Genomic DNA, 231,825 nt, shown 5'->3' on the forward strand with positions numbered 1-231,825 from the left:
TTGAAATTGATAAATCGTTTCGAAATAATAACAGTAATGAACTATTTTAAGAGTATATAATAATTGTTAGTGAATTATCAATTTACTCAGTATAAACTATTAAAAATAATTAATTAATATTAAAAAAGGAAACTAAACTATTTATTAACTATATAAATTCTTGTGTCTTGTAAAAGTCGTGATAGTGGTGAAAAGTGATCATTGTTTTGTGCGTGTAGTGTTTGTGTTATGATCCAGTGTGATCATTGAACTTGTACTGCTGATCAGATAAAATCATCATGAATTTCTACATGGCGTTGGAGCATTTTGATGACCAGGGTGGGAAGATGAATATCTACTAAAAAGGTAAGATTTTTTTAAAATTAATAATTGTCGTGATGTAATTGCATTTATGATGTTGTTTAAAACTCCATGATGTGATACTTTGTAATATGTTCTTCAGGTCATTCTGCTTTGTTTTTATTTTGATTTATATATTATGTGATAATTTAGGTTGTATGATATTGATTAGATGACGCTTATCGTTATCGTTATCATGTACATCAGTGTCTATAAAAACACCAAGTAGTTTATTATTAAATCCATTGAAATTTGCTGCTTTAAGCGCAACACCATATTTTATTGTATACGTTATGTGTAAATATTTTATTTTTTATTATTTATATTATAATAGTTTTATGACGTTATATTTTTGAAACTTGAATATTATTATTAATTTTTTTTTTTTTGTTTTATTATTGCAATTAAGTATGTTTTTTCAAGATTTCCCACAGATTTAAGGAAGATTTTAATTGTCATTGCGCAGTGTCATCGACGCAAATAATTTTTAACTTATTATAGTACAAAGTTAAACCACAAAAATAATTATTAAAGCTAAATTAAAGTTAGTCAAAAAAAAAAGGTATTAATTATTTAAAATCAATTATCAATGTAATATATTATTTTTATAAATTGAATTAGAATTGTCCCTAAATGACAATTCCAAGTTTTCTAGGGACAATTGAACGAACAAAGTTTGATCTTCAAAAATTACTAAAACCCCGTGATCAATTCTCAAGTACCGGAGTCTATAGTACCGGAGTCTACACAACCGCGTGATAGCTCGTGACTTGTATCGATTTTCTCGGCTTTGTCGTAGTGTTTTTTAACATTATGACGACAATCCTATAAACGACAGTTAGCTACACCTTATCTTAATTTTTTGAGGTGGCACAAAAAAGAGTAAAGTTGGAATAAATATTTTTAATAACTAAACATAGTTCAAGGTTTTTCATAAACAAAGTAAAAACAAATAAATTTATATAATTTTTTTACCATTTATGGAATTTGGACTTGGACCAGGAAATAATATAATCATTACAAATTTCTAGGTTTTGTGAATCATCAAAAAAAAAAAATGGGCTCACTTTTTCGCAGTGAGGAGATGACCTTGTGTCAATTATTTCTTCAAAGTGAAGCAGCCTATGCTTGTGTTTCTGAACTTGGAGAACTTGGACTTGTACAATTTAGAGATGTGAGTTTAATTTTTTTTTTTTTTTAAGGAATAAAAAGAAAAAGTAGTGTCTTTAATTTAATGGGTGTAGAAAATATATGTTGACATATTTGTTTGTATTTTTAGTTAAATCCTGATGTTAATGCATTTCAACGTAAATTTGTTAATGAAGTACGTCGTTGTGATGAGATGGAACGTAAATTACGTTATTTGGAAAAAGAAATTAAAAAAGATGAAATTCCAATGCTTGATACAGGAGAAAATCCTGAAGCACCACAACCTCGTGAAATGATTGATCTTGAAGCAACTTTTGAGAAACTTGAAAATGAATTACGTGAAGTTAATCAAAATGCTGAAGCTCTTAAACGAAATTTTTTAGAGCTAACTGAGCTTAAACATATTTTAAGAAAAACCCAAGTTTTCTTCGACGAGGTAAGATGACTTAAAAAATTATTTTTTAAATAATTTAATTAATACTAATGTTGTTGAATTTTTACTTTAAATAATGACAGCAATAATAATAGTTATAGCTCAATTATTACTTTAACAGTAATTAATTGGCTGTAATTGAGTTTTTTTTTTTTTTTTTTTTTGTTATATTGAAAAGTGTGTGTTTTATCAGTAAGTTGAAATTAAAGAATATAATCGAATATTCATGGAAGCTGATTTATTCTTTAATTACTTCTTGAATTAATTTTTTTTTATCAATTTAAAATAGTTTTATGAAAATGAAAATAATTGCTTTCAATAATAACCAGTACAATTGACGAAAGAAATTTTTTTTTTTTAAAGAGTATGTTTGAAGTAAAACAATATATTTTGATAAATTTCAATATACTTTTAACGAGTAACTCAATTTAAAAATACCAAGTTAAATTATATTTCTTTATAGAATTAACGTCAAATTGTTTTTGTTTTATGCTGAGTGTTTTTACAACTATATAAATATAACAATTAAGTGATTTTAGGAGTACTTAATGCGTTATTTTTGCCAGCTAACAAATCAGTTGTAATATTGCAACGAACATACGTCACTTGATTATTCCCTGTCTCTTAAAATATTTTTTTAAATTATTTTTACGTTATCATATCGACTTATAAATGTAAGTAAAATGGATTTATCAGCTTCAGTCAGAAAATAATAACAGATTTTTTTTAATTATTTAATGTAGATTTGTTTAAATATTTTTGAGATGCTCAGAAGGCATGTTTTTTCTTTCTCAATAATCATGTATTTATTTTCATTTTTCTTATCTCTTTTTCTTTAAAATATTTGCACAGATGTTGGTCTTTAAAATTGACAATACTCGTTTAATCTTGAAGCTTAAAAAAGAAATTTTCTAATTTTTTTTTTACTATCCTGTAGTTTTGGAAAACTTTTCTAGTCTTTTGTTATAATATTATTTAAAACTTTATAAATGCTTGACAATGTTGATGGCATAGTTATTGATATAATAAATATTAATTTTATATTTCCTATACAGGATAATATTACAGTCATATGATTTTTATTTTTCGTTAACTTCAAGGTGTGCCAGTCTCGTGATCTGTCGTCATACATTCTCATTCTCGTCTATAACAGTTTTACGTGTACACACACACACTATAAACTACACTTAAATTTTATTCAGTAACGTGACAAAAAAATTGGGCATAGCAACTTACATTTATTTTTCACGTTATGGAAATGGGACTTGTATAAATCCTTAAGGTATCTCCACCAACTCAACCATATTGATACCATTGTCTTATAACTTGCATCATAGTTATTTTATTTATTGTCATTGCCTTGGAAATGCTTGACTCTTTAATTTTTTTAAAAAAGAATCATTGTTGATAGTTGCTAATTGACAACACACATCTTGCATATTTATAAATTTTTTATCTTCAATTTAGAGGACACTTAATATTCAAGTAGCTATTTTTACTAGTGTTTACACAATAGTGTTAAATAAAAATTGACTTTAGCGTTTTATTTAAAAATATGTATTCAATTAATACGAACAATTTCCGACTCATTCACGGTTTGTCTGCTGGTGAGTCGTATTAGTATCTTCGTGCGGAAATTATCTACTTTGCACACTTGCATTCATTGCATGACACTGAAAGCTATTTTCAATATACTAAGAATATATTTAATTTTATGCATTTATATTTTTAAATGTTCTATCTATTTTTGCTTGTCTGTTATTGATTTTTTTTTATGTAGTTTTATCAATTAAACCTATTCTATAAATATTTCAAACTGAAGCTGTGTCAAACGTTATTCTCTCAATATGAATTTTATAATGCGTTTTTCACAATATTTATAATGAAAATATAAATAAATTTATAAAAAAAGAGACAGGGAAATAGAGAAGTGACATGTGTTTGTTGTCAGACTGAGCATGGAGGTGTCGTGTCGCAGATGGCAGACCCAAATCGCGAGGAAGAGCAAGTAACTTTATTGGGTGAAGAGGGCCTCCGCGCTGGCGGCCAGGCTCTTAAACTCGGGTAATTAATTGTGGCGTTTTTTTTTTTTTTACTAAATAGAGCACAGAAAATTTAATTGTTTAAAAAAAATTTACTGTGCTCTTCAGTGAAATTAGATTAAGCTGACCGAGTAACGCATGTGTATACTATGTATACATTATATTTCAAAGTATAATTTTTTAAGTTACCTATACAGAATCAAAAAAAAAAAAAAAAAAGAAAGTAATTCTTTCTATGCTTTTATAACCTATTAAATCCTTTGCTTATATGCTCCATTACCGGCTTATATATTGAAATATATACATTTAAAATTTTCATCGTAACAATGTTGCATTTATATAGAAAATATAGTAGCTTCGTGCTAGACTATTTAAAGTTTACTAATCATTTGACAATTTGCACTAATATTTTGGTTAAATTATGGTGGTGGTAGTGGTTTTTTTTCTGTTGTTGTTATCGTTTATTGTTATACTTTGTTAAAGTAAGTTGCATGTTCATCTACAAGATGTTTTTTGCATGCGGGTGCATGAACAATAATTATTTTTTCATTCACTTTGGCATGTGACTGTGAGTCTGAGATGATCTTGGAATTATTTTTTCATACACATATGAAAATAACTATTAATTTTTGCGATATTATATTATATAAAATTAAGCACAATTGCTTAAGCGTTCATCATATATATATTTTGTTTTTTTTTCTCAATCGAATTTTACATTTTTAAATCAATCGTGCAATCATGCATCGCACAATTATGAAAACCTACCGTTGCACTTCAAGTTGTTTCATTTATATCGCATTTTTTTGAAAGGATTTACATTTTTTTTCATGACGTTATTGATGGGTGACGAAAGGTGAAGTATTGCAAATCATGATGAGACAAATAAGTCGTCCTGTAGCCAAATGGTTAAGGCGATATGCCTGGAAAACAACGATCACGGTTTCGATTCCCATCTTTGGCTTACTAAACTTACATAATCCGCATACTAATATATCGATTTTTTTTTAAATTTAAAATCTGCATCATATTTAAGTCATTTACGTTAGCTTTCTAGAATTTGCATTTTCAGTGAATCTGCAATAAATACATCAGCTGAAAAAAAAATAATACTGAAGTCCTGATCAAATTTAGCAGATGATACGAACCGGGCTTATTTTTTGACTAGCTTCAGCGCTACATTTGCAAAGCATCTATTGCCTTGCCTCAATTCTAGAACATAAATTATGCTAAAAAAAAAAATAACGCTCAATGCTAAAATTGCATAATTATATAGTCTCGTCGTAGTGAAACTCAAGTAGAAATAGTATAGTGAACTCAATCGTCGCGTCAATGGCTTATATATTTGTGTTTATTTTTCGGTATTATATATCAATTGAATAATGTTGCAAAAATAATATAAAAATTTTGTCACAATTTCGAAGTGCAATGAAGGTAAAATTGTATACATATCAAAGTTTTTTTTACATAGGCTCAATTGGCTGATTTTTTTTTTTTTGAGCGGAATGAAATATTTCATAAATACAATATTTTAAAATGCACATAAAAATCATTAGTATTTTAATGATTACAGCACATGTATTCTGAAGAAGACATAGCTGTTGTAGGAGCGCAATATCGGAGTCCCCTCAGGCAAGCTGTTATCAATCGTTTTTAGAATTTGCTTTTATTTATTTGTATTTTCTAATTAGCTATTGTTATTGATTTCCTTTGCTCGGTATTCCTGTTTTTTTTTATCCTACCTATGCTCACATTGAAGTAATTTGAACAACATTGAAAGACATGAAACGTTAATTAAGTTTTATTTATAACGTTAAAATAATAATAATTATTAAACTTGATTATTAATGCTTCAACAATTAAATCATTTAAGTAAAATGATAATTCCGTTAATAACACACAAATACCATTACACGCCATACGTTTTACGCGAACGGGTTAAAATAAAATCGACACCGACTAAACGATTCACGTCAAAATTATTAATAATAACTTAATTTTTGTACAATTTTAGATCAATTTGAACGTTAGTTTTTTATCATAGCATAAAAATCAAAGTCTTGGGTTCGATTCACACCAGAGTCAAGTTTTTATTTTCTTAATTTTTTTCCAACTTCAAATGGCTTGATTGTCAATTTGAAAATTCATATCTTAAAATTATTTTTTCGTGAATCGTTATGTCGTGTAATGACTTATAAAATATGTACGTATATAATAATTACAGTTCGAAAAATAATAATTAAGAAATGTTCCAGAAGTTAGAACCGATAAACTATACATAGTGAAAATAAAAAAGAATCCCTAAGAGAAAGTTTCCCTGTACACTTAGTTCATTGATGACCTTGAAATATATTTATATAGAAATAGACATTAAATGAAACGAAACATTGATAATTTTCATTAAATCTTAGATACTTACTAGTTTTTTTTTCTGATTTTGGGTAAGTTTTGGTGAAATTATAAATTTTTAAATTGTCAGTTTCATTTTGTTTTTTGTTTAATTCACAAGAATTTAATGAATTCCAATAGATTTACATTATATACATACTTGTATGTTTTAAATTATTTTTTCACTATTTTCAGTGCGATAATTTATCGCTACATAGTTGTTTAAGCGAAAATAAATTATTTCGCTAAAGTTTTAAGGGTGTGAAAATCAAGTTACACACTGTCATTTGTGCAAGATTGTTGTGATTTCAATGATATATATTTTGCTACATGTGTGTCTAATATAAAGTCAAAACTTGCATAGTTTCAAAAAGACAATTAAAACTAGAATAATTACGAATGTGTCAATTGAGATAAGCGTAGAAATGAAAGTTACAAGTGAATTTCGGGTTCGAATTTCGTCAAGGAACAAGTATTTTTGTTTCTCACATTTTCATGTAAAAACGTCTTGATGATTTTTCAATATCCTTATTCTAATATTTCTTGATTCATAAATGTTCAACTCAATTCTCATTAAAATTGATTAGAAAATAAACGAAAGGATTTTTTTTGGTCCTTATAATTTGAATATATATAACTATACAAGCAGCTGACTACATATATTATACACACTTGTATCAAAATATACTAATATTATTTGTTGGAAAATTTATTTAATACATTGTATATTGTAAAAAAAATAAGTATATATTACTATGGAGTCTTAAAACTAACGTAGAACTACCTGTATCCATATTTATTGTTTTTTTTTTTTATTTTACAAATAATACATGTCATATTTTTTATTTTTTGAGCATTGTGGTGTCCGAATATAGAGTGTTAATGTTATTGTGTCTTGTCTGTTGTGTCGTCAGCAAGAGCACGCAGGCTTGAATCCTACCGAGTCCATGACACGCGCGTTGATTAGTGATGACAATATCGCTCGCCAGTCTACCCTTGGTCCTGTCCAGTTGGGGTATGTACCTAAAGTCACTTCCTTCACTTAAATAGCATCATAAATCCTATCAATATACTATCCATTATTAATTCTTCCATTAACTAAAAATCAATTTTCTCATTAATCATTTCAATAATCCGAAATAAAACAAAAAATGTGTGTATGCGTTTATATGAAAAATTATAAAAAGAAAACAAGTCAGAGTAATGAACCAAGATGAAGGGAAAAAGAAAAAAAAAAACATTGGATTTATTTGATAAAGAATCAATATATGAATTTTGATTTTATCTTCAATAATATTTTCATCTGTGTCTGGATGGTAAATTAATGTTATGACAGTAGAATTTCTAAATAGACACATAATAGTTTTTTGTTTTAAATGTTATTTGAAAAAATTAAATTTGTAATTTAAGTACAATGAATTTACTCAAATAACATTTATAACGAGATCTATTTTTTTATTTATTACAAAGTTATGATAAAAGTAATTTTTTATCAAAACTAAGTAATTTAATTAATAACAATTATTGGGTTCTAATGTCTTGTCGTTGAATAAGTGTATAAATAATTATTTTTCATTATTATGTTTATGATTGTTGATATATTTTTTTGTAAAAATTTAGTACAAGCACATCGACGTTATGCACCATTATTTCTTATTTCTTAATATAATATTTAAAAAAAAGTAAACAAGTAGATTCTTACGCATTGTAAAATGTAGTTCTAAACGACGCTCTATATTATTGAAATATGTATAAGCTGGTATATATAAGGAACAATTACCCTACACAGCTCTTAACTCAATTTATTAATAATTGTATTCCTTTATTTTTTATTTTTTTTTCCTGTTTTTTCTCTTTTACAATGGACTTTTTTTTTTTTTATTTTCTTTCTCGTAATTTTGTGTTAATTTATTATAAATTTTACGCTTGGTAATTATTCAAATATATATTTTTACTAAATAATTTTTTTACTTATAGTTTGTGTTTGTTTGTTTGTTTTGTTTTTTTTTTACTTATAATTTATGTTTTTTATTTTTCGATTTATTATTGATTTTTAAAAAATTCTTTAATTAAATTTTTAACTTAAATTAATTATAAAATCAAATCAAAGTAGGATCAAGTACAATGAGTGAACGTAATATATATATTTTTTTTAATATTTTTTTTTCTATTGTTATGCCAATTTTCATGTTAAATGTGTTACGTAAATGCTAGATCCATTTAATAATAAATATTAGACTCGCGTTAATTTAATTGAAATGATATATTTCAATGATTATTTATTTAATTTTTATATTTTAAATTAGTTTCGTTGCTGGTGTTATTCTACGAGAGAGAATTCCAGCATTTGAGCGAATGTTATGGCGAGCATGCAGAGGAAATGTTTATCAAAGCTAAATGGCATCATAAGTATCATAAATTTATTTTAAATTTCAGGGTGATAATGTATTTAAATCTGTCTTCATAATATTTTTCCAAGGAGATCAATTAAAAACACGTGTTAAAAAAATATGTGAAGGTTTTCGTGCAACTTTATATCCATGTCCTGAGGCACCTGCTGATAGACGTGAAATGGCTATGGGTGTAATGACTCGTATTGAAGATTTAAATACTGTAAATTTTATTTATTACTTTAAAAAAAATTTATTAAATATTAAACTGTAAAATATAAAACTAATGATTTAATAATTTATTAGGTTTTGGGACAAACTCAAGATCATCGTCATCGTGTTTTAGTTGCTGCAGCAAAAAATATTAAAAATTGGTTTATTAAAGTTCGCAAAATAAAAGCAATTTATCATACATTAAATCTTTTTAATTTGGATGTTACACAAAAGTGTCTAATTGCTGAATGCTGGGTACCAGTACTTGATATTGAAACTATTCAACTTGCTCTACGTCGTGGAACAGTAAGAAAATATATATTTTTTTAGAAAATTAATTTAAAAAATAAATTCATTGAAAATAAATGGTTTTTTTTTTTTTGTATTTTTTGTTTTTTTAGGAACGAAGTGGAAGTTCAGTACCTCCAATATTAAATAGAATGGAAACTTTTGAAGATCCTCCAACGTACAATCGAACAAATAAATTTACAAAAGGTTTTCAAACATTGATTGATGCTTATGGTGTTGCTTCATATCGTGAAATGAATCCAGCACCATACACAATAATAACATTTCCATTTTTATTTGCTGTTATGTTTGGTGACACAGGACATGGTTTGTTAATGTTTATATTTGGTGCTTGGATGGTATTAAAAGAAAAACCACTTGCTGCAAAAAAATCTGATAATGAAATATGGAATATTTTCTTTGGAGGACGTTATATTATATTTTTAATGGGTTTATTTTCAATGTACACGGGTCTTATTTACAATGACATATTCTCAAAGTCATTGAATATATTTGGCTCAAAATGGCATAATAATTATCCTTTGAAGAACCTTACAGAATCACATTTTTTGGCTCTAGATCCAGTTTATGCTTATGATAAATCACCATATGCAATTGGTGTGGATCCAGTATGGCAAATATCACAAAATAAAATTATATTTCTTAATTCTTATAAAATGAAAATATCCATTATTTTTGGAGTTGTTCATATGTTATTTGGTATTTTTGTTGGTCTATGGAATCATCTTTACTTCAAAAAACGAATCAATATTATTTGTGAATTTATACCTCAAGTAATATTCTTAACATTTTTATTTGTCTACATGACATTACTTATGTTGATTAAATGGATTAAATATGGACCTGGTAATCCAGAAAAATCAGGACCATATTGTGCACCATCTGTTCTTATTACATTTATCAATATGATTTTATGTAAAGATGGAACATATCCAGCAGTTTGTGGTAGTGAATTTATGTTTCCTGGACAATATTATCTTCAAAAATTATTACTTGTATTGGCTCTTTTGACTATTCCATGGATGCTTTTTGCTAAACCTGTTATGCTTATCAAGGAAAGAAAAAGCAAACATATGCAATTAAATAATCATGGTACTGAAAATGGAGATGCTGAAGTAGGAGCTGGAACAATTATTCAAAATCCTTTGGCACCAAAAGAAGAAGAAGAAGAAGAAGAATTAAGTGATTTATTTATTAATCAAGCAATTCATACTATTGAATATGTTCTTGGAAGTGTATCACATACTGCTTCATATTTACGTCTTTGGGCTTTATCTCTTGCTCATGCTCGTAAGTTTCGTTTTTTTTTTCTCTTAATTAAAATATATAAATTTTAATAAATATATATTAACATTTTTCTAAAAATTATATTTCAGAATTATCTGAAGTTTTGTGGAACATGGTGATGAGACAAGGCTTTGGTCGTGAAGGATCCTCCGGTGGAATAATGCTCTTTTTCACATTTGGATTTTGGGCAACTCTTACAGTTGGTATTCTCGTTCTTATGGAGGGACTTTCAGCATTTCTTCATACTTTACGTCTTCACTGGTAAATCAATAAATTATTTATTATTATTATTATTATTAGTATTATTATTATAAAAAAATTTGTTATTATAATTATTCATATTGATGCTATTTTTTATTTTAGGGTTGAATTTCAAAGTAAATTTTATTCTGGTACGGGGTATAGTTTTACTCCTTTCTCCTTTGAAATAATTTTGGAAACAGCTCAAACAACTCCTGAGGAATAAATTTCAACAACTACTTATGACAAATATATCATATTAAATGGAACTTAAATAAATTAATAAATAAATAATAATTTTGCTTCTCTAGTTGTTAGCTTACTCAATTGTTAATGAGTAAAAAAAAAATATAAAATAAAATTAACTATTTGTGATTCTGATAATAACGAGTTCTGATAATTAATGTTTTTTTTTTCTAAATTCATTTGCTTTTAGAATCAATTTTTGAAAACACTAATATATTATTATGTATCGACTTGTATTTGTGTTAATATATAATATATATACTCTCTTGTAAAAGCCGTACTCCTGTAAAAGATTACATAAATGGTTTTAGATCTGTTATTGTTGTTGCTCTCGGTGTACATGTATATCCGTAAAATATACTATTATGACACTATTGACATTATTGACGATTCAAAACTTAATAATACAAAATTTATGAATCATGAATAAAAATTAAATTAAATGTAAAACTATATAATTTGTATTTAACTGTTATTTTCATTATGTTTATACTCTTGAATCAACTTTGTCTTCATAGAGTTATAATATAAAAATTGTAATAATGTAATATTGTGACATTGTATTTATGATTTATAGTTTTTTAACGACATTATGTAATGCATTTTTATTAACAGTTTTTCGAGGATTCTCCAGAAATGATCCATGCTGAGAAATAGCAGTTTTCTCCAAGCACTCTCCAAATTATCTTGATTCAATATTTTCAAAGTGAATAGTTTTACCTTGGAGAAACTTTCCTGAATATTTCCGGAGCAAAGAAACCTGAAAAAATTGCGGAGAAATGTATAGATAAGTATTTCTACGTATTATTTTAATATTCAATTATTATTGCATTTGATTGCATTATTATTGCGACATTATACGCATGCTTAACAATTGTTTTTCAGGGATTTTTTATATTTGATCTTGCTGAAAGACAATTTTATTACCAGAACTCCAGAAGCACTTGTAAGCGCCCTCACCGGTAAAACTTTTCGCTCATCCAACTCGAAAATCGAACCCCACCTGAGCATGTACGTCACAATCGGAAAATACACACAGTAAGTTGTTTCCAAGATCCTAAAGAAATGTCACAACATAAAGTGAATATAAAAAAATACTCAAAATAATACGTATTTTTTTTTTGTTATCTACAATGACATTAGCAATTAATTACTCATTAAAATTCAATGCAGTTAATCCAATATACATTCAGTATTAAGCTCTATGATTTTACAAAAATACACAATATTATTGGCAATCGTCGTATAAATGACATATCTCATAACTCATTAACAAATATATTTTTTTTTTCATATGTGTCATATATATCAAAACAGTCAAAAATAAATACTAAAAAAAGTGCCGGTGAATCAGCAATGTAATGCGATAAAAAATATAAAATTACTTTTATGTTATCAAGTTGTTTTAATGACTATTCTTTTTATATTATTATCATTCGTTTAAATAATATTTTTTAAAAGTTGTCTATACCTATGTAGTGTCAATTTTATTATTTATTTTTATTTTTTGGAGTAATCAGTGTGAATTTCTTGCTGATGGTTTTAAAAGGGTCAGTGATCTTTTGACATTAATATTATTATTTCTATTATGATTATTAAATTTTTTGAATTAATTTGTTTCAATTATAATAAATTAACGATAACGTTATTGTTATTATTGTGAAAAGTTGTATAAAAAATAAGACGATAAAAGGTGATCGTCTTGAAAATAGTTATGGGGCTAAATTCAACATTTTTTTGGCTATTTTCGGCCTGGTCAATAATTTTTATGGGATTTTTCCCCTTTGGATATACTTTTGCTGATGCCAATGGTCTTCCTGTCACATGTGAGTTGATAAAATACTTGTGTGTTATTTTCCTTACAATTATTTTATTATATTTTTTGATAAGTATGTGTATGCATGTTGTATCATTTTATGTTTCAGGTTTTTGTTGTTTTTTTTCCATTCAATTTTGCTGTATTTATAAAGAATACAAAATAATTTCTGATAAACTATTATTAAAAACAATATTATTGTCTTGAAATACAGATGTATTATATTTTTTTAAATACAAAAAAAAAAAAACATAATCACAAAAAGGTACACATTACAAATCATAATGTAGCTGAGGAATATATTGAAAAAAAAAAAGAAGAAATTTTTTGCAATTATTTCTAATTGCTCAGTTATATTTAGATCACTCTTAATTTGATTTAATTTAAAAAGCATTTTGGTACTTTTTGTCTTGATCAAGTCATCGAAGATAATACTAATATATTTCAAAAATTTTCATAGTAATAAAAAGTGTACATATATTTTTACTTAACTTATTAATAATGAGTTATTATGTACATTAAGTTTTATAGTTGGCTATAAAACATCTATAAAACTTTAATGAACTTAGCACCCCCATGGCCAAAATAAAAAGCTAGATAGTGTTTATTGGCTAGAGCAAAAAAAAAAGCTTTTACTAAAAGCATTTTTACAGAGATTTTATTTGAACTTTGATGTGAAATTCTTCATATGATTTGCTTTTTTTTAAAAAAAGTTTTTTATCTAATAGAAAACATGAACTTAACATTAAACGAAAAATTTAAAACTCAGCTAAGAAATTTTTTAAATTCCATAAATATAATTTATTTTGCAAGAATAATAATATTCTAATTGTCAAAAAATTTTATTAGTGTTATGTAAAAAGTTATTTGATTATAAATAATCTTTTTTATTTTTATTTTTTTCAGCACATTCAGTTTGTCCATTACGACAATTTCGATGTGACAATGGACACTGTCTTCCGATGACCTGGGTTTGTGATGGAACAGACGATTGCAAAGACAACTCAGACGAAAATTCTACGACATGTAAACGTGAGTTTTGTTTTTCATTATTAAAATTAAATTTGTTTTTCTATTACGTATATTAAATTTGTTTACAAAAAATTAGTATCATAAATTAATAGACGAAAATTTTATTCGTATTATATTATGAAGCTTCCTTTCCAATATAAATTAATTTTTTTATTTACATTATTATTTGTAAACAAGTTAAAGATAGAATAAATTTGTGTATTAATTTTATATATTATGCTGAACGTCAAAACACATAAGCATTCATTTTAGATTTTTAATATGAAATTTTAATTTATTTTGAAAAAAAAACATGAAAATAAAACTGAAATGAGAATAGAAAAATTGGTTTAACATAAAATATAATTAAGACATTTAAAAATAAAAAAAGAATCAAGTGTTTTGCGAATATGGAATAAAAAATTCAAAAAGAAAGTTGTCAATTCAGTTTGAAGACATGACGAAATACGCGTCTAACTTGATTCGAAATGATCCATATATTCAACTGATTATAAGAGAATGTACGCATTATCTATACACTCGTCGTATATTAATAGAGTTAGTTTGCGACAGTTGCTTGATGTTTTTGTGACTTTCAACAGACAACTGTTCTATTGAAAAAAAAAAAAAAATTTCATTCTATAATGTTGATTTGTCTATAAATAAAATTTTTAAACAATTACAAATTTTTTTAAACTAAAGATTATATATACATTACTAAAAAAATTAAATTCTAAATGAATATAAAAAAATGACACAAATAAATAAATTTATTTTAAATAATTATTTTTATTTTTACATGATATTTATTGTGAATTTTATTGCGGTTGATTTAACATTTGAATTTAATAATTCTTCTTCAGCTGAATCCTGCAAAGATACAGAATTCAAGTGTAAAAATGGCAAATGTATACCTGGAAATTGGCGATGTGATGGAGAACAAGATTGCTTTGATTTTTCTGATGAAGATCCAGCTATTTGCCGTGAGTTTTTTTTTAAATATTTATTTCTATTTAATATTTTTTTAAATGACAATTGCTCAGTGTGATCAGACTATCGCGTGTTAAATAAAGGCGCCGTGCTAAATAAGCTCAATGAGCCAGTCAAAACAACAATAATTCTATTGAAGCTATTTAACGAAAAAAAAAAATAAAAACATGATAAAATAATCTATAGAGTTTTAAAGAGTTTTTTGCTATCTAGCAATACATTAAAATTTTAAAATATTAGAATTATAATTTTTCAAAACAGTCTCTCTCGTTGTTGTTTTGTATTTTTTTTTATTTTATTTTAAACATCATTCTAAATTGTTTATGCTAAGTTGAGTATCAGTATAACATACTGCTTCTTTACTGAGTGGACTTTATCTCTTCGAGTTCATTAATATAAATACGCAATTAAACTTGGCCGACATTGACGATCGTCTGATTGATCAAAGTATGAGTCGCTATGACTATGTGAAATTGAGTAGTGGTTATACTCATACTTGTATAAAAATCAATTAATCAAAATGTCTAACTGTATATAAGAATATTTAATTAAAAATTGAAAGTTTCACATTAACAAATTATGTAAGGGTGATCAAGGGTGATCAAGGGTGATTTTGTCTGAGGGATTTCTCTTGTCTCTTTGTTTTTTCTCTATACTGAAATAAATATTTTCTAAATTTAGATTAAAATTGTAAATAACATTACGTAAAAAAAAGTATCTCTATTACTGTTTTTGACATTATAAGAAAAATATCAAGATTCAAGAAGTTTTTTTTTTTTTTAATTATTTTCTCTCTCTCTCTCGTCACTTGTAGTTTTTACGTAATTTGTGAATGTTCTTAAACGATCAGTTAACTGTCGAATAACTTTCGATAAATTTATAAGACTATAATCAATGACTATCATTTTTTATTATCAATTAATTTTTTCATTGATCCATGACCAAAGTATCAACTACATGATATTTAATTTTATCATTATTATATATGTTATTTCCGTTTATGGAACAACATCGTATTGAATAATGTCACAACTTTTTCCTGGTTTATCTTAAACCACCTACCGTTAATTTAATTGACATTTTTCTTTTTTTTTAAATTTAAAATAAGCTACTGGAATTTTAATTGAAAAGTGTTTAAAATAGATGCTGAGAAAATTTCACAAAACTTGAAGAAGAAAAATTGATCCAGTACATCAAAATTTAGAAGCTAAAATATTAATAGCCCAAATCAATAAAAAATAAAATATACTTGGAGTATATAAATATATAAATAGATTAGAATATTAATACTTTGATAATATATAACAATTATTTAACTTGTAGGAATCAGAAATTGTACGACAGATCAATTTACGTGTCGTTCAGGAAATGGTGAATGCGTGGCATTGGCTTGGATGTGTGATGATAGTCCCGACTGTTCAGATGGTTCAGATGAGACTGATTGCAGTAAGCTGCTTACAATGCATCAGCATGAATTATTTGACAATCAATGTGTTTATGTTTTTTATTCATAATGTCATTCATTTGTTTGACAATCAATGTGTTCTTTAGTCCTACAAAAATTATAGAAAAAACATTTAGGTATTGTACAGCTTGTTATATTTTTTATTCTTGTTTTTTTTTTTATAAGTTACAATATTCGTGTTGGACTAACGAACACACTTATTCATATCTATTCATCTTATTGAGATGTGACTAAAAAGAAACAGAGTGATGACATCAAATGTCACTTGATTTAATTCCCAATTTTTTTTTTTAACGGAAATAGGAAAATTAAATTGAGTTAATGAATTATTTTTAAGTTACCCAAGTTTAATTTGACCGAATTTCGAGTAGTCTATATCTGGATCACATGGTACCCACAAGTCACATCTTGATATTGCTTTGAGCTTTCGATTGCGAATACAATCTATAATGCATGTGACAAAAAAATATATATTTCCGTGATATCGTCTCTGAATGATTATAAAATAATTGCATGAAATGATTATACAAAAATTGTTTATCATCATGTTTATTTTTTCTATCATTTTAGCATCAAATATTTAATTTTTTATCCATACCAATTTATCCCACGAGCAAATTGAATAAAAATTACATTTTGATGCAAATAATTAATTAGCTAGAAATAAAAAAAATATAAAAGTTTATAAAAAATATATATATACCTATATATAAATATTTATAAATGAAAATTTTTATTTAGATGACACATGTCGAACGGATCAGTTTACCTGTTCAAATAAAAAATGTATTCAAAGTAAATGGGAATGTGATCAAGATGCAGATTGTGATGATGGAAGTGATGAAAAAGATTGTGCTCCATTAACTTGTCGTCCAGATATAGAATTTAGTTGTTCACAAGGTTATTGTATAACATCTAAATGGCGTTGTGATGGTGATTATGATTGTCCTGATCATTCAGATGAACTTGGCTGTAAAAATACATTAACTGATGGACAAATTAATCATTGTGCTGAGCATGAATTTCCATGTGGTGATCATTTAACATGTATTCATTGGAGTTGGGTTTGTGATAATGAAAAAGATTGTCCAAATGGTGCTGATGAGGCACCAGATAGATGTCGAAATATGACATGTAGAGCAGATCAATTTCGATGTGGTGATCATACATGTATTTTAGGTATAAATATTTTTTTTAATAATTTTTTATTTTTTGTGTATTTTCAAGTTGTTTTAAAAATATATTATTATTATATTATTTTAATCAGGACATTCGTATTGTGATGGAAAACAAGATTGTAAAGATGGTAGTGATGAGAAAAATTGTACATCAAAAGTAGCACAATGTGATCCTGAGACTCAATTTGAATGTAGCAAAGGTTCATGTATACCTTTAGATCAAGTTTGTAATAAAAAACCAGATTGTCTTGGTTGGGAAGATGAGAGTCAAGAACTTTGTGGTACAAATGAATGTCTACAAAATAATGGTGGATGTAGTCAAATATGTATTGATATGCCAATTGGTTATCGTTGTGCATGTAGAGAAGGTTATAGATTGATTGATAATCATACCTGTGATGATATAGATGAATGTTTAGAACCAGGAAGTTGTTCACAATATTGTTTAAATGAAAAAGGAACATATAAATGTAGTTGTGCATCTGGTTATTTAAGAGATCCAAAAAATTTAACAAGATGTAAAGCATCAGAAGGACATGCTAGTTTATTATTTACAAGACGTCATGATATTAGAAAAGTTGCTCTTGATCGTAAAGAAATGACGGAAATTGTTAATGATACTAAAATGGCAACAGCTTTAGATTTTGTATTTAGAACTGGTATGATTTTTTGGAGTGATGTTAATGAAAAAAAAATTTATAAAGCACCAATTGATGAAGGTCATGATAGAACAGTTGTTGTTGATAAAGATTTAACAACAACTGATGGTTTAGCTGTTGATTGGATTTATAATCATATTTATTGGACAGATGCACAAAAAAATACTATTGAATTAGCAAATTTTGAAGGTAATATGCGTAAAACATTAATTAGAGATCAAATACAAGAACCAAGAGCAATCGCACTTAATCCTCTTGAAGGATGGATGTTTTGGACTGATTGGGGAGATGAAGCAAGAATTGAACGTGCTGGTATGGATGGATCTCATCGTTCGGTAATTGATTATTATTATTAAAAATACTATTAAAAAATATGTGATGGTTTTTTAATTTAATTATTATTTATCAGGTTATTGTTGGTAATGATGTTTCTTGGCCAAATGGTTTAACACTGGATTTAATTGGTAAACGAGTTTATTGGGTTGATGCAAAATTACACATTGTTGCTTCATCAAATTATGATGGTACTGGTAGACGAACAATTCTTTACTCTTTGGATAGTTTACGACATCCATTTAGTATAACGACATTTGAAGATTATATTTATTGGTCAGATTGGGATAAACAAACAATTTTTAAAGCTAATAAATTTACTGGAAAAGATATTGAAGCTGTTACACCACTGAGATCACTTCAACATCCAATGGTTGTTCATGTTTATCATCCTTACAGACAATCTGATGGAATGAATCAGTGTCAAGCTGTTAATGGACATTGTAGTCATCTTTGTTTACCTGCTCCAAAAATTAATTCACAATCACCATTATTGAGTTGTGCATGTCCTGATGGACTTGAATTATTATCTGATGGTCTTATGTGTGTTGAAAATGGTAAGTTATATAATATTTTATTCATTATATATATATCTATATAGTAATATTTATTTTAGAAATTATTTATAATATTGTGGTATTTATTCTTCAAGTAAAATTGTTGAAATTTTTTTAGTTTTTATTTAAAAAAGGTGTTCGGTGGGGCATGTTTATATTGTTTGTGTTAATGTTGTAAATTTTCTATATTTTATAAATAATAAATTTCCAATTCAGCTAGTAGGGTAAATTTTAATGTAATAAACTTTAAGTATTCGAGAAACTAATTGCATGGCATAATAATTATGTACTCTGTATAATTATTATAATGGTCTAATTGATTCGTAGAAAATTAATTTCTTTATAGTCACTGTCAAAGTTTAAATTCCATCTAGTAAATTTGAATCATTTAGCTCTGACAGTAGTTAATTAATTTCAAATCAATTTGATAATTTTATTTGTTCCATTGCATAAAATCATCTTTAGAAAAAAAATTTATTACTTATTGCATGGTTAGATTTATAACAATTTTTCATTAATGATTTATTCAAAAAACAATAGACTAAAATGATGGCCTGGATTTACGTATTGCATGTTTCTTTTCTTATCTTTTTCGATTAAAAAAAAATTTGTTTTTTTTACGGAACATTTCCTGTGTAATCTCCGGATTTATCTTTCTAATTTATCCAGATTTTTTTTTAGTATAAAAAAAATAAAAGATAGTAATAGTTTATCGTATATCAGAAAAAATTCCTTTATCATTTTCTTATTATTTTAATAAAATTTTATTATCTATTTTAATTTTATTATAATTTGCATTAATGATGCATGAACATACAAACCTTGGGACACTTCAGTAACAGCTAGTGTGGCACCAACAACACAAGAACCTTTGAGGACTTTCAAGAGACTTGAGACTATAATTTCTTCTACTCCTGGTAAGATCTTAATGTTTTATTTATATATGCAAAGTTTTTTTTTTTTTTAAAAAAACATAATCAAGTTAGTGTAGATTATATTGATTGCATAAAGTGTATGATTCTCGAGTAAGCATGAAGATGCATCGCAAGTTTTATCTGAATAATTGATAAGAAGTTATAATTGAATCAATGATATGAGGAATTATTTTTTTGTCATTGAAATATAACATGTGAATTGTTGTTTTACAGGTGATATGGATGCTAAAAATAGTAACGAAAGTCACAGCTTTAGTAATGAACCGACTAAGCCTGGTTTAATTGCAGGAATAGTAATTGGCATAGTAACTCTTAGCCTTTTATTACTTGCTGCAATTTCTGTACTTTGCTATAGACATTACTTGCATAGAAATGTGACGAGTATGAACTTTGATAATCCTGTATACAAAAAGACAACTGAAGATCAATTTAGCTTGGAAAAAAATAGATTTCCTCTAGCAAGTGCACCTGTTGGGGAAGAGGTAAATATCTAGATATATAATTTTTACAATAAAATTAAGATATTTTAACTAAAGATCTTTTTTTTGTTTTATTCACAGGCACAAGAACCACTTACAAGTCCTGGTACCAATGACTACGTTTAAGCTCAATGATTAAATAGTATATATTTTGGAACAAGTTGCTAAAGAGGTGATGTGCACATCTTCATGTACTAACAGACGTATGATTCAAGAAACCAAAAGCGATAGTTATTAACAGAGTGCTCACGTTTATTGTTCAAAAAGAAGGAAGAGTGCGTCCGACAATACCGGAGTAATGAGCAGACCACCTCTTTAGCATCATGTATCTAATTATATTCTTCTTCATGAAAGCACTCAACATGTTTGAGAGCATCGCTGCTCAAACGCAAAATGTTTGATTGTCCATATATTACCAACGACAAATAAAAACTTATTCATCGTTTTTTTTTAACGCTTACTAAAAGTTTTGTTTTATCGTTCAACAGGTTTATGAGATACTAAACATTTTACATATTGAATAGCGATGCAAAAAACAAACATTTTGAGTTTTAAAATGTATAAAAATAACAGTTATCAAAAGCCAAAAACAAGTGGTGTAATATCATGACAATTAATATGATTTTCAATATTGTGAAAAAAAAAGAAAAATGACAATTACTAAAATAATGATGAAGGATTAATCTTCTTGCTATATGAGTCAACTGATTATGCCAATCAAGCTGTGATTATGTTTATTTTTTGTTGTTTTGATTTTTCTTAATATTTTATTTGTAATTATGTTTTTATTAACTTGATTATTGAAAATTACTATAATTGTTTGTATATAGTAGTCTTACATAGCGCAAAAATATACAGTAAAAAAAAGAAAAAAAATAAATAATATAACAATGTACTAAAAAAAAAATATTCCAATTAAGATTTTCTAGCGAGACCACCAAATTAGTTTGACGAAATTTGTTTGAAAAAATAAGTGTTTATGTTAGACAATTAATTTTTTGTTGTGCATCATTTGGTGGCATTTATATTTTTTTAAATAGCTCAAAGTAAAAAATAATTCTAATGCATACGTGTGTGTTTCACCATGGAAGTTTTGTTAAATATTTTATTTTTTTTTCTTTCTAAATTGTGTTCTACGGCTTTTTTACATTCTAGCAATATTAAATAATCATAATCAATAAGGATTTTTGGTTGTTAATATGTTCCTGATGAATTTTTGATAACACTTAAATTATAATCACAATAAAATAACAGTTGACAAAATCAATTGTATTTATTGTTTTTTGAAAGTATAAAGACAAAGTAATTAACGTGAAAAAAAGCCTGCATTAATATTGCAGATTTAGTTTTTCACTGATGAATTTTTTTTATCATAGTGATTCTATATTTAACACTGACTAGAAAACTTGAGAAATAAATGTAAAAAAGCTGTAAAACTAATTTATAAAACCCGTGTGGAAAATTGGAAGCAATCCATACTGAGAAATAGATATGCTGTTGATATTTTCACATAAACATAATCATTCAAGAATGTATGTCAATTGGTATTTATGCCAAATACTATGTATTATAAGTGAAGGTGATGAATCATTTGATCTATAAATAATAATATTATCAATATAGATGGGTAAAAAAAAAATATGTTAATTTTTTTGTTTTTTGATTGTAACAATACTCAAATTATATCGTCAGAAATGTGAGGTAAAATATTTGGATAATTTTTTGAATGAAATGTCAGGAGATAAATAATCATTTTATGAATAAATAAATTAATATTTAAGAAACTAAAATTAATCTGAATGATATTTTTGAGATCATAAATTAAACTGATATTTTTTTTTATGAATGAAACTTGGGTAACTTTAAAGTAATCAAGAAAAAATAAGAATACAAAATTAATATTTATTTGTGTAATTGAAATTATAATTATTATTGTTATCAAATATTTGTGAGTATTCCAAAGTTAATAATGGTGATGATGATGTTTTTTTTTTTTTTTACAATTCTTCATCAAGAGCATAATCTTCTTCAGGAAAATCACCTTGTTTGATGAATCCTGGTTTAACGAAGCTACCATATTTCGGTAGACAAGTAAAATATTGTTTTCCATTTACCCTAATAAATAAAATTAATAAAATTAAATAATATTAAACATTGTAATAATTTGTATTACAGAATATTCAAATACATACGATCCATCATTTTTACCAAGTGGCTCATCATACTTGACGCCAACCCACCAGCCCTCTTTGAATGCTGGCTTACCTAGAAGTAACACATTCATTTTGAATGAAGTTTATTTTTAATTGTTAGGTAAGTATGTTTACAATAATTTACTTACCAACATACATTATAGTAGCTCGTCGTTTTGGTTGCCCAGGAACATCAACTTCACATCTATTACCACAAACTAAAGATTTTGCCAAATTTTCTTCTATTTCATCTTCTTTTTGTTTTTCCTCATTTTTTTTCTTCATTTCTTCCTCATTGTATTTTCCCAATTTATTTTTAGCAAGAAATGCTTTTACAGTATCTGTAAAATTATGTATTTTTTTTTATAAATATTTTGTATATAATTTCTTTTTTTTTTTTTTTTTGTAGAATAATAATTACCAGGTCGTTTTGAATATTCATCTTCAGATATTTCAAACTTTTCCACTTTGGACAAGTCATCTTCTTGACGTGGAAATGAATCAACAACCTGTAATGATTTTATTTATTAAAATTACTCCTAAATTAAAAAAGAGCAGAATGAAATTGATATGATAAAAATATTCTTACATGTAATCTCATACCATCATCAATGGGATAATATCCAAGAAGTTGTGAACCTTCATTTGGAGAACATACAAGTTTATTATTTTTATCATAAACTTCTAATTTCATGGAAAATTGATTTCCACCAGTAAGAAGCTCCAATTTTCCCTGTAGAAAAATATTATTAATCAAGTGTTATTAATATGAATTTTATTATTTTAAATATTACCTTAAATTCATCAATGGTAATGGATTTTTGAAATCTTCTTTCAATGAATGCTGATTGAGGACCAGAAGTTGTAATATTTAAATTAATAAAATCTGATGTCACCACAGTGTATGTTGCCATTTTAATAATTATAAATGTATAATAATTATATTGTAAAGTGTCACAAATCAATCAAATTTGTAAATAGTATAATGAAGAAATGCAATGACAATGACACATGACATGTGTACAATAAAGAGAGGTGTGTTAATTCATTCAGCTGTTTTAAACGTTGGTGAAATCAGCTGAGGAAAAAAGAAAGAAAAAAAAAAAAAAACATCGCTTTTACCGTGTGATTAGCTAGAGAGCTAAGTTCACACATGGATGATGATAAAATATTACCGGTAAAATACTTATTAAAAAATTTAATAATAATTTAATTTATTATTTCAATCAACAATCCTAACAACTCTGAACAACTCCAATGTAATCAACTAAAGATGAGCCATCATGAATTATAATTTTCCTTTAACAATTAATAACTGATGACAAGAAAGAACACAAGAACAAATGAACACAAGACCGCAATTACCTATAAATATTCAATCATCAAACAAAACGATAAGTATTAGTCTGGTATAATTACAACAACAAATAGTATTTATATTTTTATTGAAAAATTGATTAAAGAATGAAATAAACTTATAATCAATTAATCAATCAATTTATTACAAGTATCAGATATAAATTACAATGCATATTATTATTCAAAAATAACAACTCATGACTTGAATTGAAAAAAAAAAAAAAAACATAAAAATAAAAGAAATTCTGTACTAGAGTTTTTACATACCCATAACAAAGTTGTTAAGAGACATTTAGCTATTATTATGACAAAATAAAATTAAAGTAATTTGTTATCGTTTAGCGGCTCCATCAGCATCTAGAGCTATAAAGAAAAAACAGACATTTTCATCAATAACATTTACTGATTATAAGTTAGAGTTTAAATGGAACATTGAACTTACTTTTTCCATCACATGCAACAATTTTGACTTTTCCAACATTTGCTACTTCTTGAACTTCTCTAAATTCAACATCATTCAACATAAAAGTCCACACATTATCACAAAATCTGTAAGTGTTCAACTTTCCTGCCTAAAATCATATCAACATAACAATAATTATTATAATGCCAAAAATAATTAATGATTTTTTGATAAAAAATTAATTAAAATTTAAATAATTACCTTGAATGTTAACCTGGATTTGATTCTTGTTGCCAAAGCTGTGTTGATTGCTTTGTCAAATTGTAACAAAACTTTTGATGCAAGATGAGGTGTAATTTGACCATACTGATAAAACAAAAAAAAATAATTTGAATAATGTACATATGATAATTGTTGTTAAACAAAAGAAAAATTGAAGGAAAAAATTAGATAAATAATATTAAAATAATACCTGAATCAATTCATCTAGGCTTTCCTGCAAAGTATTACCCAGTGTAGTATTTCTGTACAATTGATAAGACATTTGATATTTGTTAGTATTTAATTATAACAATTAATGTATTTATCTAAGGTTTTTATTTTTTCTATAATTTTATGTTGATAGAAGAATAAGGCTACAACATTGAATAGATACACTTGAGCACACTTGAGCAAACTGGCAAACTCTGAGTTTAAGGGAGGTGTACACTATACAAGCCTTGCATGGTGGAGTTGGACAGAGATGGGTAAATATATAGTGATTTCTAGAGCTTATTGATTTAAATAGTTATAAAACTAAAAGCTAGTTTAAACAATTCATATTAATAGTTTAAAGATGTGTCTATTATAATGAAGCTTTTCATTAAAAAACAACTGATTTTTGCAATTTTTTACAGGGAATTTTGCATAAAAGTTTTGCACAGTGGACATTGTATTTAATACATGCCCATCTCTTTCTCTCTTCGTGGTCACCTGGTGGAAGAATGGTGCTTTAAAATTACAATCTTCAAGCATATTGTTATTATGCGTATATTGTTATTATTCGATTCATTCAATTGATCAATTCAATTGCTACAGCTGACTTGCTAAATAAATCTTATAAATTAAAATATATATATAAATTATGACTGCGGTTAATAATGATGATATATGGGAGGATTTTTTAGGAATTTCATTAGATCCTCCAAAAATGAGAGACAAGTGTTCTCAATGCAAGTAAGCAAATTGATAATAAACAAAACAAATCAAAAGCTACTAAAATAAACATCACTAATGAAAATACTGTGTTATGTTTTTCTTTTTAAAGAAGACCAATTGACGTTTGTTGGTGTCCAGGTTTACCAGATCCACGACTTCATGTAGAATCAAAAGTAATAATTCTTCAGCATCCTGCAGAAGTTAAAAGAGCTCTTAGAACAGCACCAATGTTATCACTTGGTCTTGAATCAGATAAGTGTCTTATTTTTAGAGGAAAAAAATTTCCTAAAATTCATCAGAAGGGTCTATATGATATTTTGAATGATGAAAATACAATATTACTTTATCCATCACCTAATGCCATTAACATTCACAATTTAAGGTATGAAAATTTATATTTATTTAGTGTTTGTTTAAATTTGTGATATTATAAAATAATATATCATTTTATAGAAAAGTTGGAGTTGATGGACAGAAACCATACAATTTAGTCTTGCTTGATGGAACTTGGCCTCAAGCTAAGGTTTGTCATTGTTATTATATTGACATCGATTGAAATTTAATAACAAATTAATATTTTATTTTTATCTCTTTCCTGCTAGACAATGTATCATGCTAGTCCAACACTTGGTACTCTTAAAACGTGTAAATTAGTCGATGTTCCTATAAGTGAATATGTCATCAGAACTCAACCTACTGATGGATGTCTATCAACATTAGAAAGTGGTGCATTATCACTTTCAATTTTAGAAGGAAAAGATTGTCTCAAAGATGCATTATTGGGTCCATTACATTATCTCTGCAAGTTAGTTAATTTTCTATGGATTTAATGTCATATGTTGAATTTAATTCATTAATGGAACCTTTTTTTTTTTTATTTAATTTAATATAGATTTCAACTTGAACGTGGCGCAATTACTCATCACAGTAAAGAGCTTTTAATAAAACAAAAAACTTATCCAAAATTAGTTGGTAAAAGATTATCAAGACAATTAAAAATTAATTCAGATAATTCTTCTGATGTGTAGATTTTTTAAGTGCTATTTTAATTGTGTATAAATATTTGATGTGAAATTTTTCTCAAAGAGAACAAAGAAGACAATAGTGTTAAATAAATTTCAAAAGAATCTTTCATCATAGTTGAGTGGTTGGTGAAAAAATTAAATTTATATCAAACAATAATTTACTATTTATATAAATGCTATAATTATTTAAATTTATTTTTTCTCAAATTAGTGAGTGCATAATTTCAAATACGACATATTAAAATCAATTATTAAAAAATAGAAATATTTATAATAAACCTTCCATCTCTTGCATAAATTGCATATATGCATCGTCTTTTGTTTTTGGTTGTGCCGGTCTAATTGGTTGCATATCTAAATAACGTATTGTAGAAGGTAATTTTTTTTTATCTTCACGTTTAACACGTAATGAAGTAGGTAAAAATCTTGTAACATCAGCAGCTAAATTTCTAATTTGTGGTTTAGCTTCAATTGTTGTTGTTGATGTTGTTTTATTATTATCATCTTTACGATTAATAAGTTGTGGTGCTGCTGATAATACATTTGGTGTTTTAGTTTGTAAATTTGATCCACCTGAATTTTGAATTTGTGAATTTTGTATATTTTGCATGCCAGATAAATTAGTTATTGGCATTTGTGATGGTGGTGGCATTCTTGGCATACTTGGTGGACCTGGTCTAAGCATACGTGGCATACCAGGAGGAGGTCCTATGAAAAATTAATTTAATGTCAAATTAAAACAAGAATATTCCAATAATATTTAAAGAATATTGAATAAAAATATATATGATCAATACCTGGTGGAAGTCTAAGACCTATTCTAGGTGGTGGAGGTGGTGGTGGTGGCATTCTCATATGCATTGGTGGTGATGGTCTAAAAAGTAATGATGGTGGTGGTGGCATATTCATTGATGGCATTCCATGATGTTGCTGCATCATATGCATTGATGATTGTTGTTGACGAATAGATGATAATGAAGAACGATCCATTGTATCAGGTAATTCTGTATTATCATTATCAGATGTATTTTTAAAATCTGAATGTGAATCAACATTTGTTTTACCATCAATTAATGATAATCTTGTATTTAAATCTTGAGCTTTTTCATTTATTTTTTTCTTATGTGCTGATTCCATGTCTCTCATAAATTCATCAATATCTTGTCCTGCCATTGCCAACATTTTTTGTTGTACAGATGTTGGTTTAACTGTTTCTATATCACGTTCATCATCTTTATTTTTATTTTTTTCATTATTTTCATTGTCAATATTTTTATCATTTTTATCATCAGAAAAACGAATTGTTCGAAGTTTTTGTTGTGAATTATCAGTTATCTAAAATATAAATTAAAAAAATTTATGATATACTACTTTGATATTAAATTAAAATTAAATTTAAATATATTTTTAATATAATTTTACCTTTTCCAGTAATATGGAACTTTCATTTGCAAAATTTGGTGGAACAAATGGTGGAACTCCTGGTGGTTCTTTATTTGTAGCCAATGTTGAATCAGTTGAACGACCGGTATATGAACTTTTCTTTTTTAAGATACTTGGTGGAACTGGTATAGTCATGAGTGGATGAAATTGAGGCATATAATGATTTTGTAAAGGATATGGATGAGAAGGCTGTGTGACTTCTGGTAATGGAATTTGAGATGGTAATCCTGTAATCAAAGAAAAATACATAAGACTTTTCAATGAAGAATGCATAATGGACTTAGTTGGTATATAGGTCTATATAGGTATATATAAAAAGGTAATTAATAAATTTATTACCTGGATAATTACGAATCATATCTGTATTTGTTGCAGGAAGTGGAATTTCATCAACATGAACTTGTTGAGCATGTCTAACAGCTTCAAAATAAGATACTAAATCAATTTTACGTCTTTCATATTGTAAAAGTTGATCTTTTAATTCAACATATTTTTCATGATCATCTTTAACCTGTTATTTAATCATTTAAACAATTTAAATTAATTTTAATGTTTATTATTTGATATATATATAGGCTTACCATACAAATGAAATAGTACAAAGTTGATTTAATGTCAATGATTTACTTACATACATTTTTAAAACACGATCCAAGGTTTCCTTAAGTTTTTTTCTTTTATCTTTGAGAACTTTTTCATTTAGTGGTGGTGGCTGCATGACATTATATTCTAAAATTATATTAAAAAGAGAATTACTTTAAAACAAAAATATTGTACAGAACAATTGTAAAAGAAATTTTGATTAATGTTTAATTCAACATCAAAGCTTGTGCTTCAATGTATTTTCAACTGGTCAATTAGTCATTGAAAGGGTATACTTCTTACCCATTTGATCAATTTTTTCCATTTCTTCAATTATTTGAGAAGGATCTTTTCCTTTAAGAACAGCAGCTCTAACAAGTTGACGTTGTTTTTTGTTTTTTTTTAATTCTTTTTTACGTGCTTCTTTACCTAAAAACAAAAAACAAAGTGTCATATGTATAATTATTGAGACGTTCAGTATTAACAAATATTTTAAAAAGATAATAGAAAATTTGATAAGAAATTTAATGAATATGTATAAGTTAGGTTATGTTTATTATTAACTTACGAGCTTGATCTGTAGGATTCATGTATTTTCCACTTTTAGTGGTGTTTATTGAACGTCGACCCATTGTTATTTTATTTAATGTTATAAAATAAGTGATATTTAATTAATTTATATAAATAATTAATGTACAATCTGCTCCAAAATTTATTTATATACTTTAATTTATCAAATTTAATAGTCACTTGTAATTAAGTTAATTATAAAAATAAGTAAAATGCAGATAAGTTATAATTAAGTGAAAATACTGTGTAACACACTTTGAAGTTTAAATAATGTCGTCACTTATTATTAGACATATAAAATTTATAAATATGTTTGACGCTAGTAAAAACATATCAATAATTGTCGATATGAATACAAATGACACCAAACACACACAATTGAAAACATGGAGAGACCAGGAGAGACCAGGAGAGACTGAGAGAAGAGCAGACAAGAGTATGATCAGTGTAATCGGGCTTTTATACAATAAGTGCGATACGTAAGTTACACAAAAAAAAAAATAGTACAATAACTTAGATTATAAATTAAATATGTTTATTTTTAACTTATATAAAGTAGTCTAGTCTTTGTGATGCATTGTGATGCATTCAAGAATTAAAATAGATAAATTTTTATACACAAAGTTTAATTACTAATTAAGTTTAAAAAAATAGTAATTGTCAAAAAATTAACAGCGCCATCAGTTGGCTGGCACATTGTTTATATATATTTGTTGACTGCATCTCTCTAAACTTTTTGTAGTTTATGCTCATTAATTATTATACAACAATTGTAATATTTATATTATTTTTATTTTTTATATGTGGTTATTGAAGGCAAGAAAATGGTAGCTTGGAGTGGTTTGTTCCGATCGAGCGGACAAGCTCTTATTCGTAATAGTAAATCACTCATATCAAATACAATAAAAAATGGTAATTTAATTTTTATAATATTATTATAAATACTTAAATCAATAATTATTATATTTTTTGTAATGTCATAGTGTATTGAGTTGTCAAAACGTGTTATGCAACTGAAAATTTTACATTTTGTATTTATGTTACTAAATTTTTATTAATTAAATTATAAATTTTTATTTTTTACAGATATTCTTAAACGTTCTATGTCAGAACATCGTGTTATGCAAATTGTACCTTCACGCTGGCACTGGGATAAAACCAAGGATCTTGTTCATCTCTACTTTTTTGTAGGTGCAATACCACTTGGAATTCTTATCATGTGGTCAAATATATTTATTGGACATGCACAGCTTTCACCAATTCCTGAAGGATATGTACCAAAAGAATGGGAATATTGCAGGGTAAATAAATTTATCTACAGTTTTATTTTTAATGTGTATGTTGTTGTAAATTAATATTTTTTAAATTTGCACAAGTATTAAGACTTTATTTAAACACATTAAATTAACCTCTATTATTGTCATTGAATTTATAATAATATTTTCTTTTCTTTTCTGTTATCAGAGTCCAATTACAAGATTTTTCGTTAAATATATATACACAAGTGAACAACAAGAGTATGAAAAATACTGTCACTTTCTCTGGACTGAAAAAGAAATCATGAAAGTACGAGAGCTTGAAAAAAGAGTTAAAGAATTGATGTCTGAAAGAAATGATTATCAAGCTTGGTATTATGTACCATTTATAAGTGCAAATTATGTTCGTCGTCAAGCACAGAAAGAAAAAGATGTTAGTGATATTTATGCTTCTGCTTAAAATTAAAGTATATATTTGATTAATTAAAAAGAAATAAATAGAAGTATAAAATACTTAATTCTTCTGTATTTTTTTCATCGTTATTAATAAAATAATTGATAAACAATATATAAAGAATCGTATAATGAACAAGAAAACAATAAAAAATGAATAAATAAATAAAGATTGATAAATGGTAAATATGTGTTATGTACTTTTATTATTAATTTTAGTTACCTTCTCCTTTTGTTTATTATTTAAAAAAAAAAAATTGTGAATACCTCCTTGCTCATTCTATGTTCCTAATACAAATCTATGATTTTTCAATAAATTTTCGAAATATTTCAAAAAAAAAAATTTTCGAGTATCAGGAACATAGAATAAGCAAAGAGGTATTTCATATTTTTAAAAATACCTCCTTGCTCATTCTATGTTCCTGATACTCGAAAATTTTTTTTTTTGAAATATTTCGAAAATTTATTGAAAAATCATAGATTTGTATTAGGAACATAGAATGAGCAAAGAGGTATTTTTTAAAATATCAAATACCTCTTTGCTCATTCTATGTTCCTGATACTCGAATTTTTTTTTCTATAAATTTTTTGAAATTTGATAGAAAAAAAAATTTATAGAAAAAAAAATTTTCGAGTATCAGGAACATAGAATGTGCAAGGAGGTATTTTCAAAAAAAAAATTTTTTTTTTAAATTTCAAAAAAAATTTTCAAGTATTAGGAACATAAAATGAGCAAAGAGGTATTCGATATTTTTGAGAAATCAGCGCCATCTATTGGTTTTATTGGGAACTATAATAGGTAAACACATTGAAATATCATAGATAGAAGAGGGCTGTTTTATCAGGAGTATAGAGCAAGAAAAGAGGTATTTTTTGCGCCACACTACGGAGCGCCATCTATTGTTTTTCTTTAGAACTATATGGTAAAAACATTGAAATATCATAGATAGAAGAAGGCTGTTTTATTAGGATAATATAACAGGAAAAGAAGTATTTTTTGAGTTAACAAGTTCAGTGCCATCTATTGTTTTTCTTTAGAACTATATGGTAAAAACATTGAAATATCATAGATAGAAGAAGGCTGTTTTATTAGGATAATATAACAGGAAAAGAGGTATTTTTTGAGTTAACAAGTTCAGCGCCATCTATTATTTTTCTTGGGAACTATATGGTAAACACATTTAAATATCATAGATAGAAAAAGGCTGTTTTATCAGGGTTGTAGAACAGAAAAAGAGGTATTTTTTTAGTCAACTAGTTTAGCGCCATCTGGTGTTTTTCATAGGAACTATAGAGGTAACACATTTAAATTTAATAGATAGAAGAGGGCTGTTTTATCAGGGTTGTAGAACAAAGAAAGAGGTATTTTTTAAGTTAACAAGTTCAGCGCCACCTATTATTTTTCTTAGGAACTATAGGATAAACACATTAAAATATCATAGATAGAAGATGGCTGTTTTATCAGGGTTATAGAACAGGCAAAGAGGTATTTTTTAAGTCAACTAGTTCAGCGCCATCTATTATTTTTTTTGAGAACCATGAGGTAAACACATTCAAATATCGTAGATAGGAGATGGCTGTTTTATCAGGGTTATAGAACAGGCAAAGAGGTATTTTTTGAGTTAACAAGTTCAGCGCCATCTATTGTTTTTTTTAGAACTATATGGTAAAAACATTGAAATATCATAGATAGACGAAGGCTGTTTTATCAGGGTTGTAGAACAAGAAAAAAGGTATTTTTTGAGTTAACAAGTTCAGCGCCATCTATTATTTTTCTTCGGAACTATGAGGTAAACACATTGAAATATCATAGATAGAAGATGGCTGTTTTATCAGGGTTATAGATCAGGCAAAGAGGTATTTGTTGAGTAAATAAGTGCAGCGCCATCTATTATTTTTTTTAGAAACTATAGGGTAAACACATTTAAATATCATAGATAGAAGAAGGCTGTTTTATCAGGGTTATAGAACAGGAGAAGAGGTATTTTTTGAGTTAACAAGTTTAGCGCCATCTGGTGTTTTTCATAGGAACTATAGGGGTAACACATTTAAATTTAATAGATAGAAGAGGGCTGTTTTATCAGGGTTGTAAAGCATGAATAGAGGTATTTTTTGAGTTAACAAGTTTGCCGCCATCCGGTGTTTTGTTTGGGAACTATAGCAGTAAAACATTTAAATTCAATAGAAAAAAATAAAGTATTGTATCAGGGTTATAGAACAGGAAAAGAGGTATTTCTTTAACAATTTTAGCGCCATTTATTTCTTTTTCTCAAGAATTATCATATAAAAACACTTAAATTTTACAAAGATAATTAAACTGTTGTATCAGGAATATAGAACAGGCAAAGAGGTATTCGAGGAGGAAAAAAAAAAAACCAGAAACTCAGAAAAAATAACGAAGTTCCCCCGCCGGGAATATAGAAGGGGCTTTTTATCAGGGCAAACGCCTTGACCACTAGCCCACAGGGCTTCTTATTTTTTCTAAGTTTCATCAAGTTAACTCCGACGTCCTTCTATGCGTCAATTCATTTTTTGAAAAAAAAAAAACCAGAAACTCAGAAAAAATAACGAAGTTCCCCCGCCGGGAATCGAACCCGGGTCTTTTGCTTTCCGGGCAAACGCCTTGTCCACTAGACCACAGGGCTTCTTATTTTTTCTAAGTTTCATCAAGTTAACTCCGACGTCCTTCTATGCGTCAATTCATTTTTCAACTCGAAAAGTTCAGCGCTATATAGTGTTTTTTTCTGGAACTACTTCATGAGAACATTCAAAGTTTATAGAAAAAATTTAACTGTTGTATTAAGACATAGAATGACCAAAGAGGTATTTAGTATTTTTGAATAAAATAAGAATTCTTAACAGGAATACATAGTGAGCGAAGAGGTATCTCGTGTTTTCAAAATAAAGCGCCATCTGTTGCACGTTTCTTTAAGTATTTTTGATAAATAAATTTTTGAAAAAATAAAGTGTTTTAACAGGAATACATAATGGGCGAGGAGGTATTTCGTGTTTAACTTTTTGATTTCCTGTTTTTTTATTTTTATCGTAATTTTTTTCGTTTTGTATCAGGGACACAGAATGACCGAGGAGGTATTTTCGTTGTGGTATTTAAAGCTTAATAAATAATGCTAATGATGTAATATATACTATCTAGAACCAAAGCTCTTTTCATTATAGTTTAAAAATTATTTTAAATCAAATTCTATATCACAAAAATTAATGGAATTGGGCCTGGGTGAGTGTAAGTGAAGGTATATGCATATGAACATGTAAATCAAGTGAGAAATAAATTATACCAAAGCCTTTCCAAAATAAAAAATAAAGAAAATAGCTTGGGGGCTTTTTTTTAACTAATCAAGTAGAACGACTTTATCCCTCAGGGAGATTATAAAAATTTTTTTTTCAGACAGGTCTAACATCTATATATGTATATACATTTATTATCGTGATAACAGTTAAAAATACCAATCAAGCTCTATATAGAAAAAAAAATAAATTAATAAAATACAAGCAAGTGTATTCGAAAAAAAGATTAAAAAACATAACAGACGGAAATAATAATATTTCGGATTATCAGTTATTGGTTTCATTAAGGATAAATAAACACTGTTCATGAAATTAAAATAGAAATAGAAAAAAAAATAAAAATAAATAAATAATAAAATGATAACATTTGAAATAGTCAAGGAAAAGCTGTTATCACAATTATTATACTGATAGTTTTATGATTTTTTTTTTTTTTTAATTTATTCTTTCAATTCTGTGCATTAAAAAATAAATTAAAAAAATGACATTTAAAATATATAAGTTAAAATGTTAAATGTGTATGCATGAATACACAAAATTATTAATTGATAATCAGCAAAAAAAAAAATAAATAAATAAATAAAATAAAATAAATAATCCAAAGTTAATATAAAACGATGAAAATACAGCAAGAGTATCGGGCATGATTGCTACGTTGGAACAGGTTTCCAATGCAGAACAGGGAATCGAGTTAAATAAAAGTAGATAGGTGGGAGAGGTTACAAGCGATACGATGCCACGAAGCTGATCCGCGGAATGAACAGCGGGGCATAAGCAACAGCGGGGTTTAAATTGAGGAAAACGGGCGACAAGTAGTCGTTTACAGTTATAGTTAGATAGTCCGGATCGGGCGCTCGTTCAGCCGGGATGACTTTTTGTGTATAAAACCTTTTTATTTATATTTATATTTATTATTTTTATTTTTTTCTTATCCAGAGTTTAATTCAAAGTGAACATTCTTTTCCTGAGAACCTAAGTTCCATCATCGAAACGACTTTCACAATTGTTCAGAGAAATCAGTGCTTGATTATATTTCTTAAGTAGTTTTTTTTTAAAAAATGTGTATATGTGGCAGTATTTGTTATTAATGTGCTTTTATTTTTGTTATTTATTTTAATATTTATTATCATTTTTTAAATATATATGTATATTTATATTTATAAATATATTTTAAACTTTAAAAAAGTTAGTCTCAATCAAGGTATTATTTTAAATAGAATTATTAAATTTTACAAAATATTAATAATAAAAATATATTTATAATATTAAAATATACAATTTTTATATATTATTTGTTTTCACGCTCTATTTAATTGTATCTTTTATGATCGTTTACGATAATTTTAAGTTAGGAATTTCAAAAAGTATATGACGAGCTAGCGGTTGTTTGTCAGACTGGTTGAGCAATTTTATTTTATTTTTTTTTTTTGTCCACGTGAATCCACGTGTTGTCACTGTTAAGGTCGAAGTTCATATAATAAAATTATGAAATAATCTTTATAAATTTTTATCACTTACAAAAAAAAAATAATATAAATTTAAAAAATATTTTTAAAAACTATTTATTATATAGATTAATTAGTCACGTATATATATTTTTAGTAGCTCTTTTTTCATTTTATTTTTTTTATAATCGTGAATCTGTGTGACTGATAATAATTCTTTGATATATATATATATATTTTTTTTTCTACGAAAATTTCGTTTAAAATATTATAAATCATATCGAAAATGTCCTTGAGATATTATATTGTTTACAATTATAATTTATATTTCAATGTAGTTAAAATTATAGTTAAATAATTTATAAGATTTAGGTCCGTTATTTTATTTACATATCATTTTTTATCTTGACGTATTTTTCATTTTCAGTATAAACGTATATTTAAGTGTGAGGAAACAATAAAAAAAGAAAACAAGATATATTTTATGTTTAAAATATTTTTGTAATATTTATATATATAACTAAAGAAAAACAAAAATAGACAATCATATCTACGATAAAATTGTGTTTCAGGTGTTTCATGAAAATTTTTTAATGGATTGGTAAATACAAATAACTCGAAAGAAAAAAAAAACAATGCTGACAAGTGTGGACGACATGCGGAGGATAAAACGTCAACGAGCTGACGGACGACTTAGGCAATCCACCAAGAATTACGTGTGATAATAAAAAAATAAATAAAAAAAAAAAAACAATGAAATAATAAAAGTAGACTGAAAACATAACAAAAAAAAAAATTATTTAAGTATTAGAAACTAATTATTTCGACTTTTTTTTTATTTTTTGGACACTATCATTTCATAAATATATTTATTGTGATACGATAAGGAAAAAAAAAAAATAAAAGCGAATTATTGAGAGTGAAGTGCATTGTTTTATAATAGAGAAATTTATTTGCTCAAGTGCAACATTCTTGCATTAAGATAATTAGTTCCTGCAAAGGGCCAAATAGGTAAGCAAATAATTTAAATTTTTTTGTATATTATAATGATTGCAATATTCGAATTTAATAATTATATTACTTTGAAAAAAAATTAATCAACTGGTAATTAAAAAAGAGCTTAATTATTATTAATTCTCATATATAAATAAAATTTTATTTACTCAAGTTTTGGCTGAATAAATTCGATTAATTTAGTATATGTTTTTATAAAAAAAATATTTGTGCACTGAAGAAATTTGACATTATACCCAACGCAGCTTTCTAGATCGCGTGAACATATTTTAATTTTTACGTAGGTGAAAGAGAATTCAGGATTAAATTTTTTTATGTGGTAAAATAATAAATTGCCAAGTTTCAATGAGTTAATTCATATAGAAATTATTAATTTTATTAATTTTATTATAATTTTATATATTGAAAGCAAAAAAAGTGTCGTTATTATTTTAAATATTTACACAGACTTTTAAATTAATTTAAAAAAAAATTATTTATATGAGTAAAAAAAAAAAATTAAAATTGCCTTTTTTCTGGTGATTGTCTGAAGTGAATATAACTTTTAAATTATTAACTCTTGAAACTTTCACCCAACATGCCTGTGCTATAAATAGTTCATTTTCATACTTTTAAAGTGATACCAATTGGAAAAAACCTATAACTTAACAATGCAGCCATACTTGGAATACGTGGCAATGCTTTAAATTTTAAAAATTAATTATTCAGCTTTGATCTATGTATAAAATTTGTGTTTATATAATTTTATCATATTAAAAAGGTAATAAAAAATTAAAAATAGTCTTAATAATATATTCAGTAGAGGGGATAAATAAAAAACGAAAATATTTTGAGCTCCAGTTATTAACAAGTCATGTAGAAAAATATCCCACGAATGAATATTTCATTGAATTTATTAATTTAAAAACATGGTGGAGAAATGCTTTTTAATTTGTCTGTCGTCAGGCTCGAACTGGCTACCTTGAACATGAAAATACAGTCACATTACCATCTCAGCCCGTCAGTTATATATATTACGAGTCAATTAAAAGTTGGTCTCCTTGAACAGTATATATGATTGTGTGAGATGTATTTTACAATTTTTATCTTTTAAAAAGTAAAGAAAAAATTTAATTAAATACACTGGAAGAGTGTGAGAGAGAAAGGTATCAAATTATCGAAAGTCAATAATCAAAATAACATATTTCTAAATCATAATCGAATAAATTCAATTATTTTCCCTTAAAGTTGTATAATTTCTAATAATATATTTTCTTAAAATTTGGTGCTATTGTTCAAGACATAGTAACTATTTAATAAATTAATTTCAAATTTTTTAACGGTATTTTAAAATATAATTTATATTATAAAATTGTTAAGCATACACAAACATAATGACATTTTAATTTATAGTAATTAAATACTCTAGTAAAAAAAAAATAAATTTACCATGGATTTGTAGTACTTGGTAAAATAAATGATATAGAAAAAAAAAAAAAAAAAATACTTTGCGGTGTACTTTACGAGATAATGTAATTATATATCTTTCTTGAGTTTTCACAGTAAAATTTTTTATAGATTAATCATGAAAGAAATATAATTAAATAAGTTCTCAAGTTTCTGTAGCGTTATGACTATAAAATATATATCAATTAAGCTGCAAGTTTTGAGTTCAAATCCAGTCAAAGACCAAAAATTTAATTTCGATGTCAATGAAATGTTTAAAATAATTAAATGTTTTGAATTTCAGACTTATTTTGTGGATAATTGTGCTGAGGAAATGCGAAGCTTAGAAAGATCTTCAGCTAGTGATCAGGATTGTGGTGATCATGAAATGTACACCGACCTTGATGACGCCTCCGTTGACTCAATTACGGGAAAACGAGGGCGTCATCACATCGCTGGAACAGAGGTATGTGATATGATCACTAGTTTTAGAATTTAAAATTATTTTCTATTAATAATTTTTGTTATTTTATTTTAATTAATTTTTATTTTTGTTATTAGGCAGGTGAAGAAAGTGATAGCAGTAGCTGTGATCACAGTCCAAAACAAACAAAAAGAAGAAGTCGAGTTAACGGAACACCAACAGCAAGAAGAAGAAAAGGAGGAATATCAGCAAGAGAAAGAAATCTCAGAAGATTAGAGAGTAATGAACGTGAAAGAATGAGAATGCATTCACTAAATGATGCATTTGAGGTAAGCTATTCTGGCAAATGATTCAAATAATTTCTTATCAAGTCATTGACTTAAAATATTCACCTTATCATTTATAAATATTCTTTGTGTTTAAATATAATGAGGAAAAGTATTTGCTATTTATATATAAATTATTTATAGTTAATTTAAATTTAAAATGATAATTTCAGCAATTAAGAGAAGTCATACCACATGTAAAAATGGAAAGAAAACTAAGCAAAATTGAAACACTAACACTTGCCAAGAATTATATTATGGCACTTACAAATGTCATTTGTGAAATGCGAGGAGAAGAACAACCTTACACGTAATTTTAAAAGTTCCAACATTTTAAATTTTTGTTTTAAATAATTTTCTTTATGTATAAGTAATTGATTATTTATTTTTTCTTTTAGATTTGTTGATGGAGAATGTGGTTCCAACAGTGGTGATAGTACAGGACAACTAGAAATGAGTAGTGGTGAACAAGCTGAACAACCATCACCGGATTTAATACATGAAACGAATAATAATAATCTTCTACATGAGAATCTCGAGCGAAGGATAGCTTAGCTTTGAGAATTGATTTTTAACATTAAAATTCAAATGAAAATTTGGACTAATTATTTGTTAAATAATACAAAGACAAAAATTATTAATTTAATTTGGCTGCAAATGAAAAATTGACCATAACGTGCTAGTATATAAGAATTATATTTAAATTTTCTTGTAATTTAATAATCATAAAAAAGTTCTAGCGAAAAATTGAACTTGAAAACGAATAGGAAAAACAAAATTATCGTATTTGACAAAATGATTGATTAAAATTACATCTAATATTGAGTCATGAAAATCCAAGAAAAAAATTGACAACTTTTAAAGATTTTTCATGGAAAACTATTAGAGATTTTACTACTATCAGAGCTATTGTCAAAGATAGCGTAACATCCAGGAAAATTAGTTTAGTTGATTTCGAAAAGAGTAGAAAATAAAAAATGATGACACCGAACTCGACTTGAACCCGGGAACTCATGATCCGTAACTGATGTGCATTGACCCACTTGATAAATATTCACAATTATCAGCACAAACGTTATACATAAATTTTTAATTAAATTTATCCATTTTTATGACGATTTTTTTTACTATCAAAATTAGTTGCATTGAATATTAACAAAGATATTTAAGTGAGGTCAAAGTTAATTAGAACTTAATAAAAATGATTATGCCAATAGCTGTGCATACATTTCCAGGTTCAAATCTTATTCGATGCAGAATTTTTTTAAGCAATCTTTAAGGTTTTCCTTTGATGATCATTGATAATTGTCAAATTTGTTTCAATTAATTTCATACTGTGCTAATGAAATTACCGAGTTAAGCACAGTGCTTTTTTATAACAATCTTTATACACTTTTAATTATAACGATAGAAAATTTCAAACTAATATCTAGCAAATACAAAATTCGACATGTTGAATATTGTATTAATGATATAGGTAAACCGTCCAAAATATATATGTATTTATATATATTAATTATTATCAGCCTTTGACATTTTGCCTACTAGGATAGATCCTTGACACAGATCGACTGATATACTGGGTCAATGGTCAAGAACTTGGACAGTGATCAATATTGATCCATCCAAGTACTAACCACTCGAATGTGCTGTTAAATACTTTGGTAATGATCATTATAACCAGTACATCTCAGGCCGAAGCTCAATTTTAATTTTAAAATATCTGGCCTACTGTATCTGTACGTGAGATACAATTTAGCATCGAGGTCCAGGTTCAAATGCGATACTGTGATATAAAATTTTGTATCCAAACTTTCATCGGTTTTATTTAGCCTAAAATCCGTCAATTTTCGCTTCCGCGTTTTTCATATAAATAAAGATTTTTATTTTTTTGTTATTTAAAAAAAAAAAAAATTGTTATATATCTTTTTATCAGAAAAATACATAGATAATAAAATTTATTTTTGTGCAATTTAAATTAGAATTTAAATATTTTATGTCTTGTTATAAAATACTTGACTATTTCACGTAAAATAAAAAAACAAAAATTAGTTAATTTAAAAAAGAAAAAAAATTTGTATTTATATCATTATTATTAATTATATATTTTTAAAAAAATTATTTCAAATTTTGCAATTATTTTTTATGAAATATTATATTTATATTTTTAAAAAGAAAATTTATTAATTTCCGTTTATTAAGAAATCTTAAACATTCCAGATGTTTTTCGCGCAAGATTTACTGATGATATGGTTGTGATTTTAATTATAGTAATAATTGTTTATACATAAACTTTATTTGATTGTTATTTTAAATGTAAAAAATAGCAAAATGTATTTGTTTGTATCGAAATTTGTTTGAAATATTTTATTAATATAATAGAATTTTTTTTTATTACGTGCGCATATTAATTGTTTATTGTTTTCGTGGTGAAAAAAATCATCAAGTCAATCTAGTAAAATAATGCGTTTGAGAATACGTTAAACATTCGGAGTGTAATAAGAATTCATGCATGGCTTTAAAAAACCTATTTTTAAAATTTTCATTTTAGACAATAAACTTGAATCAAAAACAATAAGATTCTTGTTTTTTTTTCGTCATTATATCACATTGTGTAAGCTTAAAGCATTGTGAAATGTAAAAACATTTTACTGTTTATCTGTTTATATTAATTGTTTAAATAATTATGAAACAAAAAAAAAAAAAAAAATGTTTTTTATTTAATGAACACATCTACTCCATTGTTATGTCAAAAAAATCGTAGCAGACATTTTTGGGATTCAGTTTAATCAGGACTTTAAAGTTTGTTTGTTTTTTTTTTACTTGGTAATTGTTTTTATTGTCACTCAGGCATTCTTGACATAATTCCAACGATATTATCAAAAAAAAAAATATATACGTTTATCAATAAATTATTAATTATTTAATCAATAGTTAAATTAATTATTAATAAATAAAATATTTGGTGTTATTGCTTGTCGAAACAATAGTAAATATTTGGAATGTATTTAACAGATTATCGCCATTATTTTTTTTGATCTTTATAAATTATAATATTACAATTGTGTAACAAGACAAAATAGTACATGCAGTTTGACGATTAACTTATGCATTTTTATTTAAATAGAAATCATACAGGTTCGTTAAAAATAATGTGAATATACTATAAATAATTTTTTTTCTTTTTTTGTGAATATTGAATACCGATCATAATATTCCGAATTATAAATTTATGATCGATACTTTGAATTATTTTACTGCTATGTACATATAAAATTTTTGTTACGACATCAAGATCTCAATAAAAAAATTTATCAAGTATTAAGAAACTTAAAGTTTGGGCCAAGCATAAGTCAATGGTAACGCACTTGTATAACTTGTATCGTAAAGTTGAGCTTTAATAAAAGCTTCGTAGTCTTTTGGCTCCGGATAAAAAGTTGCCAAAGCTAAAACAGTCGAATAATTTGTAAGTAAAAAAAAAAACAAACAGTAATTAATTTAATTTGATAATACATACATTCTTCATAAGCGTATTTCATGACCTTAACAGCAATCTCAACAGAACATTTTTGAATATCTTTAAGTGGTGGATAAAGATTACCAGACTCAAGGTCACCATTTGTGACAATATTTGCAAGTGCATTTGCAGCAATGAGGAATGTTTCTTCAGGAATAATACGCATACCAGCACAGATTGCACTTAAAGCAATGCCTGGAAAAATATAGCTGTTATTACCCTGTCCTGGATTGTATGTTTTTCCATTCAATGTTACTGGATCAAAAGGTGAGCCACTTGCAAATATACAACGTCCCTAAAATGAAAAAAAAAATGTATTATTTATCATTTATATTTAAGAATCATCCACTTGATATTTTAATATTTATAATTAATTAATTACATTTGTTGCAGTATAAGCTTCTTCAGCAGTACATTCAGCTTTACTTGTTGGATTACTAAGAGCAAATATAACAGGTCTTTCATTAAAATCACCCATTGCTTTTAAAATTTCTTTTGTAAATGCTCCACCAATTGCAGCAGCTCCAATAAGAACAGTTGGTTTTGCTGTATTAACAACTTCAACAAGAGTATCAATTGGCTCATGTTCTTTTGCAAAACGAAGTTTATGTTCTGTTATTCCTCCAGCAGGACGATTTTTAACAATTAAACCTTTTGAATCAACAAGCCAAATTTTATTAATTGCATCTGTTTCACTTGTTCCTTCTTTCATCATTGCCATAACACAAAGACCAGCAATTCCAAGTGCAGCCTAATAATAATTTAATTCATAAAAATCAAGTTGTAGTTTTGATTAATTAGAAATGCTTTATTAAATTATACTTACTTCACCAGCTCCTTGAAATACAATTGTATTAGCTGACAATTTTGTATTGGTTAATCTTAAAGAAGCCAATAGTCCAGCAACTGCTACTGATGCAGTACCCTGAATATCATCATTGAATGTACAGTAATCATTTCTATATTTTTGAAGAAGTTTAAATGCATTTGCATTACCAAAATCTTCAAATTGTATGAGTGTACTTCTTCCATAACGTTGAACAATTGCTGTCATAAATTCTTCCAAAAATTCATAATATTGTGGGCCTGATACTCGTTTGTGTTTATGTCCAATATAAAGTGGATCATCCAAAAATGACTGTAAAGTTCGACAGTCAATATATCAGTATAAAAAAAGAAAAATAGTAGTAATTGTAATAATTTTAATGAAATATTTAAATACCTGATTATTAGTTCCAACATCAAGTGTAATTGGAAGACACTGATGTGGTTTAATTCCTGCAAGAGCAGTATAAAGCGATAATTTTCCAATTGGAATTCCCATACCATGAGCACCAAGATCTCCCACAGCACAACAATTCTTTTTTACACACGTTCAGGTTACAATAAACATGTTAATGATACATACATGGCATCTATGTCCAATTTTTGACATTATAATCATATTATCCTGTTAAAATTATTAAATATTTTAATAATTTATGTATGATGTGTAAGTTTATCTTAAATTAATATTAAACTTACTAGTAAACTTGTAAGATAAATATATTTTGAAAGACTATCAGTATATCTGTCCAAGTTGAGTCTACAAAGTTCCAATTGTTCCTCTTGGGTTTTAACAGCAGCTGGAAGTAATCCATGAATTCCCAAAGTTTGACGTTCTTCAATACTGAAAGCCATACCCTGAAAAGTAGTAAAAATATATTTTTCATTAATTCTGCATGAGTTAACAGCAATTAATTTTTTTAAATCAAGAAAAAGATGAATCTACACTGTGTTGCTGTTAATTTATAAAATAAGCCCAAGTAAAATTAAAAGTTTACAATACCCTTCCATCAACTGAAAGTAAAGCTTCAGGAATAACAATCCAAAAATGATTCTGGGGAACAAGTGTCCACCAATCTTTTTCCATAGCATTAATTGAAGAAAACAACCGTCAACTAGCTTTGCAATTATCAAAAGATTTTTTGATGTAATATAAAAACTGGGTGAACTAAATTCGTCACTAAGAAAATATCAAATTGCCTAATAACAAACTACCCTGGTTACGGTTACTGTGAACATAATATTTTTTTTTTTTTTTTTGTTTGCCAATAGAGCTTTAAAGATATGATGAAACATCTCGAATTATTGACAACTATATTTGTTCAAGACTCAACCAGTTCATTATATTCAATACCAAAAATACAACTTGTAGAACGTTATGACGTCATTTTATTAATTAAATAATTTAAAAACAATTCAAATAACTATGATAAAAATATTTCTAAGGTTTCATTAATGAAAAAAAATATTGAAGCATTTATATTAAAAATTTAAAGAAATTACTGGAAAATTTTCATAGAAATTAATCAGAAAAAAAAATGCAAAGAATGATGTAAGGCAAAAACTCGCATGATCATTCTCGTACGTTAAAAAAATAAGGTCAAATGTTGAACGGAAAAATCAATATATAATAAAAATTGTTGGTATTAAATATTCATAAAAATATTTTATTAATTTTATTTTTGACCATGACAGTGGATTTTTTACTACGATGGTAAACATGATTAAAAAAAAAAAAATACTTATCAGATGTAATTAAAATCATACGATATTTCATATTAATAAATAAAAAAAAAAAAAAACAAACAATGATACAAAAATTTGACCGTTGGACATAAACACAAATGTGACCTTTGTTCGTCTACTAATTAATCAAGAACTTGCAGGTTTTAAATGTTATTTTGAATTTAAAATATTTTAATGATTTATTCAAAATGCAAAGTACGATAATATTATCATTTCCATCTTACTTAGTCATAGTCAGCATAATGGATTTATTTTATTTTTTAATTTTTAAAACTTTCCTTAATTATATAACAAAAAACTAAAGCTATCAATATTATTTTTTTGTCTACTCAAACAAGATTTTAATAAAAACATTTAAACTTTTTTTTTTTTTCTCGAGATAACTGTAATCATCAGTAATTTTATAATTACCAATTGCTTGTAAGACGATTATAAAAACAGACAATAAAAGTCAAAGGTTGCAATTAATAATTAAACATTAATACTAAGTATATATTTTTTAAAAAAATGAACTAACTTATGCCGACTATTTATAGTTTGTTTACAAATTTTTAAAATAATTTCTGGAAAATTTATTTGCTTTAATATTGCCATTGAGACTCAGTTAGTTTATCATCAACAATATCAATTGAATTCAAAAATTAACTTTGTTATTTATCAATTGAAAGAGTAAATAAAAAATTATTTAGACTAATTTGGCTGTTTAAATGTTAAATGTAAATATCTCAAGTATGTGTTAATTGTGGTTGACCAAACTCAACCTGAAAAAAAAAAAAAAATGGAAAAGTCATAAAGTGACACTAGCTTTATCACTCTATCAACGCAGACAACGTGAAACTTCAAAAATAAAAAATACCTGCTTATTTAATATTGTATAAATAAATATTTAATTACTTACCTTGTTAAGCTGAGGATTTCTTAAATGGTCGAGTCCAGTGACATGACCTGCAGACATTGTATCACCAAGTCCAGGCATTCCCAATCGATCACTTTTTTGACATGACATTTTTAAATAATTTTTTTTATTGAATTCTATCGAAACTTCTTGAAAATTATAAATTACGTTGATTTGCTTAGTGGTCAAGCATATAATTTATATTGAATTGTTAATTTTATGATTAATTTGTAAATTTGCAAGTAATCATTCGTAATGCTTTATGACTATTAAAAATTGTTATAACTTAGTGGAATGTTTGGACTAGTCACAACGGAGCTCTGAATCACTCTGAATCACTCAGAAAGTTTCAGCCAATTTTTGTTTGACACCGCTAACACTAACAGAGTTATACGTACTCTGTCGGTCACCTTCGCAATTTATATAAAAACGTAGAAGTGCAATGTTGGTATAGGTCAAGATATCAATATATGTGTACTAACTTGATATCAAACAATCAAACTAAACTCCGAAACATAAAAAAAAAATTCTAGTTGTAATATAAATTAATTACAAAATAGTTTTTGTTTTATTTTTTTCATATAACAAAAACATTTTAACATCATTCAAGATAATAATCTGTATTTCAAAATAAACTTAATGATTTTGCAAATTGTAATTTCATGTTGTTATTATCAAGTCATGCATTTTTCTTTGTTTTATTGGCCTCTAGATTTTTTTTTAATGATTGTAATTTACTGTAGCCCTTAAATTACCTCAGGTAAATTATTGCACATGCGCATAAGTTAATTTTTCTTTTAGGGACAATGTTACCTGGTTATATTTTTCCTAAAAAGGGTATGCGCAGTAGATCTAAGATTGTGGAAAAGTCTATGAAATTAGTTAAAAGTCTGCTGATTTAATTGTTATTGTAAAATAAATTATCAACATAATAACTTGAGGTTCAACGTATAGTCTGACCTTAATTGAATAAAATTATTTGTGTATTCTATTTGAAAATAAATGAATCAACAAAAATTGCTGCTTCAAAACGTATCAAATAAAATGAAGAATTTTTGTATTTTGATTTTATCAAAAACTCAAAGGGTTTGCTTGAGATAAATTGGATAATAAACATTACGCATTCATTAGTAATTGATATAACTATAATATGGGGGTTAAATTTCTAATTTCTAATAATAATATTCTAATCACTGTTGCGAAATTTCAACACTACGAACACTGCCTGTTTTGTCTCAGTCAGTGACTACTCGGTTTCTCTATTATTACTCAAAAAAATTAAATATTAATATTAATAAGTAATTAACAAATGAATTTTTTTTTAATATACATGAGAGAATTAACATTGTTTGATTGATGCAATCTCTAAAGTCGTTATGGTTTGACCTGAATTGAAATCATACAATACTTGAAATAATTGTAATTATGAAATTATTTTTATTTTTTTTTTTTTTGCAACATTTGATTTAAATTTAGCACAGCTGTCAGAATAATAAGCTTGATTCATTTTTTAAAAAATTATTTATGAATTTTTTATGTACTTGGGTTATTATATTTGACCGCCTAAGATTAATATAAAATTTATTTATGTATAGTTGCAATTATCGTCATGGTCAATGGCCTATTTTCGAGAGATACGTGAATGTTAAGAGCGCATGCATTCTATCGTTATATGAAGGTAATCTCCGATAATTGTAGACGATAATAAAACGCCTTGGCTGACGTTATTGTTTTTAAAATATAATTTGCAATTATATCAGTTAATTAACAGTTGATTTTATAAAACTGACGTGTATTTTGCAATTTGCACAAAAATAGCGAACGCTAAATGATGCTACAAAAATTTTACACGATTTTTTTTAATAAAAAAAATTTAAATTCATATCAGTCGTATTAATCTGTTTATTTATATACAATTTATATACGAAAATAAGACGAAGGCTTGTCAGTAAGAAAAAAAAAAAAAAAAAAAGAATAAGCAAATGTCAAAAAATAATTATAAAATCTGACCTAGCAATGTAGTTATTCTCTGCTACTATACACTTTTGTTGAGATACTGGACAAACAGTTGAGGTATTTGATTGATTTCAATTTGATGCATTTTGCTGTACGTCAAAAATTGACGACGTAATCGAGTAAGTTGAACAGTATTTAATCCTCTATTAACTGTCAAATTAAAACCTGGTAGTTGAATGTCATCTGTAACTCCCATTTGATGAGCTGCAATGATTAGCTAAAAATTCAATAAGAGAAAAATCAATAATAAATACAATATAGAACTACCTAACGTTGTTTTAAACAAATTTATCACACTTACATCAACAATTTTTTGAGATATTTTGTCAAGCTCATATAGATAATTTGTCGACGACACAGGAGCCTGAAAACATCGTTGAAAAATATTACTTTTTAACACACTCTCTCGAGTTCCCACACCGTTTTTAGTGCGCAGAGCGCCATGCTTATTAAAGATTTCTTGAATATTTATTATTTACTCATTAGCGATAGGACAATGACTCATCAATTGTGAATGATAATTCACGCATGGCGTTCGATATCTTGTGGCGGACTATACAGATCAAAACTACGACATGATGATTAAGGTTTACAAAAAGTTAAGTAAATAATGCGTTCACAAAAGATAAGCCATTCAAGGTAGTGGTTAGACAAGCAAAACTGCTTTGTGCAAACTTAAAGAATAAAAGGGAAAGTCTATATAGTTAAGCAGCCTAAGGCAATCAGACTCTCAGGGTCATTTCAGACTCGCCTCTGGCTCTTTTTCTGATTCCCCTTTTGACTTGACACTCATCATTTATCTGCGTGTTAACAAAGTGCTTCTACGCTAGTACGAGAATCATTAACTATTCGCACTAGATACATAATATTCGGCTTTATGTGAGCTAAAAAATTATCGTACCAAGCTACAGTGTAAAGTATAGACAGAGTTTGAAAGACAAACATAAAATTGTCACAATAAAAAACCGTAAACGATACTCGCTACAAAGATATAATGCATCAACTGTCTCGACTATACTACCAACTGATTGTCAACAATATTTATTATGTTAGCACTAAGCATATCTTTTCCTCAGCATTAAATTAAAAGTATTGTTACAATAACTCACTGTTTGTGTACTCAAGTTGGGCTTCAATGCTTTAGCCATAAACAACGACTCGTATATATCCTTCAGAGGAATAGTATCTTCTGGAGTTACAGAAAACAGCGGACTATCCCAACGACACCTACTATCTGGAGGCTCGTACCTAGATATTTTTACAATTAATCATTTTATTCTCTAGATGTTATTTCATTTAACTGTGTGAGTTTTAGACATACATACCTCATTACCAATGCATCAAATGTTTGTCTTGTGTATCTTTCATCTGGTAATTTTGACTCATTCAATAACCAAGCAGCTTCAACTGGCAAATCACAATAAACTGTACACTGAGTTGTCTTATAAAGTTTTGACAAACAATGAAACTCATATCTAGAACCTTTGATGTAATTACCACCGTCAACAATTAAAACTTCATTTGGATTTAATAATCGTTGAACACATGATCTAATATCTCCTCGGATAAGCTTTTCATTTTTTGAAGCTGAAAAATGTAGAAAAAAATTAATGTTTATAATCAAGATAGTTTTTTATTACTAATTTTTTTAAGTCATGATTTACTTAAGATGATATTTACCTGCGTACAAGGAATTACGATCAAATCCAGCTTTGACAGCTATCTCAATTTCATCAACAACTTTAACCTCAAGTCCATGTTCTTTTTCAAAAAACTCTTTTAATTCATTAGTTCTTTTAGTTTTTCCACTTGAAGGAATTCCAGTTAAAATTATGAGTGGCATATTGTGTGTTTATTTGTTTTGATTTAATACACTTGATAATTATGAAAAGTCCAACAATTCAGGGTTAAACTAACACTCAAATAATAATAGTTCACTTTGTATAATTAGATTCAATAATTTAATTGTTTATTGTATATTATTTATAAATAATATTTAATAATTACTTGGTTTTTTCTATTGATATAAACATTGTTAAACACGTGAGACGTAGTCTATTTTTTCAGTCATGAAAACATAAATAGAACTTAGAAATTTAGGGCAATAAAAAATATTAAGGCTTCTTTACACTTTGATTAAGCCTCTCACGAGATGTCGCTTGTTTACATTTTAGAATTGTTTAGAATTTCCAAAGTGATATAAATATATAATCAATAGCAAATTTAAACAAATCAATAATTAATAATAGAGTTTAGTAAATTCTATAAACAGTTTTAATCAATTATAATATATTTTTCAATAAATCATTTAAAATTTAATTCATCCATATGCGCACTGAGTTTTGCGCAGTGAAACCTTGTACGCGAACTATAGAGGTCTCTAGTTTTCATGCCGAACCGTATATAAATTATAAACTGATATAAACAATAAACATTAACCATAACCTTAGAAAAAAAGTATGTTTATTAATTTTTTCATATTGTATGATATTGTGAGTGCATATCTTTTTGTATAATTTATATTTGAATGCACCAAGTCTAAACGATTCAATAGGACTACAAAAATTAGTAATTATGGCAAATGAAAAAATTGGATCACTTGAAGAGGAAGCACTTAAACGAAAGGAGAGACTAGCAGCATTGAAACAGAAAACTCAAGAAAGCAATCAAAATAATCAACAACAAAATGACACATTGCCCAAGTACGTAACATCTTTCTGACACCAAAAAATTTTTGTATTTTTAATTTTATCTCCGACAATCTAATTACAATTATTTGTTGTTTATTTACAGACCAAAGTTTAGAAGTTATAAGCCACAAGATGAAAGCTTAAAAGAGAATATTTTGGATGAAGCAAAACCAGGTGATATTATATCAGAAGTTCAAGAACAACTTGATGCATCAAAAACAAAATTTACTGTAGAAGAATTAGTAAGAAATTATTTTTAGTAATATTAAATATTAAGTAATTAATTTAAATAATAATGCTTTGTTATTGTTAAATCAACAGGAAATTGGTAATTTAGCACCTCGTAAACCAGACTGGGATTTAAAACGTAATGTTGCAAAAAAATTGGAAAAATTAGAAAGACGAACACAAAAATCAATTGCAGAACTTATCAGAAAAAGGCTAGAGCCAAATCAAGATGATCTTCCACAAATAACAGAATAAATCATTGTTAATTTAAAGAAAAATTTATATAATAATAATAAACAATAAAAAATATTTAATAACGCTAATCAACATCACAATTTTTTAATATATATTTAAAAATTATTAACAATTTTATTTTTTACATAATAACAACTTATTATTTATTATCACAAGGTGGCGTAAGTTAAAGATTTAATAATAAAAATAAAAAAAAAAAACAAATGTGTATTTGTTAAAAATGCAAATGAAAAAAATAATAATTTTAGCTTTGGCCCTTAGCAGCCCTTAGCAACCATATACCGATCAAATATATTGATTGAATATACTCGAGAATTTAGGTTTAATAATTCTTTTAATTTAGTTATTTGATAGTGAATCCAGTAAAATGATTAATACATCAGAAAATAGACAAATGCAAGAAGAAACTACTGACAAATCCGAAGACATATCTGATATGTCACAAGATGCTCAACAACGAAAACTAGCAAGATGTATTCGTATTCAAAAAAGATTATATGTTGAAAATGAGTAAGAACAAATAGATTTAAATAATAAATTTTTATAGGAATTATATTTATTGTTAGCAATTAATTTAAAATTAATTTTAATGAATAGACACAATGACATGGAAGATGAAGAAATTATTGTTGTTACTGAAACAGAAAAACAAATTAATGAAAGTGATGAATTGTTAGAAAAATTAATCATCGAAGGTGAAGAAATTGTAAGTATTATTATTAAATTAAATTAAATTAAATATTTATTAATTTTAATAGTGATACTTTAAATTGTCAGGTTTCAAATATTCGAGTTGCTAATGATGCACGTGAAAATCAAAGACGTGAAGATTTTATTGCTGTACGTAGTAATTTACTTGAACGATTGAAAAAAGAAGCTGAAATTTCAACAAAAAAATATCAAGAAATTGAAAAACAATGGTCATCAATACTTGAATTAAATGATCCACTTGACATTTATAATGAAATTGAATTGCAAAAAAATGAAAGATGCACAAAACTATTGGCCCAAAAAGATGTTATTATTGATGAATTAAAAAAAGAAATTAAAAATGCTGATGAAATTTTTCAACAAGATCAAAAACAACAGAGTGATGAAATTAATTTGTTGATTGAAAGAATTGATACTCAGGTAACAAATATATTTATTTTTAATGAGGATACTTATTATCAACTATAAAAAGGAATAATTATATTTTTTTTTTTTTTAGATCAACACAATTTCTAAAGCATATCGTCAAGAACTAATATTTATTGAGGATACATTAAAAAATGAACGAACTAATATTTTAAAAAATATCACCAAAGAGTGGAATGATTTATTTGAAAAAGGTCGTAATGAAGAAATGAAAGGAGTTGAAAAACGTCGTGAAATAATGAGTGATTATGAAAAACAAATGGATAATGTATTAACAGAAAATCAAGAACAATATAAATCTAGAAAAAAATATCTTGAAATTGAATGTCAAAATCTTCAACAAGAAGTACAAAATATGAAAGTATTATGTATGATGAATATTGAAAAATTAGATTACAGTTATGCTGTATTAAAACATCGTGAAGATGAAAATATAATTGTTAAAAATCAACAAAAAAAAAGAATAAATAAATTATATGATACAATGAATAGTTTAAAAAAATTACATTCAGATATGAAAATTAAAACAGATATTAAAATTGAAAAAATTCAAGAACAAGTATTAAAATCACAAAAAAATATACAACAATTAAAAGCTAAATCAAATTATTTTATAATTAATAATGATAAACAATTTATGCAAATTTGGGAAATGAATAAAAATATTGCAAATGATTTAGTAGAAGAAATATTAAATGCAGATAAAATAATACATGAAAAAATATTAGCTATTAATCCAGAACCTTGTGAAGAAGATATTTTTAAAAATGATTATTTTCCATTAAATCATGAGCCAATAAAATCTGAAGAAAAAAATACAGATAATTTAGAAAAGTTATCCAATTTAAAAATAATATCATCACAAGAAACAAAAGATCAAGATAAAAAATTATTGAATGATATGATTAAAAAAATATCTGATAAAACAAGCTTTTTAGTTGAAGATAAAACAAATGAATTGTTATTATCATATGGAGAATTAAATAAAATTATAATAAAACTTGATATTGTTTTTCAATCATTAAATATAACATCAATTGATCAAATAAATTTATTGATGGAATATTTTCTACCATATACATTTTGTCCAACATGTGATGAACTAATAAATAAACCCCCAACTCCTGAAAAATCTGAGGAATCAAAAATACTTACAAAGTGTCATGAAAATTTACCTGCTCGAACAAAACAATTGATTGATAATGTCCAAAAAATATTACCACATCAAATTGAAAATAATCAACTTGTTTTGATGACTGATAAAAATATTGAGCAAGTTAAAAATAAAGAATTCAATTGTTCTAAAGATCATGTTCTTGAAATTGAAACGAAACATGTCATAAAAGCTCTGAAGGAATTTATTGAAAAATATCATGAAGATATAAAACATGAAATACCACAAGATTATAAAAAACAAAATACTTCAAAGAATATTTCAGAAAAAGAAATTAATGAATATTGGAAAAAATATGAGAATATATTTACAGATGAAAAAATAAAACTTTGGGATGGTTTAGTGGATGGTTTACATATGTATCGTGGAATATTAAAAGAAAGACAAAAATTAATTAATGAAACTGAGTCATTGTATGAACAAAATTTGGAACTTTGTCGTCTTCTTGATACTTACAAAGATAAAGTAATTTAAATATACACTTTGTACTAAATTTAAACCAAAACAATCAATATAATTCTTTTTTTTTTTCATTAATATTTCAGCCAAAAACATGTGGCATTAAAAAAGCTCCAACTACAGCAGATAGTCAAAAATCATAAACAACACAATTGAAAAGAAAAAAAAAAAAAAAGAGATAATTAAAATGTAAAATACTTAATTTTCCTGACATAATAATACTTATAAATTTTTATTCAATTTAATTTTTTTTAATAATTAAAACATTAATTGCGTTACAGCTTATTGGTACTAATGAGCATTATGATTTATCAAGTATACTTGTAGTACCTCAACAATGATTATTATTATTAAATCCACCAGAAACAAAATGACCATGTAATGATGGTTTTTTATACATATTCATTCTGTCATCTGATCGCAATTTTTTTTGATACGGGAAGAATCTTTTTTTCCTACTTTTATTGTTATTTTTCTTGAGTCTTTGTACATGTCTTCTTGATACAGTATGCTGTAATAATATTTATTTACATTAAACAATAATTAAACTTTAAAAATTTAAAAACAAAAAAAATGATACTGACCACTTCATATTGAGCTTCAGAGTTGAACATTTTGTTGCATAATTCACAATTCAAAGTTATGATTCTGTTTGTTGTTCTGGGCATTAGTGGATTGTTTGATGAAGCAACTAGACTTGAGTCATCTTGTGAAAGCTCGTCATCATTCCAACCACCTGAGCATCAATGTGCAATCAAGACTATTTGTAACTAGTTTGTAATAATAATAAATCAGCTTAAGGCTACATTTATGGTGCAAAAATAAATGCTCATGGTCAAAATACTGATAAATAATAACACAAATAAACAAACAATCAATTTCTGAATTTTTTTTTAAATAATAAATACCAAACGTTTGTTTATTTTCTTTTTTTTTTTCAACAAAACAATAGATTACAGAAGCTCAAACAATAATAAAGCTTTACAAAATAATCATTAATGATAAATTTAAAAGTGCCTTTGATTTATCAACAAACAAACAAATAAATATATATATTTCTAAATTTATATAATATGAATACTTATTTTACATCAGTCTTTTCGATGAATAAATAAATAAATTTACTTGAAATTAATTTGAAAATAATTGAACAATAAACATAATCTACAAAAATAATAACAAGAAAAAAAAAAAATATATAAAACAAATACAACATTAACATAACAAATGTAATAACACATTAATAAATACTTGAACAGGTCAATCGTAGTGCAGCAAGTAATAATTACACAAATAGATGAAAAACAAATGTCAACATCATCAGCATACATGCGAATGTAAATAGAATCAAGCAGTAAATAAGTATCATGGAATTTTTTTCAACTAAATTATTTAAATAAATAATTCTTCTATCATCATCAACATTGAATTTTTGTAATGAAAGTTGTTCTTTTTTTAACTTTGGTTCACAATTCCTTGAATTACCTTTTGTTGCTTTTTTTTTATGTCGACTGCCTGAAAATAAATATGATAATACAAGATAAATTTAATTTTACCCAATTGTAGTTGTATTGATGATGAATAATTATATAAAAGTTACAAACCATTGAGATGTGTTTGTAACTGTTGAATTGAATTAACAGAAACATTGCAGACTCGACAATCAAGTGAATTTTTTTCTTCATTTTTTGTGAATGGAACAAAATTTTGTTCTTCCAATGAAGCCATGATCACTTTTGATCGCACCTGTAACAGTCAAATAATAAATTTATGACAAATAAATATTATTATTGTTTTATTATTATTATTATTATTAAAATAATTACTTGTTTAGCATGTCGTGAACCCTGCAAATGTGCAGCAAGAACAGTTTGACTGGTGAAAAATTGATTACAATCATTACAACGAACAAGTGCTTTATTTGTTGACAAAGATTCTATATTGTCAGCTTCTTTTATCACTGGATTTTTATGTGAAGCATCCATGATGGGATGATGTGTAGCAGTAGCCATCCTATTTATTTTTGGCACTTTTTAACATATAATATAACAAATCAAATAATTCAGTTGGAATAAATTTTTTTAATTTAATATTTGTATAAACAAAAAAACTACAAATAAATTAACAGTTATACTTGCTAAACTTGAATTTTCACTGAAAACTTTGGCACAAAAGAAAAAAAAAAAAAAGATTTCTAATGGAAAATAATATTATTTACTCCAACTTGCTCCAAGTTTATTCTTCTCCAATGAGAATTCAGAAAAAAAAAATAAATAAATAACAATAAGTATTGTGAATACATGCGCAAATTATTATTTGGCGATATATCGATATTTTTAATGAGCGATATATCGATAATTGTGTTTCCTTGACAACTTCATTTAACTTTTGATTTATTTCAATTTTTATTTATTTGTTTTATTTCAAAATTAAAAGAAAATTTACATGAAAATTAATTGATATATATTTTATTTGAATTTGTAAAAGTATTTTTAATTGGCAGGCTATGTAATTAAGGCTTCTTTCCACCACGTTCGGCATATTTAAGATGTAGAAAGACACCACTCAGTGTCATGCGCAAAAAACAAAATTTTATAAAGAAAAACTTGGAAAAACTTTTTTTTTTTTCGTATTTTCTTAGCAAAAAAAAAAAGCTGTTCCCTGCGCATGAAACTAGTACGCTAATATCCGAAATCCACTTGGAGCTTGTTGTTGCGTAAAGAAAAGCTCTCATTCAATTTATTTTGCTACATTTATTTATTTTCTATTTATATTTGATTGCTTTTAACCCTTAGTTTGCTTTTTTTATTACGTTATTTTTTATCTTTCAATTTGACGTTTTTTTTTAAATTATTTATTTCAAAACCAATCAATATAATTGCTGAGTTTTATTGCACAGAAAACTTGCAAGTCAACTCCCTCAATCCAAGGATAATGTTGCATATTTTAAATTATTCAAATAATATATTGAACTGACTTCTTGGACATAAATAATAATCCTACATTTTAAAATGAGCAATAATTTTGCCATCAGCCCATCACTGACGTTGTTGTTTTGGTGCAATAGTTGATAATTTCTTGCGAAAAAATTGTCATGCAAATATTCTTTTAGATAACTAGGTATTCTTATGTATCACTGAATACATAAGAAATTTTTTTTTTTTTGGGAAAGCATCAGAAAGCATATATGTTTTGATGTTTTATGTATGTAAGTCAGTGAACGAGAAGCGATATTACGTCACAGTCAATAAGTGTGCGTGAACTACGTCACTGCACAAAATGGCCGCTAAAAAAGATATACTCAATTCCCCTTGAACCCACTCCAATGTACAAACTGTCTTCATACACAAGCAGCCTGTTGGAAAATAAGTGGCCTAAATTGTAATTGCCCAAAATTGCCTTCAAATTACAATTCAACTTTTTTTCTCGTTCAAAGTTAACTGTATTGTTAAAAATTAAACACATTGTTAACAAACTTATCCATATAAACCCAAAATTAACATTAGGCTCAATTTTTTTTTTTCACCAATTATCCAATGATAACTTTGGTTGAGAAAAAAACATTGTAAATTAAACTGCTGAATTTGGAAATTAACAAAAAAAAAAAAAAGAGTGAACGTGTAAAAAAATAATAATGAATGATGACTCTACAAAATATTTTGAAATTAAAAATAATTATTATTAATACCTGTCTTGCAAAAAATATATTAGAATTTATATTTTTACTTAAAAAAATGAGCATTTAAATTTTACAGTTGAAAGAATTGAGCGTTAGATTATATAAAGTGAGTTGAGCACAACTCCAACAACAAAATAACACTTGGGCCAAATAATATTTATAGAGATAGTAGAAGCATGAATTAATTTTAATTAATTTCTCGTCGACCAGACACAATCACAAATTTTAATTTATTATTTTAATTATTCAACAACAACAACTGAAAATGATTTGCAATAATTCAATTATAATTTTAGCAATATATTTTTTTTAAACTCTTCAGCTTACAATAATTGTTGTAGAATAAATTGATCATAAAATGGATTTTATTGAACGATCATAACTAATTGATTTGTTTGATATAAATTTATTTTTATACTCATAATGAGATTGACATAGAATTTCGTTGTGCTATAATGAGTCTTATTTGAAATATAACTATAATTTTCATTCACTACTAAACTGTTTTTATTTATTGCAAACTCATTATTTAAATAAATAAAAAAATCAAACAGTCATCATATTGCTCGTTTAATTGGTAAAAAAAAAAAAAAAAATAGATATATTTATAAACATGTGAGAATATGAATAAACAAGAAATGTAAAAAATTAAATTTTAAATAATTCATAATCATAAAATGTAGAATCATCATAGGCAAACACATATAAAAACTGTTTTACGTACAATACAAAACAAATGTTTATAAATGCGTATAAATAAATGTATGTAAATTGTAAAATATGAAATAAAAAAATATAAAATAAACGTAAATAAATAAAAATATGTGTACGAATAAAACATCGATAAAACTGTAAAAATATCGCGGCTGCGTCGATTCCATACAATTTCATGGATCCAAATACAGAGGAGTGCTTGTATGTCGTGTTTCACGTCGTAGAAAGTTGAAGAGCCAGAGAGGGAAGGTTTTTAGCAAAAAGAAATAAATATATATATATATTCTGAAAAATATATACACAGTATAAAAAAAAGGAAATAAAAAAAATAAAAAATAAAAAATAATAAAAAAAAAAAAAAAAATTGAATAGAATGAGAACTACGGACTTGAAAAGAGATTCATAAAGAGATAGAGAGAGAGAGATGCATAAAATTGTAGTGGAAAGACTGAGAGTGAGAAGACTAGCGAGAAGAGCAGCTCGGGGGTTCGGGCTAGCTCGTTCGACCCGTTCGATCCCTTCTTCTTTACTTGGCCTTGCGTCGAATTCAACGCGCGAGAGATCCCCACCTCTATTTTTTTCAGTAACTAGCAACCGCCATACAGCAACGCTGTCAAAAACGTTTTATCCCCACTATTGAAAAATTTCAGCCACCTCCCCGGCGGGGATGCTGGATCGTGATCGCAACTCGCCTCAACGACTATGTAGACTCGTTTCTTGGCTAGTGTATTCCCCTACCACTATCAAAAATACGACTGGCTAGCGAGCCGCACTACGCTCCCGCCACGGTGACGTCACTTCGTGTAGTGTAGTGCAGTGAAGAGGAGCAAAGTTAGCTCCGTTTGTGTGTATGCCCCAAAGTTAATGAGTACTAAAGTTAAACTAGGGTGGAATTACTTATTTCAACGTAAATATATTTATTATTTATAGTTGGCAAAAAAACAAAAATAAATTTATATATATAAATATATAAATTAAAAATATCTAAATGCTTGTTTTATTGTTATACATTTAGTTGTTTTTATAATTATTATTTGTGATTCATTTATATATATAAAAAATTAAAAAAAAAATAAAGTGAGAACGTTACAACAGTGTTTGGTAGAATTTGTGAAATATTAAATTAAAAAAAAAAAGAAAAAGAGTTATACGTGTGTTAAATATATATATTCTACCTGGTGTGGATTAATAAACAGGCTTCAGCGTAACAAAATATTTGAAGAAAAAAAAAAAAAAAAAAAGAAAAAAAAGTTTGGCAAAAGGCCCGGAATAAAAGCAAACAAGAGTTGTCTCACTCTTTCTCCCACTGTCTCTCTCGCTCTCTCTCTCACACTCTCTCTCTACCATTGCCTCTCTTTTTATTCAGTGGTTTTAAAATTATGTTGATATAGTGATGTCCTCGTATAAGTAGTTATCTTTTTTTTTTTTTTTTAATTTTTTTTTCTTTTGGTGGAAACAAGGTAGATAAACAGCAATTGTTAAGAGGCATATATATATTTTTGTTTATTACAAGTGATGTTTGTCGAAATGGAACGTATTACTGGCGTGTGTCGTTATAGCCTCTTCATAATGTGACGTGGTGATTAGGATCTTTTAGATTAGTGATGTACCATGTGGCATTCAGCAACGATAATACTTGCTGTTGCCAGTGGTTTAATATTCAACGACACGTCGGCGGTTGAAGCGCTGTTTCATTGTGAGTGCTTAACCCTCGTACCATTTTCTTTGCGCTGCCACGACAGCCCCCGTAAACACGGGGTCACCATTTTCTTTGTATCAAAGTGATTAAGTGTGTATAATAAGCAGTGTGATTATACACACACACATATATATACATATATACATACATGTATATATGTATATATGCGTATATATATATGTATAATTTTATTTATATATATTCATTTAAGTGGTGTTGAAAAAAGAAGAAAAAAAAAAAGCTGTGAAATAATCACTAAAGTTTGATAATATAATTAAGTTTAAGAAATTAATTTTTACAAATTTGTGTGAATAATTATTTAAAAGTGTGTTCGTGCATAAGGATATAACACGATAGTTGCATTTTATTAAAAAAAAAAAAATAAATAATATTTTATATGAAATGATGATTATTATTATTGTTAAGTGAGTGAATTGTGTGTAGTGCTATAAAGCCCGCGAATTTAAGAGAAAAAAAAAATAAGAAAAAAAGTTTATACAAGTTGGTGTTTAAGTATATCATCAAGGAAATATTTGTTTTGTTTTGACGTTGTGTATCGTTGTACAGTGCCATCAAACGAAAACACAACATCCGATCCCAAATGAAGAGTTCGGAGCAAAATGGTTAGAGAGACACGTCATCTGTGGGTTGGAAATCTGCCGGAAAACATCCGAGAGGATCGAATAAGAGAGCATTTCAAACGGTTTGTTTAATTATTTTTTTTTTACATGTTTATTTGATTTTAAAATATTCATCAATTTGTTTTTTTTTGTTGATTATAATGATAATATTTTCATACACTTTTAAACAGCTAATAGTTGTATAAATAATTTTTGAAATTTTATCAAATATTCCCTATTTAAAATTCATGCTTTATATTATGTATTCACATTACTCCAAAATATAACTCAAGGGAGACGCCCCGAAAAAAAAAAAAAAACAACGATCAACTACACGCGATGCAGCTACTTAAATTGTTTAAAAATTAATTTTATGATTTTTAAAATTATTTACAGCATTAAAATTTGACCATATTTTCTCTCTCAGATGTTTCTAAAATCTTGAGATAAATAAATTGACTATGAATTAGTAAATAACAAAAAGAAAAAAAACAATTTTTATTATTTTGAATCAAATCTAAAACAACTAAAACTAATCTACATTTGATTAAAATTAAGACTTGAGTAATTATTCAAACATTGCCTCAGAGACTTGTGTGTATATGTTTTTCAATGAAACAAAAAAAAAAAAAAAAAAAACACAACTAAACCTTATAGTTATTTATTCTGCTAAAATCTAAATATAATATTTCAGTTGTTTATTATCAATGTCTATTGATAAATTTCATTAAAAAAAAATATATTATTATTATTTATCAATTATTATGTATTTAACTGTATAAATTATCTATTATTTCTTATTTATTCTCTTGTTTCTACATTGCAACATATAAATGTTGATTTTTTACTCTTTTCTTTTTCATCATTTCTTATTCTTTTATATATAATTTTTTTTATTCTATTTTTTTTACTCAGTCTTCTGCCTCGTAGCGTGAGCAGAAGCAGCAGTAATATACTATATAGCAAGCTTGGTCGTTTCTTTTTTTTTTTTTTTTTTTTTTTTATATCTTTTTTTTTCCCGAAGTAATAATAGCAGAGGACAGCCATTTTGAGCGCTCGGGGCGGCACGAAGTTATTGTTCAACAGTGTCACTCAACTTGCGGCTCCCAATTCTTTGATAAAAAAATTTATTCAGTAAACATAAAATTTTATATATGGATGGAGTTTTTAAAGATTTTATTTTTCATTATTAATTATATTTTTTATTAAATTATAATTAAAATAAATCTATTTTATATTTAATGATTATTATTGTTGTAATATTGCAAATATGGGTATGGCTGATGAGAGCGAAGTACGAAAGACTTGCCGATGAACTAGAAAAATATGGTTATAAAATTGTAATGTGGGGGCAAGAGAGAACTCTAACGGTGACACGAACCAGTGCAGCTCAACTTTGGGCTCTTTTTTTTTTCTTTTGATCAATCATAATGTTTTAACTGATTTATATATTTGATATTTCTTTTATTATATTCATTTGTGATAATTGAATTTTTTTTAATTTATTTAATTCAAAGTTTTTTTTTTTTTATTTTATAAATTATTACCATTTTTTATTTCATTTTATTTTTTTTTTTTTATTTCAATTTTTAAATTATTATTTTATGTTTGAGTTAGGTGTAAAAAATACATTCAGGTCGTTGAAAAACATTGAAAAATATAGACTGTAGAATTGAAAAAAAAAAAAAAAAAAAAAGCGTATATGCTTTAAAATTATATTTTTGTATCGAAAAAAAAACCTGATTTGATTTGAATATTTAATTTAGTTTAATTTTATATTAGTCATTGAAGAATTTCCTTGTTTTTTTTTCTCAGCGATATCTCTTATCTTGTCATTAAAAAAATATACAAAATATTCAGATTCATGAGTCAATAAAAGTTTATAAATTTTCTGTAATTATGAGAAAATATTATTTTATAGTATAATAATAATAATAATAATTATGACTCAGAGACGACGACAACAACAACAACAACAAGATTATATGCTAAGAATATTAATTAACATTTTTAAATATCAGCTAAAAAAATATTATTAACTATTTCTATCAAGACGACAATACAAAAATAAATTTTTATAAATATTTTATATCTTTTTTGTCTCTCAACAACATATTTATTATTCATTTTAAGTATTGAATTGATGATACAATAGTGACTGTGCCAGACTGTGTCTTTTCTCTGACGATTTGATGTCTCATGTGTCTCAAAATGGCGGATGGCACAGCCTTGCTATAGCATAACTATCAAATTATTCAAGTAAAAAAATATATATAAATATTTGTTTGCTAAAATTTGCATGACACACCCATTTTAAAGTAAAAATATTTTTTTTATTCCATAATACAATGGTAGGGGAATATAAAAACTGTTAAGGGAATGGTTTTTTTTTTTTTATGTGATTTTTTATATAATGGATTGTGTTAACCACATTAAAGTTGGTAAGTCACGTAAAATATTGTTCATGATATGGACAAAAGGTGTTTCAAATTCGTGTAGATGAGTTTACTTATCGAAGGAAAGGTTATGGCTTGTTGATGATGGCTAGGAAAACTGGTCTATGTTTCGAACTACGTTTCGACTCTGACCCTGCGCCTCACTATCAACTCATCATCACCATCATCATCATACCCTTTCCTGTGATTCGTTTTCTCATCCACACACGGTTCGGGAATCCATCCACCTCTCGCATTTATATTACGAAATATATACCAATTCCCCACTTCTTTTTCACAATTTTATATAAATTTTTATTTCTACAGCCAGTAAAAGTTTGCCTGTATATCTCATTTTATTTCATACTCGTAATACTTGATGCGCATTGTACTTTGAACTATCAAATTGCTAAATTGGTTTTTTTTTCCATCTAAATATAATAATTATTTTCAAACATTTGTTGATAATTAAAATTATATATAATTATAAAGTATGATATAAGTTGAAGAGTATTGAAACTGTGTATGATAAATTATACTCAAATGAAAGGTAAAAAAAAAAAATACGAATGTAGCCTACATCTACAGTTGAAGGGATAAATAGAGTACATAGTCACCATTGCATATACGTGACTTGGTTCGGTTGGGTGATTCGTTTCTCGCTAGTCTTCGTGCGCAAGGTACTGTTTCAAAGTTTGTTGCTAGAAATTATTGTGAAAATCTCATAATAAGACATATGAAAAAGAAAGATGCTACATTAAAAACAATACAGTTGTCGTTCATATTATTATTTTTTATTTTTGTAGTTTCCTCTTCTAGCTCAACTATATGAAAATTTAAAATTTTATATATATTTTTCACTGGATTTACGTTTTTCTGGAATATTCAATGCAAATATTAATTATATTTCCATCACATATGATGACAATTACAGACATTAAATCCATGCACTAGATAGCTGTGCTGGTTGGCTCTATGTTTCGAAGTAGTTTGTTAAGACTATTTTCATATATTGATCGCACAACTCCAACCATGCTCTAAGAGTCGTTCGACCTCTTTTTTTTTTTCTTTTTTTTTTCTCATTCATTCATTTAATTTTCATTTTCGCACTTTTTTTATTTTAACCATAATTTCTTCACTTTTTCAAATTATTTTGAATTATGATGAATAATTTTTACTCAAAATTAAATATATTTTTGGGAAAATTTCATTGTAGACCATTAAATGAAATAATATTTATAAATAGCATTTATATTTATTTATAATTGTAGTCAACAATTCAATCTTCAAGTTTTTTATTTGACACAATTGTTTATTAAAAATAATTCTAATGTTATGATTATTTTTTGAAATATTATTACATATACACACAAGTTTCAACAAATTTAGTCAAAAATGTATTACAAGCTGACACAATAAACTATTTTTTTTCATATAAATATGACCAAGGTCTTGTTGATTGATTTAATTTTTTTTTTAAAAACAATCAATTGTTTTTTATTATAAAAACTGTGCTTAGACTCGAGAATGAAAAGCTGGCAAATAGTTTAATTTTTACAAAACGATATTAAATAAGTTGATTTTAAAAAACATCATTGCACAAATAAAAATAAAAATAGCGTATATTTAAATCACATGATTGTAGACAAAGTCCGAATTGTACTTTTTAACGTTGTAGGTTTTAAATTTTGTGCATCATCTTTTGAAAAAATGTTAGAATATCAAAACTGTGCGGAAATATCCGTTTCCAACATTACAGGTCACTGAATCTTCGATTCAGTTAAATTGTTATATAAAATAAATTGCTATTTTCAGTTAGCTATTTTTATATTACCTATAATATTATTATGTTTTCAAAAAAACCTTATTATTTCTTGTTCATAACTTTTTCAATAATTTAATTAATTAATAAACATAAAATTTACATCAATTTTTAAAACTAATAAAAAATTTATCATAAAATCGTTGAACATGATTTAATTTACTTTGATAAATAATAAAATTATTTTTTTTATTTCTATAAAATTTTTATTAAAAATTATAAATAAAATATTAACGATTTATTTTTAAATGTACTATAAACTTTTATGGTTCCAATTTACTATATATTATATTATAAATTTGGACTCTCACGTGCATGCGCGTTCTCAAACTTGGCTTGTATACAGTTGTATATTTTATTGATTCATTTTTTTTTTTTTTTTTTCTCCCAGGCTCCACACAGTACGTATAGAAAGTTAGCACACCCTCTTTAATACAACTAATTCAAACATATTTAATTTTGTGAAAATTTTTAAATTTACCATTTTTTTTTTTCCCAAATTAGAAATTTCATTAGCGCTTGTGAGAGAGCGCACTACGCAGTTGTTATTTTTTGAGGGACATTGTAATTTTATATATTAGATTTAAAACGATAAATATTTCTACATTTTTGTTTTTTTCATATTCGATAACCTCGAGAACTGTACAAAGTCTATATATTTTTTATACTACTTTGGAACTCTAGGTTTTTAATCAATAATTTTAAAAACAATAAATTGTACTGACTAGTTTATGTTCTTCATATTTTCATTTTAAAAATCCAGATAGTATAACATTTTTAAAAGAATTTTCATTCTAGCAAACTTTTGTCCAAAATTTTCAAAGTTGCTAAAAGTTGAAAATATATTTATGAAGTTGGTAGGCTTCTTACATATCTATACAAACATAAAACTTTTAGAGCTTCTCCTTTCCTCATTATTTCTATATACTGATAAAAATCGTGGGAATATCCCATGATAATTTTTTTACGCGACAACAACAAGTTCATATCAGAATTTAAAAATGAAAACCATACATCTATTTTTTGTTGATAAAAATAAACACAATATTGCCTTCTTCATTACTGATGATCAGTGATTCTATTGCAAACAGTAGCAAACTTTATACTTTAATATAAAAAATTAGATCAGGCCCGTAGAAATTATTGAGTCAAGCAGGGCACTTGTGTTAGCATCTTGTGTTATTTTTTTTATTTTTAGCAAGTTTAAGTCTGAAATCTTTGTACTTTGTTGGCATATTCATTATAATAAAAAAGAATATACTTTCATGTTAACATTGCCACACAGTTATATTCATAAAATTATCAAAAATTTCATATGTTTATTGTATAACGGCATTTCCACCACAACAGCAGTACTGAAATTATATTTTTTTCTTAATTTGGGTTATTCAAGTTGTAAAAAATAAACATGTACGCAGTTTGAATTTTTTTTCTTTTTGCTACCTGTTAAAAATAGCCTTGAAGAGTCTTTGTTTTATCAAGATTCGAAATATTTTAATAACATTTTCATCAACTCAATGAACAAGACAAACAATTTTATTTAAATTTAAATAAAAATAATGGACAATGCTAGAAATTTTTTAGCTTCTCACGTTCGAGTATCTATTACAAATTGATCTTATTCAATTGAATGTTTTTTTTTTTTGAATAATTGTAAAGTTACATCATTGAAAATTATAATCATCAACTATTATAGTAATAGACCATTACTTGATATTTTTTTCCTTAATAATTACATGTATTTGTATAAATTTTTTCCAATGCAATTTAGCATTGCCAGCTGAGTTGCAGAATAAATTAGTATAAGATAAAATAAAATTTACATATTCTGTTGCTGTACATACGTATGGATGGTGTATACACGCCAACCAATATAAAGGTCATCTTACAAATAAGATTTACAACAAACAGCTTTAAAAAAAAAAAAAGTAACATGAGAAAGTATATAAAGCAACTGTGACTTTTCTTTAAAATATATACATGTTGTTTTCGAAAAGAAAATCACGATTTTATAAAAATCAAAATAATTATTAATACCAACACGATGAATTCAAAATAATTCTAGCAAATATATAATCATTCTGAACATTTATTTCTATTTAAAACTGCTATTTAGATCAGGTAAATTAGTAAATTTCGAAATTAGTTGTCATAGGGCTTCAATAATCGAAAAAAATTAAAGAAAATAAATAGAATTAACTACTATGTATTTAAATTATAGCTAAGCTATCGTAAAAATAAAAAAGAAACCGATGAAAATAATTTTATCTACTTATATATATCCGCCAATGTTTTAAAATTAATCAATAATGTTAAAAAAGATATTTATTTAATTTATTTTGTCCAGTTGGAAAATTTTAATAATAACCATAATTGTAACATTCTATATTTTCCATATGGTAAAATATAGGGGAAGTAATGAAATAGTAGACAAATTTCAATAGCAGACAAGTGTGATCAAAAGTAAAATAAAGTATAGTATGAGTGATGGCGCACTGGCAGCTTGGTTGCGTGGACGTTTCCTTTCTGCCCCTATGTTTGCAAATGGCGGCTCCACTCTCGCTTCATATAACACACAAAAATAGCATTGTCAATGTATGAAAAAAAAAAAAAAAACCTATTCTTTTCTCTAATCATAGTTTGAATGTATGGAACTTTGACAACTACAAGGGAGTTTTATCGTTTGAAATTTTGATCGAACATGGTGCCAAGGGTTTCGATTAGAATATTATTCGAAAAATACTCAACAAAAAACAGATTAAATATTTGAAAAATTCTATATTTATGAAAAAAATGGTAAATTGTTTTCTTGTAGTAAAATTTTCAGGAAGTTATATATAATTTTTTACTCCTATTTTTTCTTTTACAACACACAAATGTTGATTGTGTACTGATGGTTGTACACTAACTCATCAAATAACTTGGCAACGTTGCATTTGGGGTCGCTGAGTTTATGTATAGATATATAAATACATATATATACAATATATATATGTCAGTAAATTGAACTTGCTGGCTCACGTACATCTCCCTACCATACTATGTTATATAGTTGCCACGGCGTTTTCAGTACTTTTATGTATTAAACCATATAGCGCATCTGCTTTTTATTGTTTGAACCTTTAACGGTTTTATTTTTCAGACAAATCATGAAGGTTAATTTTTATATGATAAATTTTTCATTAATTATTAGTTCTTTTTGGTTGAAAAATTTTTGTCAACAAGCTAAATATTAGATGTGCAAAAACTTGATTGTTATTCAAGACAGTAAAGAGTTGGCTATAACTTTAACAAATTTTATTTTGACAACAATTATATATGGTACATTGTTTTTAATAGATAAAACAATTGTTTTAAAAAAACTATTTCAATAAAATATTATGAAAATTTTAAAATGGTTGTAAGCACTGCTTTAACGATACAACTTTCTTGATTTCTTTTCTTTTTTTTTTTTTTAACATAGAAGATATTTATAGTTCCAAGAAAAACAATTTCCAAGAAGTAGTATAATCTTTTTGCTTATTTTATTTTATCCGATAAAACAATAATTTTGAGAAAAAGTTCCTGAAGTTCATGGTTTAGCCTTCATGGTCCGATGTATCTTTCTATTGAATTCATCTGCTTTAGTGTATTATAAAAACTAGCATAGAGATTTCTTTTTAGTTGCCTTGTTCAATACATGAACACCAACTGGTCTATCCAGGTCTATTGTAGTCACTGGTGGGGCGTAGATCCCTAGCGGGAGGTCTCTACGGGTTTCTTACTAAACGAGTATTTTCTATACCCAAGCATTTTTCAATAAATTTTTAAAAAATAATAACTTGTTAGCTAAATAAATATTAATACGACCTTCAAAGCTTTTGCAAATTGACTTTAGAAAAACTAACAAACAAATTATGCAACGTTTTAATCTAAAAAATTTCTGATTTTTATAATGTTTCTTTGACTATTGTAAATAATAATCAATTTTTTTAATGAAAAATTATTTTTTTAAATGAATTATTATATCTACACTGTCATAGAAGTCTCGCCAAGCTAGATAAAACAAAAAATGCTTGAAATAATTTTTTTAGTCTCAATTTTAATTTAACTTGTTAGCTTTTAAATAAAATTTGAAAAATGAATAAAAATATAAATTATTTATCCTGTTACACAAAGATCAAAAATGCTAAATGAAAAAAAAAAAAAAATTACTAATGGCACACTTTAAAATAATTCATGACAATGATACTGTTACAATAGTTTCAGTTTTTAAATCCAACAAATACTCCAAAATAATCAAATGGTTTATCGTTTATTTTCAAAATGAATATAAATTAACTATTTATATAAACATTGAAACAATATTAATAATATTTCTTTTATTTAATAGGTATGGACGTGTGCAGAGCGTCAAATTATTGTCAAACGACGAGAAATGCCCCATTACCGGTGTTTCCAGCTCAGCTGGTGAGTCAAATGAAGGCAGCTCCATTGGTGCTTCGGGAAATGTCAGTTCTAGCAGCGGAACAACAACTACGGGGCTTGGTTTTGTTTGTGCGACAGTTGCGTTTATGGATATTAAATCCGCAGCAAAAGCACACGCGAATGAACACATACTTGACGAACGAGCTATTACAACTCAATACTATGAACCACATACCCTTGGGTAAGATATTTTTTATTTTTTAAAATTATAATTTAAATAATATATCGTAGATGTACAACAAGTTTCAAATTGCTATGATGATAACAAGTTGATCTGAAACGTTGTTCATTAATTTACATTAGTATATATAATATGAACTTGATGTTGTATGAGAATTTATGAAAACTTTATTTAATTTTACGTATATAGCCCCTATACAATATTCTGAATTTATCCGAGGCAGTGGTTGCCATATTATGCTCACTGCTGCCCCTGCCTCGAAAATTGATTATTTATATATTCATCACTACGCAATATCACGTACAGTCTGCATATGATTTTCTATATCCACATATATGGATATTATTCCAATTTGATATTACCTTTTTATTTATAATGCTTTTTATCTTTTTTTTTTTTTTATTTTTCTCTCTTATTATTAGTACTTAATAATAGAATTTTCAGGCAAAACTTCCAAGTGCAATTACATGTATAGGATTATGTTTATGTTTTGTTTTTTGTTTTTTGTTTTTTTTTTCTGTCTTTTTGTGAGTTTTAAAATATTGTGATCAGTGTGAAATATTATGGTTTTGTATTGACGTGCAACAATATAATGTGGATACATCGTCAATCAGCTAATTAGACAAACGGATGCAGTGTTGGAATACAGTGAATTGGATTATATATATATATGAAGCAATGGTTCAGGTTTAAACTATAAATAGTGTCGGCAATTCGCATTGCAATTTTCAAAACTTGATTCCAAGGTGAGTCTCGAAATGACTATAAGTATCTTCAATTTTTATTATTATGCTCAATTATTTCTTGGTTGTTTTTTTTTTTTCTTTTATTACTCTTTCCTATACATCTGCAGACCGTACGTACGTGTAAATATATTTTTTTATTTTTATCACTAAAAAAAGTGATTATATATATAAATAGAATTTTTTTTTTTAAATACTCTGATGTACATATAATGATTTTTGACCAACTCTTACTTTGTTGTACTATTAAAAATTTTCGTAAAAAAATTACAAAACATATACGTTAAAAACAATGCTTTACAAATAATTTTTAAAAATTTGTTGAAATAATAAATTACATAAATATTCAATAACAATATTATTATAATATTTTTATCAAAAATACGTATTAAAAAATATGTTTATAATTTTTAGGAATATTAAATATAGTACAATAAAATGAAATATTTAAATGTCTACAGAATTTCGAAAGTTTTTCGATGACTATAATAATGCATATAATAATACAAAGGTGATGCAAGACTAGCAGCTGACAGTCTAACACTCAGGGACGATACATCAGACCCTTATTTTTTTTAGGTGTGCATAAAAGTATTCCTTCAAATATATAATACATTTTGTTTAAAAAAATAATAGACAGTTATTTCTTATCAGTCTCAATTAAAAAAAAAAATTATAACCTTGTAATATATTGTTTGAAAAAAAAAAAAACAATGCTAAATAATTTACATTTTTCAATATTTTCCTTAAATCATATTGAGCTGTTTATAGTTGCAGTTATTTAAAGTGTTTTCCTTGATCAAAGTAATATTTTTATGCACAAATAGAACTAAATTTTTAATGTCTTTTATTGTTAATAATAGTATAAACAATGCCCAGTAAATTTCAAAAATGGAACGTAAACATGAACAATTTTTATTGGCAATTTCTAATTATAATATTAAAACAATGATTCATAATGACGTTATAAATTTTCAAATATTTTTAATCATACGGAGAATGTTGCTTTTATATGCATCTATATATATAAACACACTTGGGCCCTTAATAGTTTCGGTCCTGAATTTTTACTGTCCAGCTGCTTGTTTTTGTCGACAGATTTAGCTGCATTACTAGCTCCAAATAAAATTATTGAACCAAAATTCATTAACTTAAATAAAAATATAATGCATAATTTTCTTTTTAATTATAAAATATACGCATATCTAAATAAACACATTTACATTTAAATTATAAATATTTCTAACGTGCATATTCGAATGTTGCTTTAAATATTCTTGTTTTAGTTGTCGTATTTATTACATCGCGCTATCATATCCTCAACATATAACATTCACTGGTACCATTGTAGTACTGTGAACTTTCATTTTATTATGTAAACACATAAACAACAAATGGCAACGTGCATAGTATATATTGCAGTTGTTTGGAAGGGTAGAGTAATTGTTTGTATGATTGTATGATGAGAAAAAATTAGTAGAAAAATAATATCAGTAATATTATTAATTTCTTTTTATTTGCAATATATAATACCCCTCATTGTTGTGAATTTTCTTTCTTAAATTATTTGCTTGGTAACACAGGTTATTATGAAACATTATTTACTTATTTTTAATATATTTATTATTTTTAAAATAAATAAAAATAGAAACTTCATTGAATTATTTAATTTTAATGCACTGAGAGAAATTTTAACTAAAAATTAAAACCCATGTTGAATAGAAATTACTATACTGCTTTGTAATTTTTGTTTTATTTCTGGGATTGGCCGCGAGAGATGATATTCTACAATAAAATTATGTAAAATGTCACACAATGTCAAAAATTGTTATGTTATCAAGTCTCTGTACATCGTTATCTATTGCAGATAGACATGGGTTGAGTAGTTAATTATTGAGAATTTAATTCTAAACAATTTATAAAAATTACTTTTTTGATTAATGTCTTAGATAATGAGTTATGAGTTAATTAATATAAAGCACATACATGTTTTGTAAACGATAAAAAATATTATAAGTTCGAATAAAAATATGAACAATTTAATAAATATTCTAATATATATAATAATTTATCATGTACACATATAAAAGTTAGCATAGACTTAAATATTTTTACTATATGCTTTGTAAAATTCTGGTTTAGGCGAAGTAATACAAAGATTGACTGATTGAACAAATGATTGAATTGTCATGTAATTTGCATTTCTACAGCCTTATCTGTTGAAGCTAGGTATTTAGTTTATTGTTGGTAATTTATTTCTGAACAATTTATCAAGAATGAATATTTATCAATTAGTTTTCGAGTTTTGATGTAGAAAAGAAAAATGTTGCTAATTGATTGCCGTTCTCCGTGAATCTAGCACAAACTGCCGAACTTAACACAAAATGTCCAACTTATAAATAAAATTTATAATAAAATATAGTAAATAAAATAGTGCGTATTCTCAATCTGCTAGAATTTACTTGTGAGTACATTTAGTCATTTTTTAGAAATTACAATAAAATTATGATCTTAGTGTTGTATATAGTCAATGGCCATTTTTGTAACTTTATTGTAAAAATTATTTATCAATATACGAATAATTCTTACAAATAATCGGAGGAACGCAGTTTTTACTATTCGCTTTGTAATTTTTTCTTATACGTTTGTAATTTTTAGTTAAAATTTCTCTCAGTGTGGGTATAGGTGATTTGAAAATTTGAAAATAACATGAAAATTCAAGCATTAGATTAGACAAAATAATACCAAGAGAAAAAAATTTTAATTTACTTTTTTCTGTGTGTAATTTTTTCTATGTTTATAAATAAAATTTTAGTAATTTTTACAAGTTGCTTGAGATGATAATTATAAGCATCTGGTTACAGTTAAATAAAACATATAATAAATATTTTTATGATGTAAAATAAAATTTACAGTTACCTGAAGATAATTAAATAATTCTACCAAACACAAAAAAAAAAAAACTTGTATAAAAAGCATTGCTAGATACAACTTTGAATCTTGACCTTTCTCCAGCAGGAAAATTCGTCTACGGTTTTAAAACTACGCAATCATCATACAGATAAACCATGTCGGTTATATAACCATATGAAAATTTATAATACCGGTACAATGATTAGTTGTTAAAACGTCAGCTAAAATAAAACTACAAAAGATAATATAATATTCTTTTTATGAATTTATTTTTACCATACGAAATGTTTAAAAAAGTTTGATCAATGTTAAAGAATGTCATTGATGGATAAAATGTTCAGCCAATTTAATTTTTATTTCTTTGATAAATGATAATCTCGATGAAACACTTGAAAGTAAAGAAACCATTTCATACAACGTAAAATTAATTATTTATAAAATTTTAAAAATGATATAGTTAATGGCTAACAGTTTTTTTTCCAATTTTTTTTTAAATGTACATTATCTGTATTAACTGTCCTACGTATGAAAAAGAGTAGCTTGTAAAAATATGACTGATTTATCATTTTAAAACTTTGTAATTTTGAATTACATACACTATATTGAAATTACTGGATTCATACATTTTTAAAACTTTTGTTAATTAACAGTATTAATCAATAAAAAAATGTTTTTTAATTTTTAAAGTATTTTAAATAACATATGCAAGTTGTTTTTATATTTAAAATAATATTTTATGATTCCAAACAATATTCTAATCGGGGCTTTAATGACTTGAACTGATTTTAAAAAAATATCACTAATATTTTTTTAACAATTACATGATTTCAAATGATTTTATCGTCATTTTAGATGAAATTATTTTAAGAATGATTTTCCTTGCGAAATACTCTTTGACTAGAAGCCATGAGAACATCATGAATGATTGTGTAAATAGACAGCTTCTGTAAACTCAAACAATCATAAAGTTATTCCATTCTAAAAAACATATCTCAATTTTTAAATTTAAATAATTCATTCACTCGATTACCCTGTGTTTTTATTAAGTCCCTTTGAAATAACGATTGGGTTTCCATACACATATATACATGTAAAAATTTATTCAAATTCAATTTTGTTTCTTTTTGATTTATTTGATAAATGCCTGTTTCATTTTCCTCAATATTATATAACACATTGTATACGTCTGTATTTTTTTTTTTCAAGTTTTGACTTTGAAATATTATTTTTTTAATACATTCCAATTATTTTTAGAATCCCGTCGAATGATCAAACGTTTTATTATTAAAGATGAACGACAGTTAATAGTGGGGCGTTATATATATATTTAAATGAATGTAATGACATTATATTTTATGAACAGTATATACGTTAAAATATATTTATAGAAAGGTGATAGTTTCCTTACTCGAATATAGTCATTCTCATCATAGTTCAAAGTTTATTGATTAACTTGCTCGCCACTCCTTGTGCTTACAGAATTTTATAAATCTACTGATATTTATATAACGTCTATTTGGCAAAATAAATATAACGAGTATGATTTTTATGTTGTAATTAATCTTACACGTAATGTACAATTTTTTTTTGTTATTTTTTCATATACGAAAAACGTTATTTTGATGGTACATACATGTACATATAAAGCAAAAGCATAGCCGCCATTTGCAAACATAGGGGAAGAAGGAAAGCTGAGTTGCCAGTGTGTCGATACTCACACTGTATTTTATTTTTTGGTCTTGCTTGCTTGATTACTTTTAGGCCCGCTTTCGGCTTTGTTACGAGTTTATTTTTTAATTTTTTCTATTGATTAATGATTTTCCCCTTGCTGTGTATTAGGATAGGAAACTGTTGAGGGGAAAATCCCCCCAACTGCTGAGTTCATTCGCCATTTCTACACAGCTATCTATATATGTATGTATGAATGAGTGAAAAACCTACCCTTGTAAGTTAAATATGCATTTTAAGCAACTATATAAAAAACTCAATCTCAAAATCATTTGTTATAAAAATCTGTACAATACTTTTTGTTTATTTCCGGAAATTATTCAAGTTTAAAAATTGTATCTGTATTATAAAAAAAGAAAAAAAAAAAACACTTTACATTTCCGGTGTTGTTTCTTCGAAAAAAAATCATTCAAACATGTTTAAATTTATACGAGATGGTAGATATTTAAAAAAAAAAAAATATGCTTCTTTTAAATTTAGTATAAAGTGTCTACGTCAATTTGTATGGAAGCGTTGAAGCATTTTTTTTTATTTTCAAGAGATGTCTACAATGAAACCTTTTGGCATCAGTGTTATCAGAATAATCTTTACTATTGTTTTATTACTAAGAAATTTTAATAATTTTTTTTTTTTTTTTTATTATGTACTTATATTATAGCTGAGTTTTTATTCATTTTTTTTCATTAACTGATCGGTACTATATTTTTTAGTCGACTTGTGGCCATACCCAGATGCATTTTAATAATTTATATTAAATATATACGAAGATAACAATAAAATTTTGATTATATTTAATTTTTCAATCTTTTAATGATTTGATGGTTTTTAAATATATAAATTTTCTTATTTTTTGATGTAATATAAATATAATTTCAATGATTCATTTTTTAATTTTCTAATCAATTTATTTATTAATTGGTTTTTTAATTTTTTTACTCATTTATCTGATGAAATATTTTTAACAATTTAAACAAGCTTATAAAAATTTAATGAATAACATGAGAAACTATCATTGATATTAATTTTAATTTTACGTAATTTTAGATACATAGTTTTTTCGTTGAGATATAAATTTTGTTAGTGTTTCTTAAATTATATCATATAGATGAAAGTTTGAATTGGCAATTTTGTGAAAATTATAGTAAATCAAAATCCACCTAAAAATTGCTACACGGGTTGACCAAAGCGTAGTGCCAAGTAATGAATTCTCAAATATTTATGAAGCTTGAAAGAAAATTGACAGAGAATAGCCCAAAATTTAATATTCTCATAATTGAGAGAAACTTTATCTCTTAAAATAAACGTATGTGTTAAAAAATTGGCTTCGTTACAAGTAAAATTTTTGACTTTTGAGTTGGAGAATCATAAAAGTCAGTCAACTGCTAATAAAATGTCGTTCAAAACCACCTGGTACAATATCATTTTCAATTCATGAGAATTGACATTTTCATTCAAAACTAAATTGTTGTTTTAAAACTTCTTTCTACAATTCACGGTTTATATTTATTTGTCATTTTTATATTATTAAAATCATAAACACATCAAAACAAATGATGATAAAATACTTGTGTTTAAAATAAGTGCAAAACTGGGTGTGTGATTCATCATATAATGTTAATAATTAAATGTATTTGTAAAATTTTATAATATCAATTCAATATAATTAAAGAACAAGTTGTATTTAAAATTTTATAGAAAACCGGACGACCATGGATCAACTGTCGGTGGAAATGTTGGAAACGTCAATACAACTGGAGTTGGAAGTGGAATTGCTGGTAATGAAAGAGTTGATAGAAATAACGAAACATTTGAACCACGTGTATCTCACAGTGGTTTTTACCCTGCTGAAAGAAGTAACAGAATTGAACATTCAGTCGATACCTCAACTGTTGAACCAGTTGGTTACATACCTAGAACAAGACAACCACCAGTCAATAGCTATCACGTGACGTCAGCAAGAGCAAGAGATAGATTATATCCAAGACCAAATACATACACTACTGGTCCATTACCACCATCACATGTAGATCGTCATCGTAGTAGTGTACAAATGACATCATGGCTCAGTTATGACCCTGGTACATCAAGGTATGCAACTGGACCACCACCACCACCATCACCTGCTTCAACTGATACTTATCAGGAAGATACAAGTAAGATATTTCTTTTCAATTTTTTTTTTTTTTTTTTTTACATGCATTCAAAAGTCACCAAAAAGTTATGATGTATTTATACATGTTTTCAAAGTCAAAGAAACTAAAATATGTTATATATATTTTTACCATGGAAAGCCATGTTGAGAAAATTTAATTAATTATTTTGTTGGAAAAAGTTATTTTTCAAATTTCTACACAAAAAAAATGTATCATTAAAATCGATTGATTATTCTATTCATTGTGGAAGAAGCAGCACTACTTGATAGACACAAATGCCTAACACTCGTAATTTTCAAGATTCTAATAATAATTTTTATTATTTATTATTATCATTATTATATTATCGATAATGATGATATAATTGTAATAATAATAATAAGGGTTTCTAAAATCTTGATTATGAGAGTGTGAGGTATTCAGGAAGTTACTGTCTACCAGACTGCACACTCCCTTCCAATAATCAATAATCAATATCTTGAAAATGAATCAACTGTTTTTAATAATACTGAGCTTGTTTTTTTTTTTTTTTTTTTTCCATGAAAAATATAAGAAATAACTTTTGTCTCAAGATTATTTTTTCTTGATTTATGTAGTTGTTTTTACAGCTAAAAATGAATTTAATATTTAAATTTCTACGACCTCGAAAACATATCAAAAACACCTCAACTTTTCAATGACTTTTTAGTGCATATGGAAAGTGGGCGTAGTGGTCTAGACTATATACACTTGTGTATACAAAGTTAATTCAATGGAGAATGAACAAAATAAAGCTATATATTTTTTTATATATTTTTTAAGTATTTTTAAGGGAGTTTGATGAGTGTACAGGACTGTATAAAAATAAAGGGTCTTATCGCGATAATTTATTGCTAAAAAATTTTAATAGTAAATGGTTATGATAAATTACTAAATCGATTTAAAAATAATCAATCAATCAATCAGTTAAATACAGCTCTCAATTATTCGTATTGATTAATATACAAATAAAAATGATTTTTTTTTTTTCATTCAGTTATTGTTTATAAACTCAATTATAAAATGACTATATTTGTTTTCAATTAAGATCTCTTTGTAATATAAAAAAAAAAAAAAAAACCATTGATGGTTTAAAATAATATTTAAACTATGTAATATTGACACAAACTATTTTACAAACTTAATCAAAAAGTTTTTATTAACTTGTTGAAAAAAAATAAAATTGTGCTAAAATTCTTTTAAATAAACTTGACTCACGTATAATTTTTATTTTGTCAAGACAAATATTCTAACTATTAATTTTTATTATTAGGTGGAGGTGCAGGAAATAGTTGTAGTATGACAACAACAGGAGTAAACAGTGGTACATCAAGACAACACAAAAAACAAAGAAGGAAATCTCGAAGTGGTAGTAGTTCACCAAGTGGATCAAGTCGTTCAGAAAGTAGCAGTAGTAGCCGAAGTAATAGCTCAGGTGAAAGTTCATCAGGTGGCAGTAGTTCACCAGGTAGTTCACCACATCGAACAAATAATGCTGCTGTGTCTGATGACAGAAGGCCACTTGCAATATGTGTAAGAAATTTACCAGCAAGAAGTAGTGATACATCACTTAAAGACGGTTTATTTCATGAATATAAAAAACATGGTAAAGTTACATGGGTAAAAGTTGTTGGAGCAGCTGGTGATAGATATGCACTTGTATGCTTTAAAAAACCTGAAGATGTTGAAAAAGCACTTGAAGTATCACATGATAAATTATTTTTTGGCTGTAAAATTGAAGTTGCACCCTATCAAGGATACGATGTTGAAGACAATGAATTTCGACCATATGAAGCTGAACTTGATGAGTATCATCCAAAAGCAACAAGAACACTTTTTATTGGCAATCTTGAGAAAGACGTTACTGCGTCTGAACTCAGAAAACACTTTGATTCATTCGGTGAAATAATCGTAAGTTAAATAACGAAAAAAAAATTTTTTATTTAGTAAAATTTATCATTATTTGATTTAAATTGATTATAATTTTTTGATTTTTTTGTTACAGGAAATCGATATAAAAAAGCAAGGAGCTGTTTCGAGTTATGCATTTTGTCAATATTCAGATATCAGTAGTGTGGTCAAGGCCATGAGGTCGATGGATGGTGAACATCTTGGCACAAATCGTATAAAACTTGGTTTTGGTAAATCCATGCCAACAACTTGTGTATGGGTAGATGGTGTTGGCGAGTGTGTTTCTGAAAAATATTTAACTATTCAATTTCATCAATATGGTAATATTAGTCAAGTTGTATTAGATCGTGAGCGGGCTCATGCGCTTGTATTTTTTGATCAAATAAGTTGTGCACAAGCAGCAGTTAAAGAAATGCGTGGTGCATTATTACGTGGACGTAGATTACAAGTTGATTTTGCATCAAGAGAATGTCAAGAAACATTTTATGAACATCTTGAACGTCAAGGTGTTACAAATGAAAAACCTTGGGATTCTAGACCATCACCTGCAGCGACATTTGACGTTGTAAGAGACAGAACATTTGAGTCTGCAGTTACAGTGCCAAATCCTGGTAGTAGATTTACAAGATATGAAACACCACCAAGAGCAAGGACAGCATCTTATTCAAGAACACCAGGAGGTGGTAGTACACCTGGTGCAAGTCCAGCACATCCAACAGCAATGTCAAGAAGTAGTAGACGTTCATATCAAACTGATCCTTATTATGAAGGTGATTATAATGAACCAACAAGTAGACGTTTTCGTTCTTATGATGAATACAGTCAAGGAAGTGGTGCAAGTCATGATGATTATGATAATAGTGTAATTGGTGATGTTAGTAAATTAAATGACGAAGATTTACCTCCACCACCACGTCGTCATATTCAAAATATAGTATCAAATACCATTGATCCAACTGTAATACCATCTATGCATTTACCACCACCTGACATAAGACATTTACAAAAAGAACGTAATCTTTTACTTGAACAACTTGAAGAATGTCACAGCAGTGGTGATGAAAATTTTGCACCAAAAAAACGTGCAAAACTTGATAATAATGTAGCATCATTAAATTGTGAAGAAGAAGATCCAGAATTAGCATCACTTCTTGTTACTTCACATCAAGGAAGAAAAGGAATGGATGTTAGACGTGTTAGTGACAGTAAAATTATTGTACATCATGGTAGTCGTAGAGGTAGCTGTGAAAATAGAATACCATTACCATGTAAAAGACGTAGAGATACAACAAGTCGACATCATGATCATCTTGATGGTTCAAGACCAGGTACACCATTAGTAGATGAACGACCAGAAAATTTACAACCTAGTGAACCAAGAAGATTTCGTGAACGTAATCAAGAGGGTCCAATTTCATTACCACTTCCCCGTTTTGCTGCTCAAATGATGAATAATAACAATAACAATAATAATAACAATAACAATAATAATATAAATAATACTAGTAGTAGTAATAATAATAACAATAATAATACTAATAATAACAACAACAACACCAATAATAATAACAATAATGGCAATTGTTCACGTACATCAAGTACATCAACAGTGCCAAAACTTGCAAGTCCACCATGTACAATGACTGTATTACCATCTGGACCAAGTCCACTTGCAATAACTCAGCCACCAGCTTCACCACCACCACGTCATCCAAGTCCGAGTCCAACAAGTTCTGATAGTGAAATGGCACCTCAATCGCCAAGTCTCGAAGAACGTATACGTTCTTTAGATGAAAAATATGAAAAATGGTCAGGTTCACGTGCTTTAAGTGCTGCTACTAGTGATGTACTTACTAAACTTGATGCAACTGTAACTGAAAGATTTAGATTTCGTCATAAATTACTTGATCTTGATCTTCATGAAGTACAACCATCAGATATTGTTAAATCAGTGTTAGCAAAACGTAGTGTATTTGATGAAGATTCAAAAAGACTTGAAAATTTTAATGAAAAATATGAACCACGTGAATTTACTGGTGTTGCAAGTGGTATAGTAGTTAGTAGTGTTAGTGGAGTTGTTGCTCCAACAAATTCATTATTATTATCATCTTCATCATCTTCATCGTCTTCATCATCATCAACAACATCATCAGCAAGTAATTGTGGAAAGGTTTGTCTTCAATATCCATTTCCTAGTCATCCACCAGTTCAATCTCACAGTTCTACCTCTACAACATTGAACACAACATCACCAGGAAGTAATACAACAGTAACAACAATTGCGTCTATTGGATCAACATCGACAACTACAACCACAACAACAACAACAACAACCACAACAACAATACCAACAACACCAACGACACCAATAGCAACAGTAGCAGTAACAGCAGCTGTTACAGCTACAGCAGCAATAACAATAACAACAACAACTACAACTACCAGCCAGCCTACTACGACTCTTGTTTTATCTTCATTAAAGACTGATCCACGTACCACTGTTCATAGTTGTGTACATCCAGTACCAGCAGCACCAATTACACCTGGTATTACTTTATTAAAAACTACAAGTCCTGAGCTTCCACCAGTTTCTTTACCTGTTAATTTAATAAGTAGCACATCTTTAAGTAATTATGGCCCAGGTTCAGTACAATCTGTTAATACAAATCTTCATATTGGTTCTGCGTCTTTATCGTCTGCGTCTACGTCAACGTCAACATCAACATCTACGTCTACGTCTATGAGCTTTGTAAATACACCAACAGTACCAGCAACAACACATACACAATCATCTACAAAATTGCCAATAGCAATAACATCCTCATCAACATCTGTGTCAACATCTAATACATCTATGACAACGACAAATTCTCTTGCTACAACTGCTATTACGACAATCACAACAACCTCATTACCTACAATGAGTAATAGCAACAAAAATAGTAATAATAGTGATAGTAATAATAGTAGTAATAGTAATAGTCATAGTCATAGTCATCATCATCAACAACAAATGTCCTCAATATGTTCTTCCATTACATCAACACCATCAGATACATTGAGAATACGATCTAAAAAAGATAGTGTTAGTAGAGAAAATAAAGATAATCGAGATTCAAGACACAGCAAAAGTAAAGATAGCTCCAGAAGACGAAAAGAGGATACTGGTGATATTGAAAAAAGTCGAAAAGATCGTGATCAAAGAGACTCTACTCAACGTTCTTCTAGTATTGTTGACAGTACTGATTTTGATGTTCATCGCGAATTAAAAGAAAATAAAGAAATTAAATATGATAAAAAAGATCGTGATGAACATGAAAAACGTGAAAAAGAAGAATATGAGAGACAAGAACGTCAAGATAAAGAAGAACGTGATAGACAAGATAAAAAAGAACGTGAAGAACGTGAAAAACGTGAAAAAGAACGACAAGAAAAAGAACGTAGAGAACGTGAAGAAAAAGAACGTAAAGAACGTGAAGAAAAAGAACGTGAACGTGAACGGGAACGTGAAAAAGAACGTGAACGTGAAAAAGAACGTGAACGCGAAAAAGAACGTGAACGTGAACGTAAAGAAAGAGTAGAACTTGAAATAAGAGAAAAAGAAAAACTAGAAAAAGATAGAAAAGAACGTGAAGATCGAGAAGAACGTGAACGTAAAGAACGTCTTTGTAAAGAACGTGAAGAACAAGAAAAACGTGAAAAAGATGAACACGAAAGATTGGAACGTGAAAAAAGACGTGAAGAAAAAGAAAAAATTGAACGTGAACGTAAACGTGAAAGAGAAGAACGTGAAAGACTTGAAAGAGAAAGACGAAAGGAAAAAGATGAACGTGAAAAAGCTGAAAAAGAAAAACGTGATGAAGAAGAAAAAGAAAAATTAGAACGTGATATGCATGATAAAGATAAAAGAAGAGAACGTGAAGATCAAGAAAAGCGTGAAAAAGAAAAATTCATTGAACGAGAAAAACGTAAAGAACGTGATGATAAAGAAAAAGAAAAACGTGATCGTGATGATATTAAAAAATCATCAAATGAAAATAATTTACAAATTATCAATCAAATCATGTCAAATTCACTTCAAGATTCATCATTAGCTTCTGCTAGTATTAAACGAAGATTATCATCTCAAGATAGTCCACTTGAAGACGATGCAAAAAGAATGAAAATAGTAGACTATAGAAGAGACAGTAAAGACAGATCAAGACAAAATCGAAGATCTGAAGATCGTAAACATCGTAATGAATCTCATCGTTTAAGTCGTGAAAGTAAAGATTCAATGATATTTTTACCATGTCAAAATAATCGAGATAATCGAGATATTTCACAATCTCACAATGAATTAATTAAAGAAACAACAAGTAGTAAAGAAATTAAAGAAAATCGTGAAAGCAACAGAGATAATAATCAAGAAATTAAAGAAAGTCATGATGATAGTCAAGAAAATCAAGAAAATAATCGTGATATTTCAAGCTCAAAAGATAAACAAAGAGAAAGAAAACATCGTAGTAATCGTTCTGAGTACTCAGACAAAGAAAGAGATTGTAGTAGTCCAAGAGTATCTTCTCATGAACTTGAAAGAGATTTTCTTGCACATTTACAACTTGATGAACAACCAGATGGTAGTTCACCAAGTAATATACAATCATTAACATCATATTCTCAACGAGATCCAAGTGAATATCATCATCACCACCATCATCATCATCATCACCATCATCATCAATCATCACTAAATTTACATAGTGATATTGATGATGGTCATTCATCAGCTCATGAAATACAAACAAGACGTCCATCTCATACAAGTGATACTGAAAGTGATGAGCCTAAAAAACATTCAATATTTGATATTGTTGATGATGGTCCTGCTTATATTAGTATGTATGATAAAGTTAAAGCAAGATCAACAAAAAATATGCAAAAACTTGAAGAAGAAAAACGTCAAGTTAGATTAAAAGATAAATTTTCACAATTAAAACAAAGTCGAGCAAGACGTGAAGAGAAAAAACAAAGTACATCATGGGATGGTGATTCTGTTTCAAGTAAAGCACTTACTGAAGATGAAGGAACATCTGGATCAGATTCAACAAGAGCAAAATCATTATCAAGAAAAGGTTCACGTTCAAGAATACATTCTGACACAAGTGAAGAAGAAAGACGTTTTAATAATAAAGTTCATAAAATCAAAACTGAACAATTTATTGAAAGTGATGTTGATCTTGGATTTGCTGATACAGAAGAAAAACATACACCAAATGATTCATCAAATATAAATACTATGCGTACAATAAAACAAGAACCAAGATCATCTGATGATGAAGAAAGAATATCAACAGTTGAATTTCCTTCGAGTCATCATTCTCTAATGAATAATCATCAACGTGAAATTCGTAAAAAAACACATAAGAAAAAACAAAAAAGACAAAAAATGTCAATATCAAGTGAAGAAGGTGGTTCAACTATTAAAATTGAAAATACTGATAGACTTGATCATAAAAATAAAATAATTGAATGTCAAACAGATCATATGAATAATTTAACAATGTCAATGAGTCCAGTAGCATCAAATTTAGGCTGTGATATTACAGATGAACGTTTACGTGCTGATAAAAAACAAAGAAGTAAAAAAGATAAAAGACGTGAAAGAACAAGTGAAGATAAAGTTAAGATAAAAAGAAAACGACTTAATAGACAAGAAGCAAGAGAGTCACAAAGAATGGAAGATATATTTGGACCATTGTCAGATGACATTGATGAATCACCACCACCACCACCAACAAGTTTCTTTAAACTTATTAATAATAATCCATCTGAAAATAATACTTATGTATCAGATTCTGAGGGAGGTAGAAGTCCAATAAATGATGATGATGATAGAATTTGTAGAAAAAATGAGAAAAAACAACGTAGACATCAAACTGAAGATGAAAATAGTGTTGATCTTGCTGAAGCTGGTCGTGAAATTGAAGCAAAATTACTTGGATTACAATCATCTCCAAAATCTGTTGGTACAGAAATAAATGATCATGATGTATTAAAATTCACTGATGATAATGATAGTGTTGAACCATCAAATCCAACAACAACAACAACAACAACGCCTACAGCAGCAACGCCAACAACACCAACATCAGCACCAGAAAAAATCAAAGAGAAAAAGAAGAAAAGGAAAAAGCCAAAGGATGAAAGAAGCAGAAAAGATCATCACCATCATCATCACCATCATCATCATCATCACCATGATAAAACTGCAGCATTGCCTTATCTTGGTGATGATGAAAGTCCACCAAGATCTAGTAGTCCTTTGCCTCAAAAAAATCTATCACCAAATCTTATATCAAGAGATACTCTTATAAGTCCAATACCATCTACCAATCCTTTAGTTTCAACTGCTCTTTTGACTCCATCCACTGGAGGTGGTTCAATTTCATTATTTCAAGAAAAGAAAAAAGATGAATGTTCATCTGACTTGGATACTAATAATGACAAATTTATCAATGAAACTGTAATCAAGAGTGAGCCAAAAGAACGAGAAACTAAACGAAAGTTGAGTAGTGCAAATGTTGAACTTCATGAACAAATTCATCCAACAACGCTAGCTAATCCGTCAATTGTTGCAACAACATTAACAACAGCATTAACAACAGCAACAACAATAACAGCAACAGCAGCACCAATAACAGCAACAACAACAATAACAACAGTAACAACAGCACTACCAGCAACTGTAATAACAGCAACGATAACAACAACAGCAACAACAACAACAACAACATCAACATTAACTCAACCATCACTACCAAAAACATCAGGTATATTAACAACATCAACGACATCTTTATCATCATCAGCATCATTAATTACACCTGTGCCACTTGAACTACCACAAGTTGAAGAAAAACCACGTGTAATTATTTCACAAGAAGAAACTGAAGATGCTGTTGCTGCGTTACTAGAAGAAACATTTGGTGGTTCTGCTGAAGAATTTTCTTATGAAAGTGAAGAACAACCTGAAACTGATCAGGCAATTGTACCATCGTCTGATGCACCTCAGGATGATGTTGAAGAAATGCAACAAGCAGTTGATAGTCTTAATGCTTCAACTGCTGAAACAGATGCTGATTTAAAACCAGATACACCACAAAGTGAACATGATCTTCAAATTGATACTGATACAGAAGAAGATCCAAGTTATGAATCATTTGATTTATCACAACCACCAAAAACACCTGATATACCATCATTTTATAAAAATAACAGCAATAAATCACCAAAAATTATTGCTGATAAAGTACCAAATTGTACAAGTTTAACTACGCCACCACTTCGTCAATCATGGCCAGCAGCTGATCATAAAGCTGCTATAAAAACAACAAAAATTGAATCACCAAAGGTACAATCTAGTCCAGAGAGAAGAACATCTCTTGATCATGAAACATTACCAGCAATTCAATCATCACCATCACCACCTTATTACAAACAACCAACATTACCATGTAGTGTACCAATTATTACTGAAGCATCAAGAATTCCTTGTGCAATTTCTAGACCACCAGTAACAACAATAATTGGACAACCACTTTATCAAAAACTTCCGGTATCTTCACAAACACAAAATATACAATCAACATTTAATCAAGCACCATTTAGAATACCAATAACAACAACAGTATCATCTCTACCAGTGACATCTATTCCATCACTTGTACAATCAAAAATGACAACAGTTGTACAATCACAAATGCCAGTTCGTACTTCTCAGCCAATTTCACCAAATGGTCAATGGTCAAGAAATTCAACGATAACTTCACATTTACCACACAATGAAAAATCAACAATTCAAACAGTTAAAATACCTGTTAGTGTTCCAGTATCTGCTCATAAACCAGATATTATTTCACCACAACATATTTATTCAACGGCATCAAGTCAACAGCCAGTTATACAACATGCACCTGGTATGAGAGCTGTTGCACCAAGTTATCATCATGGAGGTCTTCCTCCTTTAACACTCAATATACCACTCAGACCATATATGCCTGTGCCACCATTGAGTACTTGTAAAAAAACAAAACCACGTGATTCAGAAACAACTAATAAGCCAATTATTGAAACTCTCATTCCTTTTCATTCAAATAATGAATCATTTTCAAGAAATGATGAATCAAAATTATCACCAGTTATTATTCCTGAATCAACAATTAATAAAGCATCAACATCACCAAAAGTTCCATCTCCAAATCAACCACCAACATTTATACCGGAAACAGCTAAAATTGAAAGTAATACAAATTTAAATAAACCAACGAGTATTGAAAATACTGGTATGCTTTCACCGAGAAATCAAAAAATTCATGGACCAATTGACTATAATTTATTATCACCAAAACCAAAACAAGAAGTTATTCCAACTAATATACACTTACTCAAGGCTCATTCACCAAAAACACTTACTTCAAGTCCAGTTATTGTATCACGTGGATTAGCTCATATTGCTCATAAATCAATTGCACATTCTATTGTACCACCTCCTCGTGTATCAAGTCCAAATCAGCCTTTTATAAAAACACTTGGACCAGTTGTTTCTCAACAATTTTCAACAACTCAAAATGTATTAACATCTTCAACTATTGATTTTATACGACATGATGTATGTACTACAGATCGATCATTAAATAATTCTCGACAAGCATTACAAGATGCTTCACTTGGCAAGTCTCACGTTCCAATTAATTCGGCCGCTCAATTGATTGATTCAATACTAGAGATACAAGCAAAGTTTATGGAAATAGAAGAAGAAGAAGAAGAACGACAAAAACAACAACAAAAACAACAACAACAACAACAACAACAACAACAACAACAACAACAACAACAACAACAACAACAAATGGAAATAAAACTTATGGAAAATGCTCAAATAAAACAAAAATGTGAGATTAAACCTCTCGAAATAAATGAAACTATTGATACAAAATCATCAATACAAGAAAATAAATTTGAAGTCATTAAAAAAATTGTACAACAACCACAAATTATTTCAAAACCAATTGATGTATTAGAAACAACAGTGGATTCAAGCAAACTCAATGCTGAAGAAAAGTCTGAAACTGTTGAAGTAATTAAACAAGACGTTATTGAACCATTGAGTGTTTCATTAAAAGACAGAGATGAAAGTGTAATTAAAGATAGTGAAGAACAAAATTCCGATCAATTAGTTAGTGGAATAATAAAAGAAGATCCAACAGATAGTAAAGAGGATAGTGATTATTGGTCAGCCAAAGAAGTTAATATTGAGAGTGTTATAAAAACAGTTGATGCACTATGTGATGTTGAAGGTAATGAAGATCATGAAACACATGAAGAAAATGATATTCATGATCATGATGCAAATAGTGAACCTCATGAAACAAGTAAAAGTGATGAATGGCCAGATAATGAATCACTTGAAGGTGATAAAAAAGAATTTTCTACAAATGAAGATCAAGATGAGGGTGTTGAAACAGGTGAAATTGAAATGACAAAATCACGAAGAGGAGGAAGAGCAAGAAATAGACGAGGTGGACGTGGTGGTATTGCATCAAGACGTGGTTCAAAAACTGCTGGACCAAATAGAAGAGGTGGTAGATGTGGTCGTGGTGGAAAACAAGAAAAAAATAAATTACCAGCAGATGTTTATGAATTTCATGATGATAGTGAAGAGGATAATGCTGGACGCCCAAGATTAATACTTACTATTAAATCACCTGGTCCTAATATTATTGGTCCAAATGCTCAACCGGTTCAACCAGTAGCAGCTGTTAAAGAAATAACTTCTGAAGAATTTGCTTCTCCTGTTGCAAATACAAGAAAATCAAAACGTTTAGCTGAAAAAGATGGAAGTAGAACAACTGTTGATGATATCATTGATGATGTTGTTCGTGGAAATCAAAATAATAAAGCTAATATGTCTACTGGTGGAATTCATGGAACAAGAAGAAGTACAAGATTTAATAATAAACCACGTACTTCACAACCATCATCTGTTGTTGTATTTGACGAACCGAAAAAACCATCTCGTGTTGGTAGAAAAGCAATTAGACAAACTTCAGAAAATAATGAAGATTTTGAAGATGAAAAATGCCAAATTAATGCACATGATTCAAATCATGAGGAGAGTGATGTTTCACATGATGAAAATAATGAAGTTGAAAAAGTAAAACAACAACCACAGCAACAACAACAACAACAACAACAACAACAACAACAACAACAACAACAACAACAACAACAACAACAACAACAACAACAACAACAACAACAACAACAACAACAACAACAACAACATCAACAACAGCAACAAATTCAACAACAACAACAACATCAACAACAGCAACAAATTCAACAACAACACCAACAACAACATCAACTACAACAACAGCAACAGCCTGGTTTAATGAATTCACAAAAATCAGCATCACATGAACCAATGACACTTATTGATCCAGTCACTGGAATGCTTATACCAATGCGTGAATCCGAAGAAGGTCAGTATATTCCAGTCTCCTCGGCATCAGGACGAGTAGGATCTCTAAATCTTGTTGATACACGTTCTAATATAAAAGTTGCAGTTAGTTCAGCTGAAACTCGCTCTTGTCAACAATCAGATATTGTATCAAATCAGCAAGATGCAACAAAATCTGTACATAAAAATTCTGAGGTAGTTGATTTAAATCAATTGCCAAAGAATCAAGTGATAACAACAAGTCAACCGAGTGTTATTGCTAAACCAACATCAGTACAAATAACAACATCTTCTGTTATATTATCAACATCAACACCAACAACTGTTAAACATTTGTCAGGTGCAACAAATCTTACTGTTACTGAATCTACAATGACAAAAATGACTCCATCAAAACCAACAAGTCTCAAAGCTCATGTTTTAAATGCAAGTAAATCAGCACTTCAGCCAATTATTATTAATAAACCAATCATGTCAACTCAAGTGACTCATCAAAATGTCATTAAACAACCTAATCATCGTCCTCAAAATACACCAGGCAGAATTGAATCACCAAGCATTAGTCCACAACCAAAACAACAACAAATTCCATGCAGTAGTCCTGTGGTATCCGCTGTAAAACAAGAAGAACACTTTTCACCAACTCTCGAAAGTTCCAATACACCTCCAAATCCTAAACAACATCTTCTTCAAGCTGTTGCAAAACAACAACTGCAACAACAACAGCAACAGCAACAACAGCAACAACAACAGCAGCAACAACAACAACAGCAGCAACAACAAATTCCGGCTATTGTCACCACATCATCTCAGAAACATCATATGAATATTCACCCAAGTAATATTGCAACAGCCCCAGTACAAAGAATACACAATTCTATTCCTCAATCAACTGTACCAAAGGGTATAAATGGACAACCACATATTTCCAGTCCAAAAGCACATCTTCTTCAAGCTGTTGTGCCGACAATTATTACTAATGAAATACCACTGAGTTTACCAACACAGCCACATATGATTCCAACACCAACTGTTGTTTCTGGTGTTAATTGTCCAAGATCGGGAGTTCAAAAATCACCAGTTGCTAGTTCAATGGAACCACCTAAAGTTGAAATGTCTATGTCTGGATGTAGTATTATGGTACCATCTGTCTCACCTCAAAATCATGGTGTACCTTTGTCATATGACACGTCAATGCGTGGTCCTCCATGTGCAGCTCCATCATCAGGTGGTCAATATGCACTTGGACCATCACCACATTGTACACAAAGTCCTCCGCTACCTCCACCTGCTCACCATCATGCTAATGCTTCTCAGGGTGATGTGGCTAATCATTATACAAATTTATCAAGAACTGGAGAATTACCAGCTCATTATATACATCCACTTCAGTATCAACAATATCTACGTGCACAACAAGAAGCTTTTACAGCTCCAAGAATAAATTATCATGTGTCTGGAACAAGATCACCACATTTACCTTTAGATCCAAAAATGGAAGTTAGTAATGAAGAAAGTCATAGTCCACCATTGGAACTTAGACGTGGTACTAGAACACCACAAGATCGAACAACTGATAGTCCACAAGTTGCACAAGTTTATATGCTTCATTCAGGACAAAGAATACCACCTTTACCATCTCAGTATAATGCTGCTGGTAATCCACCAACAGGACCACCAAGAGGTGGATATTATGAACCTCCACCAGCTCATATTCGTTCACAATTACCAATGGCTGCAAATGAAGCACCTGAACGTGCTCTTACTCCAGATAGACATAGAAAACTTCAAGTAGCAACTCCACCACATGTTACACAAGTACCACCACAAGCTGATTCATTGTTAATGCTTTTACAACGTTATCCAGTTATGTGGCAAGGACTTTTGGCATTAAAAAATGATCAAGCTGCTGTACAAATGCATTTTGTTTTTGGTAATCCTAATGTTGCTAGGGAGAGTCTTCCTTGTAATAGTGATGGAACAACTCCACCATTAAGAATTGCACAGAGAATGCGACTTGAACAAACTCAAGTTGAAGGTGTTGCTAGAAAAATGCAAATTGATAATGAACATTGTATGCTTCTTGCTCTTCCGTGTGGTCGTGATCATATGGATGTACTACAACAAAGTAAAAATCTTCAAACTGGATTTATTACTTATCTTCAACAGAAGCAAGCAGCTGGTATTGTCAATATTGCTGCTCCTGGATCTCAACAGGTTAGTCTTGTTTTTATTTTATAAACTAACAAAATTTATAAAATAAATAAATAAAATATATTTTTTTTAATTACAGCCTGCATATGTTGTTCACATATTTCCATCGTGTGATTTTGCTAATGAGAGCCTTGCTAGAATTGCACCAGATCTTCTTCATCGTGTCGCTGAAATTGCGCATTTGGTCATTGTCATCGCCACCGTCTGAGACCAGCTATTAACCCGGATCATGATTTATCTATCTGCGATTTTTAATCCATTTTATTCATTATTAACAGTCATGCGAGTCAGGCAATTCTAATATTCTGCAAAATTCAGATTTAGAAATTGTTCGGGGCATGAAGCCTATCGTGTGGATCCAAGTTATTGAATAAAATAAATTTAAAAAAACGTAACTAATGCTAAAAAAAAAGAAGAAAAAAAACTTTAATTTAATTAATAGTTTTTTTTTTTTTTTTGCATAAATATGAATAGCAAAGGACTTATGTCCTCAGTTACAAATTTTGACAATCAAACGAAAAAAACAACTGGCTAATAAGCTGGTTCCAACTTGTAAAAGTTGGTAATGAGAAAAATAAAAAATAACAAAACAAATACTGTTTGAAAAACAGATGGACACAGGGCTATTGTGATAAGTGAAAAAGTAAATACAATTTATAATAAACAGTGTGTGTATATAATATATGTACAAAAAATACCTATCATTATAAAAATAATATATTTACGTGCTTATTAACAATTGATATTAAATTATGAAGCTCAACAACATGTATGTCCTCATTTACTTGTTAGCATGCAATGATGATGTTTATCGGAATGTCCAATGACATTATTCTTGGTCTATCCAAAAAACACATCAGACATGTTTCCTCTTATCTCTCACTCATCTTGACCATGTCTCATACTTTAAACAAAAAATAACTCTCAACAATCTTTGTAATTTTTTCAACTATGAGACAAACAACATGACTAGACAAAACAAAACAAAACAAATAAACATACATCCAAATCAAGAATATATAAATAAAAAAAAAACTAGGACAAACAAATAAAACAAAACTAATCATCTATAAATACGAGTTATATATTATAAGACATAGATTTTAATGTTCTATAAGCTTAAGTGAGCCAGTGAAGGCATAAATACTGTGATTTTAATTATTTAACGATATATCTAGTGTAACAAAAGAAAGAGGTTTTTAAAAAATAAAAAAAAACAATACAACAACAAAAATAATAATAATAATAATGTGGCTGTTCCAGTTCAGCGCGATACGTGATGTGTTTTTGTATAATAATAAACTATATGAATACCTATGTATTATATATGAATTGTAAACAATATTTGAAACTATCTTTATGAAAGCTCTTGACTATCCGGTCAAACTAGAAAGTAATGAAAAATATAAAATGAATGATGGATAGTTAAAAAAGAAAAAAAAATAAATAATTTGTAGAATGCAGAACAGAAAAAAATAATAACAAATAAAAAAAAAAAAGGACTACCCATCTCAAATTATACATAATATAATTATGTTTATCTCTCTTAGTGTACTATAAAGTTCCTTAAGCAGAATATATCATATTAATATTGCTACAATTAATTATTATTTACATCTAGTTATACCAATATGTACAATATGAAAATTTATAATATTTATGATTATTACTATTTATATTGTTATTATTATTGTCATTATTATTATTATTATTGGTAATAATATTTATTCATTATTAATTTGGTACTAGATTGTTACTAGAAAAAAAAAGAATAAATTAATGTTGTTATTTCCTTGTTAATAATTTACATTGTTAAAAAAAAAAAAAGGAAAAAAAAAGGTAACAAAACTATCATTAATTATATTTCACACTCTGATTTATCACTGACAAATATAGTTGAGCAGATAAATAAAAAAAAAAAATATAAAGATCCAATGGATTGTAATTTTAATGATAATCTCAAAACTTGAAATATCATTGTGCTCCAGATATGATAATAATTTACTTAAGTGTATCATAAAAAAATCCATAATGAAAATTTAATAACTCATAAATGCAGGTGTATATATCATACTACAAAAAAACTATTTGCATATTGAAAAAATAAAATTAATAAAACATTTTTAAATGACACTAACGTCTCATTAAAAATGTTTTATTATTGTTAAAAAAATTTTTTAAAAATACTAAATAAAATTCATAAAAAATGCATTTATATGAAAATAAAAAATAATATTTCATGTTAGATTAAATTAATAATCCCAAAAGAAGAAAAAATAAATAAATAAATGGAATTATTTTCATTGGACCATACTATTAATTCAAATAAAAAATCAACAAACTTTGTAAGTTTGTTTAAACGAAAAAAAAAAAATAGCTAAAACAAAAAAGAAAAAATTAATGCATTTGTAAAAGCTGTTGTTTGTAAAACAAAGTTTCCACTAAGTAAAAAACCTATAAATATATAAATTAAAAAACTATAAAAATAAATAATAATAATAATAATAATAATGATAACAATAATAATAGTAATATGTGTTAAGTAAAAGTATACTTGACAATTGACGTGATTAAAAATATTCTGCCAATTTTCATAAAAGTTATTTGAAAATAAAAAAGAAAAAAAAATACAGAATATATCACGATATAACGTAGTATCTCGTGAGCGTGTGCATGTACAGTGTAAAAGATGCTTTGTTCATATGTACAGTTATTAGGAATTAAGCAATGAATGATAAAAAAAAAAAAATAAATAATTTAGATTTAAATAAATAAAATTAAATAAAACAAGAAATAATAAAAAAGTCATATGTTGAAGTTACAAATAAGTTACGATTATTTAAATACGTGCACATTGAGCTTAATTTACTTAATCATTATTGTTATTATAATTTGTGAAAAAGCTAAATTTTTGTGTTATAGTTATTAAAAAAAAAAAAAATTAATTAAATAAAAGAAGACAAATTATTTGAATAAAATTATAAAGCTAATGTGTACGTGTTTGATATCGTAAGAAGCTTATACCTTTCTTGTAAAATATTTGTGAATATATCATTTAATTTTATCTTATATTAGGATACTGATATATATGTATATATTTATATAATATATATTAATAGATATATACATATATATCTTGACTATATATATATAGAACAAAAAACAAAATATGTTTGTTTACTCAAGTAAGGAAAAAAAAAAAAAGAAAAAATGTACAGATATCACTTTTTTTGTTTTGTGTTATAATGTAGTTATTAATAATTATATGGATAACGATAATAATAACTTCAAGTAAAAAAAAAAAAAAAATTACTCATTTTTTAAATAATTTTATTTTCTTTTATTAATTAATTTTTTAGTTTATATTTTTTTTTTCTTTTAAATAGTGTAAATACAAAAATAATACTTTATTTAATTTTCTTTTTTTTTTTCTATTGTTAATAATTAGGGTTGTGAATAGAAGAGAGCAATTGCTGGATCTTCATGTTCTGATGTGACTAATATATGACGAAATTTATCAAGAATTTGTAGTACCTGTGATCTTCTGATATTTTCTAAATACATAATTTCTTCAATATGATGACCACCATTAAAATATCCAAGTTTACAAAATTTATCAAGCATCATAATGTCTTCAGATGGAATTGGAAATTTATCAGTACGATATTCATATATTTCATCAATACTACGTACTGTATTTAATCTAATATTTAATGCATTATCTAAAGTCCAGCTTGTTTCGTTTTCAATGCAAGTTACTGGACTTGATCCATCTTGACTTTTTGTTTCCTAATTTCATAAAAGAATCAATAGTAATAATACAAGCTAATAATATAATAGGTTTTAATATAAAATATAATACAAACACTTTCAGAAGTATCAAGAGGAAGTGGTAGATACTGTATATAAGTATGTAACTGTAGCAATAAATGATTTTTAAGTAGCCATATTATTAAATCAACAAGTTGCTTTTGCTCTTGTGGCTCATTAAGTGGATTACTTTTTTGACTGATTGACATTGACAATGAAAATTCACTCAATACCTTAATAAAAAATATATGCAAATTTAAATTAATTAAATAGTTAAAAGTATTAGTGTTAAAAAATTTTACCTCATACAATGAAAGATCGGGAAATAATTTTTTAAATTTAACAATAAGTTTATCTTCAATATTAGCATCTGGTGCAACAACATAAACATTATTTTCACATATTGGATATATAACTGTTGCTTTTGCCCAATAAAGTAGATGACCAGTTAATTGAAATACTTGTGATAATGATAAATCTGCATCAGCAGCTAATGTTTGTAAACTAATTAATGGACTGCACATTTTAATTAAACGTCTAAGTGCAGGTGAAGCATCATCTGGTAAAGAATCAAGTAATTTACGAGGTTCAATTAAAAGAAGAATTCCATGATATGGTCGTAGGCATCTCAAACATCTGTTAATTTAAATTAAAATTATAAATATAACTTGATTAATTTAATAATAAATAATTTATTTACCTATCAATTATTTCAGGATTCATAATAAAACCTGGTTTGTGTGATTGATGTACTCTTTGTGGTAGACAAAAATTAACTTGTATCCATTTATTAACCATTAAATTAACAACTCCTGATGTACAAAGACTGTCATAAGCTGATTTAAGATCTTGAGCTAATGAACTTGTTTTTAGAATTATTTCATAAGCAGATTTATCGGATAATGTTTCTTCTTCATCCTCAGTTCTTTATGAAATTTATAAAACAAATGTATATTACAATCATTTTTATAGGACATATGAGTTTTACCTTGTAGCAATTTCATCATGTGTTGATACCATAAATTTAATTTCACTTGACAAAAATCCACATCGTCTTTCTTCATGTCTCAAAGCAATACCTAGTCTGTAATTTTATACTCTAGTTAATATGTTATCAATTAAATGTGTATATGTACTGAAAATATATCAATCAACGGACCTTTTACTCAAATCATAATAACACTTGACAACTGAATGATTTGCTTGTGCTTGAAGTGCAAATACAACATTGAAAAGCATCGATGGATTAACTTCTTTAACTTTTCTTGATGATAACAGTGTTGGATGACCAACAAATCTGACATTGTTTACCTTTAATTCAAATTTCATTTGACATAGTTCTGATTTAACTGCAAATAGTGTTGACAACACTTCATCTGGAAGTCCTGTAAGATTACCATCTCTAATATTTGACGTTGGACATGGCATTGACTGAAATATTAAAATAATCATCAAATACAAATAAAACTAATATTGTTTTTGTAAATAATTAAAATATAATCTAACCTGTAAGTGATCTTCATTGATCATTAATAAATAAGGATTTTTTCTTTTGATACGTTGATTTGAAACTCGTTCTTGATTAGTTGCATGAGGATATCTAAAAAGCATTCGATCACCTTTGCTATCACTTTTAACTAGAATGATACTTAGTGGATTAATCTCCATGATATGAGCAGTTAATTTAATGAAAATTAATAAATTTACACTAGCCGAAAATAGACATATGTACTCTGTTTTTGTTCTGTTTACTTGCTTACATAAATATTTACTTGTGTTTAGTTGTGTTTATTTAATTCTGTACTTGGTGCGTCAGCTGACAAATAAGTATACTGTATGGGTTATGCGCATGCACATGCGCAAAAAAACCGACTGCGTCTGTTGATTTGAATATACTTAATTAATGGATAAATAAAATTGAATAACTGAAAAAAAAGCATTAGTGTCTTTGCAACGGATCATTTGAATGATAGAAAATAAAGCTTTCAGGAATAACATGTATCTTATAATTATATTCCTTAATTTTTTGAATTTATTTAATTATAATTCCTTAACTTTTTAAAATAATTTTTGAATTTTCTTTTGAAAAAATAGAGGATATAAACAGGAATATAAAAGAGGAACAGAGGTATGTCGTATTTTATTTGACTTACCTCTATTTCCTTAAAATTTCCTAATTTTTTAAAATAATATTTAAGTTTTCTTTTAAAAAAAAGACGATATGAACAGGAATACAGAAGAGGCATAGAGGTATCTTGTATTTTATTTGACTTACCTCTATTTCCTTATAATTCCCTATTTTTTAAAAATAATATTTGAATTTTCTTTTAAAAAAATAGAGGATATGAACAGGAACATAGAAAGAGGAAAGAGGTATTTAATATTTTTAAAAATACCTCTTTGCTCATTCTATGTTCCTGATCCTCGAAAATTTTTTTTTCTATAAAATTTCGAAAAATATGTGAAATAAAATTTATATCAGAAACACAGAACACAAAGAGGTATTTCATATTTTTGGAAATATCATCGCTCATTCTTGTTATGAATACTGAATTTTTTTTAATTAAAAAATTTATAGAAAAATTCGATATTTTTAGAAATGCCATCTATTGTTTTTTTGGAGAACTATAATAGGTAAACACATTGAAATATCATAGATAGAAGAGGGCTGTTTTATCAGGAGTATAGAGCAGGAAAAGAAGTATTTTTCGAGTTAACGAGTTCAGCACCATCTATTATTTTTCTTAGGAACTATAGGGTAAACACATTTAAATATCATAGATAGAGGAAGGCTGTTTTATCAGGGTTATAGAACAGGAAGAGAGGTATTTTTTGAGTCAACTAGTTTAGCGCCATCTGGTGTTTTTCATAGGATCTATAAGGGTAACACATTTGAATTTAATAGATAGAATATGCCATTTTATTAATATGAGATACATAGGATATTGAGTTAACATATGATAGATATAGTTTATATTATCTAAATCATACATACATGTCAAACATATTGATATATCTCTATATAGATATGAATTAATTTTTTTCATAAATTTAACAAATTTTATTAAAATTATAATTTTAATATAAAATAAAATAAATTGAAGCAAATGAGATCTTTTTTTCATTTTTTCAAGAAAAAGAACCATTTTATGAAAACAAATTTCTGCTATTTAAAAAAAATTATAAATCTAGAATGGTTTTAGTAATTACCAAGAGTAAGTCTTGAATTAAAAAAAATAATATTCGAAAATTTAAAGAAAAAAAAAATATATACTGACAGAAATTTATTCAAGAAATATCAAAACTTAGAAAAATAAATAATTCCTAGATTAATATTTAGAATTTTCTTTTGAAAAAATATTTCGGGAAAAAAAAAAAAAGAAAAGAGGTATTAAAACAGTATACAAAAATATATGAAAAAAGATAATTACATTGTTTAAATATGTTTAATGTTTCTGCAGGAAAACATTTCAAGTTAACTAGAGATTCTGATAAATTACCATTTCTTTAGAATTTGTATTTTCGAAAACATATTGTGATCATTGAAAAATTTTAGAAAATAGAGCTGAAATACAATGGTAGAAATAATAAAAAAAATAATATTGATTTTCAAATATATAACGAAAAGAGTAAAATTTCGAAAAAATACTAGAAACATTTTTAAATATCTCGATATGAGATAGATAGATAGCATGAATTTTATAGATATGGAGGAATGAATTATTTTTCAGCGATACAAGATAGGCCATAAAATTATTTGCTGAACTATAGGGTAAACACATTCAATTATTAGAGATAGAAAAAGGCTGTTTTATCAGGGTTATAGAACAGGCAAAGAGGTATTTTTTGAGTTAACTAGTTGAGCGCCACCTATTATTTTTCTTCGGAACTAGGAGGTAAACACATTGAAATATCATAGATAGAAGATGGCTGTTTTATGAGGGTTGTAGAACAGGAAAAGAGGTATTTTTTAAGTCAACTAGTTCAGCGCCATCTATTATTTCTTATAGGAACTATAGGGGTAACACATTTATATATCATAGATAGAAGACGGCTGTTTTATCAGGGTTATAGAACAGGAAAAGAGGTATTTTTTGAGTTAACTAGTTTAGCGCCATCTGGTGTTTTTCATAGGATCTATAGGGGTAACCTATTTAAATTTAATAGATAGAAAAAGGCTGTTTTATCAGGGTTGTAGAACACGAAAAGAGGTATTGTTCGAGGTAACAAGTTCAGCGCCATCTATTATTTTCCTTAAGAACTATAGGGTAAACACATTTAATTATCAGAGATAGAAACGGGCTGTTTTATCAGGGTTATAGAACAGCAGGTATTTTTGAGGTCTGTTGAACGCCACTCTTCGAATTGGCGAGGCAACATATTAAATATCATAGAAGATGGCTGTTTTAGGGGTGAAACGAAGTATGCATTTTTGTCAACTAGTTCAGCCACCCGGTGTTTTCATAGATTATAGGTAACCATTCAAATTTAATAGAAAAGAGTTGTTTATCAGGTTGTGTTTGTCTATTTTGAAAGTCAATAGCCACGCCATCTATATTTTTTCAGGAACTATAGTAATACAAAATATCATAGATGGGAAAGGTTGTTTTATCAGGGTTATAGAACAGGCGAGAGGTATTTTTTGAGTCAACCTGTTCAGCGCCATCTTTTATAAGAACTATAGGGTAAACATTATTTAAATTCATAGATAGAAAATGCTGTTTTATCAGGGTTATAGAACAAAAAGAGGTATTTTTTGAGTCATTAAATTCAGCGCATTTGCCATTTTTTCTGAACGCAGGTTAACACATTCAAAATATCATAGAATTGTTGTTTATCAGGTTATAGAATAGCGAAGAGTATTTTTTGAGTTCACCTTTAGCGCCATCTTCATTAGGTAACACATTGAAATATCATAGTTAGAAAATGTCTGTTTTATCAGGGTAATAGAACACGCAAAGAGGTATTTTTTGAGTTAACAAGTTTAGCGCTATCCATTATTAAAAATGAGCCAAGAGGTGTTCCATATTTTTGAAAATACCTCTTGACTCATTCTATGTTCCTGATATTCGAAAATTTTTTTTCCTTCAAATTGTAGAATTTTTAAGAATTCGATGTAGTTGAAATTACAGAATATAATGAGCAAGGAGGTATTTTCAAAAATATCAAATACCTCTTTGCTTATTCTATGTTCCTGATACTTATTCTAAATAATAGATAGCGCTGAACTTGTTAACTCAAAAAATACCTCTTTGTTTGCTCTATAACCCTGATAAAACAGCCTTCTTCTATCTATGATATTTCAATGTGTTTACCCTATAGTTCCTAAGAAAAATAATAGGTGGCGCCAAACTTGGTAACGCAAAAAATACCTCTTTGCCTGTTCTATAACCCTGATAAAACAGCCCTCTTTTATCTATAATATTTAAATGTGTTTACCTTATAGTTCTCAAAAAAAAAAATAGATGGCGCTTCGTAGTGTGACGCGAAAAACACCTCTTTTCCTGTCCTATAACCCTGATAAAACAGCCTTCTTCTATCTATGATATTTAAATGTGTTTACCTTATAGTTCTTAAGAAAAATAATAGATGGCGCTGAACTTGTTGACTCAAAAAATACCTCTTTTTCTGTTCTACAACCCTGATAAAACAGCCTTCTTCCATCTATCAATTTTAAATGTGTTTACTTTATAGTTCTCAAAAAAAATAATAGATGGTGCTGAACTTGTTAATTAAAAAAATATCTTTTTTCCTGTTCTATAACCCTGATAAAACAGCCTTCTTCTATCTATGATATTTAAATGTGTTTACCTTATAGTTCTTAAGAAAAATAATAGATGGCGCTGAACTTGTTGACTCGAAAAATACCTCTTTGCCTGTTCTATAACCCTGATAAAACAGCCATCTTCTATCTATGATATTTCAATGTGTTTACCTTATAGTTCTTAAGAAAAATAATAGATGGCGCTTCGTAGTGTGACGCGAAAAACACCTCTTTGCCTGTTCTATAACCCTGATAAAACAGCCATCTTCTATCTATGATATTTCAATGTGTTTACCTTATAGTTCTTAAGAAAAATAATAGATGGCGCTGAACTTGTTGACTCGAAAAATACCTCTTTTCCTTTTCTATAACCCTGATAAAACAGCCTTCTTCTATCTATGATATTTAAATGTGTTTACTTTATAGTTCTCAAAAAAAATAATAGATGGCGCTGAACTTGTTAATTAAAAAAATACCTCTTTTCCTGTTCTATAACCCTGATAAAACAGCCTTCTTCCATCTATCAAATTTAAATGTGCTTACCTTATAGTTCTCAAAAAAAATAATAGATGGCGCCACGTAGTGTGACGCGAAAAACACCTCTTTTCCTGTCCTATAATCCTGATAAAACAGCCTTCTTCTATCTATGATATTTAAATGTGTTCACCTTATAGTTTTTAAGAAAAATAATAGATGGCGCTGAACTTGTTAATTAAAAAAATACCTCTTTTCCTGTTCTATAACCCTGATAAAACAGCCTTCTTTCATCTATCAAATTGAAATGTGTTTACCTTATCGTTTTAAAAAAAAAAAATAGATGGCGCTTCGTAGTGTGACGCGAAAAACACCTCTTTTCCTGTTCTATAACCCTGATAAAACAGCCTTCCTCTATCTATGATATTTAAATGTGTTTACCTTATAGTTCTTAAGAAAAATAATAGATGGCGCTGAACTTGTTGACTCGAAAAACACCTCTTTGCTTGTTCTATAACCCTGATAAAACAGCCTTCCTCTATCTATGATATTTAAATGTGTTTACCTTATCGTTTTAAAAAAAAAAATAGATGGCGCTTCGTAGTGTGACTCGAAAAATACCTCTTTTCCTGTTCTATAACTCTGATAAAACAGCCTTCTTCTATCTATGATATTTCAATGTGTTTACCCTATAGTTCCTAAGAAAAATAATAGATGGCGCTGAACTTGTTAACTCGAAAAATACTTCTTTTCCTGCTCTATACTCCTGATAAAACAGCCCTCTTCTATCTATGATATTTCAATGTGTTTACCTATTATAGTTCCCCAAAAAAAACAATAGATGGCGCTGATTTCTCAAAAATATCGAATACCTCTTTTCTCATTCTATGTTCCTGATACTCGAATTTTTTTTTTTCTATCAAATTTCAAAAAATTTATAGAAAAAAAATTTTCGAGTATCAGGAACATAGAATGAGCGAGGAGGTATTTCCAAAAATATGAAATACCTCTTTTCTCATTCTATGTTCCTGATACTCAAAATTTTTTTTGAAATATAAAAAAAAAAAATTTTTTTTGAAAATACTTCCTTGCACATTCTATGTTCCTGATCCCCAAATTTTTTTTTTTTCTATCGAATTTCAAAAAGTTTATAGAAAAAAAATTTTCGAGTATCAGGAACATAGAATGAGCGAGGAGGTATCTCCAAAAACATGAAATACCTCTTTGCTCATTCTGTGTTTCTGATACTCGAAAATTTTTTCTTTCACATATTTTTCGAAATTTTATAGAAAAAAAAATTTTCGAGGATCAGGAACATAGAATGAGCAAAGAGGTATTTTTAAAAATATCAAATACCTCTTTGCTCATTCTGTGTTCCTGATACTCGGAAAAATTTTTCTTCCACAAATTTTTCGAAATTTATAAGAAAAAAAAATTTTCAAGTATCAGGAATATAGAATGAACAAGGAGGTATTTGCGAAAAAAAATTTTTTTTTTTATTTCAGTTATTTTATGTATAACTTTGATATTTTTGTCAAAAAACATCGTTCTTGATCAGGAATGTAGAATATGCAAGAAGGTATTCTATGTTTTATTATTTCTTACTTTTTATGGCTTTCCGTTGTGTTAATATTTTTTGTATCACTATGAAATTTTCTGTAAAATTAATAGCTTTCGATCAGGAGTATAGAAGAACCAAAGAAAATCCTATATGTTTTATCATTTCTTACATTTTATAACTTACGTTTCTTCAGTTATTTCAAAATTTCTTCAAAATTTATTGAACAATATATATGTTTATATTAGCAACAATATTTTATTTGACTTATACCTCTATTTCCTCATGATTCCTTAATTTTTTTAAATAATATTTGAATTTTCTTTTGAAAAAATAGAGGATATGAACAAGAATATAGAAGAGGCAAAGAGGTATCTTGTATTTTATTTGACTTACTCTATTTCCTTATAATTCCTTAATTTTTTGAAATAGAATTTAAATTTTCTTTAAAAAAATAGAGGATTTTAATAGGAATATAGAAGACTTACTTCTTTTTTCTTATAATTAATACTACTTGTTGTTGTCTTGTTACCTGTAGCTTCTCAGACTATAGTATTTTAGGTTGGTTATCGACCTAAGTATTTATTGTTATCCACACTCTAAATTTGCATATAGAATTTTTTAAAACAATATTTTTATCAAGCAATATTCTATTAGATAATACAAATTTAAATGAAATTGAATGTCAAGTTTCAAACCTGATCAGTGAAAATGTAAGCCACATCGTAAACCTACTCGAAATTCACCATAGATAATTATCGTCATAAATAACAACAAAAAATCATTAATTACTTATTATTTATCAATAATTTTTACTTATCTAATGCATCATTTTTCTGAAATCACTAAATCTCAATCTAAAATATTTCAAATAATTTCATCGCTTTCTTTGTGAGTGCGGCTTATATGTACGTTCAGATACTTTTTAAAAAACATCGTTCTAACCGGTTATTGTATAGCACAAAGTTCATTCACTCAAAAAAATCATTCGTCCAACTATGGCAATGCTATGTACGTTGTAATGATGTATCGAAATAAATAAATAAATAAATCGATGTACAATGAAAAAAACAAAAAATAAATAAATAAATATCAGGTATATTAGACAAACAGGTTCTAACATTTAAAACATATATAAAGAATATATTCTTCATTATAATTTCAAACAATTTGATACAATAAAAAGGAGCTTTATTTTTTTTATTTTACTATAAGAAATAAATTTTACTTCCTTTAAAAAATTATTATATTTATTAAAAATAATTTACATGTAAATAAATTTTTCTAATCTACAATGTATTGACTGGTTTCTTTGTTCATAATTCTTGATGAAAAATTAAATTGTAAGTATTTGCTACACTTGGCACAAACGATGGTAGTGATAAGTTCAAAAGGAGCGCAATATAATAAAAAATAATATATAGAACAAGCAAGCAAAGTCAGAAAGTTAAAATAAAATATATATATAAATATTGTACTACTACTCTTCTCAATGATAGTAAACGAATTGGCAATAAAATAAGTGCACATAAAATAAGCAGCCCCTTTATGCGAATGCGTAGAACACTCATAACTTAAGAGAGGAGGAGATGTATTTGTAAAAAGCACACGTGCTTCTTGATTCAGTGTTTGACAGTCTAGCAGGGCAACGAGCTCTATAGGGACTTTTTTGTTACAAAGAGTATCTCATTTATTCATGTTGTATATTGTGTTATAATTTTGGCGGGGAACACAAAAAATTTCCGTGATATAATCGAATATTTATTAAGTTATTTTGTCAATTTAGAAAATTCATATTTTAAATTAACCAGCAATGAATAAATAAAAATAATATACATTATTCATTTTATAATTTCAGTCTTCTTTGCAGAGTTACAAAGAACAAAAACTTTATAAAAGAGTTAAATATATATTGTGAGTGGTTTTTTTTTTTTGATATGTTTAAAATTATTAGGAATTTATATTTTTATGATAAAGTAATAAATAATATGAAATAATTGTGAGCTCGGAAAAAAACTAAACTTAATATGGAAAGAAAAAGTTCAATGTCATTAAAAGTACTGTGCAACCTTGAACAATCAAATGTGATTGTCGCCATAATTTACAAAAGTACCAAGTATTGTTCAATTTTTTTTAATTGCAGCGCAATTACTAAATTTTTATTGTGATGATTCATTATTAAAATGAATAAATTGAATAATATGGGATAAGTATATGCAAAATATAGTTTTTGATTATAAATAAGAGAGGAATGAAAAAATAAAAAAAAAAACGAAAGCAATAAAGAAAGAGTTATATTAAAAAAAAAAAAAAGAAAGAAAGAAAGAAAGTAAAGAAAGAACGAAAGTAAAGAAGAAAGGTATAAAGAAAGGAAGAGACAAAGTAATAAAGAACTAAAAAAAATAAAAAGGAAGAGACAAAGAGAGTGAAATAAATAAAATAAAATAAAGAGAAATTAAAAAAGAAGTAAGGGAAAAAAGAAAGAAAGAAAGTAGACAGACAGACAGACAAACAGACAGACACAGACAGACAGACAGATTAGACAGACAGACAGGACAGACAGACAGGACAGACATACATACAGACAGACGAATAGGCCTGTCACAGCATCTGTAATCGTCATCGTGGCCTTGACACAAAATGATTACGAGGGCATTTATTCTTATGATGGTTGTCTTCGGATCCATCAATTTGCCCATGTCAATATTTGCTAAAACATCAAGTATTCGTCAAACAACAAGTAATTATACAATGGCAAATAATGCTGGATGTTATGCATGTCGTATGCACGAAGAAATTAAAGCACTTAGCCTTAAGGCAATTAAAGAACAAATACTCAACAAGCTTGGACTTAAACGAGCGCCAAATATGACAGGACGTGCTTTACCAAGAATACCACCGTTATCAAAACTCATGGACATGTATGGTATGCAATCTGATCAACCAAAATTACTTGAACCAAATCATAGTTTTGATGATACCAAGGAATTAATAACTAAAACTGAAAATATATTTATTTTTCCTCAACCACGTAAGTAAATTATAATTTTTTTTTTAAAATTTACCATGTTAATTACTTAAATTATTAAATTACTTTTATTATTAATTTTAATTTTGAAAATTTAATAGTAATTTTTAAATCAATCAACGACCATTGTTTGCTATTTCGATAAAAGTATTTCGGCATTTTTTTTTTATTTCTTTTGCGCACATGAACGGTAATAATATGACGTCAAAATGACAAGATCAATTAATAATAATTTATAAAATAAAAAGATACTGAAAAAAAAATGGGTGTAAATTGATATTTCATAATTTAAAATTAAAGTACAATTTGTCTCAATTGATTGAGACAAATTTTTTTTATCGAAATTAAAAGATTTTTAATTTGTTAAAGAAAAGGTTATATATTTCGATATTTCCGTACAGTAATATAAGAACAATGACATGAAAAAATAACTTAATCGCATATTGCAAAATTATGATGATGATATATTTATTTCAGATCCAAAATTAAGGCATTCAAAAGGAAACCTAGATGTTCTTCTTTTTAAATTTTCTGATCGAATAATACAACATCGTGTGATAAGAGCCGAATTATCTATATGGATTCTAGGCACAAAAGTACCTAACGTTTTTGCAGATAGCATTAATAGTTCAACAATACAAACTGAGAATGAAGAAAATATTTATGGTGAAAATGTTTTTTCTTTGAATAAAAAACATATTGAAGGTTTTGAAAATTATAATGCAAATGATAATACTGATGATACTATTATTGATGATGATGACGATAATGATGATGATGAGGATGATGAAGATGATGGTATTATTGATTTAGATGATAAACAAAGTGACAGTGATGATGGTTATGCAGTGATTCATAGGGATCGTTATAGTGATTTTTATGATTATGCTGAGGATAATAATGGTGATAGTGTTAACGTCGACGATGATGATGATGATGACGATGATGAAGAAGAAGATGAGGATGACGACTATGAAAACCATGATGAAAATAATGATGAATACAGTGATAAACAAAATGACAGCAATGGAAATACCAATAGTGATAAAAATAATGATCGTCAAGCTAATGTTTTTCGTAATAAACATCAAAAAAATGAAATATACATTCAAGGACAACCACGAAAAGATTATTTTATGAATAAAAAAAAAATAATTGAAAAAGAACGAGTTACTATAACATTACAAAGAGTATTACGTAATTCAGGAAGAAAAAGTGTTTCTTTATTAGGCTCACCATTAACATCAAGACATTTGCGAACAGTTAGTAGTCAAGGAACATGGGTAACAATTGAATTACGAAGAATGGTTACAGAATGGTTTAAACATCCACGTGATAATTTTGGTGTTGCACTTAAAATATCAACTGAATTATCAGGAATGGAAAAATTACAAATTATTGAAACAAATCCAAATGCTGAACATGCACCATATCTTGAAGTTCAAATACAAAAACAAGATATTAAACGTAATTCAAGAATTAAAAGAAATGTTGGTTTAAATTGTGATGATACTAGTCAAGAAACACGTTGTTGTCGTTACAAGTTAACTGTTGACTTTGAAAAATTTGGATGGGACTGGATTATTGCTCCTAAAAAGTAAATAAATCTCAATCTATAATCTATTCCTATTTCTAAATATTTTTCCTTCTTATTCTTTTCATAAAAAAAAATAGAAATTTAAAACATGTACTATTAGAAAACACTTCCACTTATTCTATATGTAATTTTTTTAAAAATATTCTCTATAATAACTGCGGAGAGTTTGTTAACTGCTCATATAAATTTTGATAATTTTTTTCTCAGATACGATGCCAACTATTGCTCTGGTGATTGTCCGATGGCTTTCTTGACAGCTTATCCAAACACCCATATTATCAGCCTTGCTGAGCCACCAAACAATACTGGTCCTTGCTGTGCTCCTCGTAAACTTTCTGAAATAACGATGCTCTATTTTGACAACGAATATCAAATAGTATTTTCACGTTTACCTGGAATGGTTGTTGAACGATGTGGATGTTCATAGCTTTGGTTTTTTTTTCATTCAAACTATATTATTATTTTCTTATTTTGTTTTTCGTTAATGACTTGATAAGTCAAGTTTATTTTATTTTTGTTTCAGTATCACTGCACATATTTGATTCTATATGAGAAATAATATTTTCTATATTAAAAGTATACGATTGAAACAGCAAAACTAAAGATATATTTTGATTTTATATACTGGCATGATCCAATCATCCAACAGCATAATTTTCAGGATAGCTATTGTAAAATATACTATTTTATTATAATGATTATTGTCGATATAAAATAGTCGAATATTGACGAGATCAATTGCTTGAAAAACTATAGAGTTTGTTTTCTATCTATATTAATTTTTTTTCGTATATAAATCAGTTAGATAAAAGAAATTTCAGCATGATGTCTGAATGTTATGCATATTATTTAACATATACATATAAAGTAAGACCAAAGATATAGACCACTACGCAATAAGAGTTTTTTTTTTTTGATGTTTCTTTCAAGCTAGAAAAAAATTAAAAAATTATAATGCCAAAATCAATAACTACAATGTTATTTACAAATTAGCAAAGATAATGTTATTGAAGTTTAAAAACAGTGTGTTTTAATGAATTTTCATTTGAAAATTTCAACTTGAAAGAAACATCGATATTTTTTTTATAAGTCAAAGTATATTATTAAGTTTTAATATCGATAAAGCTAGAGTTCAACGTGATGGTTTGGGATATAATTATATTTTTACTTATCACTTTTTTTACTTTTGACAAATCAATATTGTATTATTATTTAAGGCTTATTTTTCAAACGAGTTAATCAATTTTTAAAATTAATTAAATTTAAAAGTTCGTACAGAAAATTATCTGACTAATTTGTTGTCCCTGAACTCTAAAAAATATATATATAATGGAAATATGTATTGCATTTATTGTGAATGGCTAAATAATAAATTAAATAATAAAAAAAAAAATATAATAAGCTTTATTTCCTTTGTTTTATATCAATACCCGGTTTATTTTAAAAATCATTATTAATTTTTTTTTCCTCATCACATGCTATTTTAAATGTATATTAATTTATTGTCAATTGATTGAAAAAATGGAAAATTTATGCAACATAGTAATGAAGATAAAAAAAAATACATTGTATAAAATTATGATTAACATATGATCATTGAATTGAATTGTAGAAATAATATGCATATATGAAGAGTGAATAAGCAATAGAGTATTTTAGATGAGGGGCGCACATTCTTTATTACCCCTTCTTCATTTAAACAGTCAAATGGTGGTGCAGCTTGCCAAATCATCAGTGTTTTATATCACGTGATTTTTGCCAAGATATTAATTGTGGCCATCAAGCAACCACACCAAAGACAATATAACAAAGTCCGGGAATTTGTCTATAAGCCTGACATATATTGTTCAATTTAAATTAATTTTTTGAATTAAATAAAAAAAAAAAAAAAAAAAGAAAGAACAATTTTTAAAGATTTTTAGTTGTTGTATATTAATGTATATTCAATTGATACAATTGACTTCAATTATTTGAGAAGATTCTATGCTCTTATCAATTGATGATTATCGACTGAATAAAATTTATTGCTTCAATTTAAGAAACATCATCAATGCAGGTAGTGATTGATGATCAAGACAAACTCACCAATAAATAAAAAGAAGTTTAATTTTTTTTTTTTTTTTTAAATTATTTATATATTTTTTTAAAATTGTTAATGTGATGATTTATTTTATGGATTAGTTTGCCGGTACATCCTGGCATCAAGTAACAATAAGAGTAGGTTTTATCAACTTTACAAATTTACAGAGGACGTAAAAATATGTAAAATAAAAGAAATAAATTATTCCCAGATGGGAATTGAACTTACGATCATTTTGAGACAACTGCATTAATGACTACTAATTTCGGCGTTAAAAATTTTTTTACTTTTGCAGATAAATCAACGACAAAAATGATTTTGTAGTTTGTCAATATCAATTTAATAAACAATGATATTTTATTTAAATTAATTGCAAAAGTGTCATGATTGTTTCAGTTTGTTGTGTTGGCAATTTGATTAAGCAACATAGTCGACTGGGGAAGATCAACTCGACTTGACACTCATGCTTTATACAGATGAGTAAAAAAATAAAAATGGCATCTTGCTGTTATATTCGATGTTCTTTTAAATAGCTTTCATTAATCTGGTTATCATTTATTTTATTTTTTATTCTGTAGGATCCAATAAAATTTATAAAATTATTTTTTTTTTTTGAAATATAATATATTGACACCATTTATTTATTCTGAGTTATTAGTATGGTTTTTTTTGTTTTTTCTCGTAATTTTTATATGCTAAACAAAAAAATATGTTTAAATGACGAAAAAAAGATAAAATGTACAGAAGAGCATTATAAAAATGTTCATTCATATCGCAAAAAAAAAAAAAAAATAATAAAGAATAAAATTCCTAGAAATAAGTGATTCGACTACACACTCGACTGAGCAGACACATAACAGTATCAAAATATTATTAAGCAATCGCCAAAGGAATGAATAAAAATCGATTTTAATGCTTATTATTTTCGTTTTGTTTTTTAACACAAATATGTATCAAAAATTATACGTAATGTGCCTGAGCAATCATGAAGTCGATTGTGTGGTCCTAGCTTCATCGTGATAGTGAATGTGAACGTTCATGGTTCTCTTGTGATTCACTCTGGTCAATTAATTTTTGTGAGGCTGGTAGTGAATCAAAAAATGGATGTAACAATGCATCCTTTAATGTTATTCGTTGTGATGGTTCATATTTTAGCATACATTGAATTAAATCAAATAGTTGCTTATGTTCCTCTTCCTCCGAAAGAAGATAACGCTATTTTTAAAAATAAAAAAAAAATTATTTTATAAAAATACCAAGTTAAAATAAATTAAAAACTAAGAAAAAAAAAAATAATTTAAAATTCTTACATTTAATGGCTTGCAATTATCTCTGACGTATCTACCAGCTGAACTCTTGTCATCCCAATTCAATTTACCATGATAAAAATACTTTGTTTTAGTCTTTCTTGCCATACGAGTTGGTATGGTTCCTAGAATACGTTCCATCATAGCTAGATGTTCACGATTGTCATGTGTTTGAAATAATGTTATTCCCAAATATAATTCAAACAAAATACAACCAATTGACCATACATCACATGGATGTGACCATCCTAATTCTATTAACAAAATACAATTATTTAATAAAACAAAAAATACACATCTAAACTCAATTAATTAATTGTTAATTATAAATTAAATTATATATTACCTAGAATAACTTCGGGAGCTCTGTAATGTCGCGTACTAACAATTGTGCTGTGATGTTCATAATGGAAAGTTGCACTGCCAAAATCAATCAGCTTTATGTCTGTTCGCTTAACGCGTCTAACATCTCGTCGCTTAAATAAAAAATACTTTTTATTAACTTAACAGTCTGATGATCTATGATTAATATATTTATACTACTGTGACACAATTCAATTATTTTCTATGTAATTAATCAATAAACTATTCAAGTCACAGTAATTTGTTTAACAAAGAAAAAAAAAACAACAAATTGTTACCTTTTTTGCATTATATGTTACTTCAAACTCAGAATCTACGAATAAAACATTTTCAGGTTTTAAATCTGTATGGGTGAGTTTATTGTCGTGTAGAAACTTTACTGCATAACATAACTGGTAACCCATATGTCTAACATGGTCTAAAGGATATGGTTGATAATTATTGTCCCTCTGAAAATTAAAAATTAAAAATTAACAATCATGTAAAAGTGAATAATAATTTTGTTAATTATTAGAGTATTTATAGTTACCAAGAAATCAAACACACTCAATCCTAACATCTCGAAGGCAATACACATGTGACCATGATAGTTGAACCAGTCTAGCATTTTTACACATAAACTGTAATTAAATAAAAACATTTTTTTTAGTATTTTTACAATCATTGAATAATTGATAAAATAATATTAATTTTCTACTTACTGTTGACACTCTGGATCTTTTGTTGCAATATTTTCTAAGGCATTAATTTCAAGTTTAGCAGCTTCTCTGTATTTTTCAACATTTTTTATGATTTTCAAGGCCATTACGTGATCCCTAAATTGAAATAAATAAATTTAACATTAAAAATAGTTTGCTAAGTGTTTTAGGTGTTATAAAAATTGCCAGTCGACCACATTTGATGGCAGCATTATGTAGAGATGACAAGAAAACTTGGAAAACGTTACTAAAGAAACTCCCTCCCATTTTTAAAATTACGTACTAATATTCTCTTGAAATTATTTGATTTTATTATCAGCTAGAATTAATTTTCATGATATTTCTATTGACGAGAGACTTACATTTGCAAATCCTTAACTTTGACAACTTTTCCAAAAGTACCTTCACCCAGAGTTGACAAGACTTTATCTGTAAATAAGAAAATTGAATCAATCAACACAGAAAATAATAAGACCTTGCGAGGACGATTATTTATTTCACGTTTGTTTTAATTAAAATAAAAATTAACTTGCAAAAATGATTATAAATATTTTTTTTTATATACAAATTTGATAATAATTTCGATATGGTCAAAACAACGTGAATACCATCCTCGCTCAGTTATTGTTGTTTGTTTTTTTTTTTTCTTTATTTTTGAATGGTGTATAGGGACAACACGAATAAGATAAGATAGGTAGCAGCCCAATTTTCCGATGAGCTAATTAACATTATAAAATTTAATTTTCTCATTCAAAGACTGTAACAGACTTGAGTGTTTTAAAATTTAGTATTATTAAGTCCCGAAATAATTGACATTTACTTCTTTGTTATTGTCAGTGATTTTTTAGTAAAAAATGAACAAACAATTGAAAATACAAAAATTAAATTATCTTGTAGTTTGATTTATGGTAATTTGATTTTAATTAGAAAGATTTTAAAATGAAAAATAAAATCAAGACAAAACAAAGAAGAAAATTTAAGACGATAGAACACATCATCCAAGCCTGGATATTGAGTTCATCGAATTTATATTTTGTTAACACGTGGATTTAGTCGGATCGAAGTATCTGAAAAAAGTTCAATCGAAATAAAAAAAAAAAAAAAAAAACAAGAAAAACAAAACGATCTGTATAACAATGTTATATTTAAATCGTATTGTCTCAATAATATGTTATTCCGTTCGATACTTGATTTCATTTTTTTTTCTTTTTTTTCGTCGAATAGGTTATTGTATTCTGTAATGCAAATTATTTACTGCAAACAATATAATTAATGCAAAAAATAATTAAATAATATCTACATAGAAAAATTTGAGAAAACATAAAACAAAAAATAGATAAAATAAAATTATTAAAATATTTCTTTTCGAAATTATTAAAATGTAAATTAAAAAAGTTAAAGATTTCAAGAAATAATTATCAGTTGAAAGAAAAAATAAATCCAACAAAGAGCTATCCATTTCAGGTATTTATAATTTTAGATGATTCTAAATAGAAATTTTTTTTAACACATAATTGATTAAGCTCTGTTTCGAAATGGATAGCCCTTTAGTTGATAGCAATAAGCCAAATAAATTAATTAAATTGAAAAATGAAAAATAAATAGAAGTAAAAACATAAATTCCCGATTTTTAAATCATCACACATAGAATTGACTTTGTATAAATGAAAATTAGTTAAAATTAAATGAAAAGAACCAAACCAAATAACGAAAGTAAAGAAAAAAAAATGATATTTCGTAGAGACTGAAAACAGTAATATATATATCAGTTAAACCATTCAAGTAAGGAACTCAAAAAATATTTGTTCTTATAACTACTACAATTATTGTATTCACGTATTCACGAACATCTTTGTGATAGGATGTCACCAGATTGGTAAACAAGATGGCCGTCTTCGTCGTCCTCGACAGAAGGCGGTCGTGGGCTCTATTGGTTGATAATATCCATTGAGATAGAGATTTGTCGTTGATAACAGTGTCCAAATTGTCAATAATGTATGTTGTTGAAAGTTGAATAATCAAGTCCATTGAATATCCCGATGATAATAACCATTTGATTGATCCAATAGTAATGTTGTCGTTGGCCCAAAACATCATCAATGTTAACAAATTTTGTATAAATTTTCATAACATCGAGAAGAAGTTATTCGTTCACACAGAACACAGTCCATTATCATCGTTGAGTTGATGCCCAAATCATCATCATCATCATCATCATCCACCAATTCGTCGTCATCACCACCCATTCCAATCCATATTCCATTACAACGGAGATGCAGTAACCCAACAATCAGAGAGAAAGGGGAGAGGGCAAAATAGATTGCCAAGTCAGAAAGTTGCGATTACGAATTTTACCAATCGGCACAAAGCGCAATTTTTTTTTTATTTGTGATTATAGAGATATATTAATTTATATATTTTTCAATTCCTTAATTTATTATTCCATTAAATACGTATGTACTTTTTTTTTTTTTTAATTTATTGAAAAATTAGTTTTGGCTTATTTTTAATTTTGTTAACTCGAAGCAGGTGTATATTTAAGTTTATTAAAAAAAAAAAAAATCAAAAAAAATAAAAAAACTCGAGTAGATTATTTAAACTCACATTTTTTTAACAATGCAAATTTTATAAAAAAATACATACAGTGTGAGATAGTAAACAATTATTTTAACAATTTAAAGAAAAAAAAATTAAATGGATTTGTGTATATTTTATAACGATCGTAAGTGAGGTTTAATGATAACTAACAATGAGCAGTTGGTTTTTTTTTTCTTCAAATTTTGCTCTGTTAATGTTATTATTAAGCTTGACATTAAAATCTATGTAAAAGGCATTGTTTTTATTTTCTTGAATCTACATGAAATAATGTATTTTCATTGCCCGTGATAATTGTCGTTTAATTCTATACAAGTAATTTTATCTTATAGGAAAAAATAAATACAAAAAAAAAAAAAAAAATATATTAAAAAATAGACTAGTAAATAAATAAGGAGTAAAATCAAAATATAATTATTTCCTGCAAATATAAATTTAACAAAGTACTTACGTCTTAAATTCAACCACGAAAAGCAAGTGCAACATTAACTACAAAGTGTGTTATTGACTGTCAATATGACACCCGTCAAACGCATAACGAAGATTTACCGAAATGATCATTATTCTAGTCATTACGCAACTTTTTTCTTCAATATTCGATTAAGTGTATATCAACAAATAATCAAAATATATATTTGTAATCGTGTTAATTCAACCGAGAAATACATTTTGTTTATCAATCAAAATATAACTTCTTTTTGTTTGATTATTTTACTATGGATTTTAAGAATTTAAATAGTAATTACTTGAAGGCTAAAACTAGGCAGTTATTTATTTTATAAAGAGTATAATAATTTTCTTTCATCTTAAATTTTAGTTAATATAATAAATATTAATTTTTTTTTTTGGCAAAATTACTAAAGTGTTTGTACTAAAGTGAATCAAATGACGTACTTGTACAAGCTGCCAACACATGACGTTTTAATCAGCTATACCTTCTAAAATAAGTCACGCGAGTCCTTAAAAATAGGATTTAGAAACTAATTGATTTTCCTTAGTAAGAATATTTTTAAATGACCAACAATGAATGTTTTTTGTCTAATGGACAAATATTTTACCTAGATGAATCATAAAATAATTGAGGAACTTGATTCAGACTATTTGAAAATTCTTTTTCTGCTCGTTTAAGTTAGCTTGAGTTTATTCAATGTCAAAAGTTTCGAATTTCGATTACTATTCTAGGCTGGCAAACGAATCAAGATCAAGGCATCATAACTGAATTTTTTACTGGGCTAATAATGCTTTTTCTTTTGAATAGAAAAAATTATTTTAATAATACATATGGTATAATAATTATTTATTGGACTTGAGAATTACTCAAATTTAAATGCACGAGTGGCAGTGGTAGAAAAAAAAAATCACGGCCAACAAAGAACAACTAACTGGTGGGAGAGCTCGAGGGCGTTCAAAAATAAATTTTACAAAAAAAAATATATTTATTAATTAAAAACTGGGATATTAATTCGTTTAGAGGAAGTAAAAATTATTTAATAATAATTTAAATTTTATAAAAATAGAATAATTCAATAATACTTATTATAATTTATAAATGATAAACTAAAACCACAATTTTATTGCTTTAAAAAAAATTAAGTATTTGTTTACATTCCTCACAAATTTAATGGCATTTGTGTGAAACCTTCATACGCCAAAATAACATCGCTCAGATATACGGGTTTTTTTAAAAAAAAAAATCACTGGAATAAATGTCGCTGTAGCTTTAGCATGTTTAAAAAAAAGTTGTCAACTTTAACAACAAGTATCTCAAGTTTGGCAAGGTTAAAAAAAATATATAATTTAGATCACAGACTTTTGTAAGCATACAAAAAATTGATCAATAGCCTTAACTAGAACGTCGTCACCTCAATATCTGCTCATTGTACTTATGTATCGTGAAATGATGTTGTAATTTAATGTCATGTGCTGAATCGACAATCAAGTGTTAAGGGTTTTGATGATTCAACATGTGCAAAAATCAAACTCAGTTAGGCTATTAGTTTAAACACATAAATAAAATCATCATCATCATCAAATCAACAATTAATAAGAACAAATTTCTATGATATTTAAAAACAAAAAAAAAAAAAAAAACTGAGACAGCTATTCGAAATTTATCAACTACGCGGTATTATTTGGATACATGTAGTCTCATACGTAATTTTTGAAAAATTTCAAGGTGAACTAAAAAAAAAAAAGCTTTTTTTTCATTAACAACAAATCAAGGTTTCTAGATGAATGATTTATCTAAAGACTGCTGTAAATAGCTTCAAGAAAAATGGCACAATCCGTTCGTCATGTAATAAAATTCTGTATTTTAGAAAAAAAATTTTCTCAGCATTTTAAGTTTTATGATTTAGATAAAATCTACAATTTCGAATTCAAATTTAATTAAAGATGAGTCAATTGATTCTTTTGTCATGTAAATAATATTTTTAATAACTTGATAATTTATAAAATTTATTAGATAAATATCAGAAGATCATTAAAAACATTTTTACATTAAAAAAATATTTAATTTGTTTATTTTTGTGGCATTGGAATATTATTTAATAATTTTTGTTTTTATTTTTCCTTCAACATAAAACGTATAGTATATCATCACAGATAGAGATGCTCAAGTTAATTTGATCACCAGAAGAATGAGTAGTCTGAACTTGGGCCAAGAAGTTTGTCAAATGTAGCCAGCGTCGTAGAAAAAAAATTCATGACAAATTGTTTATCGTATTTTTAAGAGTATCAACCATCAAGAATATTCATGTATGTGAACAGATAAAATATTGAAAGCTGCTTTTTATTCTAAACTAATTGTTTCAATTAAATTATAATATGTATTTTGAAAAAAAAGCTATTAGAAATAATAGAAAATATTCTTTCGTTACAAGGGTATCTTACTTAAAATTTTAAAAAAGATTTATATTTCTCGCATGACTTTCATGTCATTATTTATTTGTAATAAAGTTAACTTGAAAATAAGTGTGAAGTTAAAAAACCATTCCATGTCAGAGTATGTTTATTGCAAATATTTTTTAAAATCAATTCACGTTTGCATAAATATACAAAAATAAACATTTTATATTTATAAAAAAAATTTAGCAATTAAAAAACTATATCAGTATAAATAAAAAATTCATAGTGCATGTGAGCTTTGTGTGATCAAACAAAATGTGCAGCATATATTCACCAACCAAGATCTTGAAAAATATTTTGTTTATTTATTTTAAATCTATTATTTATTTACGTCAATACAGTCAATTTATTTATTATTTATTTATGTTCACGTAAACATAGTGATCATTATTATTTTGATTAAGCTTGTCCAAATAAAAATTTAAATTTCAAATGAATTTTTGTTATTTAAAAATTACCTAATCTGATATAAACAAAAATTTTTCAAGTTAAAACTGTATTACTAAGAATTGAGAGCTTATTTTTCTAAAATACAGAATTTTTTTTTCAATCAAAAATTGATTATTTTGAGTCTAGTATTTCTAATAATTACTTTCTTTTTATAACACATAATTTGACGATAAATAAACTGTTTAATAATAGAAAAACATCATGCGTTTAAACTTGAATTGATAGAAATTCTAAAAAGCTGCTCAGTATATTAAAATGCTACATAATCATCAAACCGAAAAATGGATAATAGGCATTTAAAATTTGATATTGTTAGTTATTACTTTAAACTGGGATTCATTTAAATTTTTTTTCGAATATTTAAGGATCACCGACAACTTACAATCGCGGATAATTCTTTAGGTATCGCGTCAGCCTTAGCACCGTGAGTATATTTTTGATATTTGTTGGCAATAATATCAGCAGTACTAGGTTTTTGTTTACCAGCAACATCTTCATTATTTGAATATGCATCATCCAATGCTGAATATTTGATCAATAATCCTTGAATTTCTTTTCTTTTAACTTCTCTTTCTGTTAACGCGATGTCTTTTTCTAAATCTGGTATTTTTGAAAGTATTTTATCGCGATTAATATTCGTTACTGGAAGATCTTTTGAAAATGAATTTTTTTTTGTCAATAAATTTCCTTCCAGTTGTTCGGATTTTCCACTTCTATGAAGTGGTCGAATTTTTTGATTTCTAGTTTGTGGATGACCAGATTTATGTCTTCCATATCTTTGATTAATATCTAATGTCAAAGCATCATCATTTCTATCTAATCTATTAAGTTGTTGTTGTTCTGATGTTTTATCTTTTTTAGCTCCAACTTGATTTTTATCACTTGATACATATGGATATATTTTTTCACTCAAAAAAACATTACTTTTACTTTTAGATACAGTTTTTCCAGCATCTTTAAGATCATCAGGTTCTAAAGTTTTTTCTTCTCTTGTAAAAAGATTTAGATCAGTTCTATTATAAATATGATTATCATTACGACTATGAAAATTATGTTTATAAATATCATCATCATGTTTTTTTGATAGCCGATCCAATACTGAATAATACTTATCCTCTAAACGATTTTTTGTAACTCCAATATCACGGGTAACAGTTGTACGATCATTTATTGATGATGGACCTCGTACTCGTGTCGTCAAACGCTGGAGAAGATTTGAACACGAGTCACTAAGTAATTGTGTCACGCTTACCGTCGACGAACGTGTATAACGTTGTCTTCTATTTGTCGAACCATGTTGACTCGACGCAACATTTTCTCGAGGTGCAAGTGTAAACATCACAACTCGACTATCAAGAAAAAACTTTAAGTGAAGAAGAAGAAAATAAAGTTTTAAACTTTTATAATAATATATCTTTTTGTTTTTTTCGTTACACAAATTTATTTTTGTCACGAAAGCTTTTTAAAACACCACAAAATTTTTTTAATCTGCATTATGAAGATCCAATGAACATTGAAATATTTAAATAATTTTTTTTTTTTTTAGATAAGATACACTAGTCAAATGATTTTAACATCCACTCTTAAGACGACAAACGACGCACAATGATAATGGTTAGAGGGAAGAAGAGGTACAACTGTTTGCCGCGCCAAATACTAAAAATAAAACACCACGGGCCGAGAGCAGCTAGTTTGCCTCGCCGAACAAAATAATTTGCCCTTCTCTCTTGATGCAAACACGAACACAAGCAGATATATAAACGAGTGGTATTAAAAAACGATGACACAAAGGTGGGTTAAATTGCGTAAAAAATAGATGAAGAAAACTCACTGATGATTACATAAAATTGATTTTAATAAACCAGATTAGTTTTTTCTTTTCTTTTTGTTTTTGATTTTTGTATACTAAAATTTAATATGTAAATATAAAAATACATTAACTAACATCTGGATGTTAGCTTTGAAACGAAAAAGAAAAACCTCAAATTTCTTTGTTATTTTTTATTGGATGAGAATGACTTTAATGATTCCATGAGGAACTTCAACTTTGATCTGACTTTTAAAATATATTTGAGCTTATGTAATTCAATTGAAACAAACTCAGCAGTCAAATTGTAATCATTAGTTAAAATTTGACTGCAAATTTGATGCCTGATGAACGAATCTCTGAAGAGATTGCTAATTTTTATTCCAATTCCACTTGGACCAGTAGCTTTTTTTCATCAGTCAACTCAACATAATACAATCTGATGATAAAAAGATATACTTGATTTGCCATTCAGTAAAATTTAATAGAATTTAGTTATGTATTTGGTTGAGTAATCAGTATCATCTAACCTGTCAGTCGTAAGTTCAAACTCTGTACAGTCTATTTAAATTTGTTGAGGTAGATTAAACAACTTTAAAACGTCACCTCGTATTCATGAAACTTCTTGCGTCAAGTTTTTGAAATAATTTTATGTATTAAATTCAAATTTAAAGATAATTTGATGGGAAGTTCATAAGATGATCAATATTTAAATTGGTAACTTTGAACGAACGATGAGAATGATACAAGTCGACTTGTTAATTGAGGTATATACTAATTGATTTATACTTTTTAATTGATCCAGTGATCCATCCTACTCTATTCTCTATTATTCTAATTTTTAACTATCAAAATAATATTGCAATTAACTCTTGACATGTTTCTAAGGATTTAAACTCTCTTGAGTTTATGAACAAAAAAAATATTCGTACTTTCTTCAAATGGTAAAAATGTTTCGATTCACAAAACTATGTTATAATATTACGACTGTGTCTATTAAAACACTGGAAAACTAAATTTTTTCATAATAAAATTTAAACGTGTTTGTTTGTCTTTATATACATTGCAGTGTTGACAGTGCTTACACAGTTTGATAAATTGAAAATTAAGAACGGAAGTACCAGTCAGCAATTTTACAATAATAATTGAGATAAAACAACAGCTATTAATTCAGTTATTATCTCGACAGCGTAGACTGTTACTTGAGTTTTTAATTTTTAATTTTTCAAACACTAAATGCAACATTGCAATGTGTATTTATTATGCTGTTGTTTTATTTTTTATTTTAAATACTGCATGTACATTAAAACATTGTAAAAACTGCATTAATATTTTTATGTATGAATTAGTTGAAAACAAATGAGCACAATGTTTACAATGTTTTTATGGATAAATAATCATGTCGATATTGTAAACAGAAATTTGTACTAAATCATACTGAATATTATAAGAATTAATTGTGAAAAAAAAAAAAACCATTTAAATCCAGAAAAAGCTTGTCAATAAAAATAATTAAAAATGATTAATAAAATTTTGTATTCTCGATTGAATACACGAGTGTGTAATGACTAGAATTTGATCTTTAATATATATAATCACGTAACTGACCTCGACAAACGCAAACAAGGACAAAAACATTAGGAGGAAAAAATAATAAATATAAAAATATATTAAGTTATAATAGTAAGATACTAACGTGTGTTTTACAGGATGGTGATCTGTGACGATGTCGAGTCGATTCCTGACTCGGTGATTTTGATACATGATGTCGATTTGTCCTTGTACGTCTTTTTTCATGAGTTGTCAATGGTGCTACATGAACTCTTTCACGATCACGATCACGATTACGATCACGATCACGGTGTCCATGAACGTGGGATGAATGCTGACGACCACTACTTGGTGATCTTCTGTGACTTCGTTTATAGCGTTTTTCTTGACTCGTACCACGTTCATGTTGACGAGATCTTAAAACTCGTTCACCACTAGATTAAAAAATATATACATATAATAATTAATAAATTAATTTTTCATGTTAACATAATTGATATAAAACCAACCTATATGTTCCTTTACTTTGTGGACTTTCAAAATCAATTCGTCTACGTTTGTGTTCATATTGAGGTGAACCAGCTGATTGAGAACGAGATCTTGAATTACTGCGAGAACGATTACGTCTCCGGCTTCTAGGCATCTGTATTAATCAAACAAAATCATTATAATTTTTACATGTTATTTTATGCCTACATTATTTTATACTAGAATTTTTTATTCTATTAGTTATGAAAATAAAAAATTACATGAATTAATGACAAACACAAAAACTAAATGATCTTAAAACCACACGATATAATAACTAGCTCAAGGTTCTTATGGTATTTTTTTTTTTTTTTTTGTATCAAGGTTTTCATATTGCATACGACAAAAGGTTAGAATAAAACTGTACTTGATATTTTGTATATCAACTGTTTTTAATTGCAAATAGATCATGTTGATTCTATGGCTATAAAATTACTTACGTTGGCAAGTCGAAATAGGCTCGCTTGATTCCAAATGTAATCGAAGATTGATGATATCCAAGAACGTGAAGATGTCGTCGCCTCAATGATATTGTTATTTGACAACGATGATGACATTCGGCATAGAACTTCTGGAAAATGTTGATCATTTTTTGTTGTCAACAAAATATAACATCATCAAAAAATACTCACAACAAATTCTTATCAAAAATTTATTCAAATTCTATTACCGAATGTGATTAAATAATTAACAATATTATTGTTAATAACAATTTCAAAGAATCAATTGGACAAAATAAATTAACTAAAGAAAAATGAATTAGGTATATCTATTTGCAAAAAAATAATATAGAATTCCAACCTTGAAACTATTTCAGTTGATATTTAAATACAATAAAATTTGATCACTTTTAATTAATGAAAACACTTGTTTAAATAGATAAAACTATTTTTTCTACCTTGTAGTTATTATTATTATTATATTACTTCAACACGCCATATGGTAAACACACAGTGTAGCGGTAAGGCAAACTAGGCGACCATTTTGGATCGTAAGACGTAATTGTATATAGCAGAGATGCAGTAGATTAGAAAAAAAAAAAATCAAAATCCAAGAAACAATATCGACACTTGACAAATGATTTGACTAACACAAAATAATAAACATGACAAAATAATGAACATACGTATAAATGAGCTATTAAATTAATTAAAACAACTAAAATTGATCATGTTATTAATGAACATACATGCTATGATGACGATAATAAAAACAAGTAAAAAAATCACAAAACTCGCTGGGCATTATTTTTCTATGATTTGTTATAAAGATAATACTCACATTTGGTGGTTATAAAAAACCAGTTGTTTCAAAATATAATTTATAAATACACTAATCACAAGTGTGTATTAAAAAATGAATTCTTTTAAATAATTTTATAATTAATATAAGTGAAATTGTAGTCAACTGACGTGGACATTGGATCGATGTACTGTACTCATCAATTCGGTTAAAATCGGATATTTTTCGGTAAGATTCGGTTGCTATAGTGAACCATAAAGGTGAATGTCCACTGTTCACAATTCAGTGATATCTAGGGAAAAAATATCTAGTAACCTAGCGGTAACAAATGTTTCTTCGTAACTTTTTCGAAAAAGTAAAAGATTTGTATTAGGAGCATATAAGTACATAAGAGGTATTTATTTATTTCAGAAGCTTACTTCTTTTACTTTATGTTCCCTTGATAATATTTGAAACTCCCTAGAATTTCTTTTAAATTTATTAAGGGAGTTGTCCACTGTGCAAACGCATTTATTACAACTATTACAAGAAACAAATAAACAATTATAGATTTCTCAGTTTTCTGGTAATAAGCAGTCTTTAAATTATTTAATTAATTAAATATGACATAATGAAAACAAAAGATTAGTTTTTCTAAATTATTTACACTGTTATTTACACTGTTGTTTCTTGCCAATGTTGCCAATAGAAACTATCGGAAATTATAACATAAAAATACGGTCATTTACTAAAGTTTATACCGGTAAATAACTAACGACCATATCAACGATAAAATTTTCTGATACATCAAGTGCATAAATAGTGCTGATGTATTTTATACATTAAATTTGCTGTGTTATTTATATCAAAAAAAAAAAAAAAAAAATAGCAAAGTTTATTACTGTATTAATTTAAAAAAAAAAAACAAAATCAAAAGCTTAAAAACCCATAAATTATAGTCGGTTTTATTGTGTTACGAACAAGCTACGTGTAATATTATTGATCGTCGTGATAAAAAATACTAAACAATAAATAATATATAAATATCTAATTATGTTAATGTGAAAAATAATGGCAAGTTTCATATGAATAATCATAAATAAGAATTTTGAGTGTATGAAAAAAATTAAAATCATTTGAAAAATGAATTTTAATTTGATTGCATTAACCTCTTGGGTTGTTTTGTTATTTTTTTCGCATGGAATTGTTGCTAGTTCAATATTTCAAACAATTCAAAATGACAAAAACATTTGTCCAACTGCTGCAGATATTCTCAAGTCAAAATATTTTGATAAATGTAATAATGTAACTTATCCAGTTAATACGACTGTTAATTGGACCAAGAGCAATAAAGATTTGTTTCTTTGTATGGCAATTTATGATAGAGTCTTTCAAATTTGCCTAACAGGTACAAAATTAAAACTTGGCTCACCAAAAGAATCAATATTGTCAAACAAAACATTATTTGATAATGAAATGAACAAAACAATAACAGAATTGAAAAATAATCTTACTGTTAATAGTGATCATGCATTGTCAATTTGTAATTCATCAATGGTACATTCACCTTATCCAATTCCTTACAACAAAACAGAATCATATGTCAAAAAGCTAATAGAAGATCCTGGAAATTGTGTATCATCATGTTATGATTCAAGTACAAAAACATTAAATTCTTTTTGTCTTGCTATTAATATCATTGATAAAAAAATCATTGAAATAAATAAACAGCTTGAAATTAATAAAGAACAACCTGTTAATATACCTGATACACAAATTACCAATGATGATAATATTAATCAACAAAACCACAATAATCAGATGCCATTGCCTAATTCACTTGAAGATTCTCCAACTGGTGATGATTATAAATTTCAAGAAGGCAAAAAAGATACAAAAAATAATGAAAAAAAATCATCCGTTGTTATGATTGAAAATGATGCAAATGGTAAAACTGAAAAATCACAAAATGATTTAGTTTCTCAAAAAGTTGAACCATCAATGAAAAGTAATGAAGCAACAAAAGTTGATGAAACTAATACACTTTCTGAATTTACACAAGAGATTGGCAATAATGAATCAAATCCTGATGTCATTCAACCTGATAATAGTAATTTAAATTAAATATATTTATTTGTTATTCTAAGTTAAAACAATGGGTCATCTTATTAAAAAAAAAATTGGAAAGTTTTAGCAGCATTTATCCACCCAGTCATCCATCTCATGTATAAACTTTTAATAAATAACAAAATGTATTTCTTGGATCCTACAAAATGCTAGAAAAATTATCTACTTTTTTTTTAATGACTTGATAAAAGTGGCCCATTGTTTTGGCATGAACAATTCCATGATGAAAATTTAATTGAATTTTGCTTTTTCACAGATGCTGATGATGTACTTGAACACTCTGATCGTGGTAGGTGTTTTTAATTTGATTTATTTTTATGATTAATCATTAACTTGTGGACTTGTTTATATTTGTTTTTTTTTATTTATAGATAATGAGCTTGTAGTTGGAGTTGAAGAAACACAAACTAAACCAAAGTCTTCTAGTGAAAAAGAGTCTTCACTAATACAAACAGAAGAACCAGTTGTATATAAAGTTAACCTTTTTGAATATTTAGCTGTAATTGGAATAGCATGTATTGTTGGATGTCTTGTATATCATCACAAGCAAAAAGTAAAAAAAAAAAAAAATTATACTTAATTTACAAAAATATTTATAAGGTAATTAATCGGTTTATTTATTTTATTAGATCATGGCTATTATTTTGGAAGGCAGAAGATCAAGAGGTGGTCGAGGCCGAAGGAGACACAGTGCTAATTATCGTAAATTAGATTGCAATTTGGAAGAAGCTGTTAATTCACAGTGTGATTCTAATACAACAAATGTGATCTACTAAACTTCAAGCTACAAAGCATAATCATTAATTAAATTTTATTATATAATATTTAATCCTACTTTAGAGTGGAGCTCACAGACTGTAAAAACTCAGTCAAATTTCGACTTAAAAAAAAATAATTTTCAAATGAAAAAAACAAAAAAAAAAAACAGTAAACAAATGATCGATAAAAAAAATTCTGTAAATAATTAATTTATAGAAAAATTAGTGTAAATAAAACTTATAAATAGGGTTGATATGTTAATGCTTATTGATTTTGTGCGACTGTTGTTAGAAAATTATTTGAATAATACATTATATTGAAGCAAAAATAAAAAATAAAGTCTTTTAATATTGAAAATAAAACAAAAGCATTTAATTTAACTTTTCATAAAAAATATTTTGATAAAAACAACTCCATTTAATTCCAAACTTAAAGATGAATACAAATGACCAAAACAAATTGTATAGTAAAAATAAATTGGAGAGTAATATCAATGTTAACTTTTAAATGTTCTTTTATCGATTTTTCTTTGGTTTATTTAGCTTTAATGCAGCACTTTTATGTGATAAACAAAAAAATAATAATCTACAAATAATGAAATTATCAATTTCAATTAAAATACATGTTTGAGAATGTAAATTGATAAATTTTTCAATTTATAACAAAATAAATACAGCTGTAAAGTCCCTCAAATTATAAATGAAATACTGTTATTAAGCTAACAGTAATTATTATCAGTAAAAATTATATTAGCACCGTAAATCAAATTAAGTTTATGTCACATGATTATTTTGAATGTTTATTGTAATATTGACATTAATATTGTCTACCATACTTCACACTTGTCAATTGGATTCATTGTGGAACCTTTTGGACAATTAAATTCAGTAGAAAATTCAGGAAGATTTGAAAGTGGTCCAATAACTCTATATTGAGGTGGACAATGTGAATCTTTTTCAATTTGAAGTCCAATTGCCTCAGGAGTTATTGCTGAGCACCAAACCTGTATTATATATTTTAAATTAAAATTGAATATTTAAATTGAATATTGAATAATTACCTGGGCAAAATTTAGGAAAAATAATTGTCGATGATTCAATTGTAAACCAGGCAATGGTAATTGATCTTGATAACTTTTTGGTGAATTCAAATATGCATGATAAGCTGCCTTGAGTCCACCATTGTCTGCAATATTTTCTCCTGGAAACAAAATTTATTTGATGATTGTCATATGATGTAGAGTTGAATTTATTTATTTTATTTTTGTTTAAAAATTCAAACCTAATGTTTGTCTTCCATTAATATTATGACCTTGACTTTTAAAATTACTGTATTGTTCAACAAAACACTCGGTACGATTTTTAAATCTTTCTATTGTTGCATTGTTCCACCATTTATGTAAATTGCCATGGAGATCGTATTCTCTGCCTATAATTATTTTAAAATCTAATTATCCAAACAAATTTATCAGAACAAAAAATAACGTTACCTTGATCATCAAATGCATGAGTAAGTTCATGACCCATTACAACGCCAATTCCACCAAAATTAAGACTACTTGGATTGCCCATATCGTAGAATGGATTTTGTAAAATGCCAGCTGGAAAGACAATTTGATTTTTTGTTGGTGTATAATAAGCATTTACTGTTGGTGGTGACATGATCCACGTTGTCTTATTAACAACTTGATCAAGTTTTTCTAAATTTTTCTTCAATGTATATTTGTTAACTCTTATATTGTTTAAAAAATATTCATCAGGTTTCATTAATAAATCTTTATAACGTTCATCAAGCTCATTTGGATTGAGAATAAAATATGGAAAACCAATCATATCTGTAATAGCATTTGCTTTTTTTTCAGCAGATTTTCTTGTCTCAGAGTCCATCCAATCAAGATTAACTAGATTTTTAACGAATGCTTCTCGAATTTCATTTATCATCTCTTCTGCCTATAAAAATAAAATTGAGTAACGTATTGTTTGATTAATAGAGCATTAATTTTTAATAATATATTATTAATATACTTTTGTTTCATTTAAAAACTGAGTAAGCTAAGACAATTATCAAATTATTATACAACTTAAAACTTATGATAAATGTTTTATTAAATTTTAAATGATCAACATACCTTTGATTTACTTTTACCATGAAAAACATCTCGAACAAACATTGCACCAATTGCAAAACCCATTACATTATTTGTATCACTTACGCAATACCTCCATTGTTCTTCTTTTCCTTCAGAACCAATAAGAGCTTTTCTCAAACCTTTATATGCTTCTCTAAATGGCTTTGATAAAAATGCAGTGAGTGATCGAACTGTCTGCCATATTAGATAATTGTTCAGTATTCTAAAAGATGTATAAATATTTGATTAATATTTTTTTAAATTTTATTTACTTCAAGTTTAGCAAGTGCATTGTTATTATACTAACATTTTTCCATCTTTTGTTTTGTTGTATTCTTGAACCAATTTTCCTAATTTCTTGAAATACTCTGGTGCAAAATTTACAATTGCTGTACGGCTATTTATTCTTTTGTAAACAATTTTTGTTGCATTTTGAAAATATTGAACCCAAGACATCTAAAATATAAATACTGATGAATTTGATATTATTTTTTATACAGTTATATTACTTACAAATGGTGCAAGTTTTTGTAAATCACCAACAGTCATGAGATTATAAAGTTTTTCTTCATCTCTTCTATCTTCTTGTGGTGTTGTTATTTCAGCTAATTTTGTTTCAAACTCAATGACTTGTTGCATTTGACGTCGTGTTTCAATTTCTTTTCCTCCTAACAATACTCCAATCTTTATAAAGTATAAATAACAATTAATTTTATTGTGAAACATGTCATGAAACATTTAAAAAAATTTTATACCTTAGTCATGTAATCTAAATAAGCAACAAGAACTTTTTCATGTTCAGTTTTATTAAGATAATTGTCTATTGTTGGTAAAGTAAGTCCACCTTGATCAACTTGAACAATATGTCTTGAACTATTTTTATCATCTTCATTAACTGCCCATGAAAAAAAACCACCCATATTATATATATTTTGTAGAATATGCATACTTTCTTGTAAGCTCCAAGTACTAATATTAAAGTTTCCCGAAATATTCCAGCCTCCAACATTATCTAAAAGATCTAATAATGGTTGAGCTCCAAGAGTTTCAATAGTTTCATTTGCATCCATACATGAAGTATAATATAATTTTGCTTTTCTTTCAGATTCTGATTTCATATCTGTCAATGATTTTTCAAGAACATTTTTAACAACCAATTGATTTTCTTGTTCTAATTTTCCAAATGTTCCCCACATACTTTTTCCATCTGGTATTGGATTTTTTTTAATCCAACTTCCACATGCATATTCATAAAAATTTTCACAAGGGTTAACAGATGGATTTATACTATTTAAAATAGTTGCAGCTGCTGTTACACATCGTTCCGTCAAACAATGCAATCGTTCTGTAAAAAATAATTATAATTACAATTACGTTTTGGGTGTGTATCATCAAGAGCTTCGGATGGATCATCTATGGTCTAATTATTTTTATTATTTAAAGTTTAAAAACAACTTGTTAATAATAAAGCTTGACTTGGAAATTTTACCTTCACTGTTTGAAGTAACGTGCAATATTTGAGCTCCATCCCAGCTTGGTTTAATGCTGAGAATAACTATCAAGACAATCACTAAAAAAAACAGCCCAGCACAAATAATAAAAAGACATCTTTCTAATGTACTTCTAGCTCTCCAAAATGTTGTTCCCTGAAAACAATTTTGATATGTAAATTATTTTTAAAAAAATACTATAATCTTTATTTATATTTTTGTTTTTATTTACCGAGTGATATCTTATATGCGTTGCAGATGTACTGATGCCTTCACTGTTCAGAACAACTGAGCCAATACTACTACTATCTTCATCTTCAAATTCAGCTTGCTTGTATCTCGTCATCTGTTAACATTGAAATTAACACAGCAAATTATTATTTTTCTCAATGACTAACAATCTCATTCAAGCCTTTTTTTTTCATACATTTTTTTTTATATAAAATTCCGCCTTCACTTTGAGCGAATTTTCAAATACAGTTTAATCTAAAAATAAATTTAATAAATCATTCTCATAATAAAATTGCTTAACACATACTATTTGTAAATATAAATATACATATAAATTTGATGCGCGATTCGCAATTTAATATGCGATGTTATTTATTATCTAATAAAAAAAATAAATAGATTAATTTTTTTCCAGCTGTTGATCGTTTATTATACAGTGTGTTTCGAAATATTTCTAATAAAATTATTCAAAATACATCAAAGATTTCAAGATTATTATTTTAACATCACCATGTCAAGTTTATTTTTTTTTACACACCCAAGTATTTCATTGAATAAACATGAATTTTTAAGAGATGAACAATTATTACGTGTTGAAGGAGAAAAAAAAGTGGGTGGCTATTTTTCTATCGAAATAAATCAATAACAAAATAAACATAAAATACTTTTTTTTTGTTACATAGAAAAGCTTATCAAGTGGATCATTAAATTACCACTAAACTAATAAAATATAAGCTTTTTTTTTTAAGGGTTGATAAATAATGATGAATAAATTTTAATTATCATTAAAATATATTAGATAATAATATTTTTACTCACTCTAACTGACATAATGTTTTATGTTCTTTAGAAAAATTTTGATAAATAATTAATCCAGTGTAATTTATTTTTTTCTCTCCATGTCGTTTTAAATAAACTACAAAATTTCTTTAAAATTACACTTGTTTCTATTACTTTTTTGTCATTTTTTATTCATTGTTGCTGACTAAGTGACTGACTGACTGACTGTTGATGATTGCACTAAAAATGACTACAGACTAGACGAGTTTATTTTTGCCCTAAACTTATATGTCTGTGAATTTTTTATCTCACGTCTTTTCTGTTTTTTTTTTTTTTTTTATTATTTTGTTCTTCCCCACTCTTAACTTTTTGTTCTGAACATATTGCCAGAGTATATTGATTTTCAACCCAGGGGGTAAGCATCCTATATCGGCCATCTTCTTTATTTTATATTTTTATTATAACAAAGACTATCATTGTAAATACAATTGGTTAATTAATTTTATATTCAATGTTAATTAATGCAAACTACTTTAGTGGTTTGAAATAAAAACTTACAGTGATGCGGGTATGATTGTCTATTTCGATTGATTTTTTTATGCCTAGGGTCGTTTTAAATAAGGACTTGTTTGTGTGATAAAATTCAATGATTGACTTTAACAATCAACCAAAAAATAATCAACAATTTTTAATTAATAGTTGGCTTTTGTTTGTCGAAATATACTTCTCAAAAAATATCCCTCACGAATAATAACGCTGTTAAAGTAAATTTTTTTATAAAAAATTATTAAATAATATTCAAGAAGACAATTTAAATAAATCATAGATACCTTTTAATTCTATAAAATCTTTTAATTTAACACGTGAATTATTACACAACAATGTTATGACAATAGTTAGTTCATCAAAGAATAATAAAAATGTTGCTTCTAAAAAAATACACGTGTTAATGATACATGGATTACCAAACGACTAGAAAAATTCTTTGGATTGATTTGTTAAAACCAAAACTAATTAATATTCTTCTAGCTTTTGCTCCAGATGATTCAGTACATCATCACATACTTCTTGGTATTTGTTTCGTTTAAGTTTTAGAAGTTTAACATCAGCATTTCAAACAACTCAACAGCTGGTGTATCATCAGCAACAACTGTTGTTCATAATACAAAATATCGAGTCCATTGAATATGAAAATAATTAACAGGTATTTATTAATTTAAGAATATTGATGGCAAATAAATTAATGAAGATTTTTGATACTTGCCATAGAGATATTGAACTGTGGTATTAAGAAATTTTTCTCAAACTGTCATCCAGCTTTTGTTTTTGTTTTGGTCTAGTCTTTGATTACATCTTTGAAAAATAGGGCCCACTTTTTCATGGTGTTAATGAGTGATGTTGATCTTTGTGGTTCAGCTTGATTGTCTTGATAATTTACTGGCTCATTGCTTCCTAAATTTCCCATCATTTGCAATTGCTAAAAAAAAAAAAAAGAAAAAATATCAGCCACCATAAACAGAGAAAAAAACACACAGCAATAACAAAAAAAAAATAATTAATTAGCTATATGTATTATTATTGTTTGACAATGAAAAAAAAACTTTAATAATGACAGTAAAAATATTAGTTGATTGTTTGTTATTGCTGACATTTGTTTACAATCAATCATGTTGATTGGAGCTAATAATAATATTAATATATCCAATTAATAATATATACCTATAGTACTCACTTAATATAACAATATAAATAAATATAAATATTGAGGAAACAAATATACCTCTTTGACTATTTGTTTACGTTTTATTATTATTATTATTTAGCACAGCTGTCATGGCAGCTTACACAATATTTAACATGGCGATATAAAAGTTGTTGATTTTAATTCAGAGATGGCGACTTTGATCTTGGTCGAGCGGGTAATTATTTGAAGTTGAAATTATTATTGGCATTTGCATTATTTTGTAATATTGGAATGTGAATTGTGTGGTCATCATTTTCATGCTTCGATAATTATTAATACTCAGTTTAATAATTGAATGAAAGAATGATTTTTACTCATCCCAATGAGACCAATCAATTATGGCAACGACTATATTTTTTTTTTCTGAAAACTCTCTATTTTCATAGGGATTGATCAGTACTTGTCGATCAGGGTCAATAGTCACGTTGATGAAAGGAAAAAATTTATCTACACGTGTTGAAACTATTTATTAATGACGCATGCGTTAGAAAAAAACCCTCGGGTAAACATGCCTGCTTATTTTATTAGTTTTTCAGAATTGATGACTCACAACACCTTGGCTTTTTGATAATGAAAAAAAAAAAAAAAAAAAAGGAAACTTCAATGATTTATTCATTTTAATGCGTTTATCTTGTTTTAATATTTTTTCTTTTATTATTAGACAAAATTACTGTGAAACAAAATTTATGAATTGAAAAAAAAATAATAATTAAAGTTGTTGTGAATTATTTTTTTTTGAAACTCAGAGTAATTTTATCATGACTCATTATTAAAACTTATTTTTGAAAAACATTAAATAAAATTAGATAGAATATAGATACAATGTATTGTGTTATTATAATAATTTTTTTTTTTGAATATCTGTTTACAATTATTTTTTTTTATAATCAGAGACAAAACTCATGAATTTAGTATAAAAAATGAGGAAACTATTATTTTTTATTTAATATTTATCACAAATCATGGTACTGACTTGCTTATGTAATTAAATTGTATGGGCTGAGTTACTGAAAATTATTAAATTATCAATAAATATTTCACTATTATGGACACTGTAATTATGTATTTACAACAAGTATACTTACAGTGTATATGATTGGTCAGTAACTTTGCTCCTGATTTGTAAATTCACAATAAATAATAATTTGTGAGAGGTCACAGAGTATGTGTGTACTCTGAAATGCAAATGTCAAGGTGCATGGACTGGCATGAACTTACGATGTTTATACATTGTGCTTTGTTGAACAATCAGAGTTCTGTAAAAATGAGGCAATCACTACATGAGGTATCAAGTTTTTCATTTCAGGATTCATTTTATATTCTTATATTTACATTTTTTGTGAAAATCATGTGCTACTTCTTAATTTGATAAATAATATGGTTATTAAATATTAAATATATATATAATACTTATTAATAATAAATTTATGATTTTATTTGAAAATTTATATCATAGTATTGCTTATCTAGGCACCAACACATTTATATGTATGGTTAATTGAGGTGTGGTCAGGTGATGTCATTGTGTCATTGTGCCTTGTCTATTTCAGTAACTGTCATGCACCACAAATTTACAATTTTTGGTTAACTGTGAAATATGAGTAATGAAGTATCCGTTGTTTCATTCGTGATATACATTGAGTAACAAATATAGTGCATTCATAATGTGATATCTTGATAATACTAATCATCATCTCACACCATCATCATCAAATATCAAAATCATCATCATCATCATCATCATCATCATCATCATCATCATCATCATCATCATCATCATCATCATCATCATCATCAAGAGTAGCATCAAATACTTTTGACTTTTCTATCAAATGGCTTGTTGGTGCTTTTGCACTCGTGGTACTTATAATTTAAATTATTTAGGCCGTATTTGCACGTCAACGAAGCAATGCAACTGTTGCAACCAACAATAGAAATTAAGGAGTTGTATATTTGTTAAAATGAGTCACCTACATTCACACTCTCTTTTCTGGTAGTTTTTTTTCTATTAGGCTTATTTTTTAAATCAAAAAGTTATCTACATTGTCAATTTTTTCAATTTTTTCTGACTCATTTTTTTTTGAGATAATCAAATGTTACATGTTAATTAAGATTAATCAAATGTCAATATATTTATTATATACTTGAAAATTTTCATTTAAATATGATTTATGTATGAAGTGTTTTTAATTCTAAAATTGTTAAAATAAATGAATTTAATATAAACCAATATTATTTTATTTTTAATATGCTATTATTATATTTTTGTTTTATTTTTAAATTCTTTTTATCGAGAGCTATTATTATTTCAATGTTTGTAAATTTTTTTTTTCAGTTGCTTAATAATTTTATATAATTACAACTTTTAAATTTTGCAATATTTTTATATTTTATATATCTTATATTATTTTATCTACAATAATATTTTAATGTGAATCTATTTTTTTTTTTTTTCTTGTGACCTGAAATATCTGATTATTCTTGAAACTAACGTTATCATGTTTGTGTAGGAAAAAAGACTTCATGCATGAATATCGCTGTTTCGAAATAAATATAAAATATATCCATGAACATCACACACAAAAAAAAAAAACTAAATTTAATAACTTCTATATCATTATTTCAATAAAAAAATATAATTTATGTATTTATTATTTACTTATCAATAATCGTTTCAATAGTGATATCACAAAGTATTCCAATACCAAGATGACCCTCATCAGTATCACATTAATTTATTATTATATATAAAATTCTGAGAATATCAGAATGAGCTCACATACATAAGTAGTCAAAAAAAAATGATATGGAACAAAGTCCATCTGCACATTTATAAATTAAGATAATTTGTGGTACCACTTCATTTACTCATCAGTAGTTGGCCAGTATACACATCAACGATATCATATAATTTATCAATTATAATTTTTTCAGTTAATACGCACATGTGAGTATTTTTAAATCTTTTATTTACTATACTGATAATTTTCAACCCGCAGTTATTTTTTATACCCAGCAATATATTATTTTTATTCATGATTTTACCAATCATTTTTTTAATTTTACAATATATTTCAATTATATAAAAGAAAAATTTAGGGTGTTGGGGAAATATGCTGGCTAAAAATCTACTAATGATGCCAGCTAATTCAATAGCTGGTGTATTAATGTTTACCATTGGATTAAGTCTTATTAATCTTGTAAGTATTTCTTTAATAAATATGTATTATTAAATTGCATTTTCTGTATAGTAGACAGTAAAATACAAAAGCAGTTGATATTGACATTTCTTTTAAATTAAAAAAATTCATGAATATTTCTTAATTTTCAGGGCTCAAGTAGGATCTCTTCAAATCAAATGTCTTCAGAAAACATTACGAGTTTACCACCAGTTGAAAGTAAGTTATAACGTTTTAATTTTAAATATATTATATGTATATAATTCAAATTATACATGTTTGAAATTATATTGTAAAAATAATACTGATCGAATATTATTTCTCAATAATGTTTCAGTGATGAACTCGACAATATCAACTATTACACCAAACATGCCGAATGAATGGTCGAATAATACTGGGACAGTTGATCCTTCAAGTCAAAGTCAGAATAAACTGGAAACTCATTTAGCTGTATCATCTCTATTAGGAGATGGAAAATTTAAATCCAATTTCTCACAAAGACGTCAAGACAATATCAAAGAAAAAGATTATAATTTATTCAGTGAATTATCAATAGGAATTCTCAAACTCAGTGCAGACTTGCATCAAAAACAAGAAGCAATATTAAAAATCACACAAGATTATAATACATTAAATTATAAATACATGGAATTAGAAAAATCTTATTCAATAGACAAGCAAAAGATAGAAAAAATCAATAATAAGGTCGAAATTTTACAGCTTAATATTCGTGACAAGGAAAATGATTTGGATATTGAGAAAAAAAATAATAAAGTTTTGTTTGATTCAAAAACATTATGTGATAATGAATTATTAACAACACGATTAGAAAATGAAGAATTACATAATAAATTAGTGAAACTTAATGATACACTAAAAACAGTCAGCCAAGATCAAGAAAATTTGGGAAAAACTTTAGAAATTGCAAAATTAGATTCAGAAAAGAAAGAAAAAAATTTAAATATACTTGAATTGAAAATGAAAAATATTATTAATGAAAAAAATAATATGGAAGTTAAAATGAAAATTGAAGTTGATCAACTGAATGATAAAAATAAAAAACTAGTTGGAGTACAGACAGAAAATATAAAAACAATTGAAAATGAATGTCAATCAAATTTAACAAATAAACAGCAAGAAATTAAGATGATGAAAAATGATATTTTTAAGAAAAGTCTGGTTAAATTGGCTGATTTATCGAACACATTGACGTCTATTATGAAGTTTGATGAAGATAATGTACCAGACGATTTATTGGAGAAGAGACGACGATTACTTCAAAATCAATATGATGAAAATCAGACAGAGGTGGTTAATTATATAAGAAAACTATTTGATGATATTGCTTTAACGTCTAATCACAAATTTCCTAATAAATATTTTTGTAACAAAAAAATATCTCATTATGATTCGAGAATTTGTGCATTGTTCAGTGAAAGTTCAAATAATCATAGAATTAGTTTGCAAAGAGTAAATTTGTCCATTATTCCGAAAGATACATTCGCTGACTGTAAAAAAGTTGATTTTCTAGATTTGTCATTTAATCGATTAAATTATCTCGAGTCAGGTACTTTTAATGGTTTAATAGAGCTCAAAGAGCTTTGGATAAAAGAAAATCATCTAGCAACGTTACCGAAAGACATATTTAATGGTCTTGAAAAACTTGAATTTCTAACCTTAGATTCAAACCGACTAAATTACCTTGAGCCAGGTACTTTTAATGGTTTATCAAATCTCAATAAGCTTTATATATATCAAAATAAAATAACGACATTACCGAAAAACATATTTAATGGTCTTGAAAAACTTGAACTTCTGAGCTTATTTTCAAACCAACTCAATTTCCTTGAGTCAGGTACTTTTAATGGTTTATCACAACTCAAGATACTGGATATACAGAAAAATCATCTAACAGCATTATCAAAAAATATTTTCAATGATCTCAAAAATCTCGAAAAACTATACTTAAATGGAAACCGACTAAATTCTCTTGAGTCAGGTACTTTTAATGGTTTATCAAATCTCAAGTGGCTTTACATAGGTGAAAATAATTTAACAACATGTTCGAAACATATATTTGGTTTAGATATTCTTGAAAACTTATATTGCTAGTCAATAAAATAAAAAAAAAAATCACATTAAAAGCGTCTTTGAATCTTCGATTACCATATTTACAAATACAGCTATTATGGTTAATAAAATGATATTTTCAATTATATAATTGCTCAAATAATTATGAATTGAATGCTTCTAAAAAAAATATTCTGATAAAATGCTTTATTTCTTCATTCACGATTTCAAAAATATTCAAATTGTTAAATAACAATAATGATAATAATTTGTAATTTCTATTATTACTTTTTATATTAAAAAAAATTTTCATTTGGTCTTTTTCATTCATATACTTCCAATCAATTTATATAAAAAAAATAAAATACTGTTTAACAGAGTCAATGCTTTAAAAATAGATATAATTATTATAATAATCATCAACTGCATATAATATTTATTTTAAATAACTACTTTCCAATAAGATGATTATTTGTCATTAATAAAATAATCCTTACGACATATTCTTTGATTATAATAATTAAAGTTTTGAAAGTTACATATTGTAGCTAAAAAAAATGTATAAATGTATGTATACAATTTTTTTTTTCATGCAGCCAAGAAAATTCAATAAATTCTTTTAATAAAATTGTAACTGAAAACTATTTTTTTAGAAATGCATAATATTATTAATTTACTATTTCGTTTTCAGATTCATTGACATTAAAAAATGATAGTTTTTCAGTATTTTCGTTGAGATCTTTGATTGTTCATTCAACTAACTCGAAAACAATTTGTTTTTTTATAACAAACAAGTATTATTAATTTGAATAATGTATCCTCATTTGAATTTTTAAAAAATTTACCGGTTCTTATTGATAGTCCCGATTAGTGCCGCTGAGAGCGCAGTTCTTTTTTTTTTTGTGAGTGGAGTGGGGATAAGCTTATTCCCACTCTATTGCTTAATCAAAATGGCCGCATAATTTGCCAAGTCATTGTTTTACATTCGTGAACATCAAAAGTTTTAGCAATTATTTAATAATTTAAACTAATTTAAAAATAAATAATTTTGTTTTAATTGATTAATAAAACCATTGTCAACATAATTTGTAACAATTTCATGCTGATTATTAAACATTTTGAGAGCAAATCGTCATCTCAAGGTCGTCGGAGCTAAGAATGCAAAATAATCCAAACGGCAACCGCTGTTTGTGTGTAAACATGGCGTTATAGTAAGTAAATATTTTTATTATTTTGATATAAATTTACATTATTATTTATATACATCTTAATTTGAGTGAAATAATTCTTATTAATTAATAAATAAAAAAAATAAATTATTATTATTATTCTCAGTGAATTATTTCGTATAAAAATATATGTAGCGTCATGTAACGATAAATTCAGTTATCCATTTTTTTTTACTGCTCCTTGAAAAAAATATATTGTAAAATAAACGTTATTTAATTTTTTTTTTTTTTTTTATGTTTACAGCTACACAAACGGTGTCCGTAAAAAACTGGAAAAATTGAGGTTGAAAAAAATGACGAAAGTCGTGATGCCAGTGGTCAAAAAATAATGGTAAGTATATTTATTTATATATGTTCATGATCTTGCTCAAATTAATCCATTATTTCAACTAAGTTAGCAGGTACTGATGTCATTTATTAAACACAGTCATTAGCACTAGGAGTCCAAGACTAAAAGTAAAAAAAATAATTACAATGGTGTGTCATTGGAGCCAAAACCATCTGAAAAACAGTGAGTTGCAACTTTTACAAATTATACTCAATAATTCAATAATTCATTTTCATTATTTTGTTTTTTTGTTGTTAAATTTGCAGTAAATGATTCGTGAATCTATTCAGTGTCAAAGACTTCGTCAACAGTGTGACACAAAATTAATTATCAGTGATGAAAAAAATTGAAGAAGAGTACTGCTCCAATTGTAACTGAAACAACTGCGACATGATTTTAATAAAAAAATAAACCAGGATAATGCTGATGATGCTGAAGGTGTATAATGAGGTATGCTCATTTTGTTTTTTTTTTTTATCAACAGTCGAGTTGATTCTGAATCATTTTGATATAAAAAATACGTGAAAGTGGAAAATATTAGTGAGTGTACTTGACAATTAGGTAGTGATACACTTGAACCATCAAGAAAAACAATTTGACATTTGTTTTTTTAAGAAAAGGAAATCAAAAATAATATTTACATTCAGTTTAACGTTTAAGTTTTTGATAATGACGAGTTGAATTAGATAGTGAACATCATGTTATGTTGGTGGTACAAAAACTCGGTGTTTGTCTTCCTGACGAACTATCTAAGTAGTTCAATTTAGAGATAATAACGAGTTCAATTGGAATTTGAACATTATGTTATGTTGGTGGTACAAAAAGTCTGTGTTGGCCTTCCTGACGATCAGTTTTAGTCGTTCAATTTAGAGATAATGACGAGTTAAATTAGAATTTGAACATCATCATGTTATGTTGACAGTACAAAAACGCGGTGTTTGTCTTCTTGACGAGCAATTTGCTCTATTTAATTGACAACTTTATTTTGTAATAAAAAAAAAGTCAAAGACATCATGAAAAAAACGTATTATTTTATTGATAAAAAATATCGGTTGAACAAGTCCTTGATGTTAAAATAATAAATAAAAAAGTCAATGACGACGTGGCCAAGTAAAAGACGAGTAAAAACAAAAAAAAAGAATACAAGTACGTACAACCAACATGCAGATAATCATTGCATCTCCATCATCTTTGTCAACTATGATGAGTCATTGATGATTTAAAATCACTTCTTGATTATTTTGAACCTCCAGTTGTAATAGTAAGAATCAAATTGACGAGATGCTATTGATGCTAAGTTTAAATGAATCCCAACATTACGTGAACTATCTGATAATAATTTATCAACGTATTTTTAATTTTTGTTTACTACAAAATATCAAACCATATCAAACGTTGGTGTTGCTGATACCTTCGTTGTTGGTACCATTTATTGCTGCTGTTGGTACACAGTTAGTTTGAGTTATTTGAATCAATATAGTTTCAACATTTGTTTTTAATTATACCATTTTATATTTTTGTTTAGATCAGGGTTTATTTGGTAAGCCTGTTACGTTAGCTTTCGTTGGATCCAGAATTTCATGCCTCTAATAAAACATGCTACACGATTCTATCCGAGTTAGGTACATTATCATCAATATATTCAAGCTTTCGCTCGACAATTGTCAGATTTAATTTGCCATTTTCAAACAATTAAATATATAATAAAATTATTCCATATAAATAATTTAATATCAACTATCATTTTCAATTTTTTATTATTAAAATAAATTAATAACCAAGCAACATATAAATACAGGATAAATATTTTATTATCAAACTTATGAATAAGTAATTTTATGTTTAATCACATTTGATTTTATTAACTTGATAATTGAACAAAAAATAAAACTAAATTAAATGTATGGCAATTATATTTATAAATCAATAATTAATGTGATTTTATTTGACTCTTTTTGGTACAGATGGCATGTGAATATTCGACTTGCTAGTGATGGAATCATTGTAGACAACGTGGTGATAATTTCAACAGCTACGTGGAATGATGGCATGTGAATATTCAACTTGCTGGTGATGGAATCATTGTAGACAACGTGGTAACCATTTCAACAGCTTCGTGGGATGATGAACATCCGCTAAAAAGGTAGGATTTAATTTAATTATTTGTATTGGTATAATCATTACAAAGAAATTTACATGTTATTTCCAAAAGTTGATGATAATATTATTATTTGAAACTCAGTGACTATTCAGCTCACTTTGATCTACTGGTAGTTGTTTTTTAATGTTGACCTGGTAATAATTTGATACCAATTATCATGATGCACATATCAGTATCAAATATCAACAAAAACTTTATGATATTTTCGCAATGAGATTTCATAAATTATATTTACAGTGTGAATATATATTACTGTGTTTGATTACAAACAACGTAAAATTTTTATTTGAATAATTCTCATAATAATTTAAATTAGTTTTTTCGAAAAAATACAAATCACCATTTTAAATTTCACCTGGCTCGCTTTTTGATAAATCGTGTAAAGAACAAACCTCAAATTAATATTAGACAGGTTCATACAATTTTTTAAATATATATATAGACTTGGATAAAATTAATCTTTAACAATTGAAATCGAAATAAAAATCTTCTATCTTTTAATTTAAACAATATGCCTTGGTAAATTTTAGGGAACTTCAGTTAAATCATAGAAGTGTTTTGTTATGTATATAGGCAACTCCTGCAAATGACGGTAAAATATGTTTTTCTTTGTGCGGTCTTCCTTCGTCTGCACATTGTCTGAGAATACTGCGAAAAAAAAATGTGTAATTGGTAGTTAATGGCCAAGGGAGTTAGGTTCTTCTGTGTTTAAAAAATAAATAAGTTCAAAATAAACAGGTTCTAGTATATATTCATGAATTAGTCCCTCAGTTCAATGGTTAGGGATCAGGTTTTTATTTTATATTAATTATTTTTATTTTTTAAAAAATTAAAAATACATAATGGCACATCAAGTTGCCCTCCTTAATTTTATTTCTTGGTACATGATGGTTAGTCTTAATAAATATACGTATATATGATAAAAAACTTTTAACTAAAAGCGATAATTAAAAGCCTTTTTTATATATTGATAACTGTACAAGTATTTTACTGAAATCTCTTCTTGGTTCATTGACCTCAAGTTATTTAAAACTCACTGAATTTTCAAGTTAAATGATAACAGTTTTACCGTACTCTCCACTGCCACATGAATGTGTCAAATAAGTCAAGTGACTTTATCTGGATATCAAATGATCGTATACTTACAGTTTAACTTTTATTTATGTAATAAAATTAATATTTTGAAAATTGACATTTATCAAATAAATATTACTGGTCATATTCTTAAATACATTAAATATAAATTGACATTAAAAATTCAATAATTATTAACTAAAGCTTTAGAATCATAAAATATATATTCAAAATATTAAATAAATAAGAAAAAAATTATATATTTAATTAAAAACTCTTGAATTTTGAAATAAAAATTATTTCAATTCGCGAAAATTTATCAATATGGCAGTCTGAAATTTCTTCATTATTCTCAGCTACCCCTCGACACATTTTGAGGCGGTTACAGTTTACTTGTGGGGTGGAGCTTAAAAAATAATACAATTTTAAATATCAAGATATTTTACTTAAAATTTATCATAAATTTTATACAATGATACTTATAATTTATTGATCGATTTAAATTGAAAACACAATAATTGAATATACGAGTTTATGAATAAATAAATATATCAGTTAACATTGATAAATATAAATTATTTAGTAATACAAAAAATTAAAATTATATCAGGTAAACTTTGGAGTGCAATCATTTGTCATTTTGATTAATAGTAAATTTATCATAAAACTAAATTTCGAATAATTAACTTAATTTAAAGTCATTGACACAGACGGTATACTGGCATGTGCATTTGGAATTTAGTCCAGCAATTGTATATGTGCATACCTCATGAGTGTATTTTAATTTAGTCTACTAAATTTTATTTTTATGTACTTTATTTTTTATTTATATCTGTGATTCAAATTATTTTCACCACTGATAGACACTGTTTTTTTTTTTCTTAAGGTACGTTGAACTTTTAGATTTATTTTTATTTAAAAATATATATTTTTTGTAAATAGAAAAAAGTATTGACGCAATACTATCGCAAGGAGGGAATATTACAAGTCAAATTCAAATTAAAAAAAATATTTAAATATTTAAAATTATATTTCGATTATCAGAAAGGGCTTTTAAAAAATTCTGATTAAATTTTTAAATTTTCATATAACGCAGTCTTAATTAAAAGAAAAATAAAAGCTATTTAGTCTTCGTTATAATATTAAAAAAAAAAACGTTTTATCTTTTTATATATACTTTTTAATACATGATGGTTATTTTAAAATATATAAAAACAGAAAATATAAACAGATTTTTTATTTAAAATGTCAATTAAATTAACTTGGTTTATATCATGCAAAAAAAAATTAAAATTTCCAGACAGCATAATTGATCGTTTTTTAAATTAATAAATATTTTAAAAATATATATGTAAAATTATATGCGGGTTTTTGCCACTCAAATATATATCCACACATTTGGAAATATATATTTCAGCTCTTTATGAAATTTTCTTCAAGGATTATCCTTCCTTTGCTGTGTATTTTCGGCAGAATCATCAAAATATTTAGATTAAATTCGTGTATCTATAACAAGAAATAATAATTTATTATCAATAGCCAAAATTATGTTTTCGCATATGAGAGAGTGCAGGCTTTGATCAAAATAAATCTTCAACATATTCAGTAGACAATTGTTCTGTTAATATTTTTTGATTAATCATCAAACAAAATGAGGACCTTAACTTTTTTAAAAAATTCATTTGGTATTTATTTATAACAAGTTTATAATAAAACTTTTTAAATATGTAAAAACAAAATAACAAAATGGTATATATAGTAATTACACATCATACAGAGCTGTGTGACATGTGATAGCAAATTATGTAAAGTAAACTTATCAACATAGGTGCTGAGAAAATATTCCTAGAGCATATGAGAACTGGCGCGATGCCACCTTCTTGGATCAATAAACGATTTAACATTCACAAAATGGCGTTGCTTGCGCATATATGAGAGAGTAGAGATGTAAGGGTAGAAAATGTTATAGGGTGGAGAAATAATATAATCTACCTTAGACTCTACAGAATTTCCATAAACTTCATTTATACATAGAACTCGTTCTACCTCTTCTGACATATCTCGACCCGTCGAAATGAAAATGCAACTCCTCTTTCGTACTGCACAAAAGAGAAGTTGGAGGGTTGGCTTTTGCAAACGAATATATATATACATATATAGGCAGCTAGAGTATTTATAACGGATCCTGCTTTCTAACAATTTTCTATCTCTCTCATTTGCTTTCTTCTTCGTTTCATCTAAACTAAAAGTCTCATCCTTCTCTTCGTATTTTCATGTTCCTTCTCCTTTTCCATATATATATATATTCTCATACCCTTAAAACATCAGAGAAACTATACGTTGTCGCGCAAGAACTGTAGTAATGCTTCGCCACGACATGTCATGGCTAGAAAGCATTCGTTGTGTTTCGCACATATATATAACCAATGCAGAAACATGAGGGCTGCTTGAATTTTGACTTTTCGTCTAATTGTTTCAAGCCAAACTCTCATGGTACATCCCTTGTTACTCCTCTCGAATTCTATTTTACTCCCTCTATATCTCTCACTCGCTATATCCAAAATTCAACCCGCGGCTTATACTTATCTTTGTCTTTTGGTATTGCTATTTCATCATTGCAAAAGGATAAAATTTGATTAGTCTGAGGAAATTAGATTTTAAAAGTTGAGAAGTTGTATTAAGTTTAAAATTCTTGAGTTGAAGTAATTTTATTAATTTTTTTTTTAACATTTATTAATAATTATATAAAATATATAATATCGTTGGCGTACGATGATAAAGTTAATACTCAATTTACAATAATTTTTGAAGTTTATTTAGTATATTGAATGAGGATTTAAATAGAAAAATATACAAAGTTTAAAATGTCGGCGTAGAAATTACCCAAAAGATAACAGAACATGAGTAGCTATAAAATTTAAATATTTTAATATTTAGAATAACAAAGTAGTATCCTTGTAAAGCTATATATATTTTACAAAATATTTTATAACGAAACTTGAAACTTTGTTTGAAAGTGATACTTTTATTAGGATATAAAAAATAAAAATAAAAAATTTAATATAAGAAACTTGAAAACATAAATAAACTATAAAAACACTTGACGTACAAATTAGATCAAGTTTTATATTGTTTAACTAACTTGACTATCAACCTAATTATAAGCAAATAGTCAATCTATATATTTATATTAGTAAAAGTTTTTCCACAAAGCACTTTGAATAAATATTTTCTCATTTGTTTTTAAATTAACAACAAATACACAGTACACTTAACTTCACTTTTTGTTTAATTTCACCACAGTCTAGACATTATCCTTGAAATAAATAGTTTATTATCTTGGCTCGACTTTGATTTGATTTTTTTAACGTAAAAATATACATTTAAATTGATGAATTAAAAATTAAATCATACATGTGATTTATTAATATCAAGTTATTATCATTGAGTTTTATATTTTTTTAAAAAGATGACATAAGACATTTTAAAATATCCGCAAGTTAAAGACTAGTTTTAGAAATTTAATAAAATCTTTAATCATGTACAACACCAATTGTGCACCGGTTTTATAAAAAATAAATGTTATTATTTCAAAAATTATTCATTGACACAATATATAAATAGAAATAATAATATTAATTATTATTTCATAATTGAATTTCATATATAGTCTTGAGACTCACTCAATTATACTTTTCAATTTTCATCTAATTCATTATAAAGAACAATCATTTCTTGTAAATTCTTTTATATAATTCAGCGATACATAAATCAAAACAAAAATTGGTTTTTTTATAGCTACTGCAACCCTGAAGTCAAGCTTGAGATTTTAAGTATTTTTATTACGAGTATTACGAAAATGCAATTAATAATACTGCTCAGTTAACTAACAATTGTTAGAGCTTAATTCAATTAGGAATACTTACAAGTATAGTCAAATCTTAGATACACTAATGCTTTTCAAACAAAAAATGATTCTGATATATATTAAAAATTTATTGTTGGAAAATTTAGATTGTTTTTTAAAAAATACTAAAATTGAAAAATTTAAATGATTTAATTTACAATATAATTCTTTCAACAAATTTAAAAAATTAAATTCAAAATTAATATTCGTGTGTGTAAATTGAAACTGATTCTATTTACATCGTCTTGAAATAATTATTTCCATCAAATTGATGTAATATTATCTAATCCGAGTAATTGATAATCTCAAGACTCAAATACGTGTATCAATAGTATATTCTGTTACAAATAGGTAATGCATCAGATTATTTCCGTATAAATATCGAAAGCATAATTAATACAAGTCTCAAAATCAAGAGATTGTTAAATCCATATAATGATTTGTAAATTATCAGTGACATAGATTCAGTTAAACAAGATTAGTATATACACTGAGATAAAAATCATTCAACAAAAAAAAAATAATAATTATCAAATTTATCCACTTGAGAATTATAATTGATGATTATTTAATATTTTTTAACAAAATCTTAATTAATAATAATAAATATATTTTGATTTTAATTTAAAAAAAAATTCACTTTACATTGAAAAAAATTACTAATAAAAAAATAATTTAATTTTTTTAAACTTATGACTGTGATCTGTCACATAAGACTGGCAAAAATTTCTCCAAGTAAAAATTAAGTATTAAAAAATTCCCCCACCAAGTTAAAGTCAAGCAATAAAAATAATGTTTAGAAGAAAAGAAAAAATAAAACCAGAATTTAAAATGTCGACATAGCATATTAGTATTTCTGAATCAGAGCCAAATCGGTTACCACGTGGTAGTTTAGACACGTGGATTTGTGTGAATACTCGAGGTGAAAACAGATTCGCTTTCCCTCGTGTCCGGAATGTTGGACACTCGGACATAACATAAAGGAAGAGTAAGGGAATAAATTCCCACCGGGTGAGTATACTCTGTCTGGCGCAACCTGCTATGGCAGAACCGAATGGTCAGTAGCCGAGTTATATCACATTACTCGACACTCAGCTGGATAGCAACATGTTTCAAAATACTGGATATTATTATCTCTCAAATTAGACCTGTTTTATTTAACAATTGAAACTTAAAATTTTAGTGGATACATAAAATTCTCACGAGACTACTTTTTTTAAAAATATTTTTAATTATTTAAATTATCAATTCACTTGATAGAAAATTTATTCGATATAAAAAATAATTATTTATATTTTAAACAAAATTTATACATGAAATGTTACTGTTTGTTGTTTTTTTTTTTTTTTTTCATTATTATACTGTTTTAGATAAATTAACAATAGTTTAAATGCCAAGAATATTTTTATTTTTCATCGTAAAATATTTTTTGTCAATTGATAAATTATTGAGTCCATGTCTCGGACCTTAAATAACAAAAATTATTTTTTAAATTAATATTTTCTATGTCTATTTTTTAAAATAAAAAAATTTACTTTGTTTATTGAATTTAGAATTAAAAAAAAAAGGTAATATTATTTATTTCTTGAATTTAAAAAAGAAATTTCCATTCGAAAATTTTCTTTTTTCTATAAAATAAAATGAAATTTATTAAATACAATTTTACAAAATTTTGATAAAATATTTCAATGAAGAAAAGTAACATGAATTTTTGAGACATGTCAAGATTTTTTTTTTTTTAATTTAACTTTTAGATAACGAGTTTCTATACTGTATTTGAAAAGACTGTACGACTCACGTATACATTAGATTGTATTTTCAATAATTAAATCTTGATTATGTCTATTATACTCACAAACATTCATCTTGAAAACAAATGATTGTTTTTTTTTTTTTTTTTTGAATAGTTTAAATTACTTGACGCTAAAGAATTAACTTCCTTTACAATGAGACACGACACGTGTACGAACGATAAATAAACAATGGTCATTGTTTTTATAGCTACTTGTTACTTGCATTATTATTTGTTATATACATCAAAAGGCGCAAGGTCGTATCTTATTCTATATAGTATTTATAATTTCAATTGAATCTTAGAATAAAATTCATTAGCTTAATATGAGTGTTTAAAAAATATTTACATAATATTTTTTAATTGTTCTTATAATAAAATTGAATGCAAAAAATAATTTCAAGATTTAAAGCGACTCCAATGGTGATTTCAATGACTCGAATTAGTTTTTAAAAATCACTGAAATTAATTTTAAAAATTATTTGAAGAATTCAAAAGATTTCATTTCTATTCAAGTTATTTCAAAGAAAATATTTTAGTGATTTCACTCATGCGTGACAAATCTCTTGGTTTATTATTCCAAATAATATTTTTTTTCGTGATTCAATTGTTACCTAAGATTCGATTAACAAATTATAAAGAAAAATAAAAAATTTTAGAATAGTCTGACATTTGAAAAATCCGCCTCGCTGGTTGCGCCATTTTATAGGAAAATGAAATTGTAAATATTATAATTTTGAAACATTTTAAATCAAACTAGAGTCGTAAATATTTAAAAACGTTTTAATTCATCTCATTTCATTTTTATCTTAAAATATAACCCCATCAATTTCAAAAATTTAAATATTTTTTAGGTAAATAACTTAATTGCTTTTTCAAATATATATTTTTCAGTTTTTCTAGTTTTTTTTCTTTCAACTTTTTTACCGAATTTGAAGGGTATTTAATGCTGTCATAATATATCTATCGACTTTTTTTTCTTTTTTAAATAATAATTTCAATAATGTAATCATCAAATTAAAAGCATTAATATATAAATATAAAATTAATATGCATATAAATTATAATATTTTATTGTGATTCGATGTAAAAGTATCCGTCGCTCAACTATATTGAGTACCCACGTTTATCAATTCGATTAAATTAAATATATATATATATATAATTTTTAAACGTTTTCTCGATGAAATTTTAATAATAGAAATTACTGATAATGATTTTTATTAAAATATGTTTCTGTGTCCTTGCACATTAATTTCTACGAGCAAAGTAAAATCAGGTTTTTTATTTTCTTATGATAAATATGTACGAGGGGTTATAGATACTTCCCCTTTCAGTGGTCAAGTGACCTTAAGATTCCAACTGATTTTAGATTACTTCACGTGACTTTAAATTACATTATTAAATAAATTTAAACTTGAAAAAATTTTATGTTACTTATATAATTTAAATTCACGCGTATAAGTAAAACATCTCAAGCTTTAGTCAGACATAAAGATGTAGTATTTCAAAATTCTTTCAACATGTGAAAAAAAAAAAATTAAACAAACACTTGCATATTTAATACAAATTTAGAATGTTTAATACTAATTATTAATAACTTTTAGTGGCTAGGGACTGCGAATTTTATATTAGTCAGGTAAATTTAAGATTGCAAATATTTTTAAATGATTTTTATAATTTTATAGTTTCATAAATATTTAATTTCAAATGAAATTAGTTTAGTGGCTACATCCAGAGTATCCAACCCCTTGGCTAAATAATATTTTTTTTTTTAAATATTTAAATTTTCCTGGGATGCGTTTTAGAAATATCTTTATCATCAAAGAGAATTTTCCTCAACTCTAAAAAACTTTCATCAAATACTAAAAATTATTTTTTCATTTTATGATATAAAAATGTTAAAATAAAATATATATTAATTAATTAACATAATTATAATATGAGAGAAATTTTTGTTTAAATCCATTGTCTTAAGTCGATCTTGTATAGTTATCAAAGGAAGAGCACACTGACGCTGATTACATTCTAAGTGAACCCGCCTTTTCCCATGAGAATATATATTCTCTCGTTACGAAGCTGAAAATACACCATCTCACATCCTTTACCTTCCAGACGTTTCTAGGCAGTATACATAGATCTATATTTTATATATATGCATGTGATTCTTGAGTAGTCTTGGTTCATCATGATGCCTTTACGTATTTTCTCATTTTAACCCTTACTGGCGTATAGCATCCCTAGAAGTTATATATATATGTAACATGTCTAACCGTACATGCGCCTGTCTTAGATTTTGGTTAGAACCAATGTAACATAAAAGAGATGTTAAGAGAGAATTTGTTGATATATGTATAAAATATACTACATAGTGAAGAAGGGTTGATGCCAAGAGTGTAGAGCTTTGAAGTTTAAGTTTTAGAAAACTTTGTTTTTGGAATGAGGATTTAAACGTTGAGTAGAATATTGAAGAGGGGAAGAAACGCGTATGGAGAACGTGGCTCATGTCTTCTACACGGCATATAAACTAAACTCGAATAAGGCCTCATTCCCTCTTGCACCTTATGCCAATTTCTGCTGAATCTCATACATAGATTAACGTCGCTTGTCAAGCTTACTCGCACTCATCTCTCTTTCTCTCTCTCTATTTATCTTTTATTTCTTTCTTTTACCCTTCAATGTGAACCTTAAGACAGCGCCATTCTCAAAACCACCCACTCATTTTCAGTATTCACAAGGGATTCACTTGAAAATGGCGACTAGTTTGTGTCTGTGTATGCAAGTCTATATGTATTTTATGTTTTAGAGTTTCTAAATAAAAACATTTATGTACATAACTTTGTAATACATGTATATATATATACGTAAAACTACTTGTGCATTGCAGAAGCTCATTTTGAAAGTTAATAATAATAATAATAATAATATTTTTAAACAAGTTAATACTTTAAAAAATATTTTTGTATATATGTATATTTTTGTCATCACATAATCAATAATCATCATTAAAATTTTTAAACAATGTTTGTAAAAATATTATTATTTTATATGTAATTATTTTTCAAACTCACTAGTAATATTTTACAAAATTTTGTTAAATAGTTAAAAATAATTTCGTAATTTATATACAAAATTAATGACTTTACTAAATATAGAATATTTATTTCGAAAAATCAAGTTTTGTAAATTATAATTGATATATATATCATTGATTGTCATGTGGTTTGTGATAATTGACAAATATTTTGACACTGATAAATGACAAATATTCTGAATAATAATTTAAACATGATAATTATTTATCAAAGTTTCATCAACAATAATTGTATACATAAAATTATTAATAATTTTTGATATAGTTGTTGTTTGTAACAACCCTTAATCCAATTACAGTAAGCTCAGGATATTTCTAAAAATATTCAGAGACAGCTGTAATCAGTATGTTTTGACCAAAAAAAAAAATAGAAAACAATTTTATTTATGTATAGGCGAAAAAAATAACAGGTGGCTTCTACACAGTGAAAAAAATAAATATAAAATAAATATATTTTTTAAAAAAAGTTGAATTTAAAATTTAAAAATGGCTTTATTTTGGCATTTTAAATATTTTAAATTTTATATATATATTTTTTTTTTGTTCTGTGCGTGTATAATATAGACAGTTTTATAAAATAATTTCATAAAGTATGACAAAATTGTTCATTAAAAATTTATAGATTCAAAAAGTTTAAATAAAAAAAATCTTAGAATATCCTTCAGTTAACATAAAGTTTTTAATTTAATTTATCGGTTATTCTTAAATACATATATATGAGAAGCTCGAGTAGTGGGAAAGTTCGAGTAATACGCTAATGGAAAATATTTATAATAGCACTACAACAAGCTTGAGTATAGCTTCGAGAATATTGTATGTTTCTAAAGATATACATGAAAGGAGTTTTATAGAAAGAAAATAATATAAAATAAAAAAAAATGTTATAAAAATACGAATACGGAAGCTGTGGTCGTGGCGCATGTAGATTTTAGATGGGTGGGTAAAGACCGATCGACAAGAGTCGCAAAGCACTGAGGTAAAGACTAAATGGAAAGTTAGGAGTATAGGTAGAAGACGAGGCGCACATAGAAGATAATATAAGAGTAGTTTGTGTTTGGAAAAGGGGGATGCTCAAACTTCTGGGTGTCGTTCTTACCACCCTCTATATAGCTACCGCCAAGATGCCTCACTATGCGTTACGATTGGTCCATATTATTCAACATGGCGTCTCTTATATCTTTGTATCTTTATATATACACATAGCTGTGGGTGATTTTTTCAGCAAGATTCATTTACTTTGTCATATCAAGTTTTTCTTCTATATATTTAATTAATTAACTATAATTAAATTTTTTTTAGAGGTATTTTTTTTTATTTCATTGCAAATTAAATATAATTTCAAAGAAAAGTTCTTAATAGCTGAAAAGGCTTTTTTTTTTTGTTAAATTTATTTCTTAAATGTCTGTCTTTTGATATAAAAAACAATAATACTTGTTCGATTTTTGAGTTCATGCATACTAAAAAGTACAAGCGTGTAAAACTTTGACACGTCTTTTTATCGGTTAAAGAATTTTGTTTATTTTTTAAAAGGCTAAATTGTCAAGAAAATTTTATAAATTAATAAATTAATGCAAAAGGTTTTTCTGTTATTGTTCCAATTGAAATTTCATTTGATTGTAAATTTGCTATATTTGATAGAAAAAAAAATATTTGTTTGTCTATCATTTAAAAATATTTGTATAAATTTTGGAAATGTTTGTAGGCTGTATGTTTGTTCGGTTGTGTATTCGTATGAACCCTTGTAAATATAAATGCCCTTGCACGTAAATAGCGTTTACATACACAAATCGAGTTCAAAGGCAAATAATTGATATATATATATAATTTCACAACGGAGTAGAAGAGAGTCTGACACTTTTATATCACCACCAAAAAAAAAATATCAAACTTGAAAATTTATAAAAATATAATCTCGAATTACAATGATAAATTAATTTATACATACATTGTATTTTTACTCACATTTATTCAATGAAGTTGGTTGACAAAATTTTTAAAGTATCAATTGATAATTTCAATTTTAATTTAAGTTATTTAATTATTGATTAATTATAGTTTGATGTAACAAAATATTTTTCTCCTCTTATCAAAATATATTTTAAAGTTTTTATTTTTAAATATAAAAATAAAATATCGTATTAATATCTACACTATAGATCAAAACAAGAAATAAAAAAAGTGGCTCTTTTTATAAACTGAAGCATAATAAAAATAGAAAAATTCGTAACACATGCGATTCCCGTGAGAACTTTTGAATTTTACTATTTTTTAAATTCGACTATATACAACTATCGATTCAAAGGGTAATAAAATGTATATATTTTTTCCGGTCAGCCTAGGGTATAGACATATATGTATAAAGAAAAAAGAAAGCATTTGGATAGATCATTATAGTCATGATACAATATGGGATTCGTATTAAAAAGTATACATTTACTTTGAAAGTTAATTTTATTCGACAAATAAGAACCTGTTATAGCTTCTTCAGACGTATAGTAAATCCGGCAAGAACTGGAAAAGTCAGTACTAGCGCGATCGCAACATGTATTTCAAGATACAATACCTTGGCATAGAAATCCGCATCGCGATACCTTTGGGGTCATTTCTTGTCTATATACAAGATTTGCCACTTTGTCGTGGGAATGTTTGAGGAACAGAAATATTTCTCATCGATATTAAAAAATAAACTAGTATATAAACTTCAAAATTATGATTTGAATACGGCTATTATAATGATTACTTGATTTTTTAATTTTTATTCTTATTATATATTTTTCAATGCAAAGTTTAAAGTTGAATATCAACTTCCACATCAGGCCGTTCATAAAAAATTCAGTCAAATGAAATTTAATAAAATATTCAGGCAAAAACAACTCAATAGTATTATAAAACTTATTGCATTATTCATTTTTAATTTGATTAAAAGAAGCCATGAATAGTAGCATAAACAAAAATTAGTTAGACAATAGGAAGTTTTCGTTTCTAGCATTCGCCAACGACCATATCGGCCTGAATGCACCGGTTCTCGTCCGATCACCGAAGTTAAGCAGGGCTGAGCGTGGTTAGTACTTGGATGGGTGACCGCTTGGGAACACCACGTGCCGTTGGCATTCTTTTTGCTTTTTTTTTTAAAAATTTTTTAACGCCAAATTTGATCCTTGACAGCATAGAATCTTATATGGATTTTTGACGAGTTTCGCTCAGCGTTTTTTTTTGCAACAGTCCAAGTTTTCTGAAAAAACAACAGACAAGCCTCCTCCTGAGGATATTTTCTGATTATACCATCGCCAACGACCATATCGGCCTGAAAGCACCAGTTCTCGTCCGATCACTGAAGTTAAGCAGGGCTGAGCGTGGTTAGTACTTGGATGGGTGACCGCTTGGGAACACCACGTGCCGTTGGCATTCTTTTTGCTTTTTTTTAAAATTTTTTAACGTCAAATTGCATCTATGATAGCATAGAATCTTATATAGAGTTTTGACGAGTTTCGCTCAGCGTTTTTTTTGGCAACAGTTAAAGTTTTCTGAAAAAATGAATAGTTTGTTTAACAACAAACAAGCCTCCTGAGGATATTTTCTGATTTCGCCTTCGCCAACGACCATATCGGCCTGAATGCACCAGTTCTCGTCCGATCACTGAAGTTAAGCAGGGCTGAGCGTGGTTAGTACTTGGATGGGTGACCGCTTGGGAACACCACGTGCCGTTGGCCATTCTTTTTGCTTTTTTTTTCAATTTTTTAACGTCAAATTGCATCTATGATAGCATAGATTTTTATATAGGGTTCTGACGAGTTTCGTTAATAATATATATAAGTAAATATATAAAAAAACATATCAAAATAATATTTTATATAAACTATTATCTAATTATATTTTATTTGAGATTATACAACAAATTGCAAATTACTGATTCGTCAAGTGGTTGAATAGTTGATTACTAAAAGAAAGATCTTGACTCACGGATTGGTATAATATTGACAAATTGTTTAAAAATTCAGTGCATTTTTTTTCTTACGTTGCTGTTTTTATGATTTATCTGGTTTACTGTCAATCCATGTGGTTTCAATTTCACGTTAGGTCTAAATAAAATTTTTAAAAGCTCATGAGCTTTGAATTTATCAACTCATGAATCGATAATGTCACATAATTACTTGGACAGAGAATCTTACTGATATCTCATTTGGTCTCGTGCGCAACTCTTCTCGGACGCTATATAAATATGTTTATTTTGGGGTGAAATCTCAGCTATACCCTTATTTCATCGAGCGCGAATATTTAAATAATCAAATAAAAACAATTTTGTTAGTAGCTATAAATAATGACTTGAGAAAAGAAAAACAATTTCAATTCTTTAAAGTATACTCTGAACCAAAATTTATTTAATGTAACTATTTATTGAAATTAAAATTAACTGAAACTTATATTTTTTTTTTGAGGTACTCTTCCCTAAAAAGTTATTTTTTAATTATGTAAATAAAAAATTTACAACACAGGTTATACTTCTTAAATTTATGAATCCTCAAGAAACAATAAAATTTACAAAATTAAACTAATAATTTCGTATACCCGATAGTAATAAGGCCAGTATCCTTAATATAAAATAAATGTTTTGCCCTATATTCAGCCCCACAATGGGGGTTAAAACTTTAACTCTATATTTTTTAGAAATTGTGGGCACGGCTGCAAGAAATTTAGATAGACGAATAGGGGTTTGGCTTCGTTAAAGGGGTTGTTAGGGATTGGTTGGATGGTTCAGCGTCTTGACGCCGCCCCTCGAGAAACTCCCTAGCGTAAAAGCAGGGTTCCTGGACTCAACAGGCTTAGGTTCTCATTTTCTACCTTTCGATGTTTCATATATACCATATTCAAGTATATATACATATATGATACATCCTTTATATACATAGAAAATTTTACTTTATCAACCCTCTTAGGTGGTGGGTGCCGTATAGAGTTTTGTTGCTCTCGGCATACCCGAGAATTTTCAACCTTTCTCCAATTTCTCCACCTTGTCTTTTACTCGATACGGCCCAGCCAGGATGTCGTTATTTTCCTCCACAGTCCTTTCAGAAAAGCAAGTGGTTAAACAAGAGAAGGGATAAATTATATGAGGCTAAAGGAGAGAACCAGGCTGCGAGTTGCTACCTCAGATATTAGATTTTACAAGGAACATGCTAGGATTTTCAAGGGGATTTACTAAGTATTGAAAATATATGTGTATGTGTTGTATGTATATATATAAAAATAAAAATACGAGAAAAAATAAATAAAAGATATTGGCAACGGCTGAGATCCTGGGTCTCGAAAACCCACGACGTTGTAAGAGGGTGGGATAAATATTAATTACGGTCGTGAGGGTTGCTTCTCGCTGCTAGACATTTCTCTGTTTTACTCAAGAGAAATTCAATGACTGAGCTTCTTAGGATTTGCCTAAAATCTAATACTCGAATTATATGTACGTTGAATTTTTTAATTTATAGCTATATTAAGATTCTTTGTGCAAGAATGTCAAAGACATTTTGTATATGTAATTTCTAGATTTCAAAAATTCTTTTTAATTTGTTTGTGAGAATATCATGAATCGATAATGTTTCAAATTATTAGTAAAGTTCAATCTTCAGTAAATTTAAAAATTCTTCGTTTCGAAGAAGGATATCCCACATTCAAGTTGCTGTAGTTGTGGTCCATATTGTTTCTTCTTACAAGGAAGAGTCTTGTAATTTTGATCATGAGAATTATGACTTTATTTTTCAGTCTTGTATTCGCAACTAAAATTATAAGCTCCTCTGTTTTTCTTGATATTGTTTTTTGTTCTTTTAAATCAATGTTCAATTACTAATTAATTATTACTCCCTTCAATTTGATATCATGTGATGGGTCACAATTTCAAAAAGACTCTTCGATGCCAATTCAGGTTTCAGGACATAACAGAACATTGTCCCTTTTATCAACTTTAAAATATAGAATTTTTGTGCTAAATTTAATTTACATGTACATTCACATGTAATCTATATCTAAGTAAATTTATTTCTATCTTGAAGTACATCCAAATGCAATGTCAGTAAAAATGTTTTGAATACATTTACTTTCGTATAGATATAGATTACTAACAACACATATTTCATACACTATCAACTTTCAATCTAGTTTTTGTCGCGATAAACAACAGTCGGTAAGACCGACAACCTTTACCTCAACAATAGCTAACAAGTTGTCCTATCAAAAATTTCTCTCTGTATAAAATACCTTTTTAAAATAGCAATGCTGTTTTATACGTAACAATAAATACTGCAAATATGCGTAGGTGCAGAGTGCTGCCACTTGTGGTATTTTTAAAAATGAAAAAAATCCTGTAGAGTTTTTAAGGCTCGCCAATATTGACAGAGTCCTTGTATAAAACCAACCGAACTTTACGATCTTAAGATTGCTTATTTCAATATCATCACTCTAATTTTTTTTCCCATAATGCTATTTGCAAATATATTATCAATTTTTCCAATGCCACAATAAATATTCGTGATAAAAAATTTGTCTCTATTTTAATTACATCAGAGCCGATGAATTGACATGATGGGATGTATATAAAATAAAAAACTGCCATGACAATTCTGACAGTTTTAAAATAATCAAAAATAAAGTTCAATGCCACACTAATTAAAAATGATAATAATGAAATTACTCCATTCAACACTGACCTTCTCAATGTACTTTGTTTTCTAAAAATATAAAGCTTGTAACCTTCATGGATCGATCTTTTCGTAGTATAAATATCGTTCGATTATACTTGTATTTTCAACATTGTAATATAGTTGAATGATTTACTTAACAAAATGGCTCATTGGCCTATCACTCACCAGTGTATACAAACTGTAAACATTGAGCTCTGCTTTTCATTCAATGTTTTCCATTCTCATGATATTCCTGCCTCAAACTAACCGAATTTTCTGACCAAGGTTCACATTTATTAAATATCGATTGTATGTGCCTTCTAGCAGTTAACCTTGACTCCTTATCGAAAGTGATAGAATGATCCCGAGTGCTTCTTTGATTATTGATTTTCAAACAAGAATATAATATATATTGTCATAGAACTATATTAACAATTGATCATCTGTGTAAATTAATTATTGACCAATATTTGGTGTAGGTTTTCTTAATCTACACTAGCATGTTGTTAGTCTAATATTGGTTGAAGTGTATCTTCATGAAACTTAACTGTATATGTTGATTCAACTAAGAATAAAAAAATTTCAGTCAAATTAGATTTGAACCACAACATGCGAGTATAATTACAGCTTAAATTGGCTTGACCGACTTTCGTACTTACTCTTCATATCATTGACCTAATCTCTCGTATGACCAGATGTACATCTGACAGCATGTTTCAGTCATACACGAGAAGCTTAATTTTGTTTAGTAAAAAACGCTAAAAGCTTTTGATTGTTATTTTCATGTAACACAAGGTGTCGAAGTAAATAAAATGCAATGAGTATTTTTTTGAAAATTATATTTTACTTTTCCAATGTTATATTTTTATTTTTTTTTCATCGTTATTATTATATATAAATACATGTTTTGAATAAATTTTATCTATTTATAGTTGCAACGTTTTTAGTAATATTATTCATAAATTCCATAAAATATTTACACAAGAATAAATTAGTCTTAAGATTCATATTTAATAATAATACATGATAATCTTTGTTCAAAGAAAAATTCAAAAAGTCATCTTTATATATAAAATAAGAAATATTTGTAGGTTTTATTAAAAATTAATTTACAAAAGCATCCATGTACAGAATTATTATAATTATTATATTTAATTATATCTTTATTCATGGCATAGAATATATATAGAGTTTATATTATGAAATTAATTATAATTTTTGAAGTTTTCTTTTTTTACAAACTAAAAATTTTTTGAGCAAAGTTGTTGAGCTTGTCTTATATGCGGGAAAAACGTCAGGCATATATAAATAAGAGTGTGGGTAAAATGTGGAAAAGCAAAGGAAATCCCGGGTAGCATGTAAGACGCAAAAGGCGTGGTCTCGGCATTGATCCAAATTCCCCTTCCTTGATGCTTAAAAGTAGACCCTCCTTTCTCTCAAAACTGGTGAAGCTCTCTCTTTTCTCGTTACCGGGACCGGGACCAAACACTCTTCTCCACCACCTTCATATACTCACGTCTTAAACCTTGCTCTTTCTTCTAACTCACCCTCTACTTTTGCGTTTGCTCGCTGTGCTTAAGAAACTAGCAAGAAATGAATATTCATTAGCCGTTATTGCAACGTCAAAGCTTCTACCCTTTTTACATATATATATATATATTTTCATTGTCAAGTTTATTGAACTGAATTTTTATAAAATAAGCACAAAAGTCTTATTACTAATTATATATCAACCTGAAAAAATAAAAATAAATAATGACAGCAATGATTTGCATTTATTTTTAAAATGATATTTAGTATATTAAAAAGCAGTTTTTTAATTTAATATGTAGACAAATGCTTTTTATCATGTAGACAGATATTTTTTATCGAAAAATATAATATACTTTATGTGGCAAGCCAAAAAAACAGTCAATGTTTTAGGCTTTTGGTTTATTTGATAATATTTGTTGCTTCGGAAACATGTTATGTATCCGGTCAGTCCGGTATAATATATTTTTTACAGTAAAAACACACTGCCCCTTGTCCTGGGTTCAATTTAGTTGAAAAGTTTAGGCATTCAACTAGTAGCTATATATATGAAAAAATTTAATATTTTTCAATGCTTGAATGACTTTACTGGAGACTTATTGAAGCTTGAAAATTCACCCATTTATCGATCGATTATATATTTTAGCCTAAAAAAAAATTGAGGGTGTAAAAAAAAATGTTATTATTACAAGTTTATAATTCGAAAATTTTAATTAATGTGCTCATTTATTTATAAATATTTAACAACAATTTTATGTGACTTACAAAAAAAGAAATTCTATATTTTTTTTTTATCTAGTAAATTTTAATTTAATAATTAATAATTAAATTTATTAGTTATTAATCGTTGATGATCGATAAAATCTTGCTTCTGATTAAAGTTGACATTAATTACTGGTAATCCAATAAATTAATAAAGCTAAGATTAATTTATACTGCTTTTTTTAATAATCTATAAAAATAGATATAAAATAAGTAATTGGTAAATACATATAAATATAAATTCATCTTGAATTAAAATACCATATTGATAAGAAATATTAAAATTTTTATCAAATGTATATACATATATTAAAACATGAACGACGAAGACGACGAGTTTTCATAAAAAGCTGCAGCCTCTAGGCGATGGTAGAAAATGAAGCTGAGAAGAGAGTTTTTGGTAACCGGGATTCATCCAAGTTGGCAACTTTTGGCGGTATTAGCTTTTGTATATATATTACCTCATTTGCGAGAGGAAAGCTTATACTTCTACTCAACTATATACACATATATAGTTTGGTATAGGGTGCCCTATACTATTCTATGCAAGCTACTGCACCCCTTACGATAAACTCGTCCAATGTAGACTGCAACTGTATGCCTGTCGCATAAATTATCCACAAAACTTTGCTGCAACAGAGCGTGTCTAACAGAATTAACGTCTTTCAAAAGTAAGTCAAAGAAATATATTCATTTTTGATATATTCAACTTATATAACTCCGTAGTTTGAAATTTCTAATAATCAAGTTGATAATAATAAGCAGTATCCTTTTACGTATACGAAAATAAGAAAATCCTGAAAAGAAGGAAAAAAAAGGAAAAAGAAATTCGTCTTATGTATGTGATGAGATGATGGAAGCAAAGATCTTCAGATGTTGATGCATCTTAATTACATCTTTGAAAAATATTTATATTATATTTAAAAAAAAAAATATATATATATGTTTATATTAAAATATAGTTTTCGTTATAATATAAATGGGTGGGCGGATTTGGCCGCGAACGTAGGATAGAAGAAGGAGTTACGTTGGTATGGTTAGAAGCGGACGAGACTTTGTTAAGGGTAATACGAGAGGAGAAGAGAGTCGAGCCGAGGTGGGTATAGTTTTCGCAGAGGTTATGCCTTGCCTGGTTTTCCCTCTGGTCTCGATCTACTTCTACCTACCACCCTTCTTTTCCCCCCTGTATATTCATCCCCCTTGTGATTCTTTCTCTCCCCCGCCCTGTTCATAATATCCTGCACGTCAGACTTTGAAAACTCCAACAATTTCCTCCTGCTGCGTGGTTGGTGAGTCTATGATGGTGGGGGTTTTCTCGGCCTGTATTAGAAATGCTGCTGCTGCTGCTGCTGTTGCTTGGAACAAGGGTAGGAAAGAGTTGAGAGAGGAGCAAGCAAGAGGCATTGGGGGTTGGTGGTACGAGGCAAGGTAAAAGGCGAAGAGAAGGATGCTGACAGAGCCAGAGATACGAGTTTTGAGTTTATATAAAGTTCGGGCCACATCAATAATTATAAGTAGTGAGGCGAAAGCAAGATGGCGGTATACTATCTTCCTTCGTTGTAGAACGATATAACCTACAAGTCATTATCCAAGTCGTTTTATATTTTCTTCTATTTGCTTAGTATTTCTATGTTTTCTCTGTGAGTCGTCGTGAAATATATTATCAACCCCTTTCTTGATAGTTTTATTTCTTAAATTTATTCTAAACACATAAACACGCAACTCTATGTAAGACATGAACTCACTGATGAGACCCTTTGTCTTAATATACAAATTTTTTCTTCATTTTTCTTCATATATATATTTGAATATGGATGTTTCCAAGAACTTGTATTTCTATTATACATCTGCTACGTTCATTAAACTTATAATTCTTTGAAAATAAATTGCTATTTCACTGTAGAGAATAATTCTGTTTTCGTTTTTTTTTTTTTTTTTCGTATGAATACATTTTTTGTAATCAATTTTGGGAAATATATTTTCCAAGGTTGCAGGCTAATATTATTATAAAGAGACAAGACAAGCCAACATTACAGTTGAAAAAAAAAAAAACCTTAAACAGTATAGAGTTACTAAAAAATTATTTTTATTACCCGGCAAAACTATGTTGATAAAAATGAATGAACATTAGCTAGCCAACCCATAAAATTCTATATCTCTAAAAACTGTAAAATTATAACCTAAATTATTTTCCAATGAGATAAGTTTAATCAAAAAATAAACCTATGCTGCAGGTGAATATAAAAATCATATTCTAAATCATGTAGTAATTTTAGGAATAATTATTTATTAAAAAATTAATTAAAAATTACAAATATAATTACGTCCAAGTAATACGTCTGATAATTTTAATCGATAATTTGATTTTAATCTCTATCACTTATGTAATCAAATTAATATTTATTTATTCAATTTTTTATATGGAATTTTATCATTTATTTGTTTTTTTTAATTATTATTATTATTTCATTTGTAATTGTCGTTATTTTAAAAAAATAATCGAGTAATTATACTTGACTTATATCTGTGCATTTTCAACGACTCATTATTTTTTGAAAATAGCCATGTAAGATGGAAAAAAAATTACATCTCATGCGAATCGATCGAAAGATAATACTATCACCTCTGAAATTATTTGTGCCATATATTCTAGATCACTGACACAATGTGTCTGCTATAATCGACTGTCATATAAATTTTTTTAAATATATATATACAATTAGTAGAGTCGTAATGGAAAGCTGCGGTGATGATAGTGTTGTTCCTAGATGGAGTACAGTTGTACATATAATAGCGTTATCCTGACTCGGCCCTTATATTCTCTTTCCTCATTCACTATAACTCTTACACATACGTGAAAACTTAGAAATCTAATATAGGTAGAAAACAGTGCTCGGCCCGTTACCTTTTGCTTAACCCGCTTAACTTTTAATGCACGCAGATTAGTGCCGGTTGCAAAAGGATACTAAACTTTACCTCTAATACCTTTTCTCATTAATTCAATTTCTTGAAGTCATGCTTTGTTTTTAGTATTTTTTTTTTTTTAGTTTTAAATAAAATATAACATTAAAACATTGATAATTATTTTCAAATAAAACTTTGAGTTAGTTAATTAATATTTATACAAAATATATATCATCATTGTGTATAAAATTTTGTGGGAAAAATTGTCGTGTTGAGTCAATTCAATTTATATGATCTTCTTTTATTTTTTGTATCCTTTTTTTTTTAACTACATAACCCTAAGGATTTAAAAGAGGGATGAGTTCCACATGAAGAGTGAAAAAGATTGAAAAAGACGGAAAAAACAGCTGAACGAGGTTAAACCTACCCCCGTTGAAGTGAGAGATATAAAAAAAAAAAAAAAAAAGAAAAAAACGCTAAGCGGTGTTTTATAGACCCAACAAACGGTCTTTACACAAACTCATTCAGAGTTCACCTCAGAAACAACATATACAGAGTCACGTACACACATAAATGACGGCAATCCAGCACCTCTGCTTTTTACACCCTTGTTGGAGAAATTAGAGGCTTTTTGTGCTAGATATATATTATATACCCATCCTCAACCCAGTCAAAAAGAATCTTTTTTAATTCTAATTTTTTAATTTTATCGTTTCTGTCTCCGCAATCTGAAAAAAAAAAGGAAAAAACATTTCGACCCTTTTTTTTTTTCACTTGGTTGTATAAAGACAATTATTATTTTTAAAATAAAACATAACAAGCTTGTTTCTTTTTTTTTCTTTTTCGGTTTTTATATGATGATATAATTTAAAATATTTATAAATGGATAATGAGTGAGTTTTCAACTCCCAGAAGAATGAGGAGTAAACAATTTTTTTTTTTTTCTTTAAAGCTCGCTGGCAAAGCAAAATAAAATGAATAATTTATTTATTTTTTTTACTTTGATTTTTTGTGTAGAGCTATTTAATAATCTCAAATTATTTTTAAATAATTCAAGAGCATTATTTCGGGATATTTTAAATAATTTTAGAGATTCAAGTCGGTTATGTAAACCGTGATTTATAAGTGATTGACCTTAATATTCTGTATGTTAATTAATTAATTTATTCAATCAAAATTTCATTGTGTGAATTGAAAAAATTAATTACATTGATTTTTTTATGACAATAGACACCATTAAAGTCAAATGATAATTCACTTAATCTTGGTGCTTTAGGTGTTATCTACTTACATTTAAATTATCATATATCGTTAGACTAAATTCGATCTAAATCTGGCTTAAATATATACATAGAATTTTTTCTATATATTTTTCAATTATAAAATCAAAATGAACATGAAAAAATAATCAATAACCAAAAGAAAAAGAAAAGCATATTATTTTATTATAATTTTGTTTTTTTTTTTTATAATAAAATATTATCATATATAAAAATGAGGAACGATCGAAGAATAAAATTATATAAATATTAAGTAAATAAATAAGATAACAAATACTGAATAGTGAGACAAACAAATACGGGTGGTTTCCCGAGGCAATATAATTTGAGATTGGAAGGTGGCTTGCAAGAACCGTTATCATTTCTTAGCGTTGATATTTCTCACCCTTCTATATATAGTTATTACTGTACCCCTGAGGTTACATCCACGGACTTTTCGATAAGCCCCTCCACAAAACAAGAAAGGTGTATATTCTATATGTATGGACAATTTTGGAATGTATATATTTATTGTATACAAAAGGTATACTCTTCTTGGTTGTCTTAACGACCAACCCACAAAATTCTCACTTCTCTTATTTCCTTAAAATACATGGAATTATTTGAAAATCGCCTCAAGCTATATATACTAAATTATTAGGAATATATAGATCTGTCGTTTGGATAATAAAAGAAATTTGCATATTTAACTTTTTAAAAAATTCTACTACCCTTTTTTTTTTTTAGGAGCGAGTATGGAAATTAAAAAATATGGTATATTAAAGATATTTTTTATTTGAAATTATTTAAAAATATTTAAAATAATTTGATGAATTTTTTTATATGACTTTTAAAATCATAAATAAATTACACTTGAATTATTAAATATTTTATTTAAAATTAAATAAACAATTTATACGAAAAAAAATTAAAATAAAAAAACTTCTGTGGCTTAAATATTAAAAACTATTTTCATTATAAATATACTTTTATTTAGTAAAAAATATTAATTAATTAACAGAAAGAAAAACTTTGTTAATTTATTATGTTCTTTGAAAATTATTGTTTGCCAAAGTAAATGAAATAACTATACATATAAGGGTACAGAAATTGTTTCTCAGTTGTTAAAAGACGCTGTTTCATAAAACTAGTGGTGTATATATATAAAGTTTAACCGTATACTTGCATCGCAGATTTTACCAGAGTTTTCGAGACTAATATCACTGATGCTGTACATGGTAGCCTTGCGTTTTGGATAGGTGACTTAGAAGAGACTTCAAAGCAAGCTGGCATCGTTAATTTCTAGCGTTAATTTCCCAGGTAAAAGTTTCTAGAATTCTTGTCGTTCTCTTTCCCCCTTTTAAGAATGTTTATATATATATATACACATTTTCCTTTTCGCATATATCACAAGATATAAGTATAAGTAAGTCCTTCATACATAACTTTCCACACCCTCTTACCTTCCAATTTTAAGTTGAAACTTTGACTCGAGATAGGCTGCGATATTAAACAATACATGTATAATTAATTTTATATATTTCAAATTATTCAAAATATTACGACAATAAATTTTAATTTGTTTATTATTAAATTTTAACATTTTATATCGTGCAAAAAAAACAAAATACGTATTTACATGTCTGGAAATGAATTTCTTAAATCTTGATCAAAAAAATTATTATTTTTCAGTCACAGAAATGTTTTATTTTTCAGTGTGTTATTTAATATATTGACACAAGTGATTGTTGCATCTTTTGGTCAATCGTTTGTAGAAATCTGACCTCAAAATTTTTATTATTTTCAATTATTTACATTGAGTCACATAATAACCAGTTTTCAAAATATCCCGGGACATTTTGTAGACTAGTTTGTATACATGTGCAGCATACAGTTAACAAGTAAAGTGTGTTGGTATATTCTGGTTCAATATACCAGTTATTAAAAAAAGAAAAAAAAAAAAAAAACCAGAAAAACTAGAGGGTCTTTCCGAGTCAAGCAAGCAAGCTTGCAGGGCTCTTACGGAAACCATCGAAATTCTATGTATATATATTTGTGTATATGTATGTATATATTCATCTTCGCGCAGCCGAGAAAGGGGCAGGAAAAGAATCCCTCCTTTTTCCGCCCTCTGGGATTTTAGGGTAGAAACTCGCGCCCGTCTTGATGGGGTGGGTTTGTGAAGCTGAGTATATATGGAGTAAGCATGAGGCAGTTCAAAACTTACTTACACCCTCGTCTCGTAGCACTGCTATAGTATATATATAGACATCTTCTTTTTATCTTTATATGTATATTCAGAGACGGGAAAACAAAAGACAAAATGATTTTCCCTTCATGTTAGAGAGACAAAGATGGCTTGAGGTGTTTTAATAGTAGCGCGCGCGCAAAAGGTACCGTAACGATTTTCTACTCCTTCGAAGGAATATGAAAGGCGATACCCGCGCGAACTCCCGGGTTGTATATATATAGACATTGTAAAAGGCTGAAATAGGGGAAAGGTTTCTCTCAACGAAAAGAGCCGGGAAAATTGAGAAAGAGATATTAGAATGAAAAAGAAAACAAAAAAGGGTAATAGCAAAAGAGGCTGGGCAAAAAGCATGAAAGATAAATGCACATGACGGTAAAGAACGATAGACATAATAAGAATAATCCATAATATGCTTAGAAATAAATGAAAAAAAAAATATATATACATATGAAAAATTTAATAATCAATAAAAAGAAAAATATATTTAAAAATATAAATATGTAAATAATGATGACCATATATTTTATGTATATAAAAATAATTATATTTTTTTTCTATTAATTATTCCTTAATTATGAATAATTTAAAAATGTTATTAATTATTTTTTTTTGCTAGTTGTTATTTTTTATAATATGAAAAATAGTATAATTTAAGAATGCAGGTATATAGAAAGAAGAATAGTTTTCATTTATCAGGGACCTGAAGTCGTACACTGAGAAAGTAATTAAATACAGAGAAGCCGTGCTTTGTCTCCAATGTTTTACCTTCTTCTCAATCCATTCTGTCATCCTTATCTACAGTCCTAGTCTCCTTTTACTTGGTTCTTCTTGTATAATACTAAAGCATGCATCGATATATAGTATATATATATAATTTACATATATCTATGTATGTGCGCGGCAAAATGCTGAATATTCTAAAATGTTGTGCGCGGAATACTGGAGAGCTTTGTATTTAATTTGAGACTTTATTCGATTTACTTTAGAGCAAAAGGGTGCAATTTATTGCAAGACGTGACTCCTTAGAGATATTTTTCGGTAACTTTGTTGAAAAGGATTTTCTAAAGCTATGATTAAAGACGAAGATTAACAAGTTTTAGGGGCCACAATCGAAGAAACTTGCTTTTGTAACTAAAATCTTAGAATATTCAAGTTTCTTGATGTAATAATTTTTTGAGTTATTATTACTGACTTGTAATACTTGTAAAAATTATTTGGAAATAACATTTCCTGTGGATTTAACTTTACTTGAATATTCGAGGGGTTGTAATTCTTGATGTCTTAAAAATCAGACAGTCGCGTCAGTTGCCAAGTTAATTTGAAATGCTTGTAGATGAGGCTAATTTTTACCAGGGGTATTTCCAAGATGGATTTTTAAATATTTTCAATATGATTATATTTTTTAATAGCTAATAATTTCTGTGCTCAAGATCAAAAGCTACTTCAAATATATTTCACAGTTGATTTTACATTATGGTATGAAATTCTTGGAAAAATTATGAAATTTCTTCGGAATGTTTTCGAATGAAGCTCGTTTCAATTGCTGTTACAAAACGAAGCTGTAAAAGCTCTTCAAATATGTACATGCTAATTAATTAATTGTTAATAAGACGAAGATTAAATACGGTTTTTTTTTATATATAAAAATTGATTTTTCATATTGAAAGAGGAAAATATATTGAACAAATTTTACAAACTTTTATGAATATATGCAGCCACATACTTGACTACATGATTATTTTATCCATTAATTTTCTTTTGAGGAATTTTCGTTTACTATCTATAATTAATATTCCAAAAATGTTTACATGTATTGATTTGCGTGGAAATTTACTTATTTTACATATTTGGTTCATAAAATTAATCTGTATATCTCCTCTGTTGATTCAGTTTAATTAACTTCAATTGATTGGATTTTTTTTTCAAACATTGCATTTCAAAATCCTATACATATAGTATTCAATATGTATATTTAAAATTTCCTGTTTTTCAAATAGAACATTTGGTAACTTCAATTTGATCTCACAGAAAATAAATTTACTAAATAATAGTACCACAATATTTTCTTACCAAAAATTAAACTATCTTTTTTTTTTTATCTCATAAAATAATTGTAAATGTTTATCTGCAATCGTATACCAGCTAAAAATTAGCTGGTACTTCTTACGCATAATTAATGCCCATATAGTAGAAGAAAAGTTATGTTTGAAACAATAACTGTATTATCAAGAAGACCTCCATGTTGTAAATTCACCCTTACAAAAGTGTGTATCTTGGCACGACCTCTTGAAGAAATTTGCCTCTATAAATTCTATATTGTTCTTATTATTATTATGCACTTCATGACAATAGCTTCACATCTATCTTTCCTGAATGATTCACGAAATTTGATTTTCTTGGTTATTCGTGAATGGAGAAAGTGCACTTTGCTTGTTGTGAAATATACAAAATTCAATTTCTCCATACTCAGCAATTTCTGTAACATACTCTTGGGCCTGGTAATTATATGTGCATCGTATACAATATTATTTTTACGATCTTATTGGAGTACTAGTTTGTTGAGTAAAGCAAAGGAGCACCTCGAGTTGTAGCGAGGCTTCGATGTATAGCGTCAAGTACTCAAAATTACTATTCCATTTTGGGTAGTATATAGTTAACAATATTCATATATTGAAATAAAAAAAAATTCAGCTCACCAGGAGTCAAAACTCGAGAGTAATGCTATCAACTCAAAAAAAATTTTGAACACGTGAAACAAAGTAACACGTGTGTGTACCTCAAATATTTCAGAGAACGAGACGTGTTATAATTATATCATCTAGAATTTTCCAAGTAAAAAATAGTAGTGGGATCAATCACCCTCAACTTTAGCTTCCCTCTTTATATTACATGTGGGATAAATTTACTGCTTCAGTAGTAGAGCTGTTCCAATGTATTTGAAGGAGCACAAGACATGTTTCACTAAGCTACCCTAACCTCCATATAAAATAACTTGCAATAAAAATAATATATTAATTTTAATAATGAGCCCTAACCTCAACAATATCAACTCTGCACATGTTTAATTTTCAAAGATTTAGTTTATTAATAATTTTATTGTTTCTGGAAAATACTTGTTAGGCTTAACTTGCTTTCTGTTGTATAGCTTAGGGTAACACACTACTGAAATGAATAAGAACAACTTTGCCAAGAAATATTAGAACATTTTTATCAACGAAATTATTAAGAAACTGAATATATTTTTAACTTGAACACTTTTACAGTTATGTATGTACAAACAATTTTTAGTAGAAGTATAATCTTTCGATATTATTATTCTCGTTCGACTAGTTATTCAAGTTTGATATACTAGTAAATATTAGGGTAACTGGTCAAGGCATTTATCGTGTTCCCCTAATACACCAAAACAGCTCTACTCTGCAGCTGAAAATTCTAGACTGGACTGGTCACTACTTCCTCTAGTATATACAATGATAAGAACTAGACCTAAACAGCTCTTCTATTCAATTGAGATGTATAGAGGTATCATTTTGTTGTTTCACGTTCGAAAAAAATTGTAGTTTTTGAAACTATCCATATGATAGTTGAATAAACATGCGGGTTTATTAAGAAAATTCATTGTTAATTTATCGATATCAAGTCTCTTCTATATTAGCATTATACTAACTTTAAGATAATAGAAACGTTATGATAACTTTTGCTGTATTATAGAAGAGATTTATTTAAACCTGATCGTAAGCAAATACAGATTTAGTTATTCCAACTGGCAAAATTTCCATGGCCAGACTAGATAAAAATTTTGAGAAAGCAAATGATCTCTCTCAACCGATTCATTTCTCTTCAGAGCACATTACCATCAATTCCTTCAACGATTGACTCATCTAGTTGAAGCTTTTTCTAATTCAATCAATGAATTTTTAATTTTTAAAACTTGTCTATATATAACTAAAATTCTTTTTTGAGTAAAAAAAAGTAAATTTATTCTTTCAAGTATCATAGTCTTTTTACTAAGTCTTTCTTCTACTTTCCTTCACTTGAAACTATATGGCCAACCTTCATTTTCAACGCACTCAACATGTCGCCATGTGCTGAGAATTTTAATAGACTAGCTTAGAAATAGTTAGTGAAATTACGTTTTTGAATAAGATTAGATGACGCACTAGTGGAAGGGGTCACGTTTCACGAAAGCTTTACACTGTCGCTTTTGAAATTTTGTATGAATATAGTTTCACATCATTTCATGCATGAAGAATCAATTATATATAAAAAAATAAAAAATACATAAATATCAAAATTCAATTTATATAATAATTAACATTTTATTATATATTCAAAGGTGTTGATGAAGTATGAAAATCTCCCTGTGATGATATAAGATTTGTGGTTGAATGACAAGTAAGAAACCCAGTGTCAAGTATGACAGATACAGTCAACACAAAACACTGTCGTCTTCTATATATTATCACTCTCTTTTACACTCTCTAAAACATTTGTCAGTTTTAAAAAAAATATTACTACAGCTTTATTGAATGGATTTATAGATAAAAATATTTATTTGCTTTGAGTAAATTTAATTCTTGAGTTTGCAGTCTATAATCTTAGTTTAATTGTCGTTGTTTTTTTTTTTGTTTATTTTTTGGCTATATATATACACAACTCGCAATTATAATTTGACGACACCTGCAGCAAACCAACGTTAGCCTCGGGAATAGATATAAATAGACAAAAGCAAGTACTTTGGAATAGCCAAAGAGATAGAGAAGAAGATGATGTTGAATTGGTTGGAAAATCAGACAAAGGGTTAGAGTTAAAGTATAAAGAGTTTTTGAGAGAATAGAAATTTTAGGATATAATTTATCGTCTTTATTGTCTTTGTTATTATACTTTCATTGGTGTTTTGAGATGTGAATAGTATATAGAAGCTTGAAAGGGGTATAAAATGAATATATATATATATAAGTTTCAAGACAAGTAAACAAGATTTTGCATGGACCAAAGTCTTATCGAATCTCTTCTATATAAATTTTGCATATTTTCTATAAGATAATGCTTAGCAACGTGTGTATACAGCAATACAATGCAGCTATATAATATATAGTAAAAGTGCTTGAGATCTTGGATACTGTAAAATCGAGAAATTTCTTCATTTCCCATTCCTATTTATTTGCATATAGATTTTCTCAGAAACTGTTTTCCATTTTCTATGTTCTTTCGATGCAGAAAAACAAAAAATAATAATGTTTCTTATCACATGGTAAAGTTTATTATTAAAGCGTTATCAAAACAAAAAATTTCTCATTATTTATTCTGGAAAAAAATAGTCAGCTTATGCTGAAAATAATGATAATACAACTGAAGCCATTATAATCTTTTATCAAAAAAATTAAACTTGTATGTTCGTTGATAAAAAAAAAAATATTTCTATCGCTCCAAGTAACTGTGTAGCAAGCTTGTTGATAGTTTTTTTATTTTTTTTTTTTTTGACTGTATTACCATTTTATTTAGAGTATATATAAGCACAATAATGGCTGCTCGGCGGCTAAGTTTTTATCTTTTATATTCCCTACCCCTTCTACTATGTGTGAGGTAGAAGAAACTTTAGCAAGACGAGGGTGGCAGTATAGCAACGCTTTCAAATGCCACGACTCCGCCCTTTGTATACTGACAAGGAAGATATAGAATGGTAGTAAAAGAACTAAGACTATATTTTCCATTTGTATATGCATTTGGATAAAATATAAATATAAAATTTTTATGTTAAAATTATAACAACAATATTTTTTGTTTTTGGTAAATCGATATTTTTTTTAATTTAAATTTTGAGTCAAATGAAAAATAAGAAAATTAAATTCTTTTCTCGAAATAAAAGCACAATTGTTTTGCCAATTTTATTACTTTTAGTTTTAATTAAAGTAATTAAGCAAGCATGATAATTACCTTCGTAATGTACCACTTCAAATAAGACATTTGGTAGTGTTTAAGATTGAAAAAAAATACAGCAAATGGAAACTAGCTGTTCGTATGTTTAAATAAAAAAAATAAAATTTATTTGATGATTATTCAAGTGCCTTGTTTAATCTCATAAATTTTCGTAATGATTCAAGATCATTATTTGCGAAAAAACAAATTGTACCCGAGCTTTTATTGTCGGATTAAATATTTAGGAATCAGCTACTGAGGAATTGAATGCTTTATCGAGTATCGGTGCAACAAACAAGACTTGGAGAAAGACTCAAAGGATATATCTAAAAAAATATCAAATCGTTTTTCTTGATAAATCAAGCAATGATTAAAAAACCACGTCGTCTTTATAAGTGTCAATGCATGTGTAGTAGTTGAAATTATTTCCATGCGCAAGTCGAGATGGTGACATCAGATATATATATTATAAATTCTGAAACTCGAAATCATATAGTGCGGGGCAGTACAAATATTTGTCTGGAAACAAATATACTAGATGAGTATTTATGTTGATGACGAATGTTTTGAAAACGAGCTTTTTCTTTTTTAACATAACTTTCGATAATCAATATTGAAAATAGTATACAGTAGCGTACCGAAAACATGGAAAATTTTAGCAGCGAAAAAGGAAAGAATTACGCATGCATGCATCTTGCTAAGAAAAAAAAAGCAAGAATTTAAACAAAAATTAATATACCTTTCTCTACAATAAAAACAATTTATTGATAATTTCGTGCGAATAAAACCATTGTATAAAGTTTCTAAAATATCTGAAAAAGTATTTAGATAAATCATTCATAGTTAACTAATAAAACAAGTATAATTTCAAAAAAGTATAACAGAAAATCGATAAGATAATTGTAAGTGCTCTTGACCATGGTAGCGACCAACCAAACCGACTCAAGTTAAGCATCGAAATAGTTATTCAACAATCTCCAAATTGTATATATATCACAGAACAGGAATAGTTAAACAGCTAGTATTTTATTATAAAAAAGTTTTTCATGAAGATGAATATAATATGCTTAGTCATTGAAGCTTAAATAATAATAATAATAATAACAATTTAAATTCGATAGCAAAAAAAAAAACACTGAAAATAACATATTTTTTTTTCATAATTCGTATAATATTATTGGAATTATATTAATATATGCAAAGAAATGTATTATTTCTGTTCTCATACCTATCGAAAGCTTAAGAAAGAAAACAATAAAAAAAGCTCTTTTGCTAACGATAAAATTAAAATATAAAAATTGCTCACGATTTTTATGATAAATGAAATATTCCCAGAATCAAAAACTGTTATAAATTTTGATAAAAAAAATATAATTTTAATTTTATATATAATTTTTTTGTTAAAACAGAAAAAAGTTTATTTTCTTTTTTTTTTAATTTCATAAGATTTAACGTCCGAAAAAAAATTATAACATATATACCGATTGCGTATGAGTATAAAAGTTGACTGGTCAAAAGACTTGAATGAATATATATAGGATAGTTTGAAAACCAGAGAAATTGAACGATTGTCCGAATGAGACTCTTACCCCTACTCAAGTAATTTACCCCACGAATAAACTGACCGGTTGTGGACATCAGCTGTGAGTTGAGAATGTATTGGGAATATAGAAACCAGTTCATCGCGACAAACAGGGAAGATGGACAATCAAAGAAAGGTCAGTTTATTCGGTTGAATAAAAAAAAAAAAAAAGGAAATGAATGGACAGAGAAGAAACTAGTCTAAAGAATAAAAAATATATATTTTTCAAAGGGGCGAAATTTATACATCGAATATCAGGGAAAATAATTTTTAAAAAACCTGTTTTACATTAATTTACAAAAAAAAAAAAATATGATAATCTGCGTGGTAAGAACTTGATGATTTTGTCATGTTTTTTTTACGTTATTTTATAATTTCTGTAAAATATTTCGTCAATCGAAAACATAAAGATCTTGCTAAATATCTTCGTATAAAAATAAAATAATAATTAATAAATAAACATCAATTTTTTTGTAATTCCAAAAATATTTTATTAAATTTTTTAATTGTTATTTATTTATAATAAAAGAAAAATTATTTATTGATAAAATTTTGCTGGCCATTGCATTATAATATTAAAAATAATTCGAATTTATCTACAAGAACGAAAAAAAAAAAAACGTTTTAATTTTTGTAGCTTTTTGAATATAAAAATATAAATTAAGAAACCTGATCAAATTTCTATGGGTATATATATTATGAGATAGTGATTCGCATCTGCTCACATATAGTGTAACACATATGAATACAATCAACATTTGGATACTCGTTGATTGTTGTCTGTTGGCAAGTATATTCAAAAACTGGTTAAACTGGACGTTGAAAAATGCGGGCGTCACTCTAGTTTTTATTCAATCGAAGTGGTTTATTCATATAATAAAAAACTGGTTGCCCAAAAAAAGACATGAATAACAATAAACATGTATGTAGTTACATCAAAAGGTCATTGCATTTTACTTTTTTTACACAAAGTAAAAATTATACGATTCACACAAAAATATCAGTTGTATTATTCCAAAAAATATATCAACTACACGCAAAGAATTGAAATTTCAAATTAAATTTGTCATTTGTATAAATGACAAAAAAACCCCATATGTAATATATATATAGTGTCTTTCATACTCGTGTGTGTATGTTCTATTTCAATCTGTATCAACGTGCCAAGCTCACTTGGTATATAACAATATCTCGCGTGCGGTCAGTTGAATATAAATAAGCAATTATATACGTCACCTCATTAGGTTGCAATATAGCTTACCAGAGAGCTATAAAAATCTTCTTTTTTTTTCATTTTTTTTTTGTCATATAGGTGCTAATTGCATTCATACTGCACCATTGACAAGCCCGAGGCGATTTCAGCACCCTTGATTTGTACATAGACATACTCGAGCCATAAACAGAATTACACAAATTTAAACAATAAACGTAGTAAGTCAGTATTGTACCCCCCTACAGTGGAGCCTTGACCATTGGTCAAGCTTTTGAGTTAATTTTCGTACTATAGCCACGAGTGTGCACAATGACTACCAACAATGTGAGCTCCTGTTAATTCTTTGATACCTTTATATATTCCTGCTGAGTTTATGGAGATTTACTTTAACAATGACTTTAAAAAAGAATAAGAAAACTTTATATTTTATTTTTTTTTCTGTACTTAATATATAATGATTTTTTGCTAACTGCACGAGTAAAGAATAGTATAATGGATATTCAAGTATTTTTGGATTTCTAATTTAATTATAAATAATATTTTTTTTTGGAGCTAAAATATTTTTACGATTTTATTTGTGATCGATATTGTGCTGGGGTAAAAATTTGCTTGATTATTTGATGATTATCTAATGTCGAACTCTTGAAAGCTCGATGAAAATAATAAATTTACATGTCAAATTAATTCATGGTATAATTAGATCCATGATTAATTTTTTTTCCAATAAAAAAATTACTTGGTTAATTTTTTTGATTCGACTAGTCTTATCTGTATATTTTTTTTTCATTTTTTTGATTTTTTTTCTTGACAAAAATATGCAAGTGTATTTTTCATTTTAATAGTACAATTTTTTTTTAATTGTGTTGCAGATGGAATTGCATAATTGTTGCAGCATCAACTGCAGTAAGGGTGAGTTTAGAAATTTATAAAATCTATTTTATTATTATTTTTAGATGACCAAATTCTTTAGTATCGTTTCAAATATTTTCTGTCAAATATTCGAGTCGTTTGAACTTGCGTTTACATTTGGGTGTGTGCGGTTAGAAATCTGTTTCAGAATATAATTAAGATTGGTTTAGCTAAAGCGAGATTGTTATTAACTGTTGAACCAGTTTATTATTTAAATAAAATTGTTTTTTTTTATTTCGGCTTGTTGACAATTGTTGCACAGTGAAAAAAGTGAGTAGGAAATTCCAAGCGTTTAAATATTCGAATGTAATTTAAAATCCATTCGAAAAAATTCGATCACCTTGTCATTTGAAATATCATCGATACCTGATATATTTTAAAAAATAAAAAAGTAAAAGACAGTTTTAATAAATCTAAAATATGATTGTTTTTGCATATAATATGTAAAGCTTTTAAATGAGACCATGTGAAGTTAGCAGTTAGCAAGTTATAGCAACGATAGTAAATAAGTAAAGTTTGTTTAAAACTTCTAATAGGGATACCTCTACCACACTATTGCAAAGGATGAAGTACAAGGTTTGAGGTTACTCTGATGAACGGACTTACTTCATACAGGTGTAGTAAATTGAATTGAGGAAAACGTTGACAACGCTTTCGTTTTATTTCTAATGTTTGTCACATGTATATCACTTGCATCACCTTCCCTTATTCAGCATACGTTGTAAACTCCCTCGAAAAAAAAGTAAAAAATATATACATAATAGAATTTTATATAGGGTAACGCCCTTTTTTTCATATAAGGCTGTGGTGACAGTATATATTGTGATCTAGGCGGGACTATTTAGCTTTTAAATCCATCCCCTTTTTCATTCAAAAGTTCTAAATTTATAGCACAGATGACGACACCTTTGAGAAATTTTTTTTTTTTTGACTTATTGCTTATATAAAGTCATGATATATTAATCTGTCAACAATTTTAAAAATACAATTAACTTTAAAAGTATAAACTTTAAATTTATTCATAATAATTTACATGAATATTTTCATCATAATTTAACATTAAAAAATAATAGAAAAATATCTTATTTAAAATTCTATCAAATATTAATATTTTTCAGTATGTTTATAACAAAAAAACTATCTTCATATTCAATAATAACGTTTGTAAAATTTATTTATCAATAAAATAAATATTGAGACAGCTCTTCTCATATAAGGGTAGAAAAAATTGGAGCAAAGATCTCTTCTTTGTCGATCGTACTGTAGGGGTTCGTGATATATAATTACGCAATCTAAGATCTTTCTAGCATCTGAGTAGTGGTGCCACCTATATTTATAAAAGTTTGCAGAAAAATAAATTAACAAGTTTCACAAATCTTACGTTGGAGGTCGCTTAAATCATCAGATAAAAAACGATACATCAATTAAGGGGTAGTTTGCACCCAGTCGTTTTTTTTTTTTGCTCTTTTATTTTTTTGTAGCCATACAAACCCTCAAAGTTTCTGCTCGGTGAACCATATTGTACTAGGGTCACGATGGGTACTCTTGGTTAACTTTTTTTTTTTCTCTTTTCGTTTTTTTTTTTTATTTTCATTCTTGCTCAAGCTAGTATTTCTTCGCTAAAAAAAAACCACCGTGATAATCATTTTATATATTGTTTTTTTTTTGTATTATAAATTAAACAGAGAAACTTTTATTATTATTATTTTTCTTTTTTTTTTCATCGTCTGAGAATTGTAATGATCCAGAGGCTAGATTGAGAACGCATTTGACTTCCCCTTCTGTAAATTTTGACTCGACGTTGAGATTAATTTTGACTGAACAGAGACTAGCTCTCACTGATTGCTTTGCGAATTTTCGTGAAGCTTTTTAGTATTTTTTTTTTATATTTTGAAATATAATCACAATTTATCTATCTTGATATTATATTAAAAAAAAAAAAAACAAGTATATTATAATTTATAGAAATTCAATTTCTTATATATAAATAAATTGCCAACTCAAGTGAAATTATATAATTATTCTAAAAAAAAAAAGAAGAATAAAATGTTAAAAATATACTCTTGTTATTTTACCATAATAAAAGTAAAAAAAAAAAAGAATACTTGGTTATTATTATTTGTATATTTTTAAGACATCTGCAATGAACATGAAAACGTCTTTCCATTTGTATATATATTTATATATGTACATATAACAAGAATTGTTGAATGAAGAATGACCGAGAGTGGTAGTTCGCTATGAGAAGAAAGGAACCAAGGTATACCGCTTAAATATATATATAGCGAGCGGGGGGTTAAAAGAGAGGAGGGCTATCCAAGTAAAAAGGGAGAAAATAAATTGAAAGCAAAATTGTACTCGCAGAAGAAAATGGAATTATTCTTCGCCGCTGTTCCAACAAGATACGAAGAAAAAGAGGTAGATAGTGAATAAAAAAAAAAAATAAATAAAAAAAAGATAAAAAAAAAATGGTTGGCAGGGGGTTGGTTGAAGCTTGGGGTGTTGAAAAAGAAAGGGTAAGGTTGTCCGAGATGAATTCGGGCTCCATTGTGCCCGCCGGGAAGAAACGAAAAGAAGAATAGTTGCTTGAATGTAGATGATAAAGAACGGAGAAAGAATAAGGCTGTTGGGGGTGAGTGATATAGCGGTACGACAGGGTGGAAAGTAGGGTGGGAATATACTAACTGTAGGTTGTTTGAGAAAGAAGGCAGACGTTACTTGAAAAGGCACAAGAAAGGTAGCGAATTTCAAGATATTTTCTTCTTGGTATACTAGGAATTGAAAAATATAAAAAAATAAAATGAAAGAAATAAAAAAAAAGATAATGAAAAAAAATAAAAGTAGGGAAAAAGTTTCTAGCAACCCAGACCGGATGGTGCGATTACCGGGAATAGAAACTCGCGTACCTCGCTAGTTGGAAGAATTTTTTTTTTTTTTTTTTTTGAATTTTTTTTCCATTTATTTTATTTTTTCCAATTTTCTTTTTTACTTACGAATGAACGAATGCTTTTTATTCAGAAAGTTGGTTCCACAGAAAATTTCTTGCTATCGAGCGATTTCGTGGAAATACCTATCATCTTTTTTATACTCAAATAACTAGAAAGTCAACCCAATTACTTTCGTATTTAATTTTTATAAAACTTTGCATTTTCAATTTTTTACTCTTTACCAAAGTTTTAAATTTTATAAAGATCAGTAATCAAAAATCAATCGTATTTATATATTTTTTTTGATCCATTATAAATAGTTACTATCTTGAAAAATTTAATTTGCTTACTATATTATATTTGTAAATTTCGAGTTATCAATGCATGGAGAGAGAATTTATTTAATTCAAATTATCTGAATGATATTAAAATGATATAATTGAGATAAATGAATTATTTCTTTCAACTAAATACAGATTATTTTACTAAAATAGATATATAATTAGTAAAAAATAAAAACTAAAAAACAATTTATTTATTTGAAAGCTATATTTGTCAAATTATTTTTAATGTTTTTTATTTACTGCGCATATACGTGTAAATATAAAACGCGGTAAAGAGAACACGTGAGTTAACTTGGTCACTCGAAAAGTGTTCAAAATAAACAGGATGTTTCTTTTTTAATCAAATGCAATTGGCATTTGAATTTGTTTTACATTATTTACAATTGAATACAGCTAATTATTAACTAAACAATTAATTGCACATAAACACTGAAACTCTTTTTTTTATTTCTATAAATAGTTATGTAATTATTGATTAGTAACCATTATGCATAATAAAAAAAAAATTTCTATCGCAATTATTAATAGATATTAGTAATTATAAGAAGAAAAATTTTTTTTTCATGTGATTTCAAGAGATAAATTTTCTGATTTAAAAAAATCAAAATTATAATAGAATGCTAAAATAATTTTAAATATAGTTTTTAAATTCAGGTTACAAGTGCTCTAGAAATATTTTCAAAATTTGAATTTGTAAATTTTCAGTGTTTTTGTTACTTTGTATGCATACTCTTATTCAGCTGTCCATTTTACCACGTGTTTTATCATTTTAGTTATGTGAATGAGCAGTTTGTAAACCACTCAATAATATACATATATATACTTGAACATAGACAAGTAAACTAAATCATACTTTGAAGACTTATTTACAATAATTAGTATCATAATATTAATAAAAAAACTCGATACCATTACCCATTGATTGGCGTTTATGATTTTTCTTTGTGGTTTGAAAGATAGTGAAATATATAATTACAAAGAATAAAGATTTCAAATAAGAGACTCTTTGAAATATCATTTTAGCTATAGTAGCTAAATTCGTTAATGGTAGAGCAATTAATGGAAAACACGGATGCAGTATAATTATATTATTTTCACGCCAATCACATCAGCCAAGAAAATAACATGGATGTTTTTTATCGATACAAATATCAATATGTGTGAAAGTACCTGTATACAAAAATAAGAGGGAAAGAGTTTATAATTAAATAACTCAATTACACGTGACAGACAGATATATATATAAATATTAAAATAAAAACTCACATGTTTTTTAAAAATATCAAAATTAATTATGTAATGTAATGATGATTTTATTTTACAAAATTGTGATATATTTTTTATCATTATATTTTGTAATATAAACTGGCTAAAAAATATGATAAATATGATATTAACCAAAATTTTTTTTATCGAGATGAAAATCACAAAAAGAAGAAAAAAAAAAAAGCTTTATCCATTAAAATATTCTCTGAGAGGTTCGCATCCATCTTGCCGATATTATTGACGTTTTGTGCCACCCCTAGTTTTTCTACCCTCTTTTTTCCCCCTTTAAATTCAAACTCTCTCGTCCAGGACCAAGAGGGTGGGTTGTAGAAAAGTAGTATAAAATTGTTTGTCTTCGTTTTTCATTGGATATTTTTATATGATTTTTCTCACTTTACTTGCTGAATGCTTCGTGCATATCTCTGAGAAAACGAGGGATGGAAATTGTGGGGGTGTCGCGGGGGGTGTTTAAAAGACCAAGAGAAAGTAAGACGGCTCTTATTCGCACGAGCTTTTTCGAATACTCTATTGATTGAGCCTTGATAGAAAAAAAAATAAAATAAATAAAAAGAAAAAGACGAGAAAAAAGAAATATAAAAGTTATATTCAATAAAATCAAAATGTCATAGACATGCAAACGGACGTGAAAGCGACATTATTGTATGTTTTTTTTTTTCAAATGAAAAATTAATTTATCATAACCAAGATGATTGTGAGTTGATGAATGGCACACAAGCCTATCAAAAATTATCATCATCCAGAAGATATAAATCATAAATATATCAAAAAAACATTCTTTTTTTTCTTACGTTTATTTTAAAAAATCTAGCCTCTTTTTATTTTTGTCTATTCACTTTTTTTTGTATGAAATAAAAAATGCTAAATGGATTTTTTCTTTTGTGTTTCTTATGAATAATAAAATTCTAGATAAATATAATCCAAATTAGTTAGTTTGGTCTGGTTATTAATTCAAACTGGGGGTTAGTCGACTGGTCACTTTAGTGGTCAAACGACTTTGAGATAGCAAGTGATTCTGGAATGTTGTTATCATCTATGCAACATCTGATTTAACTCAATTTCATAAATATAAATATATAAAATTTAATAATATAAATTAATAGTTATTATATTTATTAAATAAATCATATTTTGACAAGAAATAAATTGTCATTGATAGTTTAATAATTATAATCGTGAATATATCAAAATAAAAGTACAAAGAAGTCAAAAAATATATTTTTTTTTTCTGTAAAATAACCAACGGCTAATTGGTAATTACGAATAAATGTAAAATTTATTCTGCATGTATAAATGTAACAAGAGTCGGCAAATGTATATACAACCAATCAAGTTAAAGAGTTTTTGTTTACTAAATTTGCATGTTGTTTGAATGACGAAATTTATATCAAAAGAAAACAAATGAAACTTGTAAGTCGAATTGATAATTTGGCATATTTCAGGCAAGTGTGTTAGTATAACACGATATCCGTTGTGACAGACAAGAGATGACTCTATACAAAAGATTATTCACTCTCGAAATTTACTTGAAACATATAAAGCTATTTTTAAAAATATAGAAAAAAATTTAAAGTTTACAAACTACGTAAGTTTATAATAGAAAAATCGTTTGTAAAATATATTTAAAACTTTTGTCATTGGTCCAGTAAATTGTCCCACGTTTTAAAATAATTTTGAAAAAAAAAGTATAAGTGAATTTTTGTGTCTATAAAAAAAATTAACATAATAGATATCGTTTCGATTTGATAGTTGAATAATGAAAATTAAAATTAATGTGAATGGCTATACAGTGCTGAGTGGTAATTGATTGTCTCTAGAGCTTAAAATATGTATGCATCATAGACTCTACTGACTTTCAACTTTAATATTAAAAATATGAATTTTTTATTCAATTTTTTATGAAATAAATAATTACAAATGATTGGTGAATTTAGTCTGTGTGTAAAAATCAAAAATTAAAATATTTTAGCTAACAATTTAGAGCGTCTTTCTGTCTTTGAAATCGCCAAGAATTAATGAAATTTTTCTTCTTTTTTTTTTTTATGGCTATGCGTATATACCCTTTGGTATAAATTGGTTCTTTCATTCTGCGCGTGCGGCAATGATTTTTTCGATCCTCTTATTTTCTTCTTCTTCTTTTTAGCTCAGTGCTTTTATGGTGGAGAGAAAGTAGCCAGACTTACTTGCCTTTTTTTTTTCCTTTTTATTTTTATTTTTTTTTTCTCAAACCAACCCCATTTCTTCAGCCCCTGCATCTTTTAAAGACAAGAGTGGCACGCAGAGGGACGCAAATTAAAATTCTCGCTATTTTCTACCGTTTCTTATTTCCTTCGGTGGTTCTCAACTTTTCATTTTTTATTGTTATTTATATTATATAGAATATCCAAGTATAAATATTAAATAATTGTAAAGCTTTTTCTTTAATTTCAATGATTTTTAAAAATAAAAAAGTACAAGAAAAATTAAAAAGTTTTCATGACAGAAAAAAAGTTATTAAATTTATGAATATTATTTATTTAAAAATAGTAAATTTAAATTAAATTTTTTTCATTTTTATACTCTTTATTTTAAATAAACATGAGAAATATTAATTAAAAAAATTATTTGCTTTATATTTGAGGTCTGTGACATGCACAAGTACTTTATGAGAAGAATAAAAAATTTATTTCTATGAAATCAGTCATCTGAATTTTTTATGTTTTTTTTTTTCTAAATAAAGAAAATGTTTTTATTCCGTTATAACAAATTTTTTTCTTACTGTAAATGATGAAAAAAAAAAAAATTTTTTTTCGAAATTTTCACAAAATGATAATTTAAAAAATAAAATATATTTATTTTTAAATAATTAAATTTTTCTTCAAGTCATTTTCAATTAAATTTAAACAAATAATTTTATGATGTAGAAAATTAGAAATTATAATTTTATTTAAAAAAATATAAATTTATATTTGTTGGATTTTAAAGCTAAATGTCTTTTTGTCAATAAAAAAAAAAAAAAAAAATTATAAGCGCTACATTTAACTATAAAAAAGCAACGGACTCAAACAGATTAAGGATTTTCAAGTTAAACTGAAAAACATAAAAAGATCTCTGGATGATGGCAGAGAGAAGAAAAATAAGAGACAAATCGAGAGTGAGAAAAATAAAAAAAAGAAATTATGAAAAAGAGAGAACGATACATTAGGGAGGATTCGACGTAAAAGAAAGTGGGTATGAGGTGGCTTTGGTCGGAGCTTTTTCCCTTCTTATCTGCTTGGTCTTCGTTCTTCTGGCCGGAGGGAGTTTAGTTTTTATAATAAAGGACCGTAATTAATGCCGCCTTATTCCACCCAACCAACTTACCCCCGCCGATCTTTTTCTGCTGTCTTCCTACTTGTCCACCACTCAACTTTCAACTATATAACCCTCCATTGCTGTATTCATCGTCAGACTGGTCGAGAAAACACTATAGGCTAACTTTTATTTTATTTTTTTCTTTTTATCCTCAGTAAATCTTTAAAAATTTAATTTCCCCCAGCAAAATTTCCAATAAAAAATGAAAAAAAAAACTAAAACAATTTATTATTTTTTATTTTTCTTAGTTCTTTAAACATTATTTTTTATAATTTTATAATATTCATCGTCTTGAGTCGAGCCATGAACAATCATCAAATTCTTTTAAACAAAACTTTTTAAATTAAAACTATATTATATAAATTTTATTTTTTTTTATATTGAAATTTTTTTTTCTTATTAATTAAATACTTTTTTTTCAACTATAAATATAGCGATGAATTAACTTTAATTTATATCAATCGCAATTATACATTACATAATAAAAATAAAAAATATTGATTAACATAAAATTTAATTTAACCAATTTACTTTGAATTATAATTAATATATTAATTTTTATTTAATTCACAAAACTTTGATTTATTTTTGTATATTAGCTTGCGAGCACATATAGTTTACAACAAAAATATCAGTGTCGATAAAAAACTAAACATTAAACTAAATAACTTGATGAATTCAGCAAAACTTTTAATTGATCTATTGACAAAATATTTGATAATTAATCGAAACTAATTATTAACAACAAAACCATTACTTCCTTCAAGTCTATTAAATAATTTTTTACTAATTATTATGGTATCTTAAAGTATATAAAAATTTCAGCAAAGTAATATCATACACCTCGACAAATTGCGACCCATGATTATAATAATTTTTCAACAATATTTTTCATTTATTTTTTTTTTCTTTTCTCGTTATAGCTAGTAAAAATTTTGTCCCCTTTTTTAAACTTGAATAAAAATTATATAAATCCGTTAGCTATATAACCGGTTTTGCAAATTCATACAGGGTTGTGGACTAGAGACGAGGTCATCTACCATATATATTGAGGTCAAAAAAAAAAAAAAGAAAATAATAATAATGCGTACGTGCACATATTTACCTGTGTAAATAAAATTTTAACAATAGATTTATATAAAGAAATAAAAATAGAAAAAGAGAGATGTAATATTGATCCCCTTATCTAATTCATTTTTGCCTACCTACTCTGGCTATATACCTAAACAACTAGTATATACCTATCTCAAATGGACATCTGGTCATCGAAATTTAAAGAAAAAATAATAGTAAAAAACTTGCCTGACCAGTTCTAGAATATTATAACATCCTATGTTCCCTTTGGTGGCCCGTGAATCATAAACCTAGAAGAGGGTATATGCTAATGAGCAGCCCATTGGGCTACCCTTTTTCTAACTTAACCCTTTCGGCCTACAGGGTCATTTTTGAGAAACGAGTTTTCGTACAGATTTGTTGTTTTTTATTTCATTTTATTTTCTCATTCTATCACTCTCATTTTGATTGTTAAATAAATTCAATAGATTTTTTTTTTTTTTAATTCACATTAAATGGCAACTCTGTCCCTTACCTTAAATTCAATGGACATAAATATCAAAGTAGTGGGGATGATCAACGATCAAATTTTGTTAGCCTACACTTTGGTCAAGCCAAGAGACATTCCTTGTTGTGGCTGCCTGAAGTTGACATCATAATTTTTTATTTTATATATGAGCTATGATTAGATAACAATTTTGATGATCCATGAAAAAGTATTGAGAATAAAATAAAACAACTTTATATTAATATGTAATTTTCTATTCGAATAATCGGCCAAGTTTTGACGTGATATTTGATTTATATAGTTTACAACAAGTTTCATATAGTGTTAACAATTGAGTGAGTCTCAACTTAGATTATAGAAGTGAGTGGTACGATCAATGAGAAACAGGACAGTGGAATTTTCATTCGTATTTTGTTTAGCTCATTTGACATATAGACTCAATATTTATGTAAAATCATACCGTCGATACATTTTCTTAGAAATAAAAATATTTAAAATTATATTTTTAACTCTTGTTAATAAATTAATTTATATTTTATTCAAAGATAATTACATTTATATTTTATTAAATCAATTTATAATTTACACTTTTTCGCGATATAATAAATTTAATAAATTTAATATTTTATTATCGAATAAATATATAATGTTTTTTTTTATAATTTAAGAATGATAATTTATTGTGTTAGAAATATTATAAAAAAAAAAAAATTTTTAAAACGCTGAATTTTATGAAAGCTGTCGTCGTGGCAATTTTAACTGTCAAATTTTTGAGGGGAGGTTGTTTAAGATGAAAAAAAAAATTAAATAAATAAAAAAAAATATAGCAGGAGGCCGACCATTTTGCTGGGGCAGACGGTTCTGAAAGATTTTCCATCCACCTACCCTTCCGTTATACTGCCAAGTGGGCCGGAATTGAGTGTGGAAGGGATAGAAAACACTAAAGATTTGTAGGGTGAGAGGGTGTAAATAAGTGAGATAGAAATACTTAGTCTTTGTAGGGGTAAAAATAAAATAAGGAAAGAATGATAGGGAGGTTTTTCTGACGTTAACTCACCCCTTATCCACAGATTTTGTTCGTCCGCCTACGATCTTTCTTTAAAACTCCCCTACCCAATTACATTTGGGGTTGATATTTTCTTTCTTTCTTTTTCTCATTCTAATTTTTTTTTTTTCTTTCTTTCTTTTTTTTTTTCTGCTGATGATTTCAGAAAATCAAAGCAGATAAAATGGCTCTCGACTAATACTCAAAATATAAACTTTCGTAATTGGTAACTGCTTATAAAAGCGTGAGACTGGCAAGCCGAAATGAAATGAAAAAAGATGAAATAAATAACTCATAAGAACCTTTAATCTATGTAAGAAAACCTTGATCGTGTTTTTTGATAAGTTTGATTCATTGCTGTGATGATTAGTTTTTATCTTAAGAACTCGTAAAAAATGGGTAAAAATATATACGGATGTATCGTTCTTTGTTTGATGATCAACTAATTGATGATGGGTTTCTTTATTTATGTAAAAAAACATTTCATACTGAGCTTTGCATTACTAATATCTAAAAATATAATAATTTTGACAGCTAATTATTACATAATCAATCGGAATTATTGTTCGGTCCGTTACAAGTTTTTTTATTTTTCTATTTTTACTTTGAATTGTTTAAGTTGTCATCACTACTAACCCAAAGACAACATACATATTTTTTATTTTATATGAAACAAAAATATAGCCAACTTCTGGACCACAATAATTGTATGAATTTTTTATATTTAAATAATATTTATTTATGTTAAAAATTTTGAGAATCTAATGTATATCAAGTTTGCCAATTTAATTGCCAATATAAATTTTTTACTTGTTACAGTAATTGACAGAAGTAAATATTAATATTTATTATATTTTCAAACTCAATTCAATCGAGTGGTCAATTAACTTTCCATTCTAAAATAAAAAATTCATCAACTAGATTTATATAATTATTATACTAAACTCCAAGTAAATTGTATTCAAATTCTATTTTTAAATTCCAAGCTAAATTGAATTTAAATCGATGACACGTATTATTGATACCTCAAAATAATAAAATCAACAACATTAAAAAGTACAAGTATATTTTTATTATTCAAAGTAAAAATAAATAAACAATAAAAACTTTTTTTTTTTTTAACATTTCCAATCACTCTTACATGATTAATACTAACATTTTTTTGAATTTTTTACAAGCGAAAAAAAATAAAACAAATTACGGATAGTGAGTGTTAACATTTATATGTAAATACAAATGTAAAATGTGTGCTTTTCTAGACAACATATTCACTAACATTATTGAATGTTGGTAAATATATGTATCATTGACATTTACCTGAGAGCATTAGCATAAATGTATACTTATACTTGAATACATGATGAGCTGCGTCCTTGTGTGTATATACATGAAAAAATATTATCGAACATGACGACATATCATTGGCCAATATAATAAATTAAAAATATCTTGGCTTGCGCGAAAACTAAACATTCAATTCTTTCGTATTCTTATTGATTTTGTACCGGGTGTAGAACAGCTAAGGGGTGCCAACTGGAGTTTTTACCCCCACTGAAAGTATCGATCACCCCGTCTCAGTTTTCTCCTACAATACTCTTTTTCCTTTGGCTCCCAACACCATTCACCCACCGCGTTCTTCCCCTTATCTACTTCCTTTCTTGAATTGCGAATCCTTTACAGCACTTTATATTATATGTATATTTAGAGTGAATATTTTACGTTGCTACCCCGGCCAGTACTTTTTTCAAACTTTTTTCCTTTTCCTTTTCATTTTTTTTTTTTTTTTTCATAAATACAATGCACAAAGATCCCAAGGTAACAACGTAAAATTCACGAGAATATACTATTTTTATGGCAGACTTTATACAATTTTCTCATAGCAAGTTATTTTTTTTTATTTTTTTTTCCATTTGAAGTATTTTAATTCTACAGTTTTAATTGTCTTCATGATGTACAGTTAAAAAAAAAATATACATGTTCAAGAAAATTAATGATAGGTCATTTATTTTTATGGCAATAATTTTCTTTTAATTTAACCATTTAAAAATCCATTAGATGCTTTGGTTTCTAGATTTCGTCGGTTTGTTTTTTTTTTCACATTTAACCTCCGGTCAGAAGTTCAAAAAAAAGAAGAAAAAAAAAAATGAATGCGGGTAAAAAAAAAAGTGCGAACCGCATGGCAAAATAGAATAAGGGGATAATAAGCTCTCCCGTGGTGAGTGGCTTGACTATATGAGTGTTGAAAAAAAAAACAAACTGGAGGGTGTAAAAAAAAGCCGCGATAGTGGCCACCTGTTAGAAAAAACGTTGGCGTGAGGTAAAAAAAAAAAAACCTTAGGGGATAAGGATACAAAAAAAAAATGTACATAATGAAAATAAAAAAACCTAGGCACACTTTAATTGTGCCTCGGAAATTCTGGGTGGCACGTGCCTAGCGTATTCAGAACACTTGGGGACACCCGTTGAGGGCCAAGTGCTTTTTTTTTTTTTTTTTTCGTTTACCTTTACATATGTATACTTTACCTACCGACCTACCTACCTACCCCATACGCATTCATCCCCCAAGTGACATTTTTTTTCCTCTAGTAAATTGTACGGAAGAATGTAAAACAACTAAAAAAATAATTTAGCCTGTTTTATTTACTTTTTTTTTTGTTTACATGTGTTAAATTAAATTTTATGACTATTATTTTTTTTTTTTTAACTTTTTTTTCTCTTATTTGGGTATAGAATACAAAAGCTTTTAATTATTGTCCTTTAAAAAAAGCCTAATTTTATTTTCTTACTAGAATTTTAGTTTTATAAAATAAAATTCTTTTTATTCAAAACTTTGGTCAACAAATTAGATGAAATGTATATTTATCAAAATGTTTACTTTTCTGGATACTAGTGAATTTTTTTGTGCTCTATTTTTGGCACATCTTGAGAATTATTTTTGACATAATTATTGACCATGCAATCAATCGTGTTTAGATCTATACAAGATACATGCATGCGACATGTATATTTATGTAAAATAAAGTTTTGTTTGTCTATTTAAATTTACGATTTAAGTTTTTATTCAAAAAGTTCCTTAAAAAAAATGTAAGGCTTTAAATGACCAGTAAAAACACCATCGTGGTTACAATATCATGACAATAAATTCAAATGCTTTTTAAGAAGCTTAATGTTAAATTCCATTGTTTGAACATTTATTTAAAATTATGGTCGTTTTATATCTGTCTTACCTACAATTTTTTTAATTGAAATAATTTTTTTTTCGCTTATACTTTTTATCCTGTGAACTAATCATTAGCCAATTTAAAAAAAAACATTCCCAACATTGTCGGTAAAGAAAAATCATCCGTAGCATGGACAGAAACCCACCGGTCTTCATATCTCAGCCTTTAGTGACATCTGTAGTAGTTATTGGTATTAATTTTTATCAATATATCAACGCGAAATTTATAAATGAGCTTTTTTTAAAAAAATAAATATAGTACCTTTAATTAACAAATGATTATTTGATTGGTTTTTTTTTTTTTTAAATATTTATATTCTAAGGTTTTCAGAAATTACAAATTTCAAATTTGAAAATATTATTTTTCATTAGAAATATTTATTAATAACTATTTGAAAAATCAAAATATATAATTATTAACAATTTTTTAATATTAGAAATTAGAAATAGATTGTAGCAACAATGTACATACAAAAAACTTAACAAACTTAACAAATGTTGCAAAAGAAAAAGAAAAAAACATTAATATTCATCAAAAGATGCAAAATATTTTTTTATTTATACAAGAGATGAAATAAAATTGCTATGAAAAAGTTAAAAACAAAGACAAGGTTAAGAAAATGAGATCTTACACATTCGTATGACATTTGGTATGTAACGAAAATTAATGATCAACCGTCCGAGATTCTGCAGATGCTCCAGTTCGTAATCTAATAGACGGTAAAGTTAGTGTTAGTAAACCCCTGCTGCGTTTTTTCTAATTTATTATAACTGTGCCTTTACTTTGTTACCACCCTTGCCTATAAACATGTACGCATTTAACTGCAACAATAATAAACAACACAAAATTTATTTCAACACTAATTTAATGCATAATTGTCTCCCTACTTTTATACATAACAAGAAAAACCTACTGAAGATGAATTTATAATCAAAAAATTTACAAATTAAAATTTATGTTACTGTTATTTTATTTTACTTTGAGATTGAACAAAAAAGTTTTAAATTTGTGGGAAATAATGTGGCTTTTAATGCAAACTTAATCATAAAAAAAAATAAAAAAAAACCCCTGGACTGTTTTTTTTTTTTTTTATTTTCAAAACTAATTCATCAATACATGGAAAAATTAAAAAATATTATTCTTTCATTTTGAATTATAAATCTTATAAATCGTAGAAAATTATACTGAAGATATTGATCACTAGTATTTTAAAATCAATTTTTTTCGTGTCATTGATGTTGTCTATTCTCAATTTGTTTCTTTCGCAGATCCAAGAAAAAGTATTATCATTAAAACCTACAAAAAAATTCAAAATAAATATTGATTACGTTAGTTTGCTTGCCTATACAACATTACTAGATTTTTTATCATTTCAATATCTTTTTATTCATCAGATGTGTCTTGGATATAGTAACGTGCTGCTCGGTAGTTTGATAATTTTTTTTTAAAAATACGTTCAGTTATTACACAACATTTGCTTAGTAATATCATAATTATATATAAAATAGTATTTAGTTTATGCTGTAAAATATCTAGTTGACAATTGATAATCAATCTATAACCTATGATTCCACACAACATAATAAAACTTATGCTACTCATATTTGATAACGACTGTAGCTAGATGGAGCTGGATGGAGGTACTGAAAATCATGTAAATGTATATGATAGTTTTAATTTATCAAACATAATTTTTAATGTCTATTGATTTATTAAATTAAAAGATATTATAATTATTTTGAACATCTTTATTTTTAGAGTCGTTTTATATTCAAAAGATTAGTTCAAGATTATTTGATCTGAAAATAAATAATTCACATTAATAAATTATTTGAATCGATAACTTTTGAGTATTTTTTTCTTAATAATTAAAGGCTAATTAAAAAGCTTCAAAGATTAATAAATTGATTTTTATATTAATACATAATAAATGAGATTTCAGTTGCTTTTTCTTTTTTTTTGATGTTTGATTGTTTGAAATTGGAATTCTGTCATATTCTGTAATACTAAAAGTAGAGATTAATAATATATAAATTTTGTCAAAAATGATTGGTTGAAAATTAAAGCTCTAAAAAAAGTAAAAAAATTATAAGATCAAATTGCTTTACAGATAGGTTGAATATTATACTCAAGTTTGGTTCAAGTTTCAAAGTAAAATACCCCCTTTTATCTGAGAATTCTCTATTACTGTGACTCGATGCTTAGATTTGAAGAGGGTCGAGCTAGAAAGTTTTTCCATTTTTATCCAGTCATCGCGTTGGGTTTGTACTTTGCCTTCCTCTTCTTTCCCATGAACAATGAGTGCCACGCCCCAACAATCGTTCGAAACTTAAATCGTCTTCGTCTGACTATCTAGTGGTTTCATCCGTGGTAATAATCGCCGGAAGGCTACGACGCAATTCGTGACGATACCGCGTGGTTATTGTAAAATTATACACGTTGAAAAAGCTTGAAAAATAATTTTTTTTTTTTCTTCAATCTCTATTTTATAATCTACTATTCTGTCTTTCGATTATTGTTGAAACTCAAAAAACTTCCAAGTAAAATCTGCATTACTATTTACACTAGGAAAAAATTTCTTTGCTTGAGAAACTTTCGTAATGTCAAAACCAGATTTATATTGAAAAATTGAATCAATTTATCAATCGATTGAAATAAAAAAAAAAAGAAATGATTGAGATACTTTTTATTATATACTGCAGTCTGTAAAAAAACAACAAGTATAAATCAGAAGACGTCGTTGATACTGTACAACTAACATTGAAGGGATAAAATTAATTTAGGGATTTTACGAATAATTCCAAATGGTTAAACTGATGTGTCAAGAATTTTCCACTCGATCGAATGTCTTTCTATGCTATTTTGTATTGATCACCCCATTTGAAGACTTATCTTCCAAGCCTATTTTCGTAGATGCTTGTTTTAACACATTTTCTTTACTTATATATATCCAACAAAATCAATCGTCATTATCGTAACCACTCTGTCAATCTCATGCTTTTTTAATTCTCTTTCTCTCTTTTGTAATTTATCTTTAAAAATTTATCACTGTTTTGCAAGGCGACAACAGCTGATAGCAAGAGCAAAACAAGGTTAGATCGAAAACGTATGGCCTTCTTAACTGCTCATTCAAGCGTCTTGGGGTCCAACTTTTGACCACGGTCAAGATATCTTGTCCCTTATTCAAAATTATTGGAAATCAACTATCACAAACAACACTTGTATTTATACACATTGCCCTATATAAAAATTATCATATGATTTTAAATTATAAAATAAATTAATATAATAATTTTGAATGTGTACAAATTTAAGATATCGTTGATGAAAGTTTTGATAATCAAATATGTTTTCTCCCTTGTAACAGCTTTTCCTTAGTTTTCATTTTAGAAGAAAAAAAGTTTTTTGTCTTATTGAGCAATCTAGAAAATCGTTTTTACAACAAAGTAATTTTAAGGGATAAAGAGAAGATTATAAAAACAATAATATAATTGCTCAATTGAATTTATTATTATCATTAAATACCAATTATGTAAATTATGTTTTTTTGTTTTTAATTTATTGACGTTTAATTTTTTTTTTTTTTAAATAAATTTATTTTTAATTATATTAACAAACACAAAAATGATAATTCAAATTTATTACGAATAAGGTGGATGATAATGTAGATCAGATAAATATACATATACCATTGATGTAAACTGTATGTGTTCTTGCATACATTACGAAAAAATCAAAACAATCTGCTCGGTTTATATATCAACACCCCATGTGTGACGAGTATATACTTTGGTTTACAACTTTGTGAAATACTTGTGTCTGTGTGAGTCGAAACAATCACCTTCAAACTCTATATTCGCTTGTTCTTTTTTTTTCTCTTTACTATACTAAACTTAATTTAAAAACAAATAATTTTTCTTGAATTTTCTTTTATTTATAAAATTACAATTCATCAAGTACAATACATATAAAAATTGAACACTATTTTTCATTCATTTAATTAAATTGTATATAATATATAGTAAGTATTTTTTATTCTAAGTTAATCGTACTAATAAATATATAAAATTTATGACTCAAAGAAAATTATAACAAAGATATTGACTACCATCTTTTGTATTTTTAAAATTAATTTTCTTTTGTGTCATTGCTCCATTGATGTTGTCCAGTCACAATTCACGAAATCTGATTTTTTTTCATAATCCAAGTTGACGTATCATCAACCTACAGAAAAAAATAAATAAAAAATGATTAGAAAATTAAAATAAATATTGATCACTTTATGTCAAGTCTTTTTATATGATAAAAAAAAAACTAAACGAAATACTTGTTTAATAAATGATGATTGTAAACATGTTTAGATTTTATTACATGAAAAAATTATGATTTTTAAATCATTCAATTTATTTTGATATAAATAGTTAATTTGATTGTAATAAGTTCCCCTGACGTTATGCTCAGTTTTCCTATTTTGTTAATAGTAAATCGTAAAACATGATTTTGGATTTTTTTTAAAATACAGTTCGATTGTAATATATATTTAGTTTACTATATAACGTTTCATATCATTCATTGTATAGAAGCATCCCCAGAGCTTTTATCAGCTGTCAAACATGAGCGTGCGTGTTGCCATATACACATGTGCATACTCAAAGTATACAACGTGTTTAAGGTTGTCAAAGAAAATTGTTTTTTTTTTTTTTTTTTTTTGAATTAAAACAGAAACTATTCATTTTTATAAAATTGTTCGAGAATCATGACACTATTTAAATGAAAAAATAAATAAATAATAATGATCAAATTTGATGGCCATTTATTTATTTAATAATTAATTAATTAAATTATTTATTAATTTTTTCGTTTGTTAATTAATTAACTCATTTGATGATTTATTTATTTTTTTATTCTTTTATTTATTTATTTATTTATTTATTTAATTTAGTAGCCCAGCTGCTTATGTTTCCATTTTTCAATCATTTTTTATTATTATTATTAACTTTGTTTATTTAACAATACATTATTTATTAGTTAATAAAATGGGAAATTGTTAAACCAAAAAACTAAGTACAGATCAATCCAAAATAAAGTCATAATCAGACAAAAATTTACATCAATAAATAAGTCTATAGAGGTAATGTCGGCACATACGTATGTTATACTACTGAAAAGTAATACTTGTGGTAGAAAAATAAAATAAACATACATCCTCATGTTCTATTCACTTAATTTAAATATTTTTAAAAGTGATAAAATGTAATTATGTTTTATGAATTTATCCGTCGTGATTATTGTCAATATTTGATATCAATATTATAATATATTCATGACATATATTGAGTGCGTATATGCATTCTTCGGACATATTCATACCGAGATTGTATTTGTATTGGCCATCAATCAAAATGATTCATTATACTTGTTAATTAATATAAAATACTTTTTATTGCTTTTAAATTGTTTAACAATTTTTCTAATAATTGTTTAAACAATTTAAAGAGTTAATACAAATTAAAAAAACAATAGGAAGTTGAATAAACAATTAAATGAATGATATAGAGTGTAAAATTATTTTTATAAATATGAATACTTTTGAATATTAAAAATTAATAAAAATATAAAAGCTTCAATGAATATTTGCAAAAAAAATTACTCTAACACGTAAGCATATTTTTCATTTTAAATCATTATTATTATTGCAGATGATATGGATTTCAATGAGAGCAGCAGCAGATGACATCAATCAAGAAATCCCATCATCAACTACAGTAAGGGTGAGTTTACCAATTTTTTTATTTATTTTCATAACCAAAGTCTTTTTTTATCTTTACTAAATATGCTTTCTGTCAAATTTTTAAATCATAAATAACCGTTTAATTGTATAACTATATCTGGAACGACATTGATAATCGTAATATCGATTGAGCTCAATTTTCAACTCTCAACTGAGATTGAGGGTCGACGATCGACATGACTTCCCACTTGGGTCATTGAATATTGATGTTATTTATATAATTATAATTAATAAAAAAAAAGTTGAAAGATCATTTTTTAATAATTAAATTAATGAGGCAATTATTAAAGTAAGCTATGATAAATTTTCAAAAAAATATTACAACAAAATTTAAAGTTGAATAATTTTTTTGTTAAAATATTGTTGGGTAATAGATAATAATGTACGGACAATAGATGTTTTTTTTTATTCCAAATAATATATAGCAAAACATCAGTGATAAAAAATGATAAAAACTTTGTGAAAATTTTGTTTACTTAGCCGTCTGTTTTGTTTGAATATTTTTAAGTAAAAAAAAAAAAAGCTCAAAAAAGTCCGAGGGTTTGTAGGTGGTGCAGAACAGGCGATAGGAAGTTAGTAAATTATAAGATGAGTGGGGAGGTGTAAAAAAGTTCCCTTAGCTTAGCAGTCACAACTGGGGCGGCCATTTTCCCCGAGTTCTTAATATTTCCATGATGGCGGCTGGCTAAGCGTTGGTAGAGACTGAGTGCGAAAGTGGGCAATGTGGAAGTGGTGAAGGGGGAAATACTGTTTCATGGTAGTAAAATGAAATGGGGGGTTTTGAAAATAACAAAAGATAAAGAAGAAGAAGAAGAAGAACAAGAAGAAGAAGGAAGAGAAAAGGGGTTGAAATTAGAAAAGGAAAGATTTAAATATCAGTTCCCGAGGGGCGGACCAAGCTCGTTCGCTTTTACATTCCCACCCTTGGTCGTTTGTCCTTCACACTCTTCTTGAAAGAAAACGAGAGAAAATTTCTCGCGCAGTTTTCCAACAAGCCCCGGTCACATGCATACACAAGAGCCAGGCAAAGCGGTGACTTTCACGACGTAATATCGATTCGTTTTTTGCTAGAGAAATAAAAGTTAGGGTTCCTTCTTACTTTGCATATATTTTATTTCATTTATTTTATTTTGTCTCGAGACAATTTCTTGAATATATAGCTTGAATTTATTATAAATATATATTCACCCAAAACAAAGAAACTTTGTTGAAAATAAATTCATTTAAATATATATTTTTATATTATTTTTCAATAAATTTAGTCGTTTATGAATATAAGAGGATTTCAAGTTTGCTTTGAACTCTGTAAAAAAAAAAAAAAAAAAAGATACACCCTTCATATTTCTAGTATATATATAACCATACCTGAATAATATGTTATTATCTTTTTCTCACTTTATTCTACGTATATAATAATTTTTTTATTCTTTTTTTTCTTGGTTGTGCTTTACAAGCTTGAATTTTTTTTTAGTCGTTCAGACAGCTCGAGAAAGTTTCCCCTCGTTTATTTCACCCTACTATCTACTTCTTTTGCCCAGTTCTTATGTGCTTCATAAGACCCCTCCTTTATGTTATCCATCCATCCATCCATCTATCCATCCACCCATTGCAAATATCCCTCTTCTGTTTTTAGACAAGAAAATTTTAATAGAAATTTAAAAATACTCATTGTGACTCTTATATATATCACAAGCCAAGGCACCCTCATTAAATAAGTTTTTCTCATTCCAAAAAGAACAATATTACTGTTAATCAAATTCTTTATATGTACATATAAATGATTGTAATTATTTTTTTTTCTATAAAAACTAATTAACACGATTGTTATTAAATAATATTTTTTTTTCTCGCAAGCTCAATCTTATTTCAAAACAAAAAGAAAAATAATAATAATATTTTTGAGCTATGGTTATTATATTTTGGTCAATATATATATATTTTTTACTATATAAAGCTCTTATTTGTCCGGGCTTTTTCAAATATTGATTAAAGCTTGAGAAGAAAAAAATTAAATAAGAAAAAGTAGAGAAATAAGAAGACAAAATAATAATAATAATAGGGTGAATAAGTAGAAGGAAATATAATAACAAGGAATAGAAGAAGAAGAAGAAGATGAAGATGAAAAAATAATGACAAGAAAAAGGACAGTAGTAGAAGGACGTTAGAAAGAATAGCATGAAGATGGCCGACGCTTATGCTAGAAGTTTGTGAGCGGTAGCTAGCCAAAGACCACCCCTCTTTTTTTACCCCACTAATATCCCCGCCGCTGTGGCAACGTGAATATATGTATATAGGACCGTGGGGTATATTGCCTGCGCGTATATAAAACTGCATGGCTGTTTGGTATGCTCAAAAGTGAAGGGGGTATTCAAAAGAAAAATGAGCGAAAACTAAAAGGAAGCTCAGATGAAAGCAGGGTGGGCGGGTTGATCTGTGCAGTAAAAAAAGGAGGGAGCAGAGGTAAGTCTTGAGCTAATGGTGTTGGTATCACATGCAAAGGGGAAAAACAGTTCTTATTGATTCAGAATACGCCCAGCTCACCCGTCTTTTTTCAGATGGTAGAATCATCATCATATTTTTTCGTTACTTTTATATTATATCAAAAAGTCCAACACTCTTTTATCAATTTATTATATAAACAATGCAAGTATAAAATTTAAATTTCCATAACGTGTGAGTGTGTGTATGATTGACAACTAAATGAGTATTATTTTTTAATAAAAAAAATTATTTCCCGATATAAAACTGAATGAATGTAGAACCGTATATATTCTTTATGAATAAAATAACTTGAAACATTCTATATTTTTTTGAAGATTCACTTATAAGTGTTATCAAATGAATAAATATTCTTTCAACCGAAATTGCTTTTCACATTGAGCATCATTTTTACTTTCATCTTTTTACGCTGCATCTAGTCTTTTCTTTCTCTTAGACAACATGATATTTTATTTACAATTTGTCATTTTTGCGATCTTCGTACACAAAGTAGAACAATAACAAAAGTCGTTCAAGAGTAGGTAAACAATTCAAGTGTGAGCTATATATAACAAGTGGTACTATATTTGGAACGATAAGATTAAGATGTTGAACTTTATATATAATTTTGTTAAAAAACAGTATAGATTTTTGCATCATTTCTTCAAATAGAATTTTAGAATTTTATTGTTATCGTAAATCTCTTTTTTTCACTCCGTATCTAATTTGTATTTTTTTTTTTTTTTTGTCAATCGATGCAGTAACTGTCAGACAATATAAACAGCCAACAACTTGTTTGTCACATTGAGTTTAATTGATCGTAATCATTCTAAAATAAAAAATAAATTTAACAATACCTTTTACCGTTGCTGGACACATATGTCCAACCTTTGCCCGAGGTATTACTGACTCAATTTTATACCTGGGTTGATGACACCGTATACAGTGACGATTACAAAAAAAAAAAAATAGCGATATGTTTACGGGTTACGCAGAAATTCACACGAGTTAAAACTTGTAAAGCTCGTTTATGTCACTATCAAATATATTTTAAACGAAATTGTCCCTTCAAATTAAATTTATAAATTATTTTATAAAACTAACTACAAATGTTTATCGAATTACAATGAAAATTTTGAAAAAACGATTTACTTTTTTATAATTTATATATAATATATACGTTTGCATATGGGTGTGTATGTGCATGTATGTATATGTTGGGCTCGATGGGCAAATTGACTTTTCCTAATAGACCAACTCTCGCAAAGCAACTTCTAGGAAAATCATTTAAAACTTTACCACGAGTAGAAATTTGTGCCTCGTTTCAATGCACCCGTACAACAGACCCCACCTTTCTCTTACACACAACTTTCTTTTTTGTATATTTATCTTTACAAAAACTTGAAATTTTCTCAATTTAAAACTTGAATTTTTTTAATGCCATTTGAATAATCAAGTATTTTTGGACAAATTAATATAAAAAATACCAAAACTAAAAGATGAAGTCATTTTTATTCAAATTTTCACAGCAAAAAATTGTTGGCAAATTGAAATCCTAATAATTATAACAGGTTGTATTAAAAAAAGCTCTCATCATTATAATTTTTTTGAAAAAAAATATCAGAGCTTATAAGGAAAAATTGTCACTTGATAATGTGTGAAAGGAGATAATTGAAAAAAAAAAGGGACTGCTGATTTGAGTCAGCTTGAAACCGTTGACTGAAACTGGTGTCATTAAATTTTAAGAAATGCTAGTTCAACAACTACATGATTATTTTAACAAAATAGTCAATGTCATCATTAGTAAATATAATAAGCCATAATTTGACTGATTCAAAATTTAAGAAATAATTTTCTTAATTTTTCTTTTTGAACTCTATACACAGTCTTTTGCTTGAATATTTTTTCTTTTTCATCGTGAAAATTTAACGAAATTCTCACTTAAATATTATTTCAACCCTATAAAATATTAAGTGGGTTCTCGACGGCAAGTAGAAAACCAGCTTCCTATGCAGACAGAAGGTTACGGAGTGAAAATCGAGAAGAAAATTGAGATAGTTGTGTGTGTATGTGTGTTATACTAAACGTTATATTCTCTGACAACTAGCCGAATGATGTCGTTCTTCACCTTTGTCTATAAAATATCACGTTATGAATGCAAGAGACATTTTTCTATTTCTTAGTCTGACTTTTGAGACACGATGCTTTTTGAAATAATAAATTCATATATTAATATGTGTTTGATCTATACCGTTGTCTTTATCTGTTATCCCAGGAAATTTATATATACCTCATCACGATGCATATACTAAATTTAAATCAAATAAATTTTTATTTCACATATAGACATGACAAATATCAACTTGAAAAATTATTTCTTTTAATCAAGGCTTCATCCACCCACGAAAGCTTTTGTGCATCAGTGTATGTAAAATTTCTACTTGAAAATGTTTTCAAAAAAAACAAAAGAAAACTTGAAAAATATCCAACAAAATAATCGCACAGTATAATTTCGCTAATTACCAAAGGAAACTGAGAGCAATATATCAAAAATATTCTGCTTATTTTTTTTTTACTTTGAGTGACAGTCATCGCAACTATTTTTTTTTAATACTAAAATTTCCTTTTTTTTTCTCTCTTAATAGAAATGCGTTATAAAACGAAATGGATTTTACAACAAAGTGAACATAGAATAATGAAAAATTGAAAAAATTTTACTACTAATTTATTTGGAAAAAAAAAATCAATGTTTCAATAAAAATTATATGAAAAAATTAAAAATACCCTTAGATCTCGAAAAATTAATGGTAACTCAAAAGTTTAAATTGAGTTTGGTTCACAAACGTTTGTTTTTGCTGCCGGCACAAACACATATATATATATATGAGTTTGATGGCCAGGAGATTTTAAGAGGAAGTGGCACAAGAGAAGCGCGACCGAAAGAGAGAAAGGGGGTGCATGAGAGGTATATAGTAAAGGTCGGTAGTCAGCAGCAACGAAGCATCTACGCCGGGCTCGTATAGCTTGGAAAATTTTGAACGAAAGTTTGCTAATGAAGGCGACTCACGCCCCCAGCTGCATCTGAGCGAGTTTTAAGAGAAAAAGGAAAAAGTGTACTGTAGCAAAAGAGCAAAAGAGTAAAATCGTTCATACACTATATATATATATATGAACAAAGTTAGTTTTGACATTACAAAATCGCCAATCTGTATTTTAACTCTCTTAAAAACACCCAGCTAAAATTTTTAATTTACTTTATTTTACTTTTTTTTCAACTCTGATTAATTACAAGGTTTTTTTTTTTATTTCATTTTGCATTTAATCCAATTTTTATAAATTAATATGAAAATATATAAAGAAAATTATACATATAGGATTTTATTTATTATGACCGAGTTAACGAGTTGATAGATCTTCGTTTGTATATATATTACATTAAAAATATATATAATATTTTATACACGTGTATGTAAGGCCTTCCATTTTGCACAGCCATCTTTTCTCTTCTCTGGCTTAAAATGGTGAAAAGGGTTTTCTAAATTAAAGGGTCGCGAGTAAGCAGGCGATCTGGCTTTCTTCCTTTCTCGTTATATTCGTCCTTGTATATACCAAGCTTTTCTTTTTACTAAGGATTCACCAGGCTTGATACAGACCATAGCAACAGAGTTATAAAATATTATTATACACTGAGAAAAAAAAAACTTTTTATGAGTGGAAATGAAGCTTTTTTTTTTATTCAAAAATTAATACAGAAAAAGAAATTTATAAATTTTCATTAAAAAATTAATTTAACTTGACGTTTTATGTATTTTCTTTTGAATAAATAAAATATTTATAAATTTAAAAATAAATGAATTCTTGCAATATTTAATTATCTAATTTAAAAAAATTTCTTTTAGCTCATATAAAAAATAAATATTTAATTTTACCAAGAATGACTTTTTTTTTATGTTCAAAATAAATTATTCCAACAAAAAAGGGGTTGGATTAATGTCCCTAAGAAAATAATCGACCATTTTTGTTATATCTTATGTATAGAGAGGGAGTTTTATTACACAATATAAAAGCTTGATGGAAAAAATAAAAAAAAATAGTTGAGAAACAGTTGTAACTATTCCCTCGACAAAGTTCTCCCACTCGTTCTTTGCATTTATATCCACTAATTCATTGTGCGTATTTTCTTTAGACCGCCCATAATTCTACTCAAGCTTTAATCTATTGTATTCAATTTTAGAATTGCGTGACATATATGACATACTGGTGACATATGGAAATATGAATTTTTCAACATTTAATTTTTCTACATATATTTTTTCTTATGAAAAATTATTTTCCACTATAAAATTTATACTTTAAGTATTTATTTATACTAAAAAAGAAAAATACAATTGACAAGAATATTATTAAAATTTATAAATGAAATAATTCTTTTGATATTAAAAAAATATTTTTTAATTATAAAGGAAATAATTTACAAATGAAATAATTCTTTTGACATTAAAAAAATATTTTTAAATTATAAAGGAAATAATTTACAAGCATAATTTGAATTTACTACAGAAAATAAATGGAAAATGTATTTTTAAAAATTGCTCAAACGACGTCTAGTTAAAAATAAAAAATTAAAAGCTATTATCGATCATTGACATGAAAGATAAATGTGACAATTAAATATATAAATATATTTTTATCAAAATTTATTTAATTAAAATCGAAGACTTTCTTATTTGAAATATAGATTTTGCAAATGTTCGTTGTCCGTACTTTGTCTTTGTAAGAGAAAAGCTATCTTGCCTCCACCGATGCTATACTTCTCAACCCAACTTCTAACTCCCAAACGCCTCAAGGCTCTACTACACCATGCCACTTCTAAGACAAGAATTTCAGCTCACGCTTTTACTATATATATATACGCGAGCCTTTACTTGCAAGACGCCTTCAGACCACAGAGTAAGGTATGGAGTTATAATTCACCCTTGGATTTTCTCATCTTTGTCTGTTACAATTATTTATTTATTTTTTTTTTATGCTTTTCGCGTCTTCTGCAGAAGATTTAAACGTAATATATTTAGATTTTTTTAAATAAATTTTTCAGTTATATTTGATTAATACAGTTGTAAAAAATAAATAAAATGTAAATTATATTTAACATTTTTTAACTAACACTTGTCTTAAATTTTTAAACTTAATATTGCAAAAGAAAAATTAAATGCACTTTTAAAGTAAAATAAAACTTAACACACTTGATAAAATTTTGCAACTGATTCAAGTAAATTTTTTGATTTTGTACATCGAGTGTGTCCAGATGTATCCATGAGATATAAAGTAAAACTGTCAGTCGTTGGACTAAAAATGACCATTGACCCCCCTTCTTATTTTGTGAACAAGACCCAGTGAGTAAATATATGGGGCCCCACCACTGTACAGCACGTGGCCGATGGCCAGTTTTATGTAACAGTGAATCCCTTAAAGTAAGAGCTAGCCACGTGCGGGGATATGTATATGTATATTATTTCGTGTAAGAAAGAAATAAAAATAACGGACAGGAATAAAGGATCGCGCGAACTGGACAAACCAGTTTACCGTTTTTCAAATTGGGCTTGAAGCCAGTCTGTGACCCTTTTTTCACTATAAAAATTATTTATATATATATACATTTGAATTGGCAAGCACTGGCCGTTGTCCAGTTTGGACAAAAAAGGTCCGGAAATGATTCTTGCTTGTATACTTTTGTATCCATATGTATGTGAATATAACAAAGAGTTTACTCTAAAACCAGATTGCCAACGTCAGAAGCAAAACTCTTGATCGAGATAAACCGTTAGTTCATTAAACTCTGAAAAAGTTTTTTATTTATTTATTTTTTCTTTTTGATATATTGGAAGTAAGGGATAAATAAAAAATATGTATATTGTTGAAAATATGATGATAAAAACAGCCTACATTTTTCTGTTAATTTAAAAAATAATATATGTTATAATACTTTTCGAAGTTGTCGTTTTCATTTTTAATGATTTTTTTGTATCATTAACGATGACTTGAAAAAAAAAGCATTGAAAAAGTTTAACAATGATTAACATACTAGAAAAATAAACTAAAATATTTACGTCTTAATCTCAAAAATAAGTTTAGTCGAGACAAATATTTTCTTATCTTTATGTTGTGATTAACAATAATTAATCCAAGAAACAAAAGATAAAAGCCGTACAATTTATTTTCTTCTTCCATTGTATTCTATTGGACCTTGGGTAAAACAAGATGAAAAATTAAAATATTTTGTAACCAGGTTAACTGTTATAAAACTAGCAGTTATCTGTTACTATATAGCTGATTGTCTATTTTCTGTGCGTTCAGAGTTTAAACTGCTTGAAAATATATCTGTGCTTATGTCAAAGGCCGATGTACTCATTGGAAATTGTGATACGCTTATCTTAAATTATCTATTAAAAGTAATAAAAGTAAAAGGTTTTTAATCTAGTCAACAATTATAATGATAATTAAAAAATTTTTTTATCAATTTTTATATAGTAAAACGTACAAAATTATACTAAGAATATTTTGAAATCAAGTTTCTATTTTAGCCATGCGAAATATTAAATCAAAAATTTTTTTTTTTTTATTAACATAAAATTAGTAAATTATTTATTAACAACAAATACTTTATGATAAAAAATTAAATAATTCTTTTAATGCAATAATGCCACGCAAAGTGTAATTGGTGCTAATTGGTTTGTTATTTTATTCAACAGCTGTACCATCATACGATGAAACAATATGCATTGTTAAAAAAAGTTTCAAAGAAGCTGAAAAATGTCAACATGTTATAGGAAATGATCAACACTTTGCAGCAAGATATCCAGTACATAAGAAGAAGATGAAATTGTGATGGAAAATGATTGACATTATGTACCACGATAACCAGTATATAAAATTAAAAAAACCTTAATAAATTGATGGTAAAAAAATTTGTTTATTTGGAAAACAATCTACCTTTTTGTCGATTTTTTTTTTGTTCAACTATATAATTAAATAATTATGTGTTTATTAAGGAATAAAAATACAAAATTATCGATAAATATAGTTACTTCAAAATTTAGTGTTTTAGTATTTACATAATTTGGTCAGTTTATTACTCACTAGTCTTGAGATTTTATCCTATTTTTTTCTTTTCTCTGAGAGTTTTCTGAACATCAAACACCTTCTTGAGTATCCTAGGCTCCTGTTATAAATCTTGGATTATTCGAAAAAAATTTAAATTTGTGAGTTTCCGAAAATATCAAATACCTCTTTGCTTATTCTATAATCCTGTTGCCAATCTTTAATTTTTTAAAAGAAATTTGAATTTTAATAATGGAAAATAAGAAATAAATACTGTGAAAAAGATGAGGATCTTATAAAATCGAATATCGATTTGCCTATTCCATGTTTAAAACCTGCTGCTTTTCTATCGTAATTCCCTAATTTTCTTTATTTTTTTTCAAAAATTACTTGATAAAATTGAAGATTTTTAACCGGAAAATAGAATAGACAAAGAAAAGATTTGTCATTTATTTGACTTACCTCGTTTCTATAATAATTTCCGAATTTTATTTATTAATATTTCAAATTTTATTGAAAAAATTGGTACTACTGAACAGAAACATTGAATATGCAAAGAAGAATTTTAGTTATTAATGACCTTAGCTCTTTTCTCTTATAATTCCTTAATTTTATTGATTATTTTCAAAATTTCCATAGAAAAAATAGAGATTCTGAACAGGAACAGAGAACAAGCAAAGAGGTATTTTCTATTTTATTTAATTTACCTCTTTTCTTTTATACTTAATTTTATTATTTATTTTAAAAATTTCCATAGAAAAAATGAATGAAGAACGATTTTTATCACTCAAAGACAATGAACAAAAAAATAAAACAAAATAAACAAAGTTTTCTTCAGTACGCATTGATGCAAATGCATTTATTATCTTATCACTCAGGAGAGTGACTGGCGGAGAATATAGGAAAGTATAAAAAGTACACTCACCCTTGTTTTTTAATTCAGATCATAAGCTACACACAGCATAACAGGTATTTAATGAGAATGAATCGAGTCACAAATTTGAAGGGTTACATTATTAATATAACTTTTTATATCATTGAATGAAAAAAAAAATCATTCTGAATTCGGTTATGGTGATTCGATTATAAGCATCGTAAAGAATACGTAAATAAAGACAACAAAATAATTTCTTATCAGTATATACTATAAAAAATATGCTATTTGAACAGGATCATAGAACAGGCAAGGAGATATTTCATTTAATTCACCTCTTATCTTTTATGATTCCTTATATTTATCATTTATTTTAAAAATTTCCCTGGAAAAATGAAGATTTTTAACAGGAACATAGAACAGGCAAGGAGGTATTTGGTATTTTATTTAATTCACCTCTTTTCGTTTATAATTCCTTAATTTTATTATTTATTTAAAAAATTTCTATCGAAAAAATGAAGATTTTTAACAGGAACATTGAACAGGCAAGGAGGTATTTCGTATTTTATTCAATTCACCTCTTTTCTTTTATAATTCCTTAATTTTATTATTTATTTTAAAAATTTCCATGGAAAAAATGAAGATTTTTAACAGGAACATAGAACAGGCAAAGAGGTATTTTGAAATTTATTTAATTTACCTCTTATCTTTTCTAATTCCTTAATTTAATTATTTATTTTAAAAATTTCCATGGAAAAATAAAGAGTTTTAACAGGAACACAGAACAGGCAAGGAGGTATTTTGTATTTTATTTAATTTACCTCTTTTCTTTTATACTTAATTTTATTATTTATTTTAAAAATTTCCATGGAAAAAATAAAGATTTTTAACAGGAACATAGAACAGGCAAGGAGGTATTTTGTATTTTATTCAATTTACCTCTTTTCTTTTATAATTCCTTAATTTTATTATTTATTTTAAAAATTTCCATGGAAAAAATGAAGATTTTTGACAGGAACATAAAACAGGCAAGGAGATATTTTGGAATTTATTTAATTTACCTCTTATCTTTTATAATTCCTTAATTTTATTATCTATTTTCAAAATTTCCATGGAAAAATAAAGAGTTTTAATAGGAACATAGAACAGGCAAGGAGGTATTTTATTTAATTCATAGATCACCTCCTAGACTTTCTGCTTCCCTGCTATTTTAAAAATAAAAATTAAATTTGAAAAAACAAATAGAAAAAATAATAAAAAAAATATGCTATTTGAACAGAATCGTAGAACAGGCAAGGAGGTATTTTATTTAATTCATAAATCACCTTCTAGACTTCCTGCTTCCCCACCATTTCAAAAATGAATTTGTTTTTTGAAAAACAAATAGAAAAAATATTTAAAAAAATATGCTATTTGAACAGGATCATAGAACAGGCAAGGAGGTATTTTATTTAATTCATAGATCACCTCCTAGACTTCCTGCTTCCCTGCCATTTTAAGAATGAAATTCGTTTTTTAAAAAACAAATAGAAAAAATATTTAAAAAAATATGCTATTTGAACAGGATCATAGAACAGGCAAGGAGGTATTTTATTTAATTCATAGATCACCTCCTAGACTTCCTGCTTCCCTGCCATTTTAAGAATAAAATTTGTTTTTTAAAAAACAAATAGAAAAAATATTTTAAAAAATATGCTATTTTAACAGGAACATAGAACAGGCAAGAAGGTATTTTATTTAATTTACAGATTACCGCCTAGACTTTCTGCTTCCTTGCCATTTCAAAAATAAAATTTGTTTTTCAAAAAACAAATAGAAAAAATATTCAAAAAAATATGCTATTTAAACAGGATCATAGAACAGGCAAGGAGGTATTTCATTTAATTCATAAATCACTTCTTAGACTTCCTGCTTCCCTGCTAGTTCAAAAATGAAATTCTTTTTTTAAAAAACAAATAGAAAAAATATTTAAAAAAATATGCTATTTGAACAGAATCGTAGAACATGCAAAGAGGTATTTTATTTAATTCATAAATATCCTTCTAGACTTCCTGCTTCCCCGCCATTTCAAAAATAAAATTTGTTTTTTGAAAAACAAATAAAAAAATCATTTGAAAAAATATGCTATTTGAACAGGATCATAGAACAGGCAAGGAGGTATTTTATTTAATTTACAGATCACCTCCTAGACTTCCTGCTTCCCTGATATTTCAAAAATAAAATTTGTTTTTTGAAAAACAAATAGAAAAAATAATTTAAAAAATATGCTATTTGAACAGGATCATAGAACAGGCAAGGAGGTATTTTATTTAATTCATAGATCACCTCCTAGACTTCCTGCTTCCCTGCCATTTCAAAAATAAAATTTGTTTTTTAAAAAACAAATAGAAAAAATATTTAAAAAATCATGCTATTTGAACAGGATCATAGAACAGGCAAGGAGGTATTTTATTTAATTCATAGATCACCTCCTAGACTTCCTGCTTCCCTGCCATTTTAAGAATGAAATTCGTTTTTTAAAAAACAAATAGAAAAAATAATAAAAAAAATATGCTATTTGAACAGGATCATAGAACAGGCAAGGAGGTATTTTATTTAATTCATAGATCACCTCCTAGACTTCCTGCTTCCCTGCCATTTCAAGGATAAAATTTGTTTTTTAAGAAACAAATAGAAAAAATATTTAAAAAAATATGCTATTTGAACAGGATCATAGAACAGGCAAGGAGGTATTTTATTTAATTTACAGATCACCTCCTAGACTTCCTGCTTCCCTGATATTTCAAAAATAAAATTTGTTTTTTGAAAAACAAATAGAAAAAATAATAAAAAAAATATGCTATTTGAACAGGATCATAGAACAGGCAAGGAGGTATTTTATTTAATTTACAGATCACCTCCTAGACTTCCTGCTTCCCTGCCATTTCAAAAATAAAATTTGTTTTTTAAAAAACAAATAGAAAAAATATTTTAAAAAATATGCTATTTGAACAGGATCATAGAACAGGCAAGGAGGTATTTTATTTGATTCATAAATTACGTCCTAGACTTTCTGCTTCCCTGCCATTTCAAAAATAAAATTTGTTTTTTAAAAAACAAATAGAAAAAATATTTCAAAAAATATGCTATTTGAACAGGATCATAGAACAGGCAAGGAGGTATTTTATTTAATTTACAGATCACCTCCTAGACTTCCTGCTTCCCTGCCATTTCAAAAATAAAATTTGTTTTTCAAAAAACAAATAGAAAAAATAATTAAAAAAATATGCTATTTGAACAGGATCATAGAACAGGCAAGGAGGTATTTTATTTAATTTACAGATCACCTCCTAGACTTCCTGCTTCCCTGCCATTTCAAAAATAAAATTTGTTTTTTAAAAAACAAATAGAAAAAATAATAAAAAAAATATGCTATTTGAACAGGATCATAGAACAGGCAAGGAGGTATTTTATTTAATTCACCTCTTATCTTTTCTAATTCCTTAATTTTATTATTTATTTTAGAAATTTCTAGAGAAAAAATAGAGATTTTTAACAGGAACATAGAACAGGCAAGGATGTATTTGGTATTTTATTTAATTCACCTCTTATCTTTTCTAATACCTTAATTTTATTATTTATTTTAAAAATTTCTATAGAAAAAATGAAGATTTTTAACAGGAACATAGAACAGGCAAGGAGGTACTTTGTATTTTATTCAATTTACCTCTTTTCTTTTATACGTCCTTAATTTTATTATTTATTTCCAAAATTTCCATGGAAAAATAAAGATTTTTAACAGGAACATAGAACAGGCAAGGAGGTATTTTATAATTTATTTAATTTACCTCTTTTCTATTATAATTCCTTAATTTGATTATTTATTTCTAAAATTTCCATGAAAAAACAGAGATTCTTAACAGGAGTGCAGAATACGCAAAGAGGTTCTTCGTATTCTCTTCAATTTCCCTTTTTTCTTCCACAATTATCTCCTTTTATATATTTTTTTGAAATTCTGAAAATAATTAAATAAAGTTAGAGAATTATAAGAAGAAAGAGGTATGTCAAATAAAATACAAAATACGTCTTTGCCTGTTCTATGTTTCTGTTAAGTATCTCTATTTTCTGTATGGAATTTTCGAAAATGATCTAATAAAATCAGGGAATTATAAGGAAAAAGAGGTATGTCCAAAAAATTACAAAATACCTTTTTGCCTGTATTATGATTCCGTTAAGAATTCCTATTTCTTTCATAGAAATTTTGAAAATACTAGAATAAAATTCCCTTATATTTTTTTGCTTCATAAATTTTTATCTAAATCAACTGGGTTGGTTTCAAAGAAAGCTTATTTTTTGAAAGATAGAAATGTTTTACAAATTGTCTACGTCACAATACTAATATTTTTGTCCGAAAATTCTCACTGCACTTCTAGGCAAGTAGCATTATCCACAAGAAATATGGATGTGAGATAAGTACATATATGTATAGCAATATACATATGAGCAAGAAGTGAGAGCACACTTTAAAAGAATCAGTCAAAAAAAAAGGACAGATGCTTGAGCTTAGAGAATGAAGACTGGCGCTAGAATTAGATTGATAGAATAAAAATAAAAAGAGTTATATAAAAGATAAAGAAACATAGAATTCAAAGTTGTTATAAAGAGTGACAAAACAATCGAACAAAATTTAAATTATACTTTCGCAAAATGGCGATCGTATGCAAGAACGATTTTTATCACTCAAAGACAATGAACAAAAAAATAAAACAAAATAAACAAAGTTTTCTTCAGTACGCATTGATGCAAATGCATTTATTATCTTATCACTCAGGAGAGTGACTGGCGGAGAATATAGGAAAGTATAAAAAGTACACTCACCCTTGTTTTTCTTCAGATGTGTATACACACAGCATAACAGGTGCATGTGAGAATGAATCGAGTCTGAATTTGAAGGGTTACATTATTAATATAACTTTTTATATCATTGAATGAAAAAAAAAATCATTCTGAATTCGGTTATGGTGATTCGATTATAAGCATCGTAAAGAATACGTAAATAAAGACAACAAAATAATTTCTTATCAGTATATACTATATCAGCATTGCTCTGTAAAATTTCATAACTGAATAAAAAAGGTTTTGTTTTAAAAAAAAAATATAAGAATTGCAGAAGATTGATTCTATATAAGAAGCTTTTCATTATTTATTATAAGGAAAATTTCTGTGAGCTGTTGAACCAAGCAATAATAAGTATACTCAGCTTCGTTGATATTTGAAAAAATAACTCGAAATGATATAGGACCAAATTGAAAGGTAAGACTTATGTTTGACTGATATAGAAATCTTCAATTTATCTTTTGCACTCATCTACGATCTACGAATATAAATACAAAATCAAACGTAAGAAAAAACTTTAAATATTCAGCTTAAATAATATATGATGATTATATTCTCATTGATTAGCAATATGTCAATAACAAACTTTTATTTTCCAATCAAATATCAAAAAATACAGACGATTCATTTGATTGAAGCACAAAATGACATGTTAATTTTATCCGTCATAAATTCGTCATTTGTTTCTCCACTTCCTGTGTAGAAATTAATGTCGATTATCGTTTAAAATTGTAAGTTGGGAACTGACATCGATTCAAGCTCAAATCAATATAATAATAATAATAATTATAAATATACATTTAATAAATTTTTAAAAAATGTCATCTAAATTATTTTTTATATTAATTTTTTTTTATTTTAAACCAAGTCCAGTATTTTGAAGCTAATTATTATGACAAACTTATAATTTTTTCTTGTCACATATGACATGAGCTGTAAAAATTTTAAAGAAATAAAATAGGATAAGAAAAAAAAAAAAATTAGAAAAAGATTAACTAGAACTAACTTCGTAGACTCAGTTTCGATAAAGTGATCACCTGGACAACGGACGGCTGACCGGTTGAACTGGTTTCCCAAGTAAGACCGTTTTGAGCGTCTCTTTTCTATTTATATATTTAATATTGTCCCCTTTGGGAACACACGTAGGTACGATATAATTGTTTTTATGGGAAAAAATCCAAGCTAGGGCACTAGGACACCTGAAAAACCGGTTTAATACTCAATGGTTTGATATTAGGATGACCGAAAATAAGAAAGAAAGAGAAATAAAAAGTTTACTGACCGTTGGTTGACCAAAAAAAAATTATTTCGCGAGTATAAAGTTTGCCTAGGGGCTTATAAATGTTTCTATGAGGGGACGTTAAATAAAAATATATTCATCGAAAATATTTACAATAAATTTTTTCAAATATTACATTTCTTTCTGAGAGTATATTTTTAAGACTCGTGAACAAAGAGTTTTAAAAACATAAGATAAAAATTTAAACCTTCAAATCAATGCCTATACGATGAGCTAAATTTGATATTACATTTGCAATTTTGTTAAATTGTACATGTGGTTTTAAATCTCACCGAAGAATATGCATTTTTGGTTCACTTGTTAGGATGTCTAGATGTTCTCCTTTTTAATATTAACATGTGTTTTCTACCTTATATCCTTGCAACTCCCTAATTTCTATAAATGTAATAGTATTATACATATTATTTTCATTTCCTATTTCGATTTGTATACATATACACACATAAATAAACATCTTTTTTGCTAAACTAAAAATTACTTGACCAAAATTGTTAAAATATATATTCAAAAATTTATAACTCATAAAACACAAGTTTTAAAATTTTACTGTAATTCTATTATTTTTAAATTAAAAAGAATGATTAATTCATCAAAAAATAAAAACAAAAAGAAAAGAAAAAAAAAAAAACAAATTAAATATATTAATTAAAAATACATAGAGCTTTTTAATTAAAAATAAAATTATATTTCAAAAATTTAATTTTTCAAGATAAAAGAAAAACTTTAATTAGATCTTGAATTAATAAATAAAAGAATAATTTTCCTTTCAAAAGCAAGTAAAGAAAATCCACCATTTTGAAAAAGCTCAAGATGAGCTTATTTATTCAAGAATATTACGATGAAAAACAAGCTGAAGGAACAACCTTCTTCAAATTCTCTAATACCTTCTTCCATCACGAAGTCGCCCACATTTATACCTCTTTCTTCCTTTTTCTACCCCCTATTTTTTCTCACCCTCTAAAGTCACCCTCTTTACCATGCTAGCTCTTTCCCACTTGCTTTGAAATAGTCCTAGCAAGGTGCCCGTTTTAATATTAATGGAAGGCTGATGGAGAAACTGAAAGGAAGGAAATTGAAGGAAAATAAAAAGAGTTCCGACCTCTCTTGAGTACCAAACCCCTCTGTATACTTGTAGCCACCCTGGTTTTCTTGCGTCTGCGCAATCGATAAAAATTATATTTTTTGAATATATATATTGTATACTGATGCTAAAATAAAGTGCCTTATGGTCCACAGTCATGGTTGTGTTTTTTTGTTTCCATTTTTTTCCAAATCTTTTTTACAAGTAGATCTTACATATCTTGATTTTTTTTTTAAATTCATAAAAGTCTACAAAAAAAACTCTAATGAATGGAAAATGTTACCAATATTGTCGAACCATTTTTTTTTTTTTGCAGTTTCGCTAGATCAATAGACTTCTAAGCTGAGGTCATTGACATTAACCCAACACTATATCTAAAAATAATGAATATATGAAACTTTTTTTATGATTTGATGAAAATTTTCTAAATCAATAAACCAATTTATATTGTAAAGAATAATTTTTTCATCTGTAACTACATAAGCTTAAAAAATTTCTATCTATATAGAGTCAATAATTATTATTACGATTGTTTTAAAAATAAAAAAATTTACTTGGAATATTTTCTTGAACGATGAGTAAGTTACTTGAATTTAAGAGTTTTTTGTTTTTATTTGTAAGCATGGGAAATGTTTTCTCAGTATCAACAGTTGAACCATGGGTTATAATCCTCATCATAATATCAGCTTTGTTACCTTTATATTTACTTTGATAAAATTAGAATAAATTTATTTTTTTCCTTCAACCAAATCTATACATATCATGAGCTTTGACTGTGTTATAAATAAAAAATTACTCTTCGAACAAATAAAATAATTTGATTGAATTTTTTATTTATAACAATATAAGATAAATTGATTAAATTAACAAAAATATTATTAGTAGATAAGTAATAGCCATCAAAATCAATTCATTTTATTAATAAAATTATCTGATTTATTTTTAAATTCAGAAAATATATAGAAAATAATTTATAAGATTGATTAATTTTGTATTGTTCACTCAGAAAATCATGGTCATCTTTATCGTAAAAAAAATAAACAAAAATGGCAAGATTCATAAAATTTATTTTATAAATTATAAAATATACAATAATTTTATAAAATAAAAAATATTTTTCTTTTAAATTTTTTACAATAAAAATAAAATCGAGAAGTACTTGAAATAAAAATAAAAATTATTAATAACTTTTAAGATGAAAATATGTTAGAAATATAACGTTAAATTTCTAAGAATATTTATTACATAATAATAATACTGCTAAAAATGATTTGAATTTTTTTAAAAGATAATATATTTTTTATTTCTTCGTGTAAAATATAAATTGTTTTTCGGCTATATATTTGTTTATGTATGAATTTTATTTAGATATTTATCTAATCGAAAACTCATCATCACCAGTCAATGTGTATATAGTGTTAACAACCGCGCGTCTTTCTCTTGCTTTAGAAATATATAAAATTATACATGCATACTTGCTGGGCATCACTAAACCGGGCGTCTTTCGAGCGGGCGTCTCCTGGACGACGCCTCGGATCAATACCGACGCCCAACGTCTCATTGGCCCCTTCCTCTTAGTTGCCGCGGAAAATCGCCCCGGAGATGACGGCCGAGGAGGGCCAGGAAACAGAATGAGAAAGTAGAACCAACGACGCAAGGCAATGGAGCAACAATGCAACTAAGTGAGGAAAAAGAAGGAAAATAAAAGAGATAAAAAATACCAAAGTAAAGAATACGAAAACTAGAATAGAGATGACGACAAACTAACCGCATCGCGGACCCAAGTTTCCAGCCATCTATTATTTTATCTTTTCATTCTATTCATCTGTCTGTAATATATATTTTTTATTTACTCTGTCAGACTGAAATCATTATCAAACTATACTACCAATACTATATTAAAGTCCCTTTTTTTATTTTACAATAAGAGAATAATGAAAGGGAAAAAAAAAAAACGAACAAAGTCTAGTTTTTTGATAAGGTTCTCTCTACAAAAATAATCATTAACAAAGGGACTCGGAAAATATTTTTCTACTGAAAGGAATAGACTGCTTTTTTTGATAAAGAAATTGTTGATAAAAATTTTTATTTTGCGTTTTCAAATGCTGACCTTGTTTAGAATTCTAAATCTCTGCCCAATTGATATACAGGGTGTTCCATTATAATATTTTACTCGAATTTACGACAAAAATAATGTATTATGTCCTAGAAAACTTTTAAGGCTGATAAATGGACCGTCGAATTTTTTTATATATTTGAAAAATTCTGAGTGTAAAGCTTCTTAATTTTTCATTAAATCAACTGATGCAGTTACGACATGTTTCAATTTTGAATTAAATGCTAAGTCGTTTTAAAAATAGCCGAAGAAATACGAGCGCGAAAAATTGATACCACTGATGGGTCAACGCTTCCAAAGTAAATTGTAGTATAGAAAATAAAAAATAGATAAATCAATAATCAATAAAGTGATTCAATTTTGTATATGCATTCAAAAGAGTTTGTTGGTAAAACAAAGTTCACTGGTTGAGTCAGGATGACCTCAGTCTAACGATGAAGGTCGATTTGTCTTTGTAGCTCTAATGGCCAATTGGCCGGTGATACTAAATTCACTCAATGAACTTGCTTTACCAGTAAATGCTGTCAAGTAAACAAAAACATTTCACACATGAACGTCTTTGATATTTTAAAAGACTCCGACTTAACAATAGAGTCCGACTCCGACTCAACGAAAAGAAATTATTTCTTATGAATTTAAGCTTACATTTTTAAAATTTTCAAATAATAATTTATCAATTTTTATTATTTATAATATTGTCCTGTTAGATTTATAGAAGCTATAAATTTTTTTATTTTTTATTTTATCTTTATCGTTGTTATATAGAGTCTGCACTACCAGTCATGCATGCGACTTTTACAACGTGTGGAAGTGGAGAGAGTTAACGGGACGGGACACATTATTAGCTTTATAACTCTGAAAGACCTTTTTCAATTCTCCCAACGGTTGTAGCCCTGAAAAGCTATGATTAAAAGATAAACATACTACCTGAGCCCAGCAAACATGCCAATAACTTCAAGCACAATTTTTAAAATTTCTCATATTTTACGTAAACTATTATTACAAAAAAATGAAAAAAGGAAACTGTGTCTTGTATACATGTTTCTCAAATATATTCAAAAATTTCCATACAATTTTTTTTTTTCAAATAATAATTACACGATAAAAACACCCCTAATACCATAACTAATAAAAAAAAAAATAGCAAAAAATATATTCAATATACATTAAGACCTTAACTTATTGTACCTAATTTTTTTTTAAACCTTTTTTCGTACCCCACAACTAATTTGGAACCCTCACGTGCCATCCAAAACAATTTGTCACCCCACATTTTTTTTTTATACCCATATCATATAACTTGACTGTGCCCTTTTTTTATTTCACTTTTTTTCTTCGAGTCAGGTTAGCCCAATACAACCCCCTACAGCTTACCCACATCATTTTACCCTTTTTTTTTTCATGTTTTACATAACGCCACTTGAAAAAAGATCTTCTAAAGAAAAAAAAAAAAATAATAACACCAAATTAATGGGATGTTTGCAAACATAATAACTATACATTTATAATATTGTCAATTATTTTGTTAAAAGTTAATTATTAATTAGATTTTTTTTTTATTGTTTTAATAATTTAAATGATAATGCAGAGATCTTTTGTGAAATTAATGTGAATTTAGTGCTGGCATCTTTTGGAAAATGTACGTCGTTACTTGAGTCGGTGTATGACCCAAATGGCATATTAACAAGTCGATAATTCAGAAAATTTCATTTGTTTAAATAATTCATAACTAAAAAAAATTAATTTTAATTAAAAATTAATTCCAATTTGCATATTTAATTTATTATCAAACATAAAAGTACTCATAAATTTCGTTTTATTTTTTAAATGACTATTCAATTTTTCATATTGACTCGAATTGTATGATTGTTTTTTTTTTTCAAAGCTCAAAATTCAACTAATTATAGTGAAAATAATTATATTTTATAATGAAAAAGTACTTGAATTTTATAAAAATAATAACATGAAAAAAATATAATTTAAATTTAAATTTAAATAAATGAAGTAATGTAAATTATAACTTGATATTTTTTCATTCGTTTGCGAGTATAAAAAACTATACTTAGTCAGATAAGTTATTCTCATCAAGGCCATAAGACTTATTTATTTTTTTTTCAATTTTTTTTTTCTTCTTCCACCTGCATTTTTTAGCTGCAGCATCGTTGCTCTTTGTCTTTTATTTGTTTGCATTGATGAACATATTTGCTCTCATCGAGATACAAGGTCTCCATAAAAATAAATTTAAGGCTATAATTAATAAAAGTACTTTCTTTAATATCTTGATTTTAATGCAAGACTTATACCAGACTTGAATTTACATTTACGTTAAATTTTTTTTATTATTTTATGAAACATAAATTTTTATTCAATATATAAACAGGATAATCTCACTTGCACAAATATATAAAAGGATATTTTGCATATGGTTTTAATACAGATATATAAATTTGAATCATCAAATGATTTATCGCAATACACAGTCTATAAACCATAACCAAAAGTTATTTTTTTTTTATTTTTTTAAAATCATTTATGTGTAGAACCGATAAATTGTCGTATTTCATATATATCTATATTTTTATGTCAGGGATTTTGACATATATCTGTCAGAGCTGTTGTTTTTTAAACACCACAGATAAACCGCAGATGAACCACAGTTGAACCAGCAGTTAAAATTGAAAAAAAAAAAAAAATAATCATTGAGAGTTTATAAATGTTTAACAATACAGCAACAAAGAATATACGACCACTTACTACCCTTATTTATAGTTTAATAAATATCTTTAACAAGACATGCTGTTTTTAACTTGTGGAATTTTTTCTAGTAGATTTATATATCATTTTTTTATCTTATTTATTCGATTTATATTTCATTTTTATTTTTTCAATCATATCTTGGATACTTAAAAAATATAGAACATATTGTTTTTTATTTTTCAATGACATTTATATTAAAGAAATATTGTAAAATTAAAAAATAAGTGTTTAAAATTGATATGGAATTATCAAAACTTTTCTAATAAAATTAAAAAAATTTACTACAAAAAAATTGAAGCATTTTCTGTCTTTTGATTAAATTTAGTTTTGTTGAAAATTATATTTATGTAAAATCAATAATTAATAATTGATATTCTTGATCAATTTTAGAATAGTAATATTTTTTTTTTTAACGTCAATGTAATTGTGAATAATACTAAACATGTAGTGGCTTTTAGGTAATTATAGTATCAACGACACAAGTATAGTCAAATGAAAAATAATATTAAATTAATGTTACCGTAAAAAAAAAAACACTTTCATAATATAATATATTTAGCCGTCCTTCATCAAAATGAAATCCACTTATTTTTTAATTCCCAGTTTAAAAAAAGTTTAACTAAAAAAATGACAAATAACCCGTGCATGTGAAAATGGATTAAATGGGAACTATAAAAAGGCTCTCTTTTTTTCTCATTTATTTGCTAAAAGTTTTTTATTTTTTTTGTTTATTTTTTATTTTTTTTTCGGTAAACCCCCAACCCACTGTGTAGGATGTAAAAGAGTCGAGTGATTTTTATAATCTGCTACTTGTTGCATATGAGCTAACATCCCGGAAAAACCCAAAAAATAGAGAAAAACAAAAGCGGGAAAGTGCGGCATCTCACCCTTTCAGCAATACACTCGACCCTCTAGCGTGTCCATATACCGCGTTTGCTGTACACTTTTTACCCAAACTCTTTTTAATGCTCAACCCGCAGGATCAGTTGCAAAAAAAAACGAAAAAAGCACGGCGGGACATCCAGTATTATACTGAGATAAAAAAAGGAAAATAAAACGTATGTGAAAATTATGCATATGGATGTGTGTGGGTTAGACAGATTGCTTGAAAGGATGAATTTTGATTTTCAATATAAACTTTTATGTTTTTTTTTTCTTTTTTTTACATAAAATCATAAACTTGTAGGATTTAATTTTGATGACAATAATTATCCATATATTAAGGTATTTTTAATTCACCGAAAATAAAATTAATTGGTAGAAAAAAAAAATGAAAAATTAATAGAAAATAGAAATATATATCAAGACTTAAAATGGATAAAAAATATATTTATAGCAAATTGCTTTTATCTAAATAAAAGTAATGTATTTCATAAAAAAAAAAAAAATAATCTCAAATACAGTAAATTATTTCAAATTCAAAGTTTTATTTTGATTTATTTATTTTTTTCTTATAAGCATAATGTATATTTTTCTCTCAGCTTGTAAAGTAAAAAAATAAAATTTGAAATTAGTATGATTATCTTATATATATGCATGTGAGTATCAAGCTTGATGCATATAAATATATGCGCTTGCGCATGACTAATGTTTAAAATATTAACATTTTCTTCTCTTTTTATATCGTCCCTTGGATTTTATGTCGCATTTTCTTTCTCATCACATTACGTCCACCTCCACCACTACAACTACTACTACTACTACCACTTACCGCCCACCGCAAGACCTCCTCTGTAAGGTGCATGTATTTTATCTAACATGCATAGTATTATATGCATTTCTAAGTCGCGCTACAAAAATTGCATGAATATTATTAAAACACGAAGCGTGCAAGCAACCGCGCGTTCACTATAGTTAAGTTGAAAAATATATATATTATATATATACATACTCACACTTGTACATATTGATATATGTATTTTTAAAAGTTATAAAGAAATTATTAGCTCAGTGAAACATGTCTAAAGTATGTTATTTGGTAGTGAGGGTGAAAATTGCAAAAGAAAATTGTTAAAATACTTTTTCAACAGAATAAATAAATACACATTTAAAAAATATCAATGTGGTTGGTTGGTCAAAAAAAAATCATTAACAAAGACAAAATGATATAGATAAAGGTCACCTTTGAATGAAATTTTCAAAGACGTGTTTGTACCAAAAGTGTTGAGTATAATTTACAGTGAAATTTTAAAATATTTTTGACATACAAAAACATTATAAAAGCAGAAAGAATCATCTTGAAGACAATGAGTAAATTACATGAATGATCTAAGTAAAAATTAAGCTTGACAAAAGACAGATATTGTGGCATATTTACCAACACATGTAGTAACATCTTGAAAGAAGTTAAACTCATGGATAGATAAATGCAATTAAACAGAGAATTTGGTAAGCACATGTGTACATTTTATGAATATATGATAATTATTTAATTTCAATTGCAATAAAAAGTTTTTAATCTGAAAGTTATGTATGAATTGTTATGCATTCAAATGACATTTATATATAAAAAAAATAATTACTTGCTCATATAATTTTACCAATAAAATAGCAATTAATTTTTTTATTAATTCTGATACATTAGTAAAATATAAGAAAAAAACTTGTAAACAATTAAAGCTCTTGAAGACTAATACTGTTTGAAATATTCTAAAATGAGAAAAAAAAATTATAATCGTATACAAACATAACTGTCAACAGCGTCAACAATGCGATAATCTGTTTCTGTATATCTTGATCCAGTGAAATATTGTATATGGTCGGTGTTGAGGTACATAATGAGCACAAGAATTTAACCAATTTTTTTTTATACAAAAAAAAAGAGATATACAAAACACTATAGCACTTGACTAATTTTTTTGTATAATTTTGTTTTTTTTTTTTTAGATATACAACGATTTTATTTAAATTAATTTTTTATTTATTTTTGTCAGCTGCAGCTGAAGGCAAACCTTCTTTTTCTACCTGCTTACTACGTATATTTATATATACGATCTCATTGTAACCCCCTAGACCGTTTTCTTGCACTATTTAATTATCAATTCTTTCTTGTTCCCTTATGCACAAACAATAATGAATATTAAAATTTTCACACAATAAAATAGGTCAAAATGAGAATAAACCATTTGATAAATATTAAACATATCTGTGGTTAATTAAACATTTTCAATCTAATAATATTTTTAACCTGCAATTTATTTTTTTTCAAATGAATCATCATGATAAAATTGCTCTGTCATTATTTTAAATGAAAATATATATATAATTTCCATTGTCATTAACCCTCGTCATAATTAATATTATCATTACGAAATTGGAAATTAATCATTGCCATAAGTAGATACTGAGTCAAGTCAGTTTAAGGGTACCAAATCATCATCGTATATGAATGTCCAATATTTATGTTTATCCATCAATATCCCGGAAGTTATTGAATGAAATTTATATTTTACATTGTAAGACGTAAAAGCTTCCATGACAGTCATCATATTATGTGACCATTTGTATATAATAAAGGTGTTACATAAGATAATAATTTAAGCAGATATTTTTATATCCCTTATGAGTCAACTAACAGCTTAATTGTTTAATACTCAATTCAAGGATATATACAGTCAACCCTGATATTGACCAGAAGCTTTTTCCACTACAGCATCATCATCACAATATCATAAACCTTGAAGTCGTTTATATACAAACATACAACCAACATTTAACTCGTATCAAATCTTTTTCGAATTTATCTTTTAGCTCTATTTGTTTTTTATGATAAAAGACAGATATGAAAAATATATACACACAAAAACAAACTATATACATGATGTGAATCAATGCTAAGTGCAGTGTACAATATGAAAAAAAATATATATAACTCTCAATTCTGCACAACATTTTATCAATAATTCATCCCTCGAATTATTTCTCGTCTCACAAACTCCCCCATTTTTTTTTCCCTTGTACCGCCTTCGTATGAGTTGAGGGTGAATCACCTTTCAAACTATACATGTACATATATAGTAAACAAGAATTTTTTTAATAAATATAAAAAATTAATTTACAGATAAATTTAAAATTTATTTTTTTTTATGAGTAAAATAATATTTACATATACTCTACTTTAATTTAAGCATCATTTATTTTTGTAATTTTTATGAAAAAAAATACAAACACGTTTTATAAAATATAATAAATAATTGCTGTATTTTTTTTTTTGTTTTTTTTTTTTTTCTTTCGTTATTTTTTTAATGAAGATGTTTTAGTTTTTTTGTGAAATATAAATTTATAAAGAAAAATTATTATTGGTAACTGAGACTATACGGAAAATCAATAATATCGCTTGGGCGTAATAATAAAAAGGGTCACAATCCCCCCACACAATTTTTTTACACTCCATTTTTACGCTTTATCGTGTAACATATTCGTGCCACCCTTTTTTTTCCTTACTTTTTTGTCGCGCATACTATTCTTTTGAATATACGCATATAAAAACTATAATACACTACGTAAAACGCCTTTTTGCAATATGACGCAATGTCCAGCCTTTTAATAATTTATGTCTCTAATACACTGTGTATTTTTTTTTTTTATTATTTATTATTAAAAAATTTTCTTTTCATTTTTTAGTAATATTAAAAGTTTTCTTTTTAATTAAAAAATTTGTTATATAATAATTTATAACACCAATTTCGATATAAACAGCGACCTAATTTCCGGACGTCATTTTCCTGTCGATATAAATATTTATTAAAAATAATTTATAAAACGTAAAAATAAAAAAATAAATAGCATCATGATAAAAGAAGAAATGAAGAAATCTGCGTTATTCTTTTTTTTTCATCCCTATAAAATATCGACCCCTTTAGCAAAAAGACTGTACGTATATATATATTTTTTTTTTTTAAATTCTTTTTCTGTCTTGAGCATTACCTTCTAATTTTACGTATACCAAGGGCTGAAGGCAATTCTAGAGAGAACAAAATATTTTTAAAGATCAATCTATCTTCAAAATATTCACCCCTCGATCATCCTATCGTAGTCACAAAACCCCTTTTTTCCATCAGTATAAAATAAAAAATGAGATGAAGCAATGGAAGAGTAGGGTCATGAGCTGACAGTCAAGGGTCCAAAGAAATGAAAAGGGTTGTAAATTTCTTTTCCTACTAAGACTTATGCTTTGAGTAAACATAAAAAACAAAAAAATATACTCCAAGCAACTAAGGACTGTTAGTAAAGGGGTAAAAAAATTGTAAGCAAAAATACTATAGCCTCCAAAAGCACATATATATATATTGTCTCAACCAATCAAGAAATGTGGCATCCGTTTACAATTAATTATTGGCAAGCAAGAAAATATTATCAAATAACACAAAAAAAAAAAAATTTAAAATTATCCATATTTCAAACTCATGTTATTGACCTTACTGGTAGACACTAAAATACACACGACATGTGAGATATTTGAAATCACTGCCATTGCATAATGTTCGAGAATAGTATAGAGTTTGAAAACAGTAGATTTTTAATCCAGGAGTGTTTGCATTAAAAGCTCTAGAGCCGTTTTCATTATTCATATACGCACAGATATATATTTTTTATATCTAATATAAACAAACTATTATTGGTGAATTTAAAAAATTATTTGTCGATTGTTTATAGAATTGTATAAACATAGAAACGATTTTCGTGCTGAATATTAAGCTATGAAAATTATTGTTTTGTTTTATTTTCAGTGTGTTTGTATAAAATACAAATAAATAAATAAAATATTTATCTTAAAATATTTTGTAGAGTATAAGTAAAACGAAGGTTAATGATTTATCACGACATAGAGTATAAACAGTGTCACCTTTAAACTAATTTTGCCCTATATATATAGTTAAATTATTTGACCCGGAGTTGAAAAGTTTTGAACTCAATATGACCGAGTATTGTACCAATGATCTTGGAGCTAGATGTTTTTTCTTTTCAACTGTAATAGTAAATGCAAAAAAAAAGTACATACGAAAATAATAAAAATTAATCAAACAATTATCATGACACCTGTTATGTATAATATATATCTATATTCATCGAGAGCTTTCGTGTATATATTCTACTGGACAATTTTCTTCATAATGAAAATTAAAATGGAAACTGATCAAGTGTCAGCAATCCGATTAAAATATAATTTTTTTCTAGATACTGTCTCAATTAAAACATTGAATTGATTGATTCATTAAAAAGACTCGAAGGAAAAGGTGCAAGCAATAGTCCAAGAGGAAAAGTAATGAGATGAGTCGTTGAAAAGATAGCGTTAAAAAATGGAAAAAGATAAAAAGTATATAAAAAATACTATGTCTCTAAAAAAGACAAAAAAAAAAGAAAGCCGTTTGTTTAATAACGAAAAAGCCCGGCTAGTGGAGTAAAGTTAGGTATAACAGAAATGAAAACGAAATTAATTATAAAACTGTTTGAGACATGGCTTCCATTGGTATAGAAAAGCATATAGCCCCCCTCTTTTTACCCCTCAATTTTTATCTCTCACCCCCGCCAACCCTCTCGCCCCTTTTTTTTCCACTGTTTTTTTTTTATCACCGTCTCTCTTATTGATGTAGAGAATGGACGTCGAAATATCGCGCGCCCAAGAATGGACCCATCAGTATATATAGAAAAGCCTTAGGTGATCAGTTTTGAACCTGAAATTTTCTTAATTAAAAATCTACAGACTTTACTTTCAATTAAATAGGTTACAGCTGTATAACGAGACAAAAGTAACACTCAAATAATTTCTATCAGTGTGCTAAATGTATATAAGTAACTGTATCATATCTCAGAATAGAAAAAAATAAAACAGTAAAAAATAAATAAATCAATACATCGCTGAATATATTTTTTAAAAAAAATAAAAACCATGCGGGTTTAACCACCACGCAGAATTTGTCGGATGGAAAACTCAATTTATTCTTCTATATTATATATTGCATTCCCCCCACTTATCATTCTTTTGTTCTTTTTCTTCTACACTCTTAAAATTTCAGTACGAAAATTTTATTATTACACCAGCAATCTACCCTCCTCGTTAGCAGATAAGCTAGCGACTTTTCTGTGCCCCGGTATATACATCCTCTCCAGTTATTTTTTATATTTTAAATTACTACATGGTTCAATGACTGTGTATCTTTTTTTTCATTTAATTTGGATATATTGTATATATAGCAATAGCAACAAAAATACAATTGTTATAAAAATTTTATAAAGAATGAAAAATAAAAAAAAAAAATCAAAATCTTTTTAATTCGATCTTCGCTGACCATCTTGACCATGCAAACATATAATAATCATTGAGAATTATTTGTCGGTCGTTATGCAGCTGTGTATGTGTATATAGTAGTTGCATTTATGTTGTCCATATGTTGATTCAATGTTAAATGTGTGTGAGTACACATATCGAGGTTTCAGAAAATCCAACGATACATCTTAACCCGCCCCACTTATATTGCCCAAAATACTGTGTGTACTGTATGGTTACTTTTTGACCTAACATCTGGAAGAAGAGCATTTGAGACAGACAAAAAGTCAGTACTTGGAAAAAATAAATAAATGGATAAAGGTAAAAATGGATTGAATAAAAAAATTCAAACAACTTTGTGATATTTTTTTAAATCTGAATTTTGTATAAAGGAAAAATTGTCCTAGTTTTATTTATTTTTTTTTATATATAATGATATATATTTAGCATATATGGTTATTATGAAAACTTTCTCTGTTCTTTTGTGTAAAAAAAAAAAAAGAAATTTTGATTTTATATATGTTAAATTATAAAGTTGACAATAAAATAAATAATATATATTTCCAGACACGGTATGACCAGATGTTTCAAGTTTAAAAAGTGCGAAAGAATAAAAAAAATTTTTAAAATAACAGTGATGAAGAAGGCTTTTGCCAATTTGTTCATTTTCGACCACAATGAAGATCTGTGGTTTTTAGCTGGGCATTCACGAATGAATTGGCCGCAGATTGAGCATGAAAAAAGAGCACGGGAGTAAAAGTTTTCATTGGAATTTTTGTTTTCATTCGATTAAAACTACTACCCTTTTTCAGTCGATAGAAAGTTATACATATAACAATTGTGCTCATTGAGTATTCTTCGCTATTCCAGTTTTACATAATTATTTTCTCAACATTTTCTTTACTTTTGTAGATTTTTTTTTTTTATAAAAATATATAAATTTAATAGTAAAATAGTACTGATATTTAAAAAAGCATATTATTCTAAGTTAAAAATATTGAACGCATATCTAAAGACTAGAGTCAATCTAAGGACTGTAGTCTATTGAAAACTCCCAATATATTTTCTAATATTGCACACAATTCTTGACAATATATTTTATAAATATTTCATTTAAATATATATCTCAAAAATATCTTAAACATTTGTTTCATACTTGCTCTCTATTTGTTCATATTTACTATAATTTTTTTTTCATGTCAACATTCATAAACAAAAGAGTAAAACAACATAAATAATCAGTAGAAAAATCAATATACAAAAAAATATTTATATCATCTATTCATAGATAATTTATTTTTTAATATTTATTCAAAAAAAGTTTTTCAAAAATTGCACTTAAGCTTTACTTCAAAAAAAAAATATCCTTGTAATCCTAATTATTGTGTAATATCAACGTTACATTATTTGCAAAATTTATTTTTCAATATGAACGGATCTGCACCCTCTTTGTTAAATCTTTAACATGTGAAGAGAACAAAAAAAAAATATGAACAAAAAAATTAACCACAAAACCAAACCGGATGAGGCCATTTGACCTAGTTTTTTTTTTCTTTTGCAATTTTCTTTTATACATAAGAATATACCTGAGATTGAGGTTTTTTTTTTTTTGTTTTCTCTATTTTGTCCTTGCTGGTTACAATCTTGGATACAATATCACAATTTGCATACCAAGATACTTGATGGCTTAGGGGGGGTACCTTGTTATTTGTTGAAAAAGCAAAAAAAAAAAAGCCGAAAGGAAAGAAAAAAAAAATGAAATAAAGGATTTTGACGCCTCGTATCCTTTTTCTTTAGGGTGGCTGTTGTACGTTTATGGTCTTGGTAGAAAAATAGGGTCCACCAAGGGTAAATCTTTAACGAGCCCGTACATATTTGTATCGACTGGATCCCCAACATAGAGAAAAATAATATGAAAGCCCCGGTATATCCCCTTTACCCTGTCTTCTACTATCCATTGGTTTATATTTTTTTTTTATATAATGTTTTTTTTTTTTACGCTTTTATCTTTGTCTTTCAGCCAAGCATATCGTGCAAGGGTGATCATATAATAAAACCCTGAAAACGGCCAGGTTTGACCATTCGGGTTTATGTGAACCTTTCTAAAAGAATGGAGATGAAAAAAAAAAAAAAAAAAAAGGACCAGAGTAGATAAAACAACTGATGATTCAAATAGATGCTTTTTTTGTGACGACATCTGCTGCCAGGTGTGATGATGATGGTCTCTGGATTATCATGAAACCGAGGGTCCAAGGGGTGGACAAACGTAAACTTTTCATCTGAATAATATATGCATATTTATCTATATTGTATGCCTATATATACATTTTTTTTTTATTGCACTAGAGGCACGTAATTTATTTATTTTATAAATAGACACAAAACTACCCGCCAATGATTTTTGGTCTAGATTTTTTTCGACTCATCAATTAAATTTTTATATAAATTATAAAACTGAGTTAATCGCAAAATTAGAAAAAATAAAACGCGAAAGCCAGTCGTATATTTGATGAAAGAACTATTATTATTATTTTTTTTTTTTAACTTTTCATAAAGCAATATTTACCGGAAAGAAAGAAATTTAAAAAAAAAAATTGACATCCTCTTGGCTGGTCGCCTAATGATAGCAGGTTTTTGAGGCCTTCTGTTATGGATGGTAATTAGTAAAAACAAAAGCTCTATCATTTCTCAAAAAGCAAGTGAATTGATACCAAAATGCTTGATGGAATTTTAATATTTCAAAAACCGTCAATGACACAATAAATTATTTTATAAATTTAATTCTTTTACGATATTATTTAGGCAGCTTTTTAATTAATATATAATTATATTTGTTAATTATATATAATTAAATATTTTTAATTATATACTTTGAAATTAAATATATGCTCGTCAATTTTTAATTCAAAATACATTTGTATTGTTTCGATGTTACTGTAAAATTTTCATTAAAAATAGTTCGATTATTTTCTAAATGAAAAGCTCATATTGAGCTTCAAAAACAGCCCGGCATATTTTCAAACAATTATATTATATCGATTGGAATACCGTTAAGAGTTTTAATATGAAAAAATATTTGTTTATATAATTTTATGATCAACTTTTATATCAATGCATAACATAAGATTTTTCAGCGATAAAATATGAAACCCTGAATGCGGAGATTAAAAACCTCGGCGTGGTCCAGCGGTGTATAATTAAAAAAACAAGCGTTCTTTTTCAAAACTCTTGCAATATAAATATATAGTGAAACCAAAATATATATAAACCAACAAAATGCATGTATGGGTAACAAGTATGCACACACTTAAATGCAGGTACGCAAATAATACTTACACAAGTGTACAAGTGCATATACATGTACATGTATCGAGATATATATATATATAAATGCAAGAGGCAAGAACAGTACTAACGGCAGGACGTGATAATGCATCAACAACGTTTGGAATCAGAGAGAAGTTGCAAGGGGCAAGGGTGCATATACGCGTGTTTTAATAGTAGTAGTAAATATACATATACTAGCTGGTCCGTCCGTTTGTCCGTTCGTCCGTTCATTCGTCCGTCCCGCCTCCTCTTCGATGCAAGCTACATATATACAAAGTCCACTTATCCCACGGCAAATGCATTTGAAACTCAGCTGCATGTATTTACTTGCAGTGGCCGAAATGAGGGGAGGTCCAACATACTACTGAAACCTCTATCTACCCTCTGTATATTGTACACATATATATATAAAATATATATATGCTTATATTCTAACGCATTCTCTCTTGCAATACGTGTTTGTATATATATGCTATGGGCAGCTAGTACGTATATATATACATGCAAATCCTTGCGCGCGCCCGGCAATGTCCAAGAGGGTGGGTATTTGGGTGTGTATGTGTACAAAATTCAGCGGATGATAGTTTAGGTAATGTGGCCTGATGAGCTGAGGTGGGGGCTTTCAACACGGGGCAACGGCGCAGTTGCTACTCAGACACGGGGATGCTCGCAATGCCTCTATCAAAGGTTAATAAAAATTAATAAATATATAGTGAATTATTGTGTTAATTTTTAATATAATTTACATATAAAAGTTGTCAAGTTTTTTTTTTTGTCCAATGATTATTGTGTTATTTGAAGGATTTCCCTGTTAATAATAGATAATTGATCTATAATTGATCAATAATCATTGTGCGGTGTCTTATAATTGTGTCGCAGTTTCATCTTAAATGTATATTGAAATTATTCTTGTCCACGTGGTGAGATAAGTACAGGAAAACCTCTCAGAATAGTTGAGCAAAGAACATTAATAGGGAGAAGAAAAGAAGGGGGAAGGGGTAGATGGGGGATGATAGAGGGGGTGTAAGCTTTCCAACGCGTTACGTTCTTTCTTTATCTTATTGTCTTTAAGAAGACAACAATAGTAAAATTGTAGCAAGAGAAAATGAGATAAAAGATATATATAGAACAAGTAAAGAAGGAGGTTTAACTGAGAAAACTTGGACCGCGCGGCAATATTAAGGGTCAGGGACGAACAAAAGGGAAACGATTGAGAAGAAGAGGGTAGGTGGGGGTAAGGCGCGAACAACTTAGAAGCAACTGACAAGGACAAGTAAGGGTAAACGCGCATCTAAAGGAGTGGGCGATAAAAGATGGAGGGAGTTGAAGCTTTAGAAATGAAGCTTATTTGTTTTTATTTAGTCACGTGACTTGTTTTTTTTATTTATTTACTTTTTATTTTTGTTCAATTTGTAAAATGAGCGGGAAATTTGAAAAATTTATTATATAAATTATAAAATTACGAGCTTTTTTTTCGTTAGCATTTTAAATGTAAATGATTTATAAATGATGCAACGAAATGGCCGCTGCCGCACCCCCATCATGGACGATGACTCCATGGCGGCCACTGATCATTTTAGTCATCGATTTTCAAAACGAGCTTGCGTGGGTTGCACTTTTAAATGAAAAAAAAAATCATTCATTTTGTATGGATATGAATTGACTGAAAATTTGAATAATAATTAAATGAAATCCTTTCAATAACACAATTATCATTTGAATTAATAATATTTAATAATTGTTATGATAATTTAATTAATATATTTATTTTAATTTTTGTTTCAGACGCGTCGCACTATGTTGTTATGTGTTAAAATAGTAATTATTTCATTGAAGAATTAATTTTGCCGTTCCATCAAATACAATAATAATAACTTGCACTGATCTTCATCTGTGTAAGACGAACAAAAATAATAACAGTCTGAATCAACTCGAACTTCAATTACATTTTTTTTAATCCAGATAAAATTAAAATCTTCATTTTGCAATTAAACAAGATAATAATTTTTGATTTATTAAATATTCGATCAAATATCAAGAAACAAAAATTTTTAAAAAATTTCAAAACAAAGTAAACGACAAAGTGATATATACGAAACCAAAAAGATAGAAAAAAACAAAAATAAATGACCCGGTAAAAAATTTTAAGAAAGAAAAAAAAAAAAAGAAACAAAAAAGAAAAAAAAAAAAGTTCAGAAAAAAAAAAATTAAAAAAAAATTGAGCAAACTGCCTTAAGAAAATAAAAAAATAAAAAATTTATTGTCAAGAAATAAAAAAAAAAATATTTAAAAAGAAGAGAGAAAAAAAATATATATAAAAAATTATTAAAAAAATAAAAACCAAAAAAAACGAAAAAAAAAAAGAAAAAAAATAAATTTCCAGAAAAAAAAAAAAAAAAAAAATTGTAAAGATATGACTGAAGTATATTTTTCACAAATTTTGAAAACTTTAGATAATAAAAATAAATTTTAAAAACAAAAATTAAAAATTAATTTAAAAAAAAATATAAAAAATAAATTTTAAATTTTAAATTACAAGTGACAAAGACGATCGTGTTCGTTTGAAAATATGAATGTGATCTACTAGCCGTTGCAACCAAGAGAGCCTTACATCAATAATTATTTCGATTAGTTCAGTTCAAAACGTAAGTATCAAACAAAAAAAAAATCTCTAAAAAACATTTGCATGGCAT

The 231,825-nt window shown here is 26.9% G+C and overlaps 21 protein-coding genes, 1 long non-coding RNA gene and 3 other non-coding genes across 41 annotated transcripts; 15 read left to right on the forward strand and 10 right to left on the reverse strand.

Moving 5' to 3' along the window:
• Positions 1 to 1,089: 1,089 nt before the first annotated feature.
• On the forward strand, positions 1,090 to 11,579 carry LOC122852178 (V-type proton ATPase 116 kDa subunit a1). The gene is given in 9 exon segments (XM_044151815.1): positions 1,090 to 1,281; positions 1,371 to 1,513; positions 1,619 to 1,924; positions 5,537 to 5,595; positions 8,658 to 8,964; positions 9,048 to 9,260; positions 9,356 to 10,553; positions 10,640 to 10,811; positions 10,914 to 11,579. Coding segments are annotated over 8 exon segments (2,475 nt in total). The 5' UTR covers positions 1,090 to 1,281; positions 1,371 to 1,396; the 3' UTR covers positions 11,017 to 11,579.
• A 462-nt stretch (positions 11,580 to 12,041) lies between these two features.
• LOC122852147 (low-density lipoprotein receptor 1-like) lies at positions 12,042 to 21,675 on the forward strand. 5 transcript variants are annotated; one of them, XM_044151777.1, is made up of 11 exons: positions 12,042 to 12,586; positions 12,704 to 12,862; positions 13,759 to 13,884; positions 14,727 to 14,846; positions 16,177 to 16,299; positions 17,060 to 17,497; positions 17,586 to 18,490; positions 18,565 to 19,045; positions 19,882 to 19,962; positions 20,194 to 20,462; positions 20,541 to 21,675. In XM_044151777.1, exons 2-11 carry the CDS (start codon positions 12,751 to 12,753, stop codon positions 20,583 to 20,585), a joined length of 2,700 nt encoding a protein of 899 aa, XP_044007712.1. In that variant the 5' UTR covers positions 12,042 to 12,586; positions 12,704 to 12,750; the 3' UTR covers positions 20,586 to 21,675. The 5 variants fall into 5 exon arrangements, with proteins under 5 accessions (XP_044007712.1, XP_044007705.1, XP_044007721.1 ...); XM_044151770.1 differs by having other exon boundaries at positions 12,042 to 12,862; XM_044151803.1 differs by lacking the exon at positions 12,704 to 12,862 and having other exon boundaries at positions 12,054 to 12,074.
• LOC122852488 (tubulin-folding cofactor B) lies at positions 20,825 to 23,753 on the reverse strand. Its single transcript, XM_044152336.1, has 6 exons — positions 23,446 to 23,753; positions 23,241 to 23,384; positions 23,073 to 23,160; positions 22,801 to 22,992; positions 22,652 to 22,724; positions 20,825 to 22,574 (listed from the first exon to the last, which is right to left on the reverse strand). Exons 1-6 carry the CDS (start codon positions 23,563 to 23,565, stop codon positions 22,457 to 22,459), a joined length of 735 nt encoding a protein of 244 aa, XP_044008271.1. The 5' UTR covers positions 23,566 to 23,753; the 3' UTR covers positions 20,825 to 22,456.
• Positions 23,754 to 24,084: 331 nt separating this feature from the next.
• LOC122852576 (transcription initiation factor IIA subunit 2) lies at positions 24,085 to 25,096 on the reverse strand. The gene is made up of 4 exons (XM_044152469.1): positions 24,886 to 25,096; positions 24,675 to 24,779; positions 24,453 to 24,582; positions 24,085 to 24,373 (listed from the first exon to the last, which is right to left on the reverse strand). Exons 1-4 carry the CDS (start codon positions 24,955 to 24,957, stop codon positions 24,342 to 24,344), a joined length of 339 nt encoding a protein of 112 aa, XP_044008404.1. The 5' UTR covers positions 24,958 to 25,096; the 3' UTR covers positions 24,085 to 24,341.
• Positions 25,049 to 26,660, forward strand: LOC122852475 (tRNA-uridine aminocarboxypropyltransferase 2). Of its 2 annotated transcripts, XM_044152324.1 has the most exons (6): positions 25,049 to 25,159; positions 25,310 to 25,628; positions 25,720 to 25,992; positions 26,064 to 26,133; positions 26,213 to 26,415; positions 26,503 to 26,660. In XM_044152324.1, the coding sequence occupies exons 2-6, from the start codon at positions 25,537 to 25,539 to the stop codon at positions 26,636 to 26,638; spliced, it is 774 nt and encodes a 257-aa protein (XP_044008259.1). In that variant the 5' UTR covers positions 25,049 to 25,159; positions 25,310 to 25,536; the 3' UTR covers positions 26,639 to 26,660. The 2 variants fall into 2 exon arrangements, with proteins under 2 accessions (XP_044008259.1, XP_044008250.1); XM_044152315.1 differs by lacking the exon at positions 25,049 to 25,159 and having other exon boundaries at positions 25,203 to 25,628.
• Positions 26,661 to 26,903: 243 nt separating this feature from the next.
• LOC122852395 (WW domain-binding protein 11) lies at positions 26,904 to 29,700 on the reverse strand. The gene is made up of 7 exons (XM_044152171.1): positions 29,229 to 29,700; positions 28,964 to 29,089; positions 28,710 to 28,807; positions 28,418 to 28,589; positions 28,058 to 28,305; positions 27,433 to 27,970; positions 26,904 to 27,343 (listed from the first exon to the last, which is right to left on the reverse strand). Exons 1-7 carry the CDS (start codon positions 29,290 to 29,292, stop codon positions 26,904 to 26,906), a joined length of 1,686 nt encoding a protein of 561 aa, XP_044008106.1. The 5' UTR covers positions 29,293 to 29,700.
• Positions 29,701 to 30,006: 306 nt separating this feature from the next.
• Positions 30,007 to 31,004, forward strand: LOC122852544 (NADH dehydrogenase [ubiquinone] 1 beta subcomplex subunit 5, mitochondrial). Its single transcript, XM_044152418.1, has 3 exons — positions 30,007 to 30,142; positions 30,317 to 30,531; positions 30,695 to 31,004. The coding sequence occupies exons 1-3, from the start codon at positions 30,055 to 30,057 to the stop codon at positions 30,944 to 30,946; spliced, it is 555 nt and encodes a 184-aa protein (XP_044008353.1). The 5' UTR covers positions 30,007 to 30,054; the 3' UTR covers positions 30,947 to 31,004.
• A 4,049-nt stretch (positions 31,005 to 35,053) lies between these two features.
• Positions 35,054 to 41,966, forward strand: LOC122852529 (protein dimmed-like). 2 transcript variants are annotated; one of them, XM_044152399.1, is made up of 6 exons: positions 35,054 to 35,446; positions 36,263 to 36,701; positions 38,434 to 38,595; positions 38,691 to 38,882; positions 39,053 to 39,189; positions 39,278 to 41,966. In XM_044152399.1, exons 3-6 carry the CDS (start codon positions 38,464 to 38,466, stop codon positions 39,432 to 39,434), a joined length of 618 nt encoding a protein of 205 aa, XP_044008334.1. In that variant the 5' UTR covers positions 35,054 to 35,446; positions 36,263 to 36,701; positions 38,434 to 38,463; the 3' UTR covers positions 39,435 to 41,966. The 2 variants fall into 2 exon arrangements, with proteins under 2 accessions (XP_044008334.1, XP_044008342.1); XM_044152407.1 differs by having other exon boundaries at positions 35,054 to 35,430.
• Positions 41,367 to 43,882, reverse strand: LOC122852426 (NADP-dependent malic enzyme-like). Its single transcript, XM_044152219.1, has 5 exons — positions 43,619 to 43,882; positions 43,223 to 43,534; positions 42,779 to 43,147; positions 42,397 to 42,691; positions 41,367 to 42,325 (listed from the first exon to the last, which is right to left on the reverse strand). Exons 1-5 carry the CDS (start codon positions 43,718 to 43,720, stop codon positions 42,210 to 42,212), a joined length of 1,194 nt encoding a protein of 397 aa, XP_044008154.1. The 5' UTR covers positions 43,721 to 43,882; the 3' UTR covers positions 41,367 to 42,209.
• Positions 43,882 to 47,842, reverse strand: LOC122852594 (malic enzyme, hydrogenosomal-like). The gene is made up of 2 exons (XM_044152493.1): positions 45,866 to 47,842; positions 43,882 to 44,079 (listed from the first exon to the last, which is right to left on the reverse strand). Exons 1-2 carry the CDS (start codon positions 45,971 to 45,973, stop codon positions 43,900 to 43,902), a joined length of 288 nt encoding a protein of 95 aa, XP_044008428.1. The 5' UTR covers positions 45,974 to 47,842; the 3' UTR covers positions 43,882 to 43,899.
• Positions 47,699 to 50,293, reverse strand: LOC122852469 (protein KTI12 homolog). Its single transcript, XM_044152302.1, has 5 exons — positions 49,559 to 50,293; positions 49,204 to 49,465; positions 48,988 to 49,126; positions 48,180 to 48,242; positions 47,699 to 48,095 (listed from the first exon to the last, which is right to left on the reverse strand). The coding sequence occupies exons 1-5, from the start codon at positions 49,719 to 49,721 to the stop codon at positions 47,898 to 47,900; spliced, it is 825 nt and encodes a 274-aa protein (XP_044008237.1). The 5' UTR covers positions 49,722 to 50,293; the 3' UTR covers positions 47,699 to 47,897.
• A 19-nt stretch (positions 50,294 to 50,312) lies between these two features.
• On the forward strand, positions 50,313 to 51,118 carry LOC122852561 (coiled-coil domain-containing protein 12). Its single transcript, XM_044152444.1, has 3 exons — positions 50,313 to 50,580; positions 50,672 to 50,810; positions 50,890 to 51,118. The coding sequence occupies exons 1-3, from the start codon at positions 50,453 to 50,455 to the stop codon at positions 51,049 to 51,051; spliced, it is 429 nt and encodes a 142-aa protein (XP_044008379.1). The 5' UTR covers positions 50,313 to 50,452; the 3' UTR covers positions 51,052 to 51,118.
• Positions 51,119 to 51,299: 181 nt separating this feature from the next.
• LOC122852208 (dynein regulatory complex protein 1) lies at positions 51,300 to 54,009 on the forward strand. Its single transcript, XM_044151861.1, has 5 exons — positions 51,300 to 51,561; positions 51,649 to 51,757; positions 51,829 to 52,182; positions 52,262 to 53,827; positions 53,908 to 54,009. Exons 1-5 carry the CDS (start codon positions 51,419 to 51,421, stop codon positions 53,962 to 53,964), a joined length of 2,229 nt encoding a protein of 742 aa, XP_044007796.1. The 5' UTR covers positions 51,300 to 51,418; the 3' UTR covers positions 53,965 to 54,009.
• Positions 54,010 to 54,031: 22 nt separating this feature from the next.
• Positions 54,032 to 56,378, reverse strand: LOC122852503 (zinc finger protein 385B-like). 2 transcript variants are annotated; one of them, XM_044152371.1, is made up of 6 exons: positions 55,956 to 56,144; positions 55,648 to 55,850; positions 55,426 to 55,567; positions 55,307 to 55,336; positions 54,406 to 54,557; positions 54,032 to 54,332 (listed from the first exon to the last, which is right to left on the reverse strand). In XM_044152371.1, coding segments are annotated over exons 1-6 (708 nt in total). In that variant the 5' UTR covers positions 55,957 to 56,144; the 3' UTR covers positions 54,032 to 54,152. The 2 variants fall into 2 exon arrangements, with proteins under 2 accessions (XP_044008306.1, XP_044008315.1); XM_044152380.1 differs by having other exon boundaries at positions 55,648 to 56,378.
• A 600-nt stretch (positions 56,379 to 56,978) lies between these two features.
• Positions 56,979 to 93,590, forward strand: LOC122852051 (protein split ends-like). Its single transcript, XM_044151616.1, has 6 exons — positions 56,979 to 60,616; positions 69,163 to 69,438; positions 76,518 to 76,975; positions 78,267 to 78,904; positions 78,999 to 91,625; positions 91,702 to 93,590. The coding sequence occupies exons 1-6, from the start codon at positions 60,534 to 60,536 to the stop codon at positions 91,828 to 91,830; spliced, it is 14,211 nt and encodes a 4,736-aa protein (XP_044007551.1). The 5' UTR covers positions 56,979 to 60,533; the 3' UTR covers positions 91,831 to 93,590.
• A 1,344-nt stretch (positions 93,591 to 94,934) lies between these two features.
• On the reverse strand, positions 94,935 to 97,233 carry LOC122852415 (GATOR complex protein NPRL3). The gene is made up of 7 exons (XM_044152194.1): positions 96,939 to 97,233; positions 96,592 to 96,863; positions 96,421 to 96,516; positions 96,133 to 96,357; positions 95,735 to 96,068; positions 95,489 to 95,665; positions 94,935 to 95,411 (listed from the first exon to the last, which is right to left on the reverse strand). Exons 1-7 carry the CDS (start codon positions 97,098 to 97,100, stop codon positions 95,067 to 95,069), a joined length of 1,611 nt encoding a protein of 536 aa, XP_044008129.1. The 5' UTR covers positions 97,101 to 97,233; the 3' UTR covers positions 94,935 to 95,066.
• An 8,469-nt stretch (positions 97,234 to 105,702) lies between these two features.
• Positions 105,703 to 108,321, forward strand: LOC122852379 (growth/differentiation factor 8-like). Its single transcript, XM_044152146.1, has 3 exons — positions 105,703 to 106,259; positions 106,734 to 107,853; positions 108,061 to 108,321. The coding sequence occupies exons 1-3, from the start codon at positions 105,869 to 105,871 to the stop codon at positions 108,278 to 108,280; spliced, it is 1,731 nt and encodes a 576-aa protein (XP_044008081.1). The 5' UTR covers positions 105,703 to 105,868; the 3' UTR covers positions 108,281 to 108,321.
• Positions 108,322 to 108,493: 172 nt separating this feature from the next.
• Positions 108,494 to 123,675, reverse strand: LOC122852232 (serine/threonine-protein kinase Doa). Of its 8 annotated transcripts, none has more exons than XM_044151941.1 (12): positions 123,421 to 123,675; positions 122,580 to 122,710; positions 122,121 to 122,254; positions 121,757 to 122,045; positions 114,150 to 114,228; positions 112,664 to 112,730; positions 112,305 to 112,418; positions 112,133 to 112,223; positions 111,882 to 112,052; positions 111,587 to 111,716; positions 111,244 to 111,494; positions 108,494 to 111,148 (listed from the first exon to the last, which is right to left on the reverse strand). In XM_044151941.1, the coding sequence occupies exons 2-12, from the start codon at positions 122,694 to 122,696 to the stop codon at positions 110,945 to 110,947; spliced, it is 1,647 nt and encodes a 548-aa protein (XP_044007876.1). In that variant the 5' UTR covers positions 122,697 to 122,710; positions 123,421 to 123,675; the 3' UTR covers positions 108,494 to 110,944. The 8 variants fall into 8 exon arrangements, with proteins under 8 accessions (XP_044007876.1, XP_044007859.1, XP_044007885.1 ...); XM_044151924.1 differs by having other exon boundaries at positions 111,587 to 111,731; XM_044151950.1 differs by having other exon boundaries at positions 122,580 to 122,707; positions 123,421 to 123,673.
• A 463-nt stretch (positions 123,676 to 124,138) lies between these two features.
• Positions 124,139 to 126,263, forward strand: LOC122852421. Its single transcript, XM_044152206.1, has 4 exons — positions 124,139 to 125,470; positions 125,744 to 125,776; positions 125,859 to 126,040; positions 126,117 to 126,263. The coding sequence occupies exons 1-4, from the start codon at positions 124,504 to 124,506 to the stop codon at positions 126,261 to 126,263; spliced, it is 1,329 nt and encodes a 442-aa protein (XP_044008141.1). The 5' UTR covers positions 124,139 to 124,503.
• LOC122852188 (endothelin-converting enzyme homolog) lies at positions 126,247 to 131,606 on the reverse strand. 2 transcript variants are annotated; one of them, XM_044151836.1, is made up of 12 exons: positions 130,424 to 130,469; positions 130,292 to 130,350; positions 130,097 to 130,210; positions 129,864 to 130,020; positions 129,130 to 129,719; positions 128,888 to 129,058; positions 128,682 to 128,830; positions 128,375 to 128,597; positions 127,736 to 128,195; positions 127,528 to 127,674; positions 127,307 to 127,446; positions 126,247 to 127,249 (listed from the first exon to the last, which is right to left on the reverse strand). In XM_044151836.1, exons 3-12 carry the CDS (start codon positions 130,208 to 130,210, stop codon positions 127,073 to 127,075), a joined length of 2,328 nt encoding a protein of 775 aa, XP_044007771.1. In that variant the 5' UTR covers positions 130,292 to 130,350; positions 130,424 to 130,469; the 3' UTR covers positions 126,247 to 127,072. The 2 variants fall into 2 exon arrangements, with proteins under 2 accessions (XP_044007771.1, XP_044007763.1); XM_044151828.1 differs by lacking the exons at positions 130,292 to 130,350; positions 130,424 to 130,469 and adding an exon at positions 130,915 to 131,606.
• Positions 131,607 to 135,450: 3,844 nt separating this feature from the next.
• LOC122860696 (chaoptin-like) lies at positions 135,451 to 138,189 on the forward strand. The gene is made up of 4 exons (XM_044164617.1): positions 135,451 to 135,566; positions 135,709 to 135,819; positions 135,951 to 136,017; positions 136,136 to 138,189. Exons 2-4 carry the CDS (start codon positions 135,733 to 135,735, stop codon positions 137,911 to 137,913), a joined length of 1,932 nt encoding a protein of 643 aa, XP_044020552.1. The 5' UTR covers positions 135,451 to 135,566; positions 135,709 to 135,732; the 3' UTR covers positions 137,914 to 138,189.
• A 669-nt stretch (positions 138,190 to 138,858) lies between these two features.
• On the forward strand, positions 138,859 to 205,296 carry LOC122852633. 2 transcript variants are annotated; one of them, XR_006373838.1, is made up of 8 exons: positions 138,866 to 139,082; positions 139,345 to 139,431; positions 139,495 to 139,611; positions 139,695 to 139,878; positions 141,393 to 141,571; positions 176,414 to 176,453; positions 195,868 to 195,939; positions 205,187 to 205,296. It is a non-coding gene; the product is annotated as an uncharacterized LOC122852633 (long non-coding RNA). The 2 variants fall into 2 exon arrangements; XR_006373839.1 differs by lacking the exon at positions 205,187 to 205,296 and having other exon boundaries at positions 138,859 to 139,082; positions 195,868 to 197,512.
• On the forward strand, positions 154,448 to 154,566 carry LOC122847951. Its single transcript, XR_006373408.1, has one exon. It is a non-coding gene; the product is annotated as a 5S ribosomal RNA (ribosomal RNA).
• On the forward strand, positions 154,743 to 154,861 carry LOC122847953. Its single transcript, XR_006373410.1, has one exon. It is a non-coding gene; the product is annotated as a 5S ribosomal RNA (ribosomal RNA).
• Positions 155,048 to 155,166, forward strand: LOC122847952. Its single transcript, XR_006373409.1, has one exon. It is a non-coding gene; the product is annotated as a 5S ribosomal RNA (ribosomal RNA).
• Positions 205,297 to 231,825: the final 26,529 nt, after the last annotated feature.

This window comes from Aphidius gifuensis, linkage group LG1 (genome assembly GCF_014905175.1).
Source record: "Aphidius gifuensis isolate YNYX2018 linkage group LG1, ASM1490517v1, whole genome shotgun sequence".
In the NCBI taxonomy this organism is placed as follows: domain Eukaryota; kingdom Metazoa; phylum Arthropoda; class Insecta; order Hymenoptera; family Braconidae; genus Aphidius; species Aphidius gifuensis.

Excerpts from the sequence above, each read along its gene's own strand:
- LOC122852395 (XM_044152171.1), bottom strand. The coding sequence starts at position 29,292 with ATGGGTCGACGTTCAATAAACACCACTAAAAGTGGAAAATACATGAAT. Across the intron at positions 29,090-29,228 it reads GAATCCTACAGATCAAGCTC|GTAAAGAAGCACGTAAAAAA; the intron begins GTAAGTTAATAA and ends TTTTGTTTTTAG. Across the intron at positions 28,808-28,963 it reads GGAAAAAATTGATCAAATGG|AATATAATGTCATGCAGCCA; the intron begins GTAAGAAGTATA and ends ATATAATTTTAG.
- LOC122852544 (XM_044152418.1), top strand. The coding sequence starts at position 30,055 with ATGGTAGCTTGGAGTGGTTTGTTCCGATCGAGCGGACAAGCTCTTATT. Across the intron at positions 30,143-30,316 it reads ATCAAATACAATAAAAAATG|ATATTCTTAAACGTTCTATG; the intron begins GTAATTTAATTT and ends TATTTTTTACAG. Across the intron at positions 30,532-30,694 it reads AAGAATGGGAATATTGCAGG|AGTCCAATTACAAGATTTTT; the intron begins GTAAATAAATTT and ends TTCTGTTATCAG.
- LOC122852232 (XM_044151904.1), bottom strand. The coding sequence starts at position 119,592 with ATGTTTACACTTGCACCTCGAGAAAATGTTGCGTCGAGTCAACATGGT. Across the intron at positions 114,229-118,635 it reads CTAAAGAATTATCCGCGATT|AGCCCACGACCGCCTTCTGT; the intron begins GTAAGTTGTCGG and ends ATCAACCAATAG. Across the intron at positions 111,495-111,586 it reads AGCTCCCGAAGTTATTCTAG|AATTAGGATGGTCACATCCA; the intron begins GTAATATATAAT and ends TTTTGTTAATAG.
- LOC122852208 (XM_044151861.1), top strand. The coding sequence starts at position 51,419 with ATGATTAATACATCAGAAAATAGACAAATGCAAGAAGAAACTACTGAC. Across the intron at positions 51,562-51,648 it reads AGATTATATGTTGAAAATGA|ACACAATGACATGGAAGATG; the intron begins GTAAGAACAAAT and ends TTTAATGAATAG. Across the intron at positions 51,758-51,828 it reads TCATCGAAGGTGAAGAAATT|GTTTCAAATATTCGAGTTGC; the intron begins GTAAGTATTATT and ends TTAAATTGTCAG.
- LOC122852469 (XM_044152302.1), bottom strand. The coding sequence starts at position 49,721 with ATGCCACTCATAATTTTAACTGGAATTCCTTCAAGTGGAAAAACTAAA. Across the intron at positions 49,127-49,203 it reads TTTGATGCATTGGTAATGAG|GTACGAGCCTCCAGATAGTA; the intron begins GTATGTATGTCT and ends AAAAATATCTAG. Across the intron at positions 48,096-48,179 it reads TATCTCAAAAAATTGTTGAT|CTAATCATTGCAGCTCATCA; the intron begins GTAAGTGTGATA and ends TTGAATTTTTAG.
- LOC122852561 (XM_044152444.1), top strand. The coding sequence starts at position 50,453 with ATGGCAAATGAAAAAATTGGATCACTTGAAGAGGAAGCACTTAAACGA. Across the intron at positions 50,581-50,671 it reads CAAAATGACACATTGCCCAA|ACCAAAGTTTAGAAGTTATA; the intron begins GTACGTAACATC and ends GTTTATTTACAG. Across the intron at positions 50,811-50,889 it reads AATTTACTGTAGAAGAATTA|GAAATTGGTAATTTAGCACC; the intron begins GTAAGAAATTAT and ends TTAAATCAACAG.
- LOC122852576 (XM_044152469.1), bottom strand. The coding sequence starts at position 24,957 with ATGTCTTATCAATTGTACAGAAATACTACACTGGGTAATACTTTGCAG. Across the intron at positions 24,583-24,674 it reads AATCCAGGTTAACATTCAAG|GCAGGAAAGTTGAACACTTA; the intron begins GTAATTATTTAA and ends ATATGATTTTAG. Across the intron at positions 24,374-24,452 it reads TGTTGCATGTGATGGAAAAA|CTCTAGATGCTGATGGAGCC; the intron begins GTAAGTTCAATG and ends TTTTCTTTATAG.
- LOC122852415 (XM_044152194.1), bottom strand. The coding sequence starts at position 97,100 with ATGGAGATTAATCCACTAAGTATCATTCTAGTTAAAAGTGATAGCAAA. Across the intron at positions 96,358-96,420 it reads CATGATGAAATTGCTACAAG|AACTGAGGATGAAGAAGAAA; the intron begins GTAAAACTCATA and ends AATTTCATAAAG. Across the intron at positions 95,666-95,734 it reads CCGATCTTTCATTGTATGAG|GTATTGAGTGAATTTTCATT; the intron begins GTAAAATTTTTT and ends TTTTTTATTAAG.
- LOC122860696 (XM_044164617.1), top strand. The coding sequence starts at position 135,733 with ATGCTGGCTAAAAATCTACTAATGATGCCAGCTAATTCAATAGCTGGT. Across the intron at positions 135,820-135,950 it reads GATTAAGTCTTATTAATCTT|GGCTCAAGTAGGATCTCTTC; the intron begins GTAAGTATTTCT and ends CTTAATTTTCAG. Across the intron at positions 136,018-136,135 it reads GAGTTTACCACCAGTTGAAA|TGATGAACTCGACAATATCA; the intron begins GTAAGTTATAAC and ends ATAATGTTTCAG.
- LOC122852475 (XM_044152324.1), top strand. The coding sequence starts at position 25,537 with ATGACTGCGGTTAATAATGATGATATATGGGAGGATTTTTTAGGAATT. Across the intron at positions 25,629-25,719 it reads GACAAGTGTTCTCAATGCAA|AAGACCAATTGACGTTTGTT; the intron begins GTAAGCAAATTG and ends TTCTTTTTAAAG. Across the intron at positions 26,416-26,502 it reads CCATTACATTATCTCTGCAA|ATTTCAACTTGAACGTGGCG; the intron begins GTTAGTTAATTT and ends AATTTAATATAG.
- LOC122852594 (XM_044152493.1), bottom strand. The coding sequence starts at position 45,973 with ATGTCATGTCAAAAAAGTGATCGATTGGGAATGCCTGGACTTGGTGAT. Across the intron at positions 44,080-45,865 it reads GAAATCCTCAGCTTAACAAG|GGTATGGCTTTCAGTATTGA; the intron begins GTAAGTAATTAA and ends ACTACTTTTCAG.
- LOC122852529 (XM_044152399.1), top strand. The coding sequence starts at position 38,464 with ATGCGAAGCTTAGAAAGATCTTCAGCTAGTGATCAGGATTGTGGTGAT. Across the intron at positions 38,596-38,690 it reads ATCACATCGCTGGAACAGAG|GCAGGTGAAGAAAGTGATAG; the intron begins GTATGTGATATG and ends TTTTGTTATTAG. Across the intron at positions 39,190-39,277 it reads GGAGAAGAACAACCTTACAC|ATTTGTTGATGGAGAATGTG; the intron begins GTAATTTTAAAA and ends TTTTTCTTTTAG.
- LOC122852426 (XM_044152219.1), bottom strand. The coding sequence starts at position 43,720 with ATGGGAATTCCAATTGGAAAATTATCGCTTTATACTGCTCTTGCAGGA. Across the intron at positions 43,535-43,618 it reads ATGTTGGAACTAATAATCAG|TCATTTTTGGATGATCCACT; the intron begins GTATTTAAATAT and ends CGAACTTTACAG. Across the intron at positions 42,326-42,396 it reads GAAATACGCTTATGAAGAAT|CTTTGGCAACTTTTTATCCG; the intron begins GTATGTATTATC and ends CGACTGTTTTAG.
- LOC122852421 (XM_044152206.1), top strand. The coding sequence starts at position 124,504 with ATGAATTTTAATTTGATTGCATTAACCTCTTGGGTTGTTTTGTTATTT. Across the intron at positions 125,471-125,743 it reads TGTCATTCAACCTGATAATA|ATGCTGATGATGTACTTGAA; the intron begins GTAATTTAAATT and ends GCTTTTTCACAG. Across the intron at positions 126,041-126,116 it reads TATATCATCACAAGCAAAAA|ATCATGGCTATTATTTTGGA; the intron begins GTAAAAAAAAAA and ends TTATTTTATTAG.
- LOC122852051 (XM_044151616.1), top strand. The coding sequence starts at position 60,534 with ATGGTTAGAGAGACACGTCATCTGTGGGTTGGAAATCTGCCGGAAAAC. Across the intron at positions 60,617-69,162 it reads ATAAGAGAGCATTTCAAACG|GTATGGACGTGTGCAGAGCG; the intron begins GTTTGTTTAATT and ends TTTATTTAATAG. Across the intron at positions 76,976-78,266 it reads TACTTATCAGGAAGATACAA|GTGGAGGTGCAGGAAATAGT; the intron begins GTAAGATATTTC and ends TTTTATTATTAG.
- LOC122852147 (XM_044151770.1), top strand. The coding sequence starts at position 12,751 with ATGGGGCTAAATTCAACATTTTTTTGGCTATTTTCGGCCTGGTCAATA. Across the intron at positions 18,491-18,564 it reads TGGATGGATCTCATCGTTCG|GTTATTGTTGGTAATGATGT; the intron begins GTAATTGATTAT and ends ATTATTTATCAG. Across the intron at positions 19,963-20,193 it reads TATAATTTCTTCTACTCCTG|GTGATATGGATGCTAAAAAT; the intron begins GTAAGATCTTAA and ends GTTGTTTTACAG.
- LOC122852488 (XM_044152336.1), bottom strand. The coding sequence starts at position 23,565 with ATGGCAACATACACTGTGGTGACATCAGATTTTATTAATTTAAATATT. Across the intron at positions 23,161-23,240 it reads ATGATGGTATGAGATTACAT|GTTGTTGATTCATTTCCACG; the intron begins GTAAGAATATTT and ends AAATCATTACAG. Across the intron at positions 22,725-22,800 it reads AGCTACTATAATGTATGTTG|GTAAGCCAGCATTCAAAGAG; the intron begins GTAAGTAAATTA and ends TGTTACTTCTAG.
- LOC122852379 (XM_044152146.1), top strand. The coding sequence starts at position 105,869 with ATGATTACGAGGGCATTTATTCTTATGATGGTTGTCTTCGGATCCATC. Across the intron at positions 106,260-106,733 it reads ATTTATTTTTCCTCAACCAC|ATCCAAAATTAAGGCATTCA; the intron begins GTAAGTAAATTA and ends TATTTATTTCAG. Across the intron at positions 107,854-108,060 it reads TGGATTATTGCTCCTAAAAA|ATACGATGCCAACTATTGCT; the intron begins GTAAATAAATCT and ends TTTTTTTCTCAG.
- LOC122852188 (XM_044151828.1), bottom strand. Across the intron at positions 129,720-129,863 it reads CGTTACTTCAAACAGTGAAG|AACGATTGCATTGTTTGACG; the intron begins GTAAAATTTCCA and ends TATTTTTTACAG. Across the intron at positions 128,831-128,887 it reads TACAAAAACTTGCACCATTT|ATGTCTTGGGTTCAATATTT; the intron begins GTAAGTAATATA and ends TTTATATTTTAG.
- LOC122852503 (XM_044152371.1), bottom strand. Across the intron at positions 55,568-55,647 it reads GTTCACGACATGCTAAACAA|GTGCGATCAAAAGTGATCAT; the intron begins GTAATTATTTTA and ends TGACTGTTACAG. Across the intron at positions 54,333-54,405 it reads CTGAAGCTCAATATGAAGTG|CATACTGTATCAAGAAGACA; the intron begins GTCAGTATCATT and ends ATATTATTACAG.